A 248,559-nucleotide genomic window follows, 5' to 3' on the forward strand; every position below is an offset into this window, starting at 1 on the left:
CTCAGCCAGGCTCCAGTTAACACGTAGGGTGTTGGTTTGTTTTCTTTGAGGTGTACTTTAATATGCAAGATCAACCTGTTCTGAGAGAGGAAGAGGTGGGGCTGCACTACATAGTTACTGTTACTGTTTACCAACCTTTCAAATAGACTATGGCTAAAAAAGCAGTGGAAAAAGAGCTTCAGCTTTCCTTGTAAAACATGGAAAGTTCAAATTTCTAAGGCTTCTGAATGTTCTCTCAACCATTGATTCATTCTGCAGCAAAAGGAGCAAGGGAAAGGTGTGGCATCCACAAGCCTTATAACACTGTGTCTTTGTCCCTTTCTGCCGTTAGTTGCATTTTGGGACAGCTACCTAGTCACGTCCCAGATGGCAAGGATGAATCTCTAATGACTATTGCCAACACTCCCTATGGCTATAAATAACTTGGCTGACCCATTAGGGCTCATTGCACTTTTCTACTGAAATTGTGTGTCACTGGTTAATCATTTGGAGGAGACCATGCCAAAAGGGTTAGGAGGGGGGGATCATTTTAAGCAACAGACATTTCCTCACCCTGGATAGATTGGGAAATTATTGTGCATATCCTTGTTCCACGGGGTTAAAAAACAGTACCAACCTGGGGTGCAAACTACAGCTTTTAGAATCAAATTATATTCTGAAGAGAGTACCGAGCCTAGTTGCCATGCTAAAGGCACAGCTAAACTATACTGGAGAAAACTAATCTGTAAATAAATGCTATAAATAAATAAATAAATAAATAAATAAATAAATCACACATTCCTTAAACTCATAGGGTTTCCTTACTGATAACTCATCTGTACAGGGCATCTATACCGATCAAACCCAAATTCAGTTGAGGTGTTCACATGCTCTGCTTACAAATCACTGCAGCAGTGGGAAAAGAGTCTATATACCACCCAGTCATGCTGCACCTGGTTCAGCCCCAATGGACAGTCAGCTTTATCTTTCTTGTTCTCTGTCACTGTGACAGTGGCCATAGAACTCTGAAGATTACCTGGCTGTTGGCACTTCCTTTGCAAACATCAGCAAAAGTACCTGATAGTGGCTAGGAGCACTCCAGAACACTATGACCTTGGAAGACAATACCTGTGCATTAATTTGTTTTATGTGTGGAGATCAGATCACAGTGACATACACATAATCTTCACAGAAAGAGGTTCTAATCCAATGGAATGGATACCATGATTATTGGTGACCTCTTATTTGTTGCAGGAGCCCCTAGTAGCACAGTGAGTTAAACCATTGAGCTGCTAAACTTGTTGACCGAAAGGTCGCAGGTTCGAATCCGAGGAGTGGTGTGAGCTCCCGCTGTCAGTCTCAGCTTCTGCCAACCTAGCAGTTCAAAAACAAATGTGAGTAGATAGATAGGTACTGCTCCGACAGGAAGGTAATGGCACTCCATGCAGTCATGCTGGCCACATGACTTTGGAGGTGTCTACGGACTTAGAAATGGAGATGAGCACCAACCCCCAGAGTCGGACAAGACTGGATTTAGTGTGAGGGGAAAACCCTTATCTTTTACCTTATATGTTGCAGCCTTCATCTGCTTTTGCAGCTGTTGTAACATGTATTATTATGTTATCATACACCCTCTCAGTCACTGAAGACTTTTTCAGATTGTTCATCTGGTTCCTCCCCTGTGACCTTGCAGCTATGGGTAGTCCCACTGGGAGTATACGACTCCCAACAGCTTTGCTCAAAGGTTTGCTGGAACACACAAGACCACAACAAAGTTATTATCCAGTGAGGGGACCACTGCAGCAGCAACAGCCCATACAAGTTCAATTCCCTTTTCACTGCACTACATACAGTGCACAGGGAACATGGCATGGCATTTTGAATTAGCATGGCAGTGTTTGAATTAGAACCAGCCCAGTGTGGATCAGGAGTCATTTTTGGCCAAATATGTAGTTTGTGGAAGGTTTTACGTCCAGTAAAAAAGCCTTGATTTTTTTTCATTAGCATATTTAAATTCTCCATAGTTTTTTAGCCCAGCCACTACATTATTTATTTATTTATTTATTTATTTATTTATTTATTTACTATATTTGTTTACCACTCTTCTCAGCCCTCAGGGCGACTCAGAGCGGTTAACAAAGCAAATACAATACTTAAACAGTTAAAAACAAGTTAAAAGAATAACATTATAACAATCAATAAACATCATAATATCTCATCTCGTCTCATAGTTAAAATCAAGATCCAGTCTCATCATCCAAATATCCAATATTCCTATGTTAGTTACACTGCCTATTCAAATGCCTGCTCAAACAACCAGGTCTTCACTTTCCTCCGAAATGTGAACAGGGAGGGGGCCGATCATCACATTTCTTACCCAATCTTTTTCACTAGCTAAATCAATGTTTCCCAACCCTTGGTTCTCCACACGTTTTGGATTTCATCTCCAAGAATTCTTGACAGGTGGCCAAATTGGGACATTTCAGCGTGAAAGCCTTATACCCATAAAGGACTGAAGATTGGGAACTGCTGTTCCAAACTACTGTGTATCTGCTTTAGGGGCAAAAAAGAGTCCTTTAAAGACTTACCTAGAGAAATAACCTCACAGGTCACTGACTGCTGTAGGTAATAAGATGCAAGTCCCACTGTGAATCTATGCTGAGGTTATTGGGAGATTGCAGATGGCACCAAATTGTGAGGGATAGGTAATACTTCATCTCCAGAAGAAAGGATCAAAATTCAAAACCATCTGAATGGATTAGAGAGATGGGCCAAAACTAACAAAATGAAGTTCAACAGTGACAAATGCAAGATACTCCACTTCGGCAGAAAAAAAATGAAATGCAAAGATACAGAATGGGGGATGCCTGGCTTGAGAGCAGTACGTGTGAAAAAAAAATCTTGGAGTCCTTGTGGCCAACAAGTTAAACATGAGCCAACAATGCCATGAGGTAGCTAAAAAAGCCAATGGGATTTTGGCCTGCATCAATAGGAGCATAGTGTCTAGATCCAGAGAAGTCATGCTAACCCTCTATTCTTCCTTGGTCAGACCACACCTCGAATCACACTGTGTCCAATTCTGGGCACCACAATTGAAGGGAGATGTTGACAAGCTGGAATGTGTCCAGAGGAGGGCGACTAAAATGATCAAGGGTCTGGAGAACAAGCCCTATGAGACTTGTTCTCCAGCTGGGCATGTTTAGCCTGAAGATGAGAAGGCTGAGAGGAGACATGATGACCATGTATAAACATGTGAGAGGAAGTCATAGGGAGAAAGGAGCAAGCTTGTTTTCTGCTGCCCGGGACATGGAACAATGGCTTCAAACTGCAGGAAAGGCGATTCCACCTGAACATGAGGAAGAACTTCCTGACTGTGAGAGCTGTTCAGCAGTGGAACTCTCTGCCCCAGAGTTTGGTATAGGTTCCTTCTTTGGGGGCTTTTAAACAGAGGCTGGATGGCCATCTGTTGGGAGTGCTTTGAATGCAAAATTCCTGCTTCTTGGCAGGGGGTTGGACTGGATGGCCCATGAGGTCTCTTCCAACTCTATGATTCTATGATTCTATGAGATTTTGCTACTTCCAATTCTAGGCTTATAAATAATAAATAAATTGGTTCAGCCAATAATGTGACTGGTGAAACGTTTTATACAATTAGAATCAAACACATAACAGAGTATCTTGTGAGCACACCTATTTTGTGAAATACGTTTATAATTAGATAAAATATTTATTTTCTGTATATGTAACTTTTAAATGTTTACAGCCACATTTTGTTCCTTTGATTTAGATCCCACTAAACATAAAAACTTATATTTCTAAGGGGAACAAGTACCAAGTTTATAACCTTGTAAGTATCTTTACACATGTTGAAATATATGATGCTGAATGTATGTATTTACAACAAATATTGATGTATATTATAAATATCAAGTTCATAACTCTGTTAGTATTCTTATATGTATCTTTAGTTTATGTACATGATGTTCAATGAATTTATTTACAGCAAATATATATATACACACACACACACACACACACATATAATTTTAGTTCACCAGAGGAAGGCCTGGAATGAGGCCGAAACCGGTCGTGGACTATGGATTTAATGTTCAACTCGATGCAAGAACATACGGTGTTGATACCTTTTTGAGTGACTGTACCAAACGCATATAATATTGTTTTGTGAATGCTATGATTTGGAACTGTCTAATAAGTTTCACCCTCACATTATTGGCTGAACTGATTTATTTTTCTTTTTGTGTACAAGTGGGCTATTGTGTTGTACGTATTCATTGGAGCCACCACAGCATGAGATGCCTCCCATGTTGCTGGGGAAATCGTACGGTAACGCTTTTACCCCAATTCGGGGATGTGGGGGCAGAGCCACAGATGATATCCCTCCTCCAAGCTGGCTTTAAGCATCCTAGAATGCTTAATTTGAGCCTTCTGATGAGGTGGCAAGCCAGTGAACTGAAAACCAGTGGAATGGATTATGCATTGCACTCTTCTTGTTGTTACTGTTTTGTACCTTCAGGTTTTTTCCAACTTATGGCAATCCTAAAGTAAAACTATCACTAGGTTTTCTTGACAAGATTTGTTAAGAGGGGGCTATAATTACTTTTTTCTGAGGCTAAAATAATGTGATTATCCCAAGGTCACCTAGTAGGTTTCTAGCAGAGATTGAAACCCTGGCCTTCAGAGTCTTTGTCCAACACTCAAATCCATATGCCCTCCCCCTCACCTCAAATAAAAGTACCACCCCCCAAAAGGGGGGGGGAATCAGATGTGCAAATATTTTAGCATATGCAGATGTATGTGTATGTTCTAATTTAGCAATGTTGAACAGCATTTGAACAGAAATATATCTCAACAAAATATCCATGATCAGGTGACTTGCATCTACTATTCAAGATGGCCTAAATCACTTTTTTCCATATTGTTTTTTAATTGCAAATATATGACTAATGGGGAGGAGTACAAGAATGGATGTAGAACAGATATTTTTGACATCTTACATTTTTGTTTTCTACTATTGCTAATACTAGAAAAGTTTCTATGATGTTTAAAAAGAAGTGTGTGTGTGAGAGAGAAAAATATTTATTTTCTAATCTGAAGTAGATGGATAGAAAAGTGGGTATATGGCATATTGAAACAAAGGAGATAGAAAATTTGAGAAAAAGAAAATACGAAACCCTAACTTATGCTTCCTGCCCTGTCTGTGTTGTCCTCTTCATAATCAAACAATCTCTTCATTTTATTATAAAACTTCTTATCTCTGGTAGATTAATTTTCCAGAATCCCTTGGATAACATTGAGAATCTTGTTCTTCTTGTCACAGACTTCTCTATTTTTTTATTTTTCTGTTATTCCTACATCCCCATAAGAATAATTTCATCCCGAGCTCTGAAGATCACCTGGGAAGGAATCCCACTGGAGCATTGCAGCGCACCCAAATACCTGGGAGTCACTCTGGACCGTGCTCTTACCTACAAGAAGCACTGCCTGAACATCAAGCAAAAAGTGGGTGCCAGAAACAATATCATATGAAAGCTGACTGGCACAACCTGGGGATCACAACCAGATACAGTGAAGACATCTGCCCTTGCGCTGTGCTACTCTGCTGCTGAGTATGCATGCCCAGTGTGGAACACATCTCACCACACTAAAACAGTGGATGTGGCTCTTAATGAGACATGCCGCATTATCATGGGGTGTCTGCGCCCTACACCACTGGAGAAATTACACTGTTTACACCTGACATCTGCCGGGAAGTAGCAGCCAATAGTGAAAGGACCAAGGCAGAGACATATCCAGCTCATCCCCTGTTTGGGTATCAGCCAGCACGTCAACGACTTAAATCCAGACATAGTTTTCTAAGATCTACAGAGACACTCGCTGGAACACCTCAGCAAGCAAGAGTCCAAAAGTGGCAGGCTCAAACCCAGCACCTCAACCCATGGCTGATACCAAATGAGAGACTCCCTCCTGGGCACACAGAAGACTGGGCGACTTGGAAGGCACTGAACAGACTGCGCTCTGGCACCATGAGATGCAGAGCCAACCTCCAGAAATGGGGCTACAAAGTGGAATCCTCGACATGCGAGTGTGGAGAAGAGCAAACCACTGACCACCTGCTGCAATGCAACCTGAGCCCTGCCACATGCACAACGGAGGACCTTCTTGCAGCAACACCGGAAGCACTCCAAGTGGCCAGATACTGGTCAAAGGACATTTAACCAACTACCAAACTCACAAGTTTTGTATTTTTCTCTGTGTTTGCTTTGTTCTGTTAGAAATGTAATATAATGGACTGGTTGCTCTGACACGACAAATAAATAAATAAATAAATAAATAAATAAATAAGAATAATTTTCCTTTGGTGCTATAGAAAACTCAGTATTTTTTTTTCTTTTAAATGGTCAATAAAAAGCTGCAATTTTCTTCAAATTTGGAAGGATCTGGCAATTTTATAAGCCTAGTCAATTTGTCTATCTCTAATTATTACAGATCTTCTGGGTTTTCCCATCTGAATCTGTAGCCTTCCTTCTTAAATTTGTCTTAAGTTTAACTTTTCTTATTGTCTGAGGTGGAAGTTCCCTTAATATTGCAATCCTGATATTTCCTATTTCAATCAGATCTTTTGCGTGAGCATGCAAAACTTGGTCTTGTACTTTCTTTCTTTAAAACAACATAATCACGTATCTTGGGGTATGAGGAAGATTGCTGGATTGGTGCACACACACAAGACAGAAGGTAGAGCTGGGGAGAGTATAGCTGAGACTGAAAGACAAAGAGCTGAAAGGAGGGTGGGGAGGAACTTAGGCTGCTGGTGCAGGACAGAAGCCAGAAGGTAGGGCTGGGGAAAGGAGGAACGCTTTGGCTTCCTCGACCATGGCCTGGTTTTCCAGGAGGATGGCCTACTGGCAAGGGATGGGGTGCATCTCACACAAGTAGGAAAACACCTTTTTGCTCACAGACTCGCAAACCTCATTAGACGCACTTTAAACTAGGTCCACCGGGGGAGGGGGACAACAGCCTTGCGAACACTACTTTACCCACAATATCTGGGAATCGCCAGAAGGCTAAACGGAGGGCTGCACAAACACAACAAGGACCAAGGACCCAAAGCACAATAATCCCAATTAAACAGCTCAGGGGAAGATCTCAGGGGCTCACATGTCTTTACACTAATGCACAGAGCATGGGAAATAAACAAGACGAACTCCAACTTTTAGCACAACACCACAAATATGATATCATAGGGATCACTGAAACCTGGTGGGATGACTCCTATCGCTGGAATGTAGATATCGAGGGGTATAACCTCTTTCACAGAAACCGAACAAAGGGGAGAGGAGGCGGAGTAGCCTTATATGTCAAAAACTCTTATGCTACAGAAGAGATTCAAGACAGCAATCTGGGAAACCAGCTTGAAATCATCTGGATAAGAATCAAGGGAACTGGGACTCAAAAAGATGTCGTTGTAGGCGTCTACTACAGACCCCCAAGCCAGGAGGAAGAACTTGATGAAGTCTTCTGCCAACAGTTGACCAAACAGGCACAGAGAAGAGATGTAGTAGTCATGGGCGATTTCAACTATCCCGATATTTGCTGGAAAACAAACTCGGCCAAGAGTACAAGGTCCAACAAATTCCTCGCTTGCCTTGCAGACAATTTCATGGTCCAGAAGGTAGAAGAAGCAACAAGGGGATTGACTACTCTTGATCTCATCTTAACAAACGCGGAGGACCTGATCGATGCGGTCGAAGTGGTAGGATCCTTAGGGGCAAGTGACCATGTGCTCCTGCAATTTGAGGTACAAAGGAAGGCCGAAACTAAGACAAGTCAAACCCGCATTTTGGACTTTAGGAGAGCTGATTTCCAAAAAATGAAGGAAACGCTGAGCAGCATTCCGTGGACACAGATACTAAAAGACAAGGGAGTTACGGATGGATGGGAATTTCTCAAGAGTGAAATACTCAAGGCGCAATTGCAAACTGTGCCAACAAAGAGAAAAAATAGGACAAGTGCAAAGAAGCCAGAATGGATGTCCAAAGAACTTCTAACTGTGCTAAGACACAAAAGAGACATGCACAAGAAGTGGAAAAAGGGAGAAATCACCAAAGAAGAATTCAAACAAATAGCCAACACCTGTAGGGAAAAGGTCCGCAAGGCTAAAGCACAAAACGAGCTCAGACTTGCCAGGGACATTAAAAACAATAAAAAGGGCTTCTATTCTTATGTCAGTAGAAAAAGGAAAAACAAGGAGGCGATAGGACCTCTTCGAGGAGAAGATGGGGCAATGCTGACAGGGGATAGGGAAAAGGCAGAACTACTTAATGCCTTCTTTGCCTCGGTCTTCTCACAAAAAGAGAGTCTTCAACCTCAGCAAGATGGAGTGGATGAGGGTTTGGAGGACATCCAACCCCAAATTGGGAAATAAGTCGTTCAGGAATACCTGGCCGCTCTTAATGAGTTCAAGTCCCCAGGGCCAGATCAACTACACCCCAGAGTATTGAAGGAACTAGCGGAAGTCATTTCGGAACCATTGGCAACCATCTTTGAGAGTTCTTGGAGAACGGGAGAAGTTCCAGCAGATTGGAGGAGGGCCAATGTGGTCCCAATCTTCAAGAAGGGAAAAAAGGATGACCCAAACAACTACCGTCCGGTCAGCCTCACGTCGATACCGGGCAAGATTCTGGAAAAGATTGTTAAGGAAGTGGTCTGCAAACACTTAGAAACAAATGCAGTCATAGCTAATAGTCAACATGGATTTATCAAAAACAAGTCATGTCAGACTAATCTGATCTCTTTCTTCGATAGAGCTACAAGCTGGGTAGATGCAGGGAATGCCGTGGATGTAGCGTACCTGGATTTCAGTAAGGCCTTCGACAAGGTCCCCCATGACCTTCTGGCAAGGAAACTAGTCCAATGTGGGCTAGGCAAAACTACGGTGAGGTGGATCTGGAATTGGTTAAGTGGACGAACACAGAGAGTGCTCACTAATGCTTCCTCTTCATCTTGGAAAGAAGTGACAAGTGGAGTGCCGTAGGGTTCCGTCCTGGGCCCGGTCCTGTTCAACATCTTTATTAATGACTTAGATGAAGGGCTAGAAGGCATGATCATCAAGTTTGCAGACGACACCAAATTGGGAGGGATAGCCAATAGTCCAGAGGACAGGAGCAGAATTCAAAACGATCTTGACAGATTAGAGAGATGGGCCAAAACTAACAAAATGAGGTTCAACAGTGACAAATGCAAGATACTCCACTTTGGCAGAAAAAACGAAATGCAAAGATACAGAATGGGTGACGCCTGGCTCGAGAGCAGTACGTGTGAAAAAGATCTTGGAGTCCTCGTGGACAACAAGTTAAACATGAGCCAACAATGTGACGTGGCGGCAAAAAAAGCCAATGGGATTTTGGCCTGCATCAAGAGGAGCATAGTGTCTAGATCTAAGGAAGTAATGCTACCCCTCTATTCTGCTTTGGTTAGACCACACCTGGAATATTGTGTCCAATTCTGGGCGTCACAATTCAAGAGAGATATTGACAAGCTGGAATGTGTCCAGAGGAGGGCGACTAAAATGATCAAGGGTCTGGAGAACAAGCCCTATGAGGAGCGGCTTAGGGAACTGGGCATGTTTAGCCTGAAGAAGAGAAGGCTGAGAGGAGATATGATAGCCATGTATAAATATGTGAGAGGAAGCCACAGGGAGGAGGGAGCAAGCTTGTTTTCTGCTTCCTTGGAGACTAGGACGCGGAACAATGGCTTCAAACTACAAGAGAGGAGATTTCATCTGAACATGAGGAAGAACTTCCTGACTGTGAGAGCCGTTCAGCAGTGGAACTCTCTGCCCCGGAGTGTGGTGGAGGCTCCTTCTTTGGAAGCTTTTAAACAGAGGCTGGATGGCCATTTGTCAGGGGTGATTTGAATGCAATATTCCTGCTTCTTGGCAGGGGGTTGGACTGGATGGCCCATGAGGTCTCTTCCAACTCTTTGATTCTATGATTCTATGAAAGTCTCCCTGTGGAATTAAGGGAGTCAGGTAAAACTTTCCCACACTCAGTCAACTTAAAGCAAAAAAGCCCTAAAATATTTAAACCAAACACACAGAAAAGCCCTTAAACTCACATCCCACAGAAACACATCACCCACTCCTCCCTAGCAAAATTACTAGTAAAATAAAAGGACTGAAAGATATTTAACTAAGTAAACTTGGAACGTGTGGTGGCCTCACAACTCCAGGTATTCTTGGTAGATACGGATTATCTAGACCCGGCACAGTCTGGCTTCAGGCCGGGACATGGTACCGAGACAGCCTTGGTCGCCTTAGTGGATGATCTGCACCGGGAGCTCGACAGGGGGAGTGTGTCCCTGTTGGTGCTGCTGGACCTCTCAGCGGCCTTCGATACCGTCGACCACGGTATCCTTCTGGGACGCCTCGCGGGGATGGGTCTTGGAGGTACTGTTTTGCAGTGGCTCCGGTCATTCCTAGAGGGTCGATCTCAGAAGGTGTTACTGGGGGACACCTGTTCAACCCCACAACTGTTGTCTTGTGGGGTTCCTCAGGGTTCAATCTTGTCTCCTATGTTGTTTAACATCTACATGAAGCCGCTGGGTGAGATCATCCGGAGTTTCGGGGTACGGTGTCATCTGTACGCGGATGATGTCCAGCTCTGTCACTCCTTTCCACCTGCTACTAAGGAGGCTGTCCAGGTCCTGAACCGGTGCTTGGCCGCTGTGATGGTCTGGATGAGGGTGAACAAATTGAAATTGAATCCAGACAAGACGGAGGTACTCCTGGTCAGTCGCAAGGCCGAACAGGGCATAGGGTTACAGCCTGTGTTGGATGGGGCCGCACTCCCCCTGAAGACACAGGTTCGCAGCTTGGGTGTGACCCTGGACTCATCGCTGAGCCTGGAACCCCAGGTTGCGGTGGTGACCAGGGGAGCATTTGCACAGCTAAAGCTTGTGCGCCAGCTGCGCTCGTATCTTGGGAAGTCTGACTTGGCCACGGTAGTCCACGCTCTGGTTACATCCCGTTTAGACTACTGCAACGCTCTCTATGTGGGGTTGCCTTTGAAGATGGCTCGGAAGCTCCAACTAGTCCAACGCTCAGCAGCCATGATTTTAACAGGAGCGGAGCGCAGGGAGCATACAACCCCCCTGTTGCGCCAACTCCACTGGCTACCGATCTGCTACTGGGCTGAATTCAAAGTGCTGGCGTTGGCCTTTAAAGCCCTAAACGGTTCCGGCCCAAGCTACCTATCCGACCGCATCTCTCCTATGAACCCACCAGGACTTTGAGATCTTCCAGGGAGACCCTGCTCTCGATCCCGCCTGCTTCTCAAGCTCGGCTGGCGGGGACGAGAGATAGGGCCTTCTCGGTGGTGGCTCCTCGGCTGTGGAACGCCCTTCCTACGGACATTAGACTAGCACCATCTCTAATGGTATTCCGCAAAAAAGTGAAGACCTGGCTGTTTGAGCAGGCGTTCCAATAATTAGTGCAATAACTGGTTAATGAACACTGGAATGGAACAATGGATGACGAATCTGGAACATGTTTTTGATGACGAGACGACAGTGAATGGGTATTGTAGTAACTGTTTATTAATTGTGTAATGTGTTAGGTTGTTAACTGTTTCTATACTGTAGCACTGAATTTTTGCTGTTCATATTTGTTGTGAACCGCTGTGAGTCGCCTTCGGGCTGAGAACAGCGGTATATAAGTAAGGTAAATAAATAAATAAATAAATGTAATTCAGAAGAAAAGGGAATTCTCAAAAATGTGATCCATTCCCTGATCACTAAGCAGTGGCATGAGACACACATCTCTTCCTCCAAGTGCCAGCATTGCAAGAAGACACATGATCAGCTTTCTTTTTCTGATTGGTTCTGGCAAGGCTAAAGAGTGGGGAGGAAAAACCAGCATGTGGCTGCTCTTTTCTCAAAGTAGCCTGCCCGGTTATTACGAGTCTCTGCCTGCCCCTGCCCACCTGCCCTGTTACCAGGGATTTGGCTGCCAAATCAGCCAAATCTTCTGAATCAGGAACATCGATCTAATACCGTGCACATCCCTAGTGTCTAGATTCACGTGGAAGTGTAACATATTCTGGGGTCCAAAACAGCTGAATTCACTGAAAGCAGGGATTTGGAGATGAGAGAGGACTGGAATGTAAAGTACAGAAAGGCACTGAAGTCCAAGAAAATCAGAACTTGAGGAATAGGTAGATTTTTGTCAATGTTTTGTTAAGACAAGGAACATGATGCATCTAAACTGTAGATAGAATTAATGCAATTTGACATCACTTGAATTATTTGGCAGAAAAGGCTAAAGACCTATTAAAACTATAACACTCATGATCACATAACATTTAGGCATGGCAGTTAAAGTGCTGTCAAACTGCATTAAATCCACAGTGTAGATGCATACTTGGTAACTGACTGAATGGATAAGACAAGGAGAGAAAAGTCAAGGAAGGCTGGGTACATTATCAACAGGGGAAGTGATTTTGTTTTATCTTACAATATTTTAATACTGCTTTCTATTTGAAAAAAAATCACTCAATCAAATTAAAAATAAAAGCAATGTAATAAATGCCATTCTGCTGGTGAGCTGGCATTTGGACTTCTCTGTACTGGCACTTAGTCTACAGATCCACAGAAGTGTATATAATCTTAAAATATTTTGATAGAAACTAAGTTTAGACAGGAAAGTGATTCATAATTTTTCAATGTTTGATGGTGGAAATATTAGTGTTATGTTTTCTTTGTTTGAAATAGAACCAGTTGCCATGAACTGTTGTAAGATAGGATTTATATATGTCAGCTCTCCCAGTGAAATTGCAAAGATTACTCATTGGATTACCATTGCAAGAGCCAGAGTTTGTCTGTAGCAGACCTTGGACACTCATCCACTTCCATAAGCCAAAGAAGACAAGTCTTAGATTTAAGACATACCTGGGAATTTCTGATCTCACATAGATATTGTTATTTTGTGTTCTCTTTCCTTCTTTAAATAAGCCTTGATTATAATCTTTTAAAAATATCCTCCTTTATTTCAGTTTTACATATCTTGCTTTGTACATACACTGGTCTCCAGACATTTGCTGATTTTACAGATATAATGCCGCATGTCATATTTTAGGTAATATAATTTTTCCATGAAAAACAACAACTGTTGACTTATGTCAACTAAAATGAGAGCACAGGAGTCTCACTGTAAAGGAAAGACAATTGTATAATCATTTAATGTCAGGCAAATGCCTTTAAGGATGCTTTCAGGAAGCTTAATCTGCTAGTTTTTTATTTGGGTAACATGCATTTTTTCTGTGAAACTCCAAAATATTAACATAGTATGGGCCAAGCAGTATCATATCTTTGTGCATTATTTCTTCTTTAAAAAAAAACCTACATCTGTGCATCATTTGTTCCCTATAGAGCCTTGGTATCCATTCTGTAGTCACTGGCAAATTCTGTAGCACTAATATTATCATGAAAATATCATTGCACATTTGAGAAATATGGATTTAATATATGTCTGGGAATGAATGAATGAAGGATGTGTGGATGGAGCTAATAATTTTGGAAACAACAGTAAAATATTAAGACCTGCAGTGATTAAACCTGCTTGCTGTAACTGTAATTAAAAGTTGCTAATGAGAACTGAAATAGTAAACTCTGATAAGAACTGGGACAATGATAACAGAAATGTTTACAATGTAGTTGCATAGAATCTGTATATCAGTATGTCCAATGTATTTGTGTAAAAGTTCTACGAAAGTTCTGATATACCCTCTCACTGGAAAATTCAATAAAAAGAACCTATGCTTTAAAGTTATTGAAAAGTTATTCATGACAAATTGGCGACGAGGATGGGATATTCTTTTTCAGTGTGGGAAAATTATTCAAATCTGCTTTACTAGTAGAAACTATCCTAATCACCTTATATACTTATGTCTAAGTTGTCTCCTAAGTTGTATTAGTCAAAGGCAAGTTTGGAGCCAAAAATGGATTTTGATATGACCCACAGATAAGCAGAGGGCCATTCCATGAAGAGAGAGAGAGAGAAACAGTGCAGCTTTGTGGGACCAGTTGCCCAATTGCCACTGCTGTTTTTCCACATCCAAAAAGGCTGCAAACCTCATTGTACCCATACTGAGTATCTACTAATAGCAGTGGTCAGTTCAGTGCATCTGTTGAGTTCTGCGAGGACAGATTAAGTTCTTGCCTTTTGCCACTCTGTTTGGAGAAGGAATGGTTCTTTTTTTATAAGAGCTTAAGTAGCGTACTTAGATTGACACATGGTTAAGTTGATACAGGTTTTGTGGGGTCAAAATCAGTGTAAACTTAGCCATGGGTCAATCTAAGTACCCTACTTACAGTAATTCCTCTTGACATCTCATTTTTCACTACTTTTAAAATGCCCCAGTTTCTCTCTCTTTCCACCACTTTCCCCTTTGTTCTCATTTTCCTTCAGTTGCTGAAAATGCAAAACATGCAAAAATCAGGTTTGGTTCTAGATTTCATTACACTAGAATGAAATCTAGAACCTCCTGGGAGAGTCAGGGAGAAGTCATCTAAAAAAATAACCAGGTTTTTCACTTTTGCCTAGTTGTAGGACTCCTATATATATATATTGGCATCCTGTGCTTCTTTTTTCCTCATTTCTCAGCACAGTGCTGCAAAGGCTAGGGTCTCTTTTCTCTCCTTTTCCACTCAAGGGCTGTGACTTGAAGCACAGTTTCCCAGTTGATCCTAAGTGTGCAGTATCCCAAATGGCCCCCTTGATGCATTCCAGATGGTTCAGTTTACATGAAAATTTAAAACATGTTTTTCATTTCAGGACATTATGAAATTTGAATCAAGGCAACAGTGAACAATCCACATCAGATTAGTTATGCTGAGTATTTACTAAAAGCACTTTTCTAAATGCAGTGGTCTGCAGCACTCAGATTAAGGGGGTGTACTGGTTGGATTTTAAATGTACACCTAATATTAAACCAGCAGAAACCTCATTTTTGTAAATAAATTCATAATTGCAACACATTGTGATGCATAAATTAGGTAAAGGGGGGAGGGAATCTTACCCTGAGAAAAAATGGCTTACCCTAGGAAGGCAAGCAGCTTGTCATGCACCAGTGCTAAGGGAAACACATTGGCTCCAAGTTTGCCTCTGGGAAGCCATTTCATAATCATGGTCTGTATCTAGTGCATAGAGCGAACTGGTCATGGGATCAAAGACTGACACTTCGCGGCGAGCATCGCTGCTGTTCGATATTTTTATGGGTTCCGATAGGATGGAGCTCCATATTAGATCATCAAAAACATATAAACATTTGGAGATCTTAAACCAAGTTGTGTGTGCGCTTATAAATTTGGTGATTACCCAGGTTCAAGCTCTTCGGGACCAGCTGTGTAAACATTGCACTATTAATTTAGACTCCTCATGGCAAGATGAGAATAATCCATCTGATGAGCCATTGAATGTAGAAAGAGAATATCATGGAGAGGAAGAAAATGATGAAAGACACAAATCTATAGAAAAAAAATAGACTCTGGGACCAGGGGTCCTCAAACTAAGGCCTGGGGGCCAGATGCGGCCCTCCAAGGTCATTTACCCGGCCCTCGCTCAGGGTCAACCTAAGTCTGAAACGACTTGAAAGCACATAACAACAACAACAATCCTATCTCATCAGCCAAAAACAGGCCCACATTTCCCATTGAAATACTAATAAGTTTATATTTGTTAACATTGTTCCTCATTTTAATTATTGTATTGTTTTTAAGTGTTTATTACACTACAAATAAGATATGTGCAGCGTGCACAGGAATTCATGTTTTATTTTTCAAATTATAATCCGGCCCTCCAACAGTTTGAGGGACTGTGACCTGGCCCTCTGCTTAAAAAGTTTGTGGACCCCTGCTCTGGACAAACTTGTATCCTGACAGAAGATGAATCCACAAAAGGCACGGATGCCTTTAGCATATGGAGCACCGGGGAGAAGGAAAAACGTAGCAAAAATCTTTCAGATCCAGTTTCCTCTGTATACTGCTTACAAGCATAACACACACCCCACAATAGAGGTACATATGATGCTAACCACTAATGAATGTATGTCTTGTGCTGTTTCTGAGCAACCAGACTAAGAAATCTTATTTTGAATCCTCTCAGTTAATTCTGGCAATAAATATTCATGTTAAGATCATCCAAAACCAACCAGAGGGCCAAGGGTTCCACTATTTGAATCTCAAGTTGTGGTGAGGAGGACTTATGTCCAGTTAGGGCAATGGCTCAATACATGGCCAATAGAATCACTTCTGCAGGCCCCTGGGTAGGGAGCAACATAAATTTGGAACCCATTCTTTTAGGATTGGGGCTGCATCAACTGCAGCATGGTTGGGTTATGGAACAGAAAAAAATCAAAACCTTGGGGAGATGGAAGTCTAATGGATACGACGGGTATGTACGGCCCTTTTGCCATTTTAGTTATACTGTTTATCTTTTCAGATGCGGTTTTCTTGGCACATAGATGGAGAGTCCTGATTTGTGACCATAGTTACATTTAGTGAGCGGAGCGACAGGATCGGAGAAGTTCCTATGGCCAACATTTGGGCCTTGCCCCCATTGCAACCATTGAATGGAGAGGCAGACGAGGCCTTTGTTGGGATGGTTTGAGCGCTTTGTTGTTTGAATCCAGGAGGATTACCCCTCCTGATCTTTTGGTTAACCACTTAGGTGGAAATGATTTGGGCCTGCTTAAGAGCAGAGCATTATTTTTACAGGCATGTAATTTGCGAGGCATGGCCTCATACTCACATTATCTGGCCGGCAATGATACCACGCCTTAAATGGCCAGGCGGGGGAGATGTAAAAAAGCTCAAAGGAGCTAGAAAGCGGGTCAACAGCGCCAGCGCCATACACACCACACTGACCCAAGATAAGAGGTCATACATACACCATGTAGACATCACCCACGTCAAAAGGCAATTGTACCAAGCAGATGGTGTCACAAAAATTTAATGTGTAGATTTGATAAATGTGGATTTAATATAATGCGTGGGAATGAATGGAAGGATGTATGTATGGATGGAATTAATAATTTTGGAGACACCAGTCTAATATTAAGGCCTACAATGACTAAACCTGCTTGCTGGACTGTAATTAAAAGTTGCTAACGAGAACTGAAAAGTAAGCTGTGATAAGAACTGGGACAGTGATAACAGAAATGTTTGCAATGTTAAGAAGGAAGTTGACACAAGTCTTGTGTTTGTCAACAACAGTCAAGAAGAGTCAACATCTGGCCAGGAAACTGAGATGGAGCCAGGATGGAAGACGTCTATCATTAATTTCCAACTTTGGGACTACATCAGAATATTCCTATACTTACTTACTTAAGTGATCCCTCGTTGTCTGAGTAGGATTGTCTTCCAAGATCAGTGCACTGGCGGTGGGTACATAGGTGACTGTGGAACCACACTCTTGCTCTGCATATTCTCCTGCAGTGATGGCAAAAGTTTCCAGGTGAAAGGCGGTCCCGATCAGGGTTGGCTTGACATGCCTTCCTCTTAGAATCATAGAATCAAAGAGTTGGAAGAGACCTCATTGGCCATCCAGTCCAACCCCCTGCCAAGAAGCAGGAATTTTGCATTCAAATCACCCCTGACAGATGGCCATCCAGCCTCTGTTTAAAAGCTTCCAAAGAAGGAGCCTCCACCACACTCCGGGGCAGAGAGTTCCACTGCTGAACAGCTCTCACAGTCAGGAAGTTCTTCCTCATGTTCTCCTCTCTTGTAGTTTGAAGCCATTGTTCCTTGTCCTAATCTCCAAGGAAGCAGAAAACAAGCTTGCTCCCTCCTCCCTGTGGCTTCCTCTCACATATTTATAAATGGCTATCATATCTCCTCTCAGCCTTCTCTTCTTCAAGCTAAACATGCCCAGCTCCTTAAGCCGCTCCTCATAGGGCTTGTTTTCCAGACCCTTGATCATTTTAGTCGCCCTCTAGCTTGTCAATATCTCTCTTGAATTGTGGTGCCCCTCGGCTGTGGAACGCCCTGCCTGCAGATATCAGTTCAGACCTCTCCCTGCTGGCGTTTCGAAGGAAAGGACCTGGCTGTTTGAACAAGCATTTGATTAGACAGTGTAATTGAACATAGGAATATGGAATAATGGATGATGAGACTGGATTCTGATTTTACTGTTGAGGCGCTAATGATTGTTATACTGATGTTTAATTATTTATGTTACAATTGTTTTTAATTGCCCTATACTTGTCTCGTGATGTTTTGTATCGATGTTGTTCACCGTTTTGAGTCGCCTGAGGGCTGAGAAAAGTGGTATATAAATAAAGTAAATAAAATAAATAAATAAATTCTTGGTCCATAGATGACCTTTGTGGCTTTGAAAAACCCCTGAGCATCATGGGAACAAAATTAACCTCTGTACTTGGCATTCATTGGCCCTGCATTTGATAGAGTGAATTGCAGTGCTGTCTGAATCATCCTCCAAAAAATCGGATTTGACAAATTTGTGAACATCCTGCGGCTCCTCCATGATGAGATGATTGCAACAGCCACTAGGTTCAAGATAGTCACATTTCATTCCTCCCACACGCCTTCCCTTAGAATCATAGAATCAAAGAGTTGGAAGAGACCTCGTGGGCTGTCCAGTCCAATTCCCTGCCAAGAAGCAGGAAAATTACATTCAAAGCACCCCCGACAGATGGCCATCCAGCCTCTGTTTAAAAGCCTCCAAAGAAGGACCCTCCACCACACTCTGAGGCAGAGAGTTCCACTGCTGAACAGCTCTCACAGTTAGGAAATTCTTCTTAATGTTCAGATGGAATCTCCTTTCTTGTAGTTTGAAGCCATTGTTCCATTGCGTCCTCGTCTCCAGGGCAGCAGAAAACAAGCTTGCTCCCTCCTCCCTATGACTTCCTCTCCCATATTTATACACGGCCCTCATCATGTCTCCTCTCAGTCTTCTCTTCTTCAGGCTAAACATGCCCAGCTCTTTAAGCCGCTCCTCTTAGGGCTTGTTCTCCAGACAGAATTCTAAGCCATTTATTTCAGCCTTCAGGCAAGGCGTCAATAAACTTTAGTCCAATAAACCTTATTATGAAATGTATCTGTGACACCATCTCCCATTACAAATTATTTCAGTACTTAACTATTAAAATACTTTTTCCTCCTGATGCTTAACCAAATTCCACAATCATGTTATTTAATCCTATTTCTTCTAGTTCTGAGTCCAAGTAGGTTAGCAAATAATAGTTCTTCAGGTTCTCGTAGCTAAGGACACACAAAATCAATGAGTTCAGCTCTCCACTCATATCCTTTGGCTAGTTAAGATATCTGCCAACTAACCCCATTTACAGATTTTTGAGGGAATAAGCAACAAGCTCCTTAGATATTTTAAAAGAGGCGGTGGTCTCTCCTTTGCTGAAGAAACCAGATTTAGATCCCTCGGTTCCCTCCAGTTACCGCCCAGTTTCAAATCTCTCGTTCCTGGGCAAGGTGATTGAGAGGGCAGCAGCGGAGCAGTTGCAGCAATTCCTAGATGACACAGCCGGACTAGATCCCTTCCAATCCGGCTTCCGTGCGGGGCACGGGACAGAGACTGTGCTGGTCTCCATCACGGATCACCTTCGATGCCAGCTTGACCAGGGCGGGTCAGCGCTGCTTGTGTTATTGGATCTCACAGCAGCATTTGACACAGTCGACCACAATCTCTTGACCCACCGCTTTGCTGTTGCTGGAATCAGGGGGACAGCTTTAAACTGGCTGTCCTCCTTTCTTCACAACCGTGGACAGCGAGTGGAGAGGGAAGGCCTGGTCTCTGAGAGGTCCCCTCTATCTTGTGGGGTTCCTCAGGGGGCCATTCTCTCCCCTCTGTTGTTTAACATCTATATGCGACCACTTGCTTAGCTGGTTCGAGGTTTTGGGCTTGAGTGTTATCAGTACGCCGATGACACTCAGCTGGTGCTGAAGATGGAAGGCCGACCGGACTCTGCACTCGATTGTTTCCATCAGTGCCTCGAAGCCGTGACTGGATGGCTGCGTGCCAGCAGGTTGAGAGTGAATCCAGCAAAGACGGAGATCCTATGGCTGGGTGGATCGGGCAGTGGGGACATCCATCTGCCCACCCTGGATGGTGAGGCGTTACGCCCGTCATCATTGGTCAAGAGTCTGGGAGTCCTTTTGGACCCTCTGCTGACAATGGAGGCCCAGGTCTCCGCCGTGAGCAGAACCGCCTTCTTTCACCTGCGGCAGGCTAGACGGCTGGCCTCCTACCTGTCCAGGGACGACCTAGCTACGGTGATCCAGGCCACGGTCATCTCAAGACTGGACTACTGTAACGCCCTCTACATTGGCCTCCCTCTGTCGGTGATTCGGAAGCTCAAGTTGGTACAAAACGCAGCTGCTCGGCTTCTTGCGGGAATTCCGATGAGATGCCACATAACACCAATCTTACTACAGCTGCATTGGTTACCAATTGAGCACCGGATCACTTTCAAAGTGATGGTACTCACCTTTAAGGCCTTGCATGGTCTGGGGCCAATGTATCTGAGGGATCGTCTCACCCCCTACCAACCCCAGAGATCCCTCCGTTCTGAGGACCAAGATCTATTGGAAATTCCCAGAGTCAAGACCTTGCGTCTAGCAGCAACCAGACGCAGAGCCTTCACAGCAGTGGCGCCATCAGTCTGGAATGCTCTACCACCTGAGGTTCGTGCCCTGTGGGACTTACCAGCTTTCCGCAGGGCATGTAAGACATACCTGTTCCGACAGGCTTTTAATGTTTGATACTGTTGTTTTTAAATTGTTTTAAATTGCTTTTAAATTTTGTTAGATTTTAGCCATTCTTGTAAGCCGCTCCGAGCCCCAGGGGAGTGGCGGCATATAAGTTTAAATAATAAATAAATAAATAAATAAATAAATATTTTAAAGTGCTAAAATTGTTTTGAATATAGTTCAAAGTAATACCTGCCTTGTTCATCTTTTAGCCATAACTGGTCCTTCAAGTTTGTGAATTTGATCCACAGATGTGATTAATTTTTTTCCCTCTACGAATCGCAAGGTCCTCTAGTGCAACTTCTGCTGGAAGTTGTACACAGAATCATGCTGGAAGAACCTAGAGATTCTCTAGGAATCTGTAAATCCTCCAGTATGATCCTTCAGGAATTGACTGTAGAAACATGCAGGAGAAATGGGATATTCCTAGTGAGATGTTTTCTTTGGTATAACTTTTTTTAGCAATTTCAATATTTGTGGTTTTTAAATTTTGTGGCAGTCCTATGACTTTACCCTCAGTAAATGTGAGGGGCTGACCTTATTTCTCTTGCTGGGTTAATTCTGTCCGAAAAGTGTGCTGTAATTTTTTTTCTCTTGCTTCAAACTTCATATCTGTGTGTACAATATCATTATACATAACATTATATATTGTGGCATTTATATAGAGTTGGCACAATTGCTCAAGGCACATGTCTCTAGACATGTCTTCACCTCACTTCCCTCTGTGCTGAGAATAAAAAGCCCTTCCAGAGTATGAGTGTTTGGGAGGACTTGGAAACTCAAGGAATGACATATTCGCTTTTCTAAGAATTGAGATGATCATTTGTTCCCACAGCAACTCTACAGAACTTTTTCTATTTATGACGGGCCTTGGTTTCTGGTTTCTGGTGCTTCCTTTTCCATATATTGAAACCAATTCATGTATCCCATATTTCCTTTTCAGAAATCCAAAGCCTTTGAAGATTTCATACCCTAAGAAAGGGCAAATTTATTCCTTAAGCAATTTGATTTTGTGGCCCTAAATTAGAAAGCCAAAATTAGCCGCAATCTTTATTCACATATGTTTTCCTTTACGTGTTCTCTCAAGCCATCTGTAATAAATTACAGTATAAAGTATATTGATTTGTCTTTGTATCTTTTCAGCAAACCAATTATACCCCATTCCAGAGTTCCGAAGCAGATTAATGATGTCTGTGTCAATGATATAATTTATTTTATTTTATTTAAAACATTTATATTCTGCTCTTCTCACCCCGAAGGGGACTCAGGGCAGAGCACAACATACAAATGGCAAACATGGCCACGGTAGTCCACGCTCTGGTTACATCCCGTTTAGACTACTGCAACGCTCTCTACGTGAGGTTGCCCTTGAAGACGGCCCGGAAGCTCCAACTGGTCCAACGTGCGGCAGCCATGATACTAACAGGAGCGGGGCACAGGGAGCATACAACCCCCCTGCTGTACCAGCTCCACTGGCTGCCGATCTGCTACCGGGCTCAATTCAAGGTGCTGGCACTGGCCTATAAAGCCCTAAACGGTTCCGGCCCAAGATACCTAACTAACCGCCTCTCGGCCTATGAGCCCACGAGGACTTTGAGATCTTCCAGGGAGGCCCTGCTCTCGATCCCGCCTGCATCTCAGACACGGCTGGCGGGGACGAGAGATAGGGCCTTCTCGGTGGTGGCTCCTCGGTTATGGAACACCCTTCTCGTAGACATCAGGTTAGCCCCCTCCCTGTTGATCTTCCGCAGGAAGCTGAAGACTTGGTTGTTTAAGAAGGCTTTTGAATAGAAGTGCAATGACTGGTAACTTGACCATAGGAATGGAACAACGGAAATGGTATCGGATTGTGAATTGGACGATGAGACGACTCGGAATGGTCTTGTAGTAAGGTTGATGTTTTGATGATGTTGATAATTATGTACTGTGGATTATTTTATTTTATGTTGTACTTTGCACCTTTTTTCTATGTTGTACACCGCAATGAGTCGCCAGTAGGCTGAGAATTGCGGTATATAAGCGTAGTAAATAAATAAATAAATGAATGAATGAATAAATGATATGCATACATAAACATTAAAAACATTTGTCTCAACATTTAATTACACTGTTTAAAACCCAGTCCAGCAACAACGAAACTTCAGTTAGCAATATTTGGTAATATTATTTATTTATCTATCAGTTTTATATACCGCCACTCCCCGAAGGCTTTGAGTGGTTCACAATATACACATGTAATACATAACATTAAAATCAAGGAAAAATTCGATCAGCAAGGTTCAAATGCCAGCCTAAATAAATATGTTTTACAAGCTCTACGAAAGGATAGTAAATCTGGGAGAGCTCATGTCCCCGCTGGCAAGGCATTCCACAGGTAAGGAGCCACCACCATAAATGCTCTATGCCTAGTAGACATCAGGTGAAAGGTCCTAAAATTGGGAACTTCAAGTAAATTCTGGTCGTCTGAACGGAGTGATCTCTGGGGTTTGTAAGGGATGAGGCAGTCTCTCAGGTATTCCGGCCCCAAGCCATATAAGGCCTTGAAGGTAAGAATCAGCACCAGTGCAGTTGCTGCAGGATTGGAGTGATATGACACCTAGCTGAGACCCCTGCAAGAAACATTTTGCATTAGTTTAAGTTTCCGGATCATTATGAATTTATTGCTCCTAAACAAGCTGAGTTATAAAGAAGAGGAAGAAGAAGAAGAGTGAAATTAAATGTAGCATAAAATAATGCTGATGTCCAAGGGCAAAGTGGTGTTTGTATGTTATAGCATGAACAGTCAGGTTTATTGATATGGGATCAAGACATGTGTAGAAGCATTTTTGTATTGTCGAAGGCTTTCATGGCTGGAATCACTAGGTTCTTGTGGGTTTTTTCGGGCTATATGGCCATATTCTAGAGGCATTTCTCCTGACGTTTCTCCTGCATCTATGGCAAGCATCCTCAGAGGAGAGGTCTGTTGGAACTGGGAAGGGGTTTATATATTTTTATTCTGAATTTAACGTGCTAAACCCCTTTTCTCAAATAGGTTAAATGTTTGAAATGCCTCTAGGGACCTCTTCACACATGGCAAAAATGTCCCATTTTGCTGCTTTATTTCACAGCTTGGGTGGGACCTGCCATGCGCTATCACATGACACGGCAGGCCCTGTCCACTTTCTTCCCAAAGTGGAGGCGAAGTGCTGAAAGGTGCTTTGTCCTCCACTACTGGGAGGAAAGTCTTGTTTGGGTAGCTCTGATAGAGCTACCTCCACTTTCCTCCCCAAAGCCCCAAGTGATGGCAGAAAAAATGGTGGGGTAACGTATGTTACAGCGCATTGGCCTCTGATGGGGGTGGGGAAGGAAAGGTTACCAACACACCATTTCCAATTCCCACCATGTGATGAGGTGAGGTGGGAGGGCGTGTGAGCTGCCTGTGCACCTTTTCGCCGGCAAAAGGGAAGAGGTCATGTGAAGAGGCCATGTGAAGAGGTGCTAAATGTGATACTAAGGCCTATCCCAATGTAGACTCATATAATCCAGTTGAGATAATCTGGAATCAGATACTGGAACTAAGAGTATATCTGTACTGTAGAATGAATGAAATTTTACACCACTTTAACTGTCATGGTCCAGCTTTGAAACAAGGAGTTGTCATTTTACTAGGTCTTCAGCCTATTCTGCCAAAGCGTGTTGGTGCATTATCAAGCTACAAATCCCAGCACTGAGCCACAGATGTTAAAGTGGTGTCAAGCTGCAGTGTAGATGCATCCAAAACCTCTGTATAGAGTCACCATTCGCTGACTAACATGGAATCCACTAGTTGCCTATTGCTGTGTCTACAGGGACCTTTCACAATTCTGATAAACACACAGCTCACACAAGTTTTGTGGGCTTGTTTCCAAAGTTACATTTTTCCAGGCTTCTAAATCCTGACTTAGACTGCAGACAGGAAATCAGGAGATTCTTACTTCTTGGGAGGAGAGCAATGACCAATCTTGATAAAATAGTGAAGAGTAGAGACATCACATTGGCAATAGTTAAAGCAATGGTATTCCCTGTAGTCACCTACAGATGTGAGAGCTGGACCATAGGGAAGGCTGAGCGAAGGAAGATAGATGCTTTTGAGCTGTGGTGCTGGAGGAAAGTTCTGAGAGTGCCTTGGACTGCGAGAAGATCCAACCAGTCCATACTTCAAGAAATAAAGCCCGACTGCTCATTGGAGGAAAGGATAGTAGAGGCCAAGATGAAATATTTTGGACACATCATGAGAAGAAAGGAAGGCTTAGAGAAGATAATGATGCTGGGGAAAATGGAAGGAAAAAGGAAGAGGGGCCGACCAAGGGCAAGATGGATGGATGGCATCCTTGAAGTGACTGGATTGACCTTGAAGGAACTGGGGGTGGTGACGGCCAACAGGGAGCTCTGGCATGGGCTGGTCCATGAAGTCACGAAGAGTTGGAAATGACTGAACGAATGAACAACAACAAAATCTTGACTTGTTTTGTCCTCATGAAGTAATTAAGGGGATGTGAGGATGTTTGAAAAGAACAACATAACAATCCACAGATAACAAAAATAAAAACAATGTTAGAGGTTAGCTCATGGGTTTGGTTTAGTCTCCAGTTCAGCCAATAGAATGAGATTCCTGTGGTTAGATTTCATATCAGCATGTATAAACTTTAAAGATTAGAATTATATTTGACTAGTTGCAAACTGAGTTCTCCTATCTTGTGTGTTTTTTGTCATTAGTGGTTAAACTCTTGGTCAAACTCTGATGTTGATTGGCTACACTTATTTTGGTTTTCATTTGTGAAATGCCCAGAAGACAGAAATGTCCTGAAAGGCTGGGGTGTTCTGTTAATTTCTGAATATTACTATTGCTGCTATCAGATTGTTGTCCATATATTTTTCTGTGTAGACCACGCATGAGCAAACTTCAGCCCTCTGGGTGTTTTGGATTTTGACTCCCAAAATCCCTAACACCTGGTAGTCTAAAACACTGAAGTCCAAAAACACCTGGAGGGCTGAAGTTTGCTCATGCCTGGTGTAGAGCTTGTCCTGTCTACTCTATGCAGAATGCAAAATGACGTTACTGACATCACATATCACACAGAATATGAACACTTGAATACAATATTTCCAGATCCATCTTGCTCTGAAGCAGACAATGGCTGAACTCCAGAGGGCTCGTTTGATCCCCCAGCAGGTATTGGGGGCGGGGTGTCCCTGCTCCCCTCCCCATAACACACATTTTTGCCTTCAAAATATCTCCAGTCATCTGGTGACATGCAGAGATTTTGTCTTGCTTCGGGTAGTACCAGGAATTGCTTCTCGGCCTTTTGGCTAAGATCAAGTGTATTACCAGGAATTGAATAATACCTGCCCATAAATAGAGGCACTGCCCTTTGCTCACCCTATAGATCATCGCTTTCTTGACTTGGTAATGACAAGATTAGCAGACAAACATGTTCCCAATAAGCAACAAAATTTTCACTCAGATTGTAATCCTCAACATCTCACCCCTAACCTGTTGACTGAGCCCCATGAATGACACATTGCATCTTGGAAACTTTTTCAACTACTGTTTTCTGTTATTTGTCTCTGAGAACAAATATAGTTTTACAGAGTCAGGAAACAGCAATTTGGAAAACATTCCAGACCAACCCTGATGATATTTTGATCTGTAAAATACAATTATTTTATTTCAAAGGCAGTCTTCATTCCACTCCAGGACCACACTTGTACTAAGAGATTGGTTCTGAATAATCTCAATTTGTCATCTTGGCCTTGTATTATTTCTAGAAAATGAAATGATTGGTTGCATAGAAATAATCTGAGAAACCATGAAATAAATATTGTATTTCTGGAAGTGGGTCAAAATGTTACATTAGAGTTCTAAAAATGTTGCTTATGTTCCATTCCATCTGGTAGAATGAACGTGCAATAATGTGAATGGCAGAAGACCGCTTGTACATTCCATTTCTTACAGCTGCACATCCTCTCCAGCTTTATATTTTTAATTCCTCCACTGATCTATATGCTCTATTAACACTCCAAAACTGAATGTCCCTTTCAGGGTTGTGCAAACAACAATGTCAACAGAAAACATCTGGACAGACGTCTTGGCCAATTTGCATTCCCTAGATAAAATAGATGCAACAAACCTAAATTCATATTGTGGACTAAAGAAATCTAAGTAGAGCTACGATGGTGTATTTGTTAAGAGAATAAAAGGTATACTCAAAAATGAATTTTTGCTGGAACTTCACCTATATGGGAGAGAGTGAGGAGAGATAAGTCACAGAACCAATTGCTAAACATAATCCCTTTTGGTTTTTCATCACATGATGGCTTGGCAAGGTAATCTTTCTCCACATGGTGATGCTATCACACTGCCGTTCTGTCCAGTTCTTCGGTATGCTGAATTTGAAAGACCTGTAGAGTATTCTTTCAACTCCTGGCAAATTGTAACTTTTTGGTCACAGCATGACTTTCCCCCCCTTCAATGATCTTATCATTAGAGATGTGGAAAATTCTCAGGTTGTTTTAGCTACTTTTTGTTTTTGAATTCCTTCCTTATTCTTTGTTCATTTTAGTAATTTCCCAAGGAGAAAATGATAGACCATCCCTTCTTACCACCACATCTCGTAAATGAGACCACTTAAATCAGGGGTCCCCAAACTACGGCCCACGGGCCGGATCCGGCCCCCCGAGGGCATTTATCCGGCCCGTGGGGAGGATGAGAGGACAGCGAAGGGGGAGGGAGGCGGCGGGCGAAGGGGGGGAGGCGGCGGGCGAAGCAGGCCCAAGCCGGCCGATTCCGTGGGCCCAGCTCCTTTCCCCAGCCTCCTGGATGCCACCTCGCAGCATCCAGGAGGCTGGGGAACGGGAGGGAGCCGGCCAGCAAAGGGGCTTGGGCCCGCTTTGCTGGCCGATTCCGTGGGCCCAGCTCTTTTCCCCAGCCTCCTGGATGTCACCTCGCAGCATCCAGGAGGCTGGGGAACGGGAGGGAGGCGGCCAGCAAAGGGGCTTGGGCCCGCTTTGCTGGCCATTTCCGTGGGCCCAGCTCCTTTCCCTAGCCTCCTGGATGCCGCCTCGCAGCATCCCGGAGGCTGGGGAACGGGAGGGAGGCAGGCAGCCAGCAAAGGGGCTTGGGCCCGCTTTGCTGGCCGTTTCCGTGGGCCCAGCTCCTTTCCCCAGCCTCCTGGATGCCGCCTCACAGCATCCAGGAGGCTGGGGAACGGGAGGGAGGCAGCCAGCAAAGGGGCTTGGGCCGGCTTTGCTGGCCGATTCCGTGGGCCCAGCTCCTTTCCCCAGCCTCCTGGATGCCGCCTCGCAGCATCCAGGAGGCTGGGGAACGGGAGGGAGGCAGCCAGCAAAGGGGCTTGGGCCCGCTTTGCTGGCCGTTTCCATGGGCCCAGCTCCTTTCCCCAGCCTCCTGGATGTCGCCTCGCAGCATCCAGGAGGCTGGGGAACGGGAGGGAGGCAGGCAGCCAGCAAAGGGGCTTGGGCCCGCTTTGCTGGCCGTTTCCGTGGGCCCAGCTCCTTTCCCCAGCCTCCTGGATGCCGCCTCCCCTGACCTTAATTCCAGTCATGTCTGATTGGGGGGTGGTGCTCATCTCCATTTCTAAGCTGAAGAGCCAGTGTTGTCCCTCCTCACCTCCAAGGTCATATGGCCGGCATGACTGCATGGAGTGCCGTTACCTTCCTGCCGAAGCGGTATCTATTGATCTACTCACATTTGCATGTTTTCAAACTGCTAGGTTTATATTTATTATAAACTGCTAAGTTTATATTTGTTTAAATTGTTCTTCATTTTAATTATTGTATTATTTAAAGTGTTTTTTGCATTACAAATAAGATATGTGAAGCATGCATAGGAATTCATTCATTTTTTTTTCAAATTATAATCCGGCCCTCCAACAGTTTGAGGGACCATGACCCGGCCCTCTGTTCAAAAAGTTTGAGGACCCCTGACTTAAATGCATCATTGACGAGTTTCAACAAATTCTGGAGAATAATACTTGGCAAGTCTTTAAAAGGCATGGAACACAAATTCATCAATTTCCCAACTTGGATTAAATGTGGAGTTTCCAACCCCTCAAGAAGCTTATGCATGAAGAAAAATGGCAAGTCAAAAGTTCCCACAATTTGTGGGAATTGTTTTTTCCCCAGACCAAGATACACTTTACAGTTTTACTAACTATGCAGCTTTGCAGTCAAAACCTACACTCAGAGTCTTTCTTTTACTATGCACAGAAAACTGCACATATTTCAGAGGAAAATCCCCTTGTCCGATTACATTGCTTTCCACCATACCTTTGAGAAAGTCTAGAAAATGCAGTACTGTGGATGAGGAAATAGTGACATTGTACCGATATACAAACAATGGTTTGAAAGATGCATAATCCAAGTGTTAAGCACCAGGAAAAGAAATTTGACTGATTGCAGAGTCCAACCAAAAAACATTCTTGGTGTCTTAGTTTTTAGGCCTGTTTCTGAGGTTATTTGGGGCATTGAATGAGAATATTGCATTGAATAGACCACATCAGCTCTAGGTTTTTTAGATCTGGTTATCATTTTCTATGGATGAAGAAATAGTGACTAATAGATTACATATGTTCTGTATCTCAAAACCTAGAACTGATAGGAGGAAAGTTGGTGACATCTTTCGAAGCAGCGGGACAAATATACCCAGAAACAGGTCTAACATTTGAAGCAACAAGATGTGTGTTGGAGAGTGTTAATTCTTGTGCAAAATTGTTGATTGCTGCACAACATTGCAACAACAACATTTTGTGTTACATTTTTGCTATGCAACATTTTTGTTGTGCAAATCTTTTGCTTTTTCTGTAGAAAATCGCAATGATCCACAACAAATAGCCAAGCGGTTTGTTGTGCAATGCTGCTGTTTGCTACATTCAAAAAGCTATCCTGCACAAAATATGCATGTGACTCCCTGAAACTAGTTATCTATATCAAAAACTGCATAATTTTCAGGGTAGGCTGAGTAGTTCTCAGAAGAGCTAGGGAATTTGCACAGCTTTCATTGTAGCTGGAGTTGACATCTATCTCTGTCTTTTGTAGGTATGTATCAGAGACACATTTATTTGTTCATTTTCAAGGGTATTACAGGTCATCTTCTGGAAGTAGTGCCCTCTATATACCACATAAATTGACAGACAAGATAAATTCTATCTAAAGAATAGACAGAAATCTGATATCAGAAGTGACAAGAACCAGTATCAGAAACCTTCCAGAAACTGAGGACTCTTCTACACTGACACTATAAACTTGGAACCAGTTCAAAAGGAATCAGTTTCACTGTGCGTTGATCAGATTGGTATGCCTGAAGACGGTTTGAGAACAGGTAAAATATTTACAGGCAGAACATTTACCATGGAAATTGGCCACAAATAGCTTTGTCCCCTCCTTCCCGGCCTTATTTTCTAGAGGGATGCACATCAGCCTCTTACCACCTCGTCACATGGCCATTGAAAGTGTCCAAGTTTGCTTTGCTTTGCTGGGCTCCTCCAGCAGCTGATCCCATGGGGAGTATGTGGCTTTTCCTATTAAAGTAAATTGAAGCCTCTTGTTTTACCGTGGTGGCACACCTTCTCTGCCCTCCTTTGCCCACAGAGCTGGCGTGACATTGTATGAAGCCGGCTGGCTCCATGGGTGACCGGGGCATTCCACTGACTTTAGCCCCGTGTGACAAGGCTGTTACTCCACTCCTGCCTAGCCATGCCCTTGGGGCACTTTTCAGCAGATGCTGTTGAAGTTTCCTTGTGGTGTTTCAACAAGGGCAAGCATCTACAATGCACTCTATTTTTTTCAGAGCCAATTTCACCCTGACATCTGCTGTAGCCCATTTTTGGACAGCACTTGAATTTCCCTGGAACATTTTAAAATACACTGTCTTGGCCTTGGTGTGCATTGCAGCACACATTGGCAGTGTACATTTGTGGCCTCTATGGCCTTAAGTTGATGTAGAAGGGCCCTTGTTTCAAATGAATTTCAAGGAAAATTTATGGAGGCAGACACTCGAAATAGAATTTGTTCACAATTTTTAAAGCTATTAGCAGAGATTTGAGCAGGACAATGGCTTCTTGGCACACTACATACTGTTCCCCTGTTCAGAAGATTTAACCTCACTTTCTGTCCCTGTGATAAGTATTTTGGAAAAAAATGGCTAGTTGTGGAAACAAGGATTGGTAGTAAAGTTTCAGTGGATACACCTTTTCCCCATGATAACTCTTCCAGGAGTGAATTTCCCTTCTGAAGGGTAGATTTCTCTCACTTCCTGCTGTCTCACCCCCGTTCTTAACTATGAGTTGTTTTTAAGTCTAATGTTTGTAAGTTGGATGCGATAGATATGATCGCTCCTGAACGCCCCATCACGTTGCGCCGTGACAGGCCGTCACTGTGGAGCTGGCTGTGATGAAGCACACGAGAAGGGGGCTTGAGTGCATTTGGAGGAGTTCTCGGGACGTGTCTGACCAAGCACGGGCTAAAGCCTCACTTAGGGCATACTCCGTGGCTATACGGGTGGCCAGGGAATCTTTCACGACCACCCGTATAGCGTCTGCAGCAAATAGATCATCGGAGCTGTTCCGGGTTGTCGGGGAACTCCTTCACCCACCTGTGGTGGAGGAGACCTTCGACGACCTGGCAACTCGGTGTCACGAGTTCGCGCACCATTTTGCAGGCAAAGTTGCTCAGATACGCCTTGAGCTCGACTCCAATTTCATCACAGTACCAGATGAGGTGATTGAGGCATCTGCTTGTCCAATTTTGTGGGATTCTTTTAGGCTTGTTCTTCCTGAGACCGTGGATGAGGTCCTTGGGGCTGTGAGGGCGACCACGTCGACTCTAGACCCTTGCCCATCTTGGCTAATTAAATCGGCCATGGAGGGGTTGGTTGATTGGTTTGTGTTGATCATTAATGCATTGTTGGAGCAAGGGATTTTTCCATCTAATTTGAAACAAGCTGTGGTTTGTCCACTCCTTAAAAAGGCTTCCCTTGATTCCACGGTGCTGAACAATTACAGACCGATCTCCAACCTCCCTTTTTTGGGTAAGGTGCTGGAGTGGGTGGTCGCCTCTCAGCTCCAGGGCTTTTTGGATGACATCAGTTACCTAGATCAGTCACAGTCTGGTTTCAGGCCTGGTCACGGCACCGAGACAGCCTTAGTCGCCTTGGTGGATGACCTCCATAGAGAGCTGGACAGGGGGAGTGTGACTCTGTTGGTTCTCTTGGACATCTCAGCGGCTTTCGATACCATCGATCATGGTATCCTTCTGGGTCGACTCTCTGGGATGGGTCTTGGGGGCACGGTTTTGTCGTGGCTCCGGTCCTTCCTGGAGGGACGAACCCAGATGGTGAAGCTGGGAGATGCCTGCTCGGACCCCTGGCCTTTGACCTGTGGAGTCCCGCAAAGCTCTATTCTGGATGAGTGCCTGGCCGCTGTGTCTATCTGGATGAGGAGGAACAAGCTGAAGATCAATCCCGACAAGACAGAGGTCCTCCTGGTTGATCGCAAACCGGATCGGGGTATAGGGTGGCAACCTGTGTTGGACGGGGTTACACTCCCCCTGAAGTCACAGGTCCACAGTTTGGGAGTCCTCTTGGATTCATCGCTTACGCTTGAGGCTCAGGCGTCGGCGGTGTCCGGGAGGGCTTTTGCACAACTGAGACTTGTGCGCCAACTGCGACCGTACCTCGCGAAGGCTGATCTGGCCGGGGTGGTCCATGCCTTGGTCACCTCTAGACTGGATTACTGCAATGCGCTCTACATGGGGCTGCCCTTGAAAACGGCTCAGAAATGCCAACTGGTCCAACGGGCAGCAGCCAGGATATTAACTGGGGCTCCTTACAGAGAGAGGACAACCCTCCTGTTCAAGGAGCTCCACTGGCTGCCATTTATTTTCCAAGCCCAATTTAAGGTGCAGGTGTTTACCTACAAAGCCCTAAACGGTTTGGGACCTGCCTACCTGCGTGACCGCATCTCCGTTTATGAACCCACACGTTCACTTCGTTCATCCAGAGAGGCCCTGCTCATGATTCCGCCTGCGTTGCAGGTGCGCTTGGTGAGGACACGAGACAGGGTTTTCTCTGTGGTGACCCCCCGACTCTGGAACGCCCTCCCAAAAGATCTCAGACAGGCCCCTACATTGGCAGTCTTTAGAAAGAACTTGAAGACCTGGCTGTTCCGATGCGCCTTTCCAGAATAGGAATCTCCAATAACAAGTCCCAGAAGCACTTTATTAGAACTAAGATTGCTGCACACTGCACACTGCACTTGCCCTACAATCCTCACACACCACCTATCACATCAGCACTTTTAATCCTGTACCCCTTACTCTGGCCTGGCCCAGTTTACATAGTGTCTTGATGTATTGTTTATTGTGTCGTTGGGGAAGGTGGCATCTCCTCCCCTTGCTCCTCCTCTTTTCTCTTTCTCTTCCTCTGCCTCCTATACCTTCTGCTTTTTCTACTTTTTCTCTTTCCCCTTCTCTTCCTTTTACTCCTTCTTCTCTTCTCCTTTTTTCTCTCTCTCCTTTTCCTCCTCCTCCTCCCCTCTCATATTTGACAGCTGGCTTCCTTTCTTCCCTCCCTTTCACTGGCTTTTTTTAATGCTTCAAATATGTAAAAGAGAAACTCAAGCCTGGGTTTTTATGGTGACCCCATGGATTTCAGAGGGTTTCCTCAGGAAAAGGCTTCTTTGCAGGTGGTTTTTACTGATTTACTTGAGGAATCTTGGTGTAAAAAAGCAATTTTTATACTAAAAGTAAAGGAATATCCTTACACTATACAAACAAGGGTTTTCTGCTTTGCTGGAAATTAAAAACAAGTCCAGGAATCAATTGAAAGTAAGTGATAATGTTCATCTACAAAACAGTGTAATGTACAGGTGGTCTTTTCATCCCTGCCAGAATGGCTGTCCAAAGAACTTCTTAATGGGCTAAGAGTCAAAAGAGACATGCACAAGAAGTGGAAAAAGGAAGAAATCACCAAAGAAGAATTCAAACGAATAGCCAACTCCTGTAGGGAATATATTCGCAAGGCTAAAGCACAAAACGAGCTCAGGCTTGCCAGGGACATTAAAAACAATAAAAAGGGCTTCTTATGTCCATAGAAAAAGGAAGAACAAGGAGGTGATAGGGCCTCTTTGAGGAGAAGATGGGGCAATGCTGACAGGGGATAGGGAAAAGGCAGAACTACTTAATGCCTTCTTTGCCTCAGTCTTCTCACAAAAAGAAAGTAATCTTCAACCTCAGCAAAATGGAGTGAATGAGGGATTAGAGGACATCCAACCCCAAATTGGGAAACAAGTCATCCAGGAATACCTGACCGCTCTAAACAAGTTCAGGTCCACAGGGCCAGATCAACTACACCCAAGAGTATTGAAGGAACTAGCGGAAGTCATTTTGGAACCATCTTTGAGAGTTCTTGGAGAACGGGAGAAGTTCCAGCAGATTGGAGGAGGGCCAATGTGGTTTAAATCTTCAAGAAGGGAAAAAAGGATGACTCAAACAATTACCGTCCGGTCAGCCTCACGTCGATACCAGGCAAGATTCTGGAAAAGATTGTTAAGGAAGTGGCCTGAAAACATTTAGAAACAAATGCGGTCGTAGCTAATAGTCAGCACGGATTTATCAAAAACAAGTCATGCCAGACTAATATGATCTCTTTTTTTTTTATAGAGTTACAAGCTGGCTAAATGCGGAGAATGCCGTGGATGTAGCATATCTGGATTTCAGTAAGGCCTTCGACAAGGTCCCTCAGGCAAACAAACTAGTCCATGTGGGCTAGGCAAAACTATGGTTAGGTGGATCTTAATTGGTTAAGCGGACAAACCCAGAGGGTGCTCACCAATGCTTCCTCTTCATCCTGGAAAGAAGTGACGAGCGGAGTGCCACAGGGCTCCGACCTGGGCCCGGTCCTGTTCAACATCTTTATAAATGACTTAGATGAAGGGCTAGAAGGCAGGATCATCAACTTTGCAGACAATACCAAATTGGGAGGGATAGCCAATCATCCAGAAGACAGGAGCAGAATTCAAAATGATTTTAACAGATGAGAGATGGGCCATAACTAACAAACTAACAAAATGAAGTTCAACATGGCCTGCATCAATAGGAGTCTAGTTCTAGATCCAGGAAAGTCATGCTACCCCTCTATTCCGCTTTGGTTAGACCACACCTGGAATATTGTGTCCAATTCTGGGCACCACAATTGAAGAGAGATATTGACAAGCTGGGATGTGTCCAGAGGAGGGTGACTAAAATGATCAAGGGGCTGGAGAACAAGCCCTATGAGGAGCATTTTAAAGAGCTGGGCATGTTTAGCCTGAAGAAGAGAAGGCTGAGAGGATACATGATAGCCATGTATTAATACATGAGAGGAAGTAATAGGGAGGAGTGAGCAAGCTTGTTTTCTGATACCTTGGGGACTAGGACATGGAACAATGGCTTCAAACTACAGGAAAGGAGATTTCTTCTGAACTTTAGGAAGAACCTCCTAACTGTGAGAGTTGTTCAGCAGTGAAACTCTCTGCCCCAGAGTGTGGTGGAGGCTCCTTCTTTGGAAGCTTTAAACAGAGGCTGGATGGCCATCTGTCGGGAGTGCTTTGAATGCAATATTCTTGCTTCTTGGCAGGGGGTTGGACTAGATGGCCTATGAGGTCTCTTCCAACCCTAGGATTCTATGATTCTATGTAGCTTTGAAAAATAATATTAGTCCCAGGATTACCCAACTTGTAAAGGAGATGCAAGCTCAAAAATCTTGATGCAAACCAAATTTTATTTTATTTTCAATTAAAATGTCCTTTTTATGTTATAATAGTACTCTTAATTCATGTTACTATTAAGCTGAACAAATATGTTAAAAGTTTTAATTAAAATGTATTTTTAGATTTTTTATTATTCTTGAACCTTGTGGTCCCTGCTAACAATAAAATAAATAAATAAAGGTTGGGAATCACTAACCTAGTTGAAAATAAAATAAAATAAAAATCTGTTTAGTTGTGATAAGTCACTTCCATCTCACTTACTAAATACTTCTCAACAGTTTTTCCCTCCCACTGATCTGGGAAGTAGGGTTACAGTTTGATCCCCCCCCCCCCCCGGCCTCTCACTTCCCAAAAATGTTTGGCCACAAGAAACCTCCAAGGGAAGACTTTCCTAGCTGACTGTGCTGAGAGAATAGTGAGATATCCCATTAGAGTAAAGATAATTTAAATGAAAGACTTGCCATGACCCTATTCAGATTTAACCTTTCCCCTACCTCAGAGCCACATATATTCCTGGAGTTGGAACAGACCACAGGGAAATCAAATCCAAGACCATTCTTTCATGCAGAAACACACCATCAAAGCACTCCTGACAAATGGTCCTCTGGCCTTCACTTTAAAACCTCCAGAGAAGGAGACTCCACTGGACTCCCAAGCAGCAACATATTCCACTCTTGAACGGCTCTGTCAGGAAGTTCTTTCTAATGTTTATGTGGAATCAATTTTTCTGCAATTTTAATCCATGGCTCTGTGACTGAGTCTCCGGAGCTGCAGAGAACAAGGCTTGCCCCCTCCACAAGTGCTGCTGGTTGCAATTCCCATCATTCCCAGCACTGACTGCATTATCTAAGTTTCAAATGCAGCAGACACAGAGAATGTAGTCAGTGCTTGGAAGAGGAAATGGTGCCTTAAAATTTGTCTTAAAATTACAAAGGGTCCTTTGAAGGCAACCATAAGGCCAATGGGGTCCTTGTTGAAAATAAGCTTGACACCCCCTTCTAAGGGTAGTGTGAGAGGAAGCCACAGGGAGGAGGGAGCAATCTTGTTTTCTGCTTCCCTGGAGACTAGGACGCGGAACAATGACTTCAAACTACAAGAGAGGAGATTCCATCTGAACATGAGGAAGAACTTCCTGACTGTGAGAGCCGTTCAGCAGTGGAACTCTCTGTCCCGGAGTGTGGTGGAGGCTCCTTCTTTGGAAGCTTTTAAACAGGGGCTGGATGGCCATCTGTCAGGGGTGATTTGAGTGCAATGTTCCTGCTTCTTGGCAGGGGGTTGGACTGGATGGCCCATGAGGTCTATTCCAACTCTTTGATTCTATGATTCTATGAAGGGTACCTTTCTAGGAATGTCATAGGTTCTCCAGGGTGACACTGTGCTAACTTCCAGCAGAAGAATACCATAGAATCATCTGGACAATTTCTGAAGAGGATATATTTTGTTCAATACAGGTAGGTAATTCTTTTGCAGCTATTGGGGGAGGGGTTCATATATCCAAAATTAAAATTCTGCAGTACATCTGGATGGATGTATGATTCATATGTTTGTTCTGGAGACTAGAATGAGAATCATCCAACTCTAGACTGGATGGCTATCTAGAACTGGATTGGCTAGGTGCTCAGTCTTGGGATATGATCCATCATGTTTACAGAAGCATAAGAAATGTCTCTTGCAAAGCAATTGGTGCATTTGAAAGTCCTACTACTCTAAATGACCTAAATAGAAGGTTCGAAACTGTATTGTGGAAGGTCCGTAAACTTTGGTAACTGTATGAGATCCACATCTATTGCACCAGCTTTTCTGAATCTGTAGCAGGGAAGTGAGGCAAACAGTGCATACTTTGTGTATGTCAAGGGAAGCAAGGGCTGTGCAGTTTCAAAAGCGACATTTCTTATTGTTTGGAGTTTTGTTAAATAAATGCCTCCAAGGTCTAAGCAGCTGTCTGAAGAACATAGCCCAGATAATTCCTCTCAAAAAAGATCCAGAGGCTGGAAACAGATGTTTTCAATTTCTTGCCACTGCTTGGATTCCAGCTTCTCTCTATTGCATTGCCCTGTTTATGAGAAAGCTGTGTATAATATAGTTTTCTCCTGCTTTAATGGAGGGTTACACAATATGTAATAAATGAAATTCTCTTTCTGGAAATGCTCCTTGCTGCTCTGGGTTTGGCAAGGAGCTTCATTTGATGAGGTAGAGCTGACCTACATCTGGATTGGGAAGAGGGACTACAATGGAATCTAGGCTTCCAGGCAGCAGCTGCATCCATTTTGGTCCAGGAGATTCAAGTAGCAGCAGCACTGCTTGAAGAGGAAAGTGTTTGAAAGTCCTTTCAGCTGGACACAATTAGGGTTTGGTTGCAACTAAAATAATAAAACTTGCCCTTTATATCTACTGTCTTTGATATAGATTCTCCTTTTCAAACATGTGTTCCTCAATCCACTTAAGAACTGGAAGAAATTCTTCATTTGAACTTCCTTTGGGTGTCAAAGCTGTGGATACTTAATTTATAGAGCTTTGTCCCTAGATCTCACATAGCCAAAGAGGGGTAGATCCCTCAATACCATCTTAAAAGATAACAGAGACATAATATAGGCCTGTGACATCATTATAATTTTTCTGATATGCAATGATATGACAAAGAAACCAATAAAGCTTTGAAAACTTGCATACTGTATTTTATGCTTTGGAGTCAACCCAACAAGGCTATCACTGTTTGTGGATTTATTGAATTTTACTGAATGAACAATATGGCAACCAATGATTAAGGTAACACAATCTTGGTAATATTTGTTTTATTTCCAAGCATACAGGCCTGTCATTTAAAACTGCAACTCTTTCCATCTGATGGCAACTATGGAAGCTCACCACTCACCTGTCTAGGGACACTTCACATGAGGTATTTTTGCCCCGTTTTGCTGCTTTTATTTGCAGCAAGCATGGAGCCTACCATGCAACGTCACATGATACACGGCAGGTATAATTTCAGTTGGATAATTTCAACTGAATAATTTCAAGAATTTCAAGAATAATAATTTCAAGAATAATTTCAGATAGAGGGGCACAATTCACCGCTTCCAATAGGAAGGCTTTCCTACGGCTATTGAGTACCAAACAAGCTCTCAGCTCAGCCTAACATCCCATGACAGATGGAGTTACTGAGAGAGTTCAAAAGACTTTGCAACAGTTTCTAAGGTGCTATACTAATTATCAACAAGATGACTGGGTATCATTGCTGCCTTTTTGTGAATTTGCTTACAATAACTCAGTACACTCAGCTACAGGAGTCTCCCCTTTCAAGGTGGTGTCCGGCCAAGACGCTGTGCCAGTTCCAGAATTGGGACAGGGGGAGTTAGACTTTACTACGCCAATGGATTGGAGTTTTAAAATTTCAGAGAATTGGCCAATAATACAACAAACTCTAAGTGAAGCTTAAAAGGCATATAAAAAGTATGCAAACAAAAAAAAGGGACACCTCAAGGGAAGTTTAACATTGGGGATCTAGTGTATCTGTCAACAAAATTTTTGAAAACTTCTCAGCCCTTGAAAAAGCTGGGCCCCAAGTTTGTAGGGCCTTACCCTATTGTGCAGAAGATAAATCCGGTGACTGTAAAACTAGATCTCCCACATAACTTTAAAAGAATACATCCTGTCTTTCATTGTAACCTAATCAAACCGGTGCTAGGTCAGCATAAATGGCACCCCCCCCCTCGAGTGCCAGAACCAATAACGGTGGAGGGACAAGAACATTTTGAGGTCAAAGACATTCTGGACTCCAGAAAACATTATGGGAAACTCCAATATTTAATTTTGTGGAAAGGCTTCCCTGATCCTGAATGGGTGAATCATTCTGATGTAAGGACATCACAGGTGGTAAAGAAATTCCACCAGAAGTACCCTAATAAACCACAATAATATTGCATTACCATGCAATGTTGATACTGTTTTCTTTTCTTCCTCTTGTGGCTTTGCAGGGTTTTTTTTTGGGGGGGTGGGGGGTCATGTCAGGACATGATTCAAAGCTTGAGAAAATAAGCATTTGACTCCTGTCCCTGCCAACATACCTGAAGCAAAGTCAGCGTCAACAAAGGAATCTGGAGGAGGAGAGCAGTCCTGTGAGGAAGCGATAATCAGGAGAAATTGTTCACAGGAGTTGAAAAAGGCTAGGGGAAGGGTTTGGAAGGGGAAGAGAGAAAAACATGATAAAATACAATTAGTTTTAAAATGACCATGTTATGGTCATTTTAAAGCTAATTGTATTGTTTTAATCTGTTTCTGTAAACTGTTCCGAGCCAAATTGGGAGTAGCGGTATACAAGTTGAATAAATAAATAAATAAACAAATAAATAAACAAATAAATAAAAGGGATTGAAGGTAAAAAGGGTTCAGCCTGATCCTGTGAACTGGATTCTCTGATAGTTTTTCCAACTGAGCAAGCTCTCCCTGTCTCTGACAGTGTGGAATCTGTTGTTGATGCAGAGGTCAGCGGGGATGAAAACGAAACTCAACAGCTGGAGGAAAATGTTTTGGAAGTTAGCCGTGATATCACTAGCCGTGATATCTCTCCACCTGGGGTTTTTAATGAGGACCGAAGAGACCAGATAGTTAGAGACAGAAATATTTCCCAGTTTCTACGAAGGTCACAGCGCTTACAGGAGAAAGAGGCCCAGACGGAAAAGTTAAGGGGTGTTTCAAAGAATAGCTTCTTTGGTTTAAGAGGCCTCCTGCCGGGTGCCTCTTTAGATCAAGCAATGTTTGGGACTGTGGCTGTGCCTTGGCAGAATTCCTGTGTTTCATGGCCGGTAAACCCAGAGGCTTGTATTTATCAAGTTCATGGTTAGTAAAAGACTAACAGGTCCCTGGTTCTTGTTTTGTGGCTTCTGAAATTTTGCTCAAGTTCAGAGGTTCTACTGACTGCCGTGCTTTTCTGTGGCTTTTTGACTCTGCATTTACCTTTCTTTTGTAACCAATTTTTCATCAATAAACAAGGATTGCTTTTCCTACAATCCAGTGTGGTGGATTTAATCTTATGGTCTTGTTTCTTCAACTGGGATGCAACAGGAAATTAGTAGTGTTATTTTCTTTTTCGTCTGTGTAAAAGCAATAAAGCTGGCTACTAGGCTTGGGTAACTACAGAAAAATTTGGTTCTAAACTCGTTTCGTTTTTAGGGGGGCTCTTGCGTTTCGTTTTTTTAAAGAATTCAGAAATTTTCCTTTAAAAAATTTCGAAATATACGAAATTTCGTAAAATTACGAATTGATTCATTAATGGCGGATGCAATTGCGCAATATGTTAAAAAACCGTCCAAATGGGACAGGGGGAACTTCTGAAGCTTCCCTCTCCCTCTGTTGTTGACTGTTTGTGTGATAATTTATTTTTTATCACTGATAAAACAAACAACAACTATAAAACTTGCACCAGACATACGGAAATAATTACGAAACAATTACTAAACAATTTCGAAACAATTTTGAATCAATTACGAAACAATTACGAAACAATACGAAAAATTGTTTCAATTTTTAATTATTCCTCACAGTAGTCCTGCATGGCTCAATATTGGATCGTAAGCTCATTTAAATATGAATTAATAACGAATTACAAAATTAACGAGCAAATCCGCCCAAGCCTACTGGCTATGTTTACATAACGTGTGAGTACCATTTGATTGCTAAACCCTACCAGCAGGATCTGACATATATTGCAGCTATTGCAGTGTAAATTGGTGGAAAGGTAGATAATGTCAGTGTGAATAAATTGTAAAAATTTGCTTGAGATAGTGCCTGCAGTTCTGGAAAGACTCTTAATTTTTGATTCTCATAGACCTAGCATGAGGATTTGGTTAACCAGTTAAAATTCATGAGTAGACCAGGTTTTTTTTAAACCTGAAAATTTTCAAGAGTGGTTTGAACCCATCACATTCCCCCCACCCCCACCGCCTACAGGCTTTAGGCTAAGATATTAAACATTGTTTTGGTTAAATGATGTTGGGATTTTTCTATCAGTCCTCTGTACATGTGTTGTTTGCCTTCCTTTTTTTGAAACACCATGAACATGATGGCTCAATTGAATTAATTAAAGTAGTATGGTATGCAATGATCCAGTACAACACTCAGTATGGAGGGTTGTGCAACAATTTTAATGGGATGAAAGACAGCCACATTTCTGAGCATATACAAAATATTTTTGCCTCATTCATAACTTTGCTAGAAACAATTTTACAGGTATACTTCAATGAAAGTAGATGTTGTTTTCAATTTACTTATTTAACAGAAAATGTACTAGAATCAGAAGTAACACATAAGAGGGATAGGTTCCTAGACTTCAGAAAAGAAAAAAAATGCATATATTAAATGAAACAACCAGGTCAGGTAAGCCTTGGATAAATAAACAAAAACAGTTTGAATCATCTCAGGACTTCTTGAAAACCAAAAATTCCAGTTTATTTTAGATTGAAATTTTTAGTAAGTACAGTGGGTCCTTGGTATCCACTCGGGTTTAGTTCCAAGTCCCCCATGAATACCAAAATATATGGATCCTCAAGTCCAATTATTTACAAAACAGTGTCCCTTATATACAATGGCTGAATCAAAGTATGTGTTTTAGAAATCTGATGTGGGAATATTTTTAAGCTATGGATGTTTGAACCATGGAGGTCAAGCTATGGAGGTCTGATTGTAATACAAAGGGGGCTCTTTCATATTTCACAACTATGTTTCCACTTTAGCTACCAGTACTACCTCCTAAGGGATCCTGCCATTTGGAGTTTGGCAAGGCTCTCTGGTTGAAAATGCAAAATGCCTCTTCAGAATTCTATCAATGCCAATACCAGGATTTCATACGTCGCTTTCCTTATACTTAAAATGGAATCAATATGCTAGAATTATGTAGTGTGAAAAAGATCAAAGTCTTAGGAATTTCAGTTTTTCATGATGAGGTGAAACTGTAGAGAACCTGGGCAATTGAAGTCACAGAAAAGTGATATCTTGGGGAAGCCATGGGAATGTTACTGGACCTCTGGCAAGGCCCCCACATCCAAGGTTCCCTGTGATAATTTAGCACATTTTAGTACTTGAGGAAAATCTGCCTTATTTTAAAGTTGAATTTACTGATTCCGTTTTCTAAAGATTATTTCCCTACAGACACTTTGGTTTGGCCAAACTAGCAAATCACAGAGTAAATAAAACATTGGGGATATGACCAATAGAGTTCTGCTTGCTCTCTGATAGAAAATTTATTACGGGATGTTTAAACAAATCTATCCTTAGATTAATGGAGGAAGAAGATAGTTAATCTCTTCCTCAACGCACTAAAAAAACCCATCCACAGCTGCATTGCCTCAATACAGGGAATATAAAGGAAGAAAGTCATAATAATTTACAACTTTGCTTCCCAGGGCAATATGGGAATTACTCCAAAAGCTGTTGAAGTTAATGGGCTGTTCCTTTTTCTAGTCCTCAGATAAGACCTACAGAAGAGCTGTGTTCAGGGAAGTTTCCTGTAATTTATAGTGAAAAAGAAAGTATGTTTATATAGGGGGGAATTAAAGTTTCTTTGTTTTAACTATGGAAAGGTCATATCTCCCCCCCCCCCCCAACCAAATGACTGCAGAGTTGAACACAGTTCACCACTGGTTAGCCCCCAGTTCACCATTCAGGCAGCTGGGGGTTCATAGAGCTATGGTTCTAAAATCAGAAATCCTCCCAGTTGGTGTTTTGCAAAGAGACAATGCATATTATCACACCACAGTTTGAGCCACTTTGGAGGCTCCCTAAATATGAACAAAAGCACAATTTGCTGCTACATTGTCATTGTAATCTCTTCCCAAACCAAGCTTCAAGTTGGCTAAAAGTTGCAATTAATGAAGATGCTTAGGACTAATTTTTTAGCTTCTCAACCTCTTCCATTTCACTTATTTAACCATGTGATGAAACAAATTATGCTAGTACATTTTTTAGAATGAAACAGAGTGTTTGAGGATCAGGACATTTGTAGGGAGGCCAAGTTGCTTGTTTATAAATCTATTATCCTCCCAACCCTGTTCCCTAAATGCAGTCGAGTTCCCCACATTTGGGGAAATCGCAGGGGTCAGCACACCCGGAGTGCAATGGATGAGCCTCACCCTGGGAAGACTGTCAAATGTGGACTGTCTACAGACATCACACCACAAATTATGCAGTCGAGTTTCCCACATTTGGGGAAATTGCAGGGGTCAGCACACCCAGAGTGCAATGGATGAGCCTCACCCTGGGAAGACTGTCAAATGTGGACTGTCTACAGACATCACACTCAACTTCTTGAATGAATCCATCAGTGTTGTCTTAAAAAATTCCTGTATATCCCTTGGGAAGACAAACTTCAGTCTTCAGGTAGAAGCAAAGACCACAAGCATTGAAGCGATGATTCTCCACCATAAACTTCACTGGACTGGCCATGTTGTCCAAATGCCCAATCACTGTCCCCCAAGGCAGTTACTCTACTCTCAACTCAAGAAGGGAAAGTAGAATGTAGATAGGAAAAGAGATTTAAAGATGGGCTTAAAGCTAACCTTGAAAACTTTGGCATAGATACCAAGAACTGGGAAGCCCTGGCCCTCGAGCATTTTAGATGGAGGTCAGCTGTTATCAACAGTGCTGTGGAATTCAAAGAGGCATGAATGGAGGATGAAAGGAAGAAATGTGCCAAGAGAAAGGTGCATCAAGCCAACCCTGACCAGGACCACGTTCCATCTGGAAACCAATGTGTTCTGTGTGAAAGAACATGCAGAGGAAGAATAGGCCTCTACAGACTTCCGGGTTCATGACAATGGCCGAGAGATGGGCACACTAGCTCTGTAGGGAGAAGTGCCAGCTTCAACTGAAGGACTGGGTAGAGCTGGGTGGGGGGGACACCAAAACCACGATAGTCCAAAAAGAGATCCCCTCCTCAAGAGGAGATTTCTGAAGGACCCGGCAGTGGCACCCAAGGTACGATGAGTCTTGGCGAAGCGCTCAGGACAAAAGTTCTGAAAAATCTCTGGCTGTGCGCACTTTAAAGAAAGAAGAAATTGAGAAAATGTAAGTGAAGAAAGGGCATTGGAACAGAGGGAGGAGGGCTCCTCTGAAAAGGAGTGGCAAAAAGGAGAAGGAGAAAGCAAGGAAAAATCAAGGGGTAGTGAAAGCTCCAAGAAGAGAATTTAAGATCTTAAGGAAAGAAAGCTAACCCAGAATAAAGAAAGAAGTTTGGGAAATAAGAAAAACATGGTAAAAGAATAAAGAACCAAAAAGAGTCGGCTGGCTGTAGAAGGAAAGGATGGGGAAAATGCCAAGAAGTATATAATAAGAAAGATACAGTGGGAAAAAAATAAAAAAATAAAATTAAAATTAAGAATAATTGTGACAAGGACAAAAATGGAGGAGAAGAGGAATGTGGTGAAAAGAAGGGAACATTTCATCACATGTGGGGGTTATGTAAAAAAGCAAATAATTATTGGAAGGAAATTCAAAGTAATATACAGAAAATTCTAAAAATAAAAATCCTATTGAGGTCGGAGATGTTCCTGTCAGGGATGAATGAACAAAAACTGGATAACAATCAGGACAAATTGCTATTCCTAACGATGACAGCCGCAAGAATCTGTTTTGCCAGAATGCGGAGAAAGAAAGAAACCCCAGAAATAGAAGAATGAATGGTAAAAATATTAGAAATTAGAAATATGGATAGACGAACATCTTATCTCAAAGAACAAAGAAAAAACTAGAAATGAGACAGATTAGAGGGAGATAACAGAATATCTGAAACACAACAACAGAAAAGAAACAATCTAAAGAAAGGATCATACACCCAAAAGAAGAAGAAAACAAAAGACAGCAGAGTAGAAAAGAAAGAAGATGAAGGAATCTTCAAAGAAGATGTTTGGAAGTCATTTTTAACCTGAATTTTTTTCCTTTTTTCCTCTTTCTTTCTTTCTTTCTTTCTTTCTCTTTTTCTTTCTATTTTCACCTTTTACTTTTTTTTTCGTTTTATTGAGATTGGGAAATACACAATAAAGATTTTTAAAAAAGAATAGGCTTCTACAGTCAACTATGGACCACTGCCAAGACCCTACAATTGGCAGGCAAGCATACTTGGCCACAAGGGATCGGCTATGATGATGATGATGAAACAAACTGCAGCTCTGCAATGTGGAGAGGGCATGTGATGTCATTCTGGCCATAGTGTGGCATATGCAAAGGAAAAGCTACACTGCAGGCAAGATCAATCCAAGATAGCTTCTATAGGTTTGTTCTTAAGTTGAATTTGTATGTAAGTTGGAACAGGTACATTTTAAAATGTGACTCCAACCATATAGATATGGACATAGATATACACATATGCTTTGGATAGCGCTTTCTGTTCCTGTGAAAATTGGATTTTGAAACATTTGACTTGTTGTCAGTACAAAGATTGGTAATAAAGCTTCAGTGGAGAATGCTTTTTCCCATGATAATTCTTCCAAGAGAATTATCTTCCCTTCCTATGGGTAGATTTCTCTCACTTCCTATTGCCTCACCTCTGTTCTTAATTAGGAGTCATTTGTAAGTCAGATGTTTGTAACTCAGGTACTGCCTTTATTGGTTAAACAAAAAGCCCAAGTGACCCAAATTTATAACCCTATTTTAATTTGTGGCATGTTAACTGTATCAACATGTTTTGGGGTAGTCAGCTCTACCTATATAATGAAGATATTGTTAGGTAGGATTGAGCTGTCAATCCTTCTGCCTTTCTCAAATGAGACATGTTGCTGGAATGAGCCCTGAAACTGAGCAGGAAGACAAACAACAACTTGAATCTACCAATCAATCTACCGTGTACTGTTTTCAGTCCAATTTACTCACAGAACCAGTCAGGACAGATAATCTTTATTTCAGTCATTAGGATTACACAGACAACTCAAGAAACACCAAATAAAATCCAGATGGGAAAGGACAGAAGGCATATTGGGACACCAAATATTGGTTAACCTCAGAAGAAAAAGAAAAAGAATTCTAGAAAAATGGAAGAAAAACATGGAGAAAGGTACATTCCAAAAACAAAGCGAAAAGATGAGACAAGTGAAACAAAAACCCAAGAGATGGAAGAAGAGAACCAAATAGGACAGGACTGGTGTGTGAGGAGAGAAAAGACTGAGAAGAGAATCACCTGAGAAAAGAGATGCATATTGTGTCTTACTATAGTAAGACACAATTGGATATACAAGAAGAAATAGAAAATGGAAATTAGATGTTACACGAATAATGTGAACGGATTAAATTCACCACATAAATGAAAAAGAAAGGTTGCTTACCTGTAATCGCCTTTCCTCGAGTGGTCATCTGTGAAATTCACACATGTGGTATTCCCTGCACCAAGCAGCTGTTGCAAACCCTTTTAATTAGCTCTGCAATCAGTGGACTCTAGGCCTGCCCATCTCCAACAGGATAAAACAAGGCCTCAACGGCTGGCACTTTAGTTCCACAGCCAGAAAGCAGCAGCTCTGGATAAGGCATGATGATTATGAGTGGAGGATGGACGGATGGTGTAAATTTCACAGACGACTACTTGAGGAAAGGCAGTTACAGGTAAGCAACCTTTCCTTCCTCAGCGTGGCATCTGTGAAATGCACACATGTGGTAGACTGGCAAGCTGTCCAAAAGGAGGAGGGAGTCATGCGAACGCAGAAAACAGAACTGCTCTACCAACTGCTGCATCTCTCTTAGCAAAGATATCAAGTTTATAGTGAGACACAAAAGTGAGCGGTGTCAACCATATGGCCCCTCGACAAATGTATTCCAGCGTTAACTCCCTTCTTTTTTAGTATTCCTGTCCACTGAATCACATTCAGGGTTTCCTTAAATTTCCTGAAGTCGGGTCTCTTAAACTCTAGAATGTGTGTTTGACTTAGTTTCACCCTTCTTTTGTATCACAAACTCCAGGAGCATATGGTCTCTCCCATTTAAGGATCCCACCACTTCCACTCCATTGACCAGATCCTCAGTGTTGGTTAGGATTAGATCCAGAATAGTGATCCCCTTGTTGCCTCTTCTGGCTTCTGGACAATAAAATTGTCTGCAAGGCAAGTGGAGAATTAGTTGAAATCCCCCATGACCACAATATTTCTTCTTTCTGCATGTTTGGTCATCTGGTCAAGGAAGGCTTCAGTTCTTCCATCTGGCTTGGAGGTCTGTAGTAGACCCCCACAACTACATCTTTTTCAGTTCTTGTTCCCTTAATTCTGATCCAGATGCTCTCAGCCTGTTTTCCAAGACTGAAGTCTTGCATCTCGTCACATGTGTAATTTTTTTTTTACATATAATGCTACTCCCTCTCCTGTTTGGTCTATTTGTCTGAAATAGGTTATAACCCCCCCGCCCCCAAATTGCTACATTCCAATTATAGGACTCGTCCCAACAGGTTTCAGTTATGCCTATTACATTGTAACTGTTTGTTGTGTGAGGACTTCCAGTTCATCTTGTTTATTTCCCATACTCTGGGCATTAGTGTAAAAACATCTAAGCCCATGGGACATTCTCCTTAGCTGTTCATTTGAGATTATTGTCCCCTCACTGCTTGATGCTTGCTATGTTTGTCCAACCCTCTCTTTAGCCTTTTGTATGTTTACTCTGGGCCTTGATAAATGACTGTTCCCAAAGATAATGTCATGCTCCCCCACATAACTTAGTTTATAAGGAAACATTTGCTAGATCTCAGCCATCAATGAGCAGTGAGTGAGCTATGCTATAAAGCTGGAGTGTGAGCTCTTTGTGAATTGCTGTTCACAAAATGGGATGTGAAAATTACTGCAAGATGCAGGGGATTGACTTTCTCCATAGTGTCACTTTCAGCATAAGGGGTGCTTTTGTTTTGGTTTGGTTTTGGTTTTTTTAAAAGCATTGAAAATGGACTCCCACATACACACACACAAACGTGCACATACACTCCAGTTTGAGATCTCAGTCACGTTATTTTACTCCCAGTATTTCCTGTAAAACTTGTAGAACTGCTACATTCTAACCTACACCCATGTTCCCTGATTTTCTCAAGAACAGTAGATAATACTGATCACAATTTCAAAAACCGGTTCTGCCTCTTTGAAGTTTTGATAAGGACAACACTATATACTGGAGAAAACACCATAAGACACTAGAGGAAAATATCAACACATTTGAAAGATGATTCAAAGAATTCAAAGAAAGGAAGAAGAGCCCAAAGGAGTTTTGTTTCTATGCCAAAGTATGTCATCTTTGGTAAATTAATAACTCTGTGAACAAGAGGTAGTTGCTTCATTTCCTTCTCTCTGGACACAGGCCATCAAGCCAGTTCCAGCGAGCTGAGGGGCGAAATGGTCATGCCAGCCTACATACAGCCTCTTTGGTGTTTCAAAGAGGAACAAACTAAATGGAAACTCATTAGAGGATAGATCAATGATTAGCTACCCACATATTTGAAAAGCGAAATTGGATTCTCCTTAGGCGACCTTGCTGGGAGCATTTGCTTTGATGCACCAGATATTCTCACCCAACCCCATGATGGGTACCAGGGAAATACACGCTATTTCAACTTTCTACAAGACCTGTAATGTCAATATTTTGTTTGCTGTTTCTTTTTTGAATATCTATTCTGCTGCAACTCCCTGAAACACTCAAGAGAACCAAGGGCCCCAGACTAAAAAAATAAATCTATAAATGGCATGAAAACAATATTGAAAACAGAATTTGGAATATCCTTTTTGAGTAAATTTTCATATTTGTGGTACCTGTATGGAAAGTGATGTGTCAGTGCTCACTTTTCCCATGATACTTTTTGAGTATTGCCTTAGTAACTAATAATGTGTTTAATCATTTTCAAGGGAAATTTTTAAATGTTTTAAATGTTTTAAAATGTGTAAAAAACCTCCTCAAATAACCCACAGAAAACAATATTTTAGAAGTCATGAAGAAGTATTCCTCATTAGCTATATAGAATCACAGAATCAAAGAGTTGGAAGAGGCCTCATGGGCCATCCAGTCCAACCCCCGGCCAAGAAGCACAAATATTGCATTCAAATCACCCCTGACAGATGGCCATCCAGCCTCTGTTTAAAAACTTCCAAAGAAGGAGCCTCCACCACACTCCAGGGCAGAGAGTTCCACTGCTGAAAAGGTCTCACAGTCAGGAAGTTCTTCCTCGTGTTCAGATGGAATCTCCTCTCTTGTAGTTTGAAGCCATTGTTCCACGTCCTAGTCTCCAGGGAAGCAGAAAACAAGCTTGCTCCCTCCTCCCTCTGACCTCCTCTCACATATTTATACATGGCTATCATATCTCCTCTCAGTCTTCTCTTCTTCAGGCTAAACATGCCCAGCTCCTTAAGCCACCTCTCATAGGGCTTGTTCTCCAGACCCTTAGAATCATAGAATCAAAGAGTTGGAAGAGGCCTCATGGGCCATCCAGTCCAACCGCCTGCCAAGAAGCAGGAATATTGCATTCAAATCACCCCTGACAGATGGCCATCCAGCCTCTGTTTAAAAGCTTCCAAAGAAGGAGCCTCCACCACACGCCGGGGCAGAGAGTTCCACTGCTGAACAGCTCTCACAGTCAGGAAGTTCTTCCTCATGTTCAGATGGAATCTCCTTCTTGTAGTTTGAAGCCATTGTTTCACGTCCTAGTCTCCAGGGAAGCAGAAAACAAGCTTGCTCCCTCCTCCCTGTGGCTTCCTCTCACATATTTATACATGGCTATCATATGTCCTCTCAGCCTTCTCTTCTTCAGGCTAAACATGCCCAGCTCCTTAAGCTGCTCCTCATAGGGCTTGTTCTCCAGATCCTTGATCATTTTAGTTGCCCTCCTCTGGACACATTCCAGCTTGTCAATATCTCTCTTAAATTGTGGTGCCCAGAATTGGACACAATATTCCAGGTGTGGTCTAACCAAAGCAGAATAGAGGGGTAGCATTACTTCCCTAGATCTAGACACTATACTCCTATTGATGCAGGCCAAAATCCCATTGGCTTTTTTTTGCCACCACATCACATTGTTGGCTCATGTTTAACTTGGTTGTCCACGAGGACTCCAAGGACTTTTTCACACGTACTGTTCTTGAGCCAGGCATCGTCCCACATTCTGTATCTTTGCATTTCATTTTTCCTGCCAAAGTGGAGTATCCTGCATTTGTCACTGTTGAACTTCATTTTAATTATTGCTCCCTTATTTCATAAAGCAAATTCTTATTGTACCTTTCTTAGCACCAAAAATAATGGAACATGCTTTATTTGAAACATACCTTGTAATTCATGGACCACATTTTGCTCATCCAACACAAGAGGAAAAACTTATGGGTTGAATGGAGAATATCTAAGTAGTTCACCAATGTGGATGGGGTGAACTACATAGATGTTCTCCATCGAACCCAAGGAATTGTCCTCTGTTTTGGTCAGTTATTGTTGAACAGAGCTTGAAAATATTGAGCTATATAAAACCTCAACTGGGCAATGACCCCAGCTTGCCCCTCCCCCTAGAATGTTTTGCATGGAATAGAAATTACTGTTTGTAGAGCATCCAGATTTTGCACAAAACAGCTGACCTTGTTTGCAGACTGACAAAATTAGTATGCTTCAAAGGGTGACATTTGCATGTCTCCCCACTTTTGTGCCAAACACACCATACTCTTAGCTCCACCTCTTGGTAGAATTCAGCTCTTGAGATCTTTCTTAAATTGGAATTCAGGTCCTAGTCTAGAGGTGTCAAACTTGTGGCCATCCAGATGTTTGGGCCTCCAATTCCCGGAAGCCCATTAAGAGGAGTGGTGGTTCTCATGAAGCTTTTCCTTGGTTTGAGTCTACTGAGAGGAGGCTGATAGACAGCAACTTCCCATCGCACATGAGGGGTGACAATACCAACTAGCTTGTAGAGTTTATCAACAGGTGTAGGTTTAAAATATCCTGTGATTGTTCTGCATGTTTTGTTCAATGGTATGTTCACCTTCTTCGCATGGGCAGACTTGTGCCAAACAGGGCAGGCACACTCAGCAGTTTAATAATACAAGGCTTAGGCTGATGTTCTTATTAATTTTGGGTCTGCACCTCATGTGCTGCCAGTAAGTTTCTGTAGGATGTTATTGCATGCAGCTACTTTGCGCTTGATGTTCATGCAGTGTTTCCTATGTGTTAGTGTTCGGTCTAAGGTGACACCGAGATTAGTAAGTTGGATGTCAACTGTTTCAAAGTCTTTTGCTTGTGTTATTAGGCCAAGGTCATCAGCATATATAAAGCTCTTTGTGAGTGGTGGTTGTAGCTGATGGTTAGTAAAGATGTTAAACAAGGTCAGTGTAAGAATGGGTAAACCATTCTTTTGCCTCCTCCATCTACTTTTCCTGCTTTGAAACTCCACATAGAAGCTACGGTTTTCTAAGAGGCTCTGGACAGTTTTCATAAAGTCACAGTCCCAGGTAATATGGTAGACTTTCTGCAGCATTTTCTTATGTTGCACTGTGTCATAGGTTGCAATAAGGTCGACAAAAACTGTTCCAGTGGTGCAACCTTTCTCAAATCCTTCCTCGATGTACTCAGTCAGATTAAAAATTTGGGCTGTACAGTTTTCCCTGGCCTGAAACCTGCTTGTTGTTCAATAAGCTGGGGTTTCAATAACAGGTCCTAATCAATTTAGTAGTATCCTCTTATATACTTTATATAAATGACATTCGAGTGAGATTGCTTGGTAGTTCCTGGCACTGGAGGCATCTTTACCAGCTTTTAAAATGGCAATTATTTCCTTCATAGTTTGGGAGTCTGTTTGTGTGCCAAGCATTGCTTGTAAAATTTCAAAAGTCAGTTTTAAGCTTTGAGGCTCAAGTGTTTGATATCCTCTATCAATAATAATAATAATAATAATAATAATAATAATAATAATAATTTGCAAAGACTCTGGCACAAACCAGTCAAGGTGGTCCCAGTGGTGATCGGCACCACTAAAGACCTTGGCCTGAACTTAAACACAATTGGCACTGACAAAATTACCACCTGCCAGCTGCAGAAGGCCACCCTACTGGGATCTGTGTGCATTATTCGCTGATACATCACACAGTCCTAGACACTTGGGAAGTGTCCGCCGTGTGATCCAATTCAACAGCCAGCAGAGTGTCTGCTTTGGACTTATCTTGTTGTGTTTCAAATAATAATAATCTTTATTTATAACCACCATAAATAAAGTGGCTAACATGAGACCAAGCCCAAAAATAATATGATTAAACACAAAATAACAAAAAATACATCATATTAAAATATATAAAATAACAAATAAAATAAGCAATATAAAATAGCATAATAAAATTGAACACAGAGGGCAGGCCAAATGTATGAGGTAAAATGTTAAAAGGTTAAAAGCCTGGATGATAGGGATAAAAAGTCATCTAGGTCAGGTGTTTTACCAGTTTTACATTGCTTAATAGCTTCGCTGAGTTCTTTTAGGTTTAGGGGAGATGACAACTGGTGGGTTTCAAGTTCTGGCACCCTGTTGATTTTCACATTACTCTGCTGCAGTTGGTTTTCCCATTCTGAATTAGCTGGTGTGCTATCTGTTCTGGTATTACATTTCCATGTCCATGGTTGGCCCGGGGGGCACAATCCAGGCAAATCAGCAATTACCAGGCTCTTCGGCTACTCTTGGACATATCAAGATTCTCAAGCAGCTTTATCCAGTGGTCTTTCTTAGCATTAGCTATGGCTGTAGATAATTTTTGGCTTGCTGCTATAGTCTCATTGCCGTATGGATTCTCTTGAAATAATCTGAGATATTCCTGTAGCTGTTTAGCGATTCTTCATTTAGGCCTGGTAGGTAGCTTGTGTGACAGTCTCTAGGGAGAAGATATAATTCACATTTGAGGAGAAGAACTCTTCTTTCAGCATGGAGTAAGACAGTCAACATAGTATAGTATAGTTTGAGCATTGAACTGGGACGCCTGGAGACCAGGGTTTGAATCCCTGCTCATTGATTTTGTCAAAGACATCATCAAGATTATTTCATTGCCTATGGACTTCCAAGACTGGGGAACAATATGCAATTAAGGATTTTTTAAAAGTAGATCATGTTGTGGTGCATCTCTTTAATTTTGTGGTGCATCTCTTTCATGTTATACATTTATAGTGAGATTTGGCTCCAGGATCCTGCATGTACACTGCAATTTGTGTATGCAAAGGTCCCATTGAATACAATCATATAGTAAATTTGTGTCCCTCATATAAAATGGTGAACAACTCAAAGAAGTGACAAAGAGAAAACCTGAGGACCTCTGACAGGAAGGTATGCCTGCACACCAATGTAGAGCTAGGCCCACGGCAAAATCAAGATCCTAGCAGAACAGTTCCTAAACTGATCAGGAATCCAATCCAATAAGCCTGTATTGGCATATACATAACAAAGGGGTATAAAATACAGTACAGACCATAGAAAAGAGAACTTCACATTTGCTACACATTCAGTTTACAGACTTCTGGTAGCACTGCCGCTTGATTGGGCCCAGTCCTAGGTATTTGGAATGTTTTACTTGCTTGATATTTATGTTCCTTTATCTTCCAGACTTGTTTTTAATTGCTTTTCCCAAAACCCAGGATCTTGGTTTTATCATAATTCACCTGCAGTTCATTCGTCTCACAGAGATCAACAAATTTGTGCACGAGTCTTTTTAAACCCACATGGGAGAGGGATAGTAGGGCTGCATCATCTGCAAATAGCAAGAGGGGAACATGCTTTGGGCCAATCTTGGGGCTATGCCTGCACACTTGGGCCAGGGCTATAGGGAGATCATGCAACAAGATATTGAAGAGAAGTGGGGCTAGTACACACCCTTGTTTGATTCCATTTTGGACCAGGATCGGGTTCAACAGGAATCCCCTGTGGTCTTTTACCTGGCATAGATTTTGGTTGTGCAGTTTCTTAATCAAAAAGAGAAGTCTCGGGTCAGTATTAAGGGCTGCTAGTTTTTCCTAAAACTTTTCTCTTTTCACAGAGTCAAATTCCCCCTTGAGGTCCAAGAAGGCCACATTTAGTTTGTTAGGACAATTTTTAGAGTATTTGTTGGCTAGGTGAGCCAAGATGTGGGCCTGATCTAATGTTGATTTCCCCTTAGAAAATTCTGCTTGCTCAGGGCCAATTTTGTTGTTTTGGTTGACCCATGACTCTAGCCTAGTCTGGAGAAGCTTGGCATACATCTTTCCTATTATAAAGAGCAGGCTAATAGGTCGATAGTTTGTTGGATCATTTTGGTCTCCTATTTTGAATATTGGAACCATTATGGTATGCCTTTGGCATGGACCCCGTTTCATTGATCTTTGTAAAAAGGTTTGCTAGCAGGTTTGCCCACCATAGTGGGTTTGCCTTCAGTATTTCAGGGATAATGGCATCACTGCCTGGGGCCTTATTTGACTTTAGGTTGTGTATCAAGTCGATGATATCCTGGCATGTAACCAGCTCCCAGCTTGGTCCCACTAAAACTTCACTGTCATCATTTTCTTGGGGAGGGTTTATTCTGGTAAACACTTCCAAGAAGCTCAGTTCTTGTGGGTTTTTTCGGGCTATATGGCCATGTTCTAGAGGCATTTCTCCTGACGTTTCGCCTGCATCTATGGCAAGCTTCCTCAGAGGTGAGGTCTCCAAGAAGCACTCGACCCATCTCTCTAGGGAGATATCTGCCCTGGGTGGACCCTGGGGGTAGTTTGTTCTGTTTACTATTGACCAGAATTTCTTGGTATCATTTGATTGTGATGCCTCCAGCAGCTGCTTCCAGTCAGCTATGATGCAGGATTTATGTTTTTGGCCCATAAGCAGCTGGAGCTGTTGCTTAGACTCTCTAATTGTTATAAGGAGGAAGTTGTTTGAAGTGGTGAGATAATCATTGTAAAGTGAGCGAATCTGTTTATTTATCGTTATCCACTCTTTGTCGAACCAGTTTTTTGGTCTGGCACTAAGTTGCCTCAGTGTTCCAATCATGTAATTTCAGAAAGATAGATTTAACAAGGGATTCAAACCCAATGATCGCCTCCTCACAATCTAAGCTTTCAGTTTTCATAGCTTCCATGTACATCACTTCATTAGAGCTTAATATATCTAGGCACATCTTCTTTGTCCTTTCATTCCACTTCAGTCTAGTGTGTTGTGGGTATGTTTGTTCGAGTGAAAAAGTATGACTTTGCTCCAAGTCCAGGGTGAGGAGAAGGGGGAGAGTATTGCTAAGTAAATAGTTATCTACAGCAAATGCATCAATACTGTTTGTTATGGAGGGTGAGATCCAAAAATAGTCTATTACACTAGAGCCTCTCAAAGAGACAAAAGTATATTCATCAGAGTTGGGAAACTGAATAAGCCCATTTAACCAAAACAGGTTGAGCTGCATGGCCATTTTGATCAAGCATTTCTCAGTTTGGTTGCATACTTGGTCTTTAGAGTGTCGGGCTTCTGGAGTCAGTAAAGAGTAGAAGGGGTCTTCATCCAGGCCCTCTTCTCTCATCAGGTTCATCGAACTAGACCCTACCCTAGCATTGAAGTCGCCCACTATAATAAAATCACAAGGGGGATTCTTGGACTTTACATCTAGTATGTAGGATGCTGAGTGGTTGTTCCATTTTTCCACAGGCTGCTTGGGATATAGGTGTTAACAAATACTTTTTTTCTGGTTGCAAAAGTTAACCAGACTGCTTGTGCCAATGGTGGAAAATTAGTTAAACTGGAGGCAGCTATATTTGCTGAAATGGCGAAAGCCAATCCCCCCTTTGGGCGACCAAGGATCTTTGATTTAGTGGCTGGTAAGTTGAATGTATGGTACCCTAAGATATCGACATCCTTTAGGACCCAGATTTCTTGGAGAGCAATTACTGATGCACTTTTGAGGAACTTTAGGAAATAACAATTTGATATTTTTCTCCCCCAACCCGCTATGTTCCACGATATGAATAGAGTTTTTGGGCTTGAGTTTAGTCATTGCACTCTTTCCAGTTGGGTTACAGGCGCAGTAGGTGCCGGGCTAGGGGCTGAGGCAGTTTTCTCAGATGTAGTAGGTTGGGGCAGGCCCGCCTCTATTTGGTGGAGTAAGCCTTGGGATTCTATAAATATGCTGCTATTTGCACTCTTGACTGTCCCCATTTGTACAGGCAAATTGATAGAATGTATTGTCGAAGGCTTTCATGGCTGGAATCACTAGGTTCTTGTGGGTTTTTCCGGGCTATAGAGCCATGTTCTAGAGGCATTTCTCCTGACGTTTCGCCTGCATCTATGGCAAGCATCCTCAGAGGTAGTGAGGATGCTTGCCATAGATGCAGGCGAAACGTCAGGAGAAATGCCTCTAGAATATGGCTCTATAGCCCGGAAAAACCCACAAGAACCTAAATTGATAGAAGATGGTTTATCTGTGGCTTCCCTTTGGAGCTCTTTTGTGATGATACTTGTTCCTGCTTTAGTTCTGGCTAGTAAGAGGCTGGGCTTAATGATGATATGGTAGTATCATTTTGGCCTAATTCATTCGATTCTAGATATCGAAAGTTCAGGTATTCTTGTCTGGACCAGTTTTTTGTTTTGAATTCTCTGGCTGTTGCTTTATTGCCTTAATCGTGAATTTGTGTGCAAGGCTCACTTGGTTTATTGATCGATTTTCCCACCATTCTTTGAAGCAGTGTTTGAGTCCTTGGGATTGCTGTGTTTGGATTATTGAGGCCAATCTGTTTTCCTGAGTTGTAGAAAGAATCTATTTTCCTCTGCTGTGTCTTTTGGAATTTATGGCAGTTTTCACTAGGACCGTTGGCAGAATTGATTACTCTTGATTTTGATTTTCCCTGGCTGGATGTTGGAATTTGTACTGCAGGTGCCAGGGGTGTCAATAAATTTGAAGGACTGTTTAGCTTGTTTAGTAAGTCACCTAGGTGTTCAGTTATTACTGTTTGCTCTTCCTTGTTTAGTTTTTGGAATGTTTTAAAAAGGGCAAGTTCATTTTCATCCCATATCGTTTTTGTTTTGGTAAAAGGTGGCAAAGCTCTCTCGGAATTTGATTCAAGTATTCCAGTTTTGATGTTGTAGGACTATTTCTTCCAGTTAGGGTGTTTGGTAGGATATGACTGGTGCATTTTCCCTGGGGGATTTATCTGGGACTTAGAGAGGCAGTTTATAATGACGGAAGTTGGCCCACTTTTTGTTATGTGATTTCTAGTAAGATTTCTGATAAGTCTAATAAGTCTCCTCGAACACTCTGTTTATGAAAATTCCAAATTTATGATGTAAATGTGAATGCATAGAAAGTAACATCTGTGGGATTAGAGGACAGGTAAAGGCTACAATAAATCTTTTATGGAACTGTCTTTTTGGGAGTCAAATCAATGAATGAAGATTTATCTGTCTTATTGGGGTGTTTAACAAAAGACTTAGAGAGTAGAGTACATGATTTTTGTTACTCCATCTGTTCCAGTTTATGGAGTTTGGTGAAATACAAAATTCCAGTTGACAAGGACTGAATTTAAGATGTTTTGTTTCAGAATGGTGAGGTTGTGTTAACCTTCCTGTGGTTCTTTTGTTGAGTGTCATTTAGATTAGGTCTTGCCTAATTTCAGGCTGTGTCTTATCTGTTTCTTCTTGATGCTCTTTTGGCGTTATTCCAATTGTGGGATTCAGAAACTCGGCAGAATTAAAATTTGTATCTTCTAGTTTCTTTTGGATATATTCCAGCTTGGAACATATCAAGTTTAGAGTATCCAGAATTAAGAAAATGTGTTTGGCAAACAGTTTGCAAACAGATATAGACTCCTTATGTTCAGTGGGGTTAATCACAGTGCTGCTATCAGAGTCTGTTTTCCCCTTGTCTTCAGTTATCACCTCAAGGCAGCTATCAGCCAAGTTGTCTTGAAGTAGCTCATACTTATTTCTACAAAAAAGGTTGGCTATAGAGCCCTCCTTTGGAGAAACCTCTCCATTCTTTAGCAATTTGCTTGAATTGCCGTTCTGTTTATCTGAGGGAGGTCGATCTCTCTTCCTTTTTTCCCATTACAAATTAAAGGGGAGAGAACCAATAAGTCTTATCAGTGATTAAAAGCTGCAGCCAAAATGAGAGTAAAATAAAGGTAAAAATATAAAAGAGTAAAATCTCTTGGTCTCTGCATTTCTTGTTTGTAGAGAGAGAGAGGACCATCCAGTAAAGGAGGGGAGGAAAAAAAACTTTTATCTTGCTGTAGATATCTGAAGAAAAACAACTCAAGAGAAACACCGAGTCTTCTGATAAGAGAGTTCTTTAGGGCTTCAAATTAGCTTAGATAAATTGTCACTCCCTTTCGTAGAAGTCTGCAAATTATCTTGTTAACATGCTTCGACTTTCAGACTGTTTAGGACTCCCAGTTTTAGTTTTTAGAAAATCTTACTAAGTAATCCACAGAGTGACGTTATCAGGGTGTTTCACTCAGCGCCATCTTGGATCCCTTCCATCCCACCACTGATTTATTTATTTATTTATTTCGAGGTTTTATATACCGACCCTCTCACCTTCAAAGAGGGATTCGGACCGGTTCACAACATGTGTTAACATACAAAAAATATACAATAACAACACAATGCCACTTCATTACACGATTAAAATATCAGCACCATACACATTAAAACATTATCATCTCAGTTAAAAGAGCCAAATCGTCCAACACCATCACAATCCCATTCATCATCCTCCTTTCATGTGGGCAAAGAATTAAATCAGTTGTCAAATGCCGCGTTCCACAACCAGGTCTTTGTTAGTTTCCTGAATGTCATGAGGGAGGGGACAGTTCTGATCTCTAATGGCAGGGAGTTCCAAAGTCGAGGGGCCACCATCGAGAAGGCCCTGTCCCTCGTCCCCACCAGCCGTGCTTGTGTAGGCGGAGGGACCGAGAGCAGGGCCCCTCCAGACGATCTTAGTGGTCTTGATAGTTCGTAGGGGAGAATACGTTCGGAGAAGTAAACAGGGCCGGAGTCATTTAGGGCTTTATAGGTTAACACCAGCACTTTGAATTGTGCTCGGAAGCTAATCGGCAGCCAGTGGAGTTCTAGTAACAGCGGAGTGGTGTGCTCCCTGATCAGGAGTCACTGCAGGTTTCTTGAATAGCTGTCAAAACGAATGCTCTGTGTTCACTATTGTGGCATGTCAGCTCTTTGGAGGCTATCTCTACTGACATCCTCTCTAACCATTTAGAATAAAGCCTCTGATTTTGCCTTCAGCCCATCTGTGTTTTATCTGGTCCTTTGGAAGCTTGGCACTCTAGGTCCCAAACTCACAGTTTCCGCTGAACTGAAATAACATAACATGACCCCCATATGAGACAAGAATTGTTACTTTAAAATAACTTCTTTGGATTGGGTATCTTCAAGGTCCCTTGCTACAGGTTCTGTATGGATTGCATTTTCTGGCAATTAAGTACTTGTACAATGAGGAATAGCACTATTTTTCAGAGAAAGGAACTGTCAAAATCATCTCAGAATATTCCTTGCCTACAGAAACCTTAAAAAAAATCATGAAATCACCATTAGCCAACATGTTACTTAAAGGCACATACATATATAATGTGGAATGGTAGCTTCAATGATAATTAATTTCATATGTCTGTTCCAATGAAGAGTTATGTATATTGAACATTGATCACTAATAAAGGAGAAATTAATCATAACACAGATTAGAACTATCCTTCCCTTCCCTTTATTGCTATAATAATGCATTTGACATGGGTGTGGCACATAACAGCTGCCATTTCATAGCATTTTGCAGTGCATTCAATTGAAATCACATGAGTCCATGGTCTTTGAACCAAGCAGATGAATGCAAGCTTCATCTCTCAGATCTCTAAGTCCTCGGTTGTTTGGGTTGTTTGCCTTTCACCAAAAGCAGATGTGACTGGAGATTTCATTACAGTCCTCACACATTTCATCTAATTTGGCCTGAAGTCATGAGACTTTTTGTTGAGCAGAATTATATTGGATTCAACTCCACTTATGACTGAATAATCAGCCATGAAGAACAAAGCGGTGATTGTTTGAATCACATGGGCATGTCTAAAAATATACTGATGTTGATTTTAAAACATATTGTTATGTAGCATCTGCCTGATCTTCTAAGAAGTCTTCATATACAACCTTCCAAAGAAGGGAGATGCAATTTCTTCTTTATTTCCTTTTTCTTTTTTCATTGTTAACTCAAAATGTTTTGCAATGGAATTCGGCAACAGTGAAGTTCAACTCAAGACACATAATTAAAACATTTTGTGGTCGTGGATTGTTTTGTATTTAAATGTATACATAATTGTATTGTTTCAATGTATACATAATTTCATTATGTTTTCTATCCATGTCTTGTTTCACATGACTGATGTTGCAACACAGTTCAAGAAACAAAAGGTGCATTCAGTGCTGTCTCCAAAATCACTCCAAATAAATAAAAGTTCTGTGGGAAATATTTTAAAATATTAGATTTCAAAGAGAGAACTGTATTTGGGTACATCCACACTGTAGAATTAATGCAGTTTGAGACCACTTTAATTGCCATAGCTCTATGCTATGGAATCCTGAGAATGGTCATTTTCCAATATTCAGGGCAAAGATACTGAACTGCCAGTGTGGCCATCTGGGAATGGACATCAAAATGATCCCAGAGGAACAACTTGGGCCTTCCTATAGCAACAGCACTTGAATCATAGAATAATAGAATCATAGAATCAAAGAGTTGGAAGAGACCTCATTGGGCCATGCAGTCCAACCCCCTGCCAAGAAGCAGGAATATTGCATTCAAATCACCCCTGACAGATGGCCATCCAGCCTCTGTTTAAAAGCTTCCAAAGAAGGAGCCTCCACCACACTCCGGGGCAGAGAATTCCACTGCTGAACAGCTCTCACAGTCAGGAAGTTCTTCCTCATGTTCAGATGGAATCTCCTCTCTTGTAGTTTGAAGCCATTGTTTCGCGTCCTAGTCTCCAGGGAAGCAGAAAACAAGTTTGCTCTCTCCTGGAATCATTCCAGGAGTTGCATGTGATGTCTGTAGACAGTCCACGTCTCACAAGCATATAGCAGGGTTGAGAGGACAATGGCTTTATAAATAAGCACCTTGGCATCCCTACGGATGTCCCGGTCCTGCTTCATTCAGAAAAGTGTTGCATTTGTAGAGCTCAGGCGGTGCTGTATTTTGGTGTCAATGTTGACTTTTGTGGAGAGGTGGCTGCCAAGGTAGTGGAAATGGTCAACATTTTCTTATGTTACACCATTAAGCTGTATTTCTGGCATTGCAGAGGGATTAGCTGGTATCTGCTGGAAGAGCACTTTGGTTTTCTTGATGTTCAGTAAGAGGCTGAGGTTCTTGTATGCTTCTGCAAAGGTATTTAGAGTGGCATGTCGGTCTTCTTCTGAATGCACATAGACGACGTTGTCATCAGCATATTGGAGTTCTATAACAGATGTTGCTGTGACTATGGTTTTGGCTTTCAGTCTGCTAAGGTTAAATAGCTTGCCATGTCTGATAGATGTTTTCTATTCTGGTGGGAAGCTTCCCATCAACAAGATGAAGTATCATTGCAATGAAGATGGAAAATAAGGTTGGGGCAATAACTCATCCCTATTTGACACCTGATTCCACCTTAAATGGATCACTTTGGGAGCCATTGCTGTCCAAGACTGTTGCCATTATTTCATTGTGAAAGAGCCATAGGATGTTCACAAATTTGTGATTTTTTGGAGGATGGTCCAGAGAACACCGTGATTCACTGTGTCGAATGCCTTTGCAAGGTCAATGAATGTCATGTACAGAGGTTGGTTTTGTTCCCTATATTTTTCTTGGAGCTTTCGTGCAGTGAAGATCATGTTCACTGTTCCTCTGGAGGGGTGGAAGCCATTCTGGGATTCTGAGAGGGTGTCTTCTGAGATGGGCCAAGGGTAGTTTGCAAGGATTCTTGTGAGGATTTTTCCCAGCGGAGGTTGGAAGGGAGATACCTTGATCTCCTTTTTTTAAAAAAAAGGTGATGATGGTGGCATCCTTGAAGTCTGCTGGAATTTTCTCAGTCACCCACACTTTTTCTATGAGCTGGTGGAGTTGTTGTGTCAGCTCAGGTCCTCCCTCTTTAAAGATTTCAGCAGGGATCCCATCAGGTCCGCTGGCTTTGTTATTTTATTTTTTTGTTGGCTGATTGCATTGCCGACTTTTTCCAAATAGGCAGTGCTGCAAGCTCATCCCTGGTTTGTTGTTGCAGGATTTGTGAGAGAACCTCTTCGGCCACATTGGAGCTGAGATTCAGGAGGCTTTGATAGTGTTCTTTCCAACATAGTGCAATTGATTTTTTTGTCCTTCAGAAGTTTGGTTCCATCTGATGAACATAGAGGGTGTATATCATGGTTTCTTGGTCTGTAGATGACCTTTGTGGCTTTAAATATCCCTGAGTGTCATGGGTATCTGCCAAATGTTGGATTTCTTGGACCAAGAAACAGCCACTAGACTTAAGCAGTGACTACGGCTGGCACTCCTGGTTGTATCAGGCAGTGAATCCTAGCTGACACCAACTTAGACCAATCAAGAGCTAGCACAGCAAAATCTCTTGAATGTCTGTCAAAGTGCCACAAATAAACCTGATGTCGAGCACACACACACCCAAAAATAAAGGATAGTGACTTATAGTTCTGCAAAGGGCAAGGGCACCAGACTACACAACAAGGGTTAAGTCTTGGTCACATTGCCAAGGCATTGACAACAATAAGGACCCCACGAGGCTTTTGGGAAATGGCTGGATCTTGGGATTTCTGCCCTTTGTGAGAGTTGTAGTTCCCAAGGACCGAGTGATGGAATTTGTTGCTCTTTTCGACTTAGCACCCATCTGTTGACCTCTGCCTGACAAAGGACTCTCTGCTGCATGAGTTTAGCCATTTGCCGCCCCCATTTCCACGGACGTTCTGCCGGAGCATGGGATTTCTAGTTTCTTTTTGTTTCTTTCTAAATAAAAGCTCGATATTTTAATAAAATGAAGATGTGGGGTGGGAATGGGATTTCTTTGCATGGTCTTTGTATGAAATAATACTACGTGAAATATAGTCTGTTTCCCGCCTTTCCCTTTGACTTTTGCCCCACAAAAAGTGACCAGGAACTGCTGCAAGGCTCGAGGGAAAATCCCTGTCTCCCTCGAAACTCAATTTGTCGATTGATCCATCTACAAAATACAAAAGCCATTAATTCTTATCCCGTCTTCTGAGCCTGTCTGGCAAGATAAGGAAGTTCATGAGATTTTGGAAAAGAAAATAATTAAAAATTACAAAGGGCAGCATTGATCCCTTGAGGTCCGCAGCCCGATCTTGTTGTCTCTTCCCCCCCAAAAACCCATCATGGACAGGAAGACCTTTGTTCGGGACTATCACACCTTGCCAGCCAAAAACAATGCCCCACATTCCAACCAGTCAGCAATCTGTAATCCCATCATTTCCCCCATTGTTTGCGATTGTCCTGCCTTCTCGCTCCTGATTCGCCCATCCTTGGGAGCGAGAGGAATGCGCTGATTGGCCCTCCAGAGGCGGAGAAGCACACTGATTGGCTCAGGGGCAGGGCGGGCCGCCAAGCCTCCTCCCAGCTGTTCAACCATCAGCCAATCAGTGCAGAGCCAGCCGGCAAGGGGCGTGCGGGAATTTTGAAATGTTTTCCTTTGAATTTCATCTATAAAAATGCTTGTAAAATGCCTATCCTTATGCTTGTGGTGGAATTATTCCTACAATGCATCCGATCTCAGCTGAATCGCTAATAAAGACACCTCGATTGCTGAACTTCTTCCACTTTGGTGAGGATTTATTATTTTAAATATTTTTATCGCTGAAATTGGCCTTTTCTGGCCTTACCAAGGTTTATTAAGGACTCTCTTTGGTGCAGTCCTCAGGGATCTCTCTCTCAGGGAGATCCTCCTAAAAGCAGCTCGATATCAAACCTATGTGTTTACAATTGCCCTTGTATCTTTTGAGCACAGTCTCTGCTCTGCTGACAACCTCTTTTTGCCAAAGAAGAACAAAAATCTCCAATCTCTGCTTTCATTCTGTTTATTTCTCATTTAATCCATTGGGAGCTTGATAGCCAGGCTCCAAACTTGTGGTTCTTGTGATAGCTAAAATCACTCAATACAAGGGAGGAGCATGAAATCATGTTGAACTGCTGTAAAAAAAATCAAGCTCTTCTCTGCTAGCCTTGAGTGAACTAAGGGAACAAAGATAGTTGTTTAGCATTGCTTGGCTTGCTTTCCCTCCTGCCTTCTCCAGCTCTCTCCCAATCCCCTGCTAATAAGGTTACCCTGTGTGGCTTGCACCCTTCTCATCCCTTTACAAGGATGCAAATGAGAATAAGCACAAGCTTACATGCCTAAATGTGTTGACTTCATTTCTTTTATATGATAAGAGGGTGGCCCTTCAGATATCACCATCTTTCACAACTAGCTAAGCTGGCTAGGAGTGATGGGAGCTGGACTCCAGGAACATTTTGAGAGCTGCACTTCCCTTGCCCTTACTTTATATGAAAATTTAAAAAAACTAGAAACATCAAATGTCAAGCACTTGAACCAAGTTGGAACAAACAAATGGCCACTCACAGCAACTAAGAGGAACTACCCACAAGGTAGGTAAAGTTTCTAGTAGTGAAGTGTCTTTCACTGAAGCAAAGTGCAAATCCACACAAAGGAATTTCAAGTATGAAGTCATTTGTCAATGTATGTTTGCTCAGGGAGGAGAGGCACTTCAGCTGATAAAGGAAAAGAAAAAAAAAGGTATCAAGGGGAATATGTTGCCCATGGACATAAATAACCACTCCGGGTTCAGCCCTCTTTGATTTATTCATAAAACAGCTGATTATACCTCTGTCCTCCTCCCTATTTTTCTCACTAACTATAACTTTAAATTAATTGTAATTTGTTTTTCTTTCACACCTAAAGAAACTTAGGTGTGGCTGTACAAAATGTGACTCAGTAATAAGCAAAGTACTGAAGTCTATTTTCTACGAACAACTGATTTCTAAGTGCAATTTGAATCCAAACCTTATGATGTATCTATTTAACAAAATAAAAAAATCATGCAGTAAAAGACAGTAAAAGGGAAGCACTTTCCTATCTTAATCAAATTATCCCAGTGTAATGATGCAAGTCACTTCTGGGTTTTTAAAAAATACATTACAACTACCCCCAATTTGCTTCTGACACGATACATACAAAATCTCAGTGTGATAGTATGAAATTGTTGAGCTATGGATGCAAAGTTGCCTCCACCTTTGGGTAGTGAAAAGTGGGGTTAGCATGGGGTTGACAAGTAAAAATTCAGGATGGGCTCCTGTATTCTCAATTGTTGTGTAGAAGTGGGAAGTTCAGGAAGTGTTGCTTGCCACATAAACAGCACTTAATGAAATTCCCTTTGCTACCCAACCTATAAATAATAATAATAATAATAATAATAATAATAATAATAATAATAATTTTATTTCTTACCTGCCTCTCCTTGTGGCTGTAAAGGAACAGGAATCATATTCTGCAATGCATTGTGTAAATATAGATTAGCAACAGTATACCCACTATATTAGAACATATTATGGAGGACCTATCCAGACAGGGCCCATAATGTGGGAGCTCCCGCAGTTTTACTGGGGGCGTCTCTGATAAAACCGAATTAATCTGAGACAAAGTAGGAAAACCCTGATTTGTCCCAAATTAATTTGATACTTCATTAGACCTGGGTTTTCCTGAAAAACACAGGTCTAATTGAGTATGGGCCCTGTGGGGAATTACCCCTCGATAGTCCTGGGATTACCGAGGGGTCAGTCCGCACAACCCAATTTGCTTCTTTGAGCCCTGTGGGAACCCACTCCCTCCCCAAATACCCCATAAAACCTTTAAAAGAAAAGAAAAATGTACCCAGCTGCCATTATGCCTTTTGGCATGGTTTTTGGAACATGTCAATGTAGCGCTAAGAGATGGCGCCAAATCACTCCTGCATGCCAAAAGGCATAATGGCAGCCAAGTAAGTTATTTTAATTTTTGAGAGCTTATTGGGGTGGGGGGGTGGGGGTGGGGGGTTGGGTGTCTGAATGCCTTCCCAGAGGGCATTAGACATCCCTCTGGGAAAGCACAAGTTTTGGGAGGAGATGTGTGGACTTGAACCTGCACCAAGGCAGGTTTTTAAACTCTCTTCGATGCAGATTAAAGTCCTGTCCACCAAAGAAGCTAAGAACCAGTACAGTGCAAAGTAGTCATTTTTATACAATGCTACCCTTTGAAATTTCCATTCCCACTCAGCTGTTCCCGGCTTTGCTGTGATTGGTTAAGCCTTGATGACATCAAGGAGATCTCTCTGCAGAGGAAGGAGCACGGTACTCGCCAGTCAATGGGAGAGCGCACCACAACTCCATTGTAGATTTCCCTCTGAAGAGGGGCCGGTGGTCCAGTAAACAAAGGGTGCTGAAATGACTCTTAATTAGATTATGTGGTCCCATTATGGGACAAACAATGGAACCTAATCAGTTCCAGGAAACTTGATTGTAACAAAAGATGGCAATCTGAGTGAGTCCAATGCCTCTGGCACTGTTGTCCCACCTCATATTGCCCTCTATCCCCATTGAGTCCAAGGCAGAAAATATTGTCCACCCTGAAAGGATTAAATTGTCAGTTGCTGGGGAAAGGGGAAACGTCATTGTTGGAAAATGGGGCATGGCCTTCTCATCCTTGGGAACTGCCATGCCAGGTGATGAGTGTCTTTGAAAGTCTAAACAGATGCACCAATGACAGGCGGTCTGGACCTCAGGATCCTGTTGTCCTTGGCACAGCTGGAGTTATGAGTCACAGATGCTGGGTAATTGGATCCAGTTTCATGTAAATTTAGCCCAAGAAGACAGTTGGCTTGCCTCCTCAGGGCAGGAAAATGTAGGCAAAAAAGTCACCAGAGGACTGAGTTCGTGGCAAGGTATAAAATATATAAAAAATTAAACATATATACATAGAAGGAGTCCGTGGATACAGGGGACCCATTAATTTGGAGACCCGAGGCTCACGGCGAGTGAGGGGCACATACGCAGGGGGACAAATGGATGTCTAAGGGGATTCGATCCCACCTTGGGCACCCACAGGGAAGAAAAAGTGGAATAAAGGCAAACATGGGATAAACATAGACTTGATAGTAGTAGTAGTAGTAGTAGTAGTAGTAATAACAATAACAACAATAATAATAATAATAATAACAACGTTATTTTTGTATCCTGCCTCCATCTCCCCAAAGGGCCTCAGGGCAGCTTACATGGGTGCAAGCCCGATCAATATAGTTAAAATATGATACATGGAAATTCATAAAGCAGCCTAATAAAACAAAATAGACAAACAACAGCACAACACAATATAAAACAGTACAGTGCAAAGTAGTCATTTTTATACAATGTTACCCTTTGAAATTTCTGTTCCCACTTAGCTGTTCAGCAAGCAACCAGTTATGAGGACAGGGCTGATAAACAAAGTGCAAATGCCAGATGACAAAAAATTGGGGATAGAGGGCAATATGAGGTGGAACACTATGTCTCTGGGCAGGAGATAGTAGTAAAGTGCAGGGACTGGATTTTGGGTCATAGCTGGGAGCCAAATTTTCTGGGGAACTGTATAATCAAAAGCACAGTGGAACATCCACGTTTTTAGATCTTTGCAAAAGATGGACAGAGTGGGTTCCAGCCTAATCTCCCTGGAGAGAAAATTCCAGAGCTGGGGGCCACCACCGAGAAGGCCCTCTCTCTCATCCCCATCAACCATGCTTGTGTCAGAGAAGGAGGCCGTGGATACAGGGGACCCATTAATCTGGAGAGGAGAGCCTCCCCAGATGATCTTAGAGATAGCGCAGGTTTGTAGGGGAAGATGCAATGGTGAAGATATGCAGGTCCTGAACCGTTTAGGGCTTTATAGGTGATAACCCGTACCTTGAATTGTGACCAGAAACTTATCGGGAGCCAGTGGAACTGCCAGAACAGGAGGGCTGACTGTTCCCTGTAATTTGCTCTGGTTAACAACCTGGTCGTCCACCTTTGCACTAACTGCAGTTTCTGGGCCATTTTCAAAGGCAGCCCCACGTAGAGTGCATTACAGTAATCCAATCTGAGGTAACTAAGGCGTGGACCACCATAGTCAAGTCAGGTTTCTCAAGGTACAGTCACAGCTGGCAAACAAGCTTTAATTGTGCAAAGGCCCTCCTAGCCACCGCCGACACCTGAGCATCAAGCGTCAGTGCTGAGTCCAGAAGGACCTCCAGATTGCGGACCTGTGTCCTCAGGGGGAGTGTATCCCTGTCGAGCACAGGTTGCTACCCTATACCCTAATCCGCCAAGAGACTGACCTGGAGGACCTCTGTCTCTTCATGGGTAGTGAGGGAATCCTATGAGTGGATAGACTTAACAAAGGGATTTGTGGATAATGAGGGAAAACTAATGGGATTTCATTTCCACTGAGGTTAGTGAAGACACATGGATTGTGAGACTTGGAGTAAGGCATAGGAGAAGGGATTATGGATAGGCGATCTGATCGGGAAGAGAGTGGAAAGGCAAAGATTTGTGGATGGCTGCAATAGAAGTGAATGACGAAGGGGAAAGAGGAGGTGAAATGTGGCTTGGGACCCTGCTGGGGCTCCCAAAGCAGCTGAGAGGTGGCAATTGGGTTTGGGGGTGTTCAAGAGGGGTTGTCCAGTAGATGGGTTGGCCCTGATCCGGGGCTGTGGAGGGCCATTGGGGACACAGAGGGCCATGGAGGACTGTGGGCCATGTGGCCCGGCTGCTGTCAACTCTGTGAAGAAATGCGGAATTAACCCAGAGAGGCAAAATAAGATGGCGGGGGGACAAAGTCAAAGATAATTAAATTCTATTTATTAAGGATTGAGGCAACTAAAGGCCAGACAATCTTCCTGGGTGCTGGTGGCTGTTCCTGGACTTCTCCAGACCTGGGGATGTTTTCTGAATTCATAATGGATGTGTTAACCTTTGGAACGCTCCTCCATGGTTCCAAGTTAAAAGCCGATGGGATTTTGGCCTGCATCAATAGGAGCAAAGTGTCTAGATCTATGGAAGTAATGCTACCCCTATATTCCGCCTTAGTTAGACCACACCTGGAATACTGTGTCCAATTCTGGACACCACATTTGAAGAGAGATATTGACAAGCTGGAGGGCGACTAAAATGATCAAGGGTCTGGAGAACAAGCCCTATGAGAAGCGGCTTAAGGAGCTGGGCATGTTTAGCCTGAAGAAGAGAAGGCTGAGAGGAGATATGATAGCCATGTATAAATATGTGAGAGGAAGCCACAGGGAGGATGGAGCAAGATTGTTTTCTGCTTCCCTGGAGACTAGGACATGGAACAATGGCTTCAAACTACTAGAAAGGAGATTCCATCTGAACATGAGGAAGAACTTCCTGACTGTGAGAGCCGTTCAGCAGTGGAACTCTCTGCCCCGGAGTGTGGTGGAGGCTTCTTCTTTGGAAGCTTTTAAACAGAGGCTGGATGGCCATCTGTCAGGGGTGATTTGAATGCAATATTCCTGCTTCTTGGCAGGGGGTTGGACTGGATGGCCCATGAGGCCTCTTCCAACTCTTTGATTCTATAATTCTACGATTCTAAGGGTCTGGAGAACAAGCCCTATGAGAAGTGGCTTAAAGAGCTGGGCATGTATAGCCTGAAGAAGAGAAGGCTGAGAGGAGATATGATAGCCATGTATAAATATGTGAGAGGAAGCCACAGGGAGTAGGGAGCAAACTTGTTTTCTGCTTCCTTGGAGACTAGGACGCGGAACAATGGCTTCAAACTACAAGAAAGGAGATTCCATCTGAACATGAGGAAGAACTTCCCGACTGTGAGAGCCGTTCAGCAGTGGAACTCTCTGCCCCGGAGTGTGGTGGAGGCTCCTTCTTTGGAAGCTTTTAAACAGAGGCTGGATGGCCATCTGTCAGGGGTGATTTGAATGCAATATTCCTGCTTCTTGGCAGGGGGTTGGACTGGATGGCCCATGAGGCCTCTTCCAACTCTTTGATTCTATGATTCCAAGGGTCTGGAGAACAAGCCCTACGAGAAGTGGCTTAAGGAGCTGGGCATGTTTAGCCTGAAGAAGAGAAGGCTGAGAGGAGATATGATAGCCATGTATAAATATGTGAGAAGAAGCCACAGGGAGGAGGGAGCAAGCTTGTTTTCTGCTTCCTTGGAGACTAGGACGTGGAACAATGGCTTCAAACTACAAGAGAGGAGATTCCATCTGAACACGAGGAAGAACTTCCTGACTGTGAGAGCCGTTCAGCAGTGGAACTCTCTGCCCCGGAGTGTGATGGAGGCTCCTTCTTTGGAAGCTTTTAAACAGAGGCTGGATGGCCATCTGTCAGGGGTGATTTGAATGCAATATTCCTGCTTCTTGGCAGGGGGATGGACTGGATGGCCCATGACAGGTATGTAGCCGGGGGGGGGGGGGCTTGAGGGGCTTCACCCCCCCCCGAAATTCTCATGGTGGTGCGCGAAAAGGCCTTAGTGGTGCATTATTTAAACTATTATGTTTATTCATATCATGATCTGATCACCATGCTCAATATGTCTCATATGCATGGGGGTATTGGAGTAATGATACAAAAGGTTTGCTAGGGTAGACCCTTTCACTCAGACTCAGCCCCCCCCCCCGAAACTCAGCCCCCCCGAAACCCCCCTGAAAGAAACTCACCCCCCTCAATCGAAATCCTGGCTACGGGCCTGGCCCATGAGGTCTCTTCCAACTCTATGATTCTATGAAATGCTCAACAACATCAAATCCTAAAGAGTCACTTCTAACCAAAATAAACTATACTGGGCTATGATGACCAATAGTTCAATCTGGGGGGTTGGGGTTAAAGCAGTGGTTTCATGGCCATCTGTCAGGGGTGCTTTGATTGTGCATTCCTGCATGTCGGAATGGGATTGGACTGCATAACCCTGGGGGTCTCTTCCAACTCCACAATTCCCCGCTTGCCATGCCAGTCTTTCAAGTTATCCTTCTAATTAGAAAAGAACAGCAGCAAGTCTGCTTTTCCTGTGCACACAAACCAACTGCCTCCTTTCCATGACACAAATTGCCTTTGCAAGCTTGACAAAAGACTTCTTTCTTCTGGGAAGAAGAGTGGTCCTGGGTGACTGCTGGGAAGGGGGCTTTAGGAGTAGCCAGGCAGCATTGCTCTTCCTTTGCTGCTTTTGCTTCTGTTGCTTCTGTTGCTGCTGCAGGAAAACTCCCCAGGAAGTTAACTCTGAGACAAGCCCTAATCGGGCCATGTGATCTCTGTGTACCGATTAGGTGGTTTGTTCTGGCTCCCCTTAGGCTAAAGGAGAGAGAGGATGGGAGCCCAGCATTGAAAGCATGTGACAAAGACATATTTACAGCAGCACCCTCTAGGACAGGAGTCCCACCGAGAAAGAGAGGCAGCCCTGAGCAGCAGCTCCCAGCCAGCCAGCCAGCCTACGCTCGGCCAAAGGTAACAAGTGCTTCTGCCTGGTTGGTTGGTGTGTGAGAGCGTTAAAGGGCAAGCTGGCACAAGGGAGGGTGCCCAGAGGTGCTTGGGATGTGGAGGGCAATCCAGGTAGCCATCCAGGTGGCCTGGCTGAAGTCATCCCAAGGGGAGGGGGTGCCTTGTGGATAGGAAGGAGGCATTTCACTCCTGCCTCCTTCCTATCCACAAGGATAGGGGAGGGGGTTGCCTGTCACCTTTCTGAAGCAATTGCACAGGCACGGCTTTGCATGTGACAGGCTTCGAAAGGTCTTTTCGCATTGGTACATTTGAGGACATATTTTTGTTTTCAAATAACGGATAGACATGAATGGAGATGACTGTTCCTGGAGGACAGGGATCAGGTGAAAAAGAAGGATAGACATGAAGGATAGGCTAGATCTACACTGTTGAATAATGCAGTTTGGAACTATAGTTCAAATTGCATTATATGTCAGTGTGGATCCAGCCTTAGTTCCATTCCTTTATAATGTGAACTCACTCACTCTAACGTATTACTGTCTGGAATACTACTACTGATTTCTTATTGCTTGATAAACCCCAGGGTTGTTCACATAATTCCCTTCTCAAATTGCATTCCTGGAAAGAAAGTATTTGGCACCATCTACACCAGGGGTCCTCAAACTAAGGCCCAGGGGCCGGATGTGGCCCCCCAAGGTCATTTACCCGGCCCTCGCTCAGGGTCAACCTAAGTCTGAAACGACTTGAAAGCACACAACAACAACAACAACAACAATCCTATCTCTTCAGCCAAAAGTGGGCACACACTTCCCATTGAAATTTTAATAAGTTTATATTTGTTAAAATTGTTCTGCATTTTAATTATTGTATTGTTTTAAAGTGTTTTTTGCACTACAAATAAGATATGTGCAGTGTGCATAGGAATTAATTTTTTTTTTCAAATTATAATCCGGCCCTCCAACAGATTGAGGAACTGTGACCTGGCCCTCTGTTAAAAAAGTTTGAGGACCCCTGCTCTAACGTATTACTGTCTGGAATACTACTACTGATTTCTTACTGCTTGATAAACCCCAGGGTTGTTCACATAATTCCATTCTCAAATTGCATTCCTGGAAAGAAAGTATTTGGCACCATCTACACCAGGGGTCCTCAAACTAAGGCCCGGGGGCCGAATACGGCCCTCCAAGCTCATTTACCTGGCCCTCGCTCAGGATCAACCTAAGTCTGAAACGACTTGAAAGCACATAACAACAACAACAATCCTATCTCATCAGCCAAAAGGAGCCCACACTTCCCATTGAAATACTAATAATTTTATATTTGTTAAAATTGTTCTTCATTTTAATTATTGTATTGTTTTAAAGTGTTTTATTTGCCCTACAAATAAGATATGGGCAGTATGCATAGGAATTCGTTCATATTTTTTTCAAATTATAATCCCGCCATCCAACAGTTTGATGGACTGTGACCTGGCCCCCTATTTGAAAAGTTTGAGGATCCCTGATCTACACAGACTATATAAAGCAGTTTCAAATCGCAGTGTTGGTGGGGCTTTGTGAAATTAGAAAGTCACAGATGTGTTTAAAACAGTCGATATATTTTTGTCTGTACTTGTTGACAACTGATCAGACTGAGGAGTTCGGCCCCTTCTACGCTGCCATATAAAATCCAGATTATGTGCCTTGAACTGGATTATATGGCAGTGAAGACTCATATAATCCAGTTCAAAGCAGTTAATCTGGATTATAAAACAGTGTAGAAGGGGCCTTAGTTTTCAGCTCCATGTGAGCAGCATCAATTTTGGTAGCACTCTATGAAATCCTACAGAAGGCCCATCTTAGAAGATAGGCAACTTTTTCAGATATATTTAGAGCCTAAGGACAAGGAAAATAATCTATAAGCAATATGTCGCTCAGTCCATCTTCTGCCAACTAACTCTTGCTTGTCAAAATCAGACGTAAGATTGTCAATCCAGAAAGGACTTGAATTTACTTGAATGGTTTTAAAACTAATCATCCGATGTTCTGAGGCATTCTTGGGGCTTCTGTAGGCTAAGCAAACCTATCTATATTATAATATGTAATTTATCATCATTTAAATATCAAACTTATATTACCTATCAAGCACAAGAGTCTTGTTCTTACTTAACTATGTGAAGGCAGTGACTAAGCATGCCTCTATACTGTAGAATTAATGCACTTTGATGCCACTTTATATGTCAAAGATTGCTGTGCTTCACCAAACTACAAATGCCAGGATCCCGTAGCATTGAGCCATGGCAGCCTGAAATACTGGGTTTGAATGTGAGAAATCCAGGTTATCACTTGAACTAATGTACCTAGTCAGGTAGTTTTAAGGTTCAAAACGCAGCTTTCAAACAATAACTTAGTTTTTCACTGTCTTTCTTCTATTTAACCTCTGCCATTTAAAAACAGAAATCATATTTAGATATATAGAGGAATTTTTTTTGCTAGGGTTGGAGTTCCCTTAGAAAAAGACTCCCAATATGAGTGGAACTCTTAGTGCACACAAGGCTTCGACTATATGCTACTCATTTGTCCATAGGCACTTGTCATTTTCAACCCCCCCCCCCCCATACTTCTTGCATGATTCTAAACTGGAAGCAAAATGTAGGGTTGTTGTGTACTTTGAGCCCCTTGTGCAGCCCTTCTATATGTTTTGTCTGTGTGTTGGTCTCCTTCTATGTGGGGTTATGCCTGATGTTATGCCTTCTATGTGGGGTTATGCCTGATGCTTCATGTGGCCAGAGGCAGATGAATCTTTCTTCTGTCAATACCAAGGTGCAGGCATTCCCTGTTTTTCAACCTCACAAAGTTTACATTATGAGGACAGGATAGGTAGTGAAAGCTCTGGCTTACCATGTTCACATATTCAAGAGCTTCACTAGAATTACTCATGAAGCAATTCTTACACACTAATTGGATGTACTACACTGTAGTGTAGAGGAAGTCAAGCAACGGCTCAAGAAATGTCTACTGATTCTCTCATGAACTCAATAGGTGACAATAATAATAATAATAATAATAATAATAATTTACTGATACAAAATCCAGCATATAGATCTCATTTGCTGTGACATTCTGTGTTTTTGTGTCAAAATAATAATAATAATAGTAATAATAATAATAATAATAATTTATACCCTGCCACCATCTTCCCAAGGTGACTCAGGGGGTTAACATGAGGTCAAGCCCAACAATTACAACAAGGCAAAATGAATTGAATACAAACCTACAATCATACAATAACACATCAGATAAAATGCCATAACATATATCAAAAGAAAATAATACAAAATAAACGCAGAATATAACATAAATAACAAAAAATTGAGCCGAGTTGGCAGGGCCATGTACAACAGATAGGATTTTAAAACCCTGGGTAAGGTGGATGAGTAAGGTAATGTACAAGCAAACAAACATTATGGAGTATGGAACTAGGATTTGGAAGACCCAATTTCAGGTTCCCCATAGAGCCACCAAAACCTATTGGTTGACATCAGGATAGTCACTCATTTTTCAGCATGACGTACAGAGTTTTTGTTGTGAGGGTAGGATGGCCTTCCCATCTGCACCACATTAAAGCCATTGAAGGACAAGTAGGATATAAATGCAACAACAGTCAGACCTCCTCATTTGCTTGGGATAAAGGGTGCAAGACCCCTGCCAAAATGTTATCTTTCCCATTGACTCACTCCACGAATCAAGGTGTTGTGCAGGAATTAGTAAATGGCAAGCCCCCAGTTCTTATATATTAATTGGATATTGTAGCGTGGGGGAATTGTAGCGTGGGGGAAGCCAAGCAATGTGCTACAATTCCAATCAACCCTAAGTAACCTAACGAACGGAGGATAGTAGATGTCACAGTTCACTAATGTCTTGAATATGTGAAATTAACTTCCCATACCATTGAAGAAATTGCAAGTGTTGAACAAATCAATATATTCAATAGCTACCTTACACTTTTATTTCCGTATTCTGATTATTTCCTAAAATATGCAAACTAGTGAATGCCTGCCCTCTCCCTCCAACTGTCCATGTTTAGCAAGTATTCGTGACTTTTTCACATAAGAAGACTTAGAGCCCAAATTAAACTGGTAAAATGTTTCAACACACCATAACTTGGTCTCATTTCAGTGTGTTAGACTTCAACTGCCTCCCACCCCATTTGGCATGGTCAGAGGAGTGTTTCTGGTTGGGAAGTTTACTATATATACACCATGTGTAAGTCAACCTTGTGTATAAGTCAAGGGCGTGAACAATTTGGATTTAAGTATGACCCATGATTAATTTGAGGGTTATCCTGTGGAAAGGGGAAGGGACCAGCCCCTTTCTGTGGAAAGGGGAAGGGACATCTAGGTGACCATTTCCCCACCTAGAAGTGGAGTTACAGCGGACAGTAGAGGTAATTCGTGCTGTTAGGTTTTCCCAGGATTTACTAAGCTTTTGCCTTTTGCCACTCTGCTCAGAGAAGGGAATGTTTCCCTTTTTTGATAAGAGTTAAGATCCAGTATATACATTGATCTGAATATAAGTTGATTTTCAACATAGATAAGTTGATTTTCAAATAGCATGTACAGTACTTGAATATAGTAGTCTGAATGGGGCTGATCAGGCACCTTTACTCATATAAAGCAGACATACTCAGATTAAAAAAAACATTTTGTTAGATAAAAATTATCTGATCCCAATGTTATGGCCTCTATAACTGCAGGCTTGCTTTTTAACTGGAGAAAAAAATGGGCAGGAAATCAGCTGATAGTCATGCCGAATTCATTTTCCTTCTTCTAAAAGGGTTTTCTTCTTGGGTGTTGGCTGAATGTTCTTCTTGTGAAGTTGTAAAATTCCATTAAAAGGATTTCTATGGCTTAGCCAGTTTGATTCAGTAGGAAAATATATGTTCAATAAGAATACTTCAAATATCCAGTGTTACCATGAAAAGTGATTCAATTTATCCTTAATGTCTTCATAAATGCATGTATTTTGTGGAATTTTGTAGATTTTAAAAGATGGATATATTAAAGTTACATGTTAGATTTGCTTATTTAGTTCCTCAGTAAGAATGTAAGAATCCTCAGTATTCTTACCTTGTGGTGGATAACGGGAGAAGTCCAATGTTTACTTTTTCATTTTCATTTCATTCATAGAAAATGCACACCAGAAGATAGGAGGGAGAATTCCTGCTATATATTTGTTTGGGGATAATTGGTTTGGCAACCATACAGGTCTTTCATAAGTCTCTTTGTTGTGAAAATGTATTGATGTACTGTTTGGGCTCACTGGTGCAAAACTATTTTCGAACCAGTTGGCAAAAGTTGATGCTCCATTGGTTTCTTACCCTATAGTTGACAGGAGAGTTCAGTTTTGAAAAATGTCTAAGCAGAGTCTCACACTGAAAACTCTGCAAGATGTGTGATTGTGTTATGACAAGAAGGAAAGAGGAGTTAAAGGATATTTACAGAAGAATGAAGAATCTCCATCTAGGTCCTGGGAACAATGTTACTTGAGCGCTTCTTTTGTCTACCATGTGTAATTGAAAATTTGTTTTGTAATTAAACATTTGTTATATCGGAAGCCCTGAGGCTTCTATCACTGGGTTTTATTTATTTATTTACTTACTTTACTTTACTTTACTTCTATACCGCTGTTCTCAGCCCGAAGGTGACTCACAGCGGTTCACAAGATACAAAACACAGCAAAAATTCAACATCAATGTAAAACAGTTAATAACCTAATCTAACACACAATTAATACATAATCTCTATAGTAACCATTCCCAAGCATCTCATCACTAAAAACATGATCCAGGTTCATTGTCCATTGTTCCGTTCCTATGTCATTACCAGTCTTTGCACCACTCATTCGAACGCCTGCGCAAATAACCAAGTTTTTACTCTTTTGTGGAAGACCATCAGAGATGGTCTTCTTGGCAAGATTTGTTCAGAGGCGCCTTGCTTTTGCTTCCACCAGAGGCCGAAAGTGTGTGACTTGGCCAGGATCACCCAGAGAGTTTCCACAGCCAAGCACTGGGATTCAAAACTTGTTATCCAGGGTGATAGTCCAACACAAAAAGTGCTATACCTTGCTAGGTTTTACTAATTGGTTGTAATCAATATTAATATTACAGAAATATCTTCATGGGTAGAAGGTCTCTGCCCCCCCCCCCCCCCCCAAAAAAAAGAGGCAAAGAAAGGCCCAGTCCAAAAACTCTTTAAAAGTCTTCTGATCCCTCCTGGACTCATAAAGACAACGAGGCACTTGCCTCATGAGCTGACATTCTTTATGTGGGCTGATGGTAGGTGAGTCTGCGGAAGGTGCTGAGACATTGTTGCTGGTTTAGTTTTTAGTTTTCATTCATGCTTCCAGGGGCAGGCCTGCACAACCTAGATCCCTCCGGGTGTTTTGGACTTCAGCTCCCAGAATTCCTGGCCATTAGACAAGCTGGCTAAGGCTTCTGGGAATTAGAGTCCCGAACTCCTGGAGGGCCACAGATTGTGCAGGCCTGCTTCAGAGAATCCTTCTCTTACAGCTCCATTCTGGCGATTCAAGGAGGGGAAAGAACATGTGCTTTGTTTTATTTCACTGTAAATGCCATACTTGCAAATACAAAAATGCTTCCTTCAAGTGCAAGTCCTCATTTTGCTTTCTTATGGGAAAAGAAAGCATTGAATATTTCAAGGGAGTGCTTTTCTTTTTAGTGAAAGAAACTCTGTCACTAACAATAGTTACAGCATTTGATCCTTCAAGTGTTTTGGGTTTTAGTTCTCAGAATACCAGATAATTGGCCAAGCTGAGTGGTGCTCTTGAGAGTTGAAGACCCAAACACCTGGATAAGCATAGGTTGGGAACTATAAAGAAAGGGGACCATATTTTAATAGTATCATAGAATCATAAAGCTGTAAGGAACTACAAGGCCTCTCAAGTCCAATCCACTGTTAGGCAGAAATACAATGCTAAAATAATAATAATAATAATAATAATAATAATAATCTTTATTTATACCCGCTACCATCTCCCCAAGGGATTTGGTGCGGCTTACATGAGGCCAAGCCCACAGTACATCAGTAAAAACAATAACAACAGTAATACAAAACAATAAATAACTCATGATAAAAATAAGCAATAAACATTAACAATAACACAACGACGTTTAAAAACCTATGGCTGGGCCAAATGTAATAATTAAAATTTAAAAAATAATGCTGAGCATGACCAGGTGAGATAGAAAACCCTAATGATTACCACCCAACCTCTGTTTAAGGACCATCAATATAAAGTATGATGGAGTAAAGTATGGAACGAATTAGGGATGGGAAGAAAACCTTGACAGTGCTAGCCTGTGTGTATATATATGTTTGAGTTTGTGTGTGAGAAGGGATGAGGCTGTTTTTCTTCCTGGGATGGTGCATATATCTGGTTATGTCTCCCAGAAGCATCAATCAGCATGGTCAATAATAAGGAGTGGGAAGAGAAATTGTATAATATGTTTGAGGTCATATAGATCTCCTACAACCTTATCAGATGCAGTCTTTTCTGCATCTTCTCCCTGTTCCTCTATGTTGCCAAAACAGGAGTCCCACAGAGTCCGTCACATGACGCAAGGCAACTTCTGGCAGCACTCTGTGGGGCTTCGTTTCAGTAGTGTAGAGAAACAGAATCCAGAGTGCCTTTTGTCACAAATCGGGGGAAAGACAGACCTCTATGGAGAAAAGATGCGGGATGGCAGAAGATGGACCTCGACCGGAGGGAACAGCGTAAGACGGTTTGCTATACTGTCCCACACAGTGCTCCACTTTCCATCCCCTCATGTGATGAGGTCCCTAGTGATAGTTCTGACGAGAATGTTTGACAATGTGTATACAATTTCAAGTCGCTTGATGACTTATCGCAACTCCATTCATTTCATAGGCTTTTCTTAGGCAAGGAATCCTTAGGTGGTCCTTCCAGTTTCTTCTTCTGAATACAACCTCTTCAGCACCTCGTATTACTTGGTGGTCTCTTATCCAGGTACTAATCAGAACTGATCCTTTTTAGTTTTTAAGATCATATGGGATCTTTAGAGCATCCAGGCTTCTCTAATCAGAGTAGACACTCCCTGATGTTTTTAATACTAATTTTTATTGAAAGAAAAGAAAAACTATAATACAGCTTTAACAAAATAGGCAAACAAATTGTAGAGTCATACTTTGAAAAAAATCTACTGATTTCTAACTAACACTACTATAGTACAACAATAAACCCCTACAAATGACAACACAAAGAACATACAGTATAAACACAGAAAACAAAACAAACCAACACACAGACATAAAGTAAACACTTGTTGAATGGTGAGTCAAAAATAACTTCTGTTCACCCCATTGGGGTTATTATACCTAAAACTCTCAAATTGATTCAGAGTCTTGAGTTTTTCATGTGAGAGGAGATTACACATATATTCTTAAGCGTGACACATCCAAATAAGATGCAGATTTAAGGATAGCCCAAAGTTTGACTTCATAAATAACAAGGGAGGAAAAGCTGGATAACAATATAATACTGTTTGTGTTCTATTATGTGACATAATATCTACATTTTCTAAACCCACTCATCTTCCTTTCTTCCTTCTAAAACAAAAACCATTTGTTTCCCTTTGTTAGTAAGAAAAACATTATGTTTGATTACAGTGGAAAAATAAATATGTTTTTTTTTGCATTGTTTATATTATATTCAAGAAAAGAGGGATGAAATCACTTCTTATCCAATACAGTTGCCCTAAATATCACACAAGTTTGTGTTTCGCAGTTTTACATATACATAAAGACCCACTCTGTGGAAAAAGGCAAGGCTTTTGGGGTCCAGGCTGCCCACTATGGTCTCTTGAAAGCAACCCCCCCCCCCGGGTGCCAAATCTGATGGGTGTTATTCATGTCCTTTTGCCAAGAAAGGTGGATCCATGTAATCTGACTGTGCTTTTGCATACTGAGAAAGGAAATAGACTCTTTTGTCAATAGACAGAAGCATTTATGTCCAATGAGGAAAAAAACCCATTCCTTTCTCAGCAAACAGAAGCAATGTATGGACTCCTTGTATTGTCGAAGGCTTTCATGGCTGGAATCACTAGGTTCTTGTAGGTTTTTTCGGGCTATAGGGCCATGTTCAGGAGAAATGCCTCTAGAACATGGCCCTATAGCCCGAAAAAACCTACAAGAACCTTATGGACTCCTTTCTTGGCAGAGACAGATGTATGGCTCTGCACAGTTGGGCTTCCCATCAGATTCAGCACCCAGGGACTTCGGCATTGGCAGACTGTGCCCCAATGTGTGAATCTTCCCTTCAGTTGTTCTTTCATCTGTGGGGCAGCAAGTGAGCAGGAAGTGAGGGATTGGATACTTTCAGTGCAATGCCAGCCAGGAGGAAGGTTTCCAGATATTATGTGAAAATCATATGTGCATGGTCCCAGATGGGATCTCCTATATCAGGGGTATCAAACTCATTTTCATCAAGTGCCACATCAGCCCCATGGTTACCTTTTAAGAGTGTTGAATCTGTGGATACAGAGGGCCAACTATAATATATTTACATAGTGCTTCCCCCAATTTGTGTCCCCAGATGTTATTGAACAATAACTCCCATCACTTTTGATCATCTGCCAAGAAGACTGGAGATAATGGGGATTTGCTACCCAAAAGTACCTGTGGCTTTTGTTAAAGGTTAAAGGGCATTTTAAAGTCAAGATACCATATCCAAAAGTCTTGTATCTAAATCCAAACTCCATTATCCTTACTAAACAGAACAAACTGCATCATCTAGCTATGTTACTGTACGACAGCTCCCATCATGATGTCTAATTATGAGCAATACAGGAGTTTAGTCCAGCATCTGGAGGGCCACATAAAATGTTATGATGGCCCTGCGTTCGGCCTGCTTTTGACATGTGCCTTATGTAATACATGAACCTACTATAATTGGGCTCAGTTTAAATGAAACTATGTTTTTGTTTGTTGATAACAATTTTGATTTGAGCACATTAAGGGGCTTTTCTTTCATATATTTCAGTGTCCCAACACGGTCTTAACCCATCGTGACTTTTTCCCTCCTGTTCTTCTTTTGGAAAAAAGTAAGATTTTTGCATAAACTGCACTGAGCAGAGTTGGACTGATTTTGACATCAGCAGACTGTCTTGGCAAATCCCTTTGCCTCTTCTTTGGCATCCTCGTGTAGTTTATTTTACTAGTGAACTTCCTGTTGAAGAAATATCCAGGCTTTTTTTTACTTCTAGGGGAAAATCCTGCACAGTTTTAAGCCTGTGTAGTAATCAAAAAACCAGATTCTTATAGAATTCAGCAAATAAAGCAGTTATTGTTTTTCTGCTGTAAAAGATGCAGCATGAAACATTAAAATAATTAAATGTTTGAGTGCAGCTAAAATACATATGACTCACACTAGAAATTTTTTTTAAAGGTCAGATGAGTAAAAGGACATTTGAGAAGATCATAAGGATGGAACCAGGCCCTTTTATTACCTAGATGTCAGTGCCAAAAACACTCTCAGTACTGTTCAGAGGTATTCAGAGGAAGACGTATCAAAGGGATCGCAGGCCAGTACAGAGGGGAGAAAGCAGGTTTTTTTAGTTATCCTCATTCCAAGACGTTTTCGGCTTCAATGCTTAAAACCTTTGACTATGTGCATAGCTCTCAATGGTGCAGTTTTATTAGGTGTTAGGAAAGCCAAGATGTTTTCACCATTGGACTACATCTTGAGTACCAGGGTTTGAACCTCCACTCAACCATAGTAATCCACTAGGTAAATTGGGGAGGGGGCATCTTCCACTCTTGTTTTTCCTTCTTTTTAAACAAAGTAGGAAACCTGTGGGTCCTGATATGTTTTTGTCCTACAGCTCCCAGGAGCACTTACCAGTATAGCCAATATGGAGCTGTAGACCAAAAACACCTCAAGGGGTATATGTTCTCATCTCTGTTTTAAACGACTGTGTGTTTGGATAAGTGCTTATGCTATTGTCCATTTATGTAGGTAAAACAGGAAAGAAATTAAGCCATTTCACATCAAAGCTGATCTAAATACTGAAGACAGTGAATTCCCCAAAAGAATATGTGTGCCCATGATGAACGTGTATCAGAAATTATGATAAAACACATAGACATACATAGTGACAACACTCAGGACTGATTATGCCATTGCATACTACTAAAACTTCATTATTTCCAGTACATGTCTACTGCTCTGTTTTAAACATTGTCTAGAACCATTGTTCTCAAACTTAAGGTCTCCAAATGTTCTGAACTTCAGGTTTCAAATTTCTTGATTGTTGACTGGCTGGTTGGGGCTTCTAGGAACTGTCATCCAAAACACTCAGATGACCTAAGTTTGGGAACCACTGACCTAGAAGAACAGAGAGGTTTTCACTGTCACTTGTTAAAAGAAGGAAAAAAATCTGCTTATTCTGAGCAAATGACATATGCATGGTTACGGAGTTCCTACTATAATGAATGACAATGACCCTCTCATAAAACATTCTGATACAGGATACATTCTTTTCTTTTTCCAAATCTATTTTATTAATAACTGCTGACCACAGCGGCGGATGGTGATGAATTTGTGATTTTACTTTGACGACCTGGCTTTTTGTAATTGTATGATCTGTATTTTAATGTATTTTATGTATTAATGTATTACGGTGCTATTATGTTTTATCCTACTTGTGTATGAATTTCCTGCTGTTAGCTGGCCTGAGTCCCTCTTCGGAGGTCGAGAAGACCGGGTTATAAAAGCTCTAAATAAATAAATAAATAAAATAAAGGTGAAGAAAGGAAATCGGGGGCAAGGGACTCTAGACAAAAAGATGGTTGACTGCGGGATGGGGCTCCTGGTCAGGGAGATGGAATCCCTATAGACCACTACAACCCCGCCTCCCTGCCCTCCGGATCTTGGTTGGTGCTGTACGGAGAAGCCTGGTGGGCAGAACTGGGTCAAATTTACATCTCCAGCTTCATCCAACCAGGTCTCTGTAATGCACGCCATATTAAATCCTGGATGAAAGCTGTTTTTCCATTGAGAGATCTGGCATTCAGCAGCACCACCTTCAGTCCGGAGGGACCGCCATCCTGAGTACGCCAATTTACCATGTCGGGAGACCGATTTGGAATTACTAATGTTCTTCCACAATCCCTAGGCTGAATTAGTGGTCATTAGCTAAAAGTTGACTATTTGGGGAGGGGGGGGGTTAACCATATGCCTAAATATTTAATTTTTGTTACTGTTTGCAAACCCATTTTTTTTTTACTCAGTTCTTCTACAGGATATATTCAAATACTGAAAAACCTTCCGGGCAAAGATAAATCTAGTACTGCCAAATGGATGACTACTTTCAATTAAGAATTGTTTCACACCAATTGCCTTATTTCTCTTCTTGACTTTCAGGTATTCATCTTTTTAAAAATGGGAAGGAAACTAGATCTTTCCAAGTTGACCGATGAAGAGGCCAAACATGTTTGGGAAGTGATTCAACGGGACATCAATCTGCGCAAAAAGGAAGAAGAACGTTTAGAGTGAGTGACTGAAGCATGGAGATATGGTTTAATAATAATGATGATGATGATGATGATGATGATGATGATGATGATATTTCTTACCCACCTCTCCTCATGGCTCAAGGCGGGTTACAAAATAGGTAAAAACACATAATCATAATGTAAAATGCACATATTAAAACGTATTTCTACAAAATATGTATCGAAAGACACAGAACAAAGGTTAGAACACAAGACAAGAGTTTAAAATTCATCATTAAAACTGGCTAACTAGGCTTGCCAGAATAGATAGGTTTTCAGATATTTTAAAATTTAACTGTTGGAGGTCTTCTGGCAAGTCATTTAGATATTGTTTGAGCTAAGCGAACTTGGAAAATCACAGACCTTCCTTTCATTCTCCCCAAAGATTAAGAAAGAATGTGGGCTGTACATACTACTGTATAAGTCCAGTCATTTTAGTCAGAATTTGACCCAAAAAATGAGGTCAAAAAGGAATGATTCTCTTCTCTAAATAGAGTGCTGAAAGGAGAGAGCTTAGTCCATTCTAGGGGAACCTAAAATAGACACTGACCCTTTTCTCTCTGTCTGTCATGGTTTCACTTCTGACTTTCTTGAATGCCTGGTGGCCAAAGCCAACTGACCCCGAGGTGCGTTGGCATTTTCTCCTTTGAAATGGCCCTCAAATTATCTATGCATTTTAACACAATTGATAATTTTGGCCCCCAAATTTGCCCTCCACTTATACATGGACTATATATGGTAGTCTAAATTATATCATCATGGAAATAGCTCAAATTATAAAAAGGCAGTTTTATTGAAGTGTAAATGAATTTGAATAATCAAACGTCTTTTACAACACAAGTAGTTGCAGTGTATGGGGAAAGAAGCCCAGAAAAGTAGGATTGGAGCACAAGGTTCTAGAAATGTCATTGTGAATTACTGCAGATTGATATGTCTCCATTTTGTATACAATGATAGATTCATAAATTTGGTCTTTGACTTCTTCAAGAATTAATATAGTGGAAAATACAGCTATGCAAACATCATTTTCTTGGTTTTTTACTCTTATAACTAAAAAGTTGGCGATTTTTGCATCAGTTTTTGATAGCATGAGACTAGATATCTCCATTTCTGCTTTTGGGAGTGCTGGTTAACTTTATCCCAATAAGATTTGGGAAAGGAATTGGAATTGAACGAGGAAGATCCTAGCTGAGATGTCTCAATGTTTTCCAGTTTCAGAATCTCTAGTTATATGGACACTTCAGATATTGTCCAGTGATGGCATCATTTTGACAGAATGACGATATCTAACAGAACTGAGAAGGATTGTATCCTTCTACTCTTTAGCCCCATATAGACCCCATATTTGAAAAACCTCCCAGTAGTAGTGTTCTTTTTGTTTATTATTTGTTGTTGCTTTCGGTTGGAGGCAGTGCAGAAGGAAAGGACTTGGTTAACATGTTGATGGATAATTAATAAAAGGCATGGGATGAAATCAAGGGAAGTGTGGCAACAAACAGATTTGATTTAGGAAGAAGAATGCCCTATTGGTGTTGAAAGATACCAACAGCAATGATGTTAGGGTAGAGAGAACAATGCCATGAAAAGATAGCAGAATTTTCATATTGCTATGAATCAATGATGGTGTCACATTTCAAGCACAATTTTGGAGACAAAATGACCAGAAGCCGTTGTGTGCTCATACCTCTTCATTTTTATACGGTCTCATCTGTCCCTAAAAAATAGTGAAAATAAAAATTGAAGTTGATTCAATATATCCATCCTTAAACATCTGTTTCAATAATTCTAAGCCCATCTACTTGCATGTTCCTTTCCTTACAAAATATGCTTGATGAGTTTATGTATCAACATTTACTGCATTTGTGTATTGTTCTTTTAGCTTTCTAATAATAATAATAATAGGAAAAAAATCTTTATTTCTATCCTATACCATCTCCCCAAGAGGACTTGGGATAGCTCACAACATGAGTAAATAAATATATAATATATACAAATATATAAGAATAAATAAAAAATTAATAACAAAAATAAACAACACAAAACAAAATAGGCAAATTAAACTATAAACAGTAAAAAAAATTGGAAAGATAATAATATGTGTTCGATTATAGCCTGTTTTTGTAAGCCGCTCCGAACCCCAGGGGAGTGACGACATATAAGTTCGAATAATAAATAAATAAATAAATAAATAAAAATAATAGAATTTAACACCTGTTAGCTACATTTAGTAGTGCAAGAGAAAAATATTGTGATTTAAAAATGGCTTCCTTCCACACATCTTATAGCACAAGAACCAGTAGATCATGCAGAATCTATGTTGCCCTTTGGATAGAGCTATCGGCGGAACTTTTGTACCTTTTTATTTGAAATGCCTACTTTACAAGTAGTCTTTATGCATTTATTCGGGGATACTATTTTTAATTATGTAAGTTGCAGAAATTGTCATTTGTTTGGATAATTCCAGTTTTAGTATAAGACATTTCCAGAAGTTCTAGTATTTTAGCTGTAAATTGAGGGCCCCTATTCAATATATGCGCTCTGGGCACCCATGCAGTCTGAACACATGTCATAAAACAGTCGAGCCAATCCAGCCATGGATAGGCAAACGTTTAAGGGGGACAAAATGGGCCTGCTTGGAAAACAAATCAATCACTGTCCAAATAGTGTCATATCCTTTACTCTCTGGTCCATCCACAATAAAAGCCATGGTAATCTGCTTCCAGGGTTGGTTGGGCTCTGCCACCAGTTGTTATAATCCTGTAGATTTCCCCACCTTGTGTTTGACCTCAGCACAAATGGTGCATTCCTGCAGGTAGTTTTTTACATCCTTGCGGAGCACAGGCCACCCCTGGAATGGATGTCATTTGATGACACAAAAAGCAGAAAGATACATAGTGAGAACACAAGCTGGGTTGCATATAATACATTCCTAAATAGGAAAAGATGTAAAAAAACAAACAAAACAAAAACAAAACCTCAGATATGACAGCATGGAAAATGAAAATATAATAATATGCAAATATAAACATTAATGTTAATTCTTAATCTGAATTAAACAGTTAAGCAGAAATCTCAAATCCTATTTCTCTGCCACTAATTTCCCTGCCAAAAGTTGTGAAATGGGCCTCTTAGCTGAGAGTAATTGTAGAACAGGTATACTAGCATATTAGGAAAATAATCAGAATGGGTCACATTGTCACTCAGACATCTCATTTACTTGTGGCTTTAGACAAGTCTCAGTATCATCTACTATACAAGGGTTTTGTCAGAATAAATGGAAGATTGTGGCCACCACCCGAGTTCCCAAAGGAAATGTAGAATAAACAAAACATAAGGGCCAGATCAACTACACCCAAGAGTATTTGAAGGAACTAGCGGAAGTCATTTCGGAACCATTGGCAATCATCTTTGAGAGTTCTTGGAGAACGGGAGAAGTTCCAGCAGACTGGAGGAGAGCCAATGTGGTCCCAATCTTCAAGAAGGGAAAAAAGGATGACCCAAACAATTACCACAATTACCAGCCTGACGTTGATACAGGCAAGATTCTGGAAAAGATTGTTAAGGAAGTGGTCTGCAAGCACTTAGAAACAAATGCAGTCATCGCTAATAGTCAACATGGATTTATCAAAAATAAGTCATGCCAGACTAATCTGATCTCTTTTTTTTGATAGAGTTACAAGCTGGGTAGATGCGGGGAATGCGGTGGATGTAGCGTACCTGGATTTCAGTAAGGCCTTCGACAGGGTCCCCCATGACCTTCTGGCAAACAAACTAGTCCAATGTGGGCTAGGCAAAACTATGGTTAGGTGGATCTGCAATTGGTTAAATGGACGAACCCAGAGGGTGATTCTCCCCAAGGCTTCCTCTTCATCCTGGAAAGAAGTGACAAGTGGAGTGCCTCAGGGTTCCATCCTGGGCCCAGTCCTGTTCAACATCTTTATTAATGACTTAGCTGAAGGGCTAGAAGGCATGATCATCAAGTTTGCAGACGACACCAAATTGGGAGGGAGAGCCAATACTCCAGAGGACAGGAGCAGGATTCAAAACAATCTTGACAGATTGGAGAGATGGGCCAAAACGAACAAAATGATGTTCAACAGTGACAAATGCAAGATATTCCACTTAGGCAGAAAAAAAAGAAACGCAAAGATACAGAATGGGGGACGATGCCTGGCTTGAGAGCAGTACGTGTGAAAAAGATCTTGGAGTCCTCATGAACAGCAAGTTAAACATGAGCCAACAATGTGATGTGGCGGCAAAAAAAGGCCAATGGGATTTTGGCCTGCATCAATAGGAGCATAGTGTCTAGATCTAGGGAAGTAATGCTACCCCTCTATTTCGCCTTGATTAGACCACACCTGGAATATTGTGTCCAATTCTGGGCACCACAATTGAAAAGAGATGTTGACAAGCTGGAATGTGTCCAGAGGAGGGTGACGAAAATGATCAAGGGTCTGGAGAACAAGCCCTATGAGGAGCAGCTTAAGGAGCTGGGCATGTTTAGCCTGAAGAAGAAAAGGCTGAGAGGAGATATGATAGCCATGTATAAATATGTGAGAGGAAGCCACAGGGAGGAGGGAGCAAGCTTGTTTTCTGCTTCCCTGGAGACTAGGACGCGGAGCAATGGCTTCAAACTACAAGAAAGGAGATTCCATCTAAACATGAGGAAGAATTTCCTGACCCTGAGAGCTGTTCAGCAGCGGAACTCTCTGTCCCGGAGTGTGGTGGAGGCTCTTTCTTTGGCGGTTTTTAAATAGAGCTTAGATGGACATCTTTCAGGGATGCTTTGAATGCAATATTCCTGCTTCTTGGCAGGGGGTTGGACTGGATGGCCCATGAGGTCTCTTCCAACTCTATGATTCTATCAAGTCTTCCACTGTGGCTACATTGTGAGAAAGTTGTTTACATACCTTTACAGTGTCTGTTCTCAATACAGGCATTCCCTGAGTTACAAACATCTGATTTATAAGGATGTGAGGCAACAGGTAGTGAAAGAAATCTACCCCCTGAAAGGGAAATCACTCCTGAAAGAGTAATAATGGGGAAAAGAAGTAATTGTACCTTATGGGACATTTTATCTGGAGTAATTGTACCTTATGGGACATTTTACTAATGAGCCCAAAGAATAAATTAACCAAAGGTTTCCCCATTTTATGTCCTAGCAATGTTTCTGTCCTTTTGTATACCCTATTTCACCTGTATTTCCACAGTCTTTGGATTTATAGCTATGAATTTGTTTGTGTTATTGCTTCTACAAGGTGAAATTTAATCCTGTACAGAGCTTTAGACCCTAAGCTTGGTTCAAATCACATTTCTGAAAATAGCAAAAGAAATTGGCTGGTTAGGGAATTCTGGGACTCATAGACCAAATAAAGTCTGTTTGAACCTACATAGCTCTTGAACACATCCCTGGCTTTTTCTTTTATATATACAGATACTCAGTACAAGTACACTGAATTGCTTTCAAACATGAATAAAACAAATTATCAAGGGTGTCTGTGATGTTTAACTTTTCTGCATGCTTTGGTTAATAATTTCCTGCCATCCCTAGCTGAGGTCAGCACCTTTTTGTTGGTTTTTGTAGAAGGCCCAGTCCTGAACAAGTTTCCAGACATCTTTGAAAAGCAAAATAGACAACATTTCAGTTTTAAGGTACCACAAGAGTTGTCTTGTATGTGAAAAGTTTCCAGCCTACATGGAAATAAGCCTTTAAGGGCCCACCCTTCAAATCAAACATTACACTTACTAATCATAGCCCCAAAGGCAAATAGTGTGATGTGTAGCTGAACTGAAAGCAAATAGAGGACTATCAGACAAGTGGCAGATCTTGTACTAATATGACCGGCACAAAGGCATTCACTTTGATTCATATCTATTTATATCTGAAGTCTGGTTGCAAATAGTTTTTTTTTCTTCTATGTTCTCTTACAGGCTAAAACTTTCCTGTTTTCCTTGGAGACCAGGAAATATTGTTTCCATGTGAAATATTTTATGCAAGTGTTGACTATCTGTGGTTTTGTAGTTTTATTAGAAACCGCTCACATATTCATTAAGTTCATATTTTACCTTCGTTATCTTAAATGTTGTAGAGCATAAAGATTTGGCTATAGCATTGAACAGCAAGGAGGCAAAGCAATGTCTTTATTCCCAAAAACCTTTCAATCTGGAGCTGCCAAAGAAGGAAATGTATTGCTTTCTTTGGCAAATGCTCCTTTTGGTAACTCTTTTCAAATTTTGTGTTGCAAAAAATCCAGAACAATGTGCAACATTAGGTTTAATCTGTAGCCAAACAAGCAAATGATTGTTTAGGTATGACAGGCATGGACAAACTAAGGCCCGGGGGCCAGATGACGCGGCCTGTGCACCTACCTCAGGCCCTTCCATTTGCCCACCACATCCTTATGCAAAAAGCATGGGGGAGGAAGGCACGCAGCAGCTGAGAGCCCTCTGGAGCACTCTCAGGCACTACATGTCTCATCCTCCTCCTGGCATAAGGACAGTACTTATGCTGGGAGGATGGCTCAAGGAAGGCACGCAGCGGTTGAAAACCCTCCAGAGCACTCTCGAATGTCGCCTGTCTTTCTCTTCTCAGTATAATGCTGAGAGGACAGCCCGAAGATTGGGGGAAGAGGATCAGGGAGGAGGATCGGGGCAATCACTGTTTATCTTGGTTTCCCCCTGGCATAAGGATGGGATGAGCCAGGAAGACAACTTGAAGATGACCCAGGCCCTGCCCCACCCCCTCCTGGTCCCTCCCTCTCCCAGGCCCTCTCCCTCCCGGGCCCATCCCACTCTCCTGGCCCGGCCCTCCTGGCTGGGCCCACAATGCAGCCCCAAGGCAAAATAGTTTGCCCATTCCTGAGGCATGACCATGTATTTTAGCAACTGCAGGATATTTTCAGTGTAGCTGTATAAATTAGTCTGACCTGACATAGATCTGCAAGGTTAGTTCGAAGCAGTGCTTGGTGAAATCTGGTCTAATGTATAAAATACTAGTTAAAGGATCTTTGTTTTGTTTTGGAAAAGATTAACAAAAGAAATGGGAAAGCTACAGCGAGTCCTCTCTACCCTCACTGGCCAGGAGATAGTGGGAGAAACCCACTAGTTCTCCCACAATCACCTCTGCCCATATTTAGCACTATGATTCCACTTTGAGTGTCATGGTTGTATCCTGTAGAATCCTGTGGTTTACAGTTTAGGAAAAAGGCATTTTCAATCCTCAGCCCGATAATTCCCCTCTGGCCCCTCTAAACTCTTGTCATACTATAACCTCCTTGATGCCATAGGATGGACTCGCTGCAATTCAAGAAGGATCATTGTGCTCTTTGGCAGATCATATTTCCTTGTTCAAACCTATCCAGGCCCTTAGATCCTCAGGAGAGACCATATTCTCAGTCTCATCACCACCGTGAGCTTAGCTGGTGGGGATGTGAGAAAGGGCCTTCTCGGTGACTGCCCCTCGACTCCAAACTTCCCTGCCCAAAATGGCCCCCTCCCTGCTCTCCTTCTGGTAGCAGGCTCAGACATTTATTTTCAGGCAGGCTTTTAAAGAAGAAAGTTTTAAAGACCAAACCAGGGGATGCTGTGTGGTGTTTTTTTATGTAGTTTTAATGGTTTTAGCTGTTGTTTAATCCTATTTTAATGTTTATGTGTATTAGGTTTTAATTCACACTTCATTGTGGTTTTTATTGTTAACTGCCTTGAGTCTCCTTTGGCAGAGACAAAACAGGGTATAAATACATAATGACGACAACAACAACAACATGCTATTGAAATTTAGGACCTCATCCCACTGAACAGATCAAGTGTTTGGAAGAGTAGATTTATCGATTTATCATTCAGGTCAGGCACACTTCATTTTGAAATTAAATGGATTCTTTAACACACTAGCAAACTATCCATTTTGTTCAAGAGTTCTCAGTTGATTTGCCATCACATTGTAGAGAGTTGTTCCCGCCCATGTCCCTCCCCTGTTTTCATTGTGAAAAGAAACACCTCCTCTCCTGAACTATGATTTTTGTTCCTGGGTTATACATGTCATTTCCTAATTGGTTCTATCATATTCAACTACAAAACCTTTGTCTTTGCAGGAGGGACATCCTGCTATAGCACTTTTGCTCTAGTTTCTCAATCATTGAATATCTTGTAGAGTCTCCACCAATTTAACCTAAGTTTTGGCACAAAACAACAACTACTTTCAAAGTAAGGACTGCACAATTAAACAGGAAATGACACTTGCAAACTAGGACCATGGCGACACTAGGATTCTCACTTTATAATACTGGGCCTACATATCAAGCAGGACACACACTAGATCTGATCTTTGGAGTTGGAATCCAAGTGACCCTAACCTCCATTCTGGAGATTCCATGGTCGGACGACTGTGTTCTAGGAATCCGTATAGAGCATACCACCTCTCCCAGTTTGGGCGCCGAACCTATTTGGGTTCGCCCGAAGAGACTTATGGAACCGGCCAGGTTTCTGAATGCTCTGAAGGCTATGGAACCTGTCAACGACTCACTGGAGGTGCGAGTGGATATATGGAACACCAACTTGTCCAATGCACTCGATGAGATCGCCCCTAGACACCCTTTCCGACCACACAAAAATCGGTCTCCTTGATTTACCGAGGAGCTCCGCATGATGAAACAGGAGAAGAGATGGCTAGAGGTCGTGTGGTGGGATATCCGTGATGAGGAATCGAGATCAGCTTATAAGAATTTCAGAGAGTCTTATGAGCATGCTATCACCGAGGCCAAAAAATCTCATTATGCTTCCTTGATAGCATCTGCGAGCTCACACCCAGCACAATTATTCAAGATTATTAGATCTCTGACAACAATCAATTCCGTCCCAAACAATAATGATCTGGCACCTTCTGCTGAGTTTCTTCAGAGCTATTTCGCAGACAAGATCTCGATTCTCCGCCGGGATCTCCCTGCCACGATTGATACAGTAAGTGAACTTGAGACTCTGTGGCCACTCGCTGGGCCCATCCTCGACCGGTTTACCCCACTGGATGCAGAGGCTGTCGATAGGATCATGACTGCAGCTAGGCCGACCACCTGCTCCCTCGATCCGTGTCCCTCCTGGCTAGTAAAATCTTGCCTGGAGGGATTACGTGAACCTCTGTTGAATATAATAAATAGCTCCCTGAGCAAGGAGTTTTTCCAGAAGGTTTAAAAGAGGCTATGGTTTTACCGCTGCTGAAGAAACCAGACTTAGATTGTTCGGTTCCCTCTAGCTATCGCCCCGTCTCGAACCTTTCGTTTCTGGGCAAGGTGGTTGAGAGGGCAGCAGCGGAACAGCTGCAGCAGTTCCTAAATAACACAGCCGGACTCGATCCCTTCCAGTACGGCTTCCATAGTGGGCACTGGACGGAGACTGTGCTAGTTGCCATCACAGATCAGCTTCGCTGCCAGATGGATCAAGGCGGATCAGCGCTGCTTGTGTTATTGGACCTCACAGCAGCATTTGATACAGTTGTTCACTATCTATTAACCCACCGCCTAGCCATGACTGGGGTTAGGGCAATACCCCTTAAGTGGGTGTCGTGCTTCCTCCAGAATTGGGGACAGCATGTGGTGATGGTTTACGAGAGGTCTCCGCTAGTATGCAGGGTCCCGCAGGGAGCCATTCTCTCCCTTCTGTATTCGACCCATCTATATGCGACCACTTGTCCAGCTGGTGCAAAGCTTTGGGCTTGAGTGCCACCAGTACGCTGACGACACTCAGCTCATTCTGAGGATGGAGGGCTGGCCGGACTCTGTATCTGAAAATTTCCATCAGTGCCTTGAGGCCGTTACTGGAAAATTAGTTTTTCGGCTTTTGCAGTTCTCCAGAATCATTTTGTCAATTAATAACTGGTCTTTTGGGCCCCTGCTTTTCTGTTTGTTGTCTTTCTGTTCATCTGGCAAGATGTTATTTTCTTCAAGATAATCTTGAATTCTGATGCCAGTCAATAGTTTAAACATAGTCCTCTACAGGAAACTAGAGGCTGTTATCAGCCTGTAGTTTCTTGGTGCTGCTCCTTTTGCTGGATCCTTTTGTATCAGATACTTTCTCCCAGTTGTTAACCATTCACTGATACTTCCTTTTTACAGCATCTCATTGAATTGTTGGGCCATTTTTCCATGTAGACTAGTCAGATATTTTAGCCAAAATCCATGCAGTTGATCACTACCAGGTGATGTCCAGTTCTTGACTTTTTGCACTCAATTGCTGATCATTTCAGTTATTTCCATCTGTTCCATTTTGTTCTGTGATAATTTTTCTTCAAACCCCTTTACCCACCTAGTGTTTTTGTCGTAGTTATTATTTTCCCAGAGTTCTTTCCAAAACTTAGTTGTTGCAGTTTTCTCAGGCTTTATGGCTACTTTGTCTGTTGTTTGGTTCAGACTCTGGTAGAATAGTCTTTGGTCTGATTGAAACAGTTGATTTCGTCAGTACTGGATGATTCTGGCTTCATATCTTTTGATTTTTCTGGTGTTCAACCAGTACTTTCTGATCAGATATTGCTTGACTTTGTTATTCTTCAGTTTTTTCTCCTTCATATTTTTCAGGTTACTTGCATCTGATTGTAGATTTTTGATTTTCAACTCCAATATGACCTTCCATTTTGGTTTTCCAGTCGATTTTCTTGGAGGCTGCATTGGTTGTAGGAGCCCAAGCTCTTCTGTCACTATCACTGCTGTACTGTAGGCAAACTGGTTTGTTTGTTCAATTGATGTTATTTTGGGCAGTAGAAAGTAATGTATTCACATCCTTCATGAGAGGTGCCAGATGTCTTTTAGGCAGTCACTTTCTTACTGCATTTGATACAGCATAGGCCATAATTTTGTGCTTGAGCTCTTGTTGCCTTGCTGTCAATGTTCCTGGTAGTTCAACAAGTGTTTCAAGTGCTGGTTCTTCAGTTTCTTGCAAAAGCTCCACGTTTTCTTCTGGTTCGGTCTGTTCCAGAGTTGTTGTTGTTGTTATTGTTATTATTATTATTATTATTATTATTATTATTATTATTATTATTATTCAGAGGCAGGATGGCCATCTGTTTTGGGTGCTTTGATTGTGCTTTTGTGATATAGCAGAAAGAAGGGGGTTGGATTGGATGATCCTTGGGGTCAACCAAAGGAGGAGGGGGGAGAAAGGCGGCATCTAGGGGCCCTCCCTTCGTGGCCATTCCGGCGATCTCCTCCTCCCCTCTCCTTCCCCATGTTGGAAGAAGGAAGGAAGAAGAGAAGGAGGGAGAGCGCAAGGAGCCCTGGTTAACTGTCTGGTTTTATATTCCTAACTACACAACAAATACAGGCAGTCCCCAAGTTATGTACAAGATAGGTTCTGTAGATTTGTTCTTAAGTTGAATTCATTTTTAAGTCAGAACAGGTTTGTTGTGAAAATAAGGATTGGTAAGAAATCTTCCGTGGAGATTCATTCAGGAATGAACTCCCCTTCGTAGAGGTAGATTTCTCTCATTTCCTGTTGTCTTGCCCCTGTTCTTAACCATGAGTCATTTGTAAGTCAGATGTTTGTAATTCGGGGACTGCCTGTAATTAGAAATTTTGAGTTTTTTTTACTGGTTTCATAGACATTTACTCTTTCACATATTTCATTATTTTGAATTATTTAAACTGATTTATTTCTATGCTATCTTGAGATCTTTTAATATTGTGTGGGATAAACATATTAAACTAATAAAAGATTACATAAAGTATATCATGATATCAGTATTTAAACAAATAGATAAATAAAACAAGACTACCCATTCACTCTAGAAACTGTGCCAGTTTTCATGATCATTTGTCCTGGAGACAATTTTTCTCGTCCACTGCCTGTCAAAATAACCTTGTTAGTCTCTAGGGGCAGACAGACAACTGCACCACAGGGCAGCTTTTAGCTTTGTGCCCAGCAGCATCACCCGACTTTTGCTGAAAATTGCAACCAAAGGTCACTTCAGGTAATCAATTGCTTGTCGGCTTGTTCATGCTTTTGAGACTGTTTTAAGCTAATGCCCAGCTCCCCAAATTCCCTAGAACCTCACAGGATTGAGCTTTCCCAGGCATTTCTCTCCTTTTGATTGGAGGAATGTGGGAAGGTTTGGGGGAATATGGTGGGGGGGGGGAAGCGTTTTCCCATCTGTGGGTCACAGGCCATGCATACTTTCTCCACCTCTGCTCTAAGGCACAGATGACACTTTGCTCCTACATGATTCCATCTGTCTTATTTGGTTTGGAGAGTGGGAATTTTCTCCATATGTTAAGCAGGTCATATTTACATGGTATAGTTCAAGAAATGCTCTGGCTAAGAAGAGACTATTATGAGATCTCCTTAATATGTTTATTAGGCTGTGTTCTATTTCCCATTCAACCATGGAGTTGTGTTGGGTATTTTTTTTTTGAAATTTTTATTATTTTCTCCATACAGATAACAAAAGAATACAATACGAACCTTAGCCATGTTTTATGGCTAGGATACAGGTTCCAATTGTGCTTCCCTTTACCGTATATCTTGATTAATTACCCCTTTAAACCCCCCAGCCTTTAAACCCCCCCCCCCATATGCATGGCCCTCAGTTTAGCCCTAAACACACAAACGGGCTAATTTCCTGAATAGGAAATTAGCCTAAAGATTAGCTATATATGTTTGTGTGTACATCAGCAGAGTACACACATGAATACATATGAATAATTACAAGTGTACAGATCAACAATCTGTATGCAATGCGTTAACTTACTTCATAGGATAGAGAATTCCAAAAACATATTTATGCAATGATTTAAACAATGTACCTTTAACATATGAAGTTTTGTTAGTGCATGAGAAAGACTAATTCCTAAGAGATCCTATGCCTGTACTTCAGAATTGTGGTTTTAAAATATATGACTGTGATGTTGTACTGTTGCATCATTCAGATAGATATAGATATATGAAAAGCAGTAGTGTTTTTCTTGGTTGCTAAGCTAAACAATGAATGTCGGTTTTGACAAAATTCCATAATGGTTTGCCAGTAAATTGTGACTCTGTTCCCACACAGTCACCACTGGCGCCTGATCAGTTTAAGGACTCGGTGTACAAAAATCTGCCAGATGCAAAGCGAGAGGTTTTCTCAGTTACTTCTGCTGTCCAGATTCATAGCTTGTTCTGTAATGTTTTAGATAAAAGCCCAAACCTGACAAATTTCCAGAAGAAATGCAAGATTAAAAATAAAATATGAAGCGAAATAAAATTGGAAGAGGCATCAAGTGGCCAGGGATAAAATTTAGATTGTCTTAGCTATGAGAGTGATGGTGGGCAGGCATGTAGCCGGGAGGGGGGGGGGGGTGTTGAAGGGCTTCAGCCCCCCCTCCCCAAAATTCTCATGGTGGTTTGCGAAAAGGCCTTACTGGTGCATTATTTAAACTGTTATGTTTATTCATATCATGATCTGATCACCATGCTCAATATATCCCATATGCATGGGGCTATTGGGGTAATGATACAAAAGGTTTGCTAGGGTAGACCCTCTTTCACTCAGACTCAGCCCCCCCCCGAGAAACTCAGCCCCCCGAAACCCCCCCTTAAAAAAACTCAGCCCCCCCGAATCGAAATCCTGGCTATGGGCCTGATGGTGGGCATATTATTTTATCCATAAATAAATTAGCATGTAACTGTAGACATTCCCAGGATTTCTTTGGAACTGAAGGGAGAGGTATTGTTTTAACAAAATAAAAAATGCAAAAGGAATGTATAGGACTGGTAAAATTAATTGCTGAGATCTCAGATGAGGTCACAGAACAGTGTTACCTCTTACACTTTCTGGGAGGGGTTAGATTTAGGCAGGGTCCCTTTCTTCACCAGTGAGGAGCTCTGATCAGGATGGAGTCTGCTGCTTACTACACCTGCAGGGAGCTCCCGGGCACACTTTTATCTCTATGGTCTTCCCTTTTCTAGTTCTCAGAAGGCTTTCAAAATAGAGTGTCCTGACGGCAAGTGTTGCGGCAGCATTGGAGCCATCAGATCTCAAAGATCCTATTTTCTTTTGAGTTGGATGAAAATCTGAAACATGCTGTTCAACCATTCAGCAGTACAGTAGGCCCACCACTTTCGCTGGGGTTGGGAGCACAGGACTCCTTCAAAATGGATAAACGAGAAATAGAAAAGCTGCTTTTTTAACCCGAGAGAACATTTCTCTAGGAATCGCTAGGTCCACCAGGGCGACTCTATGGTCAACTTCCACTCTGGAAGACTTAGTGCTTCCTAGAGAGATCAGTTAATCAGACCCACAAATCTTACAATCCATAAAAGTTAAACTTACAAATGTGGAGAACCCAATATTTCCCATGGTATATTTAAATACATTTTAAGAAGTGAATAATTCAATAGTTGAATTTTCAGATCAGTTGAATTTTTGTCTTCCATAACAAATGTATTAAATATTCTTATTTTTTTTCTGTAGGGATTTGAAAGGCAAGCTTGAAAAAGAAAGCACAAAGCGAGAACTATTGTCAAATCAGTCCCACCTAAATGAGACTCACTGCATTCACTGTCTGCAACCCTTCAAATTCCTGGTGAACAGCAAACGTCAGTGCTTGGACTGCCATTTACATACATGCAAAAGTTGCAGCAGCTTCAATAAAAAGGAACAAGGTTGGGTGTGTGATCCATGTCGCTTGTCCAGGTAGGTGTGCTCAGCCAATGAATCAAAAGACTGTGTGGCCAAACTAGACACTAGAATGGGAGCCACCTTGTATTTTTAACACATCAGGCTGGAACTCCTCATGCAATACAGGTTTCAGGTTTATTAAAATAACTCTACAAATTACATGCTGACTGTTATTCTTTCATTATTTTATGTGAATTACCGAAAGGCCTGTACTTCTATATATAAAAAATAGGAAAGAAGGATGTTATTTATTTATTTTGAGTATTTATATCCTGTCCTTCTTACCACCAGAGGTGGACTCAGGGTGGCTTCCAAAAGGCAACCATAAGATGCCAGCAATATATAAGTAAAATATCACAATTAAATCAGCAATTTAAACACTTGTGTAGATTCAATTTAAGACAGTCCACCAGTTCAAACTTATGCTCCAGGTCAGTCCATAGTCGGTCACTTAATCTCTTCCTAGTTGCTACATCTACTTCTGAAATGCTTGATCCCACAGCCAGGTTTTATGTTTTTCACGAAAGGCCAAGAGGGAATGGGCAGAACTAATTTCATTGGGGAGGGTGTTCTACAGCCACTACGGAGAAGGCCCTGTCTCTCGTCCCCACCAGTCGAACCTGTGATGAAGGTGGAACTGAGAGCAGGGCCTCTCCGGATGATCTCAATGTCCTTGGTTGTTCGTAGAGGGAAATACGTTTGGACAGGTAAATCTTATCTTGTAGAACCTTTTCATTTTCAGTTGTCTGTCATGAAGAGGCAGGAATGGTTATGTAACATCAGTTTAATTCAACTATTTGTTCATGGAATAAATGTTTCACAGACATTGTGACTTTGTGAGGACGCCTTATTCTGAAAGGTAGGGGGGATTTGCTCCACAGCATCTACATAACACATAGCTGATTTGGGTTAAGATGGCCTTGGACTGCATTAACAAAAGTTGTAGGTTACTCTGAATTTCCCCCAAAAATTTAGAGCAAATTGCAATTTTGTAAACAGGTCCATGTAAACAGATGGGTTTGGGCAGCCCAGGGATAGAAGAGAGCATATACCATCCCACCTCCTGTTCTCATCTTGGTCGTGGTTTCTGGATGCAACATGACTGGTGGTCATTGTTCATTTCAAGGAGTGATGTTGGCCAGGATGCAAGAGTGATCAGAAAAGAGAGGGGGGAAAGGAGGGGGCAGTTCCTTTTCTCACCCAATAGCTTCTCTGGTACCTCAGTCGATATCACTCCAGACATGACATGCCTGGTGTCACAAGTGACGGCCATCGGCTATATCATTACTGGAAGTCACCATTACAGTGGGAAAAGAGGAAAGTTAGGATGGCCACCCGGGGATATCAAACTGAATATGCCCCAGAGACCCAGGGGTTAGTCATAAGGATTCCTCCTCCCAACCTCAGCAGCAACCCGGCGGCTGAAAATAAACATCCAAAATTTGTCTGTCTGGATCAGCCCTGATAAAGTAAAGGCTTCTCTTGACATTAAGTCTAGTTGTGGCCAACTCTGGGGGGGGGGGGGGGGGGTGCTCACCTTCATTTCTAGGCTGAAGAGCCGGCCTTCTCTGTAGATGCCTCCAAGGTCATGTGGCCAGCATGACTGCATGGAATGCCATTATCTTTCTGCTGAAGTGGTACTTATTGATCCACTCACATTTGAATGTTTTTGAACTGCTTGGTTGGCAGAAGCTGGGACTAACAGCGAGAGCTCACCCTGCTTCCCAGATTCGAACCACCGAACTTTAGGTCAGCAAGTACAGCAGCTCAGTGGTTTTAACCCACTTCTCCACCAGGCCTCCCACCCCCACCCCGACATAAAATGTCCCAGAAATTTACCATTTACAGTATGCTCAGACAAAAGCCAACTGCTGTGGCCTCTTCTGTCTTATCTGCCCTACCTTATTCATAACATTTGCCAATTTTGACCACACCCTGAGGTTGCTTAAAATTTTGAAAGGCATGCACACCATTTGTTCATGAAAGAATAAAGTAGCTAACAGGTACTTGGTTTTGCTTTCCCATTAAGTTCCACATGATTGAAGATTTGACCATTCATCATGATAAAGATTTTGCCATTCATCTTCCTAGGGAGATCAGACTGGCAGCTACTCTGTCCATTTTCTGCAGGGACTTAAAAACTTGGATGTTCCACTATGCTTTTGACTAGGCAGTTCACCAGAGAATTGGCCCAATCTTACCAAAGCTCCTGCACTTTAACCTGGCCCTCTTTCCTGTAATCCTGACATTTCAATGCCTAAGGACATTACTCTTCCCAGCCCAGCCTTAATGAATTTTGCACTTTCCCTTGGCTCTATCTCTCAGCTCCACTGAACAAACTCTGAGCCCTCCAAATTCAGCATATATTATTGTTTAGCCATTATATTGTTTTATGTTGCTTGCTTTGTGATTGTGATGTGTTTTTATCTGATGTGTTGTGTTTGATTTTACTTTATTGTACTCTGTTTTAATCTGTATTCTTTGAGCTTGTCCCTTTGTAAGCCGCCTCGAGTCCCTTTGGGGAGATGGAGGCAGTGTATAAAAATAAAATTATTATTATTATTATTATCATTATTATTAACATTATGTAGATTGAAACCAACAGAGGATTCTCATATCCAAAATATACAAAAATAATATTTTAATGATGATTAATAATTATTTCTATCCTTAGTTTAATAGTGGTGCAAATTTCACAATTCAGACAGCGATAAGCCGAGCATTGCTCCAGGTTTGATTTTGGCCATTACAAAATTAAGGTGTGAAGTCTTAATCCTATTTTCCATGGTTCTTCGCAGTGTTCAGTGCTGTGCTTTGCAGTCACCTCCCTCTTCTGTTTCTTTAGCAAGCACCCCTGCTCTTAATTTCCTTCCTCACATTTACTAGATATGGGGATGTTACTTGCACACGCATCTTGTGGTGTTACAAGTTTCATTGGGGGTGGGTGATTCTCATGGTGATAGTTCCTTTGCTGGTGTAACCAGTCGTTGACTGCTATAAGAGTTTAAAAAACTTTTTTTAAAAGATCTCTGAATAATCATTAAAGGGAAGGCATAATTTGAGGCTCCAGTGGAGCTTTTTGCAAAACTGATTCCCCATTTTGGATCAGTACCCGTTCACATTATTTCCAGCTGAGGAGATTTGGTTGCTATATAAGGAAAGCCTTATCCTAAAATCTCTTTTGTACATCACTCATGTACATGATATTCTCAACAGAGCATCACATTGTTGGTCTTCGTGGGTTATGACTTGGTCTGGTCCAGTGGTACTTCTACCATTGAATGCTGTTGAAATGAGTAATATGTTAACAAATCCATGGAAATGTTCTTGTCTTTTTACAGGGTTGTGAAGACTGGATCTCTGGAATGGTATTATGAGCATGTGAGATCTCGTTTTAAGAGATTTGGAAGTGCTAAAGTGATGCGATCGCTCTATGGCAGGATGGCACTGAGTGGACAGAAAACGAAACCTTCCTCCCTTGGTATGGGCAGGGGCTTTGGTGAGATCTTCTCAATCTTGTAGAGTTCTCTGATGATTCCGCATCATACTGGATGTTGATTTAACTGTCAGAACACATCACAATCATCATCTCTGACTGAAGTCTATTCCCACATATTTGGAATTAGTGATGTGGCTCCCAACCCAGAGAGTGGTTTTCCAGCTGGCCCGCTTCCCAATGCTTGGGCTCTTAGGAATTAATCACCACCGTTGAGTGGTTTGGAAAAACTGCAATGAGCTGTTTGCCCTTTTTATTAAGACTAAAATTAGAGGTTACCACCTAAAAGTAAACGGCTGTCATTTAAAGTTTAATATAATGTTAATGTATCCACAATTTTGATGACTGGAACATTGGTTGCAACTGCTAGTAGCAATTCGTTTCTTGTATCTTGTAAGGACATCATTGACACATTAACTATTTAGATTTGACTATCATTTTCTATATCTGAAGAAAGAATATTGGTTTATATAGTTGTTGTTATTGTAATAATAATAATAATAATAATAATAATAATAACTAGCTTGGGTACCTGGCAGCGCTCAGGTTATTTGAAAAAAGCATTGTTTGTTTTGGGGTGTTTGGTAATATCATTTAGTTAATTAGTAACACTATTTATTAGAAAAATTCAGTCTTTGATATCGTTGTTTGTGAATACTCCCATTAGAAGATACATAATGATGTGGGTGAACAACAACAACAACAACAACAAAACTTTATTTATATACCACTCTATCTCCCCGAGGGGACTCAGAGCGGTTTCCAAGTAACATCATCAATACATACAGAGTAAACAACATAAACATAAAATTAACAAAGCAATAAAAGCATAAAAATCACAATAGCACATATATATTTAAAATAATCCTGCCTGTTCAGGCAATTAAAAAAGGCCAGGCCGAGGCAAATGCAATTTCTAGAGAGTCCGAGAAATTAGGTGCAATGCTATAGAAGGCTACAACAATAATAGGTATAGTCTATGGCTGTTCATTTCCAGGGCCTAATAGGAAGGAGGTGACCTGGGTAATTGATAGAAAAAGATATAGCCATATTCAACAATATCTTGGGGTTTTACATATTTTTGTAGTGATTCAAAAATATGAACACCTTTGTTCTCCACAATAATGGGACGAAAGGAGTGAACTGGGCATTAGGGATAAGAATTCGTTTCCATCATTGAATTTTTATCTCTCCCAACAACTATTGTCTCTCACTTGTAAGATTCCTCAGATAAACGTTTATTATTCAGTCAGACCAGGATGAAAACGAAGTTAGATCTGAGGCTTTTCCCACCAAAGAGGTGGTAGTATGGCCACTCCTGTTGCACCCCTCCTTCCTCCCCCTCTCATCCTAGGTTATGGCTACATTCCTTTCCCAAGGAACAAAGCATTTCTCTCCGGCCAGATGGCCCCTTATCAAGTCATAATTCACTTCAATGTCAGGAAGGAGGATTCAGCTTATGTTGACTTAGCTCGAAGACCACATCCTGACACGGGGGTCGGGCAGAAAGGCTGCCCAAATGGCAATGTCGTGAGGGCAGCCCTCTGCCTCCCCACTGCGCCCTTCCCAGCTGGAAAAGGCACGGGGGTGGGGCACAGAGGCTGCCCAAATGGCAGTGCCGTGAGGGCAGCCCTCTGCCTCTCCCCTGTGCCCTTCCCAGCTGGAAAAGGCACGGCGGGGGGGGGGGGGGGGGCAGAAAGGCTGCGCAAATGGCAGCGCTGTGAGGGCAGCCCTCTGCCCCCCCCCCCCGTGCCCTTCCTGGATGGGAAAGGCTGCCCAAATGGCAGGGCTGTGAGGGCAGCCCTCTGTCTGGCCCCTGTGCCCTTCCCAGCTGGAAAAGGCACGGCCGGGGGGGGGGGGGGGCAGAAAGGCTGCCCAAATGGCAGCGCCATGAGGGCAGCCCTCTGCCTCCCTCCCCCGTGCCCTTCCTGGATGGGAAAGGGCTGTGAGGGCAGCCCCTTGCCTGGCCCCTGCACTCTGCTGTAACGGCAAGGTGAACCCTCTTCCCGTGCGTGCCTTTTCCTGCAAGGTCCTCCTCTTGGCACCACACAGCCCTGTGGGAAGAGCAGGAGGAGGAGCTGGTCAGGAGTGCTAGCTTTTTGGCTGGCATAGGGGGTCGGCAGTCATTTTGGAGGGGGCGGGGCCATCCAAGGCACCTTCGCAACCCCTCCCCCCCGAAAATGGCCCAGCGACCCCCCTGGGTGTCGCGACCCCCAGGTTGAGAACGACTGATCTAAATGGACCTCTCTGGTAAATTTGGTTTCTCTCTCTCTCTCTTAAAGATTGTAGCTTGCATTGTCCTTTTTGTAAGCAAGACTGCTATCAAAGCTACCTGTTTAGCACTTTTGTGAACTGTTGCACAGACATTTGGGAAGCATTAGTCATGAAAATTATCCTCCTCCCACTTAAAAGTTCTTTGGGTCTAATCCAATATTATCAATTCTAGTTGGAACATACTTACTTCCTCTGGCTTGCCTGGAACACAATGACCTTCAGCATCTCTCAAAGAAGCATTCCCCAGTAATGTCCAAAGATTTTTGTTGGTTACACCATCTGTTTGTGGTTATTGTGCTGTTTTCTTGGTTTGTCTCCATTTTTCAATTGCATCTGATAGATACCCACACAGCAGGATACCTCTTTACAGCTTTGGGGAGCCACTGTGTAATGAAAACTTTTGGCCAGCTTAACAGCACGAAAGCATAACTTGCCTTACCAAATACGTTCCTGTAGCTCGTACTGTAGTGCAATTGTGCAGAAATTCTAAATGCATAAAATAATTGATGCCCCAAAGTCAGACAGAACTTTTATGAGAACCAAGCAAAATGACACAGAGTGCCAGTTCAAGCAAGAAAGCAGGATGTGAGAAAGAGGGACGGAAAATATGGAATTACAGCTGTATATTCTGCATTTAGATTCTGTCTCAGGATGGAGATTTCAACTTTACTGAATAGTCTTTGCTGGATGCTGCAGATGTCGTGTTATAGTTTGGAATCATGTATCCTTTAGATGTAGGACTCTCCAGCTCCCAGCATTTATTTATTTAGTTACTTACTATATTTGTATACCGCCCTTCTCAGCCCTTAGGCAACTCAGGGTGGTTTACAATGACAATGATTCAATGTCCCAAAGCACCATAAAACATTCAAAAACAGTAACACGTAATATAAAACCATAACAAGAATACTAAAAGCATACATCATTTGATTTTCCTAATAAAAACATTGTCCCGTCTCGTTGTCCAGTTGTTCCAATTCCTATGTCTTTTACCTTGCATTTTCAAACGCTTGCTCAAACAACCAAGTCTTGAATCTCTTCCAAAATGTTAAGAGGGAGGGGGCTGATTTAATGTCCCCAGGAAGTGTGAAAAAGATCTTGGAGTCCTCGTGGACAACAAGTTAAACATGAGCCAACAATGTGATGTGGCGGCAAAAAAAGCCAATGGGAGTTTGGCCTGCATCAATAGGAGCATAGTGTCAAGATCTAGGGAAGTAATGCTACCCCTCTATTCTGCTTTGGTTAGACCACATCTGGAATATTGTGTCCAATTCTGGGCACCACAATTCAAGAGAGATATTGACAAGCTGGAATGTGTCCAGAGGAGGGCGACTAAAATGATCAAGGGTCTGGAGAACAAGCCCCATGAGGAGCGGCTTAGGGAACTGGGCATGTTTAGCCTGAAGAAGAGAAGGCTGAGAGGAGATATGATAGCCATGTATAAATATGTGAGAGGAAGCCACAGGGAGGAGGGAACAAGCTTGTTTTCTGCTTCCTTGGAGACTAGGACGCGGAACAATGGCTTCAAACTACAAGAGAGGAGATTCCATCTGAACATGAGGAAGAACTTCCTGACTGTGAGAGCCGTTCAGCAGTGGAACTCTCTGCCCCGGAGTGTGGTGGAGGCTCCTTCTTTGGAAGCTTTTAAGCAGAGGCTGGATGGCCATCTGTCAGGGGTGATTTGAATGCAATATTCCTGCTTCTTGGCAGGGGGTTGGACTGGATGGCCCATGAGGTCTCTTCCAACTCTTTGATTCTATGATTCTAAGAGCATTCCATAGCCGAGGGGCCAGCATTAAGAAGGCCCTGTCTCTCTTCCCCACCAAATATGTTTGTGACACAGACGGGATCGAGAGCAGGGCCTCCCCGGACGATCTTAAAGTCCTAGCAGGTTCATAAGGGAAGATGCGTTCAGACAGGTAACTTGGGCCAGAACAGTTTAGGGCTTTATAGGTTAAAGCCAGCACTTTGAATTGTGCCCAGTAGCAGACTGGCAGCCAGTGGAGCTAGTGCAGGAGAGGAGTTGTATGCTCCCTGAGTGTCGCTCATGTTAGTAATCTGGCTGCCTTCAATTGGACCATTTGAAGCATTCTTCATTACTAGTGTGCTAGCTGGGCCTGAAAGGCATTGCAGTGCAACAACAGCGAGACTGCACGATTGCATATAGGATTGGAATAGGAGAAACAGCTAGTAGACTTCCAGCAGTCAACTATCGTAGAAATAGGATCCTAAGCTAGGTAGGCTGTGATCCTATGATTCTAGGTCTTTGATGCCATCCAGAAACTAGTCTTCATCAACCGCTTCTTAAGACCTCTGTTTCTGAAAACAATGGTGAAATCATTTTTAAAACCTACAGCGGCAACAGAAATTATATGTTGGATGAGAATATGATGTCTTGGAAAGAATCCTCTCTGTGTACTCACCTTTCCTCAAGTCTGCTTAAGAGCCAAATGGCAAAATAATACCTGACCAATAGATGGCAGCATTAGGCAGGTTTGTAGATTTCTAAGGGAAAGGAAGCTGCTGTTTCTGGACTCTTCCACACAGCCCTCTCTCCCAGAATATCAAGGCAGAAAATCCCACATTATCTGAGTATGGACTCAGGTAACCCAGTTCAAAGCAGATATTGTGGAATTTTCTGCCTTAATATTCTGGGATATAGGGCAGTGTGGAAGGGCACGCTGCCATATAATCCAGTTTAATGTGGATTTTATACGGTTGTGTGTAGGGGCCTAAGGCATTTTACTCTCTCTGGAAAAGATTGGATTGGAAATTTTTGGGTTAGTGACTACAAACCAGATATTGTTAAGGAAGATGCATCTATAGATCTCTTGTTCTTTCAGAGTAGAATTAGGACTACTGGTGAACATTTCAAGTTCCATCCTCCACTGTCACCCCCTTTAATTACTTCATAGGACTTGAGCTGCTGTCACATGTCTTAGAATCATAGAATCATAGAATCAAAGAGTTGGAAGAGACCTCATGGGCCATCCAGTCCAACCCCCTGCCAAGAAGCAGGAACATTGCACTCAAATCACCCCTGACAGATGGCCATCCAGCCCCTGTTTAAAAGCTTCCAAAGAAGGAGCCTCCACCACACTCCGGGGCAGAGAGTTCCACTGCTGAATGGCTCTCACAGTCAGGAAGTTCTTCCTCATGTTCAGATGGAATCTCCTTTCTTGTAGTCTTTGTTCATACTAATATGCATAAATAGACTTATAATGATATTATTTATTGTGTCAGGAATAGACCAAACAGTTGTGCTGCATATTTTAACAAACAAACAAACAAACAAACAAAACACAAAGTTTGCAAGCTTGGTAGTTGATTAAATGTCCTTTGACTGGTAGCTGGCCACTTGGAGTGCCTCTGGTGTTGCTGCAAGAAGATCCTCCATTGTGCATGTGGCAGGGCTCAGGTTGCATTGCAGCAGGTGGTCAGTGGTTTGCTCTTCTCCACACTCGCATGTCGTGGATTCCACTTTGTAGCCCCATTTCTTAAGATTGGCTCTGCATCTCGTGGTGCCAGAGCGCAGTCTGTTCAGCACCTTCCAAGTCGCCCAGTTTTCTGTGTGCCCAGGGGTGGGGAGGAGTCTCTCATTTGGTATCAGCCATTGATTGGGGTTCTGGGTTTGAGCCTGCCACTTTTGGATTCTCGCTTGCTGAAGGCAAGGTCCCCCATGACCTTCTGGCAAGGAAACTAGTCCAATGTGGGCTAGGCAAAACTACGGTGAGGTGGATCTGTAATTGGTTAAGTGGACGAACACAGAGAGTGCTCACTAATGCTTCCTCTTCATCTTGGAAAGAAGAGACAAGTGGAGTGCCGCAGGGTTCCGTCCTGGGCCCGGTCCTGTTCAACATCTTTATTAATGACTTAGATGAAGGGCTAGAAGGCATGATCATCAAGTTTGCAGACGACACCAAATTGGGAGGGATAGCCAATAGTCCAGAGGACAGGAGCAGAATTCAAAACGATCTTGACAGATTAGAGAGATGGGCCAAAACTAACAAAATGAAGTTCAACAGTGACAAATGCAAGATACTCCACTTTGGCAGAAAAAATGAAATGCAAAGATACAGAATGGAGGACGCCTGGCTCGAGAGCAGTACGTGTGAAAAAGATCTTGGAGTCCTCGTGGACAGCAAGTTAAACATGAGCCAACAATGTGATGTGGAGGCAAAAAAAGCCAATGGGATTTTGGCCTGCATCAATAGGAGCATAGTGTCTAGATCTAAGGAAGTAATGCTACCCCTCTATTCTGCTTTGGTTAGACCACATCTGGAATATTGTGTCCAGTTCTGGGCACCACAATTCAAGAGAGATATTGACAAGCTGGAATGTGTCCAGAGGAGGGCGACTAAAATGATCAAGGGTCTGGAGAACAAGCTCTATGAGGAGCGGCTTAGGGAACTGGGCATGTTTAGCCTGAAGAAGAGAAGGCTGAGAGGAGATATGATAGCCATGTATAAATATGTGAGAGGAAGCCACAGGGAGGAGGGAGCAAGCTTGTTTTCTGCTTCCTTGGAGACTAGGACGTGGAACAATGGCTTCAAACTACAAGAGAGGAGATTCCATCTGAACATGAGGAAGAACTTCCTGACTGTGAGAGCCGTTCAGCAGTGGAACTCTCTGCCCCGGAGTGTGGTGGAGGCACCTTCTTTGGAAGCTTTTAAGCAGAGGCTGGATGGCCATTTGTCAGGGGTGATTTGAATGCAATATTCCTGCTTCTTGGCAGGGGGTTGGACTGGATGGCCCAGGAGGTCTCTTCCAACTCTTTGATTCTATGATTCTAAGTGTTCCAGCAAGTGTCTTTGTAGATCTTAGAAAACTATTTCTTGATGTAAGTTGTTGGCTTGCTGGCTGATACCGAAACAGGGGGTGGGCCAGAGATGTCACTGCCTTGGTCCTTTCACTATTGGTTGCTACTTCCCGGCAGATGTCAGGTAGTGCAATACCGGCTAGACAGTGTAATTTCTCCAGTGGTGTAGGGCGCAGACCTACACCACTGATAATGCGGTATGTCTCATTAAGAGCCACATCCACTGTTTTAGTGTGGTGAGATGTGTTCCACACTGGGCATGCATACTCAGCAGCAGAGTAGCACAGCGCAAGGGCAGATGTCTTCACTGTGTCTGGTTGTGATCCCCAGGTTGTGCCAGTCAGCTTTCGTATGATATTATACTTATAATGATAAACACAAGACTTTGCCAGAGTTGCCACGGACACAGAAGGCATGCACAAAGTTTGAACAAAGTGGGTAACTACTGCTTCTGCATGTTCAGACAAATATATATGTCTAAAATTACAGACTTTTAAAGTTTTATCCTTAATATGTATGTACACACAAATCAAAGAAGAAAAACAGCTTGGTTGTAATATCAGTCCTCTAAGCTCATGGCCTTGTATAGTTCTGTCTTTAACATACAGGAACTAGCATTTGTCAAAGGAAGAAGTAGAAGAATGGGCACGGTATCTGCTGAGGTTTGGCCCTCTGTGTATATCAAAATCCATAGGTGCTCAACTCCCATTATAATCAATATCATAGTGAAATGGTGTCTTTTATATAAAATTACGAGACAGATAGGAAGCTATGCCTAAAGAAAACAGAGGTGACAATGGGGTCCTTCAGGCAGGAGGGTGAGTGGGTGAATGGGTGGATGGAAAAATGGATAAATGTGTAGGAGTGGAAAGGAAAAGAAACAGAGCGTAGGTGCATAACATTACTTGGCTTCAGCTTCCGAATGAGTTAACTTCCTTCTTGGCCACATGCAGTTGGAAAAATGTTATGATCACCCAGCTTTGGAATACAGATCAAAATGCGACTGAGGTCTCAGTCTGATGAGGCGCTCTTGGGGCTCAGTTATCAGCAGAGAGTTTATGGCTGATATTTTCAAATACAGTTGGATTCTTGTACTTAGGGTACTTGTAGTGAGGATAAGGATGATAAATGGAGGCTTAGCTGTTCCTAAAATCTAGAAGAGGTGGTTTAAAATGATCCTTGGCAACAGCTTTCCAGTCCTCTAGGTTTCCTGCTTGACCGCTATGTTTCCTGCTTGATGGCTATCATAGAACTCAGAATTTGCATGGATTTTGGCCATGCAAGACAACAAAAATGGATATAAGGAGCTCATGGTATGTTATTATGTATGAAACCTGCCTTTGGGTTCAGTGGGAGTTTTACAAGGGAGTGACTATTTTCCTCTGAAAACAAAGGCCTTCTGATCTCCAGGAAAATGAAGCAGCAAGATAAATTACAGTAAAAAGCACAGTATATGGGTACTGTAGCCACTGAAACATGAAATGGGCAACAGGCTGGAGTAGAAAATCACGTTCGGAAAGAATTACAAGGAACAGACTTGGAAACTGTGTGGACTGCAGGTTATTTTTGGATTTTCACGAAGACTGAGAAATGTGAGGGACGCCCAAGAAGTAAGAACAATGTGTTCTCAGACCAACGACAGTTACAGGCTTCTCAAAAAGAGTACAGAAGACTCAGTGGAACTGGATAGAATTAGGACAGGAAAAATGGAATCAAAAATTTGGCTTTGGAGACAAAATAACTTCAAGGAGGATCCTTGCTGTGTTACTAAGTTAAAACTTTCTGGCTGTACAGACCAAATTATAATTAATTACCAAATGTCTGAAACAGATGGTATTCCCACTATGGGAATACTTCAGAATTAGACCATATTTCTGCCAAGGCTCTGTATTGGCTTATTGGTTACTTAGCTTTACCTGTTTCATTAGTTTTGTGGAAGTGTCTCCCTTTAATTTTGTCAGTGAAAAAAATCCACTTTTAACTGCTGGGGCTCCTTTCTGACCATTCAGGGCATTCTTATTCTTGATACCTTTCAATGCTTCTAGTTCTCTTACAGCGTCTAGGACAAAAAGACTTACTCTGACATTCCCAGAGAGGTACTATTGTGCTGGGTCTTTAAGGTCTGCCATCACTCCAAGCAGCCACATGGAGCAAGCTCAGGAGGAATAGAATCATATAATCATAGAATCAAAGAGTTGGAAGAGACCTCATGGGCCATCCAGTCCAACCCCCTGCCAAGAAGCAGGAATATTGCATTCAAATCACCCCTGACAAATGGCCATCCAGCCTCTGCTTAAAAGCTTCCAAAGAAGGAGCCTCCACCACACTCCGGGGCAGAGAGTTCCACTGCTGAACGGCTCTCACAGTCAGGAAGTTCTTCCTAATGTTCAGATGGAATCTCCTCTCTTGTAGTTTGAAGCCATTGTTCCGTGTCCTAGTCTCCAGGGAAGCAGAAAACAAGCTTGCTCCCTCCTCCCTGTGGCTTCCTCTCACATATTTATACATGGCTGTCATATCTCCTCTCAGCCTTCTCTTCTTCAGGCTAAACATGCCCAGCTCCTTAAGCTGCTCCTCATAGGGCTTGTTCTCCAGACCCTTGATCATTTTTGTCGCCCTCCTCTGGACACATTCCAGCTTGTCAATATCTCTCTTGAATTGTGGTGCCCAGAACTGGACACAATATTCCAGGTGTGGTCTAACCAAAGCAGAATAGAGGGGTAGCATTACTTCCTTAGATCTAGACACTATGCTCCTATTGATGAGGAAGTGTCACCATGCCAGTGCCATTGCAAGACTTCATTAGATCCTGACAAATTTTAAAGTTTTAGGTAGCTTACAGAGCACTCTTTGATTCTGGCTTACTTATTTAAAGCTAGATTTCATGCAAAATAAGCAAGACTCGTTGACAGTTTTTTTTCAAAAATATTCTATTGCAATTTATAATATGTTCATTAATACAGCTGGATTCATACAAAATTGAAATAATCACCATATGAATGTGTAAGTAATTCACCCTGAGTTCCATACCCTGTTCTGGCCTGGGCAACATTATCTGCCTGTTGTTTATACAGTAGTGTTAGTAATGACCAATTGGATAGTAGAACATACCATGATGCATGTTTAGTCTTTCAAGGTGAAACTGTGGTGATGCTAATGGTCATTCCATAATAAGGTTGTTGCTGTATTGATAGCAAAATATATTAGAGGAGAAACCTACTTAAGAAACTAATCAAATAAAGCTGTGACAGACAAAGTCCTTAACACATTGGGTTACCCATCAGTCTGTCTTCTGCCATGTATCCAGCTGACTTTTGAAATCTTTGTTGGAGGCTTTATTGGTTGACCCACAATTGTTAGAATGATGCCCTTCTTTGTTATAAAAACAGGCTTTTTCCATGGTTGCAAACACTCTTTTGAACACTGTCTTACATGTAGCTGTGTTGACTCTTAACCACTCATGCAGGCCTTTCCTGGCCAATAACTGATACAGGTTAATCATCCCCTATCCAGAAATCCAAAATACTCCAAAATTGTGCACATGACTAACTAGGATACTGATGCCTTCGCTTTCTGATAGTGTGATGTACACAGACTTTGTTTCATGCACAAAATTACTACAAATATGGTGTATAAAATGAAGTTCACACTATATGAAATATTCATGAATTACATGTTTAGAATTGGGTTCCATGTCCAAGATACCTTCTTATCTGCATATAGGCAAATATAGGTATTCCAAAGTATTAAAAAGTCTGAAATTTAAAACACATCTGGTCCCACACATTTTGGATAAGGAATGTTCAAACTGTGTTGTCCTTGGTCTACTTGCATAGTGGCTGTTTTGAAATTAAATACTTAAAATGATACTTAAAATGTATTATATCAAGTAAAATCAAAAATATAAATAAATACAATAAATAAGTAGCTTAACTTGATTAATTTTACTCACAAACTGTTTCTTATTCTAGGTCTTCATGACAGAGTATATAGTTTGCCAGACATCAACAGTAAGTTGTCTTTTTTAAAACAATAACAATAAACACTGTAGAATGGATGAGCTGTGTGAAACAGTCTTTTGAGTTCTGGGCCCCATTTATTTGATCTCAATCCACCATTCCAGACTCCTGATTGGACCCAACAGGACTTACTTACTTAGGCGATCCCTCGTTGGACGAGTAAGATGGTCTTCCATCATGGGTTTCCTTGTGGGTCCGCATGTGGCTGTGGAGCCCTATTCTTGCTCTGCATCTTCTTCCGCAGTGAGGGCATTGGTTTCCAGGTGGAAGGCGGTCCCGGTCGGGGTTGGCTTGACGCGCCTTCCTCCTGGCACGTTTCTCTCTTTCACCCTCCACTCGTGCCTCCTCGAATTCTGCAGCACTGCTGGTCACAGCTGACCTCCAGCTGGAGCGCTCAAGGGCGAGGGCCTCCCAGTTCTCAGTGTCTATGCCAGAGTTTTTAAGGTTGGCTTTGAGCCCATCTTTAAATCTCTTTTCCTGTCCACCAACATTCCGTTTTCCGTTCTTGAGTTCGGAGTAGAGCAACTGCTTTGGGAGACGGTGGTCAGGCATCCGGACAACGTGGCCTGTCCAGCGGAGTTGATGTTGGAGGACCATCGCTTCAATGCTGGTGGTCTTTGCTTCCTCCAGCACGCTGACGTTTGTCCGCTTGTCTTCCCAGGAGATTTGCAGGATTTTCCGGAGGCAGCGCTGATGGAATCGTTCCAGGAGCTGCATGTGACGTCTGTAGACAGTCCACGTCTCACAGGCATATAGCAGGGTTGGGAGGACAATAGCTTTATAGACAAGCACCTTAGTATCCCTACGGATGTCCCGGTCCTCAAACACTCTCTGCTTCATTCGGGAAAATGCTGCACTTGCAGAGCTCAGGCGGTGTTGTATTTCGGCGTCGATGTTGACTTTGGTGGAGAGGTGGCTGCCAAGGTAGCGGAAATGGTCGACATTTTCTAATGTTACACCATTAAGCTGTATCTCTGGCATTGGAGAGGGGGCGGCTGGTGACTGCTGGAACAGCACTTTGGTTTTCTCGATGTTCAGTGACAGGCCAAGCTTTGTGTATGCTTCTGCAAAGGTGTTGAGAGTGGCTTGTAGATCTTCCTCTGTATGCGCACAGACGACATTGTCATCAGCATACTGGAGCTCTATAACAGATGTTGTTGTGACCTTGGTTTTGGCTTTCAGTCTGCTGAGATTGAACAGCTTGCCATCTGTCCGATAGATGATTTCCACTCCGGTGGGAAGCTTCCCATCAACAAGGTGTAGTATCATGGCGATGAAGATGGAGAATAAAGTTGGGGCAATAACACATCCCTGTTTGACACCCGATTCCACCTTAAATGGGTCACTTTGGGAGCCATTGCTGTCCAAGACTGTTGCCATCATGTCATCGTGGAGGAGCCGCAGGATGTTCACAAATTTGCTTGGGCACCCGATTTTTTGGAGGATGGTCCAGAGAGCGCTGCGATTCACTGTGTCGAATGCCTTTGCAAGGTCGATGAATGCCATGTACAGAGGTTGGTTTTGTTCCCTGCATTTTTCTTGGAGCTGTCGTGCAGTGAAGATCATGTCCACAGTTCCTCTGGAGGGGCGGAAGCCGTTCTGGGATTCTGGGAGGGTGTCTTCTGAGAGGGGCAGAAGGCGGTTTGCAAGGATTCTTGCGAGGATTTTTCCAGCAGAGGTTAGAAGGGAGATACCTCGATAGTTTCCGCAGTCTGTTCTTTCCCCTTTTTTGAAGAGGGTGATGATGGTGGCGTCCTTGAAGTCTGCTGGGATTTTCTCGGTCACCCACACTTTTACTATGAGCTGGTGGAGTTGGTGTGTCAGCGCAGGACCTCCCTCTTTAAAGATTTCAGCAGGGATCCCATCCGGTCCGCTGGCTTTGTTGTTCTTTTGTTGGCTGATGGCATTGCTGACTTCTTCCAAACTAGGCAATGCTGCAAGCTCATCCCTGGTTTGTTGTTGCGGGATTTGTGAGAGGACCTCTTCGGCCACACTGGAGCTGCGGTTTAGGAGGCTTTGGTAGTGTTCTTTCCAACGTAGTGCAATTGACTTTTGGTCCTTCAGGAGTTTGGTTCCGTCTGATGAGCGTAGAGGCTGTATGCCATGGTTTCTTGGCCCATAGATGACCTTTGTGGCTTTGAAAAATCCTTGAGCATTATGGGTATCTGCCAGGTGTTGGATTTCTTCAGCCTTCTTTGTCCACCAGATGTTCTTGAGTTCTCTTGTCCTTCTTTGGACCTCAGCTTTTGCACTGGCGTAGATCTTTTTCTTAGCAGCACAGTTGATGTCTCTCTGCCATGTTTGGAAGGCTTTCCTTTTCTTGTCGATTAGCTGTTGGATCTCGATGTCATTTTCGTCAAACCAGTCTTGATGTTTCTTGGCTTGGTATCCAATAGTTTCTTCGCAGGCTTGGATGATGGAGGTCTTCAGTTTGTTCCAATGTTCCTCAACATTTTCGGGGTGTACTGTGGGTAGATGGTCCTTGAGTGCTGTTTGGAGATGGGCTCGCCTGGAGGGCTCCTGAAGGGCTTGGGTGTTCATTTTGCGCCTTGTCTTTCTTCCTTGGAGTCTGCGCTTGGGGGCGATCTTGATAGCCATCGTGGATCGGATTAGCCTGTGGTCGGTCCAGCAGTCGTCAGCACCTGTCATGGCTCTTGTGAGGAGTACGTCACGGCGGTCTCTGGCACGTGTGATTACATAGTCTAAGAGGTGCCAATGCTTTGACCGGGGGTGCTTCCATGATGTCTTGAACTTGTTTTTCTGGCGGAAGAGCGTGTTGGTGATGACGAGGTTGTGCTCCGCACATTTGGTGAGAAGCAGGATGCCATTCGAGTTGCTGTTTCCAACCCCGTCTTTTCCTATGGTGCCTGGCCACAGGTCGAAGTCTCGCCCGACTCTTGCATTGAAGTCCCCCAGGAGGATGATTTTGTCCTCCTTAGGAACCCCCGATAGGACGGTATCCAGCTGACAGTAGAATTTCTCCTTGATGTCTTCATCAGCGTCTAGTGTTGGTGCATAGGCACTTATGATGGTTGCCCGTTGGTTTTTGGCAAGATCAATTCGGAGGGTGGAGAGTCGTTCGTTGATGCCAGTGGGTGCTTCGGACAGATGTTTCATCAGATCATTTCTTATAGCGAAGCCAACTCCGTGCATTCTTTGGTCTTCTTCGGGCAGTCCCTTCCAGAAGAAGGTGTAGCCTCCTTTTTCTTCCTTCAGCTGTCCCTCTCCTGCTCTCCGGGTCTCCTGAAGGGCTGCTATGTCGATGTTGAAGCGTCCCAGCTCCCTTGCAATGATGGCAGTTCTGCGTTCGGGGCGTTCACTGTCACTGTTGTCCATCAGAGTCCGTACGTTCCACGTACCGAAGTTCATTTTCCTTTTTTGGCCGCAGGGTGGTGACCCCACTGGACGCGGCAGTCCAGTCAGGGATAAGTGAGGCAGACTATGTTTAGGGCACCTTTTCTAGCCCCCTCCCCGTGTGGGGTGAGCAGAGTGGGTCCTAAAAAGGGCTGCTCAGTCGCGGATACAGCTGCCGAACTACTCAACTGCCTCGGACCTTGAGGTAGAACGACTGAGTCCGTACCCACCGCCCATGTGCCAGTCTGTGACTAGGGGCTTCCAGATTTCACAGTCCTGCCCCCGTCGCCACTCGCTGATCGCCATGGGACCTTGGTTGCTTGGTTTTTATTTTCTTTGGAAGACGCCTGTGCGTGGGTCTCTTTAATGTGTGGAGGTCAGTGCACAACTGAACAACACACAGTCTTCACAGATGAGGTTCCACTGGTGATGTAGTTTAACACAATGACCGTGGCTTCTCAGTCTGTTGCAGCCTTCTTCCGCCTTCGCAGCCGTTGTAACATGTACCATGTTATCCTCCGCCTGCTCCGCCGTTGTGTATTCCAACAGGAATACACACAGAGACCCCCTTGGCTACAGTGAGAGGGAGTCCTCACTTCCCAGAGGTGGTGAAGACAGTTTGACACCACTGGGCAGGCAACCTAAATGTGCTGCCTTCTTTGTCATGGCAGCACCTTCAATTTTCCCATTGCTCACTCTGATGTTGGGGAGGGGAGAGAGAACATCTCCATACCCTTACCACTCCCACCTTCCAGTTCCCCACATTACTCTAGCAGACATCAGAGGAAGTGATGTGGAAGAGTTAGGTGCTGTGTCATGGCAAGGCAATGCCACAACATTTGGGGCCAGGAGAGACAAGGTACTTTAGGATGGCAGTCAGGACACTTGTAGCCAAGTGACTTGTCCAAAATACACCGTGAAGAAACCAATCAAGTCTAGAATGGTGATTTTTTTTCTTTTTCTTTGATTGGGCTCTAGTTTAATCTGTCTGCCCCTGCAACAAGTTGTTTTGCCCAGTATATTTTCATCCTTAGGACCACTAACAAATATTTTCATGCAAACATTCTGTGTTTTTTCTCATAACAACTTGGGATAGGAAGACCCCAAATAAGAAAAATAATTGAAAATAATCATTTATAATTTCATCTAGTAAAACTGTGAAAAAACTAACTATGTGAGCATTTACTTCTTTAATTTTACTTTGGTGCCTTGAAAACTCCCACTGCTATTTTCCTTCTATAATTACCATCATTTTGTTCCTGACTTCTGCTTCCTGGCCATACCTCATATGTATGGGTGTATGGTACATGTAGGGATGGGAATAATATTTACTGTTAAACAGCCTTTACACAGAGGTGAGAATTTTGCTTGACTTTTGGACACATTGCTGAGCATTTTAGGAAATTGTTTGGAACAAAAATATATGAGTGGAGGATTGTACAAAATCATGGATTTTGTGTAAATAAATGTTTTTCTTTCAGCCTCCTCACCTTCATTTCCAGAAACACATTTTTGGTGTGACATTAGTATGTTTTGTATAAGCAAAAATCTTTGGTTCATTAAAAAAAGTGAAAAGCATACTTTCCACACTAAAACCATGTTTGAAAAAAACAAACCTTTTTTTCAGAAACACACCTGTTTTGCACAGGCACCACAAACACCAACAAAACTAAACCATGTCATTCTGAAAAGGAAAGGGTTGCATAATAATTTGGCTATTTTGCTTCAAACCCATAATTTTCAAACAAGAAAACACACATATATTTCTGCAGAGATTCATGTTTTTAAAACTTTTTGAGATAGCAAATTCAGGGCAAAAACTGAACATAAATATTTGTCCACCTACAGTGATGGAATAGAAATGCATATTGGGGTATATTAGTCATTCATCAGCGCATGTGTCTTTCAGATGACTGCCATCTCTACCATGAAGAAGAAGACAGTGGGGCTGATGAGGCCAATGATGTCCTAGATAGTGCAGAAGCTGAGCGCTATGCTAGAGTAAGCATGCTGACCAAAGGCTTTATATATATATATATATTAATGATGCGTCTATACAGTTAGCCCTCCACATTTGCAGTAGTCAAGCTAGCTAAGGACAAGTTCACGAATAATCCAAAACATGAAAGTAAAAGCCACAAAAGCGGAGGGCCAATTGATAAGTTGATAAATGCAATACATATTATTGAATCATTCTGGGTTACAATATCACACTTTTTCTCTATAGTACCTCATCACACTAGAGAAGAAATCCACTTAAAATCCGGTTTCTGCCTCCTGCAGAATTCTGGAGTTTATAGTTTAGGGAGGAGCCTTTAATAGCCTCACTAAACTATAAACCCTAGAATTCTGCAGGAGGCAGAAACCAGATTCTAAGTGGATTTTTTGTCTAGTGTGATGAAGTCTGCAAAGTGATATTCTATTGTATGTTAATTTTGGATATAAATCTTGTTTTTTCTTTGTGGCCTCTGTAAATGCCCACATGTGGAGTGTCTGCACTTGCGCAGGCTCCAACGGAAAACTTCCCAAGTTCAAACTCCAAGTTTTGGCGGTAACCCTGCCCAGCCACCCTAGCGGGCATAAAAGGCACACGTTCCGCAGTTCCTGCTTTTCCACCGCAAAGCTCATTTTGGAAACTTCTCTTTGTGATGTCTACTACTCGATGTAAACACTGTTCAGTGTTGGAAGAAATTACCTGACTCCAAGTGCTTGCTTTGCCTTGGTGAAGCACACAACACTTTGACCTGCCATCAATCTAGAAAGAACAGGGCTGCCCGTCTTAAGGTACTTCTTTACAAGCAAACCCTAGCTCCCCCGGTGCAGCCCTCGGCTTCGGTGCCTTCTACTTCAGCGCCATCGACATCTCAACCTTCCTCTTCGGCTCCTTCGAAACCGTTGGCGACAGGTTGTTCCCCTTCCTCCTCGGCCAGACCTCCTGTCGAGGGACAACGGTGTCCTGTTCCATCTGGACGTTCCGTCCCCCCATCTCACCTTTTAGCCACTCTTCACCCCGATGTCCAATTAATTCTGAAGGCAGCTCATAAGCTGGTGATTTCTAAGTGTTGTTGTCCCATTTTCAAGCTTTCCTCCAAGATCGAGGCGAACCCACCATGCCGCCCTCAATATCGATGATCCTTGACTCCCTCCTGTCGCTTTCGAGCCAGAACTTGAGTCTCACCTCCTTGAAGTCCTATCTTGCTGCAATTTCCTGGTACCTCCAGAAGCTTGGCAGCCCATCTCTATTCCAAGACCATCTTATAAGGACGTTCCTTAGGGGGTTGGAGTCCTGGAATGTCTGGTGGGTCCACCCTTCAAACCTTTGGCCACAATGGATCTTCGGCTGTTCTCCTGGATGGTCGCCTTCCTTGTGGCGATCACATCGGCTCAATGGCAGTCCGAACTTGCTGCAGTTCGGGTCAATGAGCTGACCGTGCAGTTCATGCTGACCGTGCGGTTCTACAGACTGACATCACCTTTCTGAAGGTGGTCTCACCTTTCCATAATAATGAAGAGATCATCCTTCCATCTTTCTTTCGAAATCCCTCATCGCTGGCAGAGAAGAAACTTCATCTTCTCGATGTTTGTTGAGCTCTTCTTTTTTATAGGGACAGGACTTGTCCATCCCATAAAACCAAATCATAATATATGAACAATAACATATAAATATGAATTAAAATCATTAAGACCATTAAACAGAAGACATAATTGACATAAGCTAAGAAAGAGGCCAGCAAGTGAGATAACAGGGGTAGCACTAATTAATATAGGCAATTATTGTTTGTACCTTATTGCTTGCCGCAACATGAGCAACATAAGCAAATGTTAAATTCTGAACCAGAAGTCTACTGCTCCCATTTGTTTCGGTTCTTGTTTGTGCTGGGAGCTCAAATATTATCATCATCTTGTTTGTATATTTTCAATGTAAATACATATAGACTGTTTCTTAGCTGTTATAGTGGTTCATGGATGAGAAAGACAGTATCTAACAATGCCATATTTTTTGGAACACTTTCTGAAAGCATTTGCAGCCAGTTGTAATTATAATGAAATCTGGATGCTTTTTTTTTTTTTTTTGCATTCTCTGTGCTTTCTAAGATGCGCAGGACAAAGCGTCTGCTGTCTGTCCATCCCTTTGATTTTGAACTGGACTCAGAATATTCTGCTCAATCACGCCGTCAATCTATGCAGCTCTCTCCAGGCTCTGGGAACGAAGGCCTTGAGGTACTGGTGGTGGTGCTTTCTTCTGCATCTTTATTTAAACCTTCATGCATCTTCTATTTCCTTTCCTTTTTCTTTTCAGAGCTTGGCATTTGCTATATTACTTAGTTGCACAAGAATGGGTTGTTGTGAGTTTTCCAGTCTGTATGGCCATGTTCCAGAAGCATTCTCTCTTGACATTTCACCTGCATCTATGGCAGGCATCCCCAGAGGTTGTGAAGTCTCTGAGGATTCTACCATAGATGCAGGCAAAATGTCAGGAGAGAATGCTTCTGGAACATGGCCATACAGCCTGAAAAACTCACAACAGCCCAGTGATTCCAGCCATGAAAGCCTTGAACAATACATTGCACAAGAATGTATGTCCCTCCATGAATATATTAACGAAAGCTAAGAAGAGGTCAGCAAGTGAGAGAACGGGGGTATCACTAATTAATATAGACAATTATTGTTTGTACCTTATTGCTTGCTGCCTTTTTCTCAATTTATTCTATTTGACTTGTGGATAACACTGCACCAGTTATACATCCACATTTCACTGTAAACAGTGAAAAGAACCTTCAAATGTGTTAAATCTTCAGAGGTCAATCTAAATCAAAATTGTGTGCAGAGACTGATGAATCTGGAAGTTTCAGTATTTCTTACTATGTGGAATTATTGCAGTTTGACCCCAGTTTAAGTTATATGGATCAGTGCTATGGAATACTGGGAATTGTAATCTTACAAGTGCTGGTTCCTCTCCAAACTAGAAATCCAGCCCCTTCTACACTGCCATATAATCCAGGTTATCAAATCAGATAATCCACACTATCTACTTTTAACTGGATTATATAAGTCTACACTGCAATATAATCCCATTCAAAGCAAAGAATCTGGATTTCAGTAAGGCCTTCGACAAGGTCCCCCATGACCTTCTGGCAAGGAAACTAGTCCAATGTGGGCTAGGCAAAACTACGGTGAGGTGGATCTGTAATTGGTTAAATGGACGAACCCAGAGGGTGCTCACTAATGCTTCCTCTTCATCTTGGAAAGAAGTGATGAGCGGAGTGCCGCAGGGTTCCGTCCTGGGCCTGGTCCTGTTCAACATCTTTATTAATGACTTAGATGAAGGGTTAGAAGGCAGGATCATCAAGTTTGCAGACGACACCAAATTGGGAGGGAGAGCCAATACTCCAGAGGACAGGAGCAGGATTCAAAACGATCTTGACAGATTAGAGAGATGGGCCAAAACTAACAAAATGAAGTTCAACAGTGACAAATGCAAGATACTCCACTTTGGCAGGAAAAACGAAATGCAAAGATACAGAATGGGGGACAATGCCTGGCTCGAGAGCAGTACGTGTGAAAAAGATCTTGGAGTCCTCGTGGACAACAAGTTAAACATGAGCCAACAATGTGATGTGGTGGCAAAAAAAGCCAATGGGATTTTGGCCTGCATCAATAGGAGAATAGTGTCTAGATCTAGGGAAGTAATGCTACCCCTCTATTCTGTTTTGGTTAGACCACATCTGGAATATTGTGTCCAGTTCTGGGCACCACAATTCAAGAGAGATATTGACAAGCTGGAATGTGTCCAGAGGAGAGCGACTAAAATGATAAAAGGTCTGGAGAACAAGCCCTATGAGGAGCGGATTAAGGAGCTGGGCATGTTTAGCCTGAAGAAGAGAAGGCTGAGAGGGGATATGATAGCCATGTATAAATATGTGAGAGGAAGCCACAGGGAGGAGGGAGCAAGCTTGTTTTCTGCTTCCCTGGAGACTAGGACGCGGAACAATGGCTTCAAACTACAAGAGAGGAGATTCCATCTGAACATTAGGAAGAACTTCCTGACTGTGAGAGCCATTCAGCAGTGGAACTCTCTGCCCCGGAGTGTGGTGGAGGCTCCTTCTTTGGAAGCTTTTAAACGGAGGCTTGATGGCCATCTGTCAGGGGTGATTTGAATGCAATATTTGTGCTTCTTGGCAGGGGGTTGGACTGGAGGGCCCATGAGGTCTCTTCCAACTCTTTGATTCTATGATTCTATGATTCTATATAACAGTGTAGAAGGGGACTCCCAGGATTCTGTTGCACTGAGCTATGGCAGTTAAAGTGTGGTCAAACTTTATTCATTCTACAGGGCAGATTAATCCTTCGTTTCTCATTTTTCCTTTCTTGAATTGATTTCTTCCTTTTTTGCATCAGTTTGCATTTTTTTAAAAAAAATGAAAGAAAATGTCTACAAGTTGAAATTTTCATACACAGTTTGGCCTAATATATCCATTTCAAAGTTTTTTTCTATAACGCAAAGCATTTTTGTATGTTATTTTCATTAATATGAGTATTTTATTTGGATGTTTTTTTAAAAGCACATACTGTACACAATTTTGATGGGAGAAAATATTGGTGGAGACTAGATATATCTAACCTTTTGTATTTCTATTTACATATTTGTTGAGGAAGCTCAAATTTGTAAACCAACCTGTTCCCTATCTCATTGCTAATGTCAACAAATAATGGGTGTAATGCCAGTGCCCTCCTGCAAAATTTAACAATCATGACATAAGAAGCTCAATGTCTATCAAGTGTGTTTATATTATTCAATGTGTATTTAACATGGTTGCAATCATGCAGTGTGAAAAAACATGATGTTCCACTATTTATTTACTTTTCCACAAATGTTTCAAATAAAATTCACTCTAGAAAAAATTATTCATGAGTCTTGAAAGCTATTGGTACTTTTGTATTGTCGAAGGCTGGCATCACTGGGATGCTGTGTGGTTTTCTGGCTGTATGGCCTTGTTCTAGCAGCATTTTCTCCTGACGTTTCACCTGCATCTGTGGCCAACATCTTGGTACTTTTGTACATTCATTAAAAAGTCTGTGGATATTTTTATGAAGAGTTAATGGACCATTTTCTTACCAATGCTGACATATTGTCTCTCTTCTTAGACTTTTGAAGAATTTCCAGGTGCTGAGGAAGAGGCAACACGGAAGGAGTCAATGGTTGCTGAAGCCGACTTAGCTGCTATGTTCCACCACATCTTGCAGGAACAGGGGCAGAAGACATCTGAACCTGAGCAGGAATTCACCACAGAGGTCCGATTTACAGTGAACTCCCATGCTAAAAATCTGGAAAGGACCTCCAAGGCTGGTAGGTTACCCTGGCCTGACTACAGTTCATATTTAGCAAAACACTTGAAGAAATATAATATAATAACAACTTTATTTTTGTACCCTGCCTCCATCTCCCCAAAGGGACTTGGGTCAGCTTACAGGGGGGCAAGCCCGAAAAATACAGATTTAAACAAATACAATAAAATAAGATCAACAGCAACACATCAAAAAAAATGTATCGCAATCACAAACAAACATTATAAAACAATATCATGGCTGAACAATTAGATGCGGAATTTGGAGGACTCAGGGTATATGCAGTGGTTCCTAAATAGAGCTGAGGGAAACTGCAAAATTCAGTTCAAAATTCAATAAGGTCCAGCTGGGTGGGTAATGTCCTTAGCCATTTAAAGTGTCAGGATTACAGGAAGGTGGGCCAAACTAAAGTGCAGGAGCTTTGGTGAGATCGAACCTGCACAACAGAACACTTTCATCTGTATTTGCTCAGAATAATTTATTTTAATTTTATATTTTATCTTAAATGTTAGATTTTAATTTTTATGTTACATTTTATTTTATTTTATGCCACATTTCTCCCAGAGTGGGACCTCAGGTGGCTTCCAAAAACAGTGCATTAAAACATGTAACACACAATGTCAAAACAATTAAAATTACAATGATACCTTGAGTTAAGAGTTTAATTCGTTCTGTGACCAAGCTCTTAATTCAAATCACTCTTATCTCAATGTGAATTTCCCATTGAAATGCTATTAATCCATTCTGCCCCCAACTCCCCCTTTCAATTTTAGTTACATATTTTAAAATAAGGAAATGTACTCTATAAATAACAAATAATGTAGAAGGGATAGGACTAAGATTAGGCTGGCACTCATACATATGGTATGAAAAGGTAAAAAGAGGGAAAAAAATTGGGAACCATTTTATCCAATCCTCTTCGATCAGAGTATGTTTACCTCTCCGAACGTATTCTCCCCTACAAACCATCAAGATTACTAAGATCATCTGGAGAGGCCCTGCTCTCGGTCCCACCGGCCTTGCAAGCGCGCCTGGTGGGGACGAGGGACAGGGCCTTCTCGGTGGTGGCCCCGCGACTCTGGAACTCTCTCCCTCTGGAGGCCAGAACCGCCCCATCCATCCTAACATTTAGGAAACGGGTATAAGACGTGGCTGTGGAGTCAGGCCTTCGAGGAATGAGAGAACACCATAGGACCCTGGATGGAAGTTGATGTAGATCCATCTTAATAGGACGACTGACCACAGTAGTTTTAGACATAGTGTTATTTTAAAGTTTTTGTAATTGTGATATATGATATTTTAATGAATGTATATGTTTTTATGGCTGTAAACCGGGCTGAGTCCCTCAACGAGGTTGAGAAGCTCGGTATACAAAACTGTGAAATAAATCAATCAATAAATAAATAAGGGAAAGATATAAAGATAGTTTCCACAAGAAGACATCAATATGGTTATCCCCTCTTGAAGCCTCTCAAAGGAGAATAACAGGTTGGAATGACTGGCCAAAATATAAAGACATACTAAAAAAAGAAAGGGGAGAATTTAAGATAAAAACCCAACAGGAATTAAAAGATATAAATAGTAGGATCTCTTGGTAGCAGTACGGGCAGATTAAAGAACATTTCAAAAAAGACAAAGAAAAAGGATTTGAAGACGGGGAAAAAATTAGGACAAAATAATGCAAACGGAGAATAAACTGATTTCCAAAATATATAAAAAAACTTCTAAAAGAAGCAGGAACCAATGAAGAGGGAAAAGCTTTTATGAAAAAATGGAAAAATTATTTAGGAAAAGAGATTAAAAAAGAGGAATGGGAAGAGATATGGAATAAGAAACTAAAATACTCAAAAGCAATGGAATTGAAAGAAAACTGGATCAAAATGGCCCACATATGGTACATAGACTAGGAAAATTCTACAAAAATACAAATATAAAATGCTGTAAATGTGGAGAACAGGAAGGGGCATACTACCATCTTTGGTGGACATGCACGAAAGCAATAACCTATTGGAAGAAGATCCAGAAAACACTACAAGAAATATTGGAGATAGACATCCCTCGAAAGCCAGAAACCTTCCTATTGGGAATACACAATATGAAAATTGACAAAAATAAAGATAAAATATTATTCCTATTAACAACAGCAGCCAGAATAATCTATGCAAAGTATTGGAAAAAAGAAGAACCCCCAGAAGAAGAGGAATGGCTGACAAAAATTTTAGATATAAGAAACATGGATAAATTGATCTATATATTATCAAAAAAAGGGCACTCCAAAGGCAGAAATAGATTGGAAACAAGTTACAACATACTTAGTAAAAGAAAAGAATTTGAAAAGAATTATATAAAGGAAAAGATGGAAAACACGAAAAAAAAGGAGAGCAAGACACAAAAGAATGGGAATGGCCAAAAAATAAGGAAAAAGGAAGAGGAAAGGACCTCGCTGAAGATACCAGGAAGTCAAAAATGTCATTTACGCCAACCACATATCACCTCCTCACTGTCCAATTTCCAATTTCTATTTCTACACCTTTCACACAATACAAATCCAGCAACCACAGTCGTTAGGTGGTTTCTGATATCCAGACGTTTTTCACACTCAAACATACTGATCTTTATCTTTACTTCTTTCTATACTCTTTATACCCCCTCTTTTATCCCACTTTCTGTACAGTTACTATATTTTAGTAATATAAAAGTCTTCTTTCTTTATGCTTTTATTGAAAACTAATAAAGATTTATTTAAAAAAACAAATAATGTATAAATAATAATAATATATAAATGCACAGGGCGGAGCACAGCATATACACGGCAAACATTCAGTGCTGGGACAGAGATTCACATACAATACATGAACATTAAAAAAAATCAAAATATTAAAATACACCATTTAAAACCGTCCTAGTCATCCGCATCAAATCATTGGCCTGGTCATCTTTCCTATTGCTGCTTCATTGCCCTGTCCCGAAAGCTTAGTCCCACAGCCAAGTTTTTATCATCCTTCTAAAGGACAGGAGAGAGGGGGCCGACCTGATCTCACCAGGAAGGGAGTTCCATAGCCAGGGAGCAATCACTGAGAAGGCCCTGTCTCTTGTCTCCACCAATCGTGTCTGTGACAATGGAGGGACGGAAAGCAGGGCCTCCGTGGAGGATCTTAATCTCCGCGATGGTTCATAGGGCGAGATGCATTCGGATAGGTAATTTGGGCCGGGGCCATTTCACATGGAACAATAAAAAGAAAGATCACCTTTAAAATCTGTCAGGGATACTTTGTGATTTTCCTGCATGGCAAGAGATTGGATTAGGTGGCCCATGTGATCTCTTCCAACTCTATTATTCTGTGATTCTATTATTTTATGAAAATGGCTGAAGCACAAAGTTGTGGCAAGGAAGCACAAAGTAAAGAGGCAGAAGCATACTTTTCTTCATACTGTACTCATTCCAGCCTCCCTCCCTCTCTTGCTCCCTCTCCCTCTCTCTGTTCATGAAATCAAACATACCAGGATTTATTTATTTATTGTCATGTCAGGAGCAACCTGAGAAACTGCAAGTTGCTTCTGGTGTGAGAGAATTGGCCATCTGCAAGGACTTTGATGATTTTTGATGTTTTATCATCCTTTTGGAAGGCTTCTCTCATGTCCCCGCATGAGGAGTTGGAGCTGATAGAGGGAGCTCATCCGCCTCTCCCCAGATTCGAACCTGCGACCTGTTGGTCTTCAGTCCTGCTGGCACAGGGGTTTAACCCACTGCGCCACTGGGGGCTCCTATACCAGGAATAAAAACCACAAAAAAGTGGGCAAGAGCATGCTCCCTTGAAGCCATAAAGCTCTGTACTCTTGTACTAGCAGTCCCTTTGGTGCTAGCTCAACACAAAATGCTGTTCTTATGTCAAAGTGAAATGGGCCAAGTGATGGCTCTTAACTGAAAATGCTCTTAGGTTAAGATGCTCATAAATCTGTCAGGAGTGCTTTGAATGCAATTTTCCTGCTTCTTGGCAGGGGGCTGGACTGGATGGCCCGCAAGGTCTCTTCCAACTCAATGATTCTATGATTCTATGAAATCGAAGTTGCTCCATATATCATAATACTTGAATTTTAAAATAAATTAAAACATATAAAAGTTAAAAGATACATACACCATGCCTAACAAAAAGCTACCCTTGCTTATACATTAAGAGCTTGCTTAGATAAAAATGACTTCACCTGCCGGCAAAAGGAAATTAGGGAGAGGGCTAGCTAGCCTTTTGAAAAGGGGGATTCATAGAGCGAGAGCAGCCACTGAGATGGCTCTTTCCCTTGTGTCCTCACTGAGAGAGACTGTGATGGTGGCAGTCCCAAGAGAAATCCTTCTCCTGTATATCTGAGTGTTCTGGCCGGTTGGTATAGGACAATAATGGTCTTTCAAATTGTCTGGACAAGAAAAGACTTGCAGAGTTTGAGATTATTCCACCAAATAAATCACTCGTACTTCTGCAGATTGTGAAAAAGACAAGGTGTCCTCGGGAAACCAGGACAGACAATATGGATCATTCCTGCTGAATTAGCTACATTATTGATCTCATAGTACAAAAACGGGCTCTGCCACACTAGACTAGGTGAACACTAGTAACATTGACTTTTTAAGATATCACATTATATGCTTAATGAATTGTTGGAGGCTTTCATGGCCGGGATCACTGGGTTGTTGTAGGTTTTTCCGGGCTATATGGCCATGTTCTGGAGGCAATTTTTCTCCTGACGTTTTGCCTGCATCTATGGCAAGCATGCTCACTACCTCTGAGGATGCTTGCCATAGATGCAGGCGAAACGTCAGGAGAAAAATTGCCTCCAGAACATGGCCATATAGCCCGGAAAAACCTACAACAACCCATTATATGCTTAGTTTGACTTTCAATAAATCAGTTTGACTTTCAGTAAACCAGTTTCCAACCTGTGGTCCGTGGACCATCTGTGGTCTGCAAGAGCTAAAATATCGTCCGTGGTCTCACTGTTACTGCACCATTGCAACAAGAGCGACTGGTCACACGCAACCCTCTTACTGTGCCAAGTGCCAATATGTTTTCTTGTGGGCAAGCAGATGGCAACTATTGGATGGCATATGTTCTGTATCAGAAAGCTGATGTGGTGTATCCAATGCAATTTTCTGAATCGGCACCCCAAACAACAAAACTGAATCTAAAGTTGAATAAAAACCAATTCATAACCCTTTTGGTATGAATGTTGGTGAGTGGTTTCTGGTCAAAGTGGTCCCTGGTCAAAAAACAAATTGGAAACCACTGCAGTAAATAAAATGTTGATATATGTTTCTGTGATATTCAATTTGGAAAGAAAAAAACAGCCCCCTTTCCTTGATTGGCCATATCTGAAAACCCCCAACATTTGTTTCTTTTTTCTTTAACATTCCTTAGATTTGTTCAAACTGCATTAGCTTTTCTCATCCCCTTGCTGTCATATTTGGAAACCTGCTTGTACCGTATCATTTCTTGGCATCTAAATCCTTTTTTCCAGTATTTTACATTAAAATTTTAATAACAAAAAGCACACAAAAAAGCAACAAATATTTATAAATACATGAACATAGATATATTTTAAACAATAACTGCCCAACAAACATACATCTCTACCAACAACTCAAACTGTCTTGTTGAAGGCTTTCATGGCCAGAATCATTGGGTTGCCGTGAATTTTCCAGGCTGTATGGCCATATTCCAGAAGCACTCTCAAAATTGTCATGTGGACAATTTCAACAGAAAGGAGGAAACCATGAAAATGAACAAAATCTGTCTGTCAGTATTAAAAACCTCTAAAATCAGGACAGTAAATAAAGAGCAACACTCTTGGGTTGTTGTGAGTTATCCGGGCTGTATGGCATGTTCCAGAAGCATTCTGTCCTGACTGGGGAATTCCTGACATGAAGCAATCAGGGCCAGCTAACATCTTCCCACACAGGATTCCCCCCCCCCCCCAGGCAGGAATCAGCCATTCTTTGAAGCGGCAAGGCCATTCAATGCTAATCAAGGTGGCCATTAGCAACATTCACACCTGCCTCAAGCAGACAAGAGTTCTTTCTCCCATGCTGGACATTCCACAGATATATAAACCCCACTAGTATAGTTCCAACAGACCTCACAACCTCTGAGGATGCCTGCCATAGATGTGGGCGAAACGTTAGGAGAGAATGCTTCTGGAACATGGCCATATAACCTGGAAAAACTCAAAGCAACTCTAAAACTATCAATATGTACATAAACACATTTAAAAGTGTTTATATACATATTCTCTTATGTTTCAGCAACATTGTTAATTTGTCCATTCCTATTATTTTCCACATTTTGACTGTCCTGTTGTCTACAGTTGGTAACTCTGTCATGTTCTACTTTTGAGCATATAAAATTCTTGCTGCTGTTAACATGTCCTACAGTATTCTCTTGAGTTCCCTTTTTTATCATCCAGTAATCCTAGCAATGTAAGTTCTGGCTTGACATTGATTCTTGTTTAAGAATTTCATGAATTACCCCATGAATTTGTATCCAGATGTTTTTGACCTTTTTACAGGTCCATGACATCTATATATATAAATTTGTTAGGGGCATCCAACGAGGAAACAAAACTCAAAAAAACCCCAACGAAACTTAACCAAAATCCCCGTGCCCATAACACAACCCACAAGGTACAAACATATCTACTCAAAATGAAAAACAACACAGCAACACACTCACAAAACGGCAAAAGAACAAAACTCAAAAAAACCCCCAACAAAACTTAACCAAAATTCCCATGCCCATAACACAACCCACAAGGTACAAATATATCTACTCAAAATGAAAAACAACACAACAACACACTCACAAAATGGCAAAACAACTGAGCATGCGCATTGGCGCCCAGCTGCAAGTTCCCTGGCACGCACACATGGCCTTCTGGCCAACGTTCCCTCTGCGGAAACCATGCCCACTCCAAGCCCCGCCGCGCCGCTTCCCGCACACACACACCCCCTGCCGCACACACACACGCAACCCCACGCTCCATCACTCCCCCCGCCGCCGCATACACACACGCAACCCCACTCCCCCCGCCGCCACACACACACACGCAACCCCACGCTCCATCACTCCCCCCACCGCCGCACACACACGGAACCCCACTCCCCCTGCCGCTGCACACACACACGCAACCCCACTCCCCCCGCCACCGCACACATACACGCAACCCCACGCTCCATCACTCCCCCCGCTGCCGCACACACACACGCAACCCCACGCTCCATCACTCCCCTGCCCCAATCTTACCTCCTTTTACTTCACGCCACCTCCAAATCCCACTCCGCCCCTTCCCGCCCTGTCAAAATCTAGGAAAGACAGGAAGGAAGGAAAGAAGGAAGAAAGAGAAAGGGAGGTAAAGAAAAAGGGGGAAGGAAGGAAAGTTAGAGGAAGAAGAAAAGGAAAGAAAAGGAAAGATGGAAGGAAAGAAAAGAGAGACAGCAGAAGAGAAAGAAAAAGGGGGAAGGAAGGAAAGAGATAGAGAAAGAAGAGGAGAAGGAAAGATGGGAAGGAAGGAAGGAAGGAAGGAAGGAAGGAAGGAAGGAAGGAAGGAAGGAGGGAGGGAGGGAGGGAAAGAAGGAGAGAAAGAGGGAAGATTGGCCACAGCAACACGTGGCGGGTAAAGGTTGTTATTTCTATTATTATTATTATGGTATTGTTCCTCTGAGACCCTTTTAGGGGGAATGGGAGAGGTGTCAGGTCCCGGAGGCAATGCATTGCATTATTGTTATTGTTATGATGGTGGTGAAATAAGAGGAAATAAAAAGAGAAAGAAGGAAGCAAACAGGGAGGGAAGAAAGGCAAAGGAAGAAAGGGGGAGGGAATGAAGGAAAGAGAGAAGGATGAAACCAAGTAGTGAAAGAAGGAAAGAAAGAGGTAGAGAAGGAAGAAAGGAGAGAAAGGGGGAGGAAAAGGGGGAAGGAATAGGTAGGGACCTCTCTTTCATAATAGTCCAGATATCTACCTCAACTTTGATAAGTTTTACTATAGGCCACAGCAACGCGTGGCAGGGCACAGCTAGTATGATAATAAGACCCAGCATGAACTTCACCTTTCATCATCAGTATCTGAATCATAAGATTTGCTAAACAAGACTGATTTTAACTTTTTGGGAGTACAGTTTAAGCATTTTCTACAGATTCTGTTGTAAATGCTGCACGTTGTTGCTAAATGGATGATCAGAAACGCTAAAAGGAGCCAATTTGAGGTTGGGACCCACAGTTTTATGAAGCAGTGATATAGACAATTTGATTAGGTGCTGTGCATCATGTGTTACGACAAAGCTACTCCTCTCTTGTCCTTATTTTTACATTATTTGCCAGAGGTATAGGTTTTGGTGACCTTTTCATTGTTATCTTTTCTGCCGATATTTCTTTTCCAATGAATTCAAGATCAATTTCCCCAGAAGTTTGCAGTGTGTCATAGAGTTCAGTGTTTTGCAGGTTCTATAAATATCTAGCAAATGGGATTACTGGAAACTACATTATCCCTAATGTGTTTTCTTTCAACAAGGTAATGAAACTGCAAAGTTCAGAGCGCAAAGATTAGGTGCCTGAAATCCCTCAAATTTTGTTCATTGTGTTCTTAGTTTTTTAGCAAGATGTTAGTGATTCTGGCAGATTTAAAACAGTGACAAGATAAATATAGAAAAGCCCCAGATCTGATGATCACAGTCTTTAGCAAGCAACAGATCATCACAGGTTTGATTATACCATAGTTGCATTATATATTTATTTGAAACATTTATATTCTGCCCTTCTCACCCTGAAGGGGACTCAGGGTGGAGCACACATATATACGGCAAGCATTCCATGCCGGGACATAAAATAACAAAAGACACTAAAATAATAACAAACACTAAAATCAAATTATATCTATTTTAAAATCAATTGCTTAAAACCATCTCAAAACACCATGCTAGCTCTGGTCTACGTAGTGTGTTTCCTATTATTCATTGCACTGTCCCAAAGGCCTGGTCCCACAGCCAGGTTTTTACCATCTTTCTGAAGGACAGGAGGGAGGGGGGCTGATCTAATCTTGCCAGGAATGGAATTATATAGCTGGGGGCCACCACTGAGAAGGTCCCCTCTCTTGTCCCCACCAATCGTGCCTGTGACTTCTAGAGTCATACCTCTATGGAGATCACCCTTTCCAGTCATCTCTGTAATTTTTGCCTGGATTACTACAGTACGTCAGAACTTTAATATCTGAATCTTTCAAGATATTCAGAGTACCACTGGAGGGTTATTTATTTATTTATTTATTTACTGTATTTGTATACCGCCTTTCTCAGCCAATCGGTGACTCAAGGCGGTTTCCAACAAATCAGTACATATAAAAACATAATACAGATTAAAACATTAAACAATATAAAACACCACAAAAGCAATAAAAACAACATCATTAACGTCTCATTATTATCAAGCATTGTCCAGTTTCATTGTCAAATCGTTTGATTTCCTATATTAACTACTCTGCATTTGTAAACACTTGCTTGAACAGCCATGTTTTAACTTGCCTCCGAAACGTTAAGAGGGAGGGAGCAAATCTAATCTCCCTAGGGAGGGTGTTCCATAGCCGAGGGGTCACCACTGAGAAGGTCCCTGCCAAATGTACTTGAAACGAAGGCGGGACCGAGAGCAGGACCTCCCCAGATGATCTTAGAGTTCTTTATGGTTTGTAAGGGAAAACACGTTCGGACAGGTAAGTTGGGCCAGAACCGTTTAGGGCTTTATAGGCCAAAGCCAGCACTTTGAATTGGGCCCGGTAGCAAACTGGCAGCCAGTGGAGCAGGCACAACAAGAGGGTTGTATGCTCCCTGAGCGCCGCTCCTGTTAGCAACCTGGCTGCTGTTCGTTGGACTAGTTGAAGCTTCCAGACCGTCTTCAAAGGCAACCCCACATAGAGAGTGTTGCAGTAGTCTATACAGGATGTAAACAGAGCATGGACTACCGTGGCCAAGTCAGTCTTCCCAAGGTACGGGCGCAGCTGGCACACAAGCTTTAACTGTGCGAATGCTCCCCTGGTCTCCGCCGAGACCTGGGGTTCTAGGCTCAGCGATGAGACCAGGATCACACCCAGACACTCAGTGAATTGGCTAAAGGTATTATCAAGGGATTATAACACTGACCCAAAGCAATTGAATGAGCTGATAACGAATGGATTTAAAGCAAGTTAATTAATGTTAGTTATTTTTTATTTATTGAAATTACATCCTACCCTACACCCGAGAATTTCAAGGTAAATATAATAACATAGAGCAAGCATGGTGCAGGCACACAAGTCTAGGGATTTATAGAAAAACCACAACAACAATAATGATACTTTATTTGTACCCCACCCTATCTCCCCGGGGGACTCAGTGTTGGGGAAAAATAGCAGTATTTTTAATTTGCATTTCCCACTTTTGCAGAAGTCCTGTACTCTTAACACTAGCAAATGTGGAGTGTCAATTGTAGATATTAGGCCTGGGTAACAACGGAAAAAATTGTTTCTAAAATCGATTCGTTTTTTGGGGTTTTTTGCGTTTCGATATTTAAAAGAATTCTGAAATTTTTCTTTTAAAAAGTTCGATATTTACGAAATTTCGTAAATGTTAAAAAAATTACAAAACATTAACGAAACAAATACGAAACAATAACGAATCAATTCGTTAATGGCGGACGCGACCGCGCAATACGCTAAAAAAACCTCCAAATGGGACAGGGGGAACTTCTGAAGCTTCCCTCTCCCTCTGTTGTTGACTGTTGGTGTGATATTATAATTTTTTTTTCACTAATTAAACAAAAAACAACTATAAAACTTGCCCCAGACATGCGGAAATAATAACGAAACGACCTCAAACCGATAACGAAACGAATACATAATGAAATACGAAGCATTTACAAAACGAATTTAAAAAATTCGTTTCGTTTTTAAGTTGCTCCATAATGGTTCGTTATCGCTTAGTTATAAAAAAAATAATGAATTTTTAACGAATTACGAATTAACGAAACGAAACCGCCCAGCCCTAGTAGATATGATGACAGAGCTCTGCAATTAGATGTCACATCTGAACATTTCTCTTAAAGCTGGGGTGGGTTTTCTCATTCAGATTGGGACTGTGGCACTGGGAGAGGCGATTAAACTGCTTTCTCATTAAAAGCCACCTGCTATTCTTGAACCCACACTTTACTTATTATATTAGAATTTCTTTTTTGAGGAAACTATAGTTGGTGGTGAGAAGGAAGCAGCTTTCCTTACCCCCTTCCCTCAGTGCAGCATTCTCACAGTTATGACTTATGCCAACCCTGAAGCGAACCTTGTGAAACCTGCATTTAAAAATCATGGTTTTCCATTACTCCATTTAGATTTCCTTTTGGATTGAAAAAGGAGCAAAGTCTTATGGTGCATCTATGCTGTAAAATGAATGCAGCTTGACACCCACTTTAACTGCCACTGCTCAATGCTATGGAATCAAAGCTTTAACAGACTTTAGCCAAACAGTGTTGGTGCCTCTCCAAATTACAGTTCCCATGGCATTGAGCCATGGCAGTTAAAGTGGTGTCAAGCTATTTAATTCTACAGTGTAGACGCAGCCTTCGTAGTATGGAATCAGTTCTTTTCAATTCCACTGCTTCATGCTTTGTCATGGGTTGGTTTTTTGGGGATTTTTTTTTTTTGCTTTAAAAGCCCCTTTAAAAAATTCAAAGTGAGTTGCAACACTTCCTCAACATTGTTTCATGTCTCATATGAAGCTCAGCAGTTGGCTGAACAATATGTTTCAGTGGTTTCTCTAATTGCCAAAACATTGTATTCCATTCTGTTTCATTCCCTCACGTTGTTCTGAAATATATGTTATTAGTTTTGAAGCCTGCAAGTATTGCTGTGAATTTTGAGCAATGCTTTTTGTTCCCAAAGGTAGCCCATGGAATGAGCAGCAGCCATCCCAGTACTCTGCTGATATGGACACCTCTGATGAAGATGTCAAAGGAGCCCACAAATCCCTTGCCTATCCTCCACATCACACAAAACGCAGGAGCCGGGCCTCATCCCAGGAGAACATAAATCACTCTGGAAGTCAGGTAGACCAAAGACAAGGCATCCTGCTAACAATGTGGCACCACTCTTGTAATCTCCTAGTCCCTATGCTCTAGATCATATATTTTGTGTGCGTGATACTCTTTTTAAATATACATCATTTTGTGACACAGTAGTTCAGTCTTACTCGCAAATCAGAGGTCATACCAACCCCTTATAAGAGATAAGAGACACATACATATGTTCTTAATAACGAAATGTATTGGGAGAGAACAGATCTCATGAAAACCTTTCATTTATATTTTTAAAATAGATGGTTTATTGTTTATTTCACAATTTTATTTCACAAGTTTATTTTTCGTCACCTTCATGCAACATACCTATGCGTTGCAACAGAAACACTAACATGTCACATTTATTTATTTATTTATTTATTTACTTGCTTACTGTATTTATACCCCCCCCCCCCCACTCCAAAGGAGACTCAGAGCGGCCTTACAATAGGTAACAAACAGACGTAAGAAAATAAACATATATATTAAAAACATAAAATTAAAGAGCAATATAAACATTAAAACCTGTTAATTAAAACTATGCAATCAAAAATACACAATTTGGAAACCTCTGCTCTAGATATTTCAGCAATGAAGTGCAGGCCAGTGTTTAGTCAAAGCAATGCTCTGTGGTGCTGGCCTCTTGCAGGTTTCCATGAAAACAAGAAACAGTTCTCGCCAAGGAGCACTTATAGGGCACCAGTCCCTGTCGTGTTGAGGAAAGGAGGTTGCAGATACCACAAATTAGTTAGCCTAAAGCTCCTTCTATACAGTCATATAATCCAGTATCTCTCTGGACCCTGATTATCTGCTTTGAACTGTATTATATGGCAGCGTAGACTCATATTATCCAGTTCAGAGCAGATAATCTGGGATTCGATATTGGATTATATGGCAGTGTAGATCCATTCTAAGATGAACCAATACAAATAACACTGTTCAATGGAGAAAAAGTTGTGGGCCTGAAAATAGTTGTTCTTTTATGATTTTGGGGTGCTGAAAACGAAAATGACATTTAAAAATGTATATTGGCTCTAGTTTTTATGATATAAGCAATCACGTGATCACGTATGGTTGAAAAAATGCATGTTGCGACTTACACTATGGAAGATTCTAGAATATTCTAGAAAGTTTGATGACGCAGTATTAGTGCCATGTGCAAAAGCCAGAAAGCCCTATATAAGGCCAGACTTTTGAACGGTGAGGGTCAGTCAGTTGAAGACTGAGACAGTATCGTTAAACATCGTTTTACATTGTTCTTTTTACTGTAGTTGTGCCTCGCACGTGTGTAAATAAAGCACTATGGAAAAAAGATATCAAGACAAATGGACTCCGTCAATGCTGTCAGACTACTGCTGGAGCATTGTAAGAGACAATCCTTTCCTTGAATACAAAAGAAAAGTCAAGAGAAGCAAACAGGATATAAACTAAAGTCACGATTAAAGCGACATTTAAACTTTCAGACTTTTCAACTGCATTAGGCCTACTAATATAGTTTCTTGCTGCACAAACATAAACAATAGACTAATTAAATAAATATTGCTCATGTATAAAATATTGGCAATATAATTTGACTAAAATTTAGTAAATATTCACGGTTTATATACATGCAGTAAGGTTAGGCGCATTATCATAATATTAACAAATTACCTTTTGTGGAGAAAATTGAAATAGCTGTTGCATAATCATAGAATCATAGAATCATAGAATCAAAGAGTTGGAAGAGACCTCATGGGCCATCCAGTCCAACCCCCTGCCAAGAAGCAGGAATATTGCATTCAAATCACCCCTGACAAATGGCCATCCAGCCTCTGTTTAAAAGCTTCCAAAGAAGGAGCCTCCACCACACTCCGGGGCAGAGAGTTCCACTGCTGAACGGCTCTCACAGTCAGGAAGTTCTTCCTAATGTTCAGATGGAATCTCCTCTCTTGTAGTTTGAAGCCATTGTTCCGCGTCCTAGTCTCCAAGGAAGCAGAAAACAAGCTTGCTCCCTCCTCCCTGTGGCTTCCTCTCACATATTTATACATGGCTATCATATCTCCTCTCAGCCTTCTCTTCTTCAGGCTAAACATGCCCAGTTCCCTAAGCCGCTCCTCATAGGGCTTGTTCTCCAGACCCTTGATCATTTTAGTCGCCCTCCTCTGGACACATTCCAGAGCCAATTAACACATTTAATTATTATATTTGAATTCAGCATGTTGCATTTATTACGAAACGGCACATTTCGTTTCCGCAACTGAGAAAAACTGAAAAATTGTAGAACAGTGAATTGCTATATGTTCGGGATGTCTTTTTGTTTAGTTCACTGCCTGGATAAGAAATGTTTTGTTTACGCCACATAAGGAAAATGTGGCCCTAGGATGACGTGCATCAACTTTCCATGCCATTTTGAAAGCTCTCAAACCTGCTTTCCAATTTTATGGATTGCCCCTCTGGAGTCATCGTCCATCCGTCCAACCCCACCCCCAAAAAGGTGCACTAATTCTTCTGGAAGCATCTGTACTAGCAATTCATCTTTGTGATACTTTAAACAGGGCACTGATTTTTAAAAAAATATTTGCTGTGGACTTACCAGCTACTTATGGTTTAGGGTTTTTGTTTTTTCATTTTTATGAAATTATGGCCATTATTCCTGAATCTTTGCTTGTCAGATGTGGATGGAGCATCCTCCTTCAATATTGCATTTACAATATTTTGTTCTGCAATACTTTTTATAAATATACACATTTATTCAAAAGCCCATATAAATGAATTAACGAATTAACAGATTTCCAGAACATTATTTACTTTAGCTGTATCCTTAATAATAAAGTATCTGGTGCCTAACTACATAGAAAAAATACAATTTCAGGCCTCTCTCCTAGCTAACAATCAGCACAAACACATTCTTATCAGAGAAAATAACATCACTTGACATATTCCACCTCTTAACACAGGGTGTAAGTGCAGAACTATTGAAAAGTGTCCCCAGTCCATAATAATCTTGTCATACATCATATTTGGTAATACATGAGAAATTTCAAAACATGTCTTCTGAACACATTGTGTTCATCACTCTCCTATTTATAGAACAAGGTAAGGAACACATAATTTCAAGTTCTAAATTATGTGAATTCTTATCAGAGAAAATAACATCACTTGACATATTCCACCTCTTCACACAGGGTGTTTTTGCCCAGTTTTGCTGCTCTTTTATGCAGCAAGGACGCATGGTAGGCATCACCCACTTTCCTCTCAAAGTGGGCTGGAAGTGCTGAAAGGTGCTTCCTCCACTACTAAGTGCACTTTCCTCTCCTTTCCCCATATGTTGGGGGAAAGGGTGGTAGGGCAATGCGTGCTGCCACTCTTTCTCCCATCTGATGGGGACAGGGACTGGGTACCAATGCACCCTGTCCTGTCCCCACCATGTGATGGGGAAGAAGGGAGGGCGCAGAAGTCGCCACTCCGCACACCCTCCCTTTTTGCTGGCAATTTCTAGTGCAATGGCATGACTCAAAAGGACTGTGTAAAGAGGTTGATTGTGTGAAATTGCACTATTTGTAGTGAAAAGCACAAGTGGGACCACACCTACACCTGAACATTATATAGTCAGTGTAGACTCATATAATGGAGCTCAGTTCAGTTAAACTGCATTATATGAGTATGCACTGACCATATATGGAAATTTCAAAGTGCATTAAATGGCAATGTTGATGGGACCTAATTTTCCTGTTTTTCTTCTGGTCAAAACCCAAAGTGAAAATGAGCCAAAGGCCAAGATTGTTGTAATTGAACAGTTGGAGCCATTGCATATTTCTAGAGAAGTGCAATGTTTTATTTCCTGTAGATGACTCACATCAGTCTGGACCTTGATGTATTACTCATCCAACCAACAGTTTCAGTTGCACCTTACAGTTTGAAGCTGTAGGGAATATAAGGTCAGCACTGCTTTACTAGAGTCATAGAATCATTGAGCTGGAAGAGATCTTGTGGGCCATCCATTCCAACCCCCTACCGAGAAACAGGATAATCACATTCAAAGCACCCCGACAGATGGCCATTCAGCCTTTGCTTCAAAACCTCCAAAGAGGAGCCTCCACCACACTCTGGGGCAGAGAGTTCCACTGCTGAACAGCTCTCACAGGTAGGGAGTTCTTCCTCATATTCAGGTGGAATCTCCTTTCCTGTAGTTTGAAGCCATTGTTCTGTATCCTGGTCTCCAGGGCAGCAGAAAACAAGCTTGCTCCCTCCTCCCTATGACTTCCCCTCACCTCTTTATACATGGCCTTCATCATGTCTCCTCTCAGCCTTCTCTCCAGCAGGCTAAACGTGTCCAATCTCCAAGTGTTTGGCGGTAGTTGACTTTGAGGCAAAGAGAACCAGTGCCAAGGTTCTAATATCAAGCTGTAGAATGTTGCAGCATCACAGACGTAGAACAATGTCTTTGCCAGTCCTGCAGATAGTGTTCTAGCTGCAGATAAACCAATGGTGTTTATCATAGAACTGTCACTATACTCTTTAGGTTTGATCAACAATATTTTCCCTAAAGTTATTTAAAATTGTTTTTTTTCCTTTGGGGGAAAATGATCAAAACGATCAAATTGTCTCTTGTAAAAACTCAGATATGCAATGAATACATCATTATCATCATATGTGATCCTTCGTGACCAAGTCATCCAAATGTAGAGTAATGGATTTGTTGTCTATAACACAAGTGTAAGTGAAATCTCAGAATGAGGATCTGTATAAGGTTTCGTACAATATTTATTTGTTACCTCTGACACTAGCACAATCTAATACTTTCCCACAGTTGTTTCCATATCATGAAAGGGGATAGGCAAACTGTAGTGTTCTCGAGACCAATACCTCTTATCCTTCAGACCTACTATGGTTTTCAAACTGTGATTATTTTATTCTTCTTTCAAAATCAAAATCAAAAGTGAACATATATTTATTTCTCGGGGGGGGGGGGGGGATAAGCTTTGGAAATGTCATACACCCACAGACATGTACATCCTAAAACAAGGCATCTCCATACCCTAGGGATTTCTTGTTGTCTCATGATCTCTTTAATTTCAATTGGAAATTCCCGTTATTTTTATTCAGAAAGATAATAAAGATAGACTCTATTCTGAGGTCAAGGAAATGGAAAGGAAAAATTCAGTCTCCAGCAGTTAACTTAGTGCCAAACAGAGTTTCCCAGCTGGGGCTAATGAAAGCTGGGGGTATGGATTTTCATCTGGACTGTTTTTTTGGTCGTGTCAGGAGCGACTTGAGAAACTGCAAGTCGCTTCTGGTGTGAGAGAATTGGCCGTCTGCAAGGACGTTGCCCAGGGGATGCCCGGATGATTTGATGTTTTTATCATCCCTGTGGGAGGCTTCTCTCATGTCCCCGCATGAGGAGCTGGAGCTGACAGAGGGAGCTCATCCGCCTCTCCCCGGATTTGAACCTGCGACCTGTCGGTCTTCAGTCCTGCCGGCACAGGGGTTTAACCCACTGCGCCACCGGGGGCTCATCTGGACTGTGATATGGGAACACTTTATATGCCATGTTCCCAATTCTGATCCCCCTTTCCTCTTTGGAGTTTTATTTGAAAGGTAATCCATCAAGCTTGTGTATCCCATATAATTTGGCCTTCTTTGGCTATAAATTCATTTGTGGAACAGAAATACTGTTCCGTACTTCTGCTTCTCCTTTGCCAGGAATGGAGCATACAACTGCCTGTTACTTTGAAACTAATTTTCTTTTGTACCAGCAAAAACTGAAGAGGAAGAGCATATTCCCTTTCTAATCGAGAAACTCACTGTAGCTTTCAAATTTTACTTCATTGGCAATCCTTTTTTAACAACCTTCCATCATTTACAGACCTTCTCATCTTTCCAGAAGCCATCCATTTTACGGTCTTTCTTTTGGCTGCCCTTGGTTATCCCTGTGCCACATAACAAGGCATCTCAAAACTGAACGCCTTGTCTCAGATCATAAAATATTTTAAGTATGTGAGCTTTACCCCAAAATTAATTAATTAATTAATTATCTCTTTCTTCATACCTTCCCTCCTCAAATCTCTCAGTCATACCAGGATTTCATTCACAGGGCGTGTCTACACAGGCTGGTAAATCAAGTGCCACTCCGGAGCAAAATTCTCCAGAGTGGTCATGGAGGCTGCCTGACACATCTTCCCAAATCCACTGTAGTGGTGAGATGGCATCTACACATTTTTGCTGGACTGAGACCACATCTGTCCTACTGGAATGCACCTCATCTCCTGTGTTTTTCAGTTACCACTCTCAACCGGCTGCAGAGCTCCATGTGAACTCCTGGTCATCATGAGTGCCCCATTCAGATATTAGCAGAAGAGCCTGCATGACTACAAAGAAGCATAGTTATCCCTACCTTATTCCTTTCACACCAGTGCCTTGTTGCTGTCAGAAGGGGACATCTGACACAGCTAGGAGTTCACATGGAGCTCTGTGACAAGTTGTGACCAGCAATAATTGCAATGTAGACATGATCCATCCAATTTCCTTGTTCTGGTAAGCACAAGAGAAAGGCAATTGTGTCCTGTGTGGATAGCAGAACAGTCCAACTAAACTGGTTCCAGTGGTCCACATTGCCCCAGAGCCATAAAATATTCTTGAGTTTCAAGCAAACTCCACAGTTTCTCCAATTCTTTCTGAAGCTGGTTTAACCCAGTCTAACGCACAATACCAAAAGTACAGGGACATTGTGAAGATGGCCAGGAGCCAACTTAATGTGAGTCCAAGTTTTAATGCCCACAGTGGCGTGTCACTCACCTGTTGAATGAAGTGATTTTTCCTAGCCACTCCATAGCAAAAGAAATATCAATTAATTTCCTCTTTATACACAGGTTTGGAGCCTACTGGAAAAAAATCATTGATTCAGCACAACATTTATCTTCCAAACTTAGCATTTGTAATAAAAATGAACAGAATTGTCCATTTAAAAATTACTTTTGCTTCATAAACCACAGACCTCTATGGTGGCATCTCAAACTCCAGATAGTAGTGGATTATCATGATTACTTGGATTTTATCCCATTTAGTTTGTGGCCTGGTTTTGGCATGCAAACAACCTGGGAAATGAATTGTTATACGGACAGAGAAGTGCAACCCTCTTGAGATTTTTTTTTTGTACAGCAGTTTTCAATAACACCAACCATACTTTTTTCCTTCAGGTGCATAGATGGAGTAACATTGTCCTTGCATTTCCAGGGCAAATCAAAAAGACTGTAGTTCTGTATTCCAAATTGCTTTCGACCATGTTTATTGAAAACCCACTTGCACCCAGGCCCTAAAATGAGATGCAGAGGCATTCAGAGTGAATGTTTCTATTGGCTGCTGTATTATTGCTGTATCTTTCTTCATTAAAAAAAACCTAATCAAATAAGATTTCTGTTGTACTGGAAGTACATTCCAGTTGGTGAAGGAAGTACAGAAATAAATTCAGCAAGCAAAGTCTTCTGGAAGTGCTTTCCAGTTGGTGAAGAAAGAATAAAAATCCATACATACATCTATATAAATACACATGTAATGTTTGTTTGTGGGATTAACATAATTCAAAAAGTACTGGACGAATTGACACAAAATTTGGGCACAATACACCTATCAGGCCAACGAGTGACCATCACTCATAAAAAATGCTGAGAAACACAACTGAACAATCGCCTCTACTGGATCTCCATTCTAGAAGCTATTGGACATCCTTCTAATAGTTAAAAACAGAAGTATTCAGATTTCTTCCACAAGAAGTTATGGCAATGACTCACAGCCTCCAGATATGAGACTACGTTAAAAGTTACTTAGCCAGAAAAGAACAAAAAAAGTTAATAGGTTGTGTTTTCACCATTAACATTCTAGTGAACACTTCTTAAGCAAGGATTATAATAGCATGTGGCATTTTCCATTAGGGTTTGTGTGAGCCTTGTATCCATGTTATAAATGTCAAGGAAGAAAATGCTTTCGCCTGCATGCTTTTGCCAGTTTTCGTTATGTACTCATTAAGCCTCATAATTGGAATTTATGAGGGAAGAACCAACCCTGCTTTAACTACAGAAATACAGATATGAAGGTCTGATGAATTGGGCAGAAGTAAAGTGGTAATCCAGTTACTCTTGCAATAGAAGTGGCTTGGTCTTTGCAGTTTTATTGACATTTAGTGTGGGTAACTGTATTATTGCCACCACATTCATAGTCTAGCTAAAGCACTTAGGGCGGTATTTGGCACTGGGTGTCCATATAACTCCCTTGACCTAAGGAAGATTTTCCAGTTTTGCATGGAAAAAGAACCTCACAGTTGGTTTCGTGCATGGTTTTGATCAGTGTTCAGAGCAGAATTTTAATCCCACAGGAAATTCCACTGTGCTTCAATTTTTATTTGTGCTCATAGAAAAATGAGGGGAGAAGCCAGACCTTTATGCAAAGTATCGCAGTCCAGATTATAGAAATCTATCTGATTTTTAAAAATAATTCTGGAAAAACACTAAATAAAAAACACAGACATTTTAGATATATAAAAGTATCAGAACTACATAAATACATGCTATACACTAGAACTAATTTTTTTGTGTATACACACACACACACACAGATACACATAACATTAACAGCAACAGCAACAATTTTATTTCTTAACCACCTCTCCTCAAGGCAGGTTATAACACAGCTAAAAACTCATCATCATTATATAAAATACACATACTAAAATGTATTTCTGCAAAATACATATATTAAAATACATAGAACAATGATTAAAACAAGGCACGAGTTTAAAATCAATGATGAAAACTGGCTGGTATATAAGTAGTCTGACAAAATACTGAGATATACTGTAGTCTTAAATAAGTAGTCTGACAAAATACTGAGATATATTGATATATTTAATAATTAGAAAAAAATGGGGAAATAGCCGCAGCTTCAGCAACTTCAACAAAATTTTTGCCAAAATAAAATTTAGCCAACAGCCTCTTAGATAATTTATTGTATTAGTATTACTCAAATAATTGGTTAGCATTTTATGGCCTTTTATTATGCCAGGATCATGTTTGGGGTATTTATTGCACCACAACAATGTTATCTGGCTGTCACGGATTACCATCATACTAATAATCTGGAAATTATTTCTTTTTGCTGCTTCAATTCAGCGGAGCAGCAAAAACTTTGCAAAGAAGTTTGTTCGGTTGAACTTTTCAGCTTAATTTTATTTATTTATTTATTTATTTATTTATTTATTCAAACTTATATGCCGCCACTCCCCTGGGGCTCAGAGCGGTTTATTTATTTATTTATTTATTTGACTTGTATACTGCCACTCCCAATTTGGCTCGGAGCTGTTTACAGCAGTAGATTAAAACAATACAACCAACTTTAAAATACAATAAAAATGCGAAACAGACATAGTCCTGAGTTAATCACCCATCGAAAGCTTGTCGGAAAAGAAAGGTTTTACAGGCTTTCTGAAAAGCAAGTAGCTCTCGGATGGTTCGGGTTTCAACTGGCAAAGCATTCCATAAATAAGGGGCTACAATGAAGAAGGCTCTCTGCCTAGTAGAGGACAGATGATAAGTCCGGATGTTGGAGACTTCAAGCAAATTTTGGTCCTCGGACTGAATTAATCTCTGGGGTTGGTAGGGGGATAAGCGGGCCCTGAGGTACGCTGGCTAAAAGAACAGGCTAAAATCTAACACAATTTAAAAACAATTTAAAAACAGCAATATCAAAGATCAAAGGCCTGTCGAAACAGATATGTCTTACATGCCCTGCGGAAAGCTGATAAGTCCCACAAGGCATGGACTTCAGGTGGCAGAGTATTCCAGAGTGATGGTGCCACTGCTGTAAAGGCTCTGCATCTGGTTGCTGTTAGACGCAAGGTCTTGACACTGGGAATTTCCAATAAATCTTGGTCCTCAGAACGGAGGGATCTCTGGGGTTGGTAGGGGGTGAGGCGGTCCCTCAGGTACATCGGCCCCAGACCATGCAAGGCCTTAAAGGTAAGTACCATCACTTTGAAAGTGATCCGGTGCTCAATTGGTAACCAAAGCAGCTGCAGTAAGATTGGTGTTATGTGGCATCTCATCGGAATTCCCGCAAGAAGCCGAGCAGCTGCATTTTGTACCAACTTGAGCTTCCGGATCACCGACAGAGGAAGGCCAATGTAGAGGGCGTTGCAGTAGTCCAGTCTTGAGATGACCGTAGCCTGGATCACCGTAGCTAGGTTGTCCCTGGACATGTAGGGGGCCAGCAGTCTAGCCTGCCGCAGATGAAAAAAGGCGGTTCTGCTAACGGCGGAGACCTGGGCCTCCATCGTCAGCAGAGGGTCCAAAAGGACTCCCAGACTCTTTACCAACGATGATGGGCGTGGCGCCTCGCCATCCAGGGTAGGCAGCTGGATATCCCCACTGCCTGTTCAACCCAGCCATAGGATCTCCGTCTTTGCTGGATTCACCCTCAACCTGCTGGCACGCAGCCATCCAGTAACGGCCTCGAGGCACTGATGAAAATAATCGGGTACAGAGTCCTGTCAGCCTTCCATTGAAGATGTACTGGTAACACTCAAGTCCAAAACCTCGAGCCAGCTGAGCAAGTGGTCGCATATAGATGTTAAACAACAGAGGGGAGAGAATGGCCCCCTGAGGAACCCCACAAGATAGAGGGGACCTCTCAGAGACCAGGCCTCCCCTCTCCACTCACTGTCCACGGTTGTGAAGAAAGGAGGACAGCCAATTTAAAGCTCTCCCCCTGACTCCAACAGCAGCAAGGCAGTGGGTCAAAAGATTGTGGTCAATTGTGTCAAATGCTGCTGTGAGATCCAATAACACAAGCAGCACCGACCCGCCCTGGTCAAGCTGGCATCGAAGGTGATCCGTGATGGAGACCAGCACAGTCTCGGTCCCATGCCCCGCACGGAAGCCAGAATGGAAGGGATCTAGTCCGGCTGTGTCATCTAGGAATTGCTGCAACTGCTCTGCTGTTGCCCTCTCAATCACCTTGCCCAGGAACGAGAGATTCGAAACTGGGCGGTAACTGGAGGGAACCGAAGGATCTAAATCTGGTTTCTTCAGCAGGGGAGAGACCACCACCTCTTTTAAACCCTCTGGAAAAACTCCTTGCTCAAGGGAGCTGCTTATAATCTTCAGCAGAGGGTCACGTAATCCCTCCAGGCAGGATTTCACCAACCAAGAGGGACACAGATCAAGGCAGCAACTGGTCGGTCTAGCTGCAGCTATGAGCCTATCGACAGCCTCTGCGTCCAGCGGAATGAAGCGGTCAAGGACGGGCCCAGCAAGTGGCCACGGAGTCTCAAGTTCTCTCACTGTATCAATTGTGGCGGGGAGGCCCCAGCATAGTAGCGAGATCTTGTCTGCAAAATAGCTCTGAAAAACCTCGGCTGAAGGGGCCAGATCACCACTTTTTGGGACGGTAGGGACTGACGTTAGAGATTGAATTATTTTGAACAATTTTGCCAGGCGTGAGCTAGCAGACGCTATCAAAGAGGCATAATATACTCGCTTTGCTTCGGTGATAGCATGCTCATAGGACTCCCTAAATGTCTCATAAGCTGATCTTGATGGTCCGTCACAGAGTTCTCGCCACACGCCCTCTAGCCGTCTCTTTTCCCACTTCATCAGTTCCTCAGTGAACCAAGGAGACCGATTTCGGTTGGGTCGGAGAGGGCATCTAGGGGCGATCTTGTCGAGTGCATTGGATAGCCTGATGTTCCATGTGTCCACCTGCACATCAATTGAGTTGCTGGCAGGCTCCAGATCCCTCAGAGCATTCCAGAACCTACTGAGTTCCATAAGTCTCCTTGGGCGAGCCCAGATTGGCTTGGCGCCCTTGCAGGGTGGGTAGGCATGCTCCAACCGGACTCTCAGAGCACAGTGATCCTCTATAGTAGAGGCTTGGGTCACTTGAATTCCTATGCTGAAAATCAGATCTAGTGTGTGTCCTGCGTGATGTGTGGGCCCAGTAATACAGAGCGAGAGTCCTAGTGTCTCCATGGTAGACACTAGGTCCATAGCTGCTGATGAACAAGAGTCTGCATCAGCATGGATGTTGAAATTCCCCAGGACAATAAGTCTGGGGAACCTCAAGGACCATTCCGACACAGTCTCCAGCAGGTGGGATAGGCTGTCTGCTGGAATTGGTGTTGACATCAACAATTTACTAAATTGGTGCCGGTTGCCATTTTATTGGATTTTGCCTTCATAATGTACAATTTGATGTGATATCTATTGTCTTCATCCTGAGAGAGATGAATTCTGATTTACATGCAAGCAATACTCAAAATGTAGCTTTATTGTTCGTATTCTGGGGGCAAAAGTCCATTACCTCATTGTCCCCTTAATCTCTATCTTGAGCATCACATGGGAATCTCTCATTAATGCAAGATTATATGTTGCTCTGTTCTTATTGTAACACATAATATTTATATTTTGGAATAGAAATCTATATATAGATGTATACTGTCTAGGCATACTGTTCCCAAGTAAACATTTCCATAAAACACTGTAAATGACCAATTTCCTAATCAGGTTTATGGATCTTCTATAATATGGGCACCAGACAGGTAATCAAAATGAACTAAAGCTTGTATAATTGAAAAGTCCCCAAGGGAGAAGTATCAGCCCTTTTTTCTGACTATATCCAAGTGGTGGGTTTAGAATTAAGTTTCTGACCACTATTTTAAAAGGTTGAAAATTACTACTTGTGACTAATTTGGTAAATTTGAAACCAGTAATTTCATTTGTTTATTTATAGTATTAGGTGTTTTACTATTCGTGGCATGTAGTTGTATCAGAATGGCAGCATTGTTTCTCCCATCTCCCAAATGGGGAATTATATCCCTAAAATATGAACATTCACCACCAAACTGGAATTTGAATCTGTTGGAAAGACAACCTGCTGGTTCATACTAGCAATTATGCTGTAAGGAGAATGTTAAAAAATACAAAAGAGAATACAACATTCTAATCTTTTTCTTTTTAATCTGTTGGGCTATTCCATTAATTTTATGATACTTGTTTTGCTATTTCCTAATAATTTTAAATTAGCATGCAGCTGTTTTTGTTGCTGGGCTGAAACTGAGGATCTGCTTATTGCAATGGTAATGGTGATGGGAACTTTTTCTGAAAATTTTTTTTAATGTCTGAGAAACCTATGGTGGCAGGCGCTGTTCTATGCTGTCTTCTTTCCTCTCTCTTAGATACTTGACCTCAACAAACGCATGTCTGCTATTGAACGCATGCTGAACCGTCTTGAGGAAAAGATCCTGGTTCACTCAGAAGAGGTAATATCAGGAATGCAGACCTTTTCAGAGATTGGCAGTCCAATTATTATAGAAAGGGCAATACGATAGTGTGTTTGAATGCTTTGACCATTAGAGAAGAAGACATATGCTATTGATGTTGAAAGGGAACTGCATTTTATTACCAAAAGCTCATCACTATATGCTGGCCATGGTTATCTAATAGGCCTGGGTAACAACGGAAAAATTTGTTTCTAAAATCGATTCGTTTTTTGGGGGTTTTTGCGTTTCGATTTTAAAAAGAATTCCGATTTTTTTCTTTTAAAAAGTTCGATATTTACGAAATTTCGTAAATGTTAAAAAAATTACAAAACAATAACAAATTGATTTCGAAACAATAACGAATCGATTCGTTAATGGCGGACGCGACCGCGAAATACGCTAAAAACCCTCCAAATGGGACAGGGGGAACTTCTGAAGCTTCCCTCACCCTCTGTTGTTGACTGTTGGTGTGATATTATAATTTTTTTCCACTAATTAAACAAAAAATAACTATAAAACTTGCCCCAGACATGCGGAAATAATAACGAAACGACTTCAAAACGATAACGAGATGAATACATAACGAATCCGAAACAATTACGAAACGAATTTAAAAATTCGTTTCGTTTTTAAGTTGCTCCAGAATGGTTCGTTATCGCTTCGTTATAAAAAATAACGAATTTTTAACGAATTACGAATTAACGAAACGAAACCGCCCAGCCCTATTATCTAACATTGTAAAGACACAAGGGACCTTAGGTCCTTGTACCAAATGACTTTCCTGTCCCATTTGTCTGCCTTTGGTCTATTCTATAGAAAGCATGGATTAACCTGATGGTACACTGCAGGGGCCAGATGTTGACAGCAATACGACAGTTTCTCATGATGAGGAAACATGAGAAAATAATTTTTTTAAGTAATCTTTATTGAGAATTTTTCCTTTTAAAATACAGTTAAATGAAGTAGAGATAGCAGAAAATAAACAAAAGAAGAAAGGAAAAAGAAGGAAAAAGAAGGAAGAGGAAAGAAAGGGAAAAAAGGAAGAAAAAAAAGTAGTTAAAAACAAAATCAGGAGAAAGTTGGTATACATCTCCTTCATTGACTTCCTGTGTATCTTCCAAGTGGGTTTTCCTCTTCTTTCTTCCATCTATATTTTTCCTCCTGTTTTCTCTTCCTTTTATATTATTGTGTTTCCATTCTTTTGTTTCAAGTAATTTGTCACTCTTGTCCAATCAGTTTCTCTTATTGGGGTCCCTTTATTTTTTGATATCAAATATGTTTGTCCATGTTTCTAATATCTACGATTTTTTTCTATCCAATCTTTAATTTCTGGGGTCTCTTCCTTCTTCCATAATTTTGCATAGCAAATTCTTGCAGCCGTATTCAGTAAAAAAAGGAGCTTGTCTATATTTTTATCTAACTTTTGGTCCGTTATCCCTAATAAATATATCTCTGGTTTGAATGGTATTCTTATATGTAACATTTCCTGTAATATTTCGTGGATTTTTCTCCAATATATTTTAGATTTTGTACATGACCACCACATGTGGAAGTATAATCCCTCAATCTTTCCACATTTCCAGCATTTTGTATTTATGTTCTCATAGCATTTTCCTAATTTTTGAGGGGTCATATACCATCTGTGTGCAACTTTAAACCAATTTTCTTTTAAATCTGTTGCGTATATTTAATCTTTGTTCTCCATATTTTTTCCCATTCTTCTTTTCAAATAGTTTTTTTCTATATTTTTATTCCATCTTTTCACATATCCCCCCCCCCCCCACTGGTTCTGTGCTCCATTCCACTAATTTCTTATATAATTTTCTTATGATCTTTCTTTTAGAGTTTAGTATGTTATCCCAAAAGGTATCTTGTTCCTGAAAGCCTTTTTCTTTATCTTTCTTAAAGCATTCCTTTATTTGCCTATATTGGTACCATGATTTTTTTTATTTATCATGTTCATTTCCTGTTGTGTCTTTGTTACTATCACGCCTTCTTCTTTCTTTAATAGTTCTTTATATTTTGGCCAATTATTCCATCTCATTTCCCTCCTTTGTGTGGCCTCTAATGGGGATAGCCATAATGGGGTTTTCTCACATATTTTAGATTTGTATTTTTGCCAGATTCTTAAAATAGCCGATCTAACAAAATGATTTCTGAATTGTTTTCCTTCTTTGGATCATCGTACCACAAATAGTGATGCCAGCTGGTTCTCAAGTCCATTCCCTCTAAGTTTAATAACTTTTCTTTCTGCTAAGCTTTTGAGGGGATCTAGATAATTTCTTCTTAAACTATGGATCCCATCGTCAAATAGAGTCCTTTTAGATCATGTTGAGGTCATGAAAAAAATTGTAACTGCAAAAGATTTCTGAGCGTCACTATTTAAAATGTGCAGTGTTTACAGTAGGCCTTGCAGAAAATGCTTACAAAAAGAAAAATCAGCCCGTTTAGCAACCCTTGCAGCAAATGTTTGATTTTTGTGCCTATTTTATATACCTTTAAGCCTAGGGTCACATCAAACTTTTTTTGGGTGGAAAGGGGTCATAAGTAGAAAAGGTTTAAGAAGTCCTGATCCAGATAATGGTAAAGGAATGGAAAATATCAGTGTGTTTCGGTTGCTCCCTGAGCAGGCTTTTAGGATCTATGTTAGCTCTGACCTTTAAAATTCTTTACGGCCAGGGTCCATCGTACCTTAGGGACCGCCTCTCCTTCTCCCATCATCGGAGGTCGCAACGACCATCCCAACATGACTTACTTTATATACCGGGTCCTAGAGAAGTGCACTCGGAAAGGACCAGACGCAGAGCTTTTTCTATTTCTGCCCCTGCCTTGTGGAATTTCTTGCCACCCTATATGAGAGCCATACGTGAGTTAGGGCCTTTTACTCTCGCACTTAAGACTTGGCTTTTTACTAGAGCTTTTGATCTAGATTAATTTTATCAATATCTGTATGTATGTATTTTTATCCTTTACAATTTTAGCTTGTAAATCGCCTAGAGCATCTTGGATGGAGGGCGATTAATAAGTAATTAAATGATGATGAAATGATATGTATAGTGATGACTCTAGAATGTTAGGGGTATTCCTTAAGGGAAAAATACTTCCTCTAATTACAGAATATAATTATTGCTAACCGGTGCCTTTGAATTCATTCTCTTGTATATTTGGAATAATGAATTTTGAACACTTAATTGGTTTAGTAAGAATTATATCTCCAATGGCTCTTTAAATTGTTTTACATTCTTTGTGTGTGTGTGTAATATTATCTAGTTTTTGCATTTCATCTACTAAAAACTATTCAGATATTTCTTTGTTTTTAAAAAATAAACCTGGTTTACTCATGAATTTTAACTGGTTAACCAAATCCCCATGCTAAGTCTATGAGACACAAAAAATTAAGAATCCTTCCAGAACTGCAAGCACTATCTCAAGCAAATATCGACAATTTATTCACACTGTCATTACCTGCAGCAATAGCCGATGTAGTGAAGCAACCAAGTTGGGGGGGGGGGTTAGATTTGAAGGCTGTCATGAAGGAGACCAGACTTGGTGGGGGTGGTTGACAGGGGCGAAGCTGCAGGCTATTGAAGGCTGCTCTGCCCCTGCTGTCCTCTTTGTTTCAGCGTGAGCTAAGAGGCAGGTTTCAACCCCCCTCCCTGAAATTTTCAAACCCCCCCCCCCCGAAATTTTCAAAACTCCCCCCCCCCTGAAATTTTCAACCCTCCCCGACATTTTTTTCTGGCTACGGCCCTGGGTACACCTATATATTTTGGGATTGCTCATGAGGGCATTCTGCTGTAACAAAAAACCTTAGAATTGTAGAACCATAGAGTTGGAAGAGACCTCGTGGGCCATCCAGTCTAACCACCTGCTAAGAAGCGGGAAAATAGCATTCAATTGCACTCTGTTTAAAAGCCTCCAAAGAAGGAGCCTCCATCACACTCCACTGCTGAACAGCTCTCACAGTCCTTCCTAAGGTTCAGATGGAATCTCCTTTCTTGTAGTTTGAAACCATTGTTCCGCATCCTAGTCTCCAGGGCAGCAGAAAACAAGCTTGCTCCCTCCTCCCTGTGACTTCCTCTCACATATTTATACATGGCTATCATGTCTCCTCTCAGCCTTCTCTTCTTCAGGCTAAACATGCCCAGCTCTTTAAGCCGCTCCTCATAGGGCTTGTTCTCCAGGCCCTTGATCATTTTAGTCACCCTCCTCTGGACACATTCCTGCTTGTCAACATCTCTCTTCAATTGTGGTGCCCCAAATTGGACACAGTATTCCAGATATGGTCTAACCAAGGCAGATCGTTTTGGTCCATCTCTCTGTTCAGATCATTTTGAATACTGCTCCCGTCTTCTAGAGTATTGACTATCCCTCCCAATTCGGTATCATCTGCAAACATGATAATCCTTCATCTAAGTCATTAATAAAGATGTTGAACAGGACCTAGTCCAGGACGGAACGCTGCTTATGGCACTCCACTTGTCACTTCTTTCCAAGATGAAGAGGAAGCACTGGTGATCACCCTTTGACTAGTTTGTTTGCCAGAAGGTCATGGGGGACCTTGTTGAAGGCCTTACTGAAATCCAGATACGCTACATCCATGGCATTCCCCGCATCTACCCATCTTGTAACTCTATCAAAAAAAGAGATCAGATTATTCTGGCATGACTTGTTTTTGATAAATCTGTGTTTACTATTAGTGATAACCGCATTTGTTTTTGCAAACCACTTCCTTAACCATCTTTTCCAGAATCTTGCCTGGTATCGACGTGAGGCTGATGGGACGGTAATTATTTGGGTCGTCCTTTTTTCCCTTCTTGAAGATAGGGACCACATTTGCCCTCCTCCAATCTTCTGGGACTTCTCCCGTTCTCCAAGAACTCTCAAAGATTATTGCCAGTGGTTCTGAAATGACTTCTGCTAGTTCCTTCAATACTCTTGGGTTAATCAGGCCCTGGAGACTTGAACTCATTTAGAGTGGTCAGGTATTCCTGGACGACTTATTTCCCAATTTGGGATTGGATGTCCTCTAATCCCTCATCCACTCCATCTTGCTGAGGTTGAGGATGATTTTCTTTTTGTGAGAAGACTGAGGCAAAGAAGGCATTAAGTAGTTCTGCCTTTTCCCTATCCCGTGTCAGCATTGCCCCATTTTCTCCTCGAAGAGGCCCTTTCGCCTCCTCATTCTTCCTTTTTCTACCGACATAAGCAAATAAGCTCTTTTTTATTGTTTTTAATGTCCTTGGCAAGCCTGAGCTCATTTTGTGCTTTAGTCTTGTGAACCTTTTCCCTACAGGAGTTGGCTATTTGTTTGAATTCTTCTTTGGTGATTTCTCCCTTTTTCCACTTCTTGTGCATGTCTCTTTTGAGTCTTAGCCCAGCTAGAAGTTCTTTGGACATCCATTCTTGCTTCTTTGCACTTGTCCTATTTTTTTCTGTTTGTTGGCATTGTTTGCAATTGCACCTTGAGTATTTCACTCTTGAAAAACTCCCATCCATCCATAACTTCCTTATCTTTTAGTATCGGCATTCACAGAATGCTGCTCAGTATTTCCTTCATTTTTTGGAAGTCAGCTCTCCTAAAGTCCAGAATGCACATTTCACTTGTCTTCGTTTCAGCCTTCCTTCTTATCGTAAATTGCAGGAGCACATGGAGGATCCCCTAAGGATCCGACCGCTTCAACTACATCTGTCAGGTCCTCCACATTTGTTAGGGTGAGATCGAGAGTAGCCGATCCCCTTGTTGCCTCTTCTACCTTCTGGACCATAAAATTGTCTACAAGGCAAGCGAGGAATTTGTTGGACTTTGTACTCTTGGCCGAGCTTGTTTTCCAGCAAATATCAGGATAGTTTAAATCACCCATGACTACTATATCTCTTTGTGCCTGTTTGGTCAACTGTTGAAAGGAAGCTTCATCAAGTTTTTAGCTCTGGCTCAGAGGTCTGTAATAGACACCCACGAGATCTTTTTGAGTTCCAGTTCCCTTGATTCTTATCCAGATGCCTACAAGCTGATTTCCCAGATTGCAGTCTTGCATCTTTTCTGTGATGTAACTGTTTTTCACATATAAGGCTATTCCCCCTCCTCTCCCATTTGTTCTGTTTCTGTAAGAGGTTATAGCTCTTGATGTCTACATTCCAGTGATAGGAGCCATCCCACCAGGTTTCAAATATTCTTAGAGAGGGGAAACTGGTTGCATATATACCTGAACCTCATCCATCCAAGGTAATCAGCAACCAGAGGGGAACTGGCATTGGAAGAGGTGAATGTTTCATTACGGGAGATGTTCTTACATGATTGAAGGAGATTGTGATAGGAGTGAGACCTTTACTGAGAAGAACACAACCTGTATGCCCATGGCCTATGTAAAATGTGAGCAGATCCCGGGGGTTGCTTCGTGACCTGCACCAACCTGATCATGTGTCATCATCCTGTTTCAACCTGTTCTCTGCCTACGTGAACAGGGATAAGAATGACCCCATTACTTCCATTCTTTGCCTTGTAACACTCAGAGTTAGCTTTTAAAAGATATTCATGATTATACACTTATTTTGGTTTTGTCTGTTTTCCACTGGAATGAATTGCTGGGATTCAGAAAGAAAATTGTTGGAATCCAGGTTGGTGGATTGTCAACTCTAAACAATTTTAGAGTTTACTAGTTAGTTATTTCATAGTTTTGAATTAGCATGAGGACCAGTTAGAGGAACAATGAAGGGATACATATGAAATATTCAGATTGTTGAATGAAACAAATTTGATCATATGAGTACCTGATTCTTGCTTTTATTCTGCTAGCCTGAGGGTTCTGCATCTCACACTGATCCTACTATAGAAGAGAAAGAGCTGAAGAGAAAACTAGAACAACTGGCAAGAAATATTAGTGACAAAGGTATTTCTTCTGATGAGGAAGAAGAAGGAAAGAAGATTGAAGAACCCAAACAGGTTATGAGTTCATCCAGTGATGACCAGCCTACTGATACTAAGAAGGTACTGGTTTTCTTGCATTTTGTTTACATTACAGAAAGTCTGTTCAAGCTTTCATAATCTGTAATGCCGTATGCCCATATTAACTCAGTTACCATTGTTATTGTTTTCTTTGGAGTGCATTCACATACCCTTAATGTGATCCCTTGAAGGCAATTATATTTGTATGTTGGTTCTTGTTTATTACCGTTTGGGGATAAGAGTTAAGAGTCTTTTCCAGTTAAGAGAAACAAACATTAATAAAAGCCACTATGGAGAAGGACAACTCAAGAACAATTGTTGATGGAAGGCCAAATGACAGAAGTGAGGAACAGTTCAGCCGGAACATGCTCAGAAGAGGTCCTCTCTTGACTTGCTGTCATGGATCCTTCCCACCAAGCAGTTATGAGGAATGATGGTTCTTCTGAAAAAGGAGAGTGTGTAGCCTGGAGCAAGTGCCTGAGGTAGTTTTCTCCTGGCTGCCTATCTCTTCTTTCATTGGTGAAATTGTCCATACAGTTGTTTGTGTACAATGAAATAAGAAGATTGTAAATAATATGGCCATGAGAATCCACTCATATGTGAAGAGGTAGGTAGTGAAGATGCTAGGTAGCTTTGGGATGACAGCAACTTTGTGCCAAGGAGCAGAAAGAAGTTCCATGGGACTAGGATGTGTCTATTTAATTTTGAAAATACTGGGGTTTTCTGGGTTGTTGTAGGTTTTTCCGGGCTATATGGCCATGTTCTGGAGGCAATTTTTCTCCTGACGTTTCGCCTGCATCTATGGCAAGCATCCTCAGAGGTAGTGAGGTCTGTTACGTTTTGCCTGCATCTATGGCAAGCATCCTCAGAGGTAGTGAGGTCTGTTACGTTTTGCCTGCATCTATGGCAAGCATCCTCAGAGGTAGTGAGGTCTGTTACGTTTTGCCTGCATCTATGGCAAGCATCCTCAGAGGTAGTGAGGTCTGTTGGAAGTAGGAAAAATGGGTTTACATATCTGTGGAATGACCAGGGTGAGACAAAGGACTTTTGTCTGCTGGGGCTAGCTGTGAATGTTTCAGCTGATCACCTTGATTAGCATTCAATGGCTTGGAAGTGCCTGGGGGGAATCTTTTGTTGAGAGTGATTTTTTGTGCCTGTTTGTTTCCCCTCTGTTGTTTTGCTGTTGTAACTTTTGAGTTTTTTAATACTGGTAGCCAGATTTTGTTCATTTTCATGGTTTCTTCCTTTCTGTTGAAATTGTCCACATGCTTGTGGATTTCAGTGGCTTCTCTGTGTAGTCTGACATGGTGGTTGTGAACTGGGGTTTTCCTTGGAAAAAATGTCTCATGCAAGCCTTTTGCCTCAAACACATGTAAAGTAAAAAAGTAGTATAGAAAGGGGAATCTTTTCATTGTAGAAACAGAATGAAGAAAAAGTATTGATCACACAGGCTCTAGCACTTAGGACTTTATTGGATCCAGGCCTCCTTGTTCTTAAATTTCAAGGAGCAGAATCAGTCATAGTTGCAATGTATGTAGCAAAACTATTTTCCAAGCAATCCATTAATATTAATATAGAGAAAACAGGTGACATCTGAAAGAAACCCATCTATCAGTATCTTATCAGAATTCTCTCAAACAAGGGTTTTGAAATGTCCTATGTCAGTAAAAGAGTAATTGCACTCAATGTATCAAATTGTGTGTGTGTTTGTGCAGGTCTGTGTTATCAACTTTCTCAAAAGTAAGAAAAAATGATAGAGTTTTAGTTATTCATTCTTGCCCAGCATGGCTTCTAAAAAAGACTGGATAGTCCGTGAAAGGGGTGCTATATTTTCAGCCTTGCCAAATCCATTAGCCTAAATGGGAACATCATTTTCTTCATCTGAAAACCCTTTGCAAAACAAATGTAACTTTCCATTATAAACAACACACTCGAGCATTGATTAATGAGGCATTTCCGCGTCTGCTTCCAAGAATCAGTGGACCTTTGTTGATAGTTTTGGCTGATCTCTTTCATAAAATATTCAAATATAAAAGAACAGAAGAGCTTGTGCCTTGTTTACTGTGAGCACCTTTTAGTTTCTCTTAATATGAAATAGAGGTTTGCGTTCCTTTGGGTTTCTAATGGCTTCTTTGTCAACCTTTTCCCATTTTATTCTTCTGACTGAACATCATGAAGCCTCTTTGGAGGAACAGTTTTAGTGTTCAAGAGCAGATCTTGAACTAGGTTGCCTGTCTCAGTCTGTGAAAAGTTACTTTTATCTTCATTTAAAGGATAATAGATGCATTGGCCTCATGAAGGTTTTTTTCTTTGTTTGTCCACGTTTGTGGGAATTGAGGTAAAAGATCATTGAAAACCTAAATATTTCAGAAATGTTTCCCACCACAATGCATGGACACATACAAATCCCAAGACCAAAATGAATCAGGGTGGTTCCAGACAAGGGAAAAGTCCAGTCTAGCCCAGGTTTAAACAACTAGAGTAAGGCTGGACATCTGTCCTGACACCGGGGAAAAAACCCTGCACTTTCCTGGGAGAGGGGGTGGTTGTCCAGATTCCCTGCTGGACTTTCTGGCAGGGCACCTGGACACAAAACAATCCCCCAGAAAAACCTTTTAAAAAGATAATCACTTACCCGGCCACCGTTACCATGCAGAAGAGAAGGCTGAGTGGAGACATGATAGCCATGTATAAATTTGTGAAAGGGTGTCATAAGAAAGAGGAAGCAGGCTTGTTTTCTGCTGCCCTTGAAACTAGGACTCAGAGCAGTGGGTTCAAATTACAGGAAAGGAAATTCCACCTGAACATTAGGAAGAACTTCCTGACGAGCTGTTCAATGGTGGAACTCTCTGCCTCGGAGTGCGGTGGAAGCTCCTTCCTTGGAAACTTTTAAACAGAGGCTAGATGGCCATCTGTCAGGAATACTTTGTGCTTTCCTACATGGTAGTGGGTTGGACTAGATGGCCCATGTGGTCTCTTCCACTATTATTCTGTAAGATCTTGTGATTGTAGTTAATATCAATGTGGTGTGTAGATTCTATAAAAAAAGGAGCATTCATGGGATTCATTCATTCATACAATATGCCACCGTTTCCCCAAAAACCGGATGCATGATGGCTCATAGTAGTTAAAAACAGAATTCTAACATTAGGAAAGGAATTGAACATAAAGTTAGCAATGTTGTTCTCTCCCCACATGCAACTCTGTAGTGCAAACAATTCATATGGCAAACAATTCATATGGCATGAAAATGAGAAAACTACAAGAGAGGAGATTCCATCTGAACATGAGGAAGAGCTTCCTGACTCTGAGAGCCGTTCAGCAGTGGAACTCTCTGCCCCGGAGTGTGGTGGAGGCTCTTTCTATGGAAGCTTTTAAACAGGGGCTGGATGGCCATCTGTCAGGGGTGATTTGAGTGCAGTGTTCCTGCTTCTTGGCAGGGGGTTGGACTGGATGGCCCATGAGGTCTCTTCCAACTCTTTGATTTTATGATTCTATGAAAAAGAATACATAGTTCCATGACAAAGTTTAATTCTGGAGAATCATAGAATCATATAGAATCAGAGAGTTGGAAGAAACCTCATGGGCCATCCAGTCCAACCCTCTGCCAAGAAGCAGGAAAATTCAATTCAAAGCACCCCTGACAGATGGCCATCCAGCTTCTGCTTAAAAGCCTCCAAAGAAGGAGCCTCCACCACACTCCAGGGCAGAGAGTTCCACTGTTGAACGGCTCTTAGAGTTGGGAAAATCTTCTTAATGTTAAGGTGGAATCTCCTTTCCTGAAGTTTGAAGCTATTGTTCTGCGTCCTAGTCTCCAGGGCAGCAGAAAACAAGTTGCTCCCTCCTCCCTATGATTTCTCCTCACATATTTATACATGACTATCATGTCTAATCTCAGCCTTCTCTTCTGCAGGCTAAAAATGCCTTCTCTGTGCCTGTTTGGTCAACTGTTGGAATACACCTGTGACAGCATTATCGTACTCACCTGCACAAATATTGATGGGCAGAATGTTGAGAAGTAAACTGCCCATAACAACTGACTTATTATGTCCTAGGATTCCTATTTAACATGTGCCAAGATCTACAAAGAGCTCAGAAAAGGCAAAAACATATTAAGAATTGTAGAAGAATTTCGACCTGTTTCCAAAAGTCTGTGTGCTGCTCTAATTTCCTTCCTGGGAAAAGTGTAAGCTTTCCCTATAAAACGCCCTACATTCAATCCTTGCCATCTCAAGGCAGAACTGAGACCGACCTTTGTATGAAACCTTAGGTGTTATTATTTCGTGTCAAAAGCATTGCATAAATAAATAAGTATAAAATGGTTAAAATAAAGGGAGCACAAGCAGCTAAATAATTTTAGACCAAAAATGGGTAACAGCAACCGCATTGTCTGTAGCTTTAAACAGTTCTTCCTCGGTGCATGAGGCAGGGCATTGTGGGCAAGCATAAAGATGCTGAGTTGTTTGTTCTGATCTACAATCACACAAGGTGGAGGATTCTTCTAGGTAGTACCATTTTCCCAGGTTATCTTTTGATCTGCCAACTCCACTTCTGAGTCTGCTCCAAGTTGCCCATTCTTGGTTTGCCTCTGGGGGAAGACCCTCGTGGGGGCCATCCAGCTGGAATTGCCTGATTTTTCTACCCACAGGGACATTCTTGTTGTTGCTGAATGAGCATTAAACTTTAGTGAACCACTGCCAGTAAGTCCAGACAGTGCTATGATGGACTACTTATTTGACTCATATACTTCCAGTGTTCCCAAAGACTACTGTTGATAGGTGCCCATAACGTTTTTGTCTGTCTGTAAGGCAATTCATTTCCAACCACTGGAACAGGTGGAGTTTTGGGATTTATGTGCAAGAAATGGTTTTGTTGTTGTTCATTCGTTCAGTCGTCTCCGACTCTTCGTGACCTCACGGACCAGCCCACGCCAGAGCTCCCTGTCGGCCATCACCACCCCCAGCTCCTTCAAGGTCAGTCCAGTCACTTCAAGGATGACATCCATCCATCTTGCCCTTGGTCGGCTCCTTTGCTGTGTATTAAAACACTTTGGTGTTTTAATACACAGCAGTTATTTTTTAAATAATGGATTGGGCCTGATGCGATCCTTACCTTGAGATCAAAATATGACGTTATTAACACAGAAATGCATATAGAAATTCAACATTTAAACATTATGATGACATATTGAATATGTATTTGAAATGTATGAATACACACGACAATAAACCCCACTTTCCTCAAGCTCTGTTCTCTCTGTGACTGCCTTGTTTCCTTGCACCCACTGTGGCGTTTTTGTGAATGGATTGGAGAACTGGCCCAAATTAAAGTGATCCCATTAACATGAAAGGTTCTCATGTGGCTGTGCAGAAGACACTGTATGAGAGCTCTTCACTTGGATTTTGAGATAGTGCCTTTGTATCACATGTATATTCTGTGAAGCATTATCCAGGATCAAAGCTCTGCTTTGTCAGTTTGTACTCTTTGAGGCTAAAAGTCTTCTGTGGACAATGAAGGTTCCTTAATTATGATTTCCACATCCCTACTCCTTCCTTGCATGCTCTCTCTTCCTCTCTCTCCCCCCTCTCCCTCCCCCTCCCCCCAATTTCAATACACTGCACACAGATTAAAATGTCTCTGGTCATGCTGAGGTTGTTAACTAATGCTCATTGTGGCATCACTGGCTAAGCCCTTGAAGAGCCATTAACACCAATAGAGACACCTACACGACCCATTGAAAATGGCATGAAGATGATGATTTAGTCCTCTTGGCACTTGGAAAAACAGGAAGAAGTTGTCCAGAACCTGTGAAGTAGTAGAAAGCAACATATGTCTTGGAAGCACATCTTTCATCTATCAACAAAATAAAGGCGTGCATTTAGCTCCCCCTCCCACTGCAAGCTGCCTTGATCTTCCATGAATGAAAGCAGATATTGCATCTAACTGGTTCAAGAATTATAGCTACCCAATTCATTTTTAGTGACAGTCTTAAATTTGGGTAGAACTAAGCAAGTGAGAAAAGGAGGAGAGAATAACGTAGTGTAACATTCTACAGAGTCTAAGATAGAAAGTTTGGAGTTCTAATATTACTTCAGTCACTAACTTGTTAGGTGATCTTATGGAACTCTTGACAACCACTGTACCCTTCATGACATGGAGGCAATACATGACATGGAGGCAATACTTCACGTGGCTGTTGGATGATAATATATGTGAATGATTAACATCCTTGTGATGTGGTGCTGTTGATCCTGGTGCAGTTCATTATCATGCCACATGCTTTGTGTTTCCCTGACACAGAAATATTCAAGGCAAGGATTTCATTCCTTTTAAGGAGTAACATGGAAAATATATAATGTTTTGTAAAATTTATACTGAATTACTGTTTAGAGCAGTGGTTCTCAACCTGTGGGTCCCCAGATATTTTGGCCTTCAACTCACAGAAATCCTAATAGCTGATAAACTGGCTGAGATTTCTGGGAGTTGTAGGCTAAAACACCTGGGGACCCACAGGTTGAGAACTCATCCAATGACTGAACAAGACCAAACTTGGCACACAGAGCCCCCATGACCCATTCTACATCCTGGTGCAGTTTGGAGGAGGGCAGAACATGGATGATGGGACTTGAAGTACCTCCACTTGCTTTCCAAGATCGCTGCGAACCTCATCCAATGACTGAAAAAGACCAAACTTGGCACACATAACCCTCATGACCCCTTTTACATCCTGGTGAGGTTTGGGGGACAGCAGACAATAGATGATGGGATTTGTAGTACTTTCCAACACTTTGGTTCCTAGAGACCACTGCGGCCCCCAACAATGACCAATAAACACCAAACTTGGCACACAGAGCACTCATGACCCATTCTACATCCTACTGCAGTTTGGAGGAGGATGGACCATGAATTATGGGACTTGGAGTACCTCCACTCATTTCCCGAGACCGCTATGACTCTCATCCAATGATTGATCAAGACCAAACTTGGCACACATAGCCCCCATGACCCACTCTACAACCTGGTACAGTTTGGAGGAGGATGGACCATGGATGATGGGACTTGAAGTAACTTCACTCACTTCCTGAGACCGCTGCAAACCTCATCCAATGACTGATCAAGACCAAACTTGGCATGCATAGTCCCCATGACCCACTCTACATCCTGGTGCTGTTTGGAGGAGGACACAGCGTGGATGATGGGACTTCAAGCACCTCCACTCACTTCCCAAGACTGTTGCAACCCTCATCTAATGACCGATCAAGACCAAACTTGACACACAGAGCCCCCATGACCCACTCTCCATCCTGGTGCAGTTTGGAAAGAAATACATGAGATGTGTCAAAAAAATCTTAAAAAGAAAACTCCCACTACAACCAGAACTCATTATTTTAGGAATGACCAATTTACAATGGAACACCAATGAAGACAAATTATTTACATACATAACAACTGCGGCGATAATCATATTTGCAAGGACTTGGAGACAAAAATTAAGACCCCAGAAAGAGGAATGGATAAAGAAAATTCTAAACATCATGAATATGGATACGTTGACATTTTTTATTACTAAGATACAAACTAAACATATGAAGACAACAACCTGGATACCGCTGAAGGTCTGGATGAAAGATAATAAAATGAAGTTATTGATTTGAAGGGGGGAGTACACAATAAATGAACCACCACTGCAGGAAAGGAAAGAAAATAAATGAAGAAACACAAGGACAGTACTAAAGAGCTAAAACCAATTATAAAGAAGAATGGAAGTACAACTTGAATTCCTCCCCCTTTTCACCCTTCCCCCCTTCTTCATTGTTCATCCTTTGATTTGTACCTTCTGAAACCTCTCCTCTCCCCCCCCTACACCCCCGTTAACCCTATCCTATCCCTTCCCATATCCTACCTTTTTTCCTTTTTTAAAATATCTCTCTTCCCCCTGATTTTTTTAACTCATAAATATAAAAAAACCCCTCAATAAAATATATTTAAAACAAAGGAGTTTGGCCAAGAACCCTGTGTCTCCACCATGCTATGCAGGTCCCAAAGCAAGACTACAGATTATTTCTTCTTTTGTTGCTACTGTGGAAACACATCTCTCTAATCTAGAGTTGTTAACTTGTTTTTCAGGAACTTAATTTGGAACTTAATTAATCAACTGGGGTTTTTTTTGCGGGCGGACGGGGACTGGTGCCTGTATTAATGAAACACCTTTCACAGTGAAAAAAAAGATATTGGGAAGACCTTTTACAAAAATGTCTATAAGATGTCTAATCAACAAATAAAGTCATTGTAGTACATGATGGACTGTGGTTTGAAATGACTGGTTTAATTTGGTCATTGTGGTCTGCACAGATCTTCACTAATTTTCTTTATGAAAGCAGCAATGAGTAATTTCAGCCATTTTCTTCCTTATGTGAGAAAATCCTCAAAAACACAGAGTTTTTGAAGACAATTGATAATCACGGCTCAGCAGCAGCACAATATTTGCATGTGATTGTTTTGTGCAGAAAAAAAAATTGGATTGAAAATATTTCAATGCAGGAATGTTAATTCCTGTTCAGAAATTATTATTTTCTTGTAAAACAACCCCATATGATTTTTTGCATATAAGTCCTAAACTGCAAAGGTTCACATCAGTCCAAGATTCTTCTCAATAGGATTTCTCAACACTCAAAATCATGGTTTTCCAATATTTTTCAAATATTTTTGAAATTTTCACTTTTAAGTTATCTAAAAACTCCAAGAGGTGTCTTTTTAATTGTCAAGGTTCTCATTTTTTGCCATACTCCTTCCAATTGCTTGCACAGCTGATTCCCAAGTTTTGCTTCAAATTACCTCTGGCTATGTTTAGTAGTATCCAGCTGTTACTTAGAAAGTTTCAACCAGATTTCAACCAGAAGGTGTACTCTAAAAACAATGATACCTTATCACTGGAAATCTTGTTTATTCTACTCACACTTGGAAGAAACAGACAAGCTTTGAGAGGGTGCTATGGAATCCCATGAGCTGGAAGGTGACTTGCACTATTCCTTTTAGGTATATTTTCTTCCTGGGAAGACATATGGGCTAGAGAAGAAGTTGAGAGCACTGGAGGACCATACCCACCACAGTGCAACCACTGATTCAGAGTTGTCTGAACTGGAAGACAAAGTGGCTTCTGCGATGGCTGAAGTGCAACACACTGAGAGTGAGGTAATATTTATTTTCTTCAGACAAAATTATTTTTTACTAGAAATGTGGGGACTCAAAAATGAAAACAATGTCTCATTGCTTCCAAGACTGGGGAAGGAAGAGGGGAGAATAAGAAAGTGCCTACATGTTCATCATCGTCTTCAAGCTTCCAGCATACAACCATGTAACTTTTGGATTTAGTGCATTTAAGGGGAGGGGGGGGGGTGTTCATAATGTCTAGAGACTAGGGTCAATAGGCAAAGCCTAGCATCTTTACCCCACTCGCCCATTACAGAATGCTTATTTTGCTGCTACGACACTGGTTGCTATTTATATTGCAACGGCTAAAGAATGCAATCTGTAGAATCAGGCCATGAATTATGCATCTATATTGCCTTTATGCTAGAAAAGAGTTGAATTTCCTTAATCAAAGAATGACATGATTTTTTTGTTTTCAAGGTGTCTGATATAGAAACCCGAATAGCAGCTCTTAGTGCTGCTGGTCTGACTGTTAAACCAGTAGAAAAGTCCAAGAAGAAATCAAGCAGCCAGGTGAGTGAACAGGGATTTTTCAAGTAATCATCATGGTTATACGTGAAAACTAGGAATGGTAGTGAGTAGAAGCTTCCCATGCCTAGTTTGCAGTCATCCTGTTGCACCTTAGTGACTGAGAGAATGAAGTTGGTAGAATAACATGCATAGACTTCAGCTGAGGAAGCTGGGGGCACATTCACACTGACCACCTAGATCAGTATGTATCCAGATCAGCCCTGTGTAGCCTAAACGGCCGATCCAGCTTAACACCAGAACAAGTTTTAAAGTTTTAGTTTTAAATGCGTCGTGGTGTTATTGTTTTTAATGTTTATTGTTATTGCTTTAATTTTTTGTTTTGCTTTATGAGTTTTATGGTTGTATTTGTTATGCTGTGTTTTATTGAGGGCCTTGGTCTTTTGTAAGCCGCACCGAGTCCTTCGGGAGATGTTAGCGGGGTATAAATAAAGTTAATAATAATAAAGTCTGTCTTAACATGCCCATATCCTTGGTTATGCCAATTCATGGAGAAATTTGACTCCTGCACCAGGATTTAGGTTCTTCCCCCATCAAGAGAACTAGGGTGGTTTTTTATGTGGAACTGGCAGGAGCTGTGTTGACTTCATTCTGCTTCCTCAGGCTCAGGTTGTCCAGGAATGCAAGATGACAGTCCTCTGTTGACACGGAGTCTTGTGTCAGCTAGAGCATCTGCTCACTGAATGGAATGGGGGGAAGAGGGGGTGGCTTTTTCCTATCCTACACAAACAGTCCCATAGGATGGCTGTCCAGCCACATCATCCTATGGGACAGCTAGGCAGTTGGAATTCCCTGCCATCTCTGATGTAGTTCTGGGAATCTCAATTGGATAATCATGCAGGGTTAATCTGGATTCAGAATGCTAGATGGCCCCTCATTATCAGTCAGTGTAGAACTCCTTCTGGGCATTTTATTCATTGGCACTTTCTATGTTTGGAGTTAAAAACATACTTACTAGGCAGGAAATCACTTTGAATTGGTGTAAATTCCAACTAAGTTTGTTAAGACTAATTTCTGACCATTTAATGCTTTTGGTGATACTTTAATGTAGTAACAGAAAGAAAAATCTAGAAAACATGCTGTGGAAATTAACGGGAAGCAGGGAGGGAAGGAAGGTGGGAGGGAAATAGAGACTCAGATAGAAAGAATGCATTGTACACGGGATTATACATGGGCAACTGATTGAGAGTCAAGGTTTTCACATGCACCAAACTGGTTTTCAGTAAGCTGCACTCCACTTTCTGGGTTTTTAAAAGCTTTTTGGTAGAACCCTGTATGAATGCTATGAATGCATAATTTGGAGCTACACACTTGTAACTAGTTGTAGTCCCTACATAGCCCCATATTTTACTGGCTATATAAGGACCCTTGAGTCTCCTTATGGAGAGAAAAGGCGATATATAAACAAACATAACAAACTAATCATCATCCAGTTTCCATTGTATTGGGGAGCAAATGCTGCAATGAAGAGGAAATCTGTTCCCATTGCCCAGGAAGCAGCTGGCTAATAGTCCCACTCATCATTAATCTCAGTTATGAGGACAACTAACAAGGGTCTTTCTGCTTGTTGCATTGGAGACCACTCATAGGACAGCGTGAAAACAGCAGTCAGTTCTTTCCTGAGTGACAAGAACTGGCCTCCACCCATTACAATGACTACTTCAGTGATAAGCGGGGAAGGGTGGTGTTTGAGCTGGAATAGATTGCCTTATAGTTATAGTGCTTATTGTGTGCAAATCTCAAAAAGGATTCTGGTCATAATACATCTATGTATGTATGTATGTTCATTCGTTCAGTCGTCTCCGACTCTTCGTGACCTCATGGACCAGCCTACGCCAGAGCTCCCTGTCGGCCGTTACCACCCCCAGCTCCCTCAAGGTCAGTCCAGTCACTTCAAGGATGCCATCCATCCATCTTGCCCTTGGTCGGCCCCTCTTCCTTTTACCTTCCACTTTCCCCAGCATAATTATCTTCTCTAGGCTTTCCTGTCTCCTCATGATGTGGCCAAAGTACTTCAACTTTGTCTCTAGTATCCTTCCCTCCAGTGAGCAGTCGGGCTTTATTTCCTGGAGGATGGACTGGTTGGATCTTCTCGCAGTCCAAGGCACTCTCAGCACTTTCCTCCAACACCACAGCTCAAAAGCATCGATCTTCCTTCGCTCAGCCTTCCCTAAGGTCCAGCTCTCACATCCGTAGGTGACTACAGGGAAGACCATGGCTTTGACTAGGCGGATCTTTGTTGCCATTCTGATGTCTCTACTCTTCACTATTTTATCGAGACTGGACATTGCTCTCCTCCCAAGAAGTAAGCGTCTTCTGATTTCCTGGCTACAGTCTGCATCTGCAGTAATCTTTGCACCTAGAAATACAAAGTCTGTCACGGCCTCCACGGTTTCTCCCTCTATTTTCCAGTTGTCAATCATTCTTGTTGCCATAATCTTGGTTTTTTTGACGTTTAGCTGCAACCCGGCTTTTGCGCTTTCTTCTTTCACCTTGATTAGAAGGCTCCTCAGCTCCTCCTCGCTTTCGGCCATCAGAGTGGTGTCATCTGCATATCTGAGGTTGTTAATGTTTCTTCCAGCAATTTTCACCCCAGCTTTGCATTCATCCAGCCCCGCACATCGCATGATGTGTTCTGCATACAAGTTAAAAAGGTTGGGTGAGAGTATGCAGCCTTGCCGTACGCCTTTCCCAATCTTGAACCAGTCTGTTGTTCCGTGGTCAGTTCTGACTGTTGCTACTTGGTCCTTGTACAGATTCCTCAGGAGAGAGACAAGGTGGCTTGGTATGCCCATCCCACCAAGAACTTGCCACAATTTATTATGATCCACACAGTCAAAGGCTTTAGAATAGTCAATGAAGCAGAAGTAGATGTTTTTCTGAAACTCCCTGCCTTTCTCCATTATCCAGCGGATATTGGCAATCTGGTCTCTCGTTCCTCTGCCTTTTCTAAACCCGGCTTGAACATCTGGCAACTCTCGCTCCATGTATTGCTGGAGTCTTCCTTGCAGGATCTTGAGCATTACCTTACTGGCATGAGAAATAAGGGCCACTGTACGGAAGTTGGAGCAGTCTTTCGCATTTCCCTTTTTTGGTATGGGGATATAAGTTGATTTTTTCCAGTCTGATGGCCATTCTTGTGTTTTCCATATTTGCTGGCAAATGGCATGCATCACCTTGACAGCATCATCTTTTAAGATTTTAAACAGTTCAGCTGGGATCCCATCATCTCCTGCTGCCTTGTTGTTAGCAATGCTTCTTAAGGCCCATTCAACCTCACTCCTCAGGATGTCTGGTTCTAATTCATTCACCACACAGTCAAAGCTATCCTCGATATTGTTATCCTTCCTATACAGATCTTCTGTATAGTCTCGCCACCTTCTCTTGATCTCTTCAGCTTCTGTTAGGTCCCTGCCATCTTTGTTTCTTATCATACCAATTTTTGCCTGAAATTTACCTCCAATGTTTCTAATTTTCTGAAATAATAATACATCTACTTTAAGTTTAATACACACCATACTACCTCTGAGAGTGATTTCACCAGATTTTGGGGTCCAGGATTGGGAAACAGCCATAATATTGATACTTCTGATCCATTGCTCTTAAAGCATTTAAAATATTATTCAAGGATCAGGATTCCCATGAGTTCACTCTATGACTGACCTATTAAAAGAGTAGCATAGACTTGTACATGCAGTGGAGAGAGGATATTCTATAACACTCTTTCAAAAGAATCATGGAATTGGAAGAAACTACAAGGGCCATCCATTCCAACCTCTTTCTGCCATGCAGGAATACCCAGACAAGCACTATGAAAGTTGGCCATCTATGCTGTTTAAAAGCCTCCAAAAGAGGAGACTCATCCCTTCCCCTACATCATATAGTATAATGATTGTATTATCTAAACCAAAATAGTTCATTTCATCATTTTAGTTGAGCCTTTTCCATTTTTAATGGCATATTTTATCACACTTGCATGCTGTGAATGGAGAAAGTAGCTATGGACTCTCCATAGAGGAGAGTCCATAGCCTAGAAATTATGGACTCTCTGGAAGGCACAGAACATCCTCATATAATTTGAGCTGTGAAAAGCAGAAGATGTGCTGTAACATTTGAACATCTCCTTATTACTGGTTTTCATGACTGCCAATCGGACCAATGTTTTTTTCTTTGTTCCACCCCAAGATGTTTACACTCCAGCCTACCAGGAATTCTTATAACTCTCCAGATGATCAGAGCTCAGACTCCCCGGTTACAGCTTCATCTGATGACTTCAAAGTGAGTGTGTAGACATTTGAGAGGCGATATGTTAAGTCCGGAGTACTGTGAAGACAAAAAAGCATTTCTGGTTTCTTTATTCGCTTCTAGTTGAAATGCAGTACAAAGATGTGCGCATATTTTAGTCCAGGATCATTCAGAAGGAAATGACTAATTCCTCTCTGTGTGGTTTAGTCTTCCAAACAAATGTTTTCTTTCTTCTGAAATCTAGTTAGGAACTACTTAACAAACAAGAACCTTTCTTCCACCATGAATGAAAATATATACACAATTGATTCATTTTTGCTTTTGTAAATATGTGGTCCCTTTTGTGAATCTCCATTTCATTTTTTTGAAGTGTTGGATGGGTAAACAGCAGCAATGCCAGCAACATATGGCCCCATGATGCAGTTCTTGCATTTTTCCCTCTCCATTTCATGACCCCTAACTTATCCAAACCTTCCCTCTACTTATAGATGCAGTTGACTTATATACAAGCATACGTATGTAAGCATAATCACAGTCAACACAGATTCAGGCGTATTGGTAACCACTGCCATAATTTTGGCAGATGCAAAATTATGGTTCAAAATCTTTACAACATGAATTGGAATGAAAGTTGAAATAGCATGCATGCTGTTGCCTAATTAGCTCAAATGTTTCTGTACTGTCCTCTGACTGTACTTTACATACTGGAACAGTGGACTACAGGCAGTGAAAAACTGTATGAAAAAGTTCCACAGAACAAACTGTGTTGAAGAATTGTTAAACCATTCTTATGGCTACAACCTGCTGTTTCCTTATTTGTTACTAATGCTCAAAACTGGACTCAGCCCCAGCATGCTAGTAGTACTTTTCTTAGTCTTGTAACATTTTGAAAACATTTGGGAATAAACAATAAAGAGAAGTGGGGAGAATAATGAATCTTTTAAACATTTCTAATTATGTTCATATTTCAGTGATGTTTATTCTTACATAAGTAAATATTTGGTGAGATGGAGAGGGAGATTCATGAATGCAAGTTCAAAGCTGTGACCAGCATGTACATCAAATAAATCAGGCTGAAGGAATGATAGGGTTAATCTTTTTGCATATTGATATATACATATACCACTAAGATTTTTCTCCTTTTAGGTAATGTCTATGCCACATGTGTTGAGAAGAAAATTCACCTCTTCACTTGAAATTTCAAGTAAGGCGTATTAGAGAAAGTATTGTATTTTGGAGAAAGCTTCCTTCTTACTCATACAGTGTAGCACAGCAAGAGTTGGGTTAGAGCAGCAGTTATCAAACTGTGCTCCAGGAAACCCTTGGGGCGCTGTGAGAGGTGCTTAGGGGCCCCTCAGGCACCCCACCTCCTTTGGGGTTTCTGCTATTATTATTATTATTATTATTATTATTATTATTATTATTATTACAGTGGCTGGAAGGCCATCTGTTGGGGGTGTTTGATTGTGTTTTTCCTGTAGATGGGGTTTGAACTGGACGGCCCCGGGGGTCTTCCACAGAAATACTATTAAGTCTATGTCGGTTAAAATTGTTCTTCATCTATCTGCCACTGACCCAGCCCATTCCTGATATATATACATTATATATAATACAATATATAAACATTTTTTGGGCTCCATGAAAAACTTTTGCTTCAAAAAGAACTCCACAGCTGAAAAAGTTTGAGAACCCTTGGGTTAGAGTCTATTGTTGGTCTCTGAACAGACAGGAACCACCAGATCATAACCATATGAAGAAATATATAAAAAAATTTCCTCACATTTTTTTAAATCTTGTGTTCATGAGAAATATAAGTATGTACCACTTTTGAAACGAACCGGAAACAAAAGCTTTCGTAGACTTAAATCTATATCATCAGATGAACAAAATCCCTTTACATTAAGAAAGTTGAACACTTAAAATGCAATATTTGTGTAAAGTATGATTAATTAGCATTTATAAACTATTTGTATTGCAACTGATAGTGGAAAATAGGGGAAAACAGTCATCCTTTCATAGCTTGGACCCCTTTCAATTGATACAAGTGATGAAGGGCTCATTTTGGATTTAGGTTTTTCAAGATCCCTTCTCTACTTTGCCAAGGAACAAACCATCCAATGCTTTAAAAGCACACAAAGGAGTGAGGCCCAGGCTGGACTGGACTTTTCAATGTCTAATGAGAAGAGGACAGAATTCTAATCATATGGGGAATTTCTTTTGTCACCCTTCTCTTGTTGTGGGAGAAGTACTGAGTGGCTCAGAGAAACATGAGATAAGGAAAACTGGAATTCATCAGTAGTGCCAAAATGTTGAACCTAGGAAGTTTGAAATTTGGTACTCTGTGGCAACATAAAAGGTTCATGAATGCCTGTTGGAATGTTAAAAGAAGCATCTTTTTTACTCTTAAGGATGGGCAGCCTTCAGGTCTGCAGGCTCTATTTTGGACTTTTGCAAGAGTATTAAACCTTGTCAAACAGAGTCTGGAACAAAAGGGTGGTTCAGAGAGTTGGATGAGCACTTCTGAAGTAACTAAGATCAATTAATACATTCTGTCATAATGAATGCCTCTATCGTTCATTTTATCAGACAATGCTGAATCTTTTGCTCGGAACTCCTATTACAGAGGGTCTCTGACACAGCGAAACCCCAATGGAAGAAACAGAAAAGCTGATCGCATCTTTGCGGCAAGTATTTCAAAGGCCACTCTTTATTTTTATGCAGACTAAGAACAGAATGGCAAATAGACAGGAAATAAATCAGTGTCTCTCATGAGCAGAGAATAATAGTCCAAATAATAGAAGTTAGTGAAGTTCATAAAAAAAATCACATGCCTCTAAATGCCCTAATATGACCAGAAGGGAGAAGAAGGTTTGGTAAGGTTTTTATAGTCACACATAAGACACCCATAAACATGCAGACAGTTCAGAATTGGTGATGTCCTTTCTGAAGCATGTCAGATGTCTCACCAGCCATGATGCCCCCTGTAATTGCTTGGCCATTCCTTGTTGAGTCTGCTGAGGTCATAAAAGGATGTCCTTATGAGCAGGAAGGAGGAATCCCAGAAACACTCTTTTTATTAAGTTCTTGTGGTTTTTTCGGGCTATATGGCCATGTTCTAGAGGCATTTCTCCTGACATGCCTCTAGAACATGGCCATATAGCCCGAAAAAATCCACAAGAACTTAGTGATTCCAGCCATGAAAGCGTCGACAATACTCTTTTTATTGCTGATTTCATGGGAGTCCCCTTGTGATCTCCCATGGAAAGGGTGATGAGCATGGTGTCCATGTGGAAGGGTAAAGATTGGTGTGAAAATGATAACATTTGAATGTTTTAAGGTGTGTGGAGTTGAAATGGAGGTGGGTAGATGGTTAATGACAAGTGAATTTACATAATAATGTCCAGCCATTAAAAAAATTCGCCAGCAAAACAGATAAGACAATAGAGGTCCACTTGTTCACACCTGAAAGTCACATCAAAAACATAAAAAATCATTCAAAAGCAAGCTGTTGCTCTTTTGAGGATTTTATGTGAATGCAGTATATTGGAAAGAAAAGCATGCACTTTACAATGCTAAATTAAAAGGCATTTGAGTTAGAATCTATGCTAATTGCCTTTCTGTTACCTTTTACATTTATCTTTAAAATATGACAAAGATAGGGCAAGAATCCAGTGGTCAGAAAAGGTTTAATTCTCTCAATGAGTCAATTAATTTGAGGCTAAATGTCCCAGCCACATGTTTATGGGTCCTTGGGAGTTATTATATTTCTTAGAGGGACTACGTGGTCCCTTGTTGAACATAATAAATGGCTCCCTTGAGCAAGGAGTTTTTCCAAAGGCTCTGAAAGAGGCTGTGGTATCTCCACTGCTGAAGAAACTGGATCTAGATCGCTCGGTTCCCTCCAATTACTGCCCGGTTTCGAATCTTTTGTTTCTAGGAAAGGTGATTGAGAGGTCGGTAGTGGAGCAACTACAGCAGTTCCTACATGACACAGTCCAGCTTCCGTAAGGGGCATGGGACGGAGACTATGTTGGTCTCTATTACAGATCAGCTGCGCTGCTAGATGGATCAAGGAGGATCAGCACTGCTCATGTTATTGGACCTCACGGCAGCATTTGATACGGTTGATTACAAACTTTTGATTTAGCGCCTAGCCGTGGCTGGAATGAGGGGGATGGCCCTTAAATGGCTGTCCTCTTTCCTTCAAAAGCGGAGCCAACGTGTGGAGAGGGAAGGGTCGGTCTCTAAGAGGGCCCCTCTTGAATGTGGGGTCCCTCAGGGAGCTGTCCTTTCCCCCCTGTTGTTTAACATCTATATGCGACCACTTGCCCAGCTGGTGCGAGGCTTTGGGCTTGAGTGCTATCAGTATACTGATGACACTCAACTCATTCTGAGGATGGAAGGCCGACCAGACTCCATACCCGATAATTTCCTTCAATGTCTCGAGGCCGTTACTGGATGGTTGTGTGCCAGCAGGTTGAGGGTGAATCCAGCGAAGACAGAGGTCCTTTAGTTAGGTCGCTCGGACGGAGGAGTGATCCGGTTGCCTACCCTGGATGGCGTGACATTATGCCCGTCATCTTTGGTAAAGAGTCTGGGAGTCCTTTTAGACCCTCTGCTGACGATGGAGGCCTAGGCTTCCGCCACGAGCAGAGTCACATTTTTTCCATCTGCATCAGGCTAGGCATCTGGCTCCCTATCTGTCCAGGGATGATCTGGCCACGGTGATCCAGGCTACGGTCATCTGAAGTTTGAACTACTGTAATGCCCTCTACATAGGCCTGCCTTTATCGGTGATCCAGAAACTTAAACTAGTGCAAAATGCTGCTGCCTGGCTTCTCGCAGGGGTCCCAGCGAGGTGTCATATCACTCCAATCTTGCAGCAACTGCACTGGTTGCCGATTGAGCACTGGATTACCTTCAAAGTGCTGATTCTTACCTTTAAGGCCTTATATGGCCTGGGGCTGGAGTACCTGAGGAACCACCTCACCCCCTACCAACCCCCGAGATCACTCCGTTCAGACGATCAGAATCTCCTTGAAGTTCCCAATTTTAGGACCTTTCACTTGATGTCTACTAGGCGTAGAGCATTCACGGTGGTGGCTCCTTACATGTGGAATGCCTTGCCAGTAGAAACACGAGCTCTCCGAGATCTTTTTGTAGAGCTTGTAAAACTTATTTATTTAGGCTGGCATTTGAATCTTCCTGATTGAAATTTTTCTTTGATTTTAAATGTAATATATCACATATGTATATTGTAAATCACTCCGAGCCTTCGGGGAGTGGCGGTATATAAAATTGATAAATAAATAAATAAATAAATAAATAAATATAAAATTACTCTGAACCAGACATGGGAACATCACACCAGTATACAGTATCCCAGAATACTTGTAGGGTATCAGAACAAACACAAAACTGTCTATGAACTTTCAGAATTACTCACAGTTTGAATTACTGCAAGCAAAATCATTTCTTGTAAAGCTATCAGGTACTATGTGAGTATATGTTTGATATATGGGTTATCTTTACTTCTGTAATTTTGCTGGAAAATATGTTTTGTTGTAGATATGAGTCTAGTTGCTGATCATATGAACTCCTGAAGAAGGAGATTTCTTTCCCTGAAACAGGGTACAAAAATACTCAGGCACCCCTGTTGGATTCTATTTGGACTTTTCTTACTAAGACGTTTTGTGAGAGCAGCGCTCTATTACCACTGGACTTGACTTGGATTTTAGCCATGAAGATTTTTTTGAGAGTTGTGCTCTATCTTTATTATTTTCTTCAGTCTACATATAGCCTAATGACTCATCACTTACTTCGTTTAAATATATTTTTCTCACTGCATGCATCTCTGAAGCTTATATACAGTGGAATCCATATTCAGACTTAGCACTGTTATGTTTGAGAGCAGCTGCTCCTTTTCACTTTGCTTTATGCCACTGAATTAAGCTGTGTACTGGGGATTTTGATAAATTGCATACTATATACTCTTTGGATATTATAATTTCTGCTTACATAGATTGTTTTGTGTTTGTTCTGGAACAAACACAAACCTGGTTTTTGTCACCATGTTCACTCTTCCCTGAAAATGTATAGTCTTAGCACCTTACTCTATAGGGGAATGGGGGAAGGGAGGATTTAATTTCAATATGATAGTTCTGGTTTGATTGCAAAAAGACTCATATTGATGTTTGATACTTTACAGAAACCTGTGATGACCCATCGGTCTTGAAAACAATGAAGGTTTTCCAAGTTTAATGAAATGGGCTTCAGGCTGAAGGTTTCACTCCGTTTTTCTTGCCTCCACCCTGCTTCCCAATCTGCACCAAGAAATAGAGAAAAGAAGCAAACTTCTCTTGAAAATAATTCCCTAAGCAATGTTCCTTTGAGGTTTGATCCCATTTTTTCCAGCCGCACAGCATAGTTATAAGGAATTTTTTCTTTAGGGTCAAACTTACTGATCCACATCTGTTAAATAGGAATTGTAGCTAATGTATTTTTCTTCATGTGCTATGTGTCTATATTATGATTTACCTGGACAAGTGGATTAAGTCATATTATGTAGGCCTGTGGTTTAGTCCATTTGGGGCAATGTGTTATTTCTGCTATTTGCACTGTTTGAACTACTTAGAATTTAATACTGATTTGTAGTGGCCAGGCAGATGCTGGAGTGGGTGAGGCATCTGTTAGTTCAGTGCATTGAACTAGAAAACAAAACAATTGGGTTGCTGTGAGTTTTCCGGATTGTATGGCCGTGTTCCTGAAGCATTCTCTCCTGACGTTTTGCCTGCATCTATGGCAGGCATCCTCAAAGGTTATGAAGTCTGTTGGAAACTAGAAAAATTGGGTTTATATATCTGTGGAATGTCCAGAGTGGGAGAAAGAACTCTTGTCTGTTTGGGGCAAGTGTGAGTGCTGCAGTTGGCCACCTTGATTAGTAATGAATGGCCTTCGACAACACATTGAACAAAACAATTGCTTGTAGATAAAGCTGCTTTTCAGTTCTTAGTGGGTTTAGATATCACCCGTGTTTCCCCATGAATTAAAACTACATATTTTAATTGGAAAAAGAGTGCTATGACAACCCGAAGACTTAAGTGTTATTGTAGTGCCATTTTTGTTAAGTGCTCTCAATACATGGGATCCTGGATTCTAGACCATGGAAGCTTATGCTCCAGTAAACATAGTATCCTAATCCAGTAGGATTATACAAAACACTTTGTTGCTTTGGAGTATGCCAGGAAACAGGAAGTAGTTTTATACACATGTCCTGAGAGAAGACACCTTCTCCAATTTCTCCTCAAAACTGTAAAAACTACTTTGCGAGGGTAATAATTACTAGATGAGAGGTAAAGAAGAAGGTAACAGTTCTATAAGGAACGAAGCTCAGTGGTTAGGCATGTAAATAAGATCCCTAGCATTTGGTTAAAAAATAAGGTACATGTGATGAGAACCACCCAGCTCTTCCTTGGCAAACTTGGACAGTCACTGCCCCAGCATTGGGCTACAAGAAAAACTGTTTTAATGTGACAAGGGAGTTTCCTATCTTCCTAGCTGTTACTGATATCTCTCTAAGCAACCTGGGTGGGGTTTTTTTATCTAATACTTCCATCTTATTTATAGTATCACACGTATTCAGAGGATGTTGGGTCGGAAGGATCGGATTCTCCAACGCAGGGGTTTGGTGGCCTCAGAGGAGAATTCTCTGACTGAGGATCCTACAGGACCATCCCTTAAACTTCCAGAACTCCATAGGATGAAAACATGACAGATAAAATTGGGAGCATAGCGCTATAATTGTGCTCACAGAGCAAGGTGGAGTCTTAAATTCTAGGTAGTTCAAAGCAAATATTAAGGCATATTTCATCCATGAAAATAGTATTAGTGAGGTAATCACTATTGGATTGTGACCAATAGTTCTATCTGTAATAGAACTCTTGGTCAAAATCCAATTGTCAGTCCCAGTAAGAGTAGGCCCACTGAAATATTTATGTATGTTCCGTTTATTCAGTAAGCCTGCTTTAGAGATGCTTTAGAGAAACTATACTTTTAATGGTTGTGTGGGAGAGGGGATTTCAGCAGGTGTTGTTTGTCATGTCATGTAACCAGTTATAACTCCCGAAATACTCTCTTCTACAGAATTTTTACAGTAGAAGAGCCCTCTCTTGCTTGCACACTGGCAACATGAGTCTATCTTAGCTGGAATTCATTCACCATATCCCTGCTCAGGTGTCTTCAACTTAAATAGACTGACAAATAATAGAATCAAAGAGTTGGAAGAGACCTCATGGGCCTTCCAGTCCATTCCTGCCAAGAAGCAGGAATATTGCATTCAAATCACCCCTGACAGACGGCCATCCAGCCTCTGTTTAAAAGCTTCCAAAGAAGGAGCCTCCACCACACTCCGGGGCAGAGAGTTCCTGCTGAACGGCTCTCACAGTCAGGATGTTCTTCCTAATGTTCAGATGGAATCTCCTCTCTTGTAGTTTGAAGCCATTGTTCCGCGTCCTAGTCTCCAAGGAAGCAGAAAACAAGCTTGCTCCCTCCTCCCTGTGGCTTCCTCTCACATATTTATACATGGCTATCATATCTCCTCTCAACCTTCAGGCTAAACATGCCCAGCTCCTTAAGCTGCTCCTCATATTGCTCTCATAGGGCTTGTTCTCCAAACCCTTGATCATTTTAGTCGCCCTCCTCTGGACACATTCCAGCTTGTCAATATCTCTCTTGAATTGTGGTGCCCAGAATTGGACACAATATTCCAGGTGTGGTCTAACCAAAGCAGAATAGAGCATGGGTAGCATTACTTCCCTGGATCTAGACACTATGCTCCTACAGGCCAAAATCCCATTGGCTTTTTTTGCCGCCACATCACATTGTTGGCTCATGTTTAACTTGTTGTCCACGAGGACTCCAAGATCTTTTTCACACGTACTGCTCTCGAGCCAGGTATTGTCCCCCATTCTGTATCTTTGCATTTCGTTTTTCCTGCCTAAAATGATTATGAACAGTTTATAAAGGTACAATTACATTCCCTCAAAAATGGTAACATGCTTCAAACAGCACTGTTTCTTTCTATCCTAGTGTATATATGTATGTATGTATGTATGTTCAGATCTAGAGCTGCAATAAAAATTCTATATCCGACATATTGCCGTATTTTTTTCTTTTTAAAAAATTATGTTCAGACATTGTTCCTCATATTTCTTTTTTTGGTACATACACAAGTCTTACTAAAATATTCACATTTAGGAAATATTTAGAATTCTGACTTCAGGGTTATTATTAACAGAAACTGATTTTCATTTTATGCTTCTATTTAAACGGGGAGCAGACAGCTCCCTGTTATTTGCTCCAGTTAGCAGTCTGGCTGCCGAACGTTGGACCAATTAAAGTTTCCGGACCATCTTCAAGGGAAGCCCCACAAAGAGTGCACTGCAATATTCCAGTCTAGAGGTAACTAAGGCGTGTACCACCATGGTCAGGTCGGACTTCACAAGGTATGGTTGCAGCTGGCACACAAGTTTTAATTGTGCAAAGGCCCTCCCAGTCACTACTGACACCTGATCATCAAGTGTCAGCTCTGAATCCAGAACTACCCCCCCCCCCCCCAAGCTGCAGACCTGTGTCTTCAGGGGGAACGTAACCCCATCAACCCCAGTCAGACATATGACTGACCTGGAGCACCTCTGTCTTGTCGGGATTGATCTTCAGCTTGTTTGCCCTCATCCAGGTCATCACAGCAGCCAGGCACTGGTCTAGTATCCAAGGGGCTTCCTTGGATTCCGATGGAAAAGAGTAGTAGAGTTGGGTGTCATCTGCCTAGAGATGGCACTGAATTCCAAAACTCCGGATGACCTCTCCCAGCGGTTTCATGTAGATGTTAAAGAGCATGGGGGACAGAATGGAACCTTGTGGACCCCACAGGTCAATGGGGTTTGAACCCAGTTTTCAAACACTGGTGCCATGACGCAGCCATTAACCCTTGACTTGAAAACCACTTCTATTAATGCAGGCTAAGAACCTATTTGTAGAGTTTGTTTCCAAAAAGTACCAAATCCATCTGAACAAAGTTTATTGGAATCGGGGGGGGGGGGGGGGGGGCTTGCTGAGGATATGCATTCCTTTGCTATAAAATTCAAATTCCCAAGGCCTGTACAGAAATGATTTGATACATTGTGCTAGTTTTGATCAGTACATAATATTCTATCCTAGCCAACAATGTGCTGCCAACAATGTGCCACTTGTTTTTCTTTCTTTTTTCTTCTTTTGGATTTGGTACTTTTTGGAAACAAGCTGCACATTTGTGTTCTTTGCTGCTGCATCACACATATGCAAAGCCAAGAATAACCCCCAATACACAGCTCACCTTCTGCTCTCTCAACACAGAGATACTTTTTTTTTAATAGAAGAAAACAAAAAATATCGCTTTTTATTCTTAATTAAAGTAAATTGTTTAAATCGTGATTAAGGAATGTGTCCATTGCATGGATCAGACATTCAATGTTCAAATTGTCACATTTCAGACAGCAAAGCTTGTGGCAAGATCTGAGCTAGAGATTTCAAAAGCTGCTGTCTAAGTCAGCAGTTCTGGACGAGGCATAAGGTGGCTTTGTATACGTGGCTTCAGTGTCATAACAAATTTTCGATGATTTAATTAACAAGTTTATTTAAGTTTAACATGTTGTATTCTATTGTTTCTATGTCCACTGGGAAATCGCATCTGATAGGCTACTTCTTACATTATTTGGGGAATAGGAATGTGATAGGGGATTCTATGCTGTAGTTGTATGTGGATTTACCAGCACCCAGGAAAAGCACAACTCCACTGGGGGTGAAAATTGTACATGCTAAAACGGCTGCAAGAATGATATGCACAAATATAATGGCCACAATTGCTTAACTTATTCTAGTGAAATATTATGAATATCTGCCAGCTTGCTCTCTATTTATATTTATTCACAGATTAGACAGACAGATAGATAGGTGATAAATAGAAAAATGAAATTGCAACAGTCACAGAAATAGGAAAAGGTACATATTCACAAGCCAGCAATCGTCAATAGATAGATTGACAGACCAATCAATCATTCATAAATAGATGAAAAGGCATGTGAAAGAAATATGTGAGATTATTGGAATGGAAACAGTGTCCATGTGAAGAAACAAGTACAGGGATTAAAAACCTGAACTTGTAACTGATTTAAACCAATTCCAAGTTTATGTTTTTAAAATATGTAGGAATGATATGGAAAAGCTGAAATCTCAAGTGCAAAATAATAAGGAAAATGGCCAGTTTAGTTCCTAGCAATCTAATTTGTTCAAAGCAAGAAAATACACTGAGTCATGAAAATGTTGCTTGAGGTGATACAAGTGAGTGTTAATTCGTAATGGGAGGGGATATAATGCTGTTGAGGTGCCCTGTCCCACCGCTGATGTCATGGGCGACCGTACAGGGACAAAGGCAAGGGATAAAAAGGCAAAGAACTCAGACCGAGTCCTCTCACTGAAACGACAGAAAACTGTGCCACTCTCCTGTTCTACTGCTCAGAAAAAGTAAGTCTTTTTTTCCAATTCACTCTATTAGTTCTGTCCATCTTTCTATACTAGTGTGCAAGCAAGGCTGCATAGAGCACCTGGTATGCATGGCGCTTCTAGCCTCATCCAAGTAATATTAGGACCTTTCTAAAGCAGAACCCATTCCATTTCCAGATCAATTTTGCATTAGATTGGCTTCTTGTGTGCATGCATGACTTTTCCCATTTTTGTGTCTCCAGCTGTTTAATCATAATCCGATCATGGTTTGCTAAAGTAATGCAAGTCAAATGATTATCTGATTAGATATTTGAGCATTTTGGTCAAAGTTCAGGTATATTGTTTTTGAAACAAATTTGTTTTTCTGAAAGCAAAGGAACTTTTAAATGGCCAGTAGCTGCAGAAACTGCAGGATTCCCAAATGAAAAATCATTTACCACAACTATAGATATCAATGACAATCCACAATGCAAAAATTAAGAAGATAAATGACCATTTTGCTAGTTTTCAATTTGTTGGACTGCTGGAAAACAGGAGCTAGCTAACTTGATTTTCTTCCAATTCTGGAGGTGAGACTTAGCCATGTTTTCAATTAGATCATAATGGTTTTCAAGACTAGCACTTAGAGAGCCTGGTTGTTGTTGTTGATATTGAAAATAGGAGGCATATAAAATAACTGTACAATGCATACATACATACCTGCTTTTCCCAGAGCTTTTTCCACACAATTGAGAAACTTAATTTTCTAGGATTCCAGTTTGTACAAAAAGAGTCCTATAAAAGTACATTTGTATGGTAAATGTATATTTTGCTGTTCTTGCTACAATATGTCAAATTAGTTTCAACTTATATCAACCTTATGAATGAGAAACTTCTAAGACACCCAGTTATGAACAGCCCTGATAAGATCTTGCAAACTCAAGATCCTGGTTTCAGTTATTCTGGGTGCATCTACACTGTAGAATTAATGCAGTGTAACACCACTTTAACTGCCATGGCTCAATGCTGTAAAGGTAGTTTGGTGATGTCCCAGCAGAGAAGGCAAAACAACCTTCTTTGTAGAGTTGGTACCCTTGTTATATACATAACAAGGGTACCAACTCTACAAAGAAGGTTGTTTTGCCTTCAATACAAATAGCAACTAAGTATGTCGACACTGCATCTACTTTGCACTGTACTTCAATGGGGGAGCTCTATAAACTATGTCCTTTGAACTCACTTTGTGGCTATGGAATAGAGAACAGAAGGGGAAAGTGGAAAAGAGAAAGAAAAAATGGAAAATTGTTAAAGCAGATGACAAAATGGAATAAATTGGAGCAGTCCCTAGCAAATTGGGGCAGTCGGATGGTATGCAGTGGTGAAGTATGCTAGGAAATGGAATTCCATAACATCTGGAGCAACATCATTGCATGACTCCCACCCCTGATAAAGTGATCAAAATAAAGAGTGAAACTGCAGTTCTTATTGCATTTAATAGAATTGAATCCTAACTCAATGTAGAACTGCAGTAAATGAAACAATTCTTTGTGTCACTATATACTGTATTGTAATAAATATTACTGTTATCTAGTATAGTCACTAATATAAAGCTACCAAAAATTAAACTGCAATACTGAAGAAAACTGCATCTGAAAGTCCAAAAACGAAGGACATAATGCAAGTACAGGTATTAAACCTGGTTGAACCAAATCCTGGAAACTTAAATAGTTGTAGTAAAGACAGTTTCTCAATGACTCAATAAGCCCAGTCAACTCACCTGCTTCAGCAGTAATGAGAGTAGTGATTATCAGACGGAAGAGGATTGTGGTGATGATAATTGTGATGATGGTGCAGTGACAATAACAGCACATGGTTATTGATAGTTATAATATAGCTATTATTCCTAGAATGTAGTAGTAATAGCTGTGTACAGTGTTTTAATAATGACAATAACAACAACAATAAAAACTTTATTTATAACCTGCCCTCTCTCCATTGTAATAAACTTTCATGGACTTTTAAGTGCATGAAAAGGCACCAATGCAATTTTTAAAACCAATTAGTTGTATCTACTTGTTCACAGGCTGAACATTTAAACTGAAAGATATACAAATTAGACAGAAGAAAAATGGATAGTAATTTCTTTTGTTTATACAGACACCAACAATTCCGATGCTTATCAGCTTCATTAACCAATATAAGAAGGATCTGCATGTTTTGCATTGATTGTAGTGATAAAATCTAGGTTTGACTACTTGGGAGTAATTTTTTAAGAAACATAACATTTTTGAAATGTATTTTCCACGTCTTTCATCCATTTCTTGAAATACATCTTACACATTTCTTGTATCTCTGTAGGGGCAATGTTTTTAATTATATTTTTGGTTGTGGCTGCTGTCCTTTACTGAAAAGTCCTCCTTTTTATTCTTTTCCCCCTGTACCTACAGCCATTTCCTTTGGTTCCAAACCACAAGACATTTGAGGGGGGAAAGAACTTGAAAGGAATGCGGCTGCTAATTGTCTGCCTCCTGTGCTTGCTGCTGGACCACCTAGTATTTCCGGACACTAAAAATCGAAACCTGGATGAATCCGTGGAAATCAGAAGTATGTTTCTGCTGGTCAAGCATTCCATGCTAGGCTGTATCCAAAACATTTGTCTTAAAAGTGATCAAGAAATAACACAGGGGCAGGTTACTATTGAACAAAACATGTGTGTGTGTGTGTGTTTTACAGTGTTTGAAAGTTAAATATGGCACAATTGTGTACTTTCAAGTCAATCACCTAATTTGACAAGGACAGTCTCAGTGCCTAGTTTCTCTATCTTCTTCCCACTTTCCTCCTTTGTCCTCAATTTTCTTCATTTCATGTAAAGTTTGTTCAAAGTGCAAAAAAAGATTGCACTCAATTTACTCAGGGTGGGGTGGGGGCATCAGGGAGAGGAGAGGAGGAGGACAGGATATTGCCTTTTCCTATGCCTAATAGGGCAAAAGTATACTGCCCTAGCCTCTTCTAATCTATGTGTTCTTGCACATCAGTTGTTTTTGCCATCTTCACCATGTTGCTTGGCCACATGCAATCCCCCATTCAAGTACTAATCTGCCATGGCTCTGCTGAGCTTCCAAGATTCAATAGGATATGGTGCCTTCAGAGTCTTAGGCAGAGTTGAAAGCAAGGGTTAGGCACCTATTTCACTCAGAGGGTCAAATTTAGTTAGAATCATAGAATCATAGAAGAGTTGGAAGAGACCTCATGGGCCATCCAGTCCAACCCCCTGCCAAGAAGCAGTTTTTTAAAAGATCTTGGATGGGGAGGGGCAGATTGCATTAATATTGTCATCAGAAGTGAAAGGATGAGATCAAAAAGCCCAGTATATATGGGTTTAAAGCTTTTTTTAAAAATGTACTAAGACTTGGGAGAGGCATTTTTAGAATACAAGAGGAAACCAAAGAAATTGGTTGACTTGAGGTGGACGGGGACATATACCTGTAAAACCTGTGTGCTTTCTGGGTCTTTAGAGTACAATATATGCTCATATATAATTCAAGGGCAGGTTTTAGGGGGGGAATTATGGATTTTGATATGAACCATGGATAAGTCAAGGGTCATTCCGTGGCGAGAGATGCTATTTCATGAAGACAGCAGCTCCTGGCCACTGCCACCCTTTCCCCACCAGGCATTCAAGAGGTCCAGAAATGATGCCATGGCAGAGAGAGAAGGGACTAGAACTGCTTTTAGGTTCTTCAAGGACAATCCTTTCACCTTTTGTCACTCTACTCAGAGATGCAGAGGGTTCATTTTTTAAAATAAGAGTTAAGGTACAGTACGTACTATGGAAAAGTCAACCCATGTCTTTTAGATTGATTTCTGATGAAAATTTCACATAACCATGTGGGGTACTTCAGATCCAAGCCCCAAACTCACGCAACATAGAATGACAGTTTTCTATGGAATTCAGCTATGCACAATCAGGTTTTACTCACGTGTAACATTCACTTTTGAGGAGATAAACAGTCTGACAAAACTGAATTATGAAAGAAGACAAAAGTTTGTCATTTTATCAAAGGCCATCCTCCCACCTCCAACTGTGGGGACTCCTACAGGTCTCCCAAAACTTGTAGGGATGTAGTTTAGAATGCAATGTACCTATCATAATTTACTGCCTCCCATAGCCATAGGTGACAATTGCTAGTATGCATTTGAGCTTCTTTTTTCACTAGTTATTTTCCTGCCATCACTTTATCATAATCATTGCCACCATCATCACCGGCAGTGTTGTCATATCATCACCAATGGTAATTTGTGGGATTAACCAAAAAGAAAGATTATGCTCAAGACAACAGTTCTCAAAAAGTGACTGATGTGTGCTTATTGAAAGGATCAAATGGTGGCTCATTAAAATGTGCCTTTCCTCAGTGACTCCATCCATGTTTTAGACTGCAATAGGGCCATGTCGGAAATAAATGCCTACTCATTCTTTCTCCTGGGCTTTACCTTCCAGATCCTGACATTGATCCTTCCTGGTACACTGGGCGAGGGATCCGACCTGTGGGACGGTTTGGAAGAAGAAGAGCAGCTGGAGAGACAATCCAGAAATCTGTCCATAGGCACCTGCAAGCTTGCTTCCCAATAGAAGAGTATAATGTTGCTCTCCAAGATGGTTGATGTGCTACATATATGAATCATTTACCACTGTGACATGAAAGAATATCATAAACACACTTCTAGTCCCGCTTGAAGTGAAATAAAACACTGTCCCTTGCTGCATTCTTTCTTTTATGGCTAAAACCAAAAGAAAGGAATAGTGTTTAACTGACAGATTCCATTAGACCTTCTATCTTTCTGCCCTCCTTTATATACTAAATTATGTTCTCTTGACACATTCTTTTTATTTCTTTACTTATTTATATTCCTACAAGTGTGCATACGTGTCATTTTACAAAACATAAATGGTCCCTGTTGTTACAAGATTCATTCCAGTCTACAATCTGGTACAGCTGGGACAGCAGAGGAAGGCTAGGAAGTATAAACACCTTGTAAAGGGCAAACAGTTGTAAATAGATATGCATTTTTTTCAGTTACATATATGGCATTGGTTCTCAACCTTTGGGTCCCCAGGTGTTTTGGCCTACAACTCCCAGAAATCCCAGGCCAAAACATCTGGGGACCCATAGGTTGAGAACCACTGATATATGGTATTTTTGCAAGATAGACATTTGAGCACATTTCCCCTACATGTTATGTTGGGTCAAGTAATATTGCTAGGCTGCAACTCTCAAGAGCTTTAACTAGCATAGCCAATGATGGAGAATTCTGGGAAATACAGTCCAAGAACACTTGGGTTACACTTATCCTACTCGTGTTATAGCTGAATCTGGGGGTATGTCAGAATGGGTAGATTTTTTTGTAATATAATTATATTTATTGAAGTGAAGTGAAGAAGATAAAAGAAGAAAAAGAAAAAATGGGTAGATTTTAACTTGGGTCATAGAATGTGAACTTGGTGGAAGTCTACAGAAATCTAATTTCTTCTCTTTCTCCTTCTTATTTTATATCCCATCCTTATGCTGAAAGTATTCAGAACAATGAACAACTTAATCATACAGTGACATAACATCATTAAAATAATAATAATAATAATAATAATAATAATAATAAAGACAACAAATAATTTTAAATGCTGTGTTATAGATAACTCTGGAAACAAAGCAAATCATAGAGAGAGAAAATAACTATATATATATATATATATATATATATATATATATATATATATATATATATATAAATGCTCTGTGCGTAATGAGTACCTTAAAAACAAAAGAACTAATGAACGAAATCACACCAAATTTGGCAACAAAACGTCTTACAACACAAGGAGTGACCATCACTCAAAAATTATGATTTTGTCATTTGAGAGTTGTAGTTGCTGGGATTTATAGTTCACCTATAATCAAAGAGCATTCTGAACTCCACTAACAATGGAATTGAACTAAACTTGGCACACAGGACTCCCCTGACCAACAGAAAACACCAGAAGGGTTTGGTGGGTATTGACCTTGAGTTTGAGAGTTGTAGTTCACCTACATCTAGAGAGCACTGTGGACTCAAAACAATGATGGATCTGGACCAAACTTGGCACAAATACTCCATATGCCCAAATGTGAACACAGATGGAGTTTGGAAGAAATAGACCTTGACATTTGGGAGTTGTAGTTACTGGGATTTATAGTTCACCTACAATCAGGGAGCATTCTGAACCCCATGAATGACAGAATTGGGGCAAACCTCCCACACAGAACCCCCATACTTAAGGCCATCCAGTCCAACTCCCTTCACCAGGATCATAGAATCATAGAATCAAAGAGTTGGAAGAGACCTCATGGGCCATCCAGTCCAACCCCCTGCCAAGAAGCAGGAATATTGCATTCAAATCACCCCTGACAGATGGCCATCCAGCCTCTGTTTAAAAGCTTCCAAAGAAGGAGCCTCCACCACACTCTGGGACAGAGAGTTCCACTGCTGAACGGCTCTCACAGTCAGGAAGTTCTTCCTCATGTTCAGATGGAATCTCCTCTCTTGTAGGACAAGAAAACGTAATCAAAGCCCTCCTGACAAAGAGCCATCCAGTCATAGATATAGAAAAATATATATGATTCACACACACACATATGTATATGACCCACAAGCATAAAAATTTACATATATTAGAAACCAACAGTTTCTCAGTACTTTATTTTCCAGATCACCAGACAGGGCCACAGCAACCCGTGGCAGGGGACGGCTAGTATTTTATATATTAAAATTAATATCTGCATCATAACAGCTCATAAAAATAAAATTGGCTTTAACATCCAGTGAAGGACACATTTCAACTAGAAAATAGATGGCACCACCACAGAAAAATTCTTGCCTCATGTTCAAACTTGGCCTCATAAACAAATGCACTGCCCATTGTCTTAATTTTGGGACAAACCTAAACCAGAACACATGATCCCTAAGATAACCTGGTTCTAAACTGTTCAGAGTTGAAGGCTAGAACTTGAACTTTCAACTTGAAAGCAAATGATGTATGGGTTTCAGTCCGAAACTAGGCTGAACACAGGAAGCAATCTGAACACATCCATATGAGCCAGGTGAATCATGATTGTAGCAGTAACGACCCTAAAACATAGGTGAGCATCTAAAAATATAAATAGGATACATAATCATTGCCACCATAGCCATCATCACTACCAGTGTTGATAGTGGTATTATCATTGCCATTTTTTCCTTGAAAAAAATCACAGTTCAAAAGGCGCTCTGCAAATCATTAGCGTGCAGAGCGTGAAGTGCCATGTGATGTGACTGTAAAGAATTTGGAGCTTAGGCAGACAAAGATGCAGAATCCAATCTTTAAAAGTCACAAAATGTTTATTTGCAATAATAAGAAATAACTGCATTTCTTCATAATCAAGAACTAGGTCTCCATACCTTCAAAAGAGGGAAAAATTCAAATCACTACATCTTTCCTGACACACAAGCAGAGAGAGATCTCAAAGCACACAACACATACTCTCCATACTAAAGTCTAAGAAGACAGAAGCCAGATTCTTAAAAGGCTCGCAGTAGAAAAGTATCCATTTTACACAATCAGAATGAGAGCAGAAAAAGACAAGAGAAACGACAAAGATACATTCCCTGTAGTCACCTACGGATGTGAGAGCTGGACCTTAGGGAAGGCTGAGCGAAGGAAGATCGATGCTTTTGAGCTGTGGTGTTGGAGGAAAGTTCTGAGAGTGCCTTGGACCACAAGAAGATCCAACCAGTCCATCCTCCAGGAAATAAAGCCCGGCTGCTCACTGGAGGGAAGGATACTAGAGACAAAGTTGAAGTACTTTGGCCACATCATGAGGAGACAGCAAAGCCTAGAGAAGACAATTATGCTGGGGAAAGTGGAAGGCAAAAGGAAGAGGGGCCGACCAAGGGCAAGATGGATGGATGGCATCCTTGAAGTGACTGGACTGACCTTGAAGGAGCTGGGGGTGGTGACGGCTGACAGGGAGCTCTGGCGTGGACTGGTCCATGAGGTCACGAAGAGTCGGAGATGACTGAACGAATGAACAACAACACATTCCCAACTGTCATACAGAAGACATGGGGGGAAACCTTCAGACTATTCTTATGCTAATGAAACTGTTCCTCATTGAGGACTTGGGACTTGGGCAGTGTAAGGTTGAATTCCAACACGTTTCACAGGGAGTTGTCCCTCTTCTCAGGAGAGGTCTGTTGGAAAGAAACACTTTCCAGGATGTCTCCAACTGGGAAAGGAGCAGTGTCATGTGGTAACTTTACTTAAATATGCTGTTGTTCCACTGTAATTGATATTTGTATAGCTTGTATGATAAACTCCTTTGTGGAGAGGGCAAAGACTAATGGATCAGGCCTTTCAGACAAAAATTGAATCACTGAAGAGAAGGACATACACATCCTAACAAGAATTATATCGTTGATGATGGTATTGATAGTCACTGAGAGATTCGGTATCCCCCGCCCCTACTCAGAGAATTCACCAAGGAGACATAAACAGTTTACATTTCAAAACTGGGAAAGAATAGATCCAAATCATTATCAGCTTTCTTAAATATGTATTTCTTCTGGAAGGTACAAACTAATCTTGAGACTCTATCAGGCAAGTACGCAAGGTGTGCAAAGGCTCAAATCTACACATGTTCACTTTCTATTCTCCAAGAAGTCAGTCAGTGCTATTGAGGTCAACAGTCTGAACACATCCACATGAACAATGACATAGTATCTTTTACCTCTGGTCTGCTTTCAGAAATGGAGTCCAAGTTGAAAAAGAAGTGGAAACATCACCTGCAAAAGTTCATTCAATTTTTTTCTCACTACCAAAGGTGACCATCGGGCATTGAAAAAGGTCCCCGAATTTAAGGACAGCAAAAAATTGACACAGGTGTTGCTTGAATTAAGAGAAAAGGAGTTTATTAAGGCTTACAGAGGCAAAACAATAAAATAAAATAAAGGGGAAAACAGAGCATAGGCATATGGATGCCAACGTATCTTGTATTTAAGAATAATGGTTTTACAAGGTTCTTGTGGGGTTTTTTGGGCTATAGAGCCATGTTCTAGAGGCATTTCTCCTGACGTTTCGCCTGCATCTATGGCAAGCATTCTCAGAGGTAGTGAGGATGCTTGCCATAGATGCAGGCGAAACGTCAGGAGAAATGCCTCTAGAACATGGCCCTATAGCCCGAAAAAACCCACAAGAACCTAGTGATTCCAGCCATGAAAGCCTTCGACAATACAATGGTTTTACAGTTCACCTTACGGATCAGCTACCTTCATCACCGGACCTTTCTGGCAATTGAGAGGAGAGAGGGTATGGCTTTGTTTGGTCTAATCATTTTCAGTTTTCTAACTATAGGTATGTGAGGCATTGCCTAATAATATTATCTATTAGCAAAGACATACAGCTGGGGTTACTCAGAGCCATCTCTAGACAGCCTATCCTTTCTGTGTTTGTGACTTTATCAGACTCCATTTTAGATCTCTCTTCTCACTTCCTTATCCAAACTGCAGCAATACTTCATCAATCATGCTGCACAGATTCCCTGCCTTCATTTTTCTTGGGTGGGTCACCTCCTTCCATCTCATGCCTTGTAGCTGAAACATTATGCACTACAGCTCCTCAGGTATCTGTGTTACATAGAAGTAATCAAGTTGACTTGTCAGTTTCCATGGATCATTTCAAGATGTGAGGCAAAGACACAAATTCTCCACATTTGGTAAACTCATCTCTGGGCAAGAAGGGCTGTGTACACATTTCCAGCTTGTCTCAGAAAGCACCAGCTCTGCAAGGTTATTGCAACTTGCAAAGACTCCATTGGGTCTATGTATTTAGCTCCCTCTTTTCCAGGCATTGTGAATACCTTCCACTTTGTTCTGCATTCGCCTTTTGACTGGAAGGAAATAGACTAGATAAAATGTATTTTATCGTATTTCCCTAAGTAAGTGAGGAGGAATAATCTTCTCATTTTATATTGATCTGGGAACATCTCCTTCAGGGGGTGCTTTGAATGTGATTTTCCTGCTTCTTGTCAGGGGGTTGGACTGGATGGACCACAAGGTCTCTTCCAACTCTATGATACTATGATTCTATTATTCTAGGTAGGCTTTTGACAATTTCCAAAAAAGGAAAATATGATATGTGTGTTTGAATAACAAACTGTAAGCCACTGTGGTTGGAATTTAATTTCCTTAATCACATTACTAGGAACTGATTCCTAGCTCTCAGGTTTCAGCCTGGAAACTTCAAAGCCTGGAACAATCCTGAGTTGGTAATGATAGAAACAACAGAGGGACAGAGCTGGATTCTTAGAGGTCCGGTCTAACACTTTCAGTGGATCTTGTGCCCAACTCTTGTAATGCCTCTAGAGACCTCTGGTGTCTTTTTAAAAAGTGAAATGGATAATATTATTTATTTATTTATAGAATTTCTATGCCACTTTTCTCCATATGGACCCAGGGTGACCCACAACATCACTAAAATAAGAAATGTAACATAAACCATTCATAAAAACAAATAAGTTACAAGGATGCTCCATAGTAACATTCATCTTATAGGTAATTGAAATTCAATTCAGGAAGGGCGCTGATCTGATTTCTTTCGGCAGCTCATTCCGTAACAGAGGTTCTCAACCTGTGGTCCCCAGATGTTTTGGCCTTCAACTCCCAGAAACCCTAACAGCTGGTAAACTGGCTGGGGTTTCTGGGAGTTATAGGCCAAAACACCTGGGGACCCACAGGTTGAGAACCACTGCTATAACTTCAAAGCTGCTCCAGAAAATGTGCCTTCTCTAGAGATTTTTAACTGTAGGTTATTCCTGGGCTGAGTGGAGATGATAGTCTCCTTGCTAGATATAAGTGGACTGCCCAGCCTGTATCGTAGACCACGGTGCCTCAAGTAGCTTCGACCAAAACCATGTACAGCTTTATAGGTTAAAACCAGCACCTTGAATTGGCAACCGATGGAGCTGTTTCAACAGCGGGGTGGTATGCTCCCTGGAGTCAGCTCTGGTGAGAAGCCTGGCTGCCTTTCTCTGAACAAATTGAAGTTTTCAGACATTTTTCAAGGGCAGTCCCACATAGAACGCATTGCAGTAGTTCAACGGGATATAACCAGTGCATGGACCACCATGGCCAGGTCAGATTTCTCCAGGAATGGGCACAGCTTGCACACAAGTTTTAATTGTGCAAAGGCAGTCCTGGTCACCATCGTCACCTAAGCTTTCAGGTTTAAGGCGGAGTCCAGAATCACCTTCAAACTTCGTACCTGAGATTCCAGGGGGAGTGTAACCCCATCTAACTCAAGGTGTGACCCTATTCTCGGACTGATCTTATGTGAGACCAGCAAAACCTACATTTTATCTGGGTTAAGCTTCAATTTTTTTGCCCTCATCCAGTCCATTACCACCCTCAGAGACCAGTTTAGGTGCAGAATTGCTTCCTTGGCCTCAGATGGAAATGAGTAGAGTTGGGCATCATCCATGATGATACAGAACTTCGAAACTCTGGATGATCTCTCTTAGCAGTTTCATGTACACAATTTAAAGGCCATGAGGCCAAGCAGGAATCCCCCAATATCACCTTCTGGGAGGTAAGGAAGGACTGGAACCACTCCCAATCCCATTCCCACCAGTTGCTCCAGAAGGATACCATGGTTGATGTTATCAAAAGCCTAGGAGGCCTAGGAGGACCAGAAGGGTCACATTCCCACTGTCTAGTTCCCACCATAGATTATTCTAACAAAGGATTGTTCTAACAAGGCAACCATATCCCAGCCTGAAGCCAGACTGAAATGGGCCTAGAAAATCAGTGTCATCCTTATAGTTGTTTGGCCACCGCGTATTCCAAGATCTTAGTAATAAATGGCAAATTTGACACTGGCCTATAGTTGGCCAGATTGGTAGTGTTAAGGGATTGTTTTTTCAACAGGAGTCTGACCACTGCTTCTTTCAGCGCTGTAGGGCCTCTACCTTGCTGTCACAAAGTGTTGACCAATTCCCTTATCCAAGCCATGCTCCTCTTGGCCTGTTTTAGCAGCATCAGAAGTTGAGGCAGCCTAATAGACTAGATTTCTCCAAACTGATGAGTCCAAACATACTTAGGAAATAGCACATTTTTCTACAGTTTCTTTCTGAAAAGTATAAATTGCTAATGGATGCACAGTGATTTGGAAGTTGTTGTGACTACTTTGAAATCATACTATAAATGTCAATATGGGACACACAAGCATTGTATATATTGAGACATACAAGGTTTATAGTAGACTATTTGGCTGGGACTATCAAAGGGAAATCGGGGAACTGAGAAAGTAATAAAAGTCTGTTTATAGCTAGGTTTAAATGAAACTGGGAGACTGAACATTAGAATAAAAGGCTAAGGGTTTTGTTGATGAATCTATGGCCAGCTCAGTATACTAGACCTTTTGTAAGGATTATTCTGTAGACATCACAAAATATGTCACGAGTATTTGTTAAAAATAAAGTACTATTTGGAAAATAATAAAACTCTGATTTGAAACAAATGGTTAGACTAATGGAAAACCTGACACAAGTATTTACACAATCCATTACCATTGTGAAATATGCCCAATCTAACATTACAAAGAGCACAGCAAAATGATAGGAGCCTGGAGCTCATTGGTAGTCTCAATAAATTATTTGTAGTCCCACTGAATTAATGGCATTTACCTACATACCGACATGACATTCAACAGTCTGATTCAACAGGATTACTGCAGTTGGGACTAACAAACATAATGTAGTGGAAGCCTTAATTATCTAAATAAAGATGTTATATTTTCACAGCAGTTCCAACAATGCTTACCACCTTGTGTTAGAATGCTTGGCTTTACTTCTGACAGCATTTTATGCTGTTATACGTTGATTCTTGTAGATCAATGCTTGATTTCTTTCTGTGTGTTGCATGAAAGTACTTCTCTTTCTGTTGCTTTTGTTTTAACAGTTCGTGAGCTTTGTAAAAGGGAAAAACTGTTATCTCTCTATATTTTTTGAAAAAAAGATTAAATCCATTTTGTTAGATAATTTGAGTTTCATTTCAAAGTGCAAGCTACCTCTTGTCTGGGATGATAGCTTGCTACTGGCCAGGTATGTAGCCGGGGTGGGGGGTGGGGTGGGGGGTTGAGGGGCTTCAGCTCCCCCCCCCCCAATTCTCAGGATAGTCCGCAAGAAGGCCTTAGTGGTACATTACTTAAACTATTATGTTCATTCATATCATGATCTGATCACCATGCTCAATATATCCCATATGCATACAAAAGGTTTGCTAGGGTAGCTCCTCAGCCCCCCCCCCCCCAATGAATCAAACTCAGCACCCCCCAAATCAAAATCCTGGCTATGGGCCTGCCACTAGCCTATTGCTATCAGTACCACTTCACCTTTTCCTGTCTATCCATTTGTTTCAAGGATTTGTAAAATTTATTAATTACTCTGGCACTTATAACACTAATTTAACACAAATTAAAAATCAGAAATACAATTGTAATTAAAATACAATTAAAGCAAAATCAAAACACAATAATAAAAATGGTAGCAGCGCCCAACCTGTTAAATCCCCTCCACAACAGCCCAGTATTATTTATTTATGTATTTATATACTGCTTTTCTCCCCCTAAGGAAACTCAAGTAACATGGCTTATCGGAATAAAATTAGGTCTAGAAACATATTAGTGAATTTACATTGGGTTTAGGCTATTGCAATTCACATTTTTGCTCATTACAGAGGATGGGATTCTGTTCCAAATAGGCAGTGACCAAAAACCCACCCATGTGTGTCATACATAATCCAAATTTAGACATTTTCATGTTGTAGGAGAGCAGAGGATCAACTATTTTCCTGTAGCTGGGAGCACTGCAATGATGTCATCTCCAGGGACTTGCCCTTCAAATGCCTGTCACAGCACATCTTGCAGGAGATGTAAGTAGATAGACAAAACTATAGGATATATATGTCTTCCACAGCCAGTAAATAGCCACCAAGAAAACTCTTTCTCATATCTCTAGGAAATGTGCCCCTGAGGGAGGTGGGTCTGATACAAGGCTGTAGCCAAAGGGGTTCAACCCCTACTCCCCCCCCCTCTGAAAATTTTCAGGTTAAAAAAAACCTGGTTTACTCATGAATTTTAACTGGTTAATCAAATCCCCATGCTTAGTCTATGAAAAGCAAAAATTAAACGTGTCCCTCCAGAACTATCTCAAGCAAATTTTGACAATTTATTCACACTGTCATGACTTGCAGCAACAACTGATATTGTCGAAGAAACCAAGTTGACCCGCCTGAGGCGTGGGGGGGGGGGGGGAAATTTGAAGGAGACAAGACTTGGTGGGGGCGGATCTGTAGGTTATTTAAGGATGCTCCACCCCCCTGCTGTGCTCTTTGCTTCAGCATGAGGTAAGAGGCAGGTTCCTAATGGGGCATTAGGCCTTTCCCTCCTTGCTCCCTTCCCTTTTCCAGAGAGCTCCCATTGCTATGCCTTTGCCCAAGGGAGATTCCCCACAATTTGGGCAGGAAGGCACAGTCTGTAGCAGAGGAGGTCCCCCCATCCCCCGTCCCCCGTCCCGGCCGTTAGAATTCTTCATAAGTTGTTGTCTGGGTGAGTCACACTCATGCCCAGTGTGGAACACATCTCACCAAACTAAAACAGTGGATGTGGCTCTTAATGAGACATGCCGCATTATCATGGGGTGTCTGCGCCCTACACCACTGGAGAAATTACGCTGTCTAGCCGGTATTGCACCACCTGACATCTCCTGGGAAGTAGCAGCCAATAGTGAAAGGACCAAGGCAGTGACATCTCCAGCTCATCCCCTTTTTGGGTATCAGCCAGCACGTCAACGAATTAAATCTAGAAATAGTTTTCTAAGATCTACAGAGACACTCGCTGGAACACCCCAGCAAGCGAGAATCCAAAAGTGGCAGGCTCAAACCCAGACCTCAATCAATGGCTGATACCAAATGAGAGACTCCCCACTGGGCACACAGAAGACTGGGATACCTGGAAGGCACTGAACAGACTGCGCTCTGGCACCACGAGATGCAGAGCCAATCTTAAGAAATGGGGCTACAAAGTGGAATCCATGGCATGCGAGTGTGGAGAAGAGCAAAATATTTTGAAACTAAGCAATTAAGTGAAATAGTACTGTTAAGTTTATGTTAGATAAAATTCCCTAAAAATCAGTGGATATGCAAATCTTTTTGAAACTTGGGTGGAATGATAGTTATGTTGTAGCAATGAAAATAGAAATTCAAGAAGATGGCTCTTGTAGTTTTTTAAAAAATATTGTTCATAAAAACTTTTTAAAATTCCCCCCAAAATCACTGGATGAGTGAAATGTTCTGAAAACTTGGGGGGGGGGGGGGGTGTTAACAGTGGGAAATGTGTTCTACCATTGTAGCAAGTGCCATCCTGATAGTTCTAAAAATGAGGGAAAAGGAGCCCCGGAAGCCCCATACAGGGAGCATCCCTGCCCCCTGCTATGCCAGCTCCACTGGCTGCCAGTCCATCTCTGAGCCCAATTCAAAGTACTGGTCTTGACCTATAAAGCTCTATACGGTTCTGGCCCAGTTTACTTGTCCGAACGCATCCGCCCCTACGTCCCACCTTGTAATCTAAGATAATCCTGGGAGGCCCTGCTCTCGCTCCCGTCAACAGCACAAATGCGCCTGGTGGGGATGAGAGACAGGGCCCTCTCGGCTGTGGCCCCCCGCCTATGGAACACACTCCCAAATGAGGTAAGATCTGCTCCCTCCCTCCTGGCTTTTAGGAAAAAAATTAAATCATGGTTTTGGGACCAGGCCTTCGGGCAGTAAAAGAAAATGTATGTAGCATTTCAGGAACACAATGACTGAAACGGCGATTTGATGAACGAGACTGTTTTATTGTTTTAATGATTGTTTTATTGCTTATGGATGTATGGTTTTAATTTGATTTATGTTTAATTATAGTGTATAATTGTAATTGTTTGTACTGGCATTGAATTTTGCCATTACTTATGTGTAAACCGCTTTGAGTCACCCTCGGGGTGAGAAAAGCAGCATACAAATACTGTAAATAAATAAATAAAGAGTAATGAAAAAATGTTCTATCATTATAGTCGTTATATCAATATATGGAGCCCCTGGTGGTGAAGGTTAAACCACTGAGCTTTTTTACCAGGGTGCAGGGTGAGTTCCCACTGTTAGCCCCAGCTTCTGCCAACCTAGCAGTTCAAAATCATTAAAATTGTGAGTAGATCAAGAGATACCACTTTGGGGGAAGGTAACGGTGCTCCATGCAGTCATGCCAGCCACATGACCTTGGAGTCATCTATGGACAACCCTCCATAGAAATGGAGATGAGCACCAATCCCCAGAGTCGGACACGACTAGACTTAATTTCAGGGGAAAACATTACTTTTACCTTAAAGTTACATATAGAATACTTACGATACATTATAGTAAGTATACAGAGAAGTGGAGTCCTAAGCCAAAATCCTCTTTGTGCACTATGCCCGAGGAGCTACAGAGCTGTAGGCTATGACAGAACCATGACAGCAGAAGGAAATGGACACAACTGCAGAGGCTATGTTACTTTCATCGTTAGCAGCAGGAAGGCTGACTAATTCTCTGATGCCCAGTTTCTGGGTGGGTCCTCTGAGCCAGAATGATCTTGGAAGGCTGGCTGAGAACAATCTATGGATCTAGCCAGCCATCTCAAAGTTCCTGGCTGTAAGAAGCCAACCAGGAGCCAGGCACTGGAGAATTAAGCCAGACTGGGCTGGAAATCTTCCCCTCCCAATGACAACTCATTAAAATATTGTCTCTACTTTGACTCACTACCAGTGCCCAGCCTTGGAAAAAGTACCAAAAGTATGTCTGGTAGGCCATAATAGGTTATTCCAGTTTACCTTAACGCATCAACAAAATAATAGCCTTAATTGTACTGTGTGGGTTAAACTTACCTAAGGCTGTGAAGAGTTCTGTCACTTGGTGATTAGTTTTTGCTGATGTTTCCATGTACAACATGCTTTTTGTGTTGGCAAAGTCCTTTGCTTCCTGACAACAGTGCAAAAAGTAGAGATTAAAGATTTTAGAATAATATAGGAAAATTACAATGCAGTTATATCTTGATTGACAAAAAAAGCTATGATCATTCAGTTGTACAAAGTAGGAATTGCTGTGGCTCAAAGTGTTTCAGACAAGGCAAACACTACAAGATGCTTCCTCCTCAAGGTACTGCCCCATCCCCTATTTTTTAGAAAGCAAATCCAGGGCAAAAATGAACTGCAATGTGTTTTACTTGATATGTTCAGACCACTAGTTGTGAAGATGACAACATCGTCTGTGCACATTCAGAAGAAGATCTACAAACCACTCTAAACACCTTTGCAGAAGCATACGAGAAGCTCGGCCTGTCACTTAACATAAAGAAAACCAAAGTGCTCTTCCAACAGTCACCAGCCAATCCCTTTCCAATGCCAGAGATACAGCTTAATGGTGTAACATTAGAAACATTGACACCGAAATACAACACCGCCTGAGCTCTGCAAGTACAGCATTTTTCCGAACGAAGCAGAAAGTGTTTGAGGACTGGGACATCCATAGAGATACCAAGGTGCTTGTTTATAAAACTATTGTCCTCCCAACCCTGCTATATGCCTGCGAAATGTGGACTGTCTAGAATCATAGAATCAAAGAGTTGGAAGAGACCTCATGGGCCATCCAGTCCAACCCCCTGCCAAGAAGCAGAAATGTTGCATTCAAATCACCCCTGACAGATGGCCATCCAGCCTCTGTTTAAAAGCTTCCAAAGAAGGAGCCTCCACCACACTCCAGGGCAGAGAGTTCCACTGTTGAACGGCTCTCACAGTCAGGAAGTTCTTCTTCATGTTCAGATCGAATCTCCTCTCTTGTAGTTTGAAGCCATTGTTCCGCGTCCTAGTCTCCAGGGAAGCAGAAAACAAGCTTGCTCCCTCCTCCCTGTGGCTTTCTCTCACATATTTATACATGGCTATCATATCTCCTCTCAGCCTTCTCTTCTTCAGGCTAAACATGCCCAGCTCCTTAAGCCGCTCCTCATAGGGCTTGTTCTCCAGACCCTTGATCATTTTAGTCGCCCTCCTCTGGACACATTCCAGCTTGTCAATGTCAATTTTATAGAATTAATGCTATTCAAACTCCTTGAACAATTGATTTTTTATTCCACATAGAAGAAAATATCTATATAAACAAAATATAGTAAAATTATCTTATCCTCAGATTTGATGTCCATGCTTGTATTTACCCACACTTCAAAAAAACATCTCCCCCCGCCCCCCCGAGAAGTATCTGTGGAAACATAGTATACAGGGTTTGCTATTATCACCAGTTTCAGATATCCATGACGGTATTTTGGAACCTATCCACTGTGGATAATAAGATTATATTATATAGGCCTATGGCTAACAGTAGGGACAAATGGGTTTGAATTGTTTGAATTGTACATTTCAAGAAAGAATTTTTTAAAAAATCACCCATTGGCCAACATAGATACATATCGATACATATGTACAGAAATCAGGCATTCATTTAAAACAGAACCACCCCCTACCTGTAGTGTGACCTCTCGTTCTTCTGAAAGATCTACCTTATTGCCAACCAAAACTATGATTATTTCATCCTGAAGGAATTCTTTTTCCAGTTCCCTTAGCCATAACTTTGCCTTCTCCAAAGTTTCCTGAAAAGGCAAATTACATATGAAATTATTGATCTACTTGACAATCATATAAGTATGATTTATGAATTTAATAGACATTATGTTCACATAGACATTATGTTTACATAAGAGTTTTTTTTAAAAAAAAAATCAGGGTATTCAAAGGTGATATGGGTCTGGAGAACAAGGGCCTGGAGAACAAGTCCCATGAAGAGCGGCTTAAAGAGCTGGGCATGTTTAGCTTGAATAAGAGAAGAATCATAGCATCATAGAGTTGGAAGAGGCCTTGTGGGCCATCCAGTCCAACTCCCTACCAAGAAGCAGGAAAATCGCATTCAAAGACTGAGAGGAGACATGATAAATATGTGAGAGGAAGTCGTAGGGAGGAGGGAGCAAGCTTGTTTTCTGCTGCCCCGAAGACTAGGACGTGGAACAATGGCTACAGGAAAAGAGATTCCTCCTGAACATTAGGTAGAACTTCCCAACTGTGAAAGCTGTTCAGCAGTGGAACTCTCTGTCCCGGAGTGTGATGGGGGCTCCTTCTTTGGAAGCTTTTGAACAGAGGCTGGATGGCCATCTGTCAGGGGTGCTTTGAATAAGATTTTCCTGCTTCTTGGCAGGGGGTTGGACTGGGTGACCCATGAGGTCTCTTCCAACTCTATGATTCTATGATTCTATATCTACACAGGAATGAAAGCTTTGATTCATGTTGAACTGTCTCCTGGCTATGCTCATTTCATTTATTTACTTCCAATGAGTATCCTGGGTTAATTCAGCTTTGCCCACTTCAGACAAAGCTGCGGGATCTTGTGAAGTTTGGTTGAAGCTCTAGGGCAGGGATCCTCAAACTTTTTAAACAGAGGGCCAGGTCACAGTCCCTCAAACTGTCAGAGGGCCGGATTATAATTTGAAAAAAAAAATGAATAAATTCCTATGCACACTGCACGTATCTTATTTGTAGTACAAAAGCCACCTAAAAACAATACAATAATTAAAATGAAGAACAATTTTAACAAATACAAATTTATTAGTATTTCAATGGGAAGTGTGGGCCTGCTTTTGGCTGATGAGATAGGGTTGTTGTTGTGTGCTTTTGAGCTGTTACAGACTTAGGTTGACCCTGAGCGAGGGCTAGGTAAATGACCTTGGAGGGCCGCATCTGGCCCACGGGCCTTAGTTTGAGGGTTCCTGCTCTAGGGTTTCCCATGGCTTCAGAGCAGTCTAAAAAGCTGGTCTAATTTTGACTGGTTCATAGCCGAAGAGGATGACATCAACATCATTCTTTCCTGTGTTCATCAGAACAGGGAAACAGAGATTGATCATGTCTAACATATCACTACTTCAAACTGGCCTCAGAGCTACATAGAATCATAGAATAATAGAGTTAGAAGAGACCACATGGGCCATCTAGTCCAACCTCCTGCCATACAGTAAAGCACAAAGTATCCCTGACAGCTGGCAACCCAGCCTCTGTTTAAAAATTTCCAAGGAAGTAGCTTCCAACACACTTTGAGGCAGAGAGTTCCACTGTTGAACACCCTATATGGTCAGGAAGTTCTTCCTAATGTACAGGTGGAATCTCATTTCCTGTAATTTAAACCCACTGCTCCACATCCTAGTTTCAAGGGCAGCAGAACACAAGCCTGCTCTCTTCCTTATGACACCCTTTCACATATTTATCATGTCTCTTCTCATCCTTCTTTTCTGCAGGCTAAACATACCCAGTTCTTTAAGATGCTCCTCATAAGGCCTGGCCTCCATATCTTTGATCATTTTAGTTGCCCTCCTCTGGACACCTTTCAGCTTACATGTGAGCTTCTGATCATTTTGGATACTCAACAGAGGTGCAATGTGATCAGAAGAAAATTTATTATTTCTTTACTTAAAGTATTTAATATACCACTTTTCTCACCCCTGGGGGGACTCAAAGCAGTTTACAAAAAATAATGGCAAAATTCAATGCCTTACGTGCATAACCAAATCATAAATCAAACAGCATATGATTAAGCATGAAATACAATAGGACAAATTCACCATAAGATAATAGAACATTTAAACATGAAGTATAAAAATTAAAAACACCTAATAAAAACATCAAAATCACATGATCCAAACTCAAAAACCGGACCATTCCAGATGTTGATTACACATATTCCATATTTACTTCTTGTACTGCATTACTTTACTAGTCAAAAGGGTGGTTCCATTACCATGTCTTTGTTCTCTTTTTAAAGGCCAGGACAGAGGATGCTGATCTAATCTCACTGGGGAGAGAGTTCCAGAGTTGGGGAGCCACCACTGAGAAGGCTCTGTCTCTTGTCCCCCACCAACCACATTTGTGAAGCTGGTGGGACTCAGAGCAGGGCCTCCCGAGAAGATCTTAACCTCCATGATGGTTCTTAATGAGAGATACGTTTAGACAGGTAAGCTGGGCCAGAACCTTTTAGGGCTTTGTAGGCTAAAGCCAGCACTTTGAATGGTGTTCAGTAGAAGATTAGCAGCCAGTGGAGATGGTATAACAGGGGAATTGTGTGCTCCCTGTATGCCGCTCTGGTGAGAAACCTGGCTGCTTTGGATTGGTAGAACTTTCTATTTGTGCAGGCACTTCTGCAGATGTCAGAACAGGGCACTCACAATCGCCTAGAGCTCACATGACCTACAGCAGCAATTGTGATACAGAAGATGATGTGACAGTCTGGCCTCTGGTGCGGTTACTGCACAGCTGGGCTGTATGGATGCCAATGTGGTACCATAGTATGTGGTAAACCCAGAGCTGTGGATTTACCTGCCAATGGAGAGTCATCCTAAGTTTTATGAAAGAGGTATTCCTAGACAAACAGAAGACATCCCTATTTTCAGTGCAACCCTGATTTGCATCAAGGCAAAGTAAAGGAGTCTAAGTGCCCTTCCACATTGCCATATAATCCATAATATCAAGGCAGAAAATCTGCAATACCTGCTTTGAACTGGGTTATCTGTGTTCACTCTGCCATATAATACAGTTCAAAGCAGATATTGTGGATTATCTGCCTTGATATTCTGAGTTATATGGCTGTGTGGAAGGTCCCTAAGAGTATCTTCAGTCTGAGGTAGTTATCTAATATAATGGCCAAGGTGGAGATCTCAGTAAGGATGAGATTGGGACAGGCCACTATCAGGCAGCTGTAGAAATGTATCTGTAATCCAGTGTTGATGATGGCAGCAAGTGGGATAACAAAAGGGTAACAAATCTATATGTCAGTATAGACAATTCACTATGTTAAGTACTATTAGTATAACTTCTTGCAGAAATACATGTTGACTTGGTTTAATCTAATTTTGGGAGATGTTGCATAAAATTTGCATAAGAATTAAATAAATAAAAAAGTAAAAATGCTACCATTTAAAAATGCATCCCAAAATACATTTAAGACAACAACACATTTAGAGATAGTAAACATTTAAAAGGAAGGAAAATTATGTGATAGCATATCCTGAACATCTGTACCTTACCTTCTTGGTAATATCGTAAACCAGAACAGCAGCATTAGCACCTCTGTAATACAGATGGCAAACACTATGGTACTTCTCTTGCCCTGCGGTGTCCCAGATCTCCAACTTAATGGTAGAATTATCTAAACTTAGAATGTGCGTGAAGAATGAACCTAAAAGCAAGAGATTACAAACTGTAAGCAAATAGAGACAAGAGGATTATCTCCATCTATTCAATATTTCACCCCCAAAAGTAAGAACCATTATTGAAATATCTAATGACGTAGGTGGGAAACGACACTGACATAACAGTGGCTGGAAAACTAAATTCGGCATCAGAAATTCCCTGGTTCTCCTCTTACCATACTATTAGTTCAACAAGTGACTCTTTGGCATATTGGTCTCTCTTAGCCCTACATCTGTAATACGTAGTAGTGACATTTGCAGGGTTGCTACAATTATAGAAGCATGATGATGCATATGAAGTACTTTCAACACTTGGAAGCACTATATAAATATTAAGAAACATCATTATAACTAAATTACAGGACAATTAACTCAATCATTGTATTGTCGAAGGCTTTCATGGCTGGAATCACTAGGTTCTTGTGGGTTTTTTCGGGCTATAGGGCAATGTTCTAGAGGCATTTTTTTCCTGATGTTTCGCCTGCATCTATGGCAAGCACCCTCACCTCACTACCTCTGAGGATGCTTGCCATAGCGAAACGTCAGGAAAAAATGCATCAGGCGAAACGTCAGGAAAAAATGCCTCTAGAACATGGCCCTATAGCCCGAAAAAACCCACAAGAACCTAACTCAATCATTCTTTAAAAACTGTTGAACATGTTTTTGTTATGTGCCATTAACTCCAAGTTATGATGATGCTACCAAAGTTTTTAGCGTGGCAAAAAATCTTTAAAGAAGATTTAACATAGTCTTCCTCTAAGACTCTGAATAAGATTTCACTATCATTCTGGAAACCAGGCTTTGAATCACTGAATGGCCATGGAGACCCTAGACAAGTTGCACAATTTCATTCTTAGGGGAAGGCAAACCCCTAAACAAAAAACAAAAACCTATTAAAAAACCCTATAAAAGGTATGCCTTAGGAACACCATAAATTCAAAATAACTTGAAGGCAAACAACAACAACAAGTGGAGGATGTGATTTGCCCAAAGTCACTTAGAACTGTGAACTGGAGAATTTTGAAGCTTAAATCTAGTTCAGCATTCAAACAACAATGGTATATATTGGTCATAAATAATGTACTGAAGAAAAATTGTCTGAAAAGGTAAATTCTGTTCTAAACCTCTGGCTCTTTTTTTAGAGTACATGTGTGGAACCAAGGCCCATGGGATGAATCTGGCTCTCTACATCATTTTATGTGGCCCTCGAGGTCCAGGCACTTCCTGTACTGTTGCTGCCTTCTTTGCCAAATGCAGCAAATGCCTGTTTCTGGCCGGAGACCATTTCCCTCCTCGCAATGTCTAGTGTCCTGGAGACTGCAGAAGAACAGGAAGAGGTGGCAGTGCTGTTGGTTTGGCTATATTGAGAGGAATCTGAATGTGGATTGCCTCTCACAGTTGTGGTTTGGACATTTGAGTGAGGTGCTGGGGGAGGGGTGCAGCACACAGAGTGGGTGGTGGCCTCTCCCTTCTCGACCCCTTGGGCAGCCTTTCCCCATAGGGGTTGGAGCTGCTCATGCCTGGTCCAGCCCCCTTCTAATTGACCCATAATTACAGCATTTATTTATTTAGATCATTTCTACCCCGCCTTTCTCACCCCCGAGGGGGGACTCAGGGCGGCTAACACAGGCAACAATTCAATGCCAACAGCATCAAAACAACAATATAAAACAGCAATATAAACTTCATTGTTGTTCATTCGTTCAGTCGTCTCCGACTCTTCGTGACCTCATGGACCAGCCTACGCCAGAGCTCCCTGTCGGCCGTTACCACCCCCAGCTCCCTCAAGGTCAGTCCAGTCACTTCAAGGATGCCATCCATCCATCTTGCCCTTGGTCGGCCCCTCTTCCTTTTGCCTTCCACTTTCCCCAGCATAATTGTCTTCTCTAGGCTTTCCTGTCTCCTCATGATGTGGCCAAAGTACTTCAACTTTGTCTCTAGTATCTTTCCCTCCAGTGAGCAGTTGGGCTTTATTTCCTGGAGGATGGACTGGTTGGATCTTCTTGCAGTCCAAGGCACTCTCAGCACTTTCCTCCAACACCACAGCTCAAAACCATCGATCTTCCTTCGCTCAGCCTTCCCTAAGGTCCAGCTCTCACATCCGTAGGTTACTACAGGGAATACCATGGCTTTGACTAGGCGGATCTTTGTTGCCAGTCTGATGTCTCTACTCTTCACTATTTTATCGAGACTGGACATTGCTCTCCTCCCAAGAAGTAAGCGTCTTCTGATTTCCTGGCTACAGTCTGCATCTGCAGTAATCTTTGCACCTAGAAATACAAAGTCTGTCACGGCCTCCACGGTTTCTCCCTCTATTTTCCAGTTGTCAGTCATTCTTGTTGCCATAATCTTGGTTTTTTTGACGTTTAGCTGCAACCCGGCTTTTGCGCTTTCTTCTTTCACCTTGATTAGAAGGCTCCTCAGCTCCTCCTCGCTTTCGGCCATCAGAGTGGTGTCATCTGCATATCTGAGGTTGTTAATGTTTCTTCCAGCAATTTTCACCCCAGCTTTGCATTCATCCAGCCCCGCACATCGCATGATGTGTTCTGCATACAAGTTAAAAAGGTTGGGTGAGAGGATGCAGCCTTGCCGTACGCCTTTCCCAATCTTGAACCAGTCTGTTGTTCCGTGGTCAGTTCTGACTGTTGCTACTTGGTCCTTGTACAGATTCCTCAGGAGAGAGACAAGGTGGCTTGGGATGCCCATCCCACCAAGAACTTGCCACAATTTATTATGATCCACACAGTCAAAGGCTTTAGAATAGTCAATGAAGCAGAAGTAGATGTTTTTCTGAAACTCCCTGCCTTTCTCCATTATCCAGCGGATATTGGCAATCTGGTCTCTCGTTCCTCTGCCTTTTCTAAACCCAGCTTGAACATCTGGCAACTCTCGCTCCATGTATTGCTGGAGTCTTCCTTGCAGGATCTTGAGCATTACCTTACTGGCATGAGAAATAAGGGCCACTGTACGGAAGTTTGAGCAGTCTTTCGCATTTCCCTTTTTTGGTATGGGGATATAAGTTGATTTTTTCCAGTCTGATGGCCATTCTTGTGTTTTCCATATTTGCTGGCAAATGGCATGCATCACCTTGACAGCATCATCTTTTAAGATTTTAAACAGTTCAGCTGGGATCCCATCATCTCCTGCTGCCTTGTTGTTAGCAATGCTTCTTAAGGCCCATTCAACCTCACTCCTCAGGATGTCTGGTTCTAATTCATTCACCACACCGTCAAAGCTATCCTCGATATTGTTATCCTTCCTATACAGATCTTCTGTATAGTCTCGCCACCTTCTCTTGATCTCTTCAGCTTCTGTTAGGTCCCTGCCATCTTTGTTTCTTATCATACCAATTTTTGCCTGAAATTTACCTCCAATGTTTCTAATTTTCTGGAAGAGGTCTCTTGTCCTTCCTATTCTGTTGTCTTCTTCCACTTCCATGCATTGCTTATTTAAAAATAGTTCCTTATCTCTTCTGGCTAACCTCTGGAATTGCGCATTTAACTGGGCATATCTCCCCTTATCCCTGTTTCCTTTTGCTTTCCTCCTTTCTTGGGCTACTTCCAGTGTCTCAGCAGACAACCATTTTGCCTTCTTGGTTTTCTTTTTCTTTGGAACGTACTTTGTTGCCGCCTCCTGAACAATGTCGCGGACTTCTGTCCATAGTTCTTCTGGGACTCTGTTTACTAAATCTAGTCCTTCAAATCTGTTCTTCACTTCCACTGTATATTCGCTAGGAATGTTAGTGAGATCATATCTAACTGGTCTGTGTATTTTCCCTGATCTCTTTAGTTTTATTCTAAATTGGGCAATAAGAAGTTCGTGATCTGAGCTACAGTCAGCCCCAGGTCTTGTTTTCACCGACTGGATGGATGTCCGCCACCTTTGGCTGCAAAGGATGTAGTCAATCTGATTTCGGTGTTGACCATCTGGTGAGGTCCATGTATAAAGCCGTCTTTTAGGTTGTTGGAAGAGAGTATTCGTTATACACAGCGAGTTTTCCTGGCAGAATTCTATCAGCCTGCGTCCCGCTTCATTTTGTTCTCCCAGACCATACTTGCCTGTCATCCCAGTTGTCATTTGACTTCCCACCTTGGCATTCCAGTCTCCTGTAATGAAAATAATGTCTCTTTTTGGTGTATTATCCAGTAGGTCCTGCAGATCCTCATAGAACTGATCTACTTCTGCTTCTTCAGCAGCTGTGGTTGGGGCGTATATTTGGATCACTGTGATGTTGAAAGGCTTTCCTTGCACTCGAATTGAGATCATTCTGTCATTTTTTGGGTTGTATCCAAGCACCGCTTTAGCGAATTTCTTATTAATTATGAAGGCTACTCCATTTCTTCGATGTTCCTCTTGTCCACAGTAGTAGATCTGGTGGTCATCTGATGTGAAGTGGCCCATTCCAGTCCATTTCAGTTCACTGACCCCCAGAATGTCTATCTTTAGTCTTGACATCTCACCAATAACAACATCCAATTTGCCCTGGCTCATAGATCTTACATTCCAGGTTCCTATGGTGTGTTGATCTTTAGAGCATCGGATTCGTCGTTCGCCTCCAGTACCGTCGGCCGCTAGCCTTCCTTTCGGCTTTGAGCTAGCTGCGTCATCACATCTGGGGCTAGTTGAACTTATCCTCTGCTCCTCCCCAGTAGCATTTTGGCCATCTTCCGACCTGGGAGTCCCATCTTCCAATGGCATACCGACATATCTCTGGTTGTACTGGTCCATTTAGTTTTCTTGGCAAGGATACTGGAGTGGTTTGCCATTGCCTTCCCCAGGGATCACGCTTGGTCTGACCTCTCTGCCACAACCGTCCCGTCTTGGGTGGCCCTTCACGGTTTCGCTCATGACATCATTGAGGTGCTCAAGCTCCAGCGCCCCGACAAGGCGGTGATCCTTTGCTGGAGACTTCATTACATAACAATTACATAACATTACATAAAAACTTCATTACATAACAATTAAACGGTGATATTAATTAAAATTACATAATCACATAGAACAAATCACATAATCACAGGTCATAAAGCCATTTCCAATTTTCAAACAATCCTATTGTCCGAGTTCAGTGCCTAAAGTGCTGCTATGCCTACTAGCAGGCATGTAGCCGGGGGGGGGGGGGCGCTAGGGGGGCTTCAGCCTCCCCCCCCCCCGAAATTCTCATGGTGGTTCACGAAAAGGCCTTATTGGTGCATTATTTAAACTGTTATGTTTATTCATATCATGATCTGATCACCATACTCAATATATCCCATATGCATGGGGGTATTGGGGTAATGATACAAAAGGTTTGCTAGGGTAGACCCTCTTTCACTCAGACTCAGCCCCCCAAAACCCCCCATGAAAAAAATTCAGCCCCCTCCCCGAAACGAAATCCTGGCTACAGGCCTGCCTACTAGCCAAAGGCCTGGCTCCAAAACCACGTCTTTAGTTTTTTCCTAAAAGTAAGGAGGGAGGACGCCGATCTAATCTCGCTGGGGAGCAAATTCCATAAGCGGGGGGGGGGGGGGGGTGTCACCACCGAGAAGGCCCTGCCCCTCATCCCCACCAGATGCGTTTGAGATGCTGATAGGACCGAGAGCAGGGCCTCCCCAGTAGATCTTAAATTACGAGTTGGAATGTAGAGAGAGATACGTTTGGATAAGTAAGCTAGGCCAGAGCCATACAGTACCTAATTAGGGAGGGGAGTTTAAAGAAAGGCAGACCCCCCCCCACTTCACTCCTTCTCAAAGGGGATCTGGGAGTAATGGGAAACATGAAGATTGAGCAGGCCTTGTTAATCAGTGGGTGGCTTTCATATGGAAGGTATTTTAGGTTTTCGATGCCCGGACAACATAGTTGCATTTACATGCAGTCCCCGAGTTACAGACATCTGATTTACAAATGACTCATGGTTGCAAATGGTGAGACAATAGGAAGTGAGAGAAATCTACCCCTAGGAAGGGAAATCCACTCCTGAATGAGTTACCAAGGGGAAAAAGGTGTCTCCACTGATGCTTTAATACATATCCTTGTTTCTACAACAAACCAAAAATTTCAAAATCCAATATCATAGGGACAGAAAGTGTGTTGAAATCTCTGAATGGGCACAAAGAGCAAAACAAACACCACAGGAGTGTTAACCCTTCTTTATGCTATCCAAAGTGTGTGTGTGTGTGTGTGTGTGTGTGTATCTGGAGTTACACTTAAAATGTCCCTATTCCAACTTAATACAAATTCAACTACAGAACCTATCTTGTTCATAACTTGAGGACTGCCTGTATATAGTCTTACGATTAGAAACAGCACTTTGAAGGCAACTGTAAGGCTGATGTGGCCCTCTGTGAAAATGAGTTTGACACCCCTGGTTTAGGCTGACGACAACATGCAATACAAAGTGTTAACAGGACCTTTAAAGGGCTTTTGATAATGTGTATTACAAAAGTCTCTTGAATAAACATCACAATCACGTAGTCCTCTTAGGAATTGGAAACAGGCTAAAGTGAAGAAAAGCTAGAATAAGAATAAATTGTGAGTTATAGGAAAGGATAGATATAACAGGTGAGATTTTGCAAAGATGCGTTTTGGGTAAAGCATTTTTAGTATGTTAACCAGAAGTTTGGGCAAGCAATGAGATGGCTATATTTGCTGCTTATACTAATATTTTAGTATAGAGTAGTAATTGATCAAACAGTAGTCAAGCAAGGATTGGAAAACGTGTTTTTCAACTTATAGGAAAGCAAAATCCTGCACTGACAAAATCTTAGTACACGTTTCAATTTTGTACAGGAAACAGTATTTCTGTATACAAATATTTACAGCACAGAAAATTTATTTATTTATTTATTTCCCATATTTATACCCCGCCCTTCTCACCCCGTAAGGGACTCCAGGTAGCTTACATATATAAGCAGCAATTTAATGCTATATGGGCATACATATTAAAATAGACATATCCATTAAAACAATTATGAAAACGTATCAAACCTTAAAACCACTTATTTAAAATCACATAATCTAATATCATGGTCCGAAGCCGTTCCAGGTTGTCATTGCACTAGTCCGTATTCTTTTATTGCACTGGTAGATTACTCACCCAACGCTGGGTCCATGTTCTTTAGCCTTTTCCTGAAGGTCAGGAGGGAGGGGGTTGATCTAATAGAACTAGGGAGGGAGTTTTAAAGCCAAGGGACTGCCACTGAGAAGGCCCTGTCTCGTCCCCACCAACCATGAAGGAGGCAGTACTGAGAGCAGGGCCTCCCCAGAAGATCTTAACCTCCTAGCTGCCTCATAAATGAAGACACATTCAGACAGGCTGAAAAATGCTGTTTGTTGAAGTGAATTTTTTTTCTGTGCAAAAATAGCATATGTGAATTTTTTTCACAGAATAAGTCTCAAACTGCAAATAGTCTTTAAAAACCCTGTTTTCACAAATTTTCTCAAAGTAGGTGGTAAATTGCTAAAATTACTCTGTGTTTCTTCTGAGAATTAAATTAGCGAAGAATTCCATTCTTAATATAGAGTAATGAACTAAGGACATTTGAGTTGGTTTGCCAGTTCAAATATGTAAAGACAGTACCTTGTGCCAAACCCAGACATTCTTTTAAAGTAGCAATGCACAGTCTTTTGTTTTCTCTACAATTTAACTTATTGGGATTAGGGTGTTGTTTATCTACCCTCTACATCAGTGGTTCTCAACCTGTGGGTCCCCAGGTGTTTTGGTCTACAACTCCCAGAAATCTCAGCCAGTTCACCAGCTGTTAGGATTTCTGGGAATTGAAGGCCAAAACATCTGGGAACCCAGAGTTTGAGAACCACTGCTCTACATCTTGTGTAATCTAAGTTTTATTTTATTTTAAATGTATATTGTTTTTACAATATATACAGTATAGCAATGCTATACTGCAGTCTAAAAGTCTAGCTTTTACCCCCCCCCCCCCCCCATTAGTGGTTCAGGATAATGGAATTAACTACTGAGGGGAGTGTGCCCAGATACCACTCACCATTTACCATGTACAAGAGCTTCAGAGACTTTTTGAGCACCTTATGCCAATCTTTGACTACCCAGCGCTAGAAATAATATCATACGAAAGCTGACTGGCACAACCTGGGGATCACAACCAGATACAGTGAAGACATCTGCCCTTGCGCTATACTACTCTGCTGCTGAGTATGCATGCTCAGTGTGGAACACATCTCACCACGCTAAAACAGTGGATGTGGCTCTTAATGAGACATGCTGCATTATCACGGGGTGTCTGCGCCCTACACCACTAGAGAAATTACACTGTTTAGCCGGTATTGCACCACCTGACATCTGCCGAGAAGTAGCAACCAATAGTGAAAGGACCAAGGCAGTGACATCTCCAGCTCATCCCTTGTTTGGAAATCAGCCAGCATGTTAACGACTTAAATCTAGACATAGTTTTCTAAGATCTACAGAGACACTCGCTGGAACACCTCAGCAAGCGAGAGTCCAAAAGTGGCAGGCTCAAACCCAGAACCTCAATCAATGGCTGATACCAAATGAGAGACTCCCCCCTGGGCACACAGAAAACTGGGCGACTTGGAAGGTGCTGAACAGACTGCGCTCTGGTACCATGAGATGCAAAGCCAACCTTAAGAAATGGGGCTACAAAGTGGAATCCACGACATGCGAGTGTGGAGAAGAGCAAACTACAGACCACCTGCTGCAATGCAACCCTGCCACATGCACAATGGAGGACCTTCTTGCAGCAACACCAGAGGCACTCCAAGTGGCCAGCTACTGGTCAAAGGACATTTAATCAACTGATGGCCATCTGTCAGGGATGCTTTGAATGCAATATTCCTGCTTCTTGGCAGGGGGTTGGACTATTTATTTATTTATTTATTTACTTCGCTTATATACCGCAATTCTCAGCCTAATGGCGACTCATTGCGGTGTACAACATAGAAAACAGGTGCAAAATACAACATAGAATAAAATAATCCACAGTACATCATTATCAAAACATCTCATCAAAAACATCAACATTACTACAAGCCATTCAGAGTCGTCTCATTGTCAAATTCACAATCCGATACCATTTCCGTTGTTCCATTCCTATGGTCGAGTTACCAGTCATTGCACTTCTATTCAAATGCCTTCTTAAACAACCAGGTCTTCAGCTTCCTGCGGAATATCAACAGGGAGGGGGCTAGCCTGACGTCTACGGGAAGGGTGTTCCACAGCCGAGGAGCCACCACCGAGAAGGCCCTGTCTCTCGTCCCCATGAGATAGCCAATGAGGTCTCTTCCAACTCTTTGATTCTATGATTCTACCAAGCTTGCAAACTTTGTGGTTTGTTTGTTTGTTTGTTAAAAATTGCCATGCAACTGTTTGGTCTGCCCCTGACACGATAAATAAAATAATAAAACTACCCAGCACATGCAGATTGGTCCTGGCTCGCTCCCAGCCCTCCACTGACCCTGTTTTAGGTGTGTACTGTATTGACTGTCATTGGTATGTCACTCTGTTGCTACAATTTTTACAAATGCAACAGTGCCCTTTGTCCCAGGGGGCCAATTCATGGTTGTCCTGGAAATCTTCTAGGTTAGACAGAAAAAGCTGAACTGGTGAGTGTCAAGCAAAATGATTCTGGGTCCTTTTATCACATTCAGACATGGGTCAAATTGTTTCCTTTAATGCAACGTTGCCAATACACTTACAGCCCACTGTAGGAAGAGAATCCCGGAAGTCTTTTTTCACATAACGGTAGGCTAAGCTTGATTTCCCTACAGAGGAACTACCCAGAAGAACTATTTTAAAAATAAAAGAGTCTTTGGGGTTGTGAGTATCCAGGCAGGTAGTGACTTCCATATTCTGCACTCTTCTCTGCGCCATTTCCTAAAAGACAGAGAGAGAGATTGGGTGGAGGAGAGAAAGAGGGATGATTTGATGACATTCATCATGTTATGATGATAGCATTTCAAGTTATCTGAAGCAAAGAGTTGCAAAAGAAAATTTCACCAAACTGAAGTGAGCAAAAAAGGAATCAAACTATATCTATATAGGTTCTTGTGGGTTTTTTCGGGCTATAGAGCCATGTTCTAGAGGCATTTCTCCTGACGTTTCGCCTGAATCTATGGCAAGCATCCTCAGAGGTGTGAGGTCCTCACACCTCTGAGGATGCTTGCCATAGATGCAGGCGAAAAGTCAGGAGAAATGCCTCTAGAACATGGCTCTATAGCCCGAAAAAACCCACAAGAACCTAGTGATTCCAGCCATGAAAGCCTTCGACAATATATCTATATAAATAAAAATGTAATGTTCGTTTGTGGGATTAACAGAACTCAAAAACCTCTGGACGAAATGACACCAAATTTGGACACAACAACCCAATGTATGTCCTTCACTAAAAAAAATAATGATTTTGTCGTTTGGGAGTTGTAGTTGCTGGGATTTATAGTTCACCTACAATCAAAGAGCATTCTGAACCCCACCAACGATGGAACTGAACCAAACTTGGCACACAGTTCTCCCATGACCAACAGAAAATACTGGAAGGGTTTGGTGGGCATTGACCTTGAGTTTTGGGAGTTGTAGTTCACCTACATCCAGACTGTGGACTCAAATAATGATGGGTCTGGACCAAACTCTACACGAATACTCAAGATGCCCAAATGTGAACACTGGTGGAGTTTGGGGAAAATAGAATCTTGACATTTGGGAGTTGTAGTTGCTGGGATTTGTAGTTCACTTGGACGAATTGACATGAAATTTTGACACAATACACCTAACAGTCCAACGAGTGTTCATCATACCTAAAAATACAAAAAAAAAAAAAACCCAGCAGAATGGCCTTAAAAACCCCAAAAATACACCATATATATATGTACACTAGGGCTGGGCGGTTTCGTTTCGTTAATTCGTAATTCGTTAATAATTCGTTAATTTTTTCAATTACAAAACGATAACGAACCATTCTGGAGCAATCATTAAAAAAACGAATTTTCAAAAACGTTTTGTAAATGCTTCGTATTTCGATATTGTATTCGTTTTGTTATTGTTTTGAGGTCGTTTCGTTATTATTTCCGCATGTCTGGGCCAGTTTTATGGTTTAATTAGTGAAAAAAATTATAATATCACACCAACAGTCAACAACAGAGGGAGAGGGAAGCTTCAGAAGGTTTTGGAGGTTTTTTAGCGTATTTCGCGGTCGCACCCGCCATTAACGAATCGATTCGTTATTGTTTCGGAAATAGATTCGTTAATTTTTTACCATTTACGAAATTTTGTAAATATCGAACTTTTTAAAAGGAAAATTTTGTAATTATTTTAAATATCGAAACAAAAAAAACCCCCAAATACAAATCGATTTTAGAAACAAATTTTTCCGTTGTTACCCAGGCCTAATACACACACACACACACACACACACACACACACCTACACTCATATACACATGCACACATACATACACATACCTGTATATATACACAGCCAAGCACACACAAACATACACACACATCTACATAGACACACATATATACTAGGGCTGGGCGGTTTCGTTCGTTAATTTCGTAATTCGTTAATAATTCGTATTTAAAGTGGTTTACGATCCGATATTGAACCATTCAGGAGCAACTAAAAATGAAACGAATTTTTAAAATTTATTTCGTAATTGTTTCGTAATTGTTTCGAAATTGTTTCGTTATTATTTCGTTATTATTTCCGTATGTCTGGTGCAAGTTTTATAGTTGTTGTTTGTTTTATCAGTGATAAAAAAATAAATTATCACACCAACAGTCAACAACAGAGGGAGAGGGAAGCTTCAGAAGTTCCCCCTGTCCCATTTGGAGGGTTTTTTAGCGTATTGCGCAATCGCATCCGCCATTAACGAATCGATTCGTTATTATTTTAATTGTTTCGTAATTTCCAAAATTTCGTAAATATCGAACTTTTTTAAAGAAAAAATTCGGAATTCTTTTAAAAAACGAAACGCAAAAACCCCCTAAAAACGAATCGAGTTTAGAAACAAATTTTTCCGTGGTTGCCCAGCCCTAATATATACATATACACACACAAATATACACATGCTCACATACATACACATATATAAACACAAATATGCATATAGACAAGCACACACATATACACAATATACATATACACATATAAACACACCAATATATACACACATATATACACATCTACATACACACATATGCACACACATATATGCAAACACACATAGATACACAGATACACAAATATATACACACATATAAACACATATACACACACACAAAAAAAACATATATACAGACTGGGCCACAGCAACGCATGGCAGGGGACGGCTAGCTGTAGTATAAAGAAGCTTTTCAATAAACCTTATTCTAAGAGGAAGAGAAGGAGATCCTCTTTTTGAAATATTTTAACAATAGAGCCGCCCCATTCTTAAAATACATTGGTGGAAATGTCTTATCTTTAAAAAAAATTGCAAATCACTTTGTAGCTATATATTTCTACTCCCCAAAGAGGAAATTAAATAGAAACAATGGAACACATTTTATTGCAGTTCTGCTTTTACACACTGCAATGTAGCCAACTTTTATATCCAATCCTGTCCTGCATGACCATCCATTCCCTGTAGAGGATTGTTAGATATCTTTTAGAGGATAAGTACCACAGGGTGACTCTCATAGTGGCTAAATTCCTCACAGTGGTAACAAGGCTGAGAAATCAACTAACCTCTGGTAGGGGTATTACTTGAAACCATGTAGATATATTTTGTACAATGAACTTCTCCTGAGATGGAATAATTGATAATGACTGTTTACTGATGGGTCTATGGATTGTAATAAATATTATTGTTGTTGTTCTATTTCTACTCAATTTACCATATGACCTCTGGTTTACAGTACAGAAATTATTTTAAACAATGCATTATTATTATTATTATTATTATTATTATTATTACTACTACTACAAAGGCTGGACGGCCATCTGTTGGGGGTGCTTTGTTGTGCTTTGTTGAAGGGAGTTGAACTAGTTGGCCACTGGGTCTTCCACTGAAATACTGTTAAGTTTATGTTAGTTAAAATTGTTCTTCAAAAGTTTGCTCATGCCTGATATACACACAGAAAGAGATACATACATTACATATAATTTACTTAGTAGTAAATTATATGTAATGTATATCTCTCTGTGTGTTTTTGTGTGTGTCTGTGTGTCATATTTACTATGGTCCATACACCATAACTTTGAACTTTGAACTAAGGGCCTTTCCATACTGCCCTTTATCCCAGGATCCGATCCCAGATTATCTGCTTTAAAATGAAATATATGAGTCCACACTGCCAGATGACCTGGGATAAACAGATAATCTGGGATCAGATCGTGGGATATAGGGGCAGTTTGGAAGGGTCCTAGATCATATGGCAGTGTAGACTCTTATAATCCAGTTCAAAGCAGATAATGGGGATTATCTGCTTTGATAATCTGATTATATGGCAGTGTAGAAGGAGCCAAGGAAACAGAAACGAGGAACAGCTCTGGACTGGATGGCCTACAAGATCTCTTACAACTCCATGATTCTTTGATTTAGTATGAAAGCAGACTTTTTTGCTGGGAAAGTGGAAAAATAAGAAATACGGTGAGAATAACCTGAAAAGAGGGAGAGTGGGGGACAGAAGATGCCTACTTTGATTTTAATAGTTCACCTGATCACTAAATGTATTGCTTTAGGGTGCATCTAATCTATGGAATTAATGCAATTTGACACTACTGTAACTGCCATGGCTCAATGTTATGAGCCATGGCAGTTTGGTGAAGCACTGGCTCTTGTGGGAGAAAAAAAAACCTCTGTCTTTTGGTTTGGGGGGCGGGGGGGGGGGGGCAGACAAAGCAGGACGGGCAAAATGTAATTTGCATCTTCCAAAAAAAAAGGCATATAGCAATATATTTATTTATTTCTTCTTAGGCAATCCCTCATAGCCCAATGATGATGGTCTTCCAAATATAATGTCTTGGCGGTAGGTCCGTAGGTGTTCCCCCGCAGTGAGGGCATTGGTTTTCCAGGTGGAAGGCAGTCCCGGTCGAGTTTGGCTTGACATGCCTTCCTCTTGGCACGCTTCTCCCTTTTGCCCTCCATTCATGCCTCTTTGAATTCTGCAGCACTGCTGGTCACAGCTGACCTCCAGTTAGAATGCTTAAGGGCCAACGCTTCCCAGTTCTCGGTGACTATGCCACAGTTTTTAAGGTTGGCTTTAAGCCCATCTTTACATCTCTTTTTCTGTCCACCAACATGTTTCCTGTTCTTGAGTTGGGAGTATAGTAACTGCTTTGGGAGACAGTGATCGAGCATTCGGACAATGTGGCCAGTCCAGCGAAGTTGATGGTGTAGGAGCATCGTTTCAATGCTTCTTCCAACACACTGACATTTGTCCGCCTGTCTTCTCAAGAGATTTGCAGGATTTTTCAGAGGCAGCACTGATGGAATTGTTCCAGGAGTTTTGTGTGATGCCTGTAGACAATCCACATTTTGCAGGCGTATAGCAGGGCTGGGAGGGCCATCACTTTATAAAAAAGCACCTTGGTCTCCCTACAGATGTCCTGGTCCTCAAACACTCTCTGCTTCATTCGGGAAAAATGCTGCGCTCACAGAGCTTAGGCGGTGTTGTATTTAAGTGTCATTGTTTACTTTTGTGAAGAAGTGGCTGCCAAGGTAATGGAAATGGTCAACATTTTCTAATGTTACACTGTTGTTGTTCATTCGTTCAGCCGTCTCCGACTCTTTGTGACCTCATGGACCAGCGCACGCCAGAGCTCCCTGTCGGCCGTCACCACTCCCAGCTCCTTCAAGGTCAGTCCAGTCACTTCAAGGATGCCATCCATCCATCTTGCCCTTGGTCGGCCCCTCTTCCTTTTACCTTCCACTTTCCCCAGCATAATTGTCTTCTCTAGGCTTTGCTGTCTCCTCATGATGTGGCCAAAGTACTTCAACTTTGTCTCTAGTATCCTTCCCTCCAATGAGCAGTCGGGCTTTATTTCCTGGAGGATGGACTGGTTGGATCTTCTTGCAGTCCAAGGCACTCTCAGAACTTTCCTCCAACACCACAGCTCAAAAGCATCGATCTTCCTTCGCTTAGCCTTCCCTAAGGTCCAGCTCTCACATCCGTAGGTGACTACAGGGAATACCATGGCTTTGACTAGGCGGATCTTTGTTGCCAGTCTGATGTCTCTACTCTTTACTATTTTATCGAGACTGGACATTGCTCTCCTCCCAAGAAGTAAGCGTCTTCTGATTTCCTGGCCACAGTCTGCATCTGCAGCAATCTTTGCACCTAGAAATACAAAGTCTGTCACGGCCTCCACGGTTTCTCCCTCTATTTTCCAGTTGTCAATCATTCTTGTTGCCATAATCTTGGTTTTTTTGATGTTTAGCTGCAACCCAGCTTTTGCGCTTTCTTCTTTTACCTTGATTAGAAGGCTCCTCAGCTCCTCCTCGCTTTCGGCCATCAATGTTACACTATTAAGCTGTATTTCTGGCATTGCAGAGGGATTGGCTGATGACGCTATCATTTTTGGCTGCTGGGTGGTGATCCCTCTGGATGCGGCAGTCCAGTCAGGGATAAGAGAATCAGGCTATGTTTAGGGCACCTTTTCTAGTCCCTTCCCCATGTGGGGTGAGCAGAGTCAATCCTAAAAGGGGCAGTTCAGTCATGGGTACAGCTGCTGGACTACTCAACTGCCTCGGACCTTGAGGTAGAATGACTGAATCCATATCCACCACCCATGTGCCAGTCTGTGACTAGGGGCTTCCAAATTTCACAGTCCTGCCCCCGTCACCACTTGCTGATCACCTTGGGAGTTTTGTTGGTTTGTTTTTATTTTTCTTGGAAGACGCCTGTGCGTGAGGTTTTTTTTTTTAATGTGTGGAGGTTGGTGCACAGCTAATTAACACACAGTCTTCACAGAGTCAGGTCCCAACCAGTGACATTGTTAACACAACGATGGTGGCTTCTCAATCTGTTGCAGCCTTCTTCTGCTTTCACAGTCGTTGTAACATGCACCATGTTATCCTACTCCTGATCTGCTGTTGAGGTCTTTGGGTCTTTGAATTGTGCATGATCTGGAACCTCCCCTGTGGCCCCTCCTGGGAGTGCATGACTCTGGTGCTTATGCCCGCAGATTCATAGGAACACGCAAGCCCCCTTACCATGACAAGGTAACAATCCATGGAGGGATATTTATTTATTTACTATACTTATACCCAGTCATTCGCACCCAGAAGAGGACTCAGAATGGCTCACAGATCATGCCAAAAATTCAATGCCCCATAACACATACAATAAAAATACAACATCTCAATCTACAACAGTTAAGGCATATTTCAATTGCTACAACAATGTTCAATGTCCCATGGAGGGTTGTCGGGTGCTTTCTTTGACGGACAGGGTCTACTGGCTGTACTGATGTTATAGAACTCCAGTATGCTGATGACAACATTGCCTGTGCACATTCAAAAGAAGATCTACAAGCTACTCTATACACCTTCGCAGAAGCATATGAGAAGCTCGGCCTGTCATTGAACGTCGAGAAAACCAAAGTGCTGTTCCAACAGTCACCAGCCAGCCCCTCTTCAATGCCAGAGATACAGCTTAATGGTGTAACATTTGAAAATGTTGACCATTTCCGCTACCTTGGCAGCCATCTCTCCACCAAAGTCAACATTGACACCAAAATACAACACTGCGAGTGCAGCATTTTTCCGAATGAAGCAGAGAGTGTTTGAGGACCGGGACATCCGTAGGGAGACCAAGGCGCTTGTTTATAAAGCTATTGTCCTCCCAACCCTGCTATACGCCTGCAAAATGTGGACTGTCTACAGACGTCACATGCAACTCCTGGAACGATTCCATCAGCACTGCCTCCGGAAAATCCTGCAAATCTCTTGGGAAGACAGGCGGACAAATGTCAGCGTTCTGGAAGAAGCAAAGACTACCAGCATTGAAGTGATGGTCCTCCACCATCAACTCCACTGGACCGGCCACGTTGTCCGGATGCCCAACCACCATCTCCCAAAGCAGTTGCTCTACTCCAAACTCAAGAATGGAAAATGGAATGTTGGAGGACAGGAAAAGAGATTTAAAGATGGGTTCAAAGCCAACCTTAAAAACTCTGGCATAGACACTGAGAACTGGAAAGCCCTGGCCCTTGAGCGCTCCAGCTGGAGGTCAGCTGTGACCAGCAGTGCTGCAGGATTTGAAGAGGCACGAATGGAGGGTGAAAGAGAGAAACGTGCCAAAAGGAAGGCACATCAAGCTAACCCCAACCGAGACCGCCTTCCACCTGGAAACCAATGCCCTCACTGCGGAAGAAGATGCAGATCAAGAATAGGGCTCCACAGTCACCTACAGACCCACCGCCAGGACACCGAACTTGGAGGACCATCATCCTCGGACTACGAGGGATCACCTAAGTAATACTGATGGAATTTGACCTCAGCCACTATGGTAAATTTAATGCTGGTCCCTAACCCCACACCATTTTCTGGCATCTTTGGGTTTGAAAACATGGGTCATATGCAGCATAACAGTTAACTAACCAAAACAAGCAGTTGCTTTGATAGCTCTTGAGCATAAATACTCTTGACAAGAAAAAAATTGTTTGAATTCAATTGGTAGACTTAATTAGAGTTGATTCATTTGTTAAATGGGTAGCCAAACACTGATGTAAATTCTGTTGATTTCAGTAGGAAATCAATGGAATTTGATAAGACTCAGGGCAGTACTTCCATTAGTGGCAAACCAGCAGTTTTAAAACAATTACTTATATCACAAAATTGCTGTGATTCTATAAGGCCTGGATATATCACATACTTCTGCTGTTTTGTAAAGCAACATTGAGCACTAAGCAAGGCTGTTTTTCTCCAGCTGCACACTCATCCAAGGGTTCGACAGTGGCTTTCTAAGTTAACTATTAGCCAGTTACTCTTCTAACATGGGTCACTGTGCACCAGTGTTTATTGTTTCTTCTACTAAATATCTTACCTTTTGAAATGTTTCTGTTGTCCTCTCTTCTTTGGAAGAAATTGGCTTCGGCTTATTTATTTAGTGGTAAGCAAGGAAGGGCAACTTACAGCCACAGACACAATACAATGTAAGTGAGGCGGCTGTCTCTCCTCCCATCAAGGAAGAGCCCTCTTGCAGCTTTCCAGACTGACTCAACCTTTTTTTAAAATCAGGAAGTCAATCTGCAGTTCAAGGTCCACTTATTTCCCTCTTGGACAATCGCTTCTCAAATTGTGCTGCAAAGATAGGAGCACCATAAAACCCAGGGATTTAGATTGAACTGAGATTGACAGAAGTGGTGAGTGTTTCATAGAATCATAGAATCAAAGAGTTGGAAGAGACCTCATGGGCCATCCAGTCCAACCCCCTGCCAAGAAGCAGGAATATTGCATTCAAATCACCCCTGACAAATGGCCATCGAGCCTCTGCTTAAAAACTTCCAAAGAAGGAGCCTCCACCACACTCCGGGGCAGAGAGTTCCACTGCTGAACGGCTCTCACAGTCAGGAAGTTCTTCCTAATGTTCAGATGGAATCTTCTCTCTTGTAGCTTGAAGCCATTGTTCCACGTCCTAGTCTCCAAGGAAGCAGAAAACAAGCTTGCTCCCTCCTCCCTGTGGCTTCCTCTCACATATTTGTACATGGCTATCATATCTCCTCTCAGCCTTCTCTTCTTCAGGCTAAACATGCCCAGTTCCCTAAGCCGCTCCTCATAGGGCTTGTTCTCCAGACCCTTGATCATTTTAGTCGCCCTCCTCTGGACACATTCCAGCTTGTCAATATCTCTCTTGAATTGTGGTGCCCAGAATTGCTACTTCATAGCGTAGAAAAACTCCTGTTCCCTTTCATATTCATCTCCAGAATCCCATCTTTTTTAAACACAGTTATGTATAGAGCACATTCAGTTTTTATTTTTCCCTGAGATTGATAACCCTGCTTGGCCTAAATATTTGAAAGGCACCAGATCCAATCTGATCATGGAAACTATGCAGAGCCAGGATTGGTTAGTACTTGGATGGTGAACTGCCAAGTCATACCAAGCAAAGCTGGCTATATTCAGAGGAAGGCCATGGCAAAACACCTCTGAATATACCTTGAAACTGAATATACCTTGAATAAACCTGTGAAACTAATACGATAATCAAAAGTCAACAAAGAACTCGAAGACGTGCCTGCATGTGAACACATCATACGCCCATAAAAACTTCCCTCCCAACAACTAACCTTGGAAATTCAGAGAGTTAATCAGAAGGATTTGTTTGTTTAAAACAAAAACAAAAAACCACTTACTGTTCAACCACCAAAGGAATTTGCCAATAAGAAAAAAAAATCCATTATGAACACAATGAAATTTGTCGAAGGCTTTCATGGCTGGAATCACTAGGTTCTTGTGGGTTTTTTTCGGGCTATAGAGCCATGTTCTAGAGGCATTTCTCCTGACGTTTCGCCTGCATCTATGGCAAGCATCCTCAGAGGTAGTGAGGTCTGTTGGAATTAGGACAATGGGTTTATATATCTGTGGAATGGCTGGGGTGGGGCAAGGAGCTCTTCCCTGCTGCAGTTAGGTGTGAATGTTTCAGCTGATCACCTTCATTAGCATTTGAAGGCCTGCCTGAGCCTGGGAAAATCTCTTGCTGGGAGGTGTTAATCTGTGCCTGGTTGTTTCCTTTCTGTTGTTTTGCTATTGCAATTTTAGAGTTTTTTAAATACTGGTAGCCAGATTTTGTTCATTTTCATGGTCTCTTCCTTTCTGTTGAAATTGTCCACATGCTTGTGGATTTCAATGGCTTCTCTGTGTAGCCTGACATGGTGGTTGTGAGAGTGGTCCAGCATTTCTGTGTTCTCAAATAAAATGCTGTGTCCAGGCTGGTTCATCAGAATTATATCACACTGGTCCTTCTCCTCAACCTCTGCCCTTTGATCCCTTGCCTTAGTGTTAGTTAGGGACTGAGAGACATGCCGGGAGCAGCAACCATTGCTGCTGCTGTTGCTTCGGAACCCTCATTCTGTGCCCTCAGAATTTAAAGGTGTTTTTATGGGGGTTTTTTCAGTGATGGTCACTCCTTGGATTGTGAGGAGTTCTGTTGCCAAATTTGGGGTCATTTGGCCTTGTAGCTTTTTTTTAAGGTACTCATTATTCACAGAGCACACACACACACACATATATATTTATACCCCACTTTACCTCTCCCAGAAGAGACACAGGCTCCTTCCAAATAGGCTCCAAAATGCAGGGCCTGTCAGGCTTTTACTGGCGGTGTACAAATGACGCCACTGGTAAAAATGAATTAATTTGGAATAACAGCAGTAATTCTGAATTAATTAAATACCACATTAGACCAAGGCCTTCCTGAAGGACTCCGGTCTAATGAGGTATTAGACCTGTGGGGACTCACCCTCAGGTATTCCTAGGGGTTAGTCCCCACAGCCATCTCCGGGCTTGGCCCCATGTAAGCCGCTCCGAGTCCCCATTGGGGAGATGGTGGCGGGGTATAAATAAAGTTTGTTGTTGTTTATTCGTTCAGTCATCTCCGACTCTTCGTGACCTCATGGACCAGCCCACGCCAGAGCTCCCTGTCGGCCGTCACCACCCCCAGCTCCTTCAAGGTCAGTCCAGTCACTTCAAGGATGCCATCCATCCATCTTGCCCTTGGTCGGCCCCTCTTCCTTTTGCCTTCCACTTTCCCCAGCATAATTGTCTTCTTTAGGCTTTGCTGTCTCCTCATGATGTGGCCAAAATACTTCAACTTTGTCTCTAGTATCCTTCCCTCCAATGAGCAGTCGGGCTTTATTTCCTGGAGGATGGATTGGTTGGATCTTCTCGCAGTCCAAGGCACTCTCAGCACTTTCCTCCAACACCACAGTTCAAAAGCATCTATCTTCCTTCGCTCAGCCTTCCCTAAGGTCCAGCTCTCACATCCGTAGGTGACTACAGGGAATACCATGGCTTTGACTATGCAGATCTTTGTTGCCAGTCTGATGTCTCTACTCTTTACTATTTTATCGAGACTGGACATTGCTCTCCTCCCAAGAAGTAAGCGTCTCCTGATTTCCTGGCTGCAGTCTGCATCTGCAGTAATCTTTGCGCCTAGAAATACAAAGTCTGTCACGGCCTCCACATTTTCTCCCTCTATTTTCCAGTTGTCAGTCATTCTTGTTGCCATAATCTTGGTTTAAATAAAGTTTATCATTATTATTATCTTGCACTTTTGGGCTCCTGGAGCCCAAAAGTGCAAGATGGCACCTACCCCTTCCCCTGAAGCCCCCCCCCCCCCCAAATTAATCCTTAAAATTTAAAAAATTTACCAGGCTGCCACTAAGTTGCTCCGACAGTCCTCCTCGCATGTAGAAATGACACACCAAGAGGAAGAGAGAGGAGCAAAATTGGTGGGCATCTAGACATCCCTCTGGAAAAGCCCGGGTTTTGGGCGGAGATGTGGAGACAAAAACCCATGCCAAAGCGGGTTTTTTCCCCTGTCTGGATATGCTCTCTAAGCAGCTTAACATAAAAGCATCACCATACTATTTAAAATATACAAATATGCAATAATTAATTATTGCATATTTGTATATGTTAAATATCAGGATTAAATATAAACAATCTTTTAAAAATCTCAGTTAAAAACCTTTTAAACATGTTCAAAGCTTCTCTCTCTTAGGTTTTCAGAAAAGAAACATAAAATGCACCACTGGCAAGGGAAGGGGGATTGCTAGTCAACCACGTCAACAATCTTAGGAAGCAATGGTCACTAGTAGACAAATGTAGCTGACTGGCAACCTCCGCTTCCCTACACACAGAGAGAGAGAACTCTGTGATTTTGCTGCAATAGATAAATTTGCAAATTTAAGCATCAGTAATTCCTTGGAAATAATAATGTATGTACTTGCATGAATAAGCCACTAAACTGTTATTAAAAAACAGCAGCCCGTGCAGACAATGGCGAAAATGCTGATACAACCCATGACATAATGGCCTGTGGAAAAAGACAAAAGAAATCACATCAAAGTTGTATGTGCGGCTTATCATGATACAATAGCTGTAGATCACATCAGACCAGCTGAATTATTGTGCAGGCAAGCAGAGTATGCTAAGTAGGCTAAGGCTCTGGTTTGGCTGTTTTTGAATTGCAAAGAAAAAGCCCCAGGTCCCATTCTCCTCTCTGCCTGCCCCACTTGCTTATTAATAGCCATGTTTCTCTCCCATTTAATTTATATCTACCCTCCCACATTTCTGCTCTCTGTGTTTTTTTTCTGTAAAAATGGTTTGACTTTTTGTTGTTTTGTATGTTTCTGATTGTTTTGTTTTTTCTTCTCTTCTTCCTCACCATCTTATTCCTTGCTTCCCTTTTCAGAAGCTGTATATTCATCCTATGGATGCATGTTGAAAGGTTGATTTGTCTGTGGATTAATTCCTTCTCACTGTGACGCATGTTAAGTCTCATGATGTCTAACAAATGACATTGAGCAGCAGCAGGGCTGGCTGACATGTCTGTGCCAAGCCACGCAGTTGTGTTTCCTAGTTCTGCCACAATTGTATCCACCCCTCTCCCTCCCCTAAAGGAATGACCTATATTTGCTGCTTTGAATTTTTGTCCTCTGCTGGGGCTAACTGCAGTCTGAACGCAGGGGGATGCACATCAAAAGCACTGGAAAATTGTACTTTTCTCTCTCCCATAAATACAGTTGGCAAATGGCACACTATTTGCTCTACAGGCACCCTTTGGCACTCCAGAGTATATCCCACTGTCGCATATCTCAGACCAATAGAGGTCACAAACATATGGAAACATCATCTCCTTCCCATAAAAATCAATGTTGCACAGGGATTCTACCATCAGTTTGTTTGAGTTTCTTTTCACAGTGATGATGGCATGTTCCACATAATGGATTGAACAAACAGGAAGTAGTTGTTATAAAGCTAGTTTCTTCAGGCCATACACTTGACTCCAAACCACCCCTATTAATTATCTAACCATGCTGGAGATTTCCAGCCATTGGGGGGCCTTCACTCTGGCACATGCTCTTCCAGCTGCTGAAATCACCAAAGAAGAATTCAAACAAATAGCCAACACCTATAGGGAAAAGGTCCGCAAGGCTAAAGCACAAAACGAGCTCAGGCTTGCCAGGGACATTAAAAAAAATAAAAAGGGATTCTTTTCTTATGTCAGTAGAAAAAGGAAAAACAAGGACGCGATAGGGCCTCTTTGAGGAGAAGATGGGGCAATGCTGACAGGGGGTAGGGAAAAGGTAGAACTACTTAATGCCTTCTTTGCCTCAGTCTTCTCACAAAGAGAAAGTCATCTTCAACCTCAGCAAGATGGAGTGATGAGGGATTAGAGGACATCCAACCCCAAATTGGGAAGCAAGTTGTCCAGGAATACCTGGCCGCTCTAAATGAGTTCAAGTCCCCAGGGCCAGATCAATTACACCCAAGAGTATTGAAGGAACTAGCGGAAGTCATTTCGGAACCATTGGCAACCATCTTTGAGAGTTCTTGGAGAACGGGAGAAGTTCCAGCAGACTGGAGGAGGGCCAATGTAGTCCCAATCTTCAAGAAGGGAAAAAAGGATGACCCAAACAACTACCGTCCGGTCAGCCTCACGTCGATACCAGGCAAGATTCTGGAAAAGATTGTTAAGGAAGTGGTCTGCAAACACTTAGAAACAAATGCGGTCATCGCTAATAGTCAACATGGATTTATCAAAAACAAGTCATACCAGACTAATCTGATCTTTTTTTCCGATAGAGTTACAAGCTAGGTAGATGCAGGGAATGCCGTGGATGTAGCGTACCTGGATTTCAGTAAGGCCTTCAACAAGGTCCCCCATGACCTTCTGGCAAACAAACTAGTCCAATGTGGGCTAGGCAAAACTACAGTGAGGTGGATCTGTAATTGGTTAAATGACGAACCCAGAGGGTGATTCTCCCCAATGCTTCCTCTTCATCCTGGAAAGAAGTGACAAGTGGAGTGCTGCAGGGTTCCATCCTGGGCCCGGTCCTGTTCAACATCTTTATTGATGACTTAGATGAAGGGTTAGAAGGCAGGATCATCAAGTTTGCAGACGACACCAAATTGGGAGGGATAGCCAGAAGACAGGAGCAGGATTCAAAATGATCTTGACAGATTAGAGAGATGGGCCAAAACTAACAAAATGAAGTTCAACGGGGACAAATGCAAGATACTCCACTTAGGCAGAAAAAAAAACGAAATGCAAAGATATGAGAATGGGGGACAATGCCTGGCTTGAGAGCAGTACGTGTGAAAAAGATCTTGGAGTCTTCGTGGACAACAAGTTAAACATGAGCCAACAATGTGATGCGGCGGCAAAAAAAAAGCCAATGGGATTTTGGCCTGCATCAATAGGATCATAGTGTCTAGGTCCAGGGAAGTAATGCTACCCCTCTATTCTGCTTTGGTTAGACCACATCTGGAATATTGTGTCCAATTCTGGGCACCACAATTCAAGAGAGATATTGACAAGCTGGAATGTGTCCAGAGGAGGGAGACTAAAATGATCAAGGGTCTGGAGAACAAGCCCTATGAGGAGCAGCTTAAGGAGCTGGGCATGTTTAGCCTGAAGAAGAGAAGGCAGAGAGGAAATATGATAGCCATGTATAAATATGTGAGAGGAAGTCAGGCTTGTTTTCTGCTTCCTTGGAGACTAGGACACGGAACAATGGCTTCAAACTACAAGAGAGGAGATTCCATCTGAACATGAGGATGAACTTCCGGACTGTGAGAGCCGTTCAGCAGTGGAACTCTCTGCCCCGGAGTGTGGTGGAGGCTCCTTCCTTGGAAGCTTTTAAACAGAGGCTGGATGGCCTTCTGTCAGGGGTGATTTGAATGCAATATTCCTGCTTCTTGGCAGGGGGTTGGACTGGATGGCCCATGAGGTCTCTTCCAACTCTTTGATTCTATGATTCTATTGGAAGGCCATTACCGGAAGACCCCATGCTCTGAGAGACTGTGTCCCTGAGACTCAGGACACATAGAGACAACGGAACATGTGCTTCTTCAGTGCCTGTTCTATATAAATATTCAATTTCATCTCATTCTGCCATGGCTATACAAACACCCAAGACACTTTGGATAATTTTGCATCTCCTTGCTGCTTTCAGATGCTAACTTGGCTATAGCTTATAATGTCACCAAATTCTGCACAGCAGCAATTAAAATCCAGTAGTCAATGACAAATAGCACAAGCTTGTACAAGTCAATATTTCATACTAGCAGGAAATTGGGATTATAGCCTTTTAATTATAGTATGGATGTTGCTCACTTCTCTGTTTGACTGGACTTCCCTTCCCTGTGCCACATGAACACCCCAATCCCCTCCCTTCAGACTACCTTCCTTTGAATTCCATTAGTTGTGTTGGGTTTTGATATATATGTGGCTTTTAGCATAGATTCTTAAGTTAATAGTCTTAATGTCCTATTTAATGTTACACTTACTTTAAAGTTTTAAAGATTTAGATCTCTCAACCCTTAAATCTGATATGCTTGTACAGGACTGTGTCCTTCTTCTCTTGAACTGGTCATTGAGCATAATAAAGTGAACTTGAACAAGTGGTGACTCCAAACCAAGGATCACCTCACTCTGTAAAAGTCTGGCAGGCAAGCCTATGAGGAGTCGCTTAGGGAGCTGAGTATGGTTAGCCTGGAGAAGAAAAGACATGATAGCCAGCCACATTCAAATATTTGAAAGGAAGCAAGCTTTTTTCTGCTGCTCCAGAGCCTAGGACCCAAAGCCGGGATTCTACATAAACATTAGGGAGAACATTAGGGATGACAGTAAAAGTCATTCAGCAGTAAGACATGCTGCCAGGGAGCATGGTAGAGTCTTCTTCTTTGCAGTTTTTTGTACAAAGATTGGATGGATCTTTGGTTTTGCAGGAAAGAAGAGAGAAATATTGTATTTTTATGTTAGAAGAATCGATGTTAAGCAATGTACTTATTTACTTACTTACTTAGGTGATCCCTTGTTCTCCGAGTAGGATAGTCTTCCAAGATCAGTGTACTGGCGGTGGGTCCATAGGTGACTGTGGAGCCTTATTCTTGATCTGCGTCTTCTCCCATCGTGGAGATCCAAATGTAAATACAAGCAGATTTCTTATTCTTCCTCTTCACCCAACTGTTAATTCAAGCTTTGTTTAATATTATGAAGATCTAAATAAATGAATTGTTGCAGAGTTCTATTTGCTTTCCAATTTACTAGCTAATATGGAGGATATATGCATCCTCCATCTTGGACTCAGGCTATCATATTTAACCCTTTTCACCATATCATTTTTTATTAATAGCACTGCCCCAAAACTACTACTTTGTCTTGCAAAATAAATGTTACAGGCATGATGCTATCACATGAAGGAGTCAAACTGGCATCGAAGCAGGACTGTCACTATATGCATTCTGCTGCTGGTCTGTCTTCTCTTCATTATTAACTCACCAATAGCTGTAAATCGTGTGATGGCCCTACCATCTATTTGTTGTGATGGTGCTTTTCCTCTTCTGTACCAGCATACCAGCACTGAAGTGGCATTAGGGAGTACAATTCTCCTCCTCTCCCCACTCTCCTTCCTTGCTATTCCCGAGGCAATATTTTTTTAAATGCTTTTAATAGTAGTTCCATTTTTATTTAAACTTATAATTGCAACATGACTTAAAATATTTTTTTAAATATGGTGCAGCAGAAGTTTGGTTGGGCAACCTTATGGGTGTACTTGGAAATATAACCATGGATTGGAAAATTTTATTTCATATATTTATATCCCGCCCTTCTCCCCACAAGGGGGACTCAGCACAGTTGCCTGATTTGAGGGATATTATTATTATTATTATTATTATTCTTTATTTGTACCCCGCTAGCATCTCCCGAAGGACTCAATGCGGCTTACAAAGGCCAAGGCCTCAATACACAACATAATAATACACTTAAAGCAAATTAAAAACAATTAAAGCAGTATTAAACCACAAAGAACCACAAGCAATAAACAATACATCAAACAAGATAAAAAACTGGGCCAGGCCAGAGTGAAGAGTACAGGATTAAAAAGTGCTGATGTGACAGGTGATATGTAAGGATTATAGGGCAAGTGCAATGTGCAGTATGCGGCAGTCTTAATTCTAATAAAGTGCATCTGGGACTTGGTATTGGAGATTTCCTAATCAGGAAAGGCACATCGGAACAGCCAGGTCTTCAAGTTCTTTCAAGTTCTTTCTGAAGACTGCCAATGTAGGGGCCTGTTTAAGATCTTTGGGGAGAGTGTTCCAGAGACGGGGGGCCACCACGGAAAAGGCCCTGTCTCGTGTCCCCACCAAACATGATCGATGGTATCGAAAGCCGCTGAGATGTCCAAGAGAACCAGCAGAGTCACACTCCCCCTGTCCAGCTCTCTATGGAGGTCATCCACCAAGGCGACCAAGGCTGTCTCGGTGCCGTGACCGGGCCTGAAATCAGACTGTGACTGATCTAGGTAATTGATGTCATCCAAAAAGCCCTGGAGCTGGGAGGCGACCACCCACTCCAGCACCTTACCCAAAAAAGGGAGGTTGGAGATCGGTCTGTAATTGTTCAGCACCGTGGAGTCAAGGGAAGCCTTTTTGAGGAGTGGCCGAACCACAGCCTGCTTCAAATTAGATGGAAAAATCCCCTGCTCCAACGATGCATTAATGATCAACACAAACCAATCAACCAACCCCTCCTTGGCTGATTTAATTAGCCAAGATGGGCAAGGGTCAAGAGGCGAAGTGGTGCCCTCACAGCTCCAAGGACCTCTTCCACAGACTCGGGAAGAACAAGCCTAAAAGAATCCCACAAAATTGGACAAGCAGATGCCTCAATCACCTCATCAAATTGGGAGGGATAGCCAATAGTCCAGAGGACAGGAGCAGGATTCAAAACGATCTTGACAGATTAGAGAGATGGGCCAAAACTAACAAAATGAAGTTCAACAGTGACAAATGCAAGATACTCCACTTTGGCAGAAAAAATGAAATGCAAAAATACAGAATGGGTGACGCCTGGCTCGAGAGCAGTACGTGTGAAAAAGATCTTGGAGTCCTCGTGGACAACAAGTTAAACATGAGCCAACAATGTGATGTGGCGGCAAAAAAAGCCAATGGGATTTTGGCCTGCATCAATAGGAGCATAGTGTCTACATCTAAGGAAGTAATGCTACCCCTCTATTCTGCTTTGGTTAGACCACACCTGTAATATTGTGTCCAATTCTGGGCACCACAATTCAAGAGAGATATTGACAAGCTGGAATGTGTCCAGAGGAGGGCGACTAAAATGATCAAGGGTCTGGAGAACAAGCCCTATGAGGAGCGGCTTGGGGAGCTGGGCATGTTTAGCCTGAAGAAGAGAAGGCTGAGAGGAGATATGATAGCCATGTATAAATATGTGAGAGGAAGCCACAGGGAGGAGGAGGGAGCAAGCTTGTTTTCTGCTTCCTTGGAGACGAGGACGCGGAACAATGTATTCAAACTACAAGAGAGGAGATTCCATCTGAACATTAGGAAGAACTTCCTGACTGTGAGAGCCGTTCAGCAGTGGAACTCTCTGTGTGGTGGAGGCTCCTTCTTTGGAAGCTTTTAAGCAGAGGCTGGATGGCCATTTGTCAGGGGTGATTTGAATGCAATATTCCTGCTTCTTGGCAGGGGGTTGGACTGGATGGCCCATGAGGTCTCTTCCAACTCTTTGATTCTATGATTCTATGATTCTATGATCTGGTACTGTGATGAAATTGGAGTCGAGCTCGAGACGTATCTGAGCAACTTTGCCTGCAAAATGGTGTGCGAACTCGCACATGCACATATAGCATGTGATTGCACATGCACATGTAGCTCCTTTGATGATTGTGTAACTGCCTTGGAATAGCAGCTTCATGTGATAATGTCCTATATTACAAAGGTATAGTGCCATATCTTCCGTATATGATTTTACTTATAGGGAAAATAACAGATATGGAGATTATTTTAATAATGGAATCAAGGCACAGCCCCGGTTCTGTGGTCCTGATTCAATTCCTCCCTTGCTGGTGCCATATTTTTTTTAGACAGAAGTTTGAGGTCATAGTCATGAATGTGCCTTATCACATCTAGTTTAACTCCCTGTACTACTTGTAGACCTGCAGAGTAGGGGTTTTGTTTTTTTTTACCCCTATTTCTAATGCTCTTTCCATTTTCATGTAGAGGGTTACAGTGAAATGGTTAAACCAGGTACAATTACAATTTTGCAAGCACACAATTGGATGGTAAAAGTTGTCAGCTTAGAAATCTTCTAACTTTCTCTCATTTAGCCAAATGGACAATGTCTCCATTTATCAGGTTCCCAGCCAGGGGGAGATGTCAGATTTGCTCATGTAGGCGTATAGCTTTTCTCAGCTCATCTCTGCACAGACTCTGATGGCTTCATTTTCTCTCATTTCCTATTATGTCCTCCTTGCATTTCAGTATGAAAGAACGTTCTTTCTTTCTGCCTTCCTGTGGGTAGATCTACTTCAAAAGGCTCTGGAAACTTCTTTGTTTTTTATAAAGGCTGATTTAGGTCTTCAATAATAATAATTATTAAAAAATCATAAGTTAGATGATGTCCACACGTGGCAGTTGAAATGGTTTCTCTTGCCTCATCTGTGCCTAGGAAAGGATGTGACATTATTGAAGTCTGCCCTTTGAGGCTGATCTGTTCTGATGGTTTGTTCACTGGGACATTAAAATCATTGCCTCTGTCTGTGTAAAAAAACACAGCAAGGAGAGAGATGGGAACACAGGTCAGGAAAGGATGGTTTGCTTTCCTTTTGTGGGATAGGATGTTAGAGAGAGATTGGGCAGGGAGGGAGGGAGAGCTCAGCATGCAGCCTCTTCCAATGTCACCCCTGCTCTTGAGCTAACAGGCTGGGTAAAATTAGACTTGTGCACGCATTAGTGTTGGGGGATTCAGTGACCAGGATCCAAAGAGCTCCTTTAGGTGAAGCCAAAGGCTTGTACAAGCCCTGTTGGTTTCTAAAGTTCTTTCAATGCCAGCCCCTCCTCCCCCCCCCCCCCCCCCACGGCCACTTTCACATGTCAAGGAGACTAGAGGCGGTGTGGAAGTGTGTGCATTGGGACAGGGTTGCTGTTTCTTAAGAAACAAAAGTTCAAAGCCTCCTAATACTTTTCTAATGTATAAAGGACCAGTATCGATATTTATGTGAAAACAGTGTTTTATAAATATGTAAAAATTAAGAGCAAAATTCTATGAGTCCTGAGCTGGATTCAAATGACAGAAAATGAATTCAAACTACATGAAAACATTGGAAGGAGGAGACATTATTTGACTCTACATTTGAGTGTGGTCTCCTTTGGAGGCTTGTAAACAGAGGCTGGATGAGAGTGTTTTAATTGCCCATTCCTACTCCATGACTGGTTCCTGGCAAGTCATTTTTATGTCCCAGAAAAACTGGTGACCGGATAAGTTTTTCTTTATTTTAAGGCTGTGTGTGTGTGTGTGTGTGCGTGCGGAGGGGGGGCATTCCAGTGTGGTAGTTACCATGCTTTAACGGGGACAACCCCCCAGGAAAAGCCCAGGATTGCGGGGTAAGTGCTGCAGTGGTTCTGGTTGTACATCTCATGCAGGTTCTAGATGGTGCTGCTTGGGGATAGCTCTTCTCAAAAAAGGAGCTGTTATGTGGTGTCCCACAAGGCGCCATTCTATCCCCAATGCTGTTTAATATTTACTTGAAGCCACTGGAAGAGATCAAAGGCATGGGGCTAGGTGTTATCAGTATGCTGACGACACCCAAATATATTTCTCCATGTCTTTCAGTACAGCTACAGCTAAGGATAGTGTGTCTTCTCTGAATGAATGACTGGAAGAGGTAATGGACTGGATGAAGAAAAACGATGAAGAAAAACATATTGAAACCGAATTTAGACAAAAATGGCATGGCCTGACTTACCAGGCCGTGGAGGTTGCGGTGCGGGGTGTTCCCCCCCGCCATTTGGCCTGAGGGGGGCTTCTTCTTCCCAGAAGCCCCCTCACCCAGCGGGAAAGTTCCCGCTGTTTTGATAAGGTGGCCCTATCAGCTGCCGGCCACGCCTCCTGGCAGGAGAGCCCACAGCTGGCCTCTCCTCCCTCGTGGGCACCCTACTTAAAGCTGCCCTTGTGCCCACCATCAGTCTCTGGGCCGGCAGCAGCGGATCCACCCACCCACCCTGCATGGTTCCGGGAACTGTTTATTGTTAGTTTGTTTTGTCAGTTGTCACAGTTACCTGTTCTTGCTGTTGTTCATGCGTTTCGTCACAACTCTGGTTGGCGTGGGCATGGGCCCTGGATCCGGTTTGGTATCCCCCCCTCAGCGGTGAAGGGGGAACGCCTGGTGTCTCAGAGGTGCCGAGTGCATTGGGCCCAGTATTGTGCCAGTGGCACCCCTGTGTGGCTTGCGGTATCGGACAGCAGTGGGCTGCCCGATCTTGATCCAGGACCCATGCATGGCTGCCAACCCTTGTTCCTGTTATCAATAAATGAGTTGTGGCCATTATTTATCCCAATACCTTGTGTGAGTGGTTTTTCTTGGGTTGGCGGGGGGAGGTGTATCGCCCGTGCACACGCAACAGAGATGCTTGCCATGAAGGGTCCTAATCTGGGGATCAAGGTCTGTCAACCAGTTCTGGATGGGGTTACACTCCCCCTGCATTCATATCTTGGGAGTGCTCTTGAATCCGTCTCTCCAAATCCCAGCCTAGGTAGATGTGACGGTCAGAAGTGCTTAGCTTTAGCTGATCCACCAACTGTACCCCTTCCTAGACTTGGAGGACCCGATGATGGTAGTGCACATGCTGGTAACCTCAAGATTGGACTTCTGCAATGTGCTTTACATTGGACTACTTTGTAGCAAGTTTGGAAACTCCAACTGGTTCAAAATATGGCAGCCAGATTGGTTGCAGGAACATCAAGGAGTGAACATATCACACCTATCCTAAAGTCACTCCACTGGCTGCCAATTAGTTTCTAGGCAAAGTACAAGGTGTTGGTTTTGACCTTTAAAGCCCTACATGGTTTGGATCCAGGTTACCTACTCTCCCGTATAATCTGCCCTGAACACTGAGGTCCTCTGGGGGGTACCTGCTGCAGCCTGCCAGAACGCAACTGACAACCGTAACCCAGAGGGCCTTTTCATCAGCCACCACAAGGGTGTGGAATGATCTGCCAGTGGAACTCCGATAGCTAAATTAGCTGTCAGAATTTAAGACACAAGTGAAGACCTGTCTCTTCTGGCAGGCCTACCCAGACAGTTTTAATGACAAATTTTAAACTTTAATTTTATGTCTAATTTTTGTTTGTGCATTTTAATATTCATTGTATGTAAATATGTTATTTTCTTCATGGTTTCTGTGAATGCTCACATGTGGAGTGACTGCACCTGCACAGGCACCAATGAAAACTTCCCCAGTTTAAGCTTTAAAGGTTTTGGCGGTAACCCTGGTCAGTCCCTGGCTGTCAGGATGTGGCCTTCGAGCTAAGAAAACACAGCCAGAGCCTCCTCCTTGCCTCGAAGACTCCTTCCTGACATCAGTGTGAATTATGGGTTGATAGGGGGAGCCATCTGGCAGAAGAGAATGTTTTGTTGATGTGGGAATGGAATGTAGCCACAACTTGTGATAAGGGGGGAAGAAGGAGGGAGGAACCAAGGGGGATGTATTGCTGGGCATTGGCGGGAAACCCTCAGATTTCTCTTTCTAAGTATCCTGTATGGACGAAATAAACCCGTGGTCAAGAAATTGCACTTGTGAGCGTGGTTTTGTTCTAAGAGCTGGCAGGAGCTGACACCGGCCTGGCATAAAAGGCGCCCCATGCGCACGCTCTGCAGTTCCTATTTTTCCGCCGCAAGGCTCGCATCGGAACTTCCTCGCGATGTCAACAACTCGATTTAAGCACTGTACGCAGTGTTCTCGAAAGATTCCTGATTCCGACAAACATTCAAAGTGCCTTTTCTGCCTCAGCGAGGCCCACATTGCGGCTTCTTGCCGCCACTGTCAAGCGCTGACAGCCTTATCCCGTAAGAACCGGGCTCATTGGCTGAGGTACCTCTTGTACCAGCAAACCTTGACCCCATTGACATCGGTGTCGGCAGCACTTACCTTGGCGGGTCCACCTTTGGCGGGCCCGTCCTCGGCATCAACCTCGGCAGCCCCAATTTCTTCGGCCCATTTGACCTCGAAGAGGAAGAAACCGCCATCAAAGCCTCGCTCAATGATGTTGACGGCCTCGAGATCCTCGAGACAGATGAGGCAGTCCAAGCAGCCATGTACAGTAACAACTGAGACTTTACAGGCCAGAGAATCATCTACTACTAGCTCGGTAGCATCTGCTCGCTCGATGTGATCTACGAGGTCAGCAGCGGCTACGCATGAGGAATCTCGCCAGGCGAGTTCGGCAGCGCCAATTGTCCCACCAACTCCAGGGAAGTCTTTTGTGGCTCCTGCATCTCAACCACCGGCGAAGAGGAGAACTCTGCTACAATCCTCCTCCTCCTCTTCGAGGAAAGCTACTACTGCCTCCTCGGCCACCTTGTCAGCAAGGTCCTCTCCGATCCAGACGGCCCAGCCTTCACCGCCGACTCAGCCGTCTCAGGAGGACCAGCAAACAGAGCACACACCTCAGGAGCTCCCGGAGTCTACGGTGGTGTTAGTCGAGACTGTGGTGCAGGTTCCACAACAACCTCCACCTAATATGACCTCTGCCAGACAAGAGCTCTTCCCGGCGATGTCTACTCCAGAGAAAGGGAGGCAGATGGTGCTATTGGCTTGAGCGGCCCAGGCCTCAGCCTCCAAGCAGCTGTTGCCGCAGTACTCTCCTCATCCGCAACCTCCGGCACCTCCTCCAGCTCTGGTGTCTTCCTCTTCGCCTGCCCAATCCGAGGTTGAGGAAGAAGATGGTGAGGTGCCAGAGTCAATCCATTCAGGTTCGGTACTGTCCCTCTGTATCGAAAGGTCACCAACTCATGATGCCTATGAGGCGAACCCTCCTTTGCCAACCGATAACGTGTGGGCGTTTGCAGACCAGATGGCTCGCATGGCGGGCACACTGGCCCTGGAGATTAAACAGATGTCCAAAGCCGTGACTGACCGTGACTTCAAATGGGTTCAGTCAGAAGTCCTACCAGCTCCACTGCTGTCGTTCCTCCCATAACTCTTGGATGCCATCCAGGCTTCCTGGAAAACCCCATCCTCGATACCATCCACCTCGAAAAAGATAGAGGCCTGGTATCGTACCGATGATGAGGGCTTGGAATGGCTGAAACACCACCCAGACCTGAACTCTGTGTTCGTGAAGGCAGCACAGGCTTCTGTTTGGCAATCTTTGACTCGGGCCGATCACGAAGGAAAGAGGTTTGATGTGGTCGGTCAAAAGTTTTATTCTCACCAGAATGGCCAACTGCGGCACATGTATGGGGGCTTACCAGCAAATTCTGTGAGGAAGAGCCCTTCCCTTCTTCCAGCAGATCACAGAGGAAGACCGCACCGTCCTCGCCAACTCTTTGGCACATCATCAGATCCAGATGGCTAAACATACTGGTGACACTGCAGGCAAAATGATCACCCACATGATTGTCATCAGGTGGCACGCCTGGCTGCACTCGTCAGGACTCTCAACCTCATCCAGGCAGGTCATAGAAGATGTCAACGACTTAAATAAAGAAATAGTTTTCTAAGATCTACAGAGACCCCAGCAAGAGAGAGTCCAAAAGTGGCAGGTTCAAACCCAGAACCTCAACCAATGGCTGATACCAAATGAGAGACTCCCCCTGGGCACACAGAAAACTGGGCGACTTGGAAGGCGCTGAACAGACTACGGTCTGGCGCCACAAGATGTAGATCCAATCTTAAGATATGGGGCTACACAGTGGAATCCATGACATGTGAGTGAGAAGAGCAAACCACTGACTACCTGCTGCAGTGCAACCTGAGTCCTGCTACATGCACAATGCGTCAACACCAGAGGCACTCCAAGTGGCCAGATACTGGTCAAATTTAATTTAATCAACTACCAAGCTTGCAAACTTTGTGTTTTGTCTGTTTGTTTGTTTGGTTAAAAATTTAATACAAATGTCTGGTTGCTCCTGACATGATAAATAAAATCTCACATTTCTTGGCCAGTGTAGATGTGCCCAAGGTTTTCTTAACTGGCAATCTGTCTTGCCTTTATTTCTGAAAAGGATTATGTGGCCATCATCTTCACCCAGAGAGAGTCAGAGGTCATTAATATTGTTTGAATTCTGTAGCTCCTGGTTTGTTTGTTTTTATTGTAGTAGCAATAGAAATGAAAACATTACACACCAAGAATGGCAATGAAATCAGACATGCAAGTGTGTAGGTAAATTATTAAATAAATAAAATGGTCTGACACCACCAATACAGAGACATTTTAAAGCCTGCAGTAAGAAAATATTTTCAAATTTATAGCCAAGAAAATGACGCTGTACTCAGCAGTGGTTTCAACATACCATTGGCCCTCCATATTCATACATTCTGCATCAATGGATTCAACCAACCACAGTTTGATTTTTTTTAAAAAAAAAATTCTCAAAAGCAAATATCAGTGTTGATGTTTTATAAAAGTGGCACTGTTTTACTATAAGGTAAAGGTAAAGGTAGTCCCCTGACATTAAGTCCAGTCATGTCTGACTCTGGGGTGTGGTGCTCATCTCCATTTCTAAGCCGAAGAGCCGGCGTTGTCTGTAGACACCTCCAAGGTCATGTGGCCGGCATGACTGCATGGAGTGCTGTTACCTTCCCGCCGTAGCGGTACCTATTGATCTACTCACATTTGCATGTTTTCGAACTGCTAGGTTGACAGAAGCTAGGGCTGACAGCGGAAGCTCACGCCGCACCCCGTTTTACTATACCATTATATATAATAGGACTTGAGAATCCACAGAACTTGGTATCTATGGGGTGTCCTGGAAGCAAACCCCAGGAATATTCGGGACCCATTTTAACAAAATTAAAATACACATCCCCTTTTTGAGTGGTTTTGACAATAAACACACATTTTTGCAAATCACAACAAAGCATAATGCTGGCCATCAAACATACCCATAGAGGACTTGAATGAGAGACAGAGGGGAAGGAAAAATCCAAATTATGCCAGCTAAGGAAGACTATACTCTTGGATCCTAATTGCTGATTGTGAAACAAACCTTCAGAAAACTCAGTCTTTCTTGCTGTTTGATGCACTCCTTCAGAGTTGAAATAAAGCTTATATTTTTCCACATTAGCATCAAAATCTGAAACCTTGTATCACAAGATCTGTTTGTTTGATTGGGAATACTTTTTTATTAGAACAAAAATGCCCCCTGGGAAAGGGGGAATTTTTCCTACCATCCCACACAGGCACATTGTTCTAGAACAGAATAAATTTGCCGTACTCCCACTTGATGAATGAACGCACTAATAAAATGGTAGTTTTGCTGTGACTATCCCAAATAATAATATCTGGTGCTTCGAAGCTCACTTAATTTTTACTGAGGCTCCGAATGTCAATGGCTGCCCCCCCCCCCATGCTTTGATATGACCCTTCTGCTTAATGTGAACTTGAAGGTGAGCCAATATTTAATTGTATTGATTTAGGAAGAGGGTTTGTTTTTGTGGTATCGGGGGCCTAAGGGAAAACTGAGATCCTGAACATTTGCTCTCTTTCCCCCCATTGTTTCCGGGTGCCTATTCATGCCCTTCTGAAATAATTAGTCAGAAAGCAATAGTCCTTCCAATGCCGAACGCGATCAACCTTGCTGGGGGCAAAGAGGAATTTCATACAGAGGAGGCTACAGAAAGGAAACATCTGATGCTTTCTGTGCTGCATTGCTTCAGTACAGCTACTAGGGTTCATTCTTGGCAATTATGTGTCATTTCTAATTTTCTTCATTAATGTTTGCAAATACTTTACAAAAAAGCAAACATATTCTTACTAAGTGTAACACACTGTTTTTTTTTTTAAAAAAAAACCCTTTAAGATGACAGCCAAGGAGTGTCAGTTTCTAAAACAGTAAAATTAAACATTAAAGTAAAGCAAGCTAAATGGTTAAAATAGTGCAGTTATGTGTGGGAGATGGGTTTATCATCTCCTGTGATGCCACCACATTTATCTAAGTGATGCCAGTTAGTAAAATAGCTGCTGTCTGTTGATAAGGTAACTGACAGTAGTTGTACGGGGCCAGACAGGGAGAAAAGGATCCCAAGGCCATCCATTCTGCCACATAGGAAAATATTATTATTATTATTATTAAACTTTATTTGTACCCCGCTAGCATCTCCCGAAGGATTCGATGCGGCTTACACAGGCCGAGGCCTCAACACACAACACAACAATACAATCTAAGCAAATCAAACAATTAAAAACAGAATAAAGCAAAATAAACAACAGGCACAATACAGTAAACACAATAAAACTGGGCTGGGCCAGAGCAATGGGTACAAGATTAAAAGTGCTGATGTGACAGGAGGTGTATATAGGGCTTCCAGGGCAAGTGCGATGTGCGATGTGCAGCAATCATTGGTTCTGATAAAGTGCTTATGGGACTTGGTGAAGGAGATTTCCTAATCTGGGAAGGCGCATCGGAAAAGCCAGGTCTTCAATTTCTTTCTGAAGACAGCCAATGTAGGGGCCTGTCTAAGGTCTTTGGGGAGGGTGTTCCAGAGTCGGGGGGCCACCACGGAAAAGGCCCTGTCCCGCGTCCCCACTAAGCGCGCTTGCGACGCTGGTGGGATCATGAGCAGGGCCTCTCCAGATGACCGAAGAGAACGCATGGGTTCGTAGATGGAGATGCAGTCACGCAGGTATGCTGGTCCCAAACCGTTCAGGGCTTTGTAGGTAAGCACCTGCACCTTGAATTGGGCTCGGAAAATAAATGGCAGCCAGTGGAGCTCCTTGAACAGGAGGGTTGACCTCTCTCTGTAAGGGGCTCCAGTTAGCATCCTGGCTGCTGATCGTTGGACCAGTTGGAGCTTCCGAGCCGTCTTCAAGGGCAGCCCCACGTAGAGCGCATTGCAGTAATCCAATCTGGAGGTAACCAAGGCATGGACCACTCCGGCCAGATCCGCCTTCGCGAGGTACGGTCGCAGTTGGCGCACGAGTTTCAGTTGTGCGAAAGCCCTCCCAGACACCACAGACGCCTGAGCCATATTTACTCAAGTATAAAATACCATATTTACTCAAGTATAATTCTCCATTGAATGTAGTGCACACTTCAATTTTGAAAGTGTGCATTACAGAAAAAGCATTTGTTGAATGTTATGCGAGGCAGTGGTGGCTGTGAAAAGACAAAAGACAAACATCCCTCTGTGTGGGCTTCCCGTGAGCCTTTCTGTGTTCATCATCAGCTTCCCACTGGTATTGCATGTCCACCACCGCCTCTCCTTCCTTTGTCCTCAGCTGGGAACTCTTGCCCAACATCTCAGATGGGTTTAGATGTACAATTCTGATGTGTCATTGACTCTAATGCACATCTCAGTTTTAGCAATGTAATTTAGCCTCAAAAGTGAGTGTCAGACTTGAGGAAATATGTACCATCAAAGCACTCACAACGGATAGCCATTCAGCCTGTTTAAAAAGTTCAGAGACTCCACATGACTCCCAGGCAGCATATTCTAATTTTGAGTAGTTCTTACTCTCAGGAAGTTCCTCCTAATATTCAGGTGGAATCTCTTTTCATGTAGTTAAATCCATTGCCCTATGTCCTAGTCTTGTTGTTGTTCATTCGTTTAGTCGTCTCCGACTCTTCGTGACCTCATGGACCAGCCCACGCCAAAGCTCCCTGTCGGCTGTCACCGGGGGTGGTGACGGCCGACAGGGAGCTTTGCCGTGGGCTGGTCCATGAGGTCACGAAGAGTCGGAGACGACTAAATGAATGAACAACAACAAGACTCCTTCAAGGTCAGTCCAGTCACTTCAAGGATGCCATCCATTCATCTTGCCCTTGGTCGGCCCCTCTTCCTTTTACCTTCTACTTTCCCCAGCATAATTGTCTTCTCTAGGCTTTGCTGTCTCCTCATGATGTGGCCAGAGTACTTCAACTTTGTCTCTAGTATCCTTCCCTCCAATGAGCAGTCGGGCTTTATTTCCTGGAGGATGGACTGATTCGATCTTCTCGCAGTCCAAGGCACTCTCAGCACTTTCCTCCAACACCACAGTTCAAAAGCATCTATCTTCCTTCGCTCAGCCTTCCCTAAGGTCCAGCTCTCACATCCGTAGGTTACTACAGGGAACACCATGGCTTTGACTAGGCGGATCTTTGTTGCCAGTGTGATGTCTCTACTCTTTACTATTTTATCGAGATTGGACATTGCTCTCCTCCCAAGAAGTAAGCGTCTTCTGATGTCCTAGTCTAGTGCAGCAGAAAGCATGCTTAACTCTTCTTCAATGTGACATCCTTTCACATAGCATCATGCCTATCATATCCCCTCTCATCCTTGTCTTCTTCAGGCTAAACAAACTCTTAGTTGTTCCTCCACCTAAAATCTTCCAGATCTTTAACCATCTGGGTCCTCCTTCTGTGCACACCTTCCAGATTGTCAATATCCTTTTTGATCTGTGGTAGCCACAACTGGATGCAATATTCATGTGCCCAGTTCTGTATCCTAAATCATTTGTTTTGAGGAGAAAAAAAAAACAGGGAATTAATTGTCCTTCATTTTAGAATGAACTGCAAGGTGAAGGAACATGACACTGCCCACTTTTCGTATATTCCAGTGAGGGAACCAAAGCTCTGACCTTCAGCTGGTTCCCCCCATTCACACATTCATGTTAATGCCAACCACAACCTTCCTAGTAATACATGTAGCATCTCTAGGAAGGAGCTGTTCCCATGTACAAAGGTGTAGATCCACAGTGCTTCTTCACAGAACAGGGAATCATAGGGCAATCCAGGTTTTGAGGATCCCTGTGGAGTTACATCTATAAAGGCCAAGGGCCTCTTGACATGGGTTGAGTTGGGAACAAAGGCAGGTTACATCTGAACTGCATCAGTCTGCCCACCTCAGCATGTCTTCTGACTTTGGTCTTCTCTCAAAGCTGTAGGTCCATCACATGCCCATGTCTTCTCAGAGACAGTTTTAGTACAACGCATGGTACCTGCTTGTTTCAATAGCTAAAAAAGAGAATTGTCATTTAAAGCCGGATGCCATTGTGTGATCTCATTTTCTCATTGACACCAGAGTAAATGTTACAAAAACTCTCCTGTATTACCTTATTCTAAATCCACCCTCTTCTTGAGCATCACAGTGGTTTTAATCTAAGCAGCACTCTTTTTTATCTTTTAATCCAGCAGGCTTGCTAGGAAGAGAGAAAACTGAAATCATTTTTCCTTCTTATATAATTATTTAGCAGATTACTTGGATCTTGATTTAGTCCAGTGTCTTTCGCTGAAGGTCGACATAGGTTCTTAGTGCCACTATCTATCCTTTCAGCACGCCATTTAATATTATTGATAGCATGACATGGTTTCCAAACAGAGAGTGGGAATGGAAAAATACTATTGACTGAACAGTTGTTTACAACAGTATATTTTCTCCCAACACCAGAACCATCAATACCTTATTGATATAACAGCATACTTTATAAGGCTGTTTGGAAAAGAGTATTTCAGTATTTTAGAAATGGGGATCGAAGTCAAATGTACTATTCACTTTCTGGAATGGCACAATAGTGGTTATGTGCCCTCATGTCACCATCACTATATGGTAACTTTATAGCAAACTTATCACAGTGATTGGCAGGAGGAGCTCTGCCATTGTCATCTTCTGAGGCTGAGAGAGTGTGGTTTATCCAAGGTCACCCAATGGCTTTCCATGGCTGAATGTGGATTGAACCCTGTTCTTCCAATACTTAAAACACTGAACCACAGTGTAGTGTCTCCCTCAGTCCTTCTAAACTGGAGATGTGAGAGCTACCACATGTATTCTAGATTCTTGCCCTTCCTGTCTGGTGAAATAGACCAGAGGGGAACTGGCAGTTTGGGTGAAGGTGGTGGTCAATGCCTCCTTTGAACAAGGCAAAATTCCAACTTGCCTAAAGTAGGCAGTAGTGAAACCCATATTTAAAAAATCACCCCTGAACCCCTCCATAATGGACAATGATTGCTCAGTGTCCAACCTTCCCCTTTTTGAGCAAGGTCTTGGAGCGTGTAGTGGCCTCCCAACTCCAAGAATTTCTGGATGAAACGGCTTATCTAGATCCATTTCAATATGGTTTCAGATACAGTTTTGGCCACCTTGATTGATGACCTACTCAGAGAGCTAGGCAGGGGGAGTGTGTCCCTGTTGGTTCTCCTGGATCTCTCAGCGGCTTTTGATACGATAAATCATGGTATCCTTCTGGGTCGTCTTGCTGGGAAGGGGCTGGGAGGCATTGTTTTACAGTGACTCCAGTCCTTCCTGGAGGGCTGTACCCAGAAGGTGGTGCTGGCCATTGACCTGTGGGTTTCCTCAGAGTTCCATTTTGTTCCTCGTGCTGTTTAATATATAAATGAAACTGCTGCAAGAGGTTATCCGGAGTTTTGGAGTACAGTGCCACCTATGTGCAGATGACACCCAACCCTACTACTCCTTTGCACCCAATGCCAAGGAGGCTGTCCTGATCCTAAACCAGTGCCTGTCATCAGTAAGGGGCTGGATGAGGACAATAAACTGAGACTTGATCCAAGCAAGACAGGGGTGCTCCTGGTCAGTTGGAAGGTAGACCAGAGAATAGAGATTCAGCCTGTGCTGGATGTAGTTACAATCCCCTTGAAGTTTGCAGTTTGGGCATTGTCCTGGACTCGGCAGTGAACCTGGAGGCCCAGGTATCTGCAGTGGCCAGGAGGGCCTTTGCACAATTAAACATGTGTGCCAACTGTGCCCATTCCTTGAGAAGCCAGATCTGGCCACGGTGGTACATGCCTTAGTTATATCCCATCTGGATTACTGTAATGCACTCTATGTGGGGCTGCATCTAAAGAGCGCTCAGAAACTTCCGCCGGTCCAAAGAGCTGCAGCCAAGTTGCTCACTAGGACTGGCTACAGAGAGTGGACAGCACCCCTGTTGCAGTAGCTCCACTGGCCGCCAGTTTATTTCTGGGCACAATTCAAAGTGCTGGTTATGACCTTTAGAGCCCCTTTAGTTCAGGTCCAGGCTATTTTTCTGAACAGATCCCCTTGTACGAACCTGCCCAGGCCCTGAGATCTTCAGGAGAGCTCTTCTCTCAATCCACCTTCATCTCAAACTTGGTTGATGGTAACGAGAGAGCAAGACTTCTCAGTGGCTGCCCCTCGTCTCTGCAACTCTCTTCTTCCCAGGGAAGCCAAAATGGCCCCCTCCCTGCTGTCCTTCTGATGACAGGCTAAAACTTTTCTATTCGGGCAGGCTTTTAAGGAAGATTTTAAAAACCAAGTCAGGAGATGCTGTGGTTTTCAGTTTAAATGTGTTTTAATGAATTTTAACTGTGACGTTTTAAATACTGTTATGTTTGATTCTGTTTTAATGTATGCATATTAGTATATTTTAAATAATGTAAACCGCTTTGAGTCTCTTTCAGGGCAGATAAAGCGGGGTATAAACAACAACAACAACAACAACAACAAGCAGGGTCTTAAATTGTAGCCAGTCCTGGGTCAGGAAAAACACATACTGCTAGTCATTGAGTTGTAGGGCTGAGAGCAACAAAGCTAACAGGAATGGATAGGGAAATTTATAGGCAGTTATTTCTGGAGACCAAGTACTGAAAAGGCATTACGGGGAATGGTGCAACCTCTCTTTAAATATATGTCTTAATGAAACTAATGTGTCTCCTTCATCTGAAGCCTTCTGTTGGGAAGTAGAGTTCCACTTTGCCTCAACCCACAGCTCCTCAGTCATAGAGAGACCATCTTTATCACGAACACTGAAAATAATTATTCCTTGGATTAGATTGAGCCACACTCAGCGGACATTTGTGGCCACTGTCTCAGCTTCCAACGTGTTCTTGGGGTGCCTGTGTAAGCACTTTGCAGAGAATCTGTTCTCTTTAATCCACATCCCGACTTTGATTAAACAGCTGCGGAGAAGCATCCAAAACCAGGCATTCTTTAGAAAAAAAATCTGGAATTTTTCCTCCTTACTTTCACAACCCTCCATTCTGCCAAAAAAAATGTTCCTGAGAATTTCTCAGACACCCAGATCAACTTATAGGGGTTCATGGGAGTTTACCATTTGGAAAAGGATGACCTCCTTACAGTTATACAAAATTCCCTCCTCTGACTACCCCTGGATCATGTACTGTATTTGTGCCTCAAATATATTTATTGAAGGTCTGCAGTGTTTTAGTGTAGATTTCGTTCTAGTTCTCTAATACCATTCAACCTATTGGTTTTGAGAGCATCTGATAATTTGGCATGCTTCCAAAAGCAGCTTCTATACAAAACCTCTAAAAGGGCATCTACAATGTAGAATTAATATAGTTTGGCACCACTTTAGATGCTATGGCTTAGTGCTATGGAATTATGGAATTTGTAGTTTGGTACAGCAGCCACTCTCTGGCAGAGGAGGCTAAATATCTTGTAAAATTACATACTTCCATGATTGTGTCTATAGCATTGAGTCATAGCAGTTAAAGTGGTGTCAAATTGTATTAATTCTACAGTGTAGATGCCCCCTTAAACAATGAAAGAAATTATACCTATATTTCCATGATACATTTGCAATCATAATATACTACCATTAGGCTACTGTCACTAGTATAATTACATAACTGAATATGCATCTATGTAAAGATACATTAATAGTTGAAAAT

General features: G+C 42.0%; 2 protein-coding genes across 5 annotated transcripts; one reads left to right on the forward strand and one right to left on the reverse strand.

Annotated features, from left to right (window-relative positions):
- Window positions 1–71,717: 71,717 nt before the first annotated feature.
- On the forward strand, window positions 71,718–179,983 carry MLPH (melanophilin). 2 transcript variants are annotated; one of them, XM_067469969.1, is made up of 17 exons: window positions 71,719–72,001; window positions 84,436–84,563; window positions 98,995–99,216; window positions 102,543–102,682; window positions 113,759–113,797; window positions 119,070–119,161; window positions 121,256–121,381; window positions 124,307–124,508; window positions 136,447–136,610; window positions 149,821–149,904; window positions 156,701–156,892; window positions 165,887–166,042; window positions 166,481–166,573; window positions 170,774–170,866; window positions 171,980–172,037; window positions 173,420–173,517; window positions 177,042–179,983. In XM_067469969.1, exons 2-17 carry the CDS (start codon window positions 84,454–84,456, stop codon window positions 177,066–177,068), a joined length of 1,896 nt encoding a protein of 631 aa, XP_067326070.1. In that variant the 5' UTR covers window positions 71,719–72,001; window positions 84,436–84,453; the 3' UTR covers window positions 177,069–179,983. The 2 variants fall into 2 exon arrangements, 1 of the variants encoding a protein (XP_067326070.1); XR_010910148.1 differs by lacking the exons at window positions 170,774–170,866; window positions 171,980–172,037 and having other exon boundaries at window positions 71,718–72,001.
- A 14,455-nt stretch (window positions 179,984–194,438) lies between these two features.
- Window positions 194,439–226,107, reverse strand: RAB17 (RAB17, member RAS oncogene family). Of its 3 annotated transcripts, none has more exons than XM_067469975.1 (6): window positions 226,081–226,107; window positions 214,428–214,605; window positions 204,594–204,745; window positions 200,997–201,122; window positions 199,369–199,462; window positions 194,439–195,381 (listed from the first exon to the last, which is right to left on the reverse strand). In XM_067469975.1, the coding sequence occupies exons 2-6, from the start codon at window positions 214,600–214,602 to the stop codon at window positions 195,260–195,262; spliced, it is 669 nt and encodes a 222-aa protein (XP_067326076.1). In that variant the 5' UTR covers window positions 214,603–214,605; window positions 226,081–226,107; the 3' UTR covers window positions 194,439–195,259. The 3 variants fall into 3 exon arrangements, with proteins under 3 accessions (XP_067326076.1, XP_067326075.1, XP_067326077.1); XM_067469974.1 differs by lacking the exon at window positions 226,081–226,107 and adding an exon at window positions 222,756–222,931; XM_067469976.1 differs by lacking the exon at window positions 226,081–226,107 and adding an exon at window positions 222,756–222,931 and having other exon boundaries at window positions 195,325–195,410.
- Window positions 226,108–248,559: the final 22,452 nt, after the last annotated feature.

Source organism: Anolis sagrei, chromosome 1, assembly GCF_037176765.1.
Source record: "Anolis sagrei isolate rAnoSag1 chromosome 1, rAnoSag1.mat, whole genome shotgun sequence".
Classification (NCBI taxonomy): Eukaryota; Metazoa; Chordata; class Lepidosauria; order Squamata; family Dactyloidae; genus Anolis; species Anolis sagrei.

Coding starts and splice junctions, on each gene's coding strand:
- MLPH (XM_067469969.1), top strand. CDS start 84,454: ATGGGAAGGAAACTAGATCTTTCCAAGTTGACCGATGAAGAGGCCAAA. Junction 113,798..119,069: donor TAGTTTGCCAGACATCAACA/GTAAGTTGTCTT, acceptor TGTGTCTTTCAG/ATGACTGCCATCTCTACCAT. Junction 149,905..156,700: donor TCCTGGTTCACTCAGAAGAG/GTAATATCAGGA, acceptor TTATTCTGCTAG/CCTGAGGGTTCTGCATCTCA.
- RAB17 (XM_067469975.1), bottom strand. CDS start 214,602: ATGGCGCAGAGAAGAGTGCAGAATATGGAAGTCACTACCTGCCTGGAT. Junction 204,746..214,427: donor TTCTCTTCCTACAGTGGGCT/GTAAGTGTATTG, acceptor TCTTGCTTTTAG/GTTCATTCTTCACGCACATT. Junction 199,463..200,996: donor AACGAGAGGTCACACTACAG/GTAGGGGGTGGT, acceptor CACTGTTGTCAG/GAAGCAAAGGACTTTGCCAA.